General features: G+C 37.6%; 8 protein-coding genes across 16 annotated transcripts; 2 read left to right on the plus strand and 6 right to left on the minus strand.

Annotated features, from left to right (window-relative positions):
* Nucleotides 1-15,315: 15,315 nt before the first annotated feature.
* On the plus strand, nucleotides 15,316-67,140 carry LOC131435161 (neuropeptide F-like). 2 transcript variants are annotated; one of them, XM_058602769.1, is made up of 5 exons: nucleotides 15,316-15,537; nucleotides 30,854-31,108; nucleotides 57,561-57,680; nucleotides 66,482-66,536; nucleotides 66,669-67,140. In XM_058602769.1, exons 2-5 carry the CDS (start codon nucleotides 30,915-30,917, stop codon nucleotides 66,732-66,734), a joined length of 435 nt encoding a protein of 144 aa, XP_058458752.1. In that variant the 5' UTR covers nucleotides 15,316-15,537; nucleotides 30,854-30,914; the 3' UTR covers nucleotides 66,735-67,140. The 2 variants fall into 2 exon arrangements, with proteins under 2 accessions (XP_058458752.1, XP_058458761.1); XM_058602778.1 differs by having other exon boundaries at nucleotides 66,683-67,140.
* On the minus strand, nucleotides 32,426-37,624 carry LOC131435118 (synaptic vesicle glycoprotein 2A-like). Its single transcript, XM_058602667.1, has 6 exons — nucleotides 37,340-37,624; nucleotides 36,851-37,012; nucleotides 33,979-34,141; nucleotides 33,784-33,905; nucleotides 33,222-33,633; nucleotides 32,426-33,164 (listed from the first exon to the last, which is right to left on the minus strand). The coding sequence occupies exons 1-6, from the start codon at nucleotides 37,458-37,460 to the stop codon at nucleotides 32,576-32,578; spliced, it is 1,569 nt and encodes a 522-aa protein (XP_058458650.1). The 5' UTR covers nucleotides 37,461-37,624; the 3' UTR covers nucleotides 32,426-32,575.
* Nucleotides 42,439-49,729, minus strand: LOC131435108 (synaptic vesicle glycoprotein 2B-like). Of its 2 annotated transcripts, XM_058602645.1 has the most exons (6): nucleotides 49,377-49,728; nucleotides 45,432-45,593; nucleotides 44,576-44,738; nucleotides 44,094-44,215; nucleotides 43,181-43,592; nucleotides 42,439-43,123 (listed from the first exon to the last, which is right to left on the minus strand). In XM_058602645.1, the coding sequence occupies exons 1-6, from the start codon at nucleotides 49,495-49,497 to the stop codon at nucleotides 42,532-42,534; spliced, it is 1,572 nt and encodes a 523-aa protein (XP_058458628.1). In that variant the 5' UTR covers nucleotides 49,498-49,728; the 3' UTR covers nucleotides 42,439-42,531. The 2 variants fall into 2 exon arrangements, with proteins under 2 accessions (XP_058458628.1, XP_058458637.1); XM_058602654.1 differs by lacking the exon at nucleotides 45,432-45,593 and having other exon boundaries at nucleotides 49,377-49,729.
* Nucleotides 49,875-51,777, minus strand: LOC131435132 (synaptic vesicle glycoprotein 2B-like). Its single transcript, XM_058602694.1, has 4 exons — nucleotides 51,201-51,777; nucleotides 51,022-51,143; nucleotides 50,576-50,963; nucleotides 49,875-50,521 (listed from the first exon to the last, which is right to left on the minus strand). Exons 1-4 carry the CDS (start codon nucleotides 51,584-51,586, stop codon nucleotides 49,942-49,944), a joined length of 1,476 nt encoding a protein of 491 aa, XP_058458677.1. The 5' UTR covers nucleotides 51,587-51,777; the 3' UTR covers nucleotides 49,875-49,941.
* A 1,455-nt stretch (nucleotides 67,141-68,595) lies between the features above and the next one.
* On the plus strand, nucleotides 68,596-73,475 carry LOC131435061 (uncharacterized). 2 transcript variants are annotated; one of them, XM_058602557.1, is made up of 3 exons: nucleotides 68,596-68,652; nucleotides 71,475-72,733; nucleotides 72,814-73,475. In XM_058602557.1, exons 2-3 carry the CDS (start codon nucleotides 71,624-71,626, stop codon nucleotides 73,444-73,446), a joined length of 1,743 nt encoding a protein of 580 aa, XP_058458540.1. In that variant the 5' UTR covers nucleotides 68,596-68,652; nucleotides 71,475-71,623; the 3' UTR covers nucleotides 73,447-73,475. The 2 variants fall into 2 exon arrangements, with proteins under 2 accessions (XP_058458540.1, XP_058458545.1); XM_058602562.1 differs by lacking the exon at nucleotides 68,596-68,652 and having other exon boundaries at nucleotides 68,672-71,603; nucleotides 71,684-72,733.
* Nucleotides 73,434-74,514, minus strand: LOC131435150 (ATP synthase mitochondrial F1 complex assembly factor 1-like). The gene is made up of 2 exons (XM_058602742.1): nucleotides 73,787-74,514; nucleotides 73,434-73,729 (listed from the first exon to the last, which is right to left on the minus strand). The coding sequence occupies exons 1-2, from the start codon at nucleotides 74,393-74,395 to the stop codon at nucleotides 73,463-73,465; spliced, it is 876 nt and encodes a 291-aa protein (XP_058458725.1). The 5' UTR covers nucleotides 74,396-74,514; the 3' UTR covers nucleotides 73,434-73,462.
* Nucleotides 74,515-80,844: 6,330 nt separating this feature from the next.
* Nucleotides 80,845-83,420, minus strand: LOC131435095 (uncharacterized). 3 transcript variants are annotated; one of them, XM_058602623.1, is made up of 6 exons: nucleotides 83,056-83,420; nucleotides 82,814-82,967; nucleotides 81,761-82,651; nucleotides 81,432-81,701; nucleotides 81,226-81,375; nucleotides 80,845-81,169 (listed from the first exon to the last, which is right to left on the minus strand). In XM_058602623.1, exons 2-6 carry the CDS (start codon nucleotides 82,922-82,924, stop codon nucleotides 80,999-81,001), a joined length of 1,593 nt encoding a protein of 530 aa, XP_058458606.1. In that variant the 5' UTR covers nucleotides 82,925-82,967; nucleotides 83,056-83,420; the 3' UTR covers nucleotides 80,845-80,998. The 3 variants fall into 3 exon arrangements, with proteins under 3 accessions (XP_058458606.1, XP_058458596.1, XP_058458616.1); XM_058602613.1 differs by having other exon boundaries at nucleotides 82,814-83,420; XM_058602633.1 differs by having other exon boundaries at nucleotides 82,716-83,420.
* A 5,813-nt stretch (nucleotides 83,421-89,233) lies between these two features.
* Nucleotides 89,234-242,235, minus strand: LOC131435137 (elongation of very long chain fatty acids protein AAEL008004). Of its 4 annotated transcripts, XM_058602707.1 has the most exons (12): nucleotides 241,394-242,235; nucleotides 207,142-207,188; nucleotides 154,252-154,351; nucleotides 137,161-137,243; nucleotides 125,574-125,681; nucleotides 118,548-118,628; nucleotides 112,493-112,576; nucleotides 111,378-111,434; nucleotides 97,903-98,008; nucleotides 97,679-97,815; nucleotides 97,459-97,611; nucleotides 89,234-91,691 (listed from the first exon to the last, which is right to left on the minus strand). In XM_058602707.1, the coding sequence occupies exons 3-12, from the start codon at nucleotides 154,307-154,309 to the stop codon at nucleotides 91,353-91,355; spliced, it is 1,206 nt and encodes a 401-aa protein (XP_058458690.1). In that variant the 5' UTR covers nucleotides 154,310-154,351; nucleotides 207,142-207,188; nucleotides 241,394-242,235; the 3' UTR covers nucleotides 89,234-91,352. The 4 variants fall into 4 exon arrangements, with proteins under 4 accessions (XP_058458690.1, XP_058458707.1, XP_058458712.1 ...); XM_058602724.1 differs by lacking the exon at nucleotides 118,548-118,628 and having other exon boundaries at nucleotides 241,394-242,234; XM_058602729.1 differs by lacking the exon at nucleotides 112,493-112,576 and having other exon boundaries at nucleotides 241,394-242,234.
* Nucleotides 242,236-259,512: the final 17,277 nt, after the last annotated feature.

Raw genomic sequence — 259,512 nt, forward strand, 5'->3', positions numbered from 1 at the left:
CATTGCTTCTAAATTTTTTACCAGCGAGCATTCTCTTGAGGTCTGAGAGCAGGAAAAAGTCACTGGGGGCCAAATCTGGAGAATACGGTGGATGAGGGAGCAATTCGAAGCCCAATTCGTTCAATTTCAGCATGGTTTTCATCGACTTGTGACACGGTGCATTGTCTTGATGAAACAAAACTTTTTTCTTCTTCAAATGAGGCCGTTTTTTTTAAATTTCGTCCTTCAAACGCTTTAAGAACGCAATATAATAGTCACTGTTGATGGTTTTTCCCTTTTCAAAGTAGTCGATGAAAATTATACCATGCTAATCCCAAAATACAGACGCCATAACCTTACCGGCCGATTGTTGAGTCTTTCCACGCTTTGGGTTCGGTTCATCGCGTGCAGTCCACTCAGCTGACTGTCGATTGGACTCCGGAGTGAAGTGATGGAGCCATGTTTCGTCCATTGTTATATATCGACGAAAAAATCGGTTTTATTTCGATATAACAGCTCCAAACACTGCTCAGAATCATCAATTCGTTGTTGTTTTTGATCGATTGTGAGCTCACGCGGCACCCATTTTGCACAAAGCTATTTCATATCCAAATATTCGTGAATAATATGTCCAACACGTTCCTTTGATATCTTTAGGGTGTCAGCTATCTTGATCAACTTCACTTTACGGTCATTGAAAATCATTTTATGGATTTTTTCACGTTTTCATCGGTAACAGCCTCTTTTGGACGTCCACTGCGTTTATCGTCTTCGGTGCTCATATGACCAGTACGAAATTTTGCAAACCACTTACGAATTGTTGCTTCGCCCGGTGCAGAGTCTGGATAACACTCATCAAGCCATTTTTTGGTATCGGCGGCACTTTTTTCATCAAAAAGTAATGTTTCATCAACACACGAAATTCCTTTTTTCTATTTTTCACAATAACAAAAGTAGCTTCACTCAAAATGCAATATCTCACAAACTAATAATCAGACAACTGTCAAATTTATACACGTATCTTTTGAAGGTTGGTACTAACTGAAAATGGTATGGATTTAATTCTAGTGACGCCCTCTCATAGAAACGATACGAACTTTTCAGCCGATCTGTTAGTATAGAATTTCAATGGCTCAAAAAATAACCACCGGCAATCGATAACATCGTGGGAGTGGGTTTGTACACACTTAGATTTTTTTTTCCAGAATCTCGGCAAAACCTTGCCAAGATTTAAACAGCCGAGTGCTCGGCAATCAACTGTGCAAATATAAAAACAACTGAAATTCTCGGTATTTTGCTTCACCGAGATTTTTGGTTTCGAGAAAACTATAAATTACCGAGATCTTCGTTGCTTTTGGAAACAATTTCAGTCAAATATCGCTTTGCCGTTCGTTTTCAGCATTTTGTTTCACTTAAGTGTATAAGGCTGACAAAAACTTGTGTGCCGAATAGCCTGTAAAAGCCGACAAACGACGCACAATGAGTTTTGGTTCGAATAAATGCATTCTACTCTTTTAACCAAACTAATGACTTTTTTGGGTTTCAGGAAGTGCTTTGACTTACAGAAAATCTATTTTCGGCGGTAGTTTTCGTGTGTCTCATTTCTCGAAAGAACAATGCATGGAACACTTGTAGAACTAATTTGATACTATTATTTTGCTCAAGAAAGTATGTTGATACGTTAAGGCGTTTAAGAGTTATGCAATGTTTTTGATTTTTTTTAGGGTATTTTTAAAACTAATTTAAATAAGTTAAAAAAAATAACACCCTTCCTATTTTCTCTTATTTTTTTACTTATATTATGACCTTTCAGGAACCGCATAGGATACATTTTTATCGATCTGCCATCTAATGAAAATGGGTATTTAAAGCTTGACTAGTTTTTGATGAAAAAACAATCTTAACTTTTTACTGGTAGCTCATATGAAAAAGCTTGCCTGAGCCAAATTGTTCGCAATGATTAGTTCAACAACTCTTCTAAAGATAACTTTTCGAGAGAACGTTTCACAAAAAAAATAGAACAAAAAACGTGATTTTTTGGGAGCGGGTGGCGAAAAAATTAATGTTACTCGATCAAATGTAGTGCTAGAGAGGTGCTTTTTTAAGCAACATTGCTCAAAATAAAATTTCCTGCAACTTTATTGTACAACAAAATCATTTTTGAGTTCAATTAAGAAAGTTAGATTTCAGATTTCAATCTGAATGAGGACCACCCTAGTAACTTTTTTCATCAAAAGGAGCGCCATTTGATTACAAACAACTTTTGTGAAGATACCAACTACAAAAAACTAATATTTAATAGTGAAAACATTTTTGTCACGCTAATTTCCCGTTTCGGACCATAGTGCATTGTTGCCAGATGTTTGCCGAAATTCATCCGTCGTAATTCAATTCTGTTTGCAAGAAAATCGGATGACTTTTTAAGCAGCTCAGCGTCGCCTTGTCCATTTCACCAACGTTTCGTCCTGAACTCGTCCTGTGTTGATTAGATCATATTTAAATTCTGTTTAATGTATACGATTTGTGATATTTGCCGGCATTTTGGCACGAGATCCTCGAACCAGTGAGTCACATTCCACTTGATCCTATTATGGCACACGTCACTGCAGGTGTCACCTTCCGTTTTGACCACTCCCACGGAACGGATAAACCAAACAATCCTATGACGACAGATAGCAGCACGTGTATGTTAATATGCGCGGTTGTTTTGCTTTGAATTGTCCAACTGCAACTTTTTTTTATTAACGATTCCAACGAATGACCCGTGGATGGCTGGAGAATAGAATTATACACGGGCTAACCCCACCTTCCTTCCTATACCGGGATCAATGTTAAAGGGCCTTGCGTGCGTTGCATTATACTGACAACGTGATATTCTGTTGCTCGCTTGTTTGATTACATAGTACAGCAGTGATAATGTCCCATCTCGTTGGAATCTAGTGTTGATTGGTACCCTGCGGTGGGATAATTAGAATAAATTTAAAACAAGCACTCAGTGACTATGCAGCGTGTGGTTCCAATAAATAATTGGGCGTTTTAAGGGCAAGATAAACCGCCAATGGGCGTACCCCATCATCTGTCACTAACGAAAATCTTAGCGATATTCATTCATGTCATATTCCTACGAAAACTGTACGGGGACATTGTCATAGAATTGCACGGCCAGTGTCTCGTTAGGTCACTAACGCAACACACTTCGAGTTCTCCGTTTCATGAGTGCAGTTCAAGGGGAGGTTTATTGTAATAGATATTTAATAACTAGCCATTTGCTACTGTTTCACGCGAACAGTAACCACAACCACTTGACGCGCAGGCTAATGGGGAATCACTTTTTTTTACTTGCATTAAAATCGCTTCATTATTCTAAGCTAAACGTCAGGAAATCGTTTTATTGCTCTCAAAGTTCTTCGAAAAATGGAAAGTTTTGATCTGAATTATCATTCTGTTTCCTGCTATCAGGATCACCAAATTTAGCTATCTAGAAACTGCCAACAGCAACCAGTCAACTACCTAGTTATCGTTCTAGTTGCAGCAAATACATGATTAATTAGCATATTCACAGTATCGGAGCTCAGATTGACGAAGGTCAACAATCTTACCTTAGTTTATTGATTTTATAAGCAGAGTTAGAATGAGTAGGCAGTACCGATGAAAAAAAAATGAAAACAAACACACTCGTACGACAGTCTGAAGTAATCCGATAAATTAGTAACCAGTTAAGTACCCTGCAATCGCAATGTTCTTGATTTATTGAATGATGGCCGGTCAGGGGAAGTTCGTTACTTGGCGCCCTATAAAACGTGCTCTTCAGCTAGTCAGTGTAACCGACTTGGTAGGATTATTATCTGACTTGAGTACTGTCAATTACTGCGTCTAACTGAGGTTGTTTCCGGTGAAGATTGCTATTAGGTAACCATAGATAACGTAAAAATCATTGCAATTTTAAGAGCTTAGGTAATTGTATATGGGCATTGACGATGAAGCTAGTTTTTAAGAATTTAGTTTTTAGAAATTTCACTATACAACATTCAGTCTCAAACCCATTGATACATACATTTTTAATTGAAAACTCATACCGAAAAAGATATTCCTGCATGTGCTCTAAAAGTATAAACAAGCAAATTTATTCATATCTATAAAATCACGTGGTTCATAATCAAGACAACAAAATATGTATGATGTAACATGGTTCGATCAAATGATGAATCAGAAATGACAGTTCAGCTGACGTGTCGTTGGCAGATCTTAGAAACAAAACGAAATTTTAAAAAATCGAGTGATGAATATCGCAAATTGAATGCCGGGTTTTAAGGAGCTTACGTAATGCGCGTTCGAATGGATCTATGTGGAAACCCTAGGCAACTTTTGAACTTTGTGAGTTCTAGGAGAAAATATTCAATCATTCCTCAGAACGTTTGTCGTGACGGTGTAACGTCTGCATCAAACTCAGGCTCTTGTGAGTTGTTTCCTGAGTTATTTGTTTACATGTTTACTGAAAAAGCGGCCTCCAACATCAAAGCTCAAGTCACCGCATCGGATGTTCCTAAAAACTTGGTGGATTTGCGTACATTTATAATCATTCCCGAAATTTGAAGAGCTCGTACTCGGCTGGGCCTGAAGGAATTCCATTTGTCGTTTATACTCGGTGTACAACTGCTCTGGTATATTTCCAACGATAAGGAAGCAGTCGTTCATGTTTTCAATCTACTAAAATGATGATCGGTGATACGAGCCCATCTGCTGCCTCACAAGGCAGTTATATGGGTCCCCTTCTGATCGCACTGTTTATCAACGATACCGCATTGCTGCTTGGTTACGGACGCAAGCTGATCTACGATTTGTAACTGTACTTAGTAATTCGTAATTATGAGCACTGTGTCCATCTTCAAAATGACTGCTAGATGAATTTGTCGCATGGTACCGACGAAACCATCGTGTGATCATCATTGCAAAACATCAAGTAATTACATTTCACCGAATACTTCATCCATTAATATTGGGTGGACAAACACTTACCAGAGTTGATCGTGTTAACGACCTTGGTGTTGTATTGGATGCTAAATTTACCTTTAGTCAGCATAGCTCTGCTTTGATATCCAAGGCAATGAAACAACTCGGATTCATAGCTAAAATCGGCAAAGATTTCAAGAATCCACATTGTTTGAAGGCGCTATACTGTTCCTTAGTGCGGCCATTGCTGAAGCTTGTGAATCGAGCGTATTTAAAAAATATTTTTTCGGTTTGCGCTAAGGGAGATCTTTCCTGACGAAATCCCTTGAACCTGCCACCGTAGCTTGATCGATGTCGCCGGTTAAGTCTTGACACCCTAGAACACCGAAGAAAGAAGAAGATTCAACAAGCTGCGTTTTTGACGAAGATTATGAACGGAGAGCTTGACTTCCAAGGTCCTGTCCCTCATTGAGTTCCGCGTTTCACAACTCTACGATCAACAGGCTTGCTTCAACGAAAATTCTTCTCCCTAGTAGAAATTTAATTTGATTTTGGTGAATCATCGCATAAGTTTGTTCAAAAAGTATCTCAATCCTTGATTTTATAATTTGACCTTAGATTCATAAGGGACGTGGACCATTTCGCTAATTATTTTAACTTTCAGTTAAAAATTTACAGTCAAGCTGTTTTTTCTATCGAGTATTTCAATTTAACTAAAACTGCGGCCCATTTCAAAGTTTGATGAATGGAAAGTTGTTTGGGTTTATTTTGGACTGAAAATAAAACGATATCAAGTGGTTTATCAATTGCAATACACCGAACGCAAGAAGAACTTCGAGATAAACTAATTTGGTTTGAACATGTATTGAAACTTTTTTAGGGGCATTTTCTTTGACTGAAAGTATAAAAAGACATTACACACGAGAAATTTTTACTAAATTAGAATTTTTCTTCGAGATTTTTTTCAGTGTCGGAAAATAACCATGAATCTGTCAAAAATAACCATGCTCGAGTGTCAAATTTTAACTAAAAGTTAAACTAATTCGCGAGATGATCCATAGCCTAAGTTTTTTTATAGTCAGATGAAACAAGGAAACAAGCGATTAAATAAACAACACTTCATAACATTTGAATGTGAACATTATAAATTCGAAACTATCACTTTTTTTTGTTATAACGGTCAATAAGCCTTCCGTAAAACTATAAACCATTGATTTTACAGCATAAACAATTGATTAATAATTAGATATATGGGTTACAATACATTTTATTGTATCTTGACCATTTTGTTTTTCATTTCCAACGATTCAATACATTGTTTCTACGATTCACAATTGAATTTATTGTACACGTGGCGTTTCAAACAATATACAAACTATACATTTGATTGTTTTCCAAGAAAACATGTATGAGAAAATTTTATGATTTGAATTCCCGAATGAAAAATATTGTTGAAAAACAATACGATTTGTTGTTACAAAACCTGCCACAATTTTGCTTTGACCATTGAAAAATATTTTAATGTATTGTTATACACTATTCAATCAACTGTGAAAATATTTTTTACAATATAATGTATAGGTTGTTAAGTATCGTAACAATTCAAATCATAAAGTTTTCTCATACATGTTTTCTTGGAAAACAATAAAATGTATAGTTTGCATATTGTTTGAAACACCAAGTGCACAAAAAATTCAATTGTAGAATCGTAGGAACAATATATTGAATCGTTGGAAATGAAAAAAATCTTGTCAAGATACAATAAAATGTATTGTAACTCATATATCTAATTGTGAATCAATTGTTTATGCTGTGAAATCAATGGTTTATTTTTTTACGGGTTGTTACGATACTTAACAACCTATACATTCTATTGTAAAAAGCATGGTCACAATTAATTGAATAATGTATAACAATATGTTAAAATATTTTTCAATGGTTAAAGCAAAATTGTGAAGAGTTTTGTAACAACAAATCGTATTATTTTTCTACAACATTTTCTATTCGGGCACCTATCAACATTCACTTTGAAGAGGAGTCAAAATAGTGAACAATAAAGAGAAGTTTTCTCTTTCGTCTGGTGCTAAAACTAATACTCTATTTATCGTAGCTCACCTGCAGTTTCTTTCAAAAACGGATTTTGAAAAGTGAATCATTGGCCATTATCAGAAAAAAAAAACGCGGGATTTTTAATTCTATACATAATTTTGAACGGTTTGTTATTTTTATTGTCGTATTGTCTGTAAGCGATATTTGGTTTCATCAGAAACAACAGTACTTAACACATGGACTGTAAAGTCTCTGGCTTAACAAAGAGAAAACGCTTTGTTTTGGTAGACCGATTTATCTTTTGCCTCAAAATAGGCCTCAGTTTCAGTGATAACCTCTTCGTTCGTGCGAAATTTCTTACCGGTGAGCATTTTTTTTAAGGTTTGCGAACAGCCAGTAGTCGCTAATAGCCAAATGTGACGATTACGGTGAATGTGGGAGCAATTCGAAGTTCAATTCATGTAGTTTTGTCATTGTTTTGATTGACTTGTGACACAGTACACTTTTTCTTTGTCATATGCGGTCATTTATTTACCATTTCAGCCTTCAAACGCTCCAATAACGCTATATAATATTCACTATTAATGGTGTTTCCTTTCTCAAGATAGCCTATAAATATTACACCATGCGCATCACAAAATACTTAGGGCATAACCTTTCCAACAGAATGTTGTGCTCTCGGGACGCTTTGAACAAGCTTCACCAGTTGCTGTCCACTCAGATGACGATCGTGTTGATTCCGGAGTGAAGTAATGAATCCATGTTTCATCCATTGTCACATATCGACGCAAAAATTCCGGTTTGTTACGTTTAAACATGACCAGACACTGCTAAGAATCATCAACACGTGCTCATGAAATATAAAGCCAACGCGTTCTTTTGATATCTTTGCGATGTCAGCTAACTCACGCAACTTCACTTTTCGATCATTCAAAACGATTTTGAGGATTTTTTTAAATGTTTTCTGTGTCTCTACGACCACGTTTGAAGTCAGTTAACCAACGTTTTATTGTTGTTTCTGATGGACCGGAGTTTTCATAACACTGTTCAAGCTGGTGCTTCGCTTGAACGGTATTTAACGGTAAAATTAAAACACGAAATTATTTTTGATCCATTGTTCTGAAAATAACAAAAGTAGCATTACTCTTATCACAATAACTTACAAACTAATGAATGGAATATGATGAAATTTTAACAGCTGTCTTTTAAATGTTAATATTATCTGAAAAAGATGACTGCAATAAAACTAGCGCCATGTATGTGTTAAATCCATTTTGGAGATGACGTGCTGAAAATTATCTAAAGATGAGTTATATTTACTCTACAATTGAGTCGTATTGACTCAATTTCAGGTTGATACGGTTAACTTAATTTTAGCTTATTAAACGAAACTCTCGCTGTTGGTGGTTTTGCTCTTTGTATTTTGCCAACAATGGAAGGAGCGAAAGAAAGAAAAGATTCAAAGAAATCAAAATTGAGTAAAAGGAAGTCAAATAATAGGTAGTTTTAATTTTCGAAGTACAAAAGTGCACACCTCTACATGGACATCATTTTCAATAAGTATTGACATTTCAGATTCTCACGCTTGTCAAACGAAGTAAGTTTTTCTCGAAATTTTTCTTGCGTTCTTTATATTGTAATTCCAGGTTTGTTCAAAATGTATCACGAATTTTGAATTTTCGCGGTTCTATTTTTGATCTATTGGTGGCGTTATGTTGGCACTCATAACCCTGACTTATGTTTACAATTCCGGCCATTTGACATCAGTTTTTGACAGCTATTGTGCGTGGACGTGTTGTAGCTTATCTTCGAAGGAATATCGAATTATTTTTACTATCAAATTTTGTATGAAAAATATCAAATCAAAGGAATGCAGTAGCATGATTGTTTATTAGACTTTCGTTGATCGCAAATACTTCGGACGATAGCGATGCTTGCAAATCGCATCTCGCAATTAATCGAACGAAATGCCTTGACATTCACCTACTGTGAAACACCATCCAAAGCCTACTATACTATTCCGACATAGTTCTTCCGGGCGATTGAAGTCATTGTTGAGCATTCACAAAACCATTGATCATCCCGTGCGAGAATGTGCGCAAGCGGTGGCTTATACGACCTCTGTGGTGACGACCAGTTATTACATTCCAGTTTGAACCCTTGAGGTGCGCGCGGAAAATACCTGCATTCCATTGCAAAAAGGATTAACGTGGCAACAGGCAGAAATTGATCACGCGGATGATCTCGTTACCTGGAAAAAGCTGAAGCTTGCGTCACGCACGGCTCACAAGAGGTTAAAAGGGTAATAAAACAAGTGTTACAACTTAATATCATTCGTTTTTTTGTGTGTGTTTCGTTTGCGACGGTTTGATGACGCTTATTATTTATCTTAGCTCATTTAACATCAGATCAAGGCACACGCTATAGTGTATAAATGAACGAATTACAACCGGCAGGGACTGGCCGATCTTGACTGCTTGCTGCGAATCGACGTTGTTCTTTGGAATATCACAGTTGGAAAACTATCGATGAGGTGGGTTTACAAATTTCAGGATTGATGTGGGACATTCTGTTCAAGAGCTATCAGACACAACTAATTGAATTAAACATTCATTTATTGATCGACTTTGACGGAACAAGTATCTTACTACCGGTGATATCAGACGTAATTACAGGTTGAGTGTAGAAAAAAATCCTTGGATGGTGCAATGTATGCTGTTGTCGTGTATTTCCGCAGGTACACATTTCTTATTCAAAGGCAGTTCGTAATTTAATCAGCGACCTCCGATAACGACAATCATACAAAGTGCCTTTGGGTCAAAGTTCGGGACTGCTGACACTAAAGAATGAAACGTCTGAATCTGATAGAATGCAGCACGGGACATAAATCGTATTCCTAGTAGAGAGCAATACGGTTTTCCATTAATGCAAACATACTAAACGGGGAAACCGGTTGACTGACTACAGCAAGTAACTTTGATCTTCGTATCAGACTACCGGGAAACTAAGCTAACCGGCATCCGGTCCAATGTTGTCCGTCACCCCTACTAGAGTGCTCTCGTTCATGGTCTCTTGACAGTTTGAAGCACTGCAGCTTGACAGTTTCAATTCAATTCTAGTTTCGTGCAAGTAACAGCAACGAAAAAAAAACAAACATTTAATTATGCAATATCGATTAAAAGAAAATAAACGTTCAAATGACTGCGCACTGAGCAAGACAATTACTAAACAACAATCATACGATCGCATCGAGTTAAGATAAAATAATTATAATTTATTGTAATGCATGTATTTACACCCACCACACATCACTCGTGGGGTTGCGGAGTACTGTAAAGTGAACGACCTTGCGCGGGCTAGCGTTCGCGCGCTTCTACCGATAACGGCCATCTGTCATAGGGAGCACGTGCTATTGCTGGGTGGACTACTCGACGCTAGGCGGCACTGTTGCACTTTCAGAGAACTTCGTACGCATGCGCATTCTGTGATATCCGCAAGCATCCGTCATTCAATTCAATTCTATGCCAATACGACAGGGCATATAATTACTCATCAAATCAAATGGAACTAACAGAGGCTTCGGATTCCATTGAATTCCGGTTAGATTTACGGCCGATAACCATCTGCTGCCTTCCGGAAATACTGGTGCGTTTGACGCAGGAAAAAAAAACTTTGCCGCTTATCGTTATGCAAACAGATTACCGGGTGTCTGAATCGTCAATTGTACGGTGGTAATACAACTAATTAATTCAAACAAGCTCATTTATGAGCAGACGGAGGAACTAAGCAAAGTGGGGCCTTTCGTGGGACCGCAATTTACGCGAGGCTTGTTTGATTAGAAAGAAATGCGTATGAATCTTTACCGATGATGAGTAATTGTCGGCGTAGTTTATGTAACTCTCCATTCAATTCCGCTTTATGGGAAATATCGCGATGAAGCGCGAATCGATCTATTAAAATTCTAGTGATATCGATCTAGTAGAAAGGGAAAATTGCGCTTCATTTGCATGTTTTGATTATGGCCATGTTCCTATTTAGGAGATCTCAATACGTTTCAGTGTCCGAGATTAGTTCTGATGAGTAGACGTAGAATGTCAAAATAGATAAACATGATTTCCGAATTTTTTTCTTACCATGAACCTTGCGAAACAATGTAAAAAGCTAAGAATAATTAATTGATGGTATTATAATTAAAGACAGAACAAACAATACACATTTTATAACACCATGTACCAAATTCCGAAGGTGGAAAAATAAACCCAGAAAGCCCAATGAGAACCAGACTGGGGAAAACGACATCCATTATTGTTAAGTAAACTCACAAATAACAGATATACAGGCTCACATATGAACTGTGTGTAAAATTTGCTCAATCAGAATGGCGAACACTTGCAGATGTCATCACGATCGACACGCGGTGTCACCACGACTTGGATGCCGCTTTCACGTGAGCCCCAATTTTGGGTGCAACAATCACTTCACGCTAGATTTTTGTTTTGGTGTTGGTCAAAATGACAAATTTTTGTTCTATTCCGATCGAATTCTCGTGTGGTTTATGCGACATGGGAATAAAATTGTCTTTAACACTTGAGAAATCGTGTGATAAGTGTTAAAATTGTTGTAGTTGGAATATTTCTATAACAGGCAGGAGGATTTTGTTATCGTTCCGGAACGTAGTGGAACGTTTTGAAAGATCGCGGCAAATAGTCGAGTAGGTGACAGTGGTGTTTACAACGTATAGAAAATTTGAAATTTACACAAAATTTTGAAAATTTTTGCTCGAGCCTGTATATTTGCTATCTGTGGTAAACTTCAACACTACTTTTAACATGCTTCGAAAAATCCGATTTTAGTCAAATATGTTCCATTTGTTTCTCCCTTTATCCCTCATAGAAGACTAAGTAATCGCTTAGTTACAGGTTCGGGGGCTACACACTTAGATTTTATTGCTGAATCTCGGCAAACAAAATGCCAATCGGTCAAATCTAACTTCCACAGATTCGTACGAGTCACTGTGTGGCCTGATGTGGTCCTGATGAAACACGACATATGTGCTATAAAAATAATAAAAGTGAATATACTTTTGAAGTAACATAGGAGAGATACTGTTTATCTGGTCGAACATAACACAAAACCCTATTAGAAATGTTTTTAGCACCCCAATATTCTTTATTTTATATTAAAAAGAAGTTTTAGATTTTTTTTTCGATTGAAAATTCCTGCACAGATTCTTCTAAACTTATTTCAAAATTTTCGGCGATTTTTACATAGTTTTCTACTGTAGCTTCTAAAAAAATTAAACTTTGTTTGTTTTGTACGACAAAACCAAAATTTTTATGCAAAAATCTAAATATTAGTCTTTTTATTAAAGTTTTTTTTATTTTCTGAGCCATTTTTTTTGGTACATCTTACTAAAATTGATTGATTTATTGATTGACACACACAAAACTAGACAAAATTCATTTAAAAATAATTAGAATTGTCTAAGTTACGACGCTTTTCTCAAAAACAAAAATACAGCGTTAAAAGTGCTTTGGAGTAGCAATGTTTTAAGAAAAGAAATAAATGCAATGTAAGAGCAATTTAGAGCTTAAACGAAAAAATGACATATGTCGTTTCAAAATGTTTGTTCGATCTTCTGTGTTTATAAGTCGAGTAATATATTTCCTGTTTAAGTGACCAGCAATAGTTGGCTATCATCCGAACTTGGTTCTTTCCTCTAAACCATTTTTCAATCTTGGATATTTCTTGGTTACTCTGGAGCGCTCTTTTTGTTTTTGAGAAAAGCGTCATAACTTTGACAATTCTTATTATTTTTTAATGAAATTTGACGTTTTATTCAGAATTGTTTAGACAACAATAATATGGGTCCTAAATCAAGAAATTTTAATGAGCTGTACCAAAAAAAATACTGAAACTGGAAAAAAACGAATAAAAAGGCTAAAATTCAGATGTTTACGTAATAAACTTTGCCTTTGAAAGCTACAGTACAAAACCATTCAAAATCGTCGGAATCGGTTGAGGAAAACCGGTGTAGGAATTTTTAATCGGAAAAAAGTACCGAAAAACGGTTTTCAATGTCCTAAAACACTTTGTGATCTGCTGAATTTCAGGTAAACCGACAAGATAATTGTGAGAGAATCGACACAAAAATCGCTATACTCTCATTGAACATAACTCAACATTGAGTGACAGATCACTCAAATTCATAAAAAGTGCACTTACTCCAAGCTTGAGTTACCATCTCAAAAGAGAGTATTTTGAGTTTAGGGACGCTGTCAAAACGCTGTCAAAACTTGAATATTTTTTACTCAAAATGAGAAAAAAATATTTTTTTTATTCAAAACTTGAACGCGCTTAACTCAAAACTTTAGTTCCTTGCACTCAATCTAAAGAAATTCTTTCTTTCCCGACCGCTAAAGTCAATGAATCACTCTGAAATTTTCACAGAATAATCTAAACTAATTATCTAAGAGATTGTCAGTTGGGTTTTTTTATATTCATCACCGTTTCTGAGAAAATCAGAATTGAACCATGAAAATAGCCCTCTAAAACGCCCTAAAACACACTGGCCTCAGCACTAGGCGCATCTAAATTAGGTTATCTAGACATTTTCAGGATAATCACAACGTCTAGATAACTTAATTTAGATGCGATTAGTGCATAAAAACATCGCGATAAAAATGAAGTGAATGTTATTTTTGTGAAGGTAAGTCGATTTCTATGGCGGCGCCATTGTTTTCTGCTCCAGTTCCCTGGTAACGTAACGAAACATGAGAGAGAAATAAAATCGGCTTAGCAAGGCTGCCAAACAAGCGATAGCTTAATTGGATTTTATGTGATGTTTGATGTTATCAAACTTGTAACCGAAAATATCAAAACTTTCTTGGCCACCAGGCCACATCGAGATACATTTTGCACATTTGCGAGAGAGCATAGAGAGAAATGTAATACGCACAGCGTGGTTTTACGCGATCTACTGGCCCCAGCCCTTAATTGTTTCATCTTGTTAAAGATCACGAAGATACCAGATTCCTGCAAAAACAGCTGTATATTAAACCCGCCAAAATGTTCCGTAATTTCTTTTACTCGCAAATTGTCCTCAAGCGAGATTCAACCGTGAAGAATGTAGGAGTCCTGTTGGATTCTAAACTTAATTTAATGGATCACTCCGAACACATTATCTCTAAAGCTTCCAAGACAATTGGGTTTTTTTCATGTCATAAAGAACTTTAACATCATATATTGCCGATATTCGCTTCGCTCTTCGTAGTGATTTTGACGATGCAAGACTTCAGAATAGAATATACGAGTACTACCGAGAAACTACTAGGGGTGAAAAGAAACCTCCTTGTTAAAACTTTCTGGTCGATGCATCCAACGATTTTCCGAAGTTTTTATCCCGACTGATAAGAAATATTCCGGAAGATCTGCTAAATACTACACGATCTTAATTTTTCATTGATAAACCATATTTTGAGGTTTAGGAATAGTCCAAGATAACAAAACCGGGCGACTAAAGTGGATGGAGAAACACAATTGGAGCCATAAATCGTTGATTTTAACCATATTTTAGTCGCGATGCTCTTCAATTGCGCAGTACTAAAATTACTTTTCACCTAGTAACGATTCCTGAAATACTTCAGAATAATTATGGCGTTATAATATCAATGGGTAACGTCTCGTCTACACATTTCTAACGCTTGAAAAATATAGATTACATACATTTTTTAACATACAAAGAAAATGTCACTGTCTCAAGCAAATAAATGTAAGATATAATTAATTGACCTGTTGATTTTTTTTCTCGATTGATAAGGCACAAATCAGCAGTGTTATCAAAACTTCTATTCCCCCCTCCCCCCTCCGAAAAGCTCTTCTTGGCAACCGATAACTTTCTTCAGTACTCTATCAGATCAAGAAAACCAATCTTAAACAAGCTCAAATTATTATCTCGCGGCAATTCGATAGCGTACAACAGGTGTCTGCGTATTCGGCCTCCCCCCATTCTACTACCACTTCGGACCAATCCGGGCTCCAATTGCACAGGATGTGAATCGCGATCTCCGGTTTCACGCGACTCAGCAACGGTCGCCGATTGGGGTGATCCATTTTTCGCTGGCCCGAACCGAACCCAGAAGAACGAGGAGCAGCCCCCGCTAAACGGTGACGTTTGTCATCGGTGTTGGGCGAAGGTTTTCCCACCATTCATATCCTGCTTCTTTATTCTGTCGGTCGGCCGGCTGCTCGTCACTGCAGCAGGGAAAAGTCTGCGCACTTTGGGGGGAAAAACCTGTATAAAAGCACAACCGGGAACCACCGCCGGCGACAGTTCCAAATCTGCACGGATTTCGAGTGGAAGTTATCGTGTGTCTTGACCAGGTGACAGGTGGAAATTCTTTTTTTGGTGCAGCAAATTTCTCCAGTGAGCGAAACATTTGTTGACAGAAGTTCGGAATCGGAAAGTGAAATAATTCAAATTAGCCAACAGTTTGTGTCCGTTTCCGTAGGACAGAAGCAACAAGTGATACGGATAATTTCCCATTTTGTTGGTGCCAGGTACGTATTCTGTGGTGTGAAGATTGAGTTTTGAAACCTTACTCGTGAAATTTCAAAGTTTGACAAATTCAACATCGATGAAACTAGCAACACAAAATAGAACTAATCTAGTGAATGGAACTGAAAGTGTTTAGTATACTTTCTCTTTCCAAAATTATGTTTTTTTTTTGAGAATTTTCTTTAAGGCTTTAATACCACTTAATAGATTTTAGCAGGGCCTAGGGCCAAGAACAAGCGGGCGCCGAAATTCAGAAACTTGAAAAAAACGTCTTTTCCTTAAGGTGAAAAGTGAAATGTGCGATTTTGGCAAACGAAATTTGCTTACACCAAAAATAAACCTTGAGACGGCCCTGGACTTTGGCTTAGAATTTCATTGAAATTTGAATTTTGTTATCATGAAGATTTAACTTTTAAGCGCATATGATTTTTTTCATTCTTGAAGAAAAATCAGGGAAAAAGTTATTAAAAGTCAAATGTGGTGAAAAAAAATCGACCTTCCAACCCCGGGTCTACACTAGGTTGAATCGAGTGTGATCAAATTTGTGGAACACATCAAATCGGAAACGTTTGTTAGTAAAAATACACAATTAGATTCTTTCCCCGAACTTCGGCAAAACTTTGCCGAGATTTGGTTCCAGTTCCTGTTTTTTGATTCCTGACTTAATACATTATATTTCCAGTATCAAATTTCATTTTTTTCCTTTCTCTAAAGAAAGGTATTAGAATTGCTGGAAAACCCGACTTTCGAACGGAGCCTCGGAGACCCATAGTGTTATTATACCATTCGACTCAGTTCGACGAGATCGGAAAATGTCTGTGTGTGTGCACTTTTCGAAGATATTTATACACGCTCAATTTTCTCAGAGATGGCTGAACCGATTTGAACAAACTTATGCTCGTTTGAAAGCAACTATCGGACCCTTGATCAAGTTCGAAGACCAAATGGCTGTGACTTTTGGTTCCGGAAATATAATGGTATAAGTGACGTAACCGACAAAACACGTTGTTTTTTAACGCTCTAATGTATATAAGGGTGCCAATATTTTGTGATCACCTCTAATTTCGTAAAGCGCTATTGTTCAAAGGATTAAGCACCTCGAAAAAAGTCCCCATACAAAATTTTCGATTTGAAAATTTTCGATCTTGAAAAATCACCATGAGATTTCCGAAATTGAAAAAAAAAAATTTGATGTCAAACGTCTTAGAATTGCATGAAACGTGGAGATTTAGTATAATCTCAAAAAAAAATTTTTTTTTTGAAAAAATCGTCTTTCTGGGACTTTTTGATATTTTTTCTAAGTCCCAGAAAGTCGATTTTTTTCAAAATTTCTTCGGGATGACACTAAATCTCGACGTTTCATGAAATTCTAAAACTTTTAGCATCAAAACATTTTTTTTTTCGATTTCGGAAATTTCATTTCTGGTTCCGAAATTATGGGGTAAAATGTGCAAAAATTGTGAAAATAAGTGCACCAACTTTTTTTTGCAGATGGCTAAATCGATTTTCACAAACTTAGATTCAAATAAAAGGTCCTTAGGTCCCATACTAAATTCCTGAATTTCATCCGGATCCGACCTCCAGATCCGGAAATATAGTGCAATGTCTGTTAAAAATTTCATACCATCATTGAAAAGGGTAAAAAATGTAAACAATTATTTATGCCGTTTTTCATTGAAAAAGACTGGTGGCGTGGATTGCTCTGATTTTGCACTTTCGAGCAGAAATGCAATATTTTGACGGTGTTTCATTGCCATTTCTGCTCGAAAGTGCAAAACCAGAGCAATCCACGCCACCACTCAATGAAAAACGCCATTAGATAGACCTCAAATCTGCCTACAGGTTTTGTCAGTAGACGGCCAAACAAACCGATTTCGGTTCTTCTTTCAAGAATCGAAGAAAATATATATGGTAGTATGATTGATACGAGAAAGGCATCATTACTAGGTGGATTAAAACAGGTTTTTAGATTAGCATCACTCTTCTCATACGAATAGGCAACGCAAATCAATCGCTTGGTTAGAAAAATGATGCCTAATATGTGACACAAACACTGAAGCATGCTTTTGTGAACTACTCGAATCAATCTGAATCAATTGGTTTCAAAAATGAGTGCAAATTAGTGTCCGAAATAATTTAATAAAAAGATGAAAAATATTTTTAAGAGACTGTTTTGAATAAAGAGAAAGGCATTATCACACCACTAGGTGGATTAAGAACGGTTTTTATCAAATGTTTTTGATGCAGCTGACTGCAAAATGGCCCCTCCTCTCAGCAATCGTTTCCTTCGATGGCTAATTTTTCGAACGAGGTCAAGGATTCGATCACTGTTTTACAGTGGAACTGTAGAAGTATCATCCCGAAAATAGATCCTTTTAAATACTTAGTAAATAATCTGAAATGTGACGCATTTGCATTGTGCGAAACTTGGTTAACTTCTGATGTATCACTAAACTTCCACGATTTTAACATTATTCGCCTGGATCGAGATAATCCCTACGGAGGAGTACTTTTGGGGATCAAAAAGTGCTATTCCTTCTTTCGAATTAACCTCCCCTCGATATCAGGTATTGAAGTTGTCGCATGTCATGTCACAATTAAAGGCAAGGACCTTTGTATTGCTTCCATCTATATTCCCCCTAGAGCCTCAGTTGGGTACCACTGGCTCAGCAGTATCATGCAACTTCTTCCCGCACCGACGTTAGTTTTAGGAGACTTTAACTCTCACGGTGCGGGATGGGGTTGTCTTCATGATGATAACAGATCAGCTATGATCCATGATATTTGCGACAACTTCAATATGACAATCTTGAATACGGGAGAAATGACACGAATTCCCGCACCACCAGCAAGACCAAGTGCGCTGGACTTATCCCTCTGCTCGACATCGCTACGGTTGGATTGCACGTGGAAGGTAATCCCTGATCCCCACGGTAGCGATCATCTGCCTATCGTAATTTCAATCGCCAGCGGATTAAGACCATCGGAAACAATCAATGTTTTGTATGACCTCACACGAAATATTGATTGGAAATGCTACGCAATATCGATATCTGAGAAACTAGAAACAACACAAGAACTTCCTCCGGAGGAAGAGTATACGTTTATGGCTGGCTTGATTCTCGACACTGCGATTCAAGCTCAGACGAAACGTATACCCGGCGCGAATACTAACATTCGTCCTCCCAACCCGTGGTGGGACAAAGAGTGCTCATCACTGAATGCGGAAAGATCTTTAGCATTCAAAAAGTTCAGAAAATATGGAACACCTGATAATTATAGAAATTACGCAGCGCTAGATAAGCAAATGAAGAACTTAGTTAAAGCAAAGAAACTAGGTTACTGGCGACGGTTTGTTGACGGATTAACAAAAGAAACATCGATGAGCACTCTTTGGAACACAGCCCGACGAATGCGCAACCAAAACACAACGAACGAAAGCGAGGAATATTCTAACCGCTGGATATTCGATTTCGCTAAAAAAGTATGTCCTGATTCTGTTCCGGAACAGAAGATATCCCGCGCCGCGACTTCGAATACAAACGAAACACCGTTTTCGATGGTAGAGTTCTCACTTGCGCTCTTGTCGTGTAACAATAAGGCCCCGGGGCTAGACAGAATTAAATTCAACTTGTTGAAAAATCTTCCTGACTCTGCCAAAAGGCGCTTGCTGAATTTGTTTAACAAGCTCCTCGAGGGTAATATTGTTCCACACGACTGGAGACAAGTGAGAGTTATCGCCATTCAAAAACCTGGGAAACCAGCCTCCGATCACAATTCGTATCGGCCGATTGCTATGCTTTCCTGTATCCGGAAGTTGTTCGAAAAAATGATTCTCTTCCGTCTAGACAATTGGGTCGAGACTAATGGTTTACTTTCAGATACACAATTCGGCTTCCGCAGGGGTAAAGGAACGAACGATTGTCTTGCGTTGCTCTCAACCGAAATTCAAATGGCATTTGCTCGTAAAGAACAAATGGCATCAGTATTTCTAGATATCAAGGGGGCTTTTGATTCAGTTTCTATAAATATCCTATCTAAGAAGCTGCACCAGCATGGTCTTTCGCCGGTTTTGAACACCTTTTTACATAATCTATTGTCCGAGAAACACATGTATTTTGCACATGGTGATTTGTCGACAATACGATTCAGTTACATGGGTCTTCCTCAGGGCTCATGCTTAAGCCCCCTTTTATACAACTTTTACGTAAACAACATTGATGAATGTATCAACACATCTTGCACGCTAAGACAACTTGCCGACGACAGCGTTGTGTCCATTATAGGACCCAAAGCTACCGATCTCCAAGGACCATTACAAGATACCCTCGACAACTTGTCGACATGGGCTCTTCAAATGGGTATCGAGTTCTCTACGGAGAAAACTGAGCTGGTCGTATTTTCAAGAAAGCGAGAACCAGCACAATTACAGCTTCAACTAGGGGGTGAAACCATAGCTCAGGCCTTCACATTTAAATATCTCGGGGTCTGGTTCGACTCCAAAGGCACCTGGGGATGTCACATTAGATATCTGAAACAAAAATGCCAGCAGAGAATCAATTTTCTTCGCACAATAACCGGAACTTGGTGGGGTGCAAACCCAGGAGACCTGATCAGGCTGTACCAAACAACGATATTGTCCGTAATGGAATATGGATGCTTCTGCTTCCGATCCGCCGCGAACACCCATTTCATTAAACTGGAAAGAATTCAGTATCGTTGTTTGCGTATTGCCTTAGGTTGCATGCAGTCGACTCATACGATGAGTCTCGAAGTGCTCGCGGGCGTCTTACCGTTGAAAAACCGATTCTGGGATCTCTCATATCGATTGCTAATCCGATGCGATATCTTGAATCCGATGGTGATTGAAAACTTCGAAAGGCTTGTCGAACTCAATTCTCAGACCCGTTTTATGTCCTTGTATTTTGATTACATGGCTCAGAATATTAATCCTTCTTCGTTTGTTTCCAACCGTGCTCATTTCTTGGATACTACTAATTCTACTGTGTTTTTCGACACATCCATGAGAGAAGAAATTCGTGGAATTCCGGATCACGTGCGCCCTCAAGTGGCCCCAAATATTTTTTATAATAAATTTAGAACAGTCAACTGTGAAAAGATGTTTTACACTGACGGATCAAACATCAACAGGTCCACAGGCTTCGGAATCTTCAATCAGAACATCACCGCTTCGTACAAACTCAGTGATCCGGCTTCAGTCTACGTCGCAGAATTAGCTGCTATTCAGTACACCCTCGAGATCATTGAAACCTTGCCCAAAGACCATTACTTCATTGTCACGGACAGTCTAAGTTCAATAGAAGCTCTCCGCGCAGTGAAGCCAGGAAAGTATCCCCCATATTTCCTGGGGAAAATACGGGAACATTTGAGAACTTTATCTGAACGGTCTTTTTTAATATCGTTAGTCTGGGTCCCTTCGCATTGTTCCATTCCAGGCAATGAAAAGGCAGACTCATTGGCTAAGGTGGGCGCATTAGAAGGTGATATTTATGAAAGACCAATCTGCTTCAATGAATTTTTCAGTATCTCTCGTCAGAAAACTCTCGAAAGTTGGCAAACTTCATGGAGCAATGGCGAACTGGGACGATGGCTGCATTCCATTATCCCTAGGGTATCGACGAAACCTTGGTTCAGGGGGATGAACGTGAGTCGTGACTTCATTCGTGTAATGTCTCGGCTCATGTCAAACCATTACACCTTCAACGCGCATCTCCGGCGTATTGGAATCGTGGAGAGCGGTCTCTGCGCTTGTGGTGACGGTTATCAGGACATCGAGCATGTCGTATGGACGTGTACGGAGTATCGTGACGCCAGGTCTTTATTAAAGGACTCCCTAAGGGCCCGAGGTAGACCACCTGAAGTTCCGGTCCGAGATGTGTTGGCTAGTCGGGATATCTCTTATATGCTTCTTATATACCAGTACCTCAAACACATTAATATCCAAGTGTAATCTGTTATACCTCGCTCAGAAAGTATAATCTCCACCTACAGGTTCGACACTAACATCCGCCCGATTCTCTCGATCACCGTCCCTGTCCACCATCTTCATTGGAACTAACAAGATCTTTTTTTGTCACTAACTTTTCGTTCCCCCCTTCCATGTCTCTTCACCATCTCGATGGCAACTAATTAGATCTCTGTAGTTTTCAGACATTTTGTTTCCATACCCCCTATTTACCTCGGTTTTCACAATATTTACTTTTTTATTTTCTCATCTCTTCGTAACATCACCATCACCGCCTACGGTCCTACGCTCCAGACGATGACCAGCATGCGGGCCACCCGCCGGGCCTTCGTAGTCTGGGGGTGTTTCCCGCGGACCCACACGGACCGAAGGATGCGGCCAACATGGACATTTGCAAACGCCATATGGGAGACCCTCATGCAATATCCAATTCACCGGCATTACATAATGATACTATTCTAGTTTTAATATAGTCGTAATTAAGATTAGTAAATACCCTTGGCATCTTAGAGCTTAAGCAGTGTGCCTTAAAATTGTATTATAATATTGAATAAAAAAAAAAAAAAAAACGGTTTTTATTCAACGCCCATTTGTTTTTCATATTTTCAAGTGTTTGTATTTTTGTTTTGAATACCGTAATTTCAATAATACTTATTACTATCATTAAATTTTATTTTTAATCTAGGAATTCTTCCTTGATGTACGATTTTTTTCTAACCTTCGGTTCTATTTTCTTGGTTGAAATTTCTATATTCAAATGTCCGATTTCTGGCTTCCGATTTCTTATATTTGACTTCTTACTTCCTCGTAATTGAATTTTTATTCCTTATCTGGAATTTGTAAATCATGTTTTAAATTCCCAAATTTTTATTTTCTAATTTTTCTATTTAACAAGTTTCAGTTCCTGATTTTGAATTTTGATTTAGTCATTTGGTGTTCCTATTTACAATTTCGATTTTTTAATTCCTAGTTCCTAATTTCAAGAAATTGATGAAACGATTTTCATTAATACAGCAATTCGGGCAAATTACCTAAAGCGAAATAAAATTCGACTAAGTAACTTTCGGTAAACCGGCTTTTGGTGCAATGACTCTTGACTAAGTAACTGGTGAACAAAATGCCTTCAGTTTTTTTTTGTTCGACGAAATGATCTGTGCGAAAAGGCGCAGTTACCCGCCAGAATGCCTTGCAACTCCTTAAACAAAATTAATGAAATATCAATTTTCAGCCATGTAAATTAAGTTGGATTAGTGCTGCGTGCACACGCCATATTTTAGGCGAGATTCTTCAAAAGAATAGAATATCCTGCCAATGAGTGCAGCTTGCCTACTGACTTCGGCCCAGAACCCTGAACGCGAGCACACTTCGGATGCCCTTTCCTTTAAATAGGTGGAACATGTAAATGTACCTGGTTTTCTTAGCCTTTCCTGAAATTCCTGTTAGCGTAGAAAGTAGAAGTCATGAGTCCATACTCCATTGTTTTTTTTTTGTTTCGATTATAGAGGTCATTCACCTCTTCGGGCCAAAAAAACCTTCTGACCCTATGTGCGGGGTTGGGAATCGAACCCAGGTGGGCTACGTGAAAGGCATCGACTCACCCATCACGCTATACCCGTCCCCCTCCATTGTTTTGAATTCCGGCAGTTGAAAACTTCAATCATCAAACAACTGAAAATGGGAGAAAACTTATAATCAACTATTTTTTATCCCGGAGTACGGGCCTGAATTTGAGCTAATGGGTAATGAGCTTCAAAAAAGAATCGATTTGCGGAATTTATCCGATGTTTACTAACTGTTGAGTCCTTTTTGCCATCATTTATTTATCTACAACAGAACCAATATTCTGGACCAGGATTTAGGAACCAAAACTGAATTCAAGAATTATATTCGAAATATGGCACAGGATCTGAGTTCAATTGCAAAATTCTTGTTCGGAATTCGGAATTCAGCTAATGAATCATTTCCAGAATCCAGACATTCTAGAACAAAATTATGAGCTTGGATTCCACACATGAATCAAGGAACTGAATTCAGTTCCAAAATTTAAGTCCAGAATTCAAGTTAGGAATTTAACTCTTGCAGGCAGCTTGAATTATTGAAATTACTACTGAAACTGAATTTAGGAATTAAGTTCTGAAAATGGATTCAGGTATTAGGTTATGGAACTGGATTCAGAAATTAAATTCTGGCTCAGTAGTCAGTACAAAAATTTAGGTTCAGAGTTCCGATCTAACATTTAGTTCTAGAATCCAGATCTAAAATTCACATCCTGAATTTTGTTCCGGAATTCTGAATTGAAATCCGAAATTAGGATCCCTGATTAAAATTCGGAACATAAATTGAAGAACTAAATTCAGTTCCAAAATCTTGTCAAGATACCAGTTTCAGAATTAGAATTCAATTCGAGAGTCTTGGTTTTAGTTTTTGAGCCTGTAATCTGGAACAAATTTCTGAAACGAAATTCTTATCCTAATATTAAGTTCAGAATTCAGGTGGACCAAAATCCAGATTCTGTATTCAGTTTTAGAATTTAGAATACGCCAGATTTATATGTAAATTTTGCCGATTTCGTTTGTAAGCAGTTTTGGAATTTTTCGAAGTTTTCATGGACAATCGTCCAATTTACAGACTTTAAATATTGCGTTGGTCTTTTTGTTACTTTTTTCTCGTCATACTTACAAAATTTGACTTTTGCATTGGAGCATTTCTAGAATGCAGTCGAGCAAAATTTTACCTGGCATCTCTGCCAGAAGTTGGACAGATGTTTCAATCCCCTCGCTGCCAATTGCATTAAAATTTTCATATCAATCATTAAAAAGAACAGAAAATAAATCGTCTGTTAACTACAGTTTCAACAAGTAATATACTCTACACTCTTAAATTTTATTGTTGAGTTTCGGCGAAATAATTACCGAGATTGGCACGTTTCGGTAAAATATGTAATTACTGAAAATTTCGCCAATCCTCAGTTTTCTAACTGTCAACTATTGCCAAGCTTATCAGTAGCAATTTTGCTGTTAGCTCGGCAAAAGGGATCGGGATCGAATCAAATTTTGTTCTATTATTGCATGAAATAATACCAATCACAAAAGCCAAGTTTAGGAAATAAGTGTGTTTTATTAATGCTCACTTTAATTTTAAAAAATCCCGAAAAGAAATATCATAGATGAAAACATTTGTTTCTAGTGCTCCTCTTACCTGAAAACAAACAAACATTAAAAGTATATATAAAAAGAACATTTTGATTCCACTTAGCTTTTCGCGCAACACGGATATCTACTTCTCTCGCCCGATTCGTATTCAGCTACATGTGAAATTGTGTCGCCGGTGCTATACAGAACCAATAGGTGGAACAAATTGGCTCAAAAGGCACGTTTCGCAAGAATGATTTAATTGTTAATTTAAATGTTCGTCAAACATACCTCACTTTTCAAGAAGTCTCGTGAACTTACATGTTTCAGCAGTTAAAAATATATGAAATGAAACTTGTTTTCGATCGACTGTGAAAATGAGTCATTTTTGATGCTCGAATATGTCGGTCTTAGAAGATGTAAATTTACACGATCGTTTCTAATCGTGCACTGTTCAAAATCTCAGCAAACGGATTTACTGATTTCTGTATATTTGTTGTTTACGGACAAGCTCAGCTACATATTATGCTTAACATTGGCAATAGAATGCGCTTTACTGAGATATAAGAATGTAAAATACAACACAAAAAGCGTTGTATAATTTTAAAAATATTTTCTGGCTTCTAGACTCGAAAGGGTTGAATCGATGCAAATGACAGTTGCGCTATCTTTGCGGAATTCTGTTGCATCGCAGTCTTTGCTAATCGCCAATGAAAATTACAATATCGTTGGTTTCGAAGCGATGTGAAGTAATCATTTGGTATAGATTTTCCAGATGCCGTATTGAAAGTTAAGCTGAAATCAATTGAATTTATGTAAACAAAATCAACTATTTCTCACTAATAACAATACTCTTGAATTTTTCGACACGAAATCGTATTTATTTACTTTGCTCATTTTTGATTCGGTTCGATTGGGAGTTTTGGCTTCACTATTCGCTGGACTCTTACAATAACAGACTATGCGTATACTTTTCATATTGTTTCCGAAGTAATAACAGTCCCTGGAACAACCCAAGCTTGTATACTGGGAACATTGAGGGCGGTGAAAACTTCTTCTTCGCTTATGTTTAAAGAATAAACATATTCTATCGACAGGATGGTTGTTTATTGATAATTTCAAATCATCATTAAACTTCAAAGTCGTGACAGAACTTTGGACCAGTACTGCCCGAAAAGCAGCGACGAATAAGAAGCAATAACTGGTGATATACTCGCGTTGGAAGGCTCTCTCTTATTTTGTCGTTTATTTTTCTTTCACTAGAAACGAAAACATGGCTCTGATTATAATTTATAGAAGTTTTGTAATTGATGTTTCAATCACTACCTGTTTTATGACAACTATAATAAGTTTCTATTTTGACAAGCGTATCACAGTTTTTAAAGCTTCTATGAAACTCTTTACTCAGACTAACAACTGGATTAAAAATAAAACAAATTCTACAACAATAAAACCATGCATACACGCTTAAAATTGCTTCCAAACATTTTCTTTAAAACATTATTGTCAGCTCAATTCTTTCATAAATCTAGTTTTGCGTGTGTGCGCGTTCATTGGATGACAGTTTCACTTAAAGCAAACTCGATGGTTCTAAAGCACATTTGCTGTGGGCTATTTGATCTATTATTTCTTAGGTTGAGTGAAATTTACATTAAGGAAAATTTGATGGCCGCCATTTTGATGTTCCATACCGTAGCATTTATTGACATCAAATAAACTTCGAAATTCCAAAAACGAGAAAATATGGTGAACTTTTATGATTCATTTTCAGAACGTATGTACAAATTTTGACACCACGAAACAGATTTATACGAAAATGACGAAAAATCAAATAATAAATCATGCAGACTTTCGCAAAAACCGTATTTATTTTAAGGCGATTAGTTGTAATTCTAATTTTTATCCTTACATTTTCGATAAAAAAAAGCGCATGAAGTTTTTACGTTCGTAAGCCTCAAACTCGTAATTAAAATCTAATATATTCTTACTGTTTGTGTTCAAATCCGGCATGACACACACACATTCAAGAAAAATATTATCAAAATAGCGGTTTATTCATAGCGGAATTCATTCCACCCGAATTAATTTAACGTTAATTGTGAAGCTGGTTTCAAAATTTTCTTCAATTTGGAGATTTAACCTAGGTTTATGCTGATTCTTCACTTTGCTTTATAAACCTTATGAAGAATGGGTCCATTTGGCAAGAATATATTCTTATAGTGGGTTTCAGTAGGCTTTCGTGGAGTTTGAAGTTTTGTTGCAAGTATTTATTAATATTAAAAATGTTACTTGGGTTGCGAGTGTCAGTCTATTGTCGTAGTGTTATTTTCCTTTGTTCATGTTTTCGCAAGATGACTCCTCTTTAAGCCCTTAATTTTCATAGTCGCTTTTGAACATGTTCTTAACTTAGTTCAGAAGTGTATGACAGTCATAATACTAGTGCGTAGATTTTGGTCGAACATCTTTAAACAGTCAAATTCAAGTAGACAGAAGAAACATAGTACAAGTGAAATGTCTCAAAAAAACAATCTGACGTATCTGAGTACTAGTTTTACATTTGCCCTTATTCTGAATAACGTCGTATCGATTTTACGATCGTATTTCATTTGTATTCCTAATAACGCTAGCAAAATCAAAGGTAGCTACGATTCGATCGAACTACATTCGATTGAAAAATCAATACATCATTATTCAGAATAAGGGCAATTATTTTTCTCGCATTGTTTAAAGTCTAACTGTGGATTTAATTACCGGAAATTCAACGATACGTGGGCTATGCGAATTGTTTTGTCAAAGTGAGCTGATTCATTTGTTAACAACAATTGTTCAATCAATAAATGCATATTAGTGGACTTATGGTTCTCGAATGGTGTTGTTTGAACCGGGGGCGGCCCGTTTGGCATAAGGTAATTTGGCATAATACCGTTTGGCATAACGCTATTTGGCATAATAGTCTTTTGGCATAATAGTCTTTTGGCATAATGGTCATGTATTGTATTTGTAAATCTTCGTTTGCGTTTCGATCGAGTTATGTTATGCAAGGAAAACTCGAACGAAATATGTGAATTTTTTATTCGGTCCAAATATTTCGATAATATTAGGTGAAATAGCATTATTATTTTTTATAATTAAAATTCTGTAGTAAATAGCACAGTATCATTTTATATAAGCAACTCACTTAGTACTAGAACAATATTCTGTTCGTCATAGATGATTCGGGTCGAGACGGCCGAAGGCCGCGAGTGCGCCGGCGACCCGCCGTCGGAAGCACCGGCCGGTACGGGGGGCAGCGCCCTCGCAGGAATCACCTTTGTTTAGTTGCGGGCGTTTGCCCGGATTACTCAAAGTTAGGAGCTATCCCTTAGTTAAGTCCAAACGAGTGGCAGCGAGGTCGGATAGCAGGTCATTAAAAACGATGAGGCGTAGCCGCATTAGACCTTTCAAAATTGCAGTAAATTAGAACAATTTCTATTAAGCAGCATGTTCATCTGTTATGCCAAATGATTATTATGCCAAATAATCATTATGCCAAATGTCGTTATGCCAAACGGTATTATGCCAAACGGCTTTATGCCAAACGTGGTAGTCCTGTTTGAACCTTAAAAAGTATCTGTAAATTTTATCACTAAAATTTCAACTAGCATTTGAACACGTTGAATATTGGCTACCAAAGCATCAATCGTTGCTGGTTTATCCACATAAACCAAAGATTTCACGTATCCCCTCAAAATATACGCCCTTATTCTGAATAACGACGTATCGATTTTTCGATCGAATCCTAGCTACCTTTGATTTTGCTAACGTTATTAAGAATACAAATGAAATACGATCGTAAAATTGATTCGATGTTATTCAGAATAAGGGCGGTAATCGAGTTGCGTCAAATCACACGAACGCGGAAGCCAATTCATCGATCCATTTCTCGATATAATGTCGTTGAAATCGACAGTCCCACGACAAAAGAACCTAACTGCAAATGACAGTTTCTCTTTGTTTACTTTTTCTTTCATGATTTACCGCACTGGTTTTATATTTGTCGCGTTACTCTTCGCAAGACCTTCAAGGTAAAACCATAAGCTTTCGATTTATAATGGAAACTTTTGAGAAATTGCACTAATGGCTCCGTAATAATCAAAAGAGAAAGTAAACAAAGAGAAGCTCTCATTTGCAGTTAGGCCCTTTTGTCGTGGGACTATCGAAATGTTCTTTCCATAAGTCTACTGTTTCAGCCGCAGCATGACAAGTGGCACCATTCTGTTGGAACCACATTTCGCTCACATCCATATCCTGAAGATTTGGCAACGAAAATTCTTTGATCATGATTCTGTATCGTTTTTGGCTCACGGTAACGAAGTGTCCTTCCTCATTTTAAACGAAATATGGACCGATGATTACTCCAGTCCATATAGACCACACCAAACAGTACATTTATCGAGATGCATCGGTAATTCTTGAACGGCATGTGGATTATCTTTGCCCCAAATACGGAAATTTTGCTTGTGACGTATCCATTCAACTAAAAATGTGCCCCATCACTGAAGAGAATTTTGCGCTGTAAGCAGTTTTAATTGAACATTGATTTGGAAAATAAATGTCCACGATTTGGAAGCGTTGTTCTCGATGATTTGCCAAAAGGTTACTGAGTAGAGACGTCACTTTACACTGTCAAAAAAAACATTCAGACGATAGAGTAAAAAAAAAACACCCGTCATTTCAAAACATTTTGGAACTTAAGCGAAACAGTCGAAAATTGAAGTAAAATTTATGCTTGCTCATGGAAGCTCATGAACGAAAGCTTACGGAATTTGTTCATGATTTTTGTCCTAAAATTCCACCAACTGTTAGTGTTGAAAGATGCGAAAAAGCATCCATTCTGCTTGACCCTGGGCGTAATTCATTACTGACTTCTACCAGCGTAATAAAAAAATGTTTCATTTTTTGTATCCCAGCTCATCATCTAGGGCTTTCTAATATTTCCCTCGTTAGGCCCTAATTAGAAGTTAAACTAAGTTTAATATTAACTCTTCACCATAACGGATGAACCGATATTAATTTTTAAAAGTCGTCGTTCGTCGTCTGCAGCCCGGCAGATTTTTTGTAAGCCCGCCAGCTACTCCTAGGTCCGACACTACCGGGTGACAATTAAATTTTACCCGACCTTCTCGATGTGAACTGTTCAAAAAAATTGAAGGTAGTTGTGATGATAAAAATAAACCAATTCTAAGAAAAAGTTTGTGAGATTTCAATTTTATCACCCAAACCTTCGGGGAAAAACATTGAATGTGTTATCGCTTGAGCCTAGCAATATGATTGCTATCTATTCTGAAAACAATCTCCATATCTCTGCTCGTTTTCCATCAACAAACATAAACAGAACAGAAGAACAGTGGGAGTACCGCTGCATAAATATGACTTCCGAAACTATCTACTGGAAACTGACCACCTACGAGAGTATCAATTCCCAAATGGGGAAAGATGAGCAACCACTGAAATCAGTGATAAGCCACGTTTTCAGTTCTCCGGTTACGGGAAAATCATCGTTTCAGACTTTGTCAGGCATCCCAACGGGGAGAGCCATAATTAATTTACCCTTCGCGAGTTGAGTGGTCGTGCTCCGATGGGCCAAACATCGTTTTCGCCAGACCAAGGATTAATTATTTCAGGTGCTGAAAAATATGATTATTAATAAAAATGAATCTGTACAGTTTCCAGCTTGCAGATGGTATCTGTTGACCCAAACGATTAAGCGTTTATGGTTGGCTCCTCGGAAGTGCAAGTCGCTGTCATTGCAAATTTGCTTCCAGTTTTCTCACATGAGAACCAGCCAAACTGACGGATATTTACAACGTGATTCTGCTTTGTAATGAAATGTAAATATGCTTATGGTGCTTTACCTGTATGAAATATATTATTCATAATCGCTCTATTTGGAGTCATCACCAAAATGAAAAAACCAAAATGTGTTGTCACAGACCAGGATCTTTACCAACATCCCATAAATCACCGATGTTAAGAGAATTTCAACGTTATTGACTCAATGATCCGATGCAATTTACCCCGCCATTTGTGATTACACAACGCTTACCCATTATATCATTGAAACTATAATTTAAAAATGAAACATGATTGCATGTTTTTTTTTTCTTTATTTTTTGTTTCGTCTGCGTATGCACTTTTCGCTTACCTTTTGCAATCCAACAGTATTTATTTATAGATTCTCAACCTGGAAAGCGCCGCGGCACGCACCAAAACAACAAGAGAAATGGCCTCCCCGTCGTCATCGTCGTCCTGCGCGTTCTCCCAGCGGGTCTTCGTCGCCCTGATGGTATGCACTCTACTGCTCAACCTAAGTTCCTTCACCGAGGCTCGGCCCCAGGACGACCCGGCTTCGGTGGCCGAAGCCATCCGGCTTCTGCAGGAATTCGAAACCAAACACGCCCAGCACGCTAGACCCAGGTAAGAGAAAAGTCTATTATTTGAACCTGTATTTATTAACCTACCATCGAGAGCGCATTGCGAGGCGATATATGAATAAAAAAAACCCTGCATGGTGGGAATCGATTCACGCTACATAAATTAGAATTATGAACAACACGATCGCGATTGCGGGCACTTACAGTCTAGTCTGGCGGGGAATTCCCTTAATCGAACCGTCAAGCGAAAAACGTCAGATTTGAACTTCGTTAAGGCCAGCTCAGCCTACTGCGCTACGAAAGGGCCGACCTGGCAGCTCTAGGGCGAAAACCACGAGACCGCGTGCGTTGACAGATTTATTTTTGCTGGTTTTACAAGTTTTACCTCCACCACTTGCTCAAACAGAGCTGCACATTCGAGGAATAGCCCAAGATACGTTGACCTTTCGTAGCGTTTCATGAACACTTTCAGGAGAAGATCATCTACATGTGGTTTCGTTGTTTTTTTTTTTTTTTCATCCGCCCGCTTGAAACACAAATGATTTTTTGTTCCGGTGCTGGGAATGCATCCAGCAAACGCATTTAAGCTCTCAATGTTCGGCACGTGTTAAGCAAGACTAGTTATTATTAAAGCTGTTTTTACGTGGGATGATGTATAACAGAGTTTGTTCCGAGAAATGTCAAAAGTTATCTCTCCTGTTGAGGATTCAGTTCATATAAGGACATTAGACTTTTCAATGTTAAATAAAATTTGGTACGGTATAAGCGCTATTGTTGCTGTCAATGTCAATGTCATTGGTTTCAGAAATCGACTAGAATAGATCAATAGTTATTGCAGTTTGCTCAGGTTAATTGCACACATAATGGAACGAATCTTCGATTTTACAAATTCTAAAATTATGAATTATTAATATTTACTCACAATGCCGGCTACATTCAGTGTTAGCTGAAAGCAACCATTATTCTTCCCATCACTTTCAGCTGCTTTGGTTCTCCGAAAACAAAAGCAATACCGAGGCACTACATGTAGTGCGACACAACAATTCTCAAAGTTATGCAATATAAAAGCAATATACCAAGGGCATCCTCAGAACTCCGAGCGGTCAGCATCAAAGACACTGCATCATCAAATGATAGAACCCCTCGTCTATTTTGTTTGATGATACCTGCCGCGTTTGGGAGATATCAACAAAGCGTCATGTACATTTCGTCACCAGTAATCTTGAATTACTCAGTTCAAAAGAAAGTTTAAACGGTGATGGGAGTACGGCCATAGATAAATAAATAAACTCCACCTGTGAGGGTTCCTATAAATGGAGCGTGGGGTAGAAACACAACATAAAGTAAAACGATACTAGTCTTCTTATCTTAGCGCCGTACAGGCATTCTTGAGACTTTATTTTTTTCGGTTTGAACTCGAATCTGTTGAATTTTCCACCATCTCTTTGAAAGAAAAAAGTTTTCTCCGTAATTCGCGCTCACGCTTCTTGAAATTCAAGACAAGATTCAGCTACCGTCGGGGAAGTATGAGTGTCAAAACGGCTCCCATCAGGGAGCTTGCTGCGAAAAGAACGAACGTCATCGTGCAGTTTCTCTCCATTATTAGTCCGATTAGGTTGGTACCGGCAACACTGCCCAATCGGCCCATCATAAGACTCAACCCGACTGCCATCGCTCGAACGTTGGTAGGAAATATGGACACAGCTGCTCCGTTTACCAGTGATATTGAGACTCCGGCGAAGACCATAAACGAACAAAACAGCATTAGCACGAGATACATATTATCGATGAATAACAACAGCATTCCGAACGTTCCGGAGATGAACAGATTGAAGAACAGGATATAACCTCGTTTCACTTTGCGCAGAACTGCGGATACAGCGAGGTAAGAAACGGCGTAGATTGATCCCAAAACGATGACGTAAATAAAAACATCTTGTGTCATATGATCATCGCATTTGGCAACCTCGTTTAGAGCGAATTCTTTATCGGAGTCGTTCTGATCTTCTATGATATCGCAGATACCTTCCGAATTGTTCCGGACAACCGATGTCAATTGGTTGATAATCTCTGGATACCATAAACCCATTCCAGCAGACCTACAAAAAATTATTCATAAGAGAATGATCTTCCATAGTCTACCGATAAGTACTTACACAAAATACATTCCAAACTGTAGCGCACAGCAGACGATAAAATATAGCAGATTTGGTCTTCGGAACAGCGGAGTCGTTTGATTCCACATGCCACATAGAACTGCTAAAAATCCTTTCCTCTGTTTGCCTACATCATCTTCGCACACTTCCGGAGTTATCCGTCGAACGGAGAACTCATCTAGCGTAGCACCTGCATTGTTACCCAGGAACATGTTCTGCAATACCTTCAGTGCCAAATCATCCCTTCCTTGGGAAAGATAGAACTTGGGACTTTCGGGCAGGAAGATCATCCAAACACCAGCAATCGCACCGGGCAACGAGTACAGGATCAACAGCAAACGCCACGGCCTAAATTCCACCAAACCCCAAAGATCGACGCGCCAGTCGAACGATAAAACTAACCAACCGAGAGCTGCGAAAGATGCGACAAAAAATACATGACAGATGATAAAATAATTTGTAAATTATCCACTGCTGTGCTGCAATCGGCTAGATGACAATCAGCTAAGAAAAAATCGCCTTCAATTCCGCAAATCAATTCTTTACGGTAGCATTGAATTACCTCCGGTAAAGATAGACGATAATCCGACAGCAACACTGGCAAAAGATATTATCATGGTTCGCTTCTCAGTATTCGTAAATTCGCCCAAATATGCGTAGATGGTGGCCGACGGTGCTGAAATGCTAAAAAAAAATAATAATAAAAACGGAACTTAAATTTTTCGGAGAACTTCAAGCGTCTTTTGACAGTTCTTACCACATTCCGACAAGTAACCGAAGAATCACCATGGTGACGAAATCACCCGCCATACTCGACAGCAGCGAACATAGAAAGTTGAGTATCAGTGAAATAATGATCACATTTTTGCGCCCTTTGGTATCTGCCAGATATCCCCATAGATGCAACGTCAGGATGATTCCTATACAAACAAAAATAAATACGTCAAATTCAATAATTGTGTATGCAAAGTTCGCTACCGTTATATTTTGTACATTATTGAAGTGAACTTACAATAGCGTGTAAGAAGTTTATCGATAATAAGCTATCCACATACATTTGTGTTGTACGCATGTATTTGTGATGGTTTTTTATGCTCAGATCACAGCATGATGTGCGTTTGGCTGTCAGCTTTCGTTTGTTTACTTGTTTGTGCGGTTGAAATTCTGCATTTTCAAAATGTCGCGTATTGAAAAGGAAGTGAAAATTAAGGTTCTGGACACATGGCTAACTGAGAAGGGTATTACTATGCGAAAATTGGTGAAGCGGTTTGGAATTCATCATGCCAGTGTTAAAACCATCATTAATAAGTTTGGGGAACACTATTATTTGGATGAGCTACCAGGAATAAGCAGAAAACCCGGTTCTTCCATCCCAAAACTGGACCAGAAAGTGGTATCTCTAATCATGAAGAACAAATCAATGTTAATCGTAATTTGGCCAAAAAATTAGGAACGAGTGTTGGAATGATCCAGCGTTTCAAGAGGCGAAATCACCTGAAGACCAAGACAAGAAGCAGAAAATCTCGAAACAAAGCGTAGAACAGAAGAAGCGAGCAGCAACAAGGGCCCGGAAATTATATTCGCGTCTTTTGCAGTGTCCGGATGCATGTGTTTTGAGGACTCAAAAACCCTTCCAGATCCACAATACTTTACAATCATCGTTGGGGAGGATCTGAGCGATGCGGACAGGTCCATTCAAGTGGAGAAATTCGATCGAAAGGTACTGGTATGGCAAGCAATTTGTAGTTTGAAGTAAACTATTTCTTACACTACCGGAACTATAAATGCAGGAATCTATCGATCTGAGTGGCTCCAGAAGAGATTGCTGCCTTTATATAAGAAGCATAGTACACCTCCACTGTTTTGGCTGGATTCAGCGTCGGCTCACTATGCCAAAACTACTCTCAATTGGTTTGCGGAAAAGGGTACAAATTTCGTTGAGAAAAATATCAATCCACCAAATTGCACTCAGCTTCGACCCATCGAACGTTACTGGGCAATCGTGAAGAGGGTTTTCAAGAAGTCTGGTCTGGTAAGGCAGCTGGGAACATGCAGGAGTTCAAAAAAAATTGATGAAGTGCGTTTGATCAAAAGTTCGAAAATTCGTGAAGAAATACTTAAATTTCATCCGGTTTTCATTATGCTCCAGTTTAACCTCGTACAATAAATGATCAATTCTCTGATGATATGCAACACGTGGACAAATTGACAGCTTCAATACATCCGTCATATGAGTAAAAACTTTGATTATCTGGTTCTGTTCGCAATGGCGACTCCAAACAAATCGTCAACGTTGCTTAAACGTTGCTTAGTGGATAAGCAGCCAATAAATTCGACTGCAGTAACGTATTTAATTTCAATTATTTGTTAGTTAATTTCAATTAATTGTTAGTTTTAAACGTAAATTTACCTGTTGGATCATTGTTTTCTGTTGATACAAAAGATGAGGAGGTTTATACCTGCTGGAGAGAGAGATTGCTATATTTCTTCTCCATCAACACCAACACCATCCAAATCATTGGCCGAGAGAGTCAAGGCGAAGTCACCATCAGACAATGAAGACTTTCGCCTCCGAAAAGAATAAATTCCGCTTTTTCTTTGAATAATTGCAGTCTTTACTTATATTGTTCCATTTTTAGCAAAATTTCTTGCGGTGCCGGTAACCGAACACCTTTCTTGAAATGGCCAAAATTTAACACTTTACTAAATTGAAAATACAATTTTTCCAATCAAATAAATCAACTTAGTTTCTTAATCAGTTGTTAGTTAAAGACTTTAGCTTTTAATTGATGCATATATGTTTGCATAATGTGCACTTAGTCAGAAGTTATAAGCTTAAAATAAAAAGAGTGCCGGTAACCGAACACTCCCCCTACTTATTTGACGATTTTGAACCATTTGTTCCGAGTTGATTAAAAAAAGTGAGAAATCTGGCATTTCATATGCAGAAAATTGGAAAGTCGGGTGAACTCTACAAAATCATTAAAAAGATCTGGTTTGTTAGAGTGTCTGTCGAAATAAAAAAAAATCTGGCAAATGCCAGATAAATCTGCAATATTGCAACTCTGGCCAGAGGATGATTTTCTACAAAGACGTCCATGTGCATCCAGACTTAGGTAGCTTACGGATGAGAGTTAGACAATAGCTGAATATTGACAATAATATTGTTGTAAGGGCCGCTAATGTCACGGTTGCTTTCGTATTTGCGAACTTATCGCTTCAATGGCTTAGAAAAAAAAGTAAACTAAGAGAATACTCTCATGATTACTTACACGTTATAACAAATTCACTCCAGATATGGTCGTATACGCTTACTAGAGCTACGTTGACAAGCTCAAACAAACACGCTTCTGGTTGATATACGAGCACAACAAAGTACCGACTTAAGTTAAGGTAAATGTATCAATAGTCACATTATTCTGCTGATTACCTGGTCTACAATCAACGAATTTCGATGTCAATATCACTATTTCGGACTTAGGCAGCTATACCATAGCTGAATTAAAGTGAAAAATATTCAATACAATTGTTATTGCGACGCGAAAATTTGAACTAAATAACCAATGATTTTAATAAAATAAGATGAATTTTGTTGCCGAAACACCTAATGGTACGGTTACCCTACTTACCGGCAAAGCTCACTCCTGTTAGCATTCCCTTGTCAGTTGCCGACAAATTCAAATCGCAGTGTGCCGCGGGTACCAGAATAGAAATTCCCATGGTCTCGTTGGAAACGGCCTGGATGACAAGCGCGGACATCAAAAAAATATGCTGACTGATTCGGCCAAATCCTGATTGAATTGAGAACGTTCATGTTAGTCGATGAGTTAGGGTAATACTGTAAGGGTAATCGTCTTCGATTCTGCACTGTAAATTAGTTCATTTTGAACAGCTAGGGCATGCCAGCAGTTCAACGTCTGTCTATCCTGCGGTTCATACTGAACTGTTATGGTGAACTAACTCTGCACTGGCGGATCGAATTCGAAACGGTTACTAGTTGGCTTAAGAATAAAATAACTGAGCTCGTATTGGCTGTTTTTAACCAAATCTCAAATTAACAAAATAATTTTCTCGTTGAATGAAGCGGCAATCGAAGAAAAAAAAACGAATGTACTCACCGACTAGTTTGATGGCTTCATCAAAACTATGGCTTTTAACTTCCAACACTTTTTTATTGTCGTTACCCAAAGCTTCAATGGTGAAAATTTTTCCAATACTCTTTTCATCTTGTTTGGTCATTTTGTTAATTGAAAGAAAATTTTATTTCAACAAAAAAACCGTTCAAATCAATAAAATTTCCTCTATGAAAATTTTGAAAACACTTTTTCACAAATGCATTGATGCAAGAATCAGCAGCTCTACTCGTTGGTACATTTTCAGAACAACTGGCTCATGTGAAAATTTGTTCCTTGAACTACCAATCTTTGTATCTCCTGATGTTTTTCGACTACAAAGCAAACTGATAAGATCGACTTCACTTGTTGACATGATTAACCCGTTACAAATCTGTAATGAGTGACACTTCATTTACTTAGACATCTCCAAATGAACTAAATATCTTCTACTTTTTTTACACTGTTGAAAATAATTTTCGAAATCAATCACTTTGTTCAATCAATCATTTTGTCGTCGTATTCATGACATTTTTTGAGCGTCTCTCAGCCTTAAGCTGCTGTCACAATTAGTGCAAAAAGTTTAACCGAGAATGGAGCAATATGTTTGTGAAAAGTGAAATGTGAGAAATATACTTACAGTACATCAAAGGAGCCGAGCCAATCAAATTTATCGTTTCTTCTCTGACATGATCCCTTTGAATTGCTTCAAGTAGATTTTTCGCTTCTCGAATGCTAAAATTTTTACAAAAATTACTCCTCTCCAGTAAAAAGAACTTTTTTCAGTAAACAATAGGAAAATAGTTTGAAATAGAAAACGAACTGACGAAACGAGCAAAAATGAAAAATCCGTGAATAAATTACCGTAGTTACAGGACTCGAACCAACTTTATGTCTGAACAAGCAGAATAAATCTACTAATATCAATATAAATTCTGATTAATGATGATTAAAAAACGCATTCAAAATTAGAAAAACTTTCGAATAAATAATAAAAACAAACAAGCAATCATACTTTATTTTGTTTAACTTTTCACTCGGTGTAGCTTTCCCAAAGAGAGTACTTGACATATATGTGAAAGAAATTATAGATGTCCAAAGATAAAGAACCTCTGACGATAATATATGACATGAATAAACATGTTTTGTATTTGTTTACTAAAAGCTTTCCTCCTCAGACGGACTGCAAACATTCACCATGACCTGCACTCCATTGTTTATTGTCGCTGCAGCACCAACCTGCAATTCGCTGGACCGCTGAAGCGCAGCAAAGATTCCGAGCGACGTCAGTTCATAGCGGCCCTTACACGATCATTAAAAGTGTCATTACTAAAAAGTAATGACACTTTTAATGATCGTGTAAGTTCTGCGAGTTCAGTAATGACACGAGTAATGATGGAATTCCGGATTTTCCATCATTACCAACATTATTTCTTCTTGTTTTTTGTGTGGAAGTGCTGAATATCGTCAGTTGTATTAAATGAGAAAATTTGACAACCATGAAGTAAACATTCTCCAGAACTGTACGTGAAAAAAAAATCTGGAAATGACAAACCCTAACGTTTCAATGGTAAATAGAATTCATTTTCAGCTAAACGAAGATAAAGAATATTGCTAATATTCTTTAATTGCTGAGAGAAAGTTTTTCTGGTTAGAAGCCCCGTGCTGGAATCGTTACAAATACTCATCATTAATAATGAACGTGTAATGCTAAAAAGTAATGATGTACAGTAATGCAGTAATGACGAGCGTTTCAGCAGAAGTGTCATTACTTAGTAATGACACTTTTAATGATCGTGTAAGGGCCGCTCATCAATTGATAGAACCATGTTACATCCTACATATTTTGTTATCTTGATTATGAACCACGTGCTTTTATAGAAATGAATCAATTTTCTTGTTTCCACTATCGTAGCTCATAACAAACGAATATCATTTTCTGTGTAAGTTTTAGGTTACTAATATATGTTTAGAAATCAATAAATTTGAAACTGAATGTTATATGGTGGAATTGCGTATAATTTTGAGAGATTGATATATTTCATGACAGTCTACTTAAAATTGGTACATTGTGAACGTCACTGAAGGGCACAGAGCCAGGCCAGTTGACATAATTTCTTTGAATATTTGCTACCACATTATTGTTAGAGCTAAGGTTTTGAATAATAGTTCGGAATCCGAGCAGAAACAGTCGAATAGGGAAAGTTCTTAAGCGGTATTCAAGCCATTCTACAGTAAATACCGAGCCGGAAAATATGATTAAAACTTCGAAAAAAGAGTGCAAAATTAAATATTTTTTTTTCTGGAAGATGTAAGAGTGAAATCTAAGGGAAAATTTATTGGTTGTTTATCACACGTCGGTACATTGAGCGCAGCACGTAAAAAAATAAACCATTGATTTTACAGCATAAACAATTGATTCACAATTAGATCTATGGGTTACAATACATTTTATTGTATCTTGACAATTTTTTTTCATTTCCAATGATTCAATATATTGTTTCTACGACTCACAACTGAATTTATTGTACACGTGGTGTTTCAAACAATATGCAAGCTGTACATTTGATTGTTTTCGAAGAAAACATGTATGAGAAAATTTTATGATTTGAATTGTTACGATACTTAACAACCTATACATTCTATTGTAAAAAGCATATTCACAATTAATAAAATAGTGTATAACAATACAATAAAATATTTTTCAATAATCAAAGCAAAATTGTGGAAGGTTTTGTAACAAATTTTGTAACAATTCAAATCTGTTGTTTTTCTACAATATTTTTTATTCGGGAAGCTATTTATATTTAACTGAGCAGTTCAATATAAACTACGGGCATTAGAAGAAAAACGCGCAGTTTTCAGTGTAAATGACAAAATTTTGACACTGAAATAAAGTATAAAGCTTTACTTCTTCTTAGCGAGCTTTACTGAACTACTAGATTGTACTAGCAGTTCGATGCTGCTGGTTCACGGATCAGTCGAAGGCGAAGTATATCACTTGAGCAAAGAATACTGACAAAATTGAGTGATTCAAAATCCAGTAAGTACTATATGTCGATTTTTTACCGTGAAAACTTTTTTATTCTTTAGTATAATTCCCATCTAGAGAGATACATCTGACCCACCGGTCCTCCAACATGGTTGATCTTTTTGAAAAAAAAAAAAGAATTATCAAGTCCATCAAAATAAGCTCCAGTTTCTGTAATGAAAATTTCTTTTCCTGGAGAAACCTTTTCAGGTTTGGAAATAGATAATAGTCGCTGGGGATCAGATCTGGAGAATACGGGAGATGGTGGACCAGTCCGTACCGCAAATCATTCAATTTCACCGCTCCTTTTATGCATGATTGCGTATTTTTCCATAGCTTGATGGAAACTAGAGCTCGTCTAACACGATCAGCTGTTATTCAAACACAAGTGGATAGATTGTCCTAGAGGCTTGTTTCACAGTAAAGTGCAGTGGCAAAAATGGTTACTAATACACTACAAATTTTTTAATTCACATTAGACAGTTTTCCCAATCAGCACACTGAACCAAACAACTCCAAATATATGGAATATTTCTCGATATACACTGCACGAAAAATGAAGCATTAAATACGATTTAGAATCGCAATCTGATACTAACTCGGATGAGATTATTTTGTTTTTATAAAAATCCCTATTTATATAAATATGTGTGAAATGTGCCTGCAGAACTAAACAAATTAATATTAATGTTAGACCCAGAATTTTACCAACATTTCCGAATTATGTACTACAATTTCTTGATTTGAAAAATTACAGTTACGGTGATAGAAATATACAATATCAGGTTGTTTAATAAACAAATAAATGCTTCAAAACAAAACAATTTAGTAAATGAATGAACCGTAATTCGCCTCAACGTGAACTATCAATTGAAATAAAAGTAAAAAGTATAATTTGTTCCTTTGCTTACTGTATTGCACTTATCATACTATTTATTAACATTTTTTCAGTGCTGAACAAACTTTCTATTAGTCGAATTTTGGAATGGTTTGTCTGTTGAATAAATTCAATTACTTTTTACTATTTTGACTCAAAGTTTAAACTATTCGCAAAACAGTTCACAGCAAGGGGTAGATCGCTTAGTATATGCACTTTTAATTCATAGACAATTTATAAAAATGACCATTTTGTTTTATATTCTAACTTTCCCTAAGAGGAAAGAAAATGTACAGCTAATTTAATTTCAATATCATGAACGCAATGAAAATAAAGTATGAGAATGTTCACACCTCGATGTGGGCATCATGCTCAATTCTTTTTGACATTTCACCTCTGGGTACACCCTAAACGCAAACTGTTAAACATTACTGAACTAATAGCCTTTTCCGTCACGAGATGGTTTTACTGTGATGTCTTTTTAGATTTGTATTGGATTCGTTAAAGTGATCCATTTTGATATATAATATATTTGGTAAAAACATGATTTTTGACAGATGAATTTTTCCATTTTGCGAACACCTGCAAATTTAATAAACATTCAGATCACCAGTACGATACCACAAAGTTTCTAAAGTATTGTCAATTTGTCTCTTCATCCTGAACGATAAAAGTACCACTCGCATGTCTGTCCAGAAAAATAATTTGTCCTTCCCATCACGTTGAACAGTTTCCGGTTGTTTCAGCAAGTTTAAACCGGTGGGATTACAATACGAATCACCGAAAAGAATCAACGGTACACTACGTGTTCCAACTAGTAGTGTGTGACAAAACAATTCACAAAGTTATGCAATATAAAAGCAATACACCGAAAGCATCATATCAGAACCACACGCCCAACATCAAAGACTGCAGTTACTGCAGGTGGAGGCACTCTTCTGTCTTTTGTTCGATGAGGGCCAGTCGGGTTCCGGAATGAACGATGGTGTAATGCAGAAAGCAACTGGCACAACTCGTCACGTACTCCCGTTTCCGATGGTGTGAATCTCGTTGTCAATCTCCAATTACTGAGCTTCAGTATTTTTTTAAGGTGGCAATGAGAGCTTGGGCACATAGATAGACAGATAAATAAATCAGCAGACTCCGATTTCTATAAGTGGACAAAGAAAGTGATACTAAAGAAAACGGACACTTGCCTTATATCAACGGTCGACGAGCATTCTCGATTCTTTTTATTTTATTTCGGTATAACCCGATCTGTTTAATTTTCTATTTTGATGGAAGCAAAATTTACCGTCGTGGAAGTATCAGTGTCAACATTGCTCCCACCAGGGAGCAAGCGGCGAAAAGGGCAAATGTCACCGTGCAGTTTTGCTCCATGATTAGACCGATTAGGTTGGTACCGGCAACACTGCCCAGTCGGCCCATCATAAGACTCAAGCAGACGGCCATCGCTCGAACGTTGGTAGGAAATATGGAGACCGCTGCCCCGTTTACCAACGATATTGAGATTCCAGCGAAGACCATAAACGTGCAAAACAGCATCAGTACGAGATACATGTCATCGATGAATAACAGCAGCATTCCGGACGTTCCGGATATGAACAGATTGAAGAACAGGATATAACCTCGATTGATTTTGTGCAGAATGGCAGATATAATGAGGTAGAGGAAGGTGTAGATGGATCCCAAAACTACGACATAGACAAACACATCTTGCGTCATATGATCATCGCATTCTTCATCCGCAAAAAACGGAGTAAGATCTTCAACGGTGCCATTCTTTCCTTCCAGGATGTCGCAGATAGCTTCCGAATCTTCCGGGATAGTAGATGTTAATCGGTTAATTATCTCTGGATACCATAAACCCATTCCAGCAGACCTAAAAAAGAATATTCATAAGAGAATGAGCTTCCATAGTCTACCGATAAATACTTACACAAAAAACATTCCAAACTGTAGCGCACAGCATACGGAAAAGTAGAGCACATTTGGGCTGCGGAACAGGGGTGCCGTCTGATTCCACATACTACAAAGAATCGCCGAAAATCCTTTTCTCTGTGAACCCACTTCGTCTTCACACACTTCAGGAACTATCCGTTGTACGGGGAACTCATCAAGCGATGCTCCTGCTTTGTTACCCAGAAACACTTTCTGCAACACCTTCAGTGCCAAATCATCTCTTCCTTGGGAAAGATAGAACTTGGGGCTTTCCGGCAGGAAAACCATCCAAACTGCTGCAATCGCACCGGGCAGAGAGTATAAGATGATCAGTAAACGCCACGGTCGGAAGGTGACCAAACTCCAAATATCTACGCGCCAGTCGAACGACAAAACCAACCAACCGAGTGCTGTGCGGAATAGGAAAAAATGATTACAAGTGAAAAATAAATTAAGGGAAACTTTTCATGAAGCTCGGAAAAATATTACTAGCAGCACTTACATCAGTTAGCACATTCTGCACAATCGCCTTAAGCAACTTGCACGCAAACTTGAGCCCGATATGTTACTATCGCTGTGAACCATTTCGCGGTTAATTTTAACTTTTGGTTAAAATCTGAAACTTGAGCGGTTATTTTGTGTCGAGTAGTTAAATCTAACTAAAACTGCGCCATTTCAAGTTACTTGGATTTATTTTGCATTGGAAATAATTTTGACTAAAGAATTAATATTATAATTTTTTTGCAAGATCTTTTTCAGTGCCGGAAAATAACCATCGATCTGTTAAAAAATAACCATGCTTTCGGGCAGGGTTATTTTTGACAACATCAAAATAACCACTCGAGTGTCAGATTTCAACCAAAAATTAACCACGAAATGCTTTACAGCCTATGGTTACTAGATCGACTTACTTCCGGTGAAGATGGATGACAGCCCGACTGCGACACTGGCAAAAGATATTATCATGGTTCGCTTCTCAGTATTCGTAAACTCGCCCAGATATGCGTAGATGGTAGCCGACGGAGCCGAAATGCTAGCAAATAGAAACGAGGACAGCCATTGAATTGCTTTGACTAGCAAGCTTCAGGCTAACGAAAGTTATTAAACGTCTCCATTCATGTTCAGTTTTGCGAAACGTCCGAAATTTGAGTCGAAGTTCATTGTGATTTCTAGACGGATTCCGATTCAAGTACCAAAACAGATTTCTAGTCACAGTCGGTTATTGCACTCAATCGGAATCCAGTTAGAAATTGTAATGAATTTCTTATTATTTATTTAGGTAAAAGTCCGTTTCGACTCAGATTGACAGAAAACTGAACGTGAACGGGGGCCCTAAATGTTTCCGGGATGCAGAAAGCTATCCCTTCTCCTACACGCCATCGATTCAACTTACCACATTCCGACGAGCAGCCGGAGAATCGCGATGGTGACAAAATCCCGCGCCATGCTCGACACCAGTGAGCACACGAAGGTGAGTGCCAGTGAAAGAATAATCACATTTTTGCGTCCTTTGGTATCCGCTAGATAACCCCACAGATGAGACGTCAGGATGATTCCTGCAAGCAATCGACCGCGAGTCAGTATCACACGAAGCGACCAGAAAAATGTTTAGTTGTTTTCTCCAGCTCGTAAGTCCACACTAAGCTGAGCTTGGCTTGAAGTTAGTCAGTGTGTACGGAGAACAAGGTTGCATTGCAGCAGATATAATACACGATACAAACAGTGAAAGTCAATGTCGTGTAAAATAGGTTTGAATACCTCTGATGATAGAGAAACTCATCTTTTGGTACAAATAAACTGCATACGACCAGCAGTGCTGCACTACGGCCAAGGCAAAAATCTTATCTATCGCTGAACTCAATGAAGATAAACTCGGAAGCAACTATAAAATTTTAGGATCAAGTTTACAATGGGACAATTTTATGGATTCTTTCTAACCGCTTACCCCGCTTAGTTTTGCTCTTGATTCGATTGAAAAAGTCATTTTCCGAGCAGTAATTTTGAATCCAGTGAAACAATTTTCATAACTCTTCAGCTGATTTTTCTTGAAATTGAAAATTGTAAATTTTAGTAAATTTACGAGAAGCTAAACTATTTTCCAGCACATGTTTACCGAGCCGAAAGGTTTATTGCCACAAGGGAAAAACACCTTAAAAACTAATCCACTTGTTTTCGCTTTCCATACTGCGCCCAACTGCAAGCCCCGGACATGCACACAAACGTCTAAACTAAACACTAGACAAACTTACCCGCAAAGCTCACTCCCGTTAGCATTCCCTTGTCAGTTGCCGACAAATTCAAATCGCAGTGAGCGGCGGGAATCAGAATCGAAATTCCCATGGTTTCGTTCAGCACGGCCAGCATGACAAGCGCTGACACCAGGAATATCTGCCAACTGATTCCGCCAAATCCTAGGTTAAAACATAGATTGGTTGAAGTTGTGATTTATTTTTTATTCATTTTCTTTATTTATGACGTAAACCCAACTTTCAAGAAAGGCTGTCCATCGACCGATAAAGCGAGATAACCGATAGATGAATTGTATAGTGGTCGTGACCACAAAACCAGATTTTTTTTAATTGACCTTTAAATGACCATGCTTATATAACCAGAATAATTATACACTGATACTTTGTATTAATCGACGTCTTTGTCTTCAAAACCTCGTGCTTCACTCGAAACACTATCAATATTGCCTATGAAAGTAAACTATTATAAATAAAATTGTAAATCGTCTATTCTAAAAATTCAGGCGTCTTTGACAGATACATATGTTGTTGATTTGATTGTTGATGCTTTTAGTGAACAAAGTGAATATTACCTTTTAAAATAGGAATTTGCTTTAATCCATCAGACGATTCATTTCTCTATTCGCTCTAATGTTTGATATAAAAATGCTGTAAATTTCAGTATAACAGACAGCGAAGGAAAGTTAAAACAACTGTTCAACTCCTGGCAGAGATGTCAGGTAAAATTTCCCAGTCTGCATACTAGAAATCCTCCAATGCAATTGTTTAATTACGAGAAAAAACAAACAAGCAATTTGAAGATTGTATATAAAAATTTCAAAAACCTGTAAAAAAATTGAAGAGTCTGCTTACAAGAGAAATCGGCAAATTTACATGCAAATCTGCAATCTGGCCCCTGTGATTCTGACGCTCATTATTTCTCTATTCTGCATCGATTCCGTCGCATTCTATGCCCCGCTGAAAACCACATTAACGGCCAATGAGCCTCCTATCAACATATACTTTGGTAATGAATTCCGAAGAATGCGGTACTCACTGAGAGTTTGTCATAGCAGTAATCGAAACAGAAAAGTTTTTTCTTTCTTTTGATGTGGAAATTAAGATACAATTTACAATCTTAGGGCATATTCAGTAGTGTTACTGTTCTAAATGCATAATTTATGTCAGTTACAAAATTTAAATCTGGATTTTATAACAAGAAAAACTGGCAGCCCCAGCAGTGAGCAGTGAAAACTGCTTTTAAGTTTTTCAACAATGGCAGTTTTCCTAAGATTGTAAGTAGAATCTTAATACTTTATGTGCAATGATTCGTCTGCAGTTCCTTTCCAACATGGATGTTGACAGATGACTTATTGACTGTTCTGAAAAAAAACGTGACAGTTAAGTAGAAGTTTTCCTACACTGAGTGTGTAAATCTACAAAAAAAAACAACTATTGCTGAATATTTATTGTAAGTCAAAATTTTTAAATTCAAAACCAATTCAAAGTTTCTAACCCGAGCGAAATCTGCAAGACATTAGAATATGACTTAATATTTTTTTCTCTTTTTGGTTTATTTCATCGCTAAAAGTCTTCGGTAATAACAATAAAGGATATAAATGCGGCTGTTTTGCTTTTCAGAAAGTCCTATTAGCAACGTGCAGGATCTGTATTCATGACAAATTTGATTTAAATCGCTAAAACTGGGTAATAAATCCCTTACTATTTGACAAACCATTGCTTTGGAAGTTGCAAGGATCAATGGATTGAAAACAACTTGTACAATTTGGAATGGATTCGGAATCAAATTCGAATGTGTGAAAATTCTTCCCTTGTGAAATTCAGCATGAATTCCAATTCATTGCGGATAGTTAGGTTTTACACGAACATGACATAACCTCACAAAATGAATAGAATGAAATTTTTTTTGACAGCCGCCGGTGGTTTGTTTACAGTTTCAAAGTTCATCAGAGGTTTATCATATGAATTTAAAATTTGCAAGTCGCCTCACACTAAACAGATTCATACAAATATCGCTCCTTGATACTGGAAACGCATACAGGGCACTCGTTTTAGTTCTTTTCACTGTGCAACACTTTTTTAACATGCACTTTTTGGATAGTATGGAATTCTCATGATATTTACACTATCGATTTTTTGTAGAGAGCGAAAAAAGCGTGCAGTCGAGTAAAAAATTTATCACTTAAGCCATCTAGGAGACAATGTGTGAGTATGTGTGACCTTTTATTTTTAAAAACAAAGCCACGAGCGAAATAATAACCTGTTTTAATCCATCTAGTCGAACAATGATGCCTTTCTCATCGTGCAACTTTTAAAACTTGAATAAAAACTAGAAAGTTTTATTGGGAATAAACTAACATAACCTTTTCAATTTGAATTTTTTTACCACAGGACTAGACCGCGGAATAAAAATCGGCCGCTGAATAAAAGCCTAAATTGAGTCAATGGATTAAAAACCTTTTCTGAATTATCCATAGAATAGAAAAATCTACTGTTTTACCAAACTTACCAACACAAATGGTATATTGTTCCGCTCGCTTTATGGTGTAACCTTTTTTCTAGTATTTCTCACAAGGATGGCCTTTATCGTATCAAAGAACGCTCTCTACCAACTCTTCACACGATTCAATCAATGCCATCAAAGATCGATCCGATTCTATACGGTCAGTAGATAGTTGTGATAGAATCAGTTTACTATTGCCGCTTATTCTAACATATAACCTTTGTATAAGTTGTGTCTGTGAAAATATATGTGAATGCTCCTCACTTATTGCAACCTAGTATGAGAGTCATCAAGTCGAATCACCGATTCAATTTTCTGCGATAATTGTCAACTTGCGATTCTCTCTTGGTGAATTCCACACAGCACCGATCATTAACTGTTGACTGTAATTTTTTAAGGGTCGTGAAATACTCAGAGTATGAAGTGGAGCGAAGAAATGTAGAAAAATACTCTCACGGTTCGAGCATTGAGAGACACGAGTTCTTGTAGCATCTTCTACCGGATTGGAAATGTTGTATACAATATAGAGAATATCGAGCAGCTTCTGTCGAATTATTGGCAATCACCAACACTGATTTCCGATAACACAATATAGATGTCTTGGCATTGCATTCCTTTTGTGGAGTTTTACCTTTCTGTTTCAACAGATTTCGCAGCCGATACTAAGCGTTCAGGATCATTGCATGGCTAGTACTACGATCCTATTGAAACTAAGAATCCCTCCAGGCCGGGATTCGATCATAGGACAACTGGCTCGTAAATTCAATTATATCGATCGTCAAAACACTAGTCTAAATATTTCATTTGAGTATCGTGGACAGGATTTTGGCTGACGTATTGTCTCACTGTTTTGGGCGCATTACTTTCACCAGAGCTAATAAAAGTCATTTTCATTGACTCAAAATAGACGAAAATGACAAGAAATTACTGTCACTCTTTGCTTGCAAACTATGAGAACGAAATCAATGTGCAGTCAATGATATAAGCGGGACTGTAGTTTAAAAATTGTGCTTTTTCTTTCATTTGCCTTTCAGTCATTTGCAGTTTTCACTGAAAATCTGTCGATATTCAACAGAAGCGTTGTGAAAAATATCAAAGTTTGGTCTACGGTCTCTAAAACGACTGATAAATGACACTAATTTTTATAACCTTTCTATATGAGAAAGGCAAAGTGTGTTCCCTGATAGTCAAAGCATGCTATGGTGAAATGGTTCACACATTCAAACACGAACGGTTCGTGAGATTGAGACAAATGGGGAATGCAAAAATACACCGAGAAAATATGACGATCGAATATTCGTAGCTTCTTAATTTAATCTTAAAAAGCTAACAAAAACTTTCGCATTTATTTCGTCCATTCCGATTACGCATTCGTTGGAAAGGTACTTTCAACTCAATAGCGGAGCAATTCTGATTTCTAAAAAAAGATTTAGCAAACTCACCGACCAGTTTGATAGCCTCATCGAAGCTATGGCTTTGCACTTCCAACTCTTTGCCGTTGCCGTTGTCAATCGTTTCAATGGTGAAAACTCTCCCAGCACTGTTTTCAATTTGATTCACCATTCTGAATCGGGTTTCGACTGTAAGCCGAATATGCTCTATTTTAATAAGTAAAATACTACTTTTAAAGTGTACATTGGAGCAGTACAGTACAGTGTTCCTTTCGCCAGTAACTTTTAGGAACGACTGTCACCTGTAAAGATTTCCTCAGAGAACTACCAGCAGTCGTATATCCTATCGTGTATATCGTGTTTTCAACTATACATGATGATAAGACCGTCTTCGGTTGCCATCCGAGTTAAGATGTTTATACGGTGAAAAGTATTACGAATGGAATTCGTGAGCGAATGTTCCGAAATTCTGTTAGTTAAGTTGAAACATATTATTGAAATGATATTATTTATTCCATACAATTTTTTATATAATTTTTCAATGTTAAGTAAAAATCTCTACGTGGAATACTGAACAGAACAGAACAGAACTGCTGCAACTTAGCATTTTGCCGATTTACCTCGGCAAAAAGACGGTCAGCGAAGCTCCGAAGATCAGAATGGCGGAAAAAGCATACATTGTCAGCTCGCAGTTTTCCGCCAGCACAAAACCGACAACACTGCTGGAGGTGAAACTGCTCAATCTAGCCATCATCATGCTGAGCGAAACGGACATCGCTCGAACGTTGGTGGGGAAGATCGAAACCGAAGAGATATTCACCAGCACCATTGATAAGCCACCGACAACCACCTCGGTGCAGTACAGCACTGCAATGAGGTAGCGGTTCGTCACGAACTGCAGTATGATACCGGCAGTGGCTGCCACGCAAAACGTTACTACCAACATGATCCGTTGGTTGATTGTACGCATTAAAAGCGTAACTACGAGCGAACAAAAGGCCCCGTAAGCTCCCATGACTAAAATGTAGATAAACGTTTCGGTGTTAATGTGTGCCGTGCATTCTTCCTCGGTGGGAACATCCCGGGAAACATTTTCTGTGCGTCTAGTTTGAAGAACAGAACATATGGTAAGATCCGTATCGGAAAAGGTGACCTGATTCATCAGCTCCGGATACCATAGACCTAATCCTCCATATCTGAAACCAATACATGAATAATACTTTTAAACGCATTATAGTCACGAAACTTACACAGCAAAAGAACTGATTTGCTGAAGGCAACAGACAGTGAAATACAGTAGCAAAGGCCACTTAAACAGTGGAACAGTTTGCTGCCATAGGGAAATACAAATGCCGACTTCTCGATCTGATGACACTTTCTCGGATTTCAATTCGGAAATTTGAAATCCCTCGAGCGAACCATTGTTCTTTCGGTAACAATATTCCAAAACGTCCAATGCGTGATCCATCCTTCCTTGAGCTAGGTAGAACTTCGGGCTCTCTGGGCAAAATCGGAACAAACAGGCTGCCAACAATCCCGGTAGGGTATACACTATGAACAGCAATCGCCATGGTCTGTAGTGGTAGTCCGAAGTGATCATCCAACTCCAGTCGTACGAAAGTACCCACCAGCCAACAACTACAAAAGGATACACTTAATTTATCATACAATGAATTCGTTTGAAAAAAAAACCTACGAGCAATGTATATCATGGTTCCCATTGCCCAAACACTGGTGAATGCAATGACCTGGGCTCGCTTCGAGGGTAAACATAACTCTCCCAGATACGCATAGATCGTAGCCGAAGGAGCCGATGAGCTGAAACACGCGGTTTCTTTAGTTCCCAGTCACTTCACTGTCAACTACACTACTCACCAGATACCGGCCAGCAATCGCAATACCAACAACGAAACGAAATCATTGGTGAAACTGGACGCCACCGCACATATCGCGGCTGCATACAACGCATATTGCATGACCTTCTTCCGTCCCACCGTATCGGACAGGTAACCGGAGAAATACGACGCGGCCACGATCCCCAGAAACGTCGAACCACTTAGGATGCCTTGATCGCCAACTGTCAGACCGAGGTCGCACTTGGCCGCCGGTAGAATAACACTAATGCCCATTGTTTCCGCTATGGTTGCCATAACGATCAGACAGCACAGTGCCGTCGTTTCGATCTGTGCCCGGCCAAATCCTACCTGCTCGAGAGCATCATCAAAGTGTGCTGGGGAACATTTGTCTGCATTTAGTGACATGGTGGAGAGAGTGTGCTGAAGCTCCAAAGCACTCCGTACGCTGTTCTTGCCCTTGACTGTTACGAATTTTGTTAAATCGCCGAACGCAAATACAACCAAATTATCTTGTTGATTAATCAGGGTGGTTCTACGTTTACTGTTTTCGTTGAAAACGACTGATGAATCACTTGGTAGAGAAATTTACAATCGGGTACATATTTTTACACTAATCTAAGATGAAATGGTTACTATCTCATTTACTGTTGTGATTACAAAGGATGTATTTTGTTTTGTTCCACTAAACACATGTACCTATCATGAATACGACGGATGGTATTGATAAGCGATACCGGCGCATAGTTTACTTAAAGGCAAATAAATTCTTATTGCAGTGAATGAATAGTATTTCACTAAATGGTTGAACGGAAGAAATTAGGTTTTAATTAGTTCTCGGAAAGCACCTAACAATGCAAAATTTCCATGTGTGAATTATGAACTATTCTATTCACTACACGGAACGACCGAAATTAGCTCTGCGCCTAATTCGTATTACTGTTTTTGAATTAGTTGATTTTAACAACAAAATTTTCAAAATAACTATAAAATTAGTTAAAATTGAGTATTTATTTTGCTGAAAACAACTCTTATTTTTAGAGAATGTGTTTAGTTGGCGAATATCCCGGACACAAACCAAATGTCAATCCAACACGAAATTCTCATTGACAAACAAATTTTGTGACTAAAACCAGAAAATTGATCTCTATTTATCTATCACCATCATTGCTGAAGGACAGCACAAAGAAAACAACAGGTTATTAGCCAAAAACTCATGAAAAGTGTCAAAGCAAAACAATCCATTAAAAAGCTAAAACGGACAGTCTTGTTGAAACTGCTTGAAAATGGTTTTGATGTTTTTTGCATGTGTTACGATATATCCATACTTTAAGTTCTAAGTCGATATGTATAAAAAAAATGCCGTGAACTCTTAGTTAAAAGTGTATTTATTCAGAATTGGTGCGCATTTGATGCGATTGTGATAATGTTTTTACGTGGAACAGTGACGTGAGTTTCGAATGTTGCACTCTAATTGTATATGTCAAATAAAGTTTTTTGTGTCTTCCAATCTTCCGGGCTACACCGTCCGGTGTACTAATTGTATTCGGTTTTTGTTTTCCGAGCTCTCAAAAAATAACTAACTAAAATCAGAAAATCAACTTATTTTTTCGCCAAAATGCTGATTTCGGTCTTTCAGTGTATGTTAGGAAAACAGTTGATTTTGAAAAAAAGCAGAAAAAGTGTTCTTCGCTTTTGCTAGGTGAACCTTCGTGAGAAAATATCGTACATTGATAAAAATGTGCTAAGGTTTGTTCGTGACAAAATCTGGACAGATTAAGTTTGGAATAAAACGATTTTTCTGTGAGTTCAATCCAAGGTGCATTTTTGCCTTTGATACAAAGGTCTTATGGCAATTATACAATTTTCTTGAATTTCATACAATTTTCTTGAATTTCATTTGGACCCGACTTCCGGTTCCGGAGTTACAACTATTAAAATTATTAAAAAATACGCACTCAATTTTCTCGAAAATTTCTTAACCGATTCTCACAAACTAAGAAGCAAATAAAAGGTCTTCAAATTCTTTAAAAAGTCCCCGAAAAATTGATCCAGATCCGACTTCCGGTTCCGATATCACAGTGCGATTGGTGAAAATTTTCAAGTTCATGAATATTTTTTCACAAGCGATTGCTTCCGAAAGTACCGATAATAGTGAAGAAAATCTCCTAAAACGGAACTCACTTCGATATCTCAACAACGGTTAAGCCGATTTTCACGAATCATGATTCAAATTAAAGCTTTCATTGTCTATAAATATACTGTGCAATTTCATCCTGATCCGACGGCGATGAGTGTAAAAACATTCAAATCGTCATTCAAAATGACGATACAAAACTGGTACATGCGGTTTTGCTCCGTTCGCAGCGTGCTTTGTTCAATTTCTTATAGCGTGCAGGGTTGCTACATAATAATCGATATTTTTCAGGTGAAAAAATGTAAATTTCTAATTCTTTCATTCAATTCATATCTATTTGTTAGTGTTATTACAAGATCATGATATCGATGCTTTTCTATAAAAGTACACTTATTGCCTTTCTCATATAGAAAGTTTATGCAATCACTTGAAAAATTTACTAGTGAAAATTGGCCCAGAGGGCTAAGTGTTCTATATCATTCAACACAGCTCATCAAGCTGAGCAATGTATGTGTCTGTGCGTGTATGTGTGTGAGTATGTGTCAAATAATGTCACGCATAAAATAAAAAATCTCATAGTCCCATAGGTTGCTATTGAATTTCACACCGTCATTTAGAGCGACGATGCAAAAAAGAAAAAAAAATCTTCTAGATTTGACTTAAAACTGATTCAATTTGTAGACTATATTAGTTATTTCTTACTTACTAAACGAACCGACTTCGGTTATTCTGGTTCCAAGTTCCCGGTTCCTGAAGTGGTACAAAAGTCTAAAACGGGCAGGGCTTGTATTGTGAATCCTCAAACGAACAAAGCAACAAAAAAAAACACCCCCTGTGAACACTTTGCTTGACATCATTACAGAATGAGAGACCTTTATTAGAGAGAAATTGGATGCGCGAGAGAATATCCCACTGAGCAGACCAGTTCCCTTGCTTGGTACATTGCCTGTGCTCTCAGTCTCAGTTAACACATGAACTACGCAATCCATAGCAATGCAATGAAATGAAGCGTTCGCTCTCGTTAGTACTGTACGAGAATGAAGAACTTTGCTTCACGGCGTGCTACAAGACGCGAAGCAAGGTCATACAGGAAATGTTTACGGTTTTTTTTTTCAGTGTAGGTATACAGAAATCATTTTTGAACATAATTTTTGTACTCAAAGACCAAATTCGATCACATTTGAAAAATATTTCAAACATTGTATCGCATAATTTTTTTGCATATGAGCCCATTTTCAAATCGATCAATTTGTTTGTTTTTACACTGTGCATATATCCTAGAAACACTAAAGGCAATGTTCTTTAAATTAATATTCATCGGAAATAAAAAATATGAATCTAGTTTTCTCATAAGCATTTTCAATATGAGAATCATTCATCAAATGCTAACCTCATGAAGTGTAGTCATCAGCTGGCGCACATCTTCATGAACGAATGAAGCAACAAAAAACATAGCACGGTGCATAAGTTTCCTATAATTTCATGGGTAAGATTTTTCCCTATGATCCTCAGAAATCAATAAACGAAGAATTGGGTTTATTATATCTTAATTTAATTTATTGCTTTAATTACTTTAATTATTAGAATAGTAAAATAAATAGTTAGTTTTGGTATTCCACTAAACGATTTCGTGCATTTGTTTAGCACAAATGGACGTTGCACATAACACATTAATAATGTGTTCTTTTTTCTATACGCCGTTTTGCACAAACTTTTTTAGTGAAATAAAGATTGACAGTTCTTTTTTTTTTAATCGTTCAGAAACACATTTGTTGCTTTGGAAATAAGCTTTTTCAACATTCAGTAAAAAAAAACATCGATTTAATAATACTTGAAAAACGATAAAGTTTTTTTAGAAGATTAAAATATTTCCCTTGAGCGTTATGGGGTTAAAGAGTAAAAATTAGATTTCCTGGGAACTGGGAAGGCTCTTCTTCCTCCCTGAAAGGGATTACTATTTCCGAAAATGGGCTATTGGGAGATCCAAATTTATTCAAATGTGCAAGTGCGTAGATATCTGTACTACTATTCACTGCACTGATATCGCTCGTTTTGACGTAGGACTACTCTTTGAATTCTATATAGGAATGCGAATTCAAAATTCGAAAAAAAAACCGTGCAAACAGATGAGATAGTTGGTGGTCGAAACTTTAATAAATAACGAACAATTTTCCATGTTCACCAAACCGTACTCATATTTCGTTTAAATTAAATCTTTTTGCATTTCGCTTAGAATGAACACTAGATCTCGATATTTCATGCTATTCGAATACCGAACTTATGGCCAAAAGGGTCAGCAAGTTAGAAACACTTTAATTCACAATACGATCCACCCTGGGGGACAAAATATCACTCGTTTATTGCTGTAAACACGTACGGTGTACACGATGATAACGTTTGGCGAGAGCCAAAAATGGTAGAACGCTTCTGTCTTATCAACAGAATTGCACTGTTTTAGAAAACGAACGTATTGCATATACCTCATTATTTGCTGTCGAATCTTACCAGATGATCGTCTACAGTTTTGTAAACTGGCGTTAGACGAAATGAATTCATTTAACTACTAGCACATATAATAGACGTGCGAACCTAGTTTTCAATGTGTGTAAGGAATTTAACTTTTATAAACTAACCATCTAGAGCTCTTGCGTTTGATTACCATGGTAATGGCAATCAGAGCTAATAAGTCATTTTCATTGACTCAAAATAGACGAAAATGTCGAGAAATTTCTGTCACTCTCTGCCTCGCTTGCAAACTATGAGAACAAAATCTATGTCCAGTCAATGGCATAAGCGGGAGACTAGTTTCAAAATTGTGTTTTTTCTTTCATTTTCTCTTTCAGTCTGTGGTGAATAGTACAATACAAAAATGAATAAGTAATAATTTAATTAAAAAAACTGAACAGTTGAAATATTAAAATATTTTATAAATGTTTTGCAACAACTAAAGTAACTGTTTATATTGATGAAACTGGTAACACTGTTAATCAAACGGAGCGTAACCGTGGAAACCGATAAACAATTGCGCTTTGTTGATATGGTTACAAACATGTTGAGGATTTGTTGATACGATGAAAATAATAATTCTATTGATTCTACAAACGAAGCTTACTTCGAACATACGTGTATTCTCTAGATATGCAGTTTTCAGTGAAAATCCCATAGTATGCAGTGTCGATATTCAACCGAAGCTGTGAGAATCGGAAATGACAGAAAAATAACTTTTACCTGTTGGTGCTCGAATTTGTAGTAGTTTTGATTTCCAAAGAGGTTCTGGGATGTAATTACTTCGATTTACCATATTTTAGTCACTTTAGAGCCAAGCATAACAGATTTTCAATACATCGATAAAAGAATGAGAATTGAAATTCTACTGATGCTCCCTGAAGACGTTAGTTTGGTTTCGTCTTGTCATAGAGCAAAGAGTGACGTTGGCAATTATTCTCTCTCATTTTTTCAATGAGAAACGAAAATGCTTCTTCTCTCTTCGTTTGTTCTGGTGTCGGTTATTCACGAATGAGACAGTAAAGGATTGAAAATGAGGCTGTTGGATTGGATTCTTTCATTGAGAATGCGTGACAATTTGAAGCTCTGATGGCAATGTATCGGATTTTCAACTAGTTCCAAATTTTGTTGGTCTCAACGGTTTATGGTTACTGGCCTCATTGGTTTCCAGTTTCCGATTTCCGATCTAGAAAGTCCCAGAGTAGGTCATTCAGGGAATATTAAGAACAATTTTGGTAACAAGAACGTTTATGAGAAAGACATAACTACTCCGAGAGATAGATTAAAACAAGTTTTTTACAAAAAAAAAGAGAGTGTTTTATCAATAGTAACAGCATCTAAAATCCTAGCACAATGACATCATCTGGAAATCGACTCAATCTGACTTTTAATACAATTCTAGCTCAAATTCTACAACTGGATTAATTTAACCGGAATCTCAGATGAACGATAATGAAAGTTTTTCAGATATTAGAAGCGATTTCCAGATGGTTTGAACGATTCGAAAGAATCACAGTAGAAACCTGCATGCCACCCTTGTAAAAAATAACAAACTGTCTTGTAGTCCTCTGAATACAGTTTCATACACGCAATTCATCTCTGTGCACAAACAATTCCTGTACTAGCCCGTTCGAAGAGCGCGATTTTCGCACACTCAATGCGCCATAAATATCTCTATCTCTGTGCCGAGTGTGTCTAGTGTTCTCTTTCTCTCTCTTTGTTTCTTTGTTTCTCTTGTAGGTTGGCACGCAGCGAACTACCCCCCAATTATAACAGTATTCATTCGGGACTTGACAAAATAATCGGCTATTTCATCTTAGAAGCTATCGATAGAGCACACTCATCAGACGCTAGACCAAGGTGAGGGTTCTTCCGGAGGGGACATTTAGGGGAAGATCTAATTGAAGATGTATTAATTTTGATGTTGTTAAGAAATTATCATACAGCTTTCTATACCCAGGACAGAATCATCGAAAAAAAAGACAAGCGTAAAATATTTTGTGATGATAACAATAGCAAGTTCGTTCCGGTCGAAACTAATTGAGGACCTAACCTCAACTTGAGACGGGGCAGCATTTGTGTTTGTAAATGAGCTGTCAACTGTTAAGAGAGTACGAATATTTTAGATTATTTGAGCAATAAACAACTGTTAGTGTGACTATTCACAACATAAAATCACAAATAACAACCATTCAGAAGCGTTCGCCGGGCCACTCTTTGAGAAAATTACTACTTCAAAACCACAGTTAATCTTCTGACGCACATTGCAAACTTTACTAAGATGTCTGTTACCTGTGGTTCTCAAGGAACCCAAAGTTCCTTTCTTGCAACTTAAAATTACACGAAACTATGGAACTATATTGACAACTTAAGGATATCATACAATCCTAGCTGCTGCATATCTATCTTTATTCTCCTTCCTCTGTTTTGTCGCTTATCTTGTGTAAACAATGGGAAAGCCACATAAAATAAATACACAATTTTCTAAAAATGAGTCTCAAAGATTGATCGTCAAATTTCGACTGTAATAGAGTAACATAGAGTAAGGGTGCCCTATTTAATCTAATTTCTAAGGACGTTACCGACTGATTACCCGATTTAGCCATTAAAATCACTTTGATTTTTTTTATATTTCTGCTGAATTTGCCTTGCTCCTTATTGATAATTGATTCACATTCATTAGAAATTAAAATAATATTCATAAAATCAGCTAAGAACGCTTCTGATATGTTTACTACTTGCTCCTAATTTCATCTCAAAGGATTTTTATTCATCCTATTAATTAGTAATGGCCACATCAATCAAAACAAAACATTGCACTATTACACTCTCAGGTTCAGAATGTCGTGCTTAAAAAAGGCCTAATGCCAATTATAAGACAGCACACGATATTTTTAGAATCAGTTTTGAATCATTTCGACGTTAACAATTTTTTGGGTCGTTTTCGTTACCTTTCGCTTCAAATTAAACACACACACACACACATACACACACACTTAACAGCGTTATGTTGACATATAGCGGAAAGAAACCAGTGCTACTAGATTTGCACACAATGGTTATTTCAAAAGTATTTAACACGCCCTTTCTGGTAATATTCGAAGCCGAAACAGTTTTATTGAAATATAAATATCAATAATATAATTAAACTAATGTCACGGATACGTAAAAAACCTGTTTTAATCCACCTTGTGGTGTAATGATGCCTTTCTCATGTATAATATTGTGGTATTCTATTCAAAAACATTTTCTTCGATTTTTGAAAGAAACCAAGAGATTGTTTGTGCTTTAACTAGTATAACATACAGAATAAAACAGTGCTTTGATTGTGTAGGTCATCCTTAAGAAACCGAAGTCGGTTCACTATTATATGCACTTCCGGCACCGGAACCCGAGAACTGGTATAATCAAAGTCGGTTCGTACGGCCACCAACTAACATGACATACAAACTCTACTAGTGCACACTCTAAATTACGATTTAAATGTTTGCTGCATCCGAAAATATGCAGTAATTTTTGGTAGGACTATAAGACCTTTCAATTGACCTTAAGATTGGGAATAACGGTTTAGAGTCCAGTTTATAACATTTTTTACGGTTTTTGTTCCGCCGGTTTAAGTGACGATGTACAATATTGAACACATTTTACCCTATAACTCCGGAACCGGAAGTCGGATTCGGATGAAACTCAGGAATTCCGTATGGGACCACATTTCATTTGAATCTAAGTTTGTCAAAATCGGTTCAGCCATCTCCGAGAAAACCTAGTTAGATTATTTGACACACACATACACACCCACACCCACACACCAACACCCACCCACACACACACACACACACACACACACACACACACACACACACACACACACACACACACACACATACACACACACACACACACACACACACACACACACACACACACACACACACACACACACACACACACACACACACACACACACACACACACACACACACACACACACACACACACACACACACACACACACACACACACACACACACACACACACACACACACACACACACACACACACACACACACACACACACACACACACACACACACACACACACACACACACACACACACACACACACACACAGAGACATTGCTCAGCTCGATGAATTTTCACTATTCGGTATATGAGAAAGGCAAAAACAATTTTTCCGTAACATTTTGAGAAAATCTGGCAACTTTGCGAAATCCAATGAGACGAAAACAAAGCGCAATCAATTGAACTAAGTAAAAAACTTTCAACTCTTATTTTTGAAGACTTTTATTGCTTGTCGGGTAAGTCTTAAAGTTTTCAATCGTTAATTAAACAAGTGATAAGTGAACATTACTAATTATGAAGTCATCCAGCATTTAACAGTAGGGTAATTGTGCGAAATATTGATCATGTTTTGAGACAAATCAAAGAAGATAAGAAATAAAGAAAGATATTCAGAGACATGACGAACTGTAAATCTTGAGACGAAAATGTGTCCTAAATTGAAAAGTGAGTTTGTTTTAAATGAAAAAAAAAACGATCACCGAAGAATTCAAAACCATTTCTTCCAATGAGAAAGTGTGACAATAGCTTGAACACTCATATTAATACATTTCACAGTTTTGATCAGGTACGTTGTAAGATATTATTCATGGTCAAAGTAATGAGGTGGAGCGATGAGATGGAAATAGGAGCTCAGGTGAAATAGGGATCCGTTACCCTATTTAGAACAGAATTTTTAACAAAACCTTATCTTTAACGCTAAATTAGTGCGAGAATAATATAGCAGATTACTTCCAAAGCTGGACTTTTGACACAATTTCTTAATCACAATCTTTCTTTTCACAAACATGATTACCGAAAAAAAAGTTTGAAAAAATCAACGAAAACAATAGTTAGTGAAAATTAACCTCAATTTTGGGGTATCAAAAATCAAAGCGACCAATTGCACTTCCCGAAAAATATTAAGCAATATTGTAGAAAAACAATACGATTTGTTGTCACAAAACCTTTGACCATTGAAAAACATTCTAATGTATTGTTATACATTATTCAAGTAATTGTGAACATGCTTTTTACAATAGAATGTATAGGTTATTAGGTATAGTAACCATTCAAATCATAAAGTTTTCTCATGCATGCTTTTTTGGAAAACAATCAATTGTACAGTTTGCATATTATTTGAAACACCACGTGTATAATAAATTTAATTGTGAATCGTAGAAACAATATATTGAATCGTTGGAAATGAAAAAAAAATTGTCAAGATACAATAAAATGTATTGTAACTCATAGATCTAATTGTGAATCAATTGTTCATGCTGTAAAATCAATGGATTATTTTTTACGGGCTCATATTCATAATCTCAAAAAAAAAATGAAATAAATAATATAAGACAACTCGATTACATGTTGGTAGGTGAATCGATCAATTAACTTGTTCATATTTTGCTCTTACAGCTGTATTGTATTATACTCTCTAATATAAATATGCATTTACGCTTGAGTGTTCTTCACCTTTCATTTCTTCACCTTAAAAGTACAGACGAATTTGCGCACGAACTTTCTCTTTTCTCAAAAATACACGTGGAAATTTAGGCAACTTGAAATTACAGGGTAAATTCCGAAAATTTTTTTTGGTTACTGAAAATGAAATTCAGTGCGAAACTCCACCCGCATAGCGTTTTGGCTACCTGGGCAGCCATGGCCACCAGACGGCTACCAAAATTGATTCAGTGACGGTTGTCAAATCCTATTTGACAAAACAATGTCGCCTGTATCTAAGTTAGCCGAGCGTTTTCATCTTCTCACCTTCGCTGAAAATGTCAAAGATTTCAATGTGGAAAAATCCTGGTGGACACGGTTGTATCGTTTGAGTTGTATAACTGCCAGCGGTGAGGCAGTCGGTCACCAGAATGTCTGCCAGCGTGCTACTAGATTTGCACACAATGGTTATTTCAAAAGTATTTAACACGCCCTTTCTGGTAATATTCGAAGCCGAAACAGTTTTATTGAAATATAAATATCAATAATATAATTAAACTAATGTCACGGATACGTAAAAAACCTGTTTTAATCCACCTTGTGGTGTAATGATGCCTTTCTCATGTATAATATTGTGGTATTCTATTCAAAAACATTTTCTTCGATTTTTGAAAGAAACCAAGAGATTGTTTGTGCTTTAACTAGTATAACATACAGAATAAAACAGTGCTTTGATTGCGTAGGTCATCCTTAAGAAACCGAAGTCGGTTCACTATTATATGCACTTCCGGCACCGGAACCCGAGAACTGGTATAATCAAAGTCGGTTCGTACGGCCACCAACTAACATGACATACAAACTCTACTAGTGCACACTCTAAATTACGATTTAAATGTTTGCTGCATCCGAAAATATGCAGTAATTTTTGGTAGGACTATAAGACCTTTCAATTGACCTTAAGATTGGGAATAACGGTTTAGAGTCCAGTTTATAACATTTTTTACGGTTTTTGTTCCGCCGGTTTAAGTGACGATGTACAATATTGAACACATTTTACCCTATAACTCCGGAACCGGAAGTCGGATTCGGATGAAACTCAGGAATTCCGTATGGGACCACATTTCATTTGAATCTAAGTTTGTCAAAATCGGTTCAGCCATCTCCGAGAAAACCTAGTTAGATTATTTGACACACACATACACACCCACACCCACACACCAACACCCACCCACCCACACACACACACACACACACACACACACACACACACACACACACACACACACACACACACACACACACACACACACACACACACACACACACACACACACTCACACACACACACACACACAGAGACATTGCTCAGCTCGATGAATTTTCACTATTCGGTATATGAGAAAGGCAAAAACAATTTTTCCGTAACATTTTGAGAAAATCTGGCAACTTTGCGAAATCCAATGAGACGAAAACAAAGCGCAATCAATTGAACTAAGTAAAAAACTTTCAACTCTTATTTTTGAAGACTTTTATTGCTTGTCGGGTAAGTCTTAAAGTTTTCAATCGTTAATTAAACAAGTGATAAGTGAACATTACTAATTATGAAGTCATCCAGCATTTAACAGTAGGGTAATTGTGCGAAATATTGATCATGTTTTGAGACAAATCAAAGAAGATAAGAAATAAAGAAAGATATTCAGAGACATGACGAACTGTAAATCTTGAGACGAAAATGTGTCCTAAATTGAAAAGTGAGTTTGTTTTAAATGAAAAAAAAAAACGATCACCGAAGAATTTAAAACCATTTCTTCCAATGAGAAAGTGTGACAATAGCTTGAACACTCATATTAATACATTTCACAGTTTTGATCAGGTACGTTGTAAGATATTATTCATGGTCAAAGTAATGAGGTGGAGCGATGAGATGGAAATAGGAGCTCAGGTGAAATAGGGATCCGTTACCCTATTTAGAACAGAATTTTTAACAAAACCTTATCTTTAACGCTAAATTTGTGCGAGAATAATATAGCAGATTACTTCCAAAGCTGGACTTTTGACACAATTTCTTAATCACAATCTTTCTTTTCACAAACATGATTACCGAAAAAAAAGTTTGAAAAAATCAACGAAAACAATAGTTAGTGAAAATTAACCTCAATTTTGGGGTATCAAAAATCAAAGCGACCAATTGCACTTCCCGAAAAATATTAAGCAATATTGTAGAAAAACAATACGATTTGTTGTCACAAAACCTTTGACCATTGAAAAACATTCTAATGTATTGTTATACATTATTCAAGTAATTGTGAACATGCTTTTTACAATAGAATGTATAGGTTATTAGGTATAGTAACCATTCAAATCATAAAGTTTTCTCATGCATGCTTTTTTGGAAAACAATCAATTGTACAGTTTGCATATTATTTGAAACACCACGTGTATAATAAATTTAATTGTGAATCGTAGAAACAATATATTGAATCGTTGGAAATGAAAAAAAAATTGTCAAGATACAATAAAATGTATTGTAACTCATAGATCTAATTGTGAATCAATTGTTCATGCTGTAAAATCAATGGATTATTTTTTACGGGCTCATATTCATAATCTCAAAAAAAAATGAAATAAATAATATAAGACAACTCGATTACATGTTGGTAGGTGAATCGATCAATTAACTTGTTCATATTTTGCTCTTACAGCTGTATTGTATTATACTCTCTAATATAAATATGCATTTACGCTTGAGTGTTCTTCACCTTTCATTTCTTCACCTTAAAAGTACAGACGAATTTGCGCACGAACTTTCTCTTTTCTCAAAAATACACGTGGAAATTTAGGCAACTTGAAATTACAGGGTAAATTCCGAAAATTTTTTTTGGTTACTGAAAATGAAATTCAGTGCGAAACTCCACCCGCATAGCGTTTTGGCTACCTGGGCAGCCATGGCCACCAGACGGCTACCAAAATTGATTCAGTGACGGTTGTCAAATCCTATTTGACAAAACAATGTCGCCTGTATCTAAGTTAGCCGAGCGTTTTCATCTTCTCACCTTCGCTGAAAATGTCAAAGATTTCAATGTGGAAAAATCCTGGTGGACACGGTTGTATCGTTTGAGTTGTATAACTGCCAGCGGTGAGGCAGTCGGTCACCAGAATGTCTGCCAGCTATATTTTACCAGCTGGCAGCGTTTAGTCAGCCGTCTGACAGCCATGCATATGCGGGCAAGTGTGAATAAAAAACGGGCTGCTTAAGCAAAACTCATTTCTTTTCATCCGATGGATTTTTCGGGTACAGTAATAACAAGTTTTTACTTTACCTAATAAGTTATCAATCCGATTCTTGCAAGCGAATATCATAAAACGATCAAAATGGTTACTCTCTTCTTAACATACATATAAACTTATCACCAAATATATTATTCAATACAAATCGAAAAAGACATCACAGCTGCACCATCTCGCGACGGAAAAGGTTACTAATTCAATACTGTTCAATAGCTTGCGTTTGGCATGTACCAAAATCTGAAATGTCAAAACTAATTGAGCATGATGCCCGCTTAGCGGTAGAAACGTTTCTATATTTGAAGTATTGTTGTTTTCTGATGTAATAAAATATCGCCTATAAACAAGTTTATCGTCTTCACATTCAAAAGTGATGAAAAGGTGTTCAACTTTTCGGAAAATAAAACGACCTGATATTGTGTGTTTATACCACTGAATTCGGAAATGTTAGCAAAATTCTGAAATTTGCATTACGATTATTACGATTTCGTTCCGCGTTAACATTTAGAGTTTGTCATAGATTGAAAATAAATTCCACATACACTTATATCAGAAGGGATTTTTGATATAACAATATATTTTTGCCGATATGTTTACCGAGTACCCGGCAGTGCAAAAGTTGACGTTTTTTTGTCTCGATTTTTTTCCTAAATTTAGTGGCCACCAGTACAAAACCACAATAACCGCGCTTTATTAGGTTTTTTACCGTCACTGCTAACCTCAATCGGATGAACACATTTTGACAGTTCAGCAGTACTGTTTGTAAACAGAAATTTCTTTTGTTTGTTTATTGACAAATTGGATCAGACCATTTACGGTCCGAATCGCCTAAATAAAGTTTTAAAACATTTGTTCACGATTGAATACGGCTCGTTTTTGATATTTATTAAATAAAAGAGACTAGTTGCAAAGTGTAAAGATGATTGTTTTAGATGTGCTCTTCGATTTTTGTTTAAGCTTGTTTGTAAACAGTACCGCTGAACTGTCAAGGATGAATACTTGTTCATTTGTGTCGTCACGATAAAAAACCTAATAAGGTTTTGCACGATGACGACACAAATGAACTGCCGATGAATCAAGTTCATCTTTGACAGTTGCCGTGTACTTGTTTTGTTTTGCGACTGCAAGTTAAAAATTGAAAAATGACGAAAAAGTACCTGTTAAAAACGTATTCCAAAGTGAAAAGAACTAAAAAGATTGCCCTGTATGTGTTTCCAGCATCAAGGAGCGATATATTAATGAATCTGTTGAGTGTGAGGCGACTTGCGATTTTTACATTCGAACGATGAACCTCTGATGAACTTTTAAACTGTAAACAAGTACACGTCGACTGTCAAAAAAAGTTCATTTTGTGAGGTTATGACATGTTCGTGCAAAAGCTAATTAGGTTTTGCACGAACATGACATAACCTCACAAAAATGAACAGAATGAACTTTTTTTGACAGTCGACGTGTACTTGTTTACAGTTTAAAAGTTCATCAGAAGTTCATCGTTCGAATGTAAAAATTGCAAGTCGCCTCACACTCAACAGATTCATACATATATCGCTCCTTGATGCTGGAATCACATACAGGGCAATTTTTTTAGTTATTTTCACTATGGAATACGTTTTAAACAGGCACTTTTTCGTCATTTTTTCATTTTTTAACTTGCAGTCGCAAAACAAAACAAGTACACGGCAACTGTCAAAGATGAACTTGATTCATCGGCAGTTCATTTGTGTCGTCATCGTGCAAAACCTAATAGTTCCGATCATCATTATGATTTGATTTGTTCTGTAACTTCTAGAATCTAAATGTGCAATCTAATATGTACCATCTTCGTCAATCATGGTCACCATTAGAGTAATTCATCGAAATTTCTCTATTTCAGATTCGGTAAACGAGGCTTCCTCATGCCAGTCGGCTACGGTCAGGATGAACAGGAGGTAAATTAAGATTTTGAATCGTTTGAAAAGTCGAATCAAAACCAATTGAAGCTTTCTTAATGTCTATCTGTCGTTCCGAATAACGCATCCTTCGCTATTTCCGATCATCATCCATTCTGTTTAATGCTCTAGCGAAACTATTACAGGATGATTGGCAAGATCCAGCGTTTTCAAGATGAACAGAACGCCCTCAACTAAAATGAACGAAGAACGTGTGAAGATGTAAGATGACAATGAACGAGTAAAAAAAACAACACCTACAGATGTTTAGTTTGCAGAAAACGAAACCACAATAAACAACGAAAAACATTTCCATAAAAATATGACTGTCAAAATTGGATTTTTGAACGAAAGATCAATGCAAATCATATCATAATCCCCTTTTCAAATCACTAATCAATGTACTTCTGAACCAGCATACGTTACACAATAGTGACTTTATATCCCGTTTATCGTAACCTAACCAAGTTTGCACTGTTTAAATATGCTGCTGCGATTGTTTAGAAAGTATGTAAATATAAATTGCTTTGTATATAAGATTCTTAGCTTCGGCAATTGAATTTGACAACAGTAAAGCTGAGCAGTTGAGCAAATAAATCTCACAAAAAAACAACAGTTTTCTTTTATTTATTTCCCGATTTTTCCAATTTCACAATAATCAAAAGAGAAACTGTCACTTACTCTAATGGCTTTCTGAAAAAAAAAGCCGTGAGATGGCCACATTTTTTCTATGTGTTAGTGCAATTGTCATAGTTTTTGGAAAAACAAGAAGATATGGGGAAAGGAAGTGTAAACATCGAGCGTTTCAGGATCATTCGTCGAATTACATCCAGTTGCTATAACCGAGAACAAAGTTTTTGTTTCATATTTACCAAAACGGGAATACTTAATAACTTGGAGAAATTAAACTACATATCCGAAAACACCACATATTAGCTCTGAAATAGACTTTGAAGCCATGTTTTGTTCCGATATTTATTTGTGTCGATCCCAGCGCCATACTTAATTTCGTGAGAAAATTACACAACACAGTCAAAACGCTCTATCTCGCCACTAAGCAGAGATGCCAGATATTTTTATAGAAAATCTGTATTGATTCGTATAAAATATCTGTATTTATCTGTATTCGCTAATAAAATAAAATTTCTACAATACAATTATGTTAAAAGGTGTTATTCCAATAGATTATGGTTATAGAGTGGTAGATTAAATTTCATATATTATATTCATCGACGAAATTTTATAGTTTTTTCCTATCAACAACAATTGAATTATGGTGCCATATACTTGTCTAATTTGAAAATGTTCATTTCATAAGTTGAGATAGATTTCCAAAACCCAATATGCAACGTCAAGTCAGGTAATATAACTGTCAGTCTGGCAACAGTGTTTCATGATGCCAAGACTAGTCTAACTTTTAAGTTCAATTTAGTTACAAAGTTTAATATAAATGGATTTCAGTGTTCTTCATTAAATATGTGCACAAAAACTATATATTTTAAAAAAGTGATTTGTACGTTGATTCCTAAACGTTTATCTCGTCATGGCAATCAAATACTAATAGATAGCTCAAATACTAATAGATAGTTTAATTTTTTCCTTAATACTTTTGGTGAAATCTGTATAAATCTGTATTAAATTTAAGAAATCTGTACTCTGTATTAAATCTGTATGCGCATGTAAAAATCTGTATAATACAGATAAATCTGTATAAATGGCATCTCTGCCACTAAAGTTTATTCTACATCGTGGGTGCCTCCAATTTCATTCATTTCTGAAGATTTTCTATGTTAAATTGTAGTTTACACTTGAAAAATGTAGTAGTAATTGTAGTGGAATAATCCTGTAATAAAAAAACCATTTAATGAAAACATATTTCATTACATATTTACCTGTTTGTTTTCAACTCAAATCATAAACTATGAAAGCTGTTGTGGTTGTCAAAATTCGACAAAATAGCAAGGGGTTAAACAATTGCTAAGCGTTTGCAATATAAGCGTTAGACACTAACGCTTTACTGCAAACGCTTAGCAATTGTTTAACCCCTTGCTATTTTGTCGAATTTTGACAACCACAACAGCTTTCATAGTTTATGATTTGAGTTGAAAACAAACAGGTAAATATGTAATGAAATATGTTTTTTTAAATGGTTTTTTTATTACAGGATTATTCCACTACAGTAATCACTTTGAAATCGATTTTCTTCTACTCCGAGTTTACTTTTATTGCTGATATCTATTCGTACTATTGAATAACTGAAGTAATCGTTGCAAATCACTACTGCCGATATGAAAATTTCCGGAAGAACCCTCCTGTTCTTGGTTCCATTTTTTTATTGGAAGATGTCGCTACCGGAAATTCAATTTTGCGACAATGTGCCAATCAGTTCGAAATGAATTCCGACTCAAATCCGATTGGGTGAAAATTTTCATTCAGAATTCCATCGCTACTGTAGCTTTAGAGGATCGTAAGATCGTTAATTCTGATTGGTATTCCACCAGAAGTTTTTCGTGAAGCGTCGAATTGATAGGCCACCCGCCGTATAGTCCTGACTTGGCACCTAACGACTTCTATTTGTTTCCTTCCGTGAAGAAAAAGTAAAATGTTTAAATGAAGTAGTAAAATGTTTTCATGACAAATTTATATAGACATCTGGGTAATATATCATTGCGAAAAACAATTCCATTCCAACCTATTAGTTGCAAAAATGATGTGATTAGTGCATCATTCAATTCTTGTGAGACTTATGAGAAAGAAAACGAAAACTGGAAGATTAAAATATAAGTGCTGTTACGACCAAGAATTGATCAAATAAGAAGGTTCAAAGACCAGACGATCAGAACGATTTTCAGAATTCGAGTCCAAAATCTTGTTCAGAATCCTGAGATTAGATCCAGAATCCAGACTCAGATTTTCGGAATTCAGTTCCAGAATCCTGCTTCCCGGTTCAGAATTTAGGTTCAGATCTAAAACTTCTCTCAGAAATTCATACCCAGAATCTAGGCCTGGGATCAGAACTCATGCCCAAAACACACGAAAACCTATTTATTCCCGTCAGAAAGTCAGGTCTATAACCCACTTCCAAAATGGAGACCTAGAATTCGGATCCCGATTTTCACTCAAGAATCTATGTACATGTTCCGAAACTAGGTCCAGAATACAATTCCAGAATTCAGGTGAAGAGTCAAGGATCAGGATCTAGTTTCAGGTTCAGGAACTCTGTCAGGAGCTGATTCGAAGTCAGAATTTTGCAGAATTCAGGTTCAGGGAAAAAAAAACTCTGTCAAGACTTTCGGTCCAGAATCTGAGTTCAATTTCAGAAATCCATACCCATAAATCCAGAAATCAGATCCAAACTAAGAATTCCGGTCCATAAACGAAGTCCCCATTTTAGGTTCAGAATTCAGATTCTGCACTCAAGTCACAAATTCATGTTCAGAGGTTAGATCAAGTCACTCAATTCAGGTCCAGGTTCTGAGTTCTAATTATAAGACGGAATCCTGGTTTGGAATTCATCCTTTGGCTTGGAATCCATGTACAGAATCCAGGTCCAGATTCAGAATCCAAATAAAGAATTATGTATTAGTTTCAGAACATAGAATCATGATCCAAGGTCAGAATGCAGGTCCAGAACTCAAATCCAGACGCTAGGTCCATAATCATGCTTCAAAATTTTGGCCCAGAATCCAAGTCCAGAAGAAGAGTCTTCTTGTCTTCTTGTCTTCTTGTCTTCTTGTCTTCTTGTCTTCTTGTCTTCTTGTCTTCTTGTCTTCTTGTCTTCTTGTCTTCTTGTCTTCTTGTCTTCTTGTCTTCTTGTCTTCTTGTCTTCTTGTCTTCTTGTCTTCTTGTCTTCTTGTTGACAGTTCTAGAGTTTAGTTCTGGATTTCAGATTAAGAATCCCAAGACCGAATTTTCTTTTACATTTTCACAATCCAGATCTTAACCTCAGTTCCTCGTCGAGAATCCAAGGCCAGAATCGAGTTCCGGAACTCTGAAACTGTAGCTGAAACCGAATTTAAGAACTTGATTCTGTGCCTGTATTTTGGAACTGAGATCATAGTCTCGATTGTAAACCTGGGCTCTCGATCTAAATTTCAGAAATGAATTCTGGACTTAGATCTGAATTTTGTAACTGACTTCTGGAACTGAAGATGCGTATCAGACCAGAGGATTAGGTTTCAAAATTTCTGTCCGGAATTCAGAATGCAGTATCAGTAGTTTCAGAATCCTGAAACTGAATTCTGAGCCTGAATCTAGGATTATAATTCAGATTTAAAATTCAATTGTATTTCCAGAATTTAGTTCAAAAATACACTGCAGAATCCATGTTCAGTATTCAGTTCAGTTAGATTTTGGTTCAAGAATTCAGTTTTACAATCCAAAAGAATAAATGAAATCAGGAAATAGGATCTGCAGATTTTCGAACTAAATTAATTTGAATTTCAAAGCTGAGTTCGGGATCCGAATTTTAAAACTGAATTCTGAACCGGAATTCTGTAGCTAAGCCCTCAGCTGTAGAATATAGGTCCAAAGTACATTACTAGGACTCAGATTAAGAATTCAGTGCCGAGCCAGAATCCTGGTCTCAAATTTAGTTCCACAAGACAGATTCAGTAATCAGCTCAGCAATCCAGAATTAGGTTCTAGAACTCAGCTTCAGAATTCAGTTCTAGAATCTAGCGTCAAAATTGAGAATTCAGATTCAAAATTCAGTTCTAGCAGGCGGCTTCAAAATTTAGTTCCAGAAATCCAGATCCAAAATTCAGATTCTTCAATAGCAAAGAAACTGAACCATTCATTTTATTCGAATTTACGTCATCCGGTTATGTCTCTGACATAACCCACCCGTCTTGTTTTTCTGCTCGACCACAAAAGTTTGGGAGCAATATTTTTAAAAAAATCAAAAGAACCATTTCCGTTTCGTGTTTTTATTTTCAGGCTAAATAACAATTCTCGTACTCATCTGTGAACGTGAACCAATACTAACTGTCAGATTCAATCTAAAATCACCACGTGCGGACGGTACCATGGCTACCTACGGTTAATCCAAGTGAATATCGACAACAGGTAAGCTGGAATCTAACACCATGGCTAGGATCCGTAGGACGGTTGTGAAACGTAAAGTGGATCACTGTACGTACGTACAGCAATTATTTCAGAAATTTTTATCGCGAAACCGTCCAGAAGCAGCAAAGATTCCGAAAGTCGTTCCAAAACCCATGCAACCGAAACTGCAGCGCTTTTACGTTGGTGGTGGTACCGATTCGGGAAACAATCTGTTTATGCAGGAGGTCTTAAAAAATCTTCACAAAGCTCAAGGCATTTCGAAGGAAACCAATCCGGTGAAAAGATTTTTCGAACGTCCAGCACCAGAGAAAGTACCTCCAATCGGTAAGGATCGATCGGATCGTCCGGTTTATGCTAGATTCAAAAGACAAAATGGTACGAATCAGTTCGTGAGGTGCGAACCGAGCCCAAGTATCCCGCCTGTCGGTTTCATACAGTGGCTGGAAAAGTCTAAACAGGCACAAAACCAAAACAAGCTAACAGCCGCCGACAAGCGCAAAAATGTTGAATATCTGAATTTACCAAGTAATTTTCTATCCGGGAGAGAGTTTATGAAGTTACCATTTGAAATACCTGCCGATCAAACCTTGGCTAGTGTCGGATCAAGGTTTGTCCCGCCAGCTACTTCTACTCCGTTCGATGGACAACCCATTCCTAGTTCGGCCATCATTTCTGATCCGGATGAATTAGTTCCGGCCGAAACACGACCAAGCGAATCTGTTCATTGTGCAGAATTTCTTCGAGAAGTTTCGTGTGCCATGGAAAAAATATGTTCTGTTACTTGTGAATCCTTAAAACGAGGACATGAAGACACCCCATTGGATTGTAACTTTCGGGAGCTGAAAAATCTGGAGATTTACGAAAGTTTCATGGAACGTAGCAGCTGGGAGGAACATTCGTACATCAGCAATCAAATGCACCATCAACATCGAAAACTAGGCCCATCTCCGTCACTATTCAGCCACACTAACGGTGAACTGAATGACAGAAATTCTACTGAAATCAAGATACAGTTAGGTTGTGACCGTGGCGATTCGTTGAACTTGTGCACTGGAAATGCAACGGCCGGTTCTTTGCCGGTGGACAATTTCGCGGAATTTACAACTCAAAATCTAACTAGTTGGTTGCTAGTAAGTTATTATTACCTTACAAGTCTAATCAAGAAAAGTAAATCCATTAATGTAACGCGTATTCAAAAATCTTGTTGCAGACCGCTTCTCCGCCGTCACCCAATCGACGAATACAGTGCAATATGAAGAAAACGCAATCACTCGAAGAAAAGCAGCACCGGAAAGTGGAATCTACTTTTAAATTTACCACTCCAAAGTGGATCACAAACGGTTCCTTTCAACTTCATGACAATCCACACGACAAAACGTGTGATTTTTTGTCGTCTTTCAATCAGAAAGAAAACAAAGATAATGTTACTTTTGAGGAATTATTCAGGTCGACAGGTACAGCAATACGGTGCGATTTGAAAAAAACGCTAGCGCTCGAAGAAAGACAGCACCGGAAAGGAGAACCAAACTTTTCATTGTGTTTTGACGAACCTAGTGCAAAGCGCAAATCTAATTGTGGAACCGAATTTGCATTTACCACTCCGAAGCCGATCAGCGGCCACTTGAACACGAACAATTCCACAGCGTTTCTTTCCCAGAACACCATCACCAGCGGTTCTTTTCAATTTGATGACAATCCACACGGCAGTACGTTCGATTTTTTGTGGTCTTCCAATAAGAAAAAAACCATTGATGTTACTTTTGAGGAATTATTCGGGAGTCCCGTACTACCATCCGCAGACAGAGGGGCAACATCAACAAGTTTTCTAGATTTTTCACTCTAAAACAAACACAATATATTTAACCAACAATCTTTAAATTGTTCAATTCTTCGATGACATCCATGTGTTTGAATTTGTCTGGCTGATTGGTAAACGCTTCCAGCAAGGCCAATTTGCTCTGGTTATGCTGACTGTAATACAGCTGAAGCTGGTTTGCCAAACACTGAGCCTCTTGACCGGAAATTACCTTGCTGTCGTACTCTCCTCGCATCAGAACTAGACCTTTTTCGCGAAGCTCAGTGTACATGACAACGTTCAAGCATTCCGGTGCGTTTTCCTTGTGGACCTAGAAATAAACGAACATGTTTCATCAACTTCAAACCAAGCATTTTTAAACCGTCACCTGATAGTTAATCAAAGGCGTGAAATGAACTGTATTTGCGAAAAACTGCAGCATGATAAACTCGTATCCCTGACTTCTTGGCATCGGAAGAATAAAAATCGGATATTTCTTCGCTCTTGCCATCATCAGATCGTACTGCTCGACGGGAATAGCCGCCGATATGACTTCCTTACCCAGGTGATACTGCAACCATATTTCCTTTATTTCGTCGGCGCTCTTCTGTTCAATCAAGTCCACCTTCATAATATCACTCAACTTCTTGAAAGCTGCCTCCTCCTTCGGACGATTGCTAACCGGAACTTTGGGATTGAACAGTTCCGAATAATCTCGTAGCTGTTCGGAACCGCCCGGTTTGGTATTGCTTTTCTGCTTTTCAACACTTTCCAGCCTGGCCAGAAACTGCTCCGGCGAGCTCTCCTGAACGGCGGCTATTTTTTTCGCATATTTTCCAAAATATGGGTTTGATTCCTTCAGCTGTTCCAGGACTTTTTCGGAGCGCTGCCGAGCACTCATTCTGAACGACCGGAATGCAGCAACGGGCGGTAGAAGTTTGCAGGTTGTCACACGCAGGATATGCTTCAGCGGACGGTTCCACAGCTGTAAAGCCATCAGCAGCAAGGCAGGAATCAGTTCGTATGCTGGCTGACTAGAACCTCAAACGATTGCAGTGATTATCGAATCAGTTTTGTTTTGTTTTGATTTTTTATGTTCGCAAGAGAAAATTTGACTTGTGTGAAACTAACCACAAGAAACCAGCTCTACAATGTTTTACTGTGCACGAAAGCGCCATCTAACAACACCCGATGATGCTACTAACAAACATACCATCTGCACGTGAAACTTTGTATATCGCTAATTCTAGCCAATTGCAAGGGGGATGACAGTAATTCATTTCTCGGTTGATTCGACGACGTTGATTTTTCATTAGGGCGTATAAGCAAGTGACAGTTTTTCTTTAATCACTCTCTCTTTCGATTATTGTGATGTGATTAAAAAGATTTTCTTTGATATCACTATTCTGTTTGAAAGTCGAAAGTTTCGGGTATCATTTCATGCAAAGAGTTGAGTGATAAACGTGGAAACCGCTTGGTAATTAATAGAAAAGAAAGTAAACAAAGAAAAACTGTCACTTGCTTATAAGCCCTTTTGAAAAATTAACCGAGATATGCTAGCATTTTAATCAACTTTGCTTAACTTGATTATCGTACGCGTCGTTTTTTCTAATATGGCTGGAATATGAAAAGTAAGTTTCGCTTTTCAAATCTTTCTTGCTATATCATCAACTTATCTACATTTTCATGAAAATTTGTTCAACATACTGCATGTGTAGCATGGTTACTGCTATAACAACACTTATTATAATATTGACAGCAATCAGTGAGTTCATTTCATTTTCAAAAGACCAATCATGTTCAAATCTGTTAATTAAACACTAACGCTTCGTAAGATTAAAAGATGGTAGATCAACTTTTTAACCTATTAATTTCTAATTCAACCTATTATTCTAGGATTCTCAATGACTTAAATATCTTTCCCACGATGTATTGAAAATGTGTACATTAAAACTATTCGTCAGGAGAAAAAATGACACAAGGAAGAGGCTTCAAAGCCTTTTTGATCTGATCTGAAAACAACCCTAATGTCTACATATATTGAATTTCCCAAATGTACAACACATTCCCAATAGTTCATCAGTTACAGGAAATTACATTGTGTCTAATCTGCAGGAGATTTTGATGTTTTCAATATACCCTCACGCACTTTTATTTCTTAATTTGAACTTTTGATAAAATCACTATTGGCACATTGTCGTAAAGCTGATTTACCGGTAGCGACACCTGCCAATGAAAAAGGGAACCAAGAAAAGGAGGATTCTTTCGGAAATTTTCATATCGGCAGTAGTGATTTGCAACATTTTCATCGTTTATCCAAGAGTACAAATAGATATCAGCAATAAAAGAAGTAGAAGAAAATCGATTTCAAAGTGATTACAACTTCTTTTATCGGTATAAACCCCGATTGAACATGGAAAATCTTCAGAAATGTGTGAAATTTGGTAAGGTTAGGTTTTTTCGGATTAACATTTTTTTTTAACAAAAACCAGTGTAATGTAAATTTCTCAAATACTAGAATGTATAGCGATCGAGTACTATTTACTTTGGACACTTTATTTGTTATTTCCAGGCATTTGAAAAATGGTATCAAACCAAGTTTAATGCTCTATTCTGAATAAACGGTAGATTTCGCACAATGTACTAAGATCAACATTACCACCTCAGAGTAAAAACTTTTTCTTCTACTTCTACTATGATTTTTCAAATGAAATTACCCGTTTTCATAAGAAATCGTTGAAAAGGTGGAATAATTAGAAATTTTCCTACCGATTTGACAGCTCTTGCTAAAAGTTTCATCTCTAAACAAGCAGCGCCTCTACATTTCAGTTTTGCGACAATATGCCAATCGCCCGAAGAATGCCTGCTCGAAATTTCGTAACTAAAGTTTATTAAGAATATATTCAAATTCAATAAGAATTTTTAAAAAAACATTAACATGTAATTCAAAATATAAAAAAATTTAACAAAAATTGAGTATTGTCGCAAATTCACGATGAAAAAATTATGATCCCTTCGCCAAAACTAGTCAATAATTTTTTTATCTAATTTCATTTCCTACCATATGGAAAAAGTGTTCACGTTTTGAACTAGCAAGAATTTAAATAGCAACATTTAAATTCAAGTAGAGAAAAGTCTGAGCAATAAGACATTCAAGTTGGCAGAAAAAACTTTGTTATTGAGCTGTCAGTCATTTCTCTCCATTGAGATATTTGCGTTAATATTTTGTATCATCGTTAATCATTAAAGAAGAATAATGTGCATTTCGAAGAGTTGTGATGTTGTCACAGTTGCAATATGAGTGAATTTTCATCACAAGACAAACTTTTCAACTGGAATCGGAATTAACTCAACACTGTTATCCCCCTTGGCCAATTGGCACATTGCCGCGAAACTGAATTACCGGTAGTGACACCTGCCAATGAAAAATGACACCAAGAAAAGAAGGCTTCTTTCGAAAATTTTCATATCGGCAGTAGTGATTTGCAGCATTTTTATCGTTTAATCAATAGTACAAATAGATATCAGCAAGGGGCAAATCACTCTAAACTTTGTCTTTTTACCGGGAGTAAAAAAGTTTAGCAGGAATCTCGCTGGATTAGAATGGGAATAGAGAAGTTTAGCCGAGATCTGGAAAAGCATTATTATGACATAAGAAGCGTAATCGTGGGAGCAGAGATGCCAGATATTTTCATAGAATATATATACACCCCGATTCCGACGGATTTGTGATACGAACGAATCTACATTTTCGTTCGAGTTCGAATTTTGCATTCTTTATTCCGTTCGACTTGTATGATTCGTTCGGGACACTTGAAATTTCGAACACTAACTATCAAAGCTGTCAACACTACTTACACGTTCGTTTTCTTTTTATATTATTCATTTCTTGGTAAAAGAAAACGGTCACACTTCTATAAACAAATTAGAACGATTCTAAACCGAACAGAAGTAATACGAACCAAAGACATCATATTAACAAGATATCCAGCTCTCACATTTCCCGAACAAATAATTGGCAACATCCTTTTTTGCGAGCATGTCGCCCTCAGGTGAGTCCGCATCGAATCTCATACATAGAAGTAGGGGAGAGAAATGTCAAATTCGTACGCGCCAAAATAGCAGGGCTGTGCACCCATACAATTGACATGACATGTTGAATGAGACGCCGTGCGATGGCGTTGCTGAACTGAAGATTGAGATCGCTCCAAGCTGACAGGGTCTGTACGAACGCAAGTCGATCGAGTAATGTTCGAAATTTTAACAACTCGAACGAATGATATTCGAGTTCATACCCAACTCGAACGGAATGCAGAATGGAAATTGCACATTCGATCGGAATATTTCGAATCGATTGACGTACAGAATAGGGGTGATAATATTGCTTCGTATAAAAATCTGTATTTATCTGTAATCACTAATGAAAGGAAATTTCGGAAATAAAATGATGTTTAAAGATGTTATTCCATTTGGTTCTTGTTATAAAATGGCAGATGCAAGGAGTATTCCTTTATATCGTAAGTCCTTGCCGTACTGACATGAACATTCAACGACGAAATTTAATTGTTTTTGTTATCAACCACAATTGAATTGTAAATCCATATACTTTTTTCGTTTGAAAATGATGACTTGGAATTCAAACATGTAATTCAAACGCCCAATACGCAACGTCAAATCAGGTCATACAACTTTTCAGTCTGACAGTAAAGTTTCATGACGCCATGACTTCCTTGAACATCAGTTCAAATTGGTTTCAAATTATGATGTAAATGTTTTTCAGCGTTCATCATTAAACAGCTGCACGAAAAAATTTTCATTTTAATATGGGCAATCAAACACGCACAGACGGAAAAGTTTCATTATTTCTTTTTTACTTTTTGTGGTATCTGTATAAATCTGTATTAAAATTGAGAAATCTGCTTGGAAATCTGTATAAAATCTGTACTCTGTATGTAATCTGTATGCGTATGTAAAAATCTGTATAAAACAGATAAATCTTTATAAATGGCATCTCTGCGTGGAAGCTCGAATGACAGACACACTTCAAACAAGATTAGGCAAAACTAGGCTGGATTAGTTTTAAATTACCCAAACTTATCTTGACTAGTTGGGAATAAATAAGATTAGGGAATTACATGAGTTTATTAGTATGAGATTGTCTAGAGTTTAGAGTGATTTGCCCCTTGGATATCAGCAATAAAAGTACACTCGGAGTAGAAGAAAATCGATTTCAAAGTTATTACTACTACTGTTTTTAGTGCGAACTATACGATTAAACATGGAAAATCTTTGTAAACGTGTGTAATTGAGTAAGGTTAGGGTTTTTCGGACCAATTTTTTTTAAACAGAAACCAGTGTAATGTTGATTTCTCGAGTACTAGAATGTATAACGATCTAGTACAATTTATTTCGGGTAGTTATAAATTGTTATTACCGGCATTTGAAAAATTGTATCAAGCCAAATTTAATGCTCCATTCTGAATAAATGGTAGATTTCGCACAATGAATTAAGATCAACCAGACCCTGTCAGCTTGGAGCGATCTCAATCTTCAGTTCAGCAACGCCATCGCACGGCGTCTCATTCAACATGTCATGTCAATTGTATGGGTGCGCAGCCCTGCTATTTTGGCGCGTACGAATTTGACATCTCTCTCCCCTACTTCTATGTATGAGATTCGATGCGGACTCACCTGAGGGCGACATGCTCGCAAAAAATGTTGTTGCCAATTATTTGTTCGGGAAATGTGAGAGCTGGATATCTTGTTAATATGATGTCTTTGGATCAACGTTACCACCTCAGACGTAAAAGCATTTTCTTCCACTGTTACTATGATTTTTCAAATGAATTTATCAGTTTTTATAAGAAATCGTTAGAAAGATGAAGTTATTTTTTCAAACATCTGTCTCTGACTCAAAAATTTATCTGGCTTCATTTTCAGTGATCAAAAAAAAGGTCTGACCACTCGTATAGAGGCCAAAACCGTAAAGATCTGGTGAGATCTGACAAAATCTAGGAAAATTTAGAACACCTGGCAAAAGATCGGGTTCGTTAGAGTGTTGGGAGAAGCGAACAAAATCTGTCAACCTGGCAACGCTGGCTCTTGCTGAAAGTATCACCTTTAAACAAGCAGCGCCTCTACATTTCGTTTTGGTGTCATTGTGCCAAGTTTTTCGTGTAAAAAACAAGTGATCGGTGTTGAGGTTTCTATGCCCGGTGAAAAATGAACGGGGGCCCTACTGAAAAATTGGTGGCCAACACGTTTCCTGATGAAAACAAAACAATATGTAAAAGCGATTCACACGCAGCATCAAGCGGTTATCACCTGAATGGAACGATTACGGAACAACAACATTAATTGTAAGTAATTCATATAAAAGGACACTACGTCAAGTTCACGGAACTTTTTAACGTCGGATACGTGAGCAATATTCGGCTAAATAAAATTAATAAACCAATCTGGACGTCGACCGAAGATGATTGATCGTCTGAACTGTGTTTAATGCATTCGTTTCCTGATGAAAACAAACCAATCTCATTTGCATTTGTGGTTGTAAGCAGAGATGCCAGGTCTGCAGATTTGTCTGTAAATCTGCAGATTTGGGGTATAGTACTGCAGACATTTTTTGTTGTGCAGACTTTTGCAGACTTTTGAAATTCTCGCAGATTTTTGCAGACTTTAGAAATTCTCGCAGACTTTCGTCTATATTTACAGACTTTTGAAATTTCCGCGACCTTTTTTTTTTTTTTTGCTCGCCAAGTCAGTTTTGCGTGTCATACTTTATAGAGAAATTGCTGCCAGCAGGACATACTTGCTGACTGCTGTTTTTTTTTCAGATTTACACACCCTGTCTGCAGATATTTGAAATTTTTAACTGGCATCTCTGGTTGTAAGTGAGCTGTCAGTGAGACTAATGTGAAAAAAAGTAAACATAATTTCAGAACAATATTTATGAATGAAAATCTACTGCTATTTTTGAAAATTCTTTAAACTGCATAGACACTGCATGTTTTCCACTTGTGGAGTAGTTTTTTCGTCGAAGTGTTCGCTTTAAATGTGAAAATAAAGAATTTTTCAATTCATCTCTAGGAGCCTTCAAAAGGTGATACGTGCACTGTGTTGATGAACTTGTTGGATGTTTTGAGCTACGCTGCCGGAGGAAAACATCCGGATAGTTGTCTCAGTCATCCTCTCCAATTGTCGAGCCGCACGCAATAAAAGTTTGCACTAGAAGTGAACTTTCTGCTTGGTTATTTCCATGTACTTGAAAAGCGAGTAAAGAAAAATGCAGAACATGTGATAACTGTTTTGAATCATTTATTGAGGTTTTTTTTATATCCGTATTCGAGATCACAAAATTATTAACGTTTGATATGTTGCAGAAACTCGACTCTATTGAACAAACGAGATTACGGCGTTCGGATATTCCGAACCGATAACATCATGTTTGAGGTCATTTGGCATTTATTCATTGAGTATATTTTATTGTCATATTTTTTATAAATACATAAATATATAAGTAAACAACACAACAATTGAAACTTACTAGTTTACTAGTACAGTTTTCGTTGGCTCGATTCTATGTTATGCATCGTTTATTTCACGTGTCATTTGTACACTCGACAATCCGCTGTTTGCGCTTATGACGCACGACACAACCGGGTAGCTTGCGTCGAACAAACTGCACATCCTCCGGCGAAGCACCGCAAACTTCCATACGTTTCAAGTTCGGAAATATACGTATCAGCGTATCGAGTCCACCAACATTGATCTAATATGGAAGAGAGTTTTTAATAATCAATATAATTTCGAAACCATTAATCTCACCTGTCTGAAATCCACCAACAGGGAACGGACTTGAAAATCGGCCATGTCGGTCGAATACCGGTATTCACCCAACCCACGGAATCGAAGTTGCAGCTCTCGTAGCCCTATTAGTGTGGCGAAGGCGGAGAAAAATTCGCAGTGTAGTTTTCCCTGAAGCAGATTAGGTTTAAGTAACGGCGCTTAGCTGTTTCATTGTCAATTAGTACCTTTTCATGCAATGCCAATCGTTCGAGAGAAATCAGATTGTTCAAAATTTGATGGTAAATCGAAATCATATCACATTTAAAGCGGACAGGGCTGAACAGTTGTAATAGTTGCAACGAAACCAGTCTGGGAAATGAATGACGCAGAAAATAATTGAATTTGTTGTAGTTTTTTATCTTGACAGCCTCAATCGTAAGACGTCCAACGCCCGGCAAAACAGGATAAATCTCCGGTTGTGTGATATCGATAGCTGCCTTTATTAGTCGTAGATTCTGAAATACCAATGTTGGACAGAATTAATTCCTCCAATCATAAACGAAAAGTTGCCTACCTTTAGGCACTTGAGTTCACCGAAACACAGAAAGTGTTCATCAGTCAAATCATCAGTGTTCAGACAGAGATCCTGCAGATGGAGACAACACTGCGTCAAAGTTATCAGTACAACTGTATTGACTGTGTTCTGTAGCTTAATTTGTTTCAATTTGTCTAGCCGCCGTATAAGATCAAGATACTCGTGCTCGTATTCGCCTTCGTCAACCAATTCTTCTGCTGATGATAAATCAAATTTTTCCAACCGAGGAAAATGGAGTCTTGAAAATTGCCGAAAATAATCGGCTGTTTGGAAGCAAATACCCAGTTGCGTCAACTGTGAGGCGAAGCAACGGACAAAATCTACTGGCCGCTGAGAAGTGTAATTGACTCGAATGAACAAACTGGTAATGTTGGGTGTAATTTTTGCAACATCCACTTCGGCCAGCTCAAGCAGATTGCTCTTGAGGTAAAACCGTTCTAGTTTCGGAAGAACACCGAAACGTAGGTCGTCGGCTTTATGGTGATTGAATATCACCGACTGTAGATGTAGGGTAGTAAGTCTCTGACACCGATCTACAATTCGGCGAAAAAAATCCAACCGTAAAGAAAACGTGCAGTCCGATATCAGCTTCAGTGTTTCCAATGATTCCGCAAACTTGCACAGTATGGCCAACATCAAGTCAGATTTGTCATGCTTAGTTCCGAAGTAGAGTAGAAGGTGTTTATAGCGCCGTTGGCTTGCCATCAGCACTCGAAAACTTTCCGAACTATCCAGTTTTGATGGGGCCCGAAAATCGAGCGCCAGCTGAATGTTCGATTTACGAAACACAAGCTTGGCCCACAAGCGGCAAACTCTGCTGACCGATTTGCGATCCTCTAGTTCTAAATAGGAGAATATTTGTTCCAGCATCTAAAACAAAAACGTACTAATTGAATTAACTCGAATTTTCAACCATCAGAAACTGCAAAATTACCTCCACTGGTAAATATTCGATTGATGTTTGCATGCTTGCACTATTTCGCTATAAACTACAATACTTTTTGGTTCATATAAGCGCTTTTAGTTACTTACAAGGGTTTTAGTTACTAAATAGGAATCGAACGGCACATTATGAAAGTGTGCCGAATCAAATCCAAGTGGCGGTAGCTTGGAATAATGTGTCAATCGCACCTTAACGCACATGGCAGTAGCGCTCCGGCACCAATCAGACTTCTAGACACAATATCTGCATCAACGGCACAACAGAAAGCACATTAAAATTTTTGTCATTCCGGTTTTTGCAGACAGAAAACCGTTTGCGTTAAGCGACTCACCCTTGTTGTGATCATAAGCATAACACACCCATCTGACACCGGTATGTGAGCACCAGCCATTTGAAAGTATACCGATTACGTTGAGCCCCTCGCGTTTCGAGCCCCAAACACTGCGATGTTTTGATACTCATCGCGACTCTCAAATTGTGAAAATAGTCTCCACTTGATGACCCAAAACATTGTCTGCTGTATTTTAGGTAAACCGACAAGTTATTGTGAGAGAGCCGACCAAAAATTCACTAATTTTCGTGCACTAAACAAGGTAAACGCGTAAAACAAATGTATTACTGTTTGTTTGTTTACGTTGCAATCAGCTGATTTTGAAGTTCCGATTTTGATCTCATCAAGATGGCGTCGTGACAGGAGGCTGGCATAACACTGCAACTGCTCTGTACTGGCCAGAGATGCCAGGTAAAAATTTCATTGTAGCAAAAGTTAATATATGCAAAAAAATATCTGCAGGCTTCATTTCTCTATAAACAAATGATACGCTAAACTGACTCGGTGAGCAAGAGCAAAACGTCGCGGCAATTTCAATAGTCTGTAAATTTTGACGAAAGTCTTCGAAAAACTCGATTTTCAAAAGTCTGCATAACTATAAAAATCCAGACCCGGCATATCTGGTACCGACAAAACTCTGACGTCTACACTCTTACCAGCCGCTACCTAATTTTGAGTCAAACCTTACCCAAAATCCACTAAAATGCATCTCCCCATTTTTAGATAATGCAAGATGATCTCAAAATTTAGGTAAATGTGAGTGTTATCAATGCAACTTTGACAAAGCTCGCTACCCATTTTTTACGATCAAGTCAAAGTTTGAATAGATAACGTCCTTATTATGAATAGCTTATAGAAGAGCCGATTTCTCCCCAAAAAATAAGTGAACTCGATTTTCAGTGTATAAACGAAGGAACAATCATACATGCTTATAAAAAGTTACTCGGAGATTGAGTACTAGTTACTCATTTTCAAATGATACATGGAAACGTCAAAAATTGAGTAGGGTAACAGAGGTATTTTGGCCTGTATTATTTCAATACAAAATAGTCCAATATCAAAAAAGAGATTACTAATACACATCTTTTCTACGATATGAAGCATGTTGTGACATACTACTAACGAGATTGTGTTTGCAATTTTCGATTCCAAATATCATGATTTTTGTATGGATCGTCTATATTTCGCCCATTTTTTGAAATGTTTTTATATACTTAAAATAAGTCAAGTAAGTTACTTTGAAATTATCCTCCTGAATGAATTGTAACCATATCTTTACGTCCACAAGAATGGTATTTCGAGGATAAATTATTGTTCTGTTCCATTTTCTCGTATTGTTTAGAAAATGATAAATCGACGCTTCGGGTAATCTTATAGTTTATTTCAATTATGGTAAGGCCCGATTTCACAATATACCGAATAGGCTATTAGGTATAGTGGTTTGCAATGGAATCGCCGCAGAATAGCGAAATAATGAGCGTCAGAATCACAGGTGCCTTATTGCAGAATTCTATTGTAAGCACACTGCAATTTCACAGACTTTTACAGGGGTGGAATCATGTAAGGTGATTATCACCAAGTGATTATCACTTTTGGAAATTTGGACTCATGTAAGGTGATAATCACCAAGTTCTGTCACCACTGCTGAGAGGCTAACATCACTATCAAACGTTGGCATTACGTAAGGTGATAGTCACCGCGATTTAATCACCTTCATGTCAAAATGGAACAACAAGTGATTTTTTTTATTTGTTTGTGCGCAGGTAATTTTTTTCAACGTTACTCTTCGATACATACAAATCATCATTGATAAACATGACTCGAATTAATGAAAAAAATTGAAAACTAAAGGAATAAAACTTTAGATTTAAAATATTATATGGGTATACGCCACTTTCATATGTTACTCCTCCTAATATCAACGGTATACGCCACATTCATATTTTACTCCTGAAAAATTGACGTTTCTTGACAGGTGATAAATGGAGTGAAGTTGGCTCAATCACCGGTGATGGTGATAGTAAAAGTGATCACCTTCGGTGATTCCAAACATTCTGGTGATCACCTCGTTATCACCAGGAGGTGATAGTCACTTATCACCTTACATGATTCCACCCCAGGTTTCTTTAAACTTTTATATACAATCGTCAAATTCACAGACTTTCAAAACTGCGTGATGCTTCTTATTTGTTTTTTTATGGTCATACTTATAAAATTTAACGCTTCCATTGGAGGATTTCTAGTATGCCTTTGCCAAGAGTTGAACGGTTGTTTTAACCCCATCGCTGTATGTTGTACTACGTTTACAGCATTTTTATATTAAGCATTAGAGCGAATAAAGAAATGATTCGTCTGGTGAAATAAAGGCAATTACAGATTTAAAAGGCAATATTCACTAGCGACAAGAATTATTTGTTTGTTCACTAAAAGCACCAAGTATGTATCTGTCAAAGACGACTGGATTTTTAGAGTAGTCGGTCACAATTTTGTTTATAGTAGTTTACACACTAAGATTAATTCCTTTATTCGGTAATATTTTTGACGAGAAATTTCGGTAATCTATAGAAATGACCGATATTTCGGAACATGATTTTTTTTACAATAATTATGCAAATTTTTACCAGACGATCAGTTTTACGTAAATTTTCATTACAGAATTTTGTAAACAGGTATACAAACCATACTGTCCGTATGGTAAAATTATCTTCCAATAACCGAGCTTCTGTGAGAACTGATTGTCGTAAACCTAACTGTCAAACAGTTATTAAAACTTTCAGAAGTGTCTTTTTAATTAACCAAACGAAAAAAAAATTGACGATTTAATCGAATGGATTGAGGAACAGGTGAAGCTTTTGAAACATTAGAACCACTAAAAGCTTATTGTTTACTTATAGGCAGAAAATAATTTTGTATCATTTGTCCACCACACAAATCGTTCGAGGATAACTTCTGGTGGACTCGACGGATTGTGCAGTGTTTTGGAAGGCGCTGATAATTCCCGTCAGCCGGAACATTCGACCCTTTTTTCATGGAATAAAGCTATAGTCACAACAGGTTGGAATTTTCTTCATTTGTTTTTGTGAATTTGTGTTGTTTTCTGAAATCCAAAAATCCAGAATTTGAACAACAGGAAAAGAAGCAAACAAAAAATTACCCAACCATCCGTTAAATCCATTTGGTTTACAGTTTACGGTAGTTGTTTGACAGTTCAGCAATTACCGAACGTTCAGCCGACGACACGACCAGGCACTCCGAAGAAAAATCGGAATAGAAAGTGTCTGTGAGTGATTTTCCGTCAGTTACCACAAATATAGCAACCCCTTGATAATGATAAAATTGATCTTTTTAAGCAACACTGTTCTGGTTGCTATGCGTTATTTGTCAAGGAACCGGAATTATAGAAATAAACAAACAAATAGGAAAAGTATCCCGATCCATTGTCAGTAGCCACGAAAATGCAAGAAAAAAAGGATTAAGTTCGAAATAAAGCGTTATATTCTCTTGTGTGCAGTCATGTATTTCCAAATCTGTTGCAACACAAGACGAAACTGAATTTACAATCATGTATATTTGCTAATAATCAAGTAAAATTACTGTTTCTAGAACTCGAAAAAACGTGAAGCAGGATGTTTATTTTGTCTATTCAATTAAGACCAAAAACAATATTTCGTAACACTAGAGGAACCCTCACAGAAGTTTAAATCAATGGGAAAAGAACGATAATGAAATTGCTGCGTTCTGTGATGTCGATTTGAAACACATTATTAAATTTAAGCTATTTTCAAAGATCCTGTATACATTGAATCAGTAACAAAAATATGCATTTATTGATGTTATTTCTCTGCTAAATCATGCTAAAAAGCTTGATTGTTATCCATGAAGATCTTTATTGGAGATGCGTTTCAAGTTTTCTTAGGAGAATTTTCCAAGAATTATCCAGATGTCATACTAAAACTATTCTAGGGTTAGCAAAAGTCATAAAACAAAAGTTTGTCTCAATGGCGTGAAAAAATAGTAATGCTGATGATACGATCTACTTAGAAGAAATTCTTAGTCGCATAATTCGAATATTTTATGAAAACTATGCAATAGTTTCAATTGTTTATTGAATTTTTCTAATAGATATGGTGTGAGATGCTGATGTAGTTGATTGGTAACTTCTATGCTGTCAAATTTCCGGTGCATACACTTACTGGTGGTGCAAATAAAATGATAAAACATATCGGTATCGCAAAAACATAGCACTTCACTTAACTTTTAAGGGCCAATTCTTGTTCTTAGGTACAGTGGTAGAATGCGCGACTGGTATATCGATTCGGAGTTAGTTTTGTTTATCTACATAAGCATGCCTTTGAACAACAGTATCCAAGATATCTGTTATTCGATTAATAATTTATCAAATCGAGTTGCCAGTTTTAACAAATTTTCAAACAATTTTGTTTTGACATTTCGAGTTACTGAGGTTCAGCTGTTGAAAATTCGGTTTAAAATAACCGAATTCTGCGAAATTTTCTGAGTGGTTATTTTTATAGCTAATATTCACCCCGATTCTGCAATCCGACGGATTTGTGATACGAACGAATCTACACTTTCGTTCGAGTTCTTTATTCCGTTCGACTTGTATGATTCGATCGACTCTCGTTCGGGAACACTAGAAATTTCGAACACTAACCATCAAAGCTGTCGACACTACTTAAACGTTCTTTTTATATTAGTCATTTCTTAGTAAACGAAACCGTCACACTTGTAAAACAAATTAGAACGATTCTAAACCGAACAGAAGTAATACGTACGCAAGTCGATCGAGTAATGTTCGAAAATTGAACAACTCGAACGAATGATATTCGAGTTCATACCCAACTCGAACGGAATGTAGAATGGAAATTACACATTCTATCGGAATATTTCGAATCGATCGACGTACAGAATAGGGGTGATTGACAATGTTTCTAGTGAAGCACGATGTTTTGAGGACAAAGACGTCGATTAATACAAAGTATCATTGTTTAATTATTCTGAGTATAAAAACAATGTCATTTAGTAGTCAATTAGAAAATATTTTTCTGGCTTGTGGTCCCGAAGGGGTTGAATCGATGCAAATGACAGTTACGCTATCTTTGCGGCATTTTGTCGCTATCTTGTCGCATCACAATCTTTGTTGACCGCCAGTGAATATTACAATACTTTTGCAAACATACTGTGCACACTTGGAAAATTTCGCAGAATTCGGTAATATTTTACCGAATTTTCAACAGCTGACCGTTCGGTAATTCATTTGATTGCTGAGCGTTCGGTAATGGGATTTTTTTTTGACCTGTCAAACACTACCGAACATTCAGTAAACTCAGTGGTGTCAACTAACGGATGGTTCGGTATTGTTTTGTTGTGGTTGAAATTAAAATGAAAAATCAATTTATAAGGTTTTCGGATTTTTCAAATAAATACAACTTTTCACTCATTGATTACGCTTTTCTATTTTTAAAATGTGCATTCCTTGATTTTTCACTGCAAAGTGTGAAACAATTTGACTCCAGTCGTCATTTGGCAAATACCCAAGCTTAAAATGTGTTTGAGTTCATCCAGCATATTATTTTCTTTGCCATTGACTTCAACGTCGAGTTTGAAGTTTCATACTGCTCATCTGTAGGTAAGAAAACTATCACTGTTTCCGCAAAAGTGAACATTTCAGTAGGATTCAAGGAATAAAAATTAGCATAGCGCGCATGTAAGTCAGACACATACCCGGGAATATGCTCCCGACAGTAGAAACATATTATTACCTGACAATTTTAAATATTGGTAAATTAAAGAGTACTAAATTAAAATTTTAATAGGCCGTCCGTCTTCCTCCTGTAACCGCTGGATTACCTGTTCCATCTTCACTAGATAAATCAATTTTTTAGAATGATTTCAAGCCATGATGCTTTCTGATTGATTAAAAATGGCTACCAAACGCTTATAAAAATCGTTGAACGATACAGGACAAGTTGGCCCCATCTCCAATGGATTGTTCACCATAGAACCTGTGTGAGACAACATGTTTCAAAACTTTTACTGAACTTCTCACTCAAACACAAAATTGTAGGATCAGGAAAATCATGATGCTGAAAATCGACTCAGGTGTTTTTTTTTTTTGAACGGATAGCTTTAGAATGAATGAATCCTCGAGACAGCCATGTTTGTTTTTACAGGTTTTCTGTTTATTTTGTTCATATACCGCTATTTTCAAGTCAATAGGATTGAATTGTTTTCCTTCTCCAGCAGAAAGCTCTGGGAAAGACAGAAAATCCAACTCCGCGTTTTTTTTTGTGTTTTGTTTTAAATGTATGTGTTTAGTATCTCGAGGGTAACACATACGTATTCCCTCACTTTCCAAGCACCTTTTTGTTGTCGTTTACGTTTGCTATGCCGGGCCAACGGCCCGTAAGCTACTACCCTTACGCGGTGTGTGCTCTAGTGTAAATATCAGCACACACCCTGTAGGCGATTTGTATGTATGTATGTATGTATGTATGTATGGATGTGCCATTCTTACTGTAGCTCGCTTAATTACTGCAACTTAAATACGGAGTTGTTTAGTACTAGTATATTTTGCATATCATTTGCTTTCCTTACAAAAAAATAAAGAAATCACATTAGAGTTTTTTCCTTCGTTAATTTTTCTCTCTTTTTTATGCTTTAATCCTAGCAAGCGCAGCCTCGTCAGCCAACGCCTCACCCACTTTTAAATGTATATTCTGAACTTCACTTTGTGTAGAGGTTCGTCTTCCTGATCCTGAATAGTAGGTATATTATGTTGATATTACTGTTTCAAACAAAAAATAAAACAAAATGGTGGGAAAGACACAGTATGAGGGCGCCCGAAACGAGACAGAATAGGGATACCGAAAAAGCACATCAATGAAGCGCCATCCATAGTGCCAATGAAGGATCAACCAACCGTTCAAGGCGAGCGGAAAAAAATATAGAAAAAAAATACGACGCATCTACGTAACGTCTAGATAGAGATAGCACTAGATTTCCAATTGGCTGTCAGTTTTGCTTGCTTATCGGTTACTATTTTTTTTATCAATTTGGAATCTTCACCACATTTTTTTTCGGTTTTGTTTTGTTTTTTTTCTCTCCTTATGCCTAGTTTCATTAGGTTAGCTAAACTATGTACAAGTAGAATATTTGCCAGTCGCGCACTCTCTCTCTCTTTCTCTCGAGTCCAGTTCCGCACTCAAACAACACTCATCAGAACGCCATTTTTTTGTTGTTGTTTTATCTAGAATTTCTATTGCCTGCTGCCTGCCTACCTGACCTGACCTGACCTGCCCATCTCAATTATCATCTTATGCCACAAGTTACTAACTTTATTTAAAAATATAAATAAAGGTAACATTTTGTTTCTCTTGTAATGCAATGTGTAAAAAGTTTTCACTTTTAACGTTTGTTTTGGCTTCCACTTAAAAAAACTCTCATCTCTTTTCTTTTTTTGTTTGTTTTCCGTGTTATTTTTTTATGACTCTTCTAACATGTGCTTAGTTTTTTATTGTTTTCACCGCTACTCGTTTTGTTTGATTGTTTTCTGCATTATTATACTCAATAGTTGTTGTTGTTGTTGTTCTCTTCCTCTCTCAACACATTGAAACAATGTGCTTTTATTATTCGGTTTAAAAGACTTGTTTCCGCCGTTTCACCACTGACTGACTGTGTTCGAATGTTTTTTTTGTTTTCCTCGTTGACAGAAACAAAAACAGGAAAAAAAAAGAATTAAAAAAAAATTGGGCTGGTTGTTGTCTGATTCTCATTCTCTCGCACTCTCGTCTAGGCAACTACGAAATAATTTCTTATCTTGATCCAAGTACAATTTATTCCTATTGGGATGGGTTGTTGTGGTGGTGGTGGTGGTGTTGTTGTGTAGAGGAGGACAAAAGGGTGGTACAGTTTTAGTCTTGATGCCAATGTGTGTGTGTGTGTATGTGCGAGAGACATATACATTTGTTTTCGGAGGGAGAACAGTTTTTTTGATTTGTTTTTTGCTCTTAACAAAATCGGAAATAGTTTTTCTTTTGCACCATGACGAAACACAAAAAAAAACAACAGTGATGTGTGAGTGTGGGGCTGTGTAAAAGTGAAGAGGTTTTACAATAAATTAATTAATAATAACAATAGAAACAGCTGGGTATGTGTGTGTGGGTGCGTGTGGGAGAACGGTTCTAGCTCTGTGACTACCCGAGGGAAGCAGTTTGTGAGTCCGGAGGAGGAAGGGACAGAAATGGGGCTTATGGAAGGGAAGGTGATTTAATTCGCTATTATTGGACCGGATTGCGGCTGCTGGGCTGTCGTTGCGTGATTTCGATCTCGGCCGGGAGATCACCCCGCACGTAGAAATCGGTGGCAGCTTTGGCACCACCGTTGGACAGTAACGATCCTCCACCGTTACTGGTGATGCTACCGTTGCTATGGTTATGGTGATGATTGTGATGATGGTGGACCGCGCCGTTCTTCCCGTGCAGGTGTCCGTTGGTGGCGGTGGCGGCGGGTACGGCACTGCCGTTGGACGAGAGACTTCCGTTCGTGGTGGCACTGCCATTCAGCAGTGCGTCTTCCTGTTTCTTCTTAGCTGCCGCGGCCTCGCGTTCTCTTCTCTCCTGCAATAGAGCGATCGTATGACGATTAGTGGGGCTGATTACGTTAGATAAAAATGAAACAAGAAAACCCAATCGTCCCTTTGTGAAAAAAAGCTACAAATGAAATTACCGATAAAAGCAAACTTTCAACCAAAATTGGTTCAGTATGGAATCAATCAGCACTGTGAGCAGTTCTGTTGCGAGACGTTTCGCTTCAAACGAGCGCGATTGCGTCATTCTGCAGCTGGTCGTGTGCATCGTGTCGTGAAAAATACAATGGAAAGTGGACAACGATGGGGAACATTACACGGAAAGAAATCCGTTACTGCTGGCATGATTAGAAAATCATGAAACCAATCATTTTAACTTCTCATGAAACCAAGAGCAATAACTTCTCCCATGAAAATATCACTTCGTACCCTCTGCATCAAGTGATGTGATACATTGCTTACTAGATTAATGGTAAGGCAAAAAGCAGACTTTGCATTTAATAATCGTGTTGTTTTACTCACCGGCTGATAGAGAATTGACAACATAAAGATAATGAACCGAAAATTGACATCATATAAGAGACTAAAAGCACGGGAAAGTTTTTCATTTGACAAACAACAATGTTACATTTTGTTCAAATGTATTCTTACATATTTGCTGTGATCGTTGTTGCTAGAAAAATATTACGAGAGCTAGCGTAAACCAAAACAATAAATTCGATTGTGAATTTGGAACACCATCTAACGAAAATCAGAATAAAATTTTGTCCAATCACTTTGATTAATTTGTTTCATAAATATAACAACACAAGCTGTATTGATTCACCTAAATTAAGTCAAAGTTGACAACTTTTTCAATTATCATCGTTATTAATTTCAAACTGCTGTTAAACCCTTGACAGATCGTTGGACGAGACATGGGATATTAGTCCAATTTCCAACGGATTATTCGATATAGAATCTGTAATTTAAAATTTTTTTGTCGTGAATACGACTTACTTTACTATGGGGTGCCTTTTCAAAATTTACCCTCTGAGAGAGTGATAAGTTTTTGATCGTGAATATTTCTTGTTGTATCTAACGAATCAACATAATTTTAGATACGTGCCTTCGGAAATATGATCACAATTTTATGATAAAATTTTCAGTTTTGTGACATAATCTCAAATAATTCAAAATTAAACTTTTCTGAAATGTTTGGTATAAACGAGTATCAAAGAGGATAATTCATAAGGCGCATTTGTCTTTCTCGCATTTTTAAAGCTCATAGCTCAGTGATCTGTGAAAGGATTTATTTAATCTAACTACCAATAAAATCGACATTTTTCAACTTAAACGTGTATAGCAAAAGCATTGAAGTATTTCAATAGTACACTATTGAAAAACCTGTCTCATTTGACCCATGTCACCACCAGCCAATCAGAACGCGTTCTGAGGAAGAGGACAAAATATCCGCTGCTGTACAACGAATCGTTCGAGAAATTTTTTTCGAACAGTGCTTAATATCGTAGTGAGTTCCACAATTTGGTCCTTCTGAAAGGCAGGAATGAATCCCGTACCGCATCCTGATAGTTTCTTTCAATGAAATGCAAATCCAAAATGAAATAATCTGTATGCGGCTATTTTTATAGCCGTTGAGACCGCCCATTAGTGAAAAAGCTACAAACGAAATCACGTAAAAAAAACCTCTTAACAAAAATTGTATCAGTTTGGATTCTATCGCCACTGCGAGCAGATGTATTTAGTATCGTTTGCAAAGCTAGTTTCGCTTCCGACAAGAGCGATTACGTCACAGCTGCCAGTTGTTTGCATTGGTAAAAAACAACAAAAAGTGCTCAACGGTGAAGAGGATCACACAAAATCAGCCGTTCTAATGGCTCTAAAAGTTTTCTAAAGAACTATTAGGATTTCTTGCTCGCAAATCGAAGGTAATTTAGTTTAGTTTAGTTTAGTGCAAATCTAGAACTGTTTGATTTGATTTGTGCATTTTTCGCTGTGTGAAATTCACAGTAATCGAGATCGTAATCAAGTGAAGCCTTCTTTGTTTTTGCGAAAAATGTGAAAAAGGGAAATGCTTGCATAATTCATACAATTGATCAACTAATTGATATTCGGAAGTGTTATGGAACATGTTTTCGTATTCACGACATCCAGTTATGTCTCTGACATTCCCCACCCGCCTTTTTTCAACAGCTTTGAAGAACTTCTCGCTCAAACGTAATATTTTTCCTGCTTTTACCCTAAAGCTCCCGATTTTTCCCGGTTTCTTGCCACCCTGGTTTAGCTCGCCTACTTTGCCGTGTTGAGTAGATATGTGTTGGTGGTGCTCGCCACGAAAATTAAGCGTTGCTTCTCAAGAGCAACGCGTAGCGACAAAATTGGGGAACAAGATTGGGCGAAAAAGCTTCGGAAACGTACGGTGATAGTGCTCTTGGTTGTGCGAAGGTGTGTTGATGGTATAAAGAGTTTAAGGAGTGGCGTTAGTTCATTTTCAGTGGGTTGTAAACTCAAAATTGTTAACAGATGGACGAGGAGTAGCAAGTAATGCGCTTCGATACTTGAAAAATCTCTCTGAGAAAGGTCCTGAGTAAAATGTATTCAAGTTTATATAGGTAATGTGGGTAAACAATACCATTTCAATCTATAAGTTGTAAAATTGATGAGATTAGTACATCACTCAATTCTTGTGAGATTTGTGAGAAAGAAAACGAATGTAAGAAGATGAAAATTTAAGGACTGTTACGACCAAGAATTGGTCAAATAAGAATGAGTGTAAATAGTTTCAATGTTTTATTAGAAATTCATACAAAATACAGAAAACAAATCAGGCTCAGGTTCAGATTTCAGATCGTCAGAATGATTTTCAGAATTCGAGTCCAAAATCTTGTTCAGAATCCTGAGGTTAGATCCAGAATTCAGATTCCGGTTTGGCATTCAGGTGCAGAATCCTGCTACCCGTTTCAGAACTTAGGTTCAGATATAAAACTTCTGTCACAAATTCAGACCCAGAATCTGAGCCTGGGATCAGAACTCATGCCCAAAACACACGAAAACCTATTTATTCCTGTCAGAAGTTCAGGTCTATAACCCAGGTCCAAAATGCAGGCCTAGAATTTGAATCCCGATTTTCGAACATGAATCCAGGTCCATGTTCTGAAGCTAGATCCAGAATTCAGGTGACGAGTCAAGGTTCAGGATTTAGTTTCAGGTTCAAAAACTCTGCCAGGAGCTGATCCGGGGTCAGAAGTCTAGTCCAGAACCAAAGTCCAAGTCCAAGTTGAAAATAAAACTCCAGAATCCAGATGCAGAATTCAGGTTCAGGGAAAAAATCTCTATCATGAATTTTGGTCCACAATCCGAGTCCAATTTCAGAATTCATATCCACAGATCCAGAATTGAGGTCCACCATCGCGTTCCAGAATTCACATCCAAACTAAAAATTCTGGTCCAAAATCGAAGTCCCGATTTTAGGTTCAAAATTCAGATTCTGTACTCAGATCACAAATTCACGGTTGAGGTCTCTGTCATGAGTTTAGATTCACAATCTAACTCCAGGTCTAGAATACAGATCCATGTTCCGAATATAAGCATTGAATTCTGCTTCAAGTTCAGAATCCGTATTCGGATGAAGAATCTCTGTCAATAATCCAGGTTCAGGTTCAGTGTCCTGATCCAGAAACCTTGGTCGATAGTTCAATATTCCAATCCAGTGTTCAGAACCAGCGTCCAGATCTAGATATCGTTTAGTTATTACTGGGTTAGGTCAAGTGACTCAATTCAGGTCCAGGTTCTGAGTTCCAATTATAAGACGGAATCCTGGTCTGAAATTCAGCTCTTGGCTTAGAATCCATGTACAGAATCCAGGTCCAGATTCAGAAACCAAATAAAGAATTCTGTATCAGGTTCAGAATAAATACAGTTTAGAATTTCTGTCCACAATTTAGGTTCATGTTTAGAATTGAGGAATCCTAGAGAACTCAGGTCCAAAATCTAATTCAGGCTCACAGCCCAACTGCAAAATAGGTTCAAAGTTTAGTTTCGGAAACTCTGCCAGAAGTTCAGAAAACAGAATTTTGGCAAGTTTAAGGTGCGAAAGGTTTTACCCCCTAATTTATGCTAGTTGCACATAACCATTTTACAAATAATTTATTTTTATTTTTGTTGAACCGTCAAGTCGGAGGTAGCTGTTCAACATAAACTGCTACACACTGATGTGTCTAAGACAAAACGTAAATATAAGGTTCATCTAGGTTAAGGTCTCTGTCAGGAGTTTAGATTCACAATCTAACTCCAAGTCTAGAATTCAAATGCAGGTTCCGAATATAAGCATTGAATTCTGCTTCAAGTTCAGAATCCGTATTCGGATAAAGAATCTGTCAATAATCCAGGTTCAGGCTCAGTGTCCTGATCCAGAAACCATATTCGATAGTTCGGTATTCTAATCCAGTGTTCAGGACCAAAGTTCAGATCTAGACATCGTTTAGTTATTACTGGGTAAGAGGACGTGGGAGATTTTCTAACAATCATAGAACCAAATAGTGACAAATGTAATAAACACAGTCATGTACATCTCTATCGCCCAAAACTTAATTTTTGTCGTAATTTCCTTTGTGGAAAGTAGTCGCTTGAGAGTCGCAAATAAACTGGTTGATTTTAAATGTTTTCGTTTTTGTCTCTCGCTGAAGAAGTGAAACCAGAACTGGAAATGACTCAAAAATTTAGCTCTTAAAAAATCATAGTGTTGTCCACATACGCCACCAAAAAACAAGCCTAATGCAGAGCTATTCTCCTTTACCCAACGAAAAGACAGTCTGAAATTATGACTGATGAAATGAAAACTATGAAATTCAAAAACTGGCGTCATAAGCTTTCAGACAGTTTTAAATCCGTCCACAACCTTCCCCAATCCGAGGAAATCGCTCTGCCAACTGAACTACTGTGGATGTTATGATACACAACGCAGAAAGTTTTCCGGCTAGAAATGAACTTCGTATTTGATCTGACTGTGCACGGTCGATTAAGTTCACATTTTAGTTGATCCCCTGTGATCCAATTTCGTACTCAAAAACTTCATTCCTCTACCAGTCGATCTCGCTTCATTTCTCCGGTTGAGCAATGATGTGTGAGGTTTTGTTGATGTTTTGCATGCCCAATGTTCGAACGATAGGGTCTTGAATTAACAATTAATTTCTACCGCGTTGGGATTGGGAAGCAAATTACTTTTTGTATCATTAATATCTACTTCAAATTCAAATCTAAAGTTAACTGCAAAAATGTTGAATTTTGTTTACGTTTCGTCTTAGACTTATCAGTGCATAGCAGCATTCATTTACAACGGAACGGAATGCCAAATTCAATGGCACCCGGCAGTCGATTGAGCAACAGTAGGTACATATTTAAAATTCTGATTTACTGTTGTTGTGTCCACTTGCATAAACATAACTACTAACGGATAGTGTATTTTTTTTTTGAAATATACCCTCAACCCGCCAGGGCCGGTGACCTGCATCCGTCGTCATCGCCCGACCGAACGGCGGGCGGCGCAGTGTGCAAGTGATAATGGATAGATAAAATAATGAAACTTGTCTGTGCGGAGGCGCTCCACGCGTCGTCTCAAACTAAACCGAGACTTTTGTCTAACAAGTGTCGTGGATCGCTCGCAGTAGGCGTAGGTGATGCAATTTTTGACAGCGAAGCATGAACGAGTGAAAACAGGAATATTTACATCACGTGTGACCCCGATCGAAAGATGACATCGATATTATGTAACCCCCCGCGCGAAGGAGGAAAAACCGTACCTTGTTCGCTTTGTACGTGCTCTGGTAGAACTCGTTGAACAGGAAGAAGAACATTACGGCGTGCATTCCGATCCACCAGACGAATGCTTTCGGGTAGTTGCAGTCGATGAACAGCAGTTGGAAGGCGTGCACCATGATTGCGACAAATTGAATCTACAATGAAAAAAGAGATCGTCTCAATTAGGTCATTCGGAAACGGAAATTGGAATTCGGTACTTACCATCTGTAGGGTAGTTAGATACTTTTTCCACCAGAGGTACTTCTGGAACTGTGGTCCTAGCGCCGTAAATAGATAGTACGTGTACATAACGATATGTACGAATGTATTGAGCAATCCGAAGAAGGTACTGTGACCACCTGAGGGCAAATGGGAACAATCAGAACTCAATCGGTGTTGCACCGGAGGCATTTGGGGACCCCCGGACTAGATCTAGATTCACGTACCTGGTGTGAACTTTACGCCGAACCACACGGACATTGGCATGCATCCGTGATGAATGACGTGCAGCGTCGACACTTGACTAGTCTTTTTACGCATCACAAAGAAAAACTACCACGGAAAGAAAATAAAAAGCTCGATTAGTGATTGTACAATTGAAATGGTTACAGTAAATTATAGACTAGAACGATTTGCCTGCTAATAGCTGAAAATTTATGATCTGGCAAGGTATTTGCAGCTGCGGTCGAAAATCCCTTGTTTTTTTAACTTTCAAGGAATCAAATCGAAGATATTATTTCATTTTTCCAAGTTCGTTCCATACAATTTCAATACCATACCCAAAAGAACAAACCTTCCTCTTAACACCACTCATAAGGTAGAACATTGAGACCAATTTTGTTTTGCTTGGAAGCTCATTTGTTCATATCTTTCTCCGATTTTACTTCCTTAGAATGTTTCCACACCGCTTGCCACAAATACAATGCTCTGTGCTCTCCGCGCGAACAGATTGCTTGTCTGATCATCAGAGCTAATAAAAGTAATTTTCATTGACTAAAAATAGACGAAAATGAAAAGAAATTACTTTTCACTCTCAGCTTCGCTTGCAAACTATGAAAACGAAATCTATGTCCAGTCAATGACATAAGCGGAACAGTAGTTTTAAAATTGTGTTCTTTCTTTCATTTGCCCTTTCAGTCATTTGCTGTTTTTAGTGAAAATCCCATAGTATGCAGTGTCAATATTCAACAGAAGCTTTGAGAATCGAAAATGACAGAAAAAGGCTTCACAAGGACTTTTACCTGTTGGTGCTCGAATCTGCAATAGTTTTGCTTTCCAAAGAGGTTCTGGGATGTAATTATTTCGATTTGTCATATTTTAGTCACTCTTTCTAGCCAAGCGCCACAGATTTTCAATGCATTGATGAAACAATGAGAATTGAAATTCTACACCCTTTAAGAGTATGGTTTTCCAAATGTACAGGCAGGAGGATTTGGATTATCATTGCTCCATACAGTAAATGGGCATAAAGCAGAGCGGCCAAAAAGCTGCAATCGTTGAATAAATACGAGACCGTTTTTCTCTCTTCTTGTAAATTTTCTGATGCTTTTGTCGATACTTACCACATGGCCAAGCACTTCCCAATGTGTTCGATCATTGTAATCTGTTGATACAAACGATGAGGAGGTTTTATGCCTGCTGGAGAGAGAGGTTGCCAAACTGTATCTCTACCGGGCTTTTTCCTGCTCCCAAATAAATAAATGGAAGACAATGTCAAATAGTTCTTTGGGATCGATTTAGTGGTCCTTACAAGGACAAAATTGTTGAGTCAGGTGGAGTTTTTTTTTAATGTGAAGCTTCTGCTGCTGATTTAGATCAGAATTCAGTTCTAAAAATCCATGCCGGATTTCAGATTTAGAATATAGTTTCAGAATTCTGAACCAGCGAATCTGGATCTTCAGATCGAAATCCAGGAGCAGAACTCAGATCCAAAGATAAGTTGTATTTCATTAATTGAGTTCTACACTGCATTCCAGAGTTCAGGTTCTGAGTTCTAGACTAGAATGCAAGTCTAGAATTTGGTCACTAATTTGTCACTTGAGCGTTTAGTAGAATAATTTCACTGGAATAATATTTTAACACCATTAAATTCTATTATGTATAGTAGAATTGAATGGTGTTAAAATATTATTCGGCTGGAATTTGGAAGCAAAGTTCTACTTCTACAATTCTAGAAATGTTACTAAACTTAGGAACTAGATTCGGCAGATATTTGCACTATATTCGGGATCTTCAGCTTGTTTGAAAAATCTTGTTAGACAAAACAACGGCTTGGCGTTGTAACATGATGAAAATTGAGCGTGACGTATCACAGTTTTAAACGAATTTTTCGGGTTCTACATAATACGTATTTCCTGATTTGATTCATTCGAAAGCTGTTCTTAAACGCATATGCAGGGGTCATGATGAAGAGATTTAAAACACCTAAAACAATTTTGTGGAAACTTCAGAACAGTTGAGATTATTTTAAAACAATTTCGAAGAATATATGAGACATTTTAGAGTAGATTTCAGAAAAGTTTCGAGACTATTTTGAAACAATCCTAAGTTTTTAAACATTTTTTTTGGGATAGTTTCTCAAAAACTTGAGAAATTAGTTCGAGGTAGAAATATTTAAGCACAGTTTTGAGATAATATTTAGATCTGTTCCAGGCGCGTATACAGGGGGGGGTTTTAGGGGTTCAAACCCCCACCCCCCCCCCCCCCCCCGAAACAAAAAATTATAACCCATGGGAAACATTGTGATATAAATTGTACATGTGTTGATTTATCACCATGTTCTAAAACCACCCCCCCCCCCCCCGAAAATTTTCTCTGGCTACGCGCCTGATCTGTTCTATTGAATTTTAACCAAATTTAGAGTTTATTTTGATAAAACTTTGAGCCAAATTCGAATAAGTTTCGAGACATTTGCGATAATTTTAAATCAGTTTCAGTGACGAATGAAATTGTTGGAACAGTTTTGAATTGCGACTTTTCAGAACATTATTTTAAACAGCAACTTTGAGGCCAATTTTGAACAAATTTTTGAAATGATTTTGAAACAATTTCCGGTTAAATTCGAGACTGAATGTATTGCAGCCATTAGGAAATAGTTTCAAGTAATTTTGAGGCAATTTTGATATTATTTCCAAAAATTTTCGAAATTAAACTTGAAGCAGTTCAGAAAAATAATTGATTCCATTTTGAAATCATTTCAAGATATTTCACAGTTTAGAATTTCGATACTTTTTAAGTAATTTAAAAAAAATTTATGTAAATTTGAGTTAACTGAACTGAAACAGTTTTAGGACAAATTCGAGATAATTTTAAAACAATTTTTAGACTGTTTAACGACAGCTTAACGAAATTATTGGAAAAGTTTTGAATTGCGAGTTTTTGTACATTTTTTTAACAACGATTTTAAGGTAAATTTTGAATCATTTTCGGAAACGTTTATGAAGCCATTTTCTGGATAATCTTGAGACTATTTTGAAGCCTTTCTAAAATAGTTTAAACTAATTTTGGACAGGGCAGGTTGAAATTATTCCCAATTTTTTGAAACTAAATTTAAGTTTTGAAACAAAAAAAAATATTTTGAAGCCACTTCAACATCATTTACCGTTTCACAGTTCCGAGACTTTTTTTTGTAAAATTTCGAAATAATTTTAATACAAACTTGAGATAATTTTGAGAGCACTGCTAGTGAATTTCAACAAAATTTTTATTTTTATTTTGAAATAAATTCGAATTTAAATAATAAGTTTTAAGAAAGTTTCGCGATAATTTTAATGTAATTTACAGGCCGTTTTATGACTTCAAGAAATTGTTGAAACAATTTCGAACTGGGAATTTTGTAACCAAATTTGAAGGCAAGTAAAAAATGTTTGAAACTAAAACGGAATCGGATACTTTTGAGACTTTTTTGAAGCCATGCTAGAATAGTTTTAGGTAGTTTTGAGGCAATTTCAAAATTATTTCCAGAAATTCTGGAAATTAAACTTGAGGCAATTTAAAAAAATTGATATCATTTTGAAGCACTTTAAAAATAATTTACAATTCTCAGTTTCTTTCGAAACTATTTTGAAGCCATTCTTCTTTATTTTCAGAAATTTTTGATAATAAATTCGAGAGGGTTAAAAAAATTAATTTAAATATAAGCCAATTCAATGTAATTTACGATTTACAGTTTCGGAACTTCTTGAAAGATTTTTTATATAAATTTGAGATAATTTTGATCCCACTTCCAGTGAATTTAAGCAACCTTTTTAAGTTATTTTTAACTAATTTTAAAAAAAAAGTGAAACAATTTGGAGGTACTTTAATAGCAGCTTAACGAAATTGTTGGAGCAGTTTTGAATAGAATCCTTTTTTTTAACAACGATTTTGAGGCAAATCATTCTAAAAAATAGTTTTAAGATGTTTTGAGGCAATTTCGAAATCATTTCCAGAAATTTTAGAAATTAAATTTGAGGTAATTTAAAAAAAAAATTGATTTCATTTTGAGGCCATTTAAAAATAATTTACAATTCTCAGTTTCGAGACTATTTTGCAATCATTCTTCTTTATTTCCAGAAATTTTTGATATTAAATTCAAGAGCTTTGAAGAAAAAAAAAAAGAAATGAATTTTAATATAAACCATTTTAAGATAATTTACGGTTTACAGTTTCGGGACTTTTTTTAAACAACGATTTTAAGATAAATTTTTTCAAACGATTTTGAAGCAATTTCCGGATAATTTTGAGACTATTTTGAAGTCATTCTAAAATAGTTTCAACTAATTTTGAGGCAATTTGGAAATTATTAAAAAAAATTTTTTTGGATAAATTTATGAAAAAATGTCATTTTAAGAGAATTTTCTGTTTGCAGTTTTCAGGCTTTTTTTTTGAGAAATTTTTCTATAATTGAGATACAAGTTCGAGATAATTTTTAGTCCACTTCCAGTGTATTTCTTTTTTCAAGTTGAATTTCAAGACAATTTCGAAAGTTTTCGAACAATTTTTCGAAGCGATTTCGTAATAGTTTTGAGTATTTCAAACAATCAAGAAACTATTTCAAGGCAGTTTCAAAACTTTTATGAAACAAATTTTAATTTTCTGTTTGCAGTTTTCAGGCCTTTTTTGAGAAATTTTGCAAGTATTGTGATACAAATTTGAGATAATTTTCCGACCACTTCCAGTGAATTTCTTTTTTCAAGTCAATTTTCAAAACAAAAATCATTACAATTTCAAAAATGATTCAAAATAATTGTGTAACAATTTTGAGACCGTTTTATAGTTTTTATGGGAGTTTTTTTAGCACTTTCCGAGCAATTTTTTTGAAACGATTTTGTAATAGTTTTGAGTATTCCAAACAATCGAAAAACTTGTTTGAGCAGGTTTAAAACTATTACGAAAGATTATAATTTCAATTTTGAAAAAAATTTATACAAATTTATCAATTTTATACAAATTTGAGATAATTTTGAGACCACTTCTAGTGAGTTTCAATAAAAAAAATGAGGTAATTTTGAGACAAATTCGTGTAAGGTTCCAAAAAATTTTGAAACTATTTTGAGGTCGATTAAAAGATTTTTTTTCTGATCAAGATTCGAACACCTGATAACTGACTTGAATTGGACCAGCGTCTACCGCTTTGCATTCATCATACGCCGGGTAAAGACATTTTTAATCACATTTTGTTATTTTGGCCTTTTAGTATTGAATTTTCATAAATTGTTTAGCAGTATGAAATTCGATTCTATTTTGAAGTCATTCCAAGAGAATTTTCTGTTTGCAGTTTTCAGGCTTTTCTAAGAAATTTTGCAATAATTGTGAAACATATTTGAGATAAGTTTCCGATCACTTCCAGTTAATTTCTTTTTTCAAGTTAATTTAAAAAAAAAATCAAGACAATTTCGAAAATGATTCAAGATAATTGAGAAACAAATTTGAGGCCGTTTTTTATAGTTTTTACGAGTGTTTTTAACAGTTTTCGAGCAATTTTTTGAAGCGATTCGAACATCTGATAACTGACTTAAATTGGATCAGCGTCTATTGCTTTGCACCATTAACCTACCGCTTTCATCGTACGCCGGGTAAAGACATTTGTTATTTTGGTCATTTGATATTGAATTTTTATAAATCGTTAGGCAATTACAAATTGCATATGTAAGTAAAATATAGTGTGGAGAATGTGTATTCAAAATAATGTAGAGTTCGTGTATATTTTTGTCTGATTGTGGAATTGACTGGCAATGTTCCAGCAACGTTTCACTGTTTCTACCTTTTATTTCAATGAAGGTTCAAAGTGACGCAAATTGCAGCACATTTAAATTTGTTTCATTTGGAAATTTTTCGATGCTTTTTCCTCATTACTAGAATTACAGTGCTAAATAAATAGAATAAAATATCTAGTTTATAGCCGAGCGAGGTGCAAGGAGTCAACAAAACGATTCTTTAATGTAAACTTTTATTGACATATCCTTAGTTTTCTATTCTCTAGCATCCATTTGATAGTTGAATATACTAGGACATAGTGAGTGTTGTTTTCTTCCTTATTTAGGCTAGCATAATTCGGAATTAAAAAAATTTTTATCAAATACATTTTTTACCGAAGCACATTCAACAATACAAACAACAAACGATGTTGCCTTTCTGGTCAGTAGCTCAAACAATCTTCGATCTAAACAAATGCCTTCCACCATCTTCCACTTCTCCTGCTTATGCTCCTCCTCCTCCTTCTCACTGACTCGATTAGGTTGATATATTCATCTTCCATCGAAGCAGGCTCGGACGGATTGCAGTTCACCATGGTTTCAGACGACATTAAAACTTCCTATTGACCATCAACCAGCGCGGTTGTTGTAATTGTGACTGTCACAACTGGTGTGCCGAGCCAGTTGCACGATTGACAGTGACCCTGCACTTGACGACGCACCCTCACGAACCTCGTCGCACAGGTTTGCCCGAGAAGTCGGCGACCGGACTTCCTCCACTGCGCAGTTTACAGACCCGCCGAGCGGCTGATTGTTATTCCGCTTCGTTGAAAACCGATCGCATCCTAGCGCATCAAAGTGTAGGCATTAGAGACATGTATCATTCTGAAGCCCAAGGAGTCCCTTCCCCCCCTCCCCGCCTCTCCCCCCTTCGATCGACGGTCGAGACAGGGTTGGAGCAAGATAAAATAAACTTGTAGTTCTTCTCTTCACGTGTTGTGTTGTGCTCGTCCGGACAGCGCTTATAAAACCCAAATATTTATGACGCTAATTTTACCTACCTTGCGCGAGGCGTTTTTGCCGACTTGGGTAATTATTTACCCTCGGTTCGATAAAGTTAAACCTACTTCGATACGGGAAGAGAAGGCGGAGTGGAGGAATTCTATAAATATTCACAATCTCGTTGATCACTCCGAGATTTTACGAACAGTCATTAGGATGATGGTGATGGCTGGTGTTTTTCTGTTGTTTTTGCAAGCTGATTTTGTTAGTTTTATGACCACCGGAGAGATCGCCGACACTGACAGCTGTCCAGCGGAGTGTGAAGTATCCATATCTAATTGACCGGACTGCTCTTGACTTTGGAGGCGTTCGAAGTCAAGCGATGACTCGGTGGTAGTTCGCTTGCCTGTGTGCTATTATCATTACGATCATTCAGAAGTTGTTTTCAGAACACTTCACCTAGATGAATGCTTGATCAGAACTTGGATGATCAATTCTGTTTTAAGTGCGTCATTCGTTTCACATGGAGGTTCGAGTCGTAAACAATTGTGCAGTGTGATTCTTGAAAAATAGAATTGAAGAAAAACAAAACAAGGCAACCCAGGCTTTTAACCTAGTCACAGTCGGAAACCAGGGATGCGAGCAGTTGACACTTCAGCCATTCTAGTAGGCCATGGCCGTAGGTTATGATAATAACGATGTTGTTGCGGGGTCGCATCAAATCCTTGAAAAAGGGTATTGGATCATCGGTAGCAAAAAAAGGAGGTTATCAGTTTAATGTCACCTATGCGCGGTCATTCGTTTGTCGGGTTTCAAAAACCAGGTCTTCTGACACTATTTGAGGAGTGAAGTTGAGTTCTTCAAAAAGTTTCAAAAATTTATGATGCCTATGTCTTAGTTGAGCTAAGCAAAAGCGGACTGGCCATAGTTGAACTTTGTGGTCGACCGAATGAGTGGAATCTAACACACAATGATGCTTGAAAGAAGCCAGTTCGTTCGTTCTTTGGAAGTAAAGTAAGAACTAGTTTCACTCGACGATGGACGACGGTAGATCGGTTATTGGCCTCACGATCTGCCGTTTATTGCGTGGCAAGTGCTTTCAAAATTTCTGCTACTTCCCGAAATGTTGCGCCTTTTGCATAGCTCCAAATTTTTTCGTCATGTTACGGCATTACGCTTTCACTAAGTTATTTACAATTTTTGGAATTTGAAACTGGGCCATCAAACTAGGAACTGGGAACTTCAGGTTAGGAAATTGGGGCTTAGAACTTAATACTTTGGGTATCAAGTTTGGTACATGGAATTTAAAACTTTGGGTTTGAGGTACACTCAGGACTTTAGACTTGTGACATTGACATTCGATTTGAGGCTAGGGAGTCGGGATTTGTAACTTGGAATTTGAAACGGGGCCTTGGGACTAAGAACTGGAAGAAAGTGATGCTTAGAACTTGGAACTCAGGACTTCTAGCTTGGTACTTCGGGTTTGGGATTTGAAGCTTGGGGCTTAGAACTTAAACCTACGAATCTCGATTTGAATCTTTGGATTTGGGAACTTGAGGAAAATTTGGACTTAGAACTTGAATGCAATTCAAGCAACTGTCGGTTTGGAGGTTGGAATTTGGGGTTTGTAACTTGGAATTTGAAACTGGAACTAGGAACGTGAAAATTGAGATTTTACCCACAGATTTTAACCACAGAATTTGAAATTTTGGGCTTGAGAGTTGAAATTTTATACTTAGAACTTAAGCCTACGACTTTCGATTTGAATTTGGAGTTTGTAGCTTGGGATTTGGAACTGAATCGTAGCACTAGAAACTGAGAAAACGGGGCTTAGAATTTGGGACTTGACACTTCAAGCTTGGAACTTGGTATTGGAAACATCGGGCTTGGGATTTGAAGCATGGGGTTTGTAACTTGGTATTTGGAACTGGGTCATGGCACTAGAAACTGAGAACTTGGAAATTAAGGGCTTAGAACTTAGGACTTCAAGCTTGGAACTTGGAATTTGAAACATCGGACTTGGGACTTCAAGCTTGGTACTGAGGACTTTGGACCTACGGCTTTCGATTTCTTGATATTTGGGTTTTTTTTCACTTGGGTTTTGGAACTGGGACATGGGACTAGGAACTGGTAGAAATTGGGGCTTGGGACTTAAAGTTTGATGCTTTGGACCTATACCTCGCGATTTGGAGCTTCGGGGTTTTTAATTTGGAATTCGAAACAAGACCATGGGACTAAGAACTGTAGGAAATTGGTGCTTAGAACTTGGAACTCAGGACTTCTAGCTTGGGACATGAAATTTGAAATTCTTGGTTTGTAATTTGAAGCTTGATATTTAGGTCTTGAGACCTCGGATTCTCTGACTTGGAGTTTTGGATTTGTAACATAGGAACCAGCAACTTGGGACCGGAGAAGTTGGGACTTTGAAATATCGAGCTTGTAATTGGAAGTTGAGTACTTAGGACTTACTAAAAGGTTAACACATAGATATTTGGAATTCTAACTTGCAATTTGAAACTTCAGATTTCAGATCTAGGACTCTCGATTTGGATCTTTGGGCTTGAAATTAGAATTTGAAGCATGGAAAATGAGACATAAAAACATGAAATTTGTAACCACTGAACGATGCTGAATTATGTGCTCGTAGATAAGAGAAAAAAGTTAAATTTTTGCAATTAACAGAAAGCCGGTGAAGTGCGTTAAAGCCGCTAATAAACGACGGCAACAACAACAAAGAGCCTTGAAGCCGTAATAAACTCTCAGGTAGAATCCTAACTCAGAAATATCGCTTGTTCAGTTGAACTATTTAAACCATTTACGTAAACTACTGGAATAGTTCCTCAGAAGAACATGAGAACGAATGCGCTACCGTTTTCAAATTGAGGTCGTTTAGCAAAAGCAAAATCCACGTGAAAAAAAACGCGTAAATTTGGAAATCAGCGTGAAAAAACTTCGGAAAAACGTGTAAAAAAGGCCGCGTAAAAAAAGACCTCAGTGTATAAAACCATAAGTTTGAGAATTCACATGAAAAAACCACGTAACTTTGAAAATTCTCCAAAAACCGCAAAACTAAGGACAAAAGTTTTTTTTCACCATATGTCCTAAGATCTGGTGTTATCACGAAAAACAATTTTTTTGACGTCGAATTAGAAAAATTTAGCAATTTCCGAAATAGAGTTTTCTTCTCAGCCAAATGTTTTAGAATTGCATGACACGTCTGGTATTGTCTCGAAGAAAACTTTCTTAAATGTTTTATTCTAATTTCCAGACACAGAGTAACACTGCATCTCGACGTTTCGTGTATTTTTAAGGTGAACCAAGAAAACCGCCTAACTTCGAAAATTCGCATAAAAAATCCACATAACCTCAACAAAACCGCGCAACTTTGTGAATTCGCCTAAAAAATCCGCATATCTTTGAAAAATTGGCACAAAAAACCGTATAAAAAAAAACCGCATAAAAAGACACTTCAGTCTTGAAATTGTTCCAAAATAGACTCAATGGTTTCAATAGGGGTCATAATTCGAAAAATCACCCAGAAAACAATCACAATTTTTATTTTTTGTTCATGCGTTCTATCTAATTAAAATGACTTTCCAAAAGAAAAGCATTTGTTTTTAGGTTATCGTAAAAGAAATTTTTCTTAAAATTTTCAACAAAATCATGCCATTTCTTAACAAATAAACATATTGGAATAAACCTTTCACAGAACGCAGATAAAACAGTGAATTAAGTTAACTCTAAGCTTTAAATTATACCACTGGAGTATTGTAAATCTGTTGGTATAAAGAATGAGGAGGTTCTACGCCTTTTGGAAAAGGAGACTATAAATTTCATCTCCATAAGGCATTTCTCTGCTCCCTAAATACAACTTATTGTGAAAAAAATGCAAAAAAAGTAATAATTTATCAAAATTTCTTTCCTTCTACAAATGAAACATCGTAGAATCTAAGTCCGTTGAAAAATTCGAAGACCAGCAAGTATTGTATTGAAACCGGCAACTTTCAACATAAACTGCTACGCACTGATGAGTCTAAGACGAAACGTGAATTTAAGTGAAAATGGTTATGTGCACCTAGCATAAACTACCCTTTTCCCCTTAAACTTACCAACTTTGAGATAATTTAATTTTCAAAAAGTAGATAATTTAATGTTGAAAAAACTACAAGCGATTGTCCCGCGGAGACGTTCGAACTTTTGACGTAGGACTACTTGTCAAAATCACTGCTAAAATTTGTTTTGAATATTCCGGTATCAGTGTTTATTGTGTTCCATATAAACTTTTTTGAGTCTATGTGAAATATTTTATTAAATAATTTTTTGAGAATTTTGAATGGCCTGAAAAGGACGATCATCGCGCACTCCATGATTGTAATTTCAACGAAAGTACCTTACGCGCGAGACAAATCCACAAACACTTTTGCTGATATGCAAAGCAATCTTCTCTAAGGCTTTAATGAAACACACAGAGTGTAAGTCGGTTCGATAGTGATTCTTGTTTTAGGGAAGGGGCTCTGTTTGAATGCGAACACCTACACATTGAAGAGCGAAGTTCCTATGAAAACCATCAATTTAGGTATACGAATCTGTCGTATCCTCTTTGTTCCAACAGACTTCGCAGCCGATTTGTAGCGTTCAGATTCATTGCATGGCTAGTACTACGATCCTACTGACACTAGGAGTCCTTCCAGGTCGGGGCTCGTACATACGACTGCAGGCTTGTAAGACCAGCGCCCAATGCATTGAACCGTCAACCGGGGCTACGCAGTAAATATTTTTGCGATTCTGTAGTAAGTGGTTGTTTCTCATGCTGTTCCAGTTAGTCGTACTCCGCAAAAATTCCTGTGGTCTAATGCACGTTTACGTGTTATCAAGCGAACACGTTCTACTATCCTCTGGAAGTATTGTAGTACTCGTCCGTAGTACTTCAATTAACAAATTAAATATAGCAACTATAGTTGCTACATAAGACGCTTTGGAATGAATCTCCGCCGAAACTCCAACTTTTTGTCAACACAAAAATAAATGAGGCTGGATTCCCGTAACGAAAGGGAAAAGTGTAATATTTTCACCCATTACTATGAGCTTACACTTAACCAAAACTTTTCTACACTGACTCGAATAGACGATTTCAATATTCCTCCTATAACAGAAAAACAGATGGTTGTAGTAGCATTGTACAAATTAAATCTGTCGTTCGCGGCTGGATCGAACGGTATTCCCTCATCTGTGCTAAAGCATTGCGCAGATTCTCTCAGTTATCCACTAGCGAAACTTTTGAACCTTTCCAATTAACAATGTTGAAGCTCTTTCTTTTTCTAGTTTCCAAAAATTTAATAAACGGAACTACGTCTATGAGTGCTTGCTCGAAATTATTGTTAATGATTCTTGGTATGCCAGCTGTAATAGCCTATGTAGACAACGAGCAGCATGGATTATATCCGAAACGCTCGGTATCCTCGAATCGTATGCTATTCACTTCTAAATGTGTGCAAAGTATAAATTCTTGATGGTAAATCAAAGCAACGTATGTGGATCTTAAAGTAGCATTCGACCGAACGAATCACTCTACTGCAGCAGCTTTCTTAAACTTGTTTGAAGCTCCGTAAAGCAGCATTCTTGGTCCGTTGATTCTTTATGATCTTCATCAACGTCTTCTGTTTGCTGTTATCATCGGAATGCAGATTCTCCTATGTTCAACGAAAATTTGTGATGATACGCTCTGCGTCTGCTACCGTGGCGAGACCTTGTGAATCTACCCCCATATGCAGATCGCTGTCGTTTATTGAATCTTGAGCCGTTGTAAACACGACACTTTAACTGCTGCTAAACTGCTTCTGGAGGACGAGCCTTTTCGTTCAATTTGTATGCGATTAAATGTGTTATTACAGTACTTTGCTTTTTTAAAAGTCGTCCCGTGTGTTGCCTCAATGTCTACTTGACCATTTTGGTATTATGGATCGTGATTAGTTTTAATAATTGCATCTAAATAATCAAATAAAAATTCCGAAGATCTTTGGACACAGGCCTATACGCCAGCAACATTTTCATCTAGTTTTGGTTAATTGGAAACCCAGGCATTTCTAAGATCGCCATTCGACATACATTTCTTTATACAGACGCTTTGTCGTGTTTTTTTTTTTTCGTCGGACCACTTCTGGTTAAATTTTGTTTGAATGAGTCGCTTGTTGAGTAGCCACGATTGAGGAACTTTGTTTCGATGTATAGCTGAACAATTTCGGCGCACGATCCGGTGTGGTTATCTATGATGAACACCATAGACTGCCGGTAGGACGTCCGTCAATTTGACATGTATATGTTGAAGTAGTTACGAGTTCACATGGCCCTCCCTGTAGATGGAAAATGGAGCACTGGGTTGAACATGTAGCGCAAATATCGGAAGAACAAATTGCCAAGATGATGTTCGCACTAGCTGCAACTGAAGAATGATAGCTCCCGATCGAGTTCACAGCATGGAAGATCACTGTTAAAGTAGAATATGTTGGTTAAGAAATTAATTGTGTACATGTATTACTTTTTTTCTTTTTAAGTACTGTTTCTATTATTTTGTATACGTAAGGAGGTAATCGCTCCAGAACTCCAGTAGTCAAATCCGACTGCGTATGAATTTACTGTGGAAAATCAATATCATTAGAACAATTCCATTTCAAACGTAACTCAATTGCAATTGTAGCAGGCAGAATCGTAATAATTAGTAGGATTAATTTCATTTTGTTACTTACCGTATCGAAGAACTCGGTGAACTTCGAAAAGTAGTACCACCAACATGCGTGCACCATCTACGTGACGACATCACAGACGTTCCGGAGCAAAATTCAGCCGTGTGTTGTGATATTGGGGTTTCACAATGTTTTCGTATTTGCATTGAAACAAATAGGTAGAGTAGGGAAAAAAGAAAAAAAATACATCATTAGTAAAAAAGGTCCGGTTTCGTTTCCGCACGCGACTAGAATGCCTATCACTGGAATACTATTCTATAGGAAGAGACGCTACGAATACAGACACACACACAAAAAAAAGAAATTTCTAAACTTAACACGCGAAATGCTTGAACAACTGACAGATGGGGCCTTGGTAGCTTTTATCTGCTTTTACTGATTGAGTAAGAGAGAGAGAATTCGATATATAGTAGGCGTTTTTTTCTTGTTCAAGGAAATTTGGACTGACTACGAAAAAAAAGGGCACAAGAAAACACTTTTTTTCACAGACACGGGAAACATGAAGTGTAGGTTATTGAATGAGGATTGAGGCAGTACGAACTAGTGATGGGACAGGATGACCGTAAAAGTAATTAATTTAGGTACATAGAACACATAGAGACAGAACACTTGAAGTAGACTTGTTTGGGCAAGGGTAAGAACTAGGACATCGCTTTCAAAACCACATAAGAAGGCGTAATTTACTCGTTGTTAGTTCTCAAATCGAGGTTAGTGTCAAGTATCGTTTAATTTAAGGTTAATTAGTTGTCCAGTTACCAGTATAAGGATTAGTAAAAATGATAGATGAGGGTGATTGGATGTGATGAACTTTTGTTTCTGAACCAAGATGTGATAAAGCCAGCCCCACCTTTCAATTAGCTAACCCTTGCGCATTACATTAATTATAATAAATGGCCATTAGGATCGGATCTTTGATAGTGACCACAGGCCGAGTGTTTTCGTTTTTTTTTTGTTCTTTAGCACAGATGGGTGTGGTTTGGCATTTGTACAAGCACAACTATTCTAAGTTATACACATACAGAAAAGAACTAATTTTGCGACAGAAATCAAGCAGACAGTGGATAGACAATCGTTTTTTTTTTTGTTTGGACACGTGCATTTCGGAATACTTAACCTACCCTTAACGTTTTAGGGTGGTTACTATAGTCGACCGGCTGACATCGGAAGTTATAATGTCCCGTTAGCCAACCCGATGAACCAATCTGTGGATTGCAATAGAAAGAGAATACAGTTCCGAGTTAGTACCGTCCAGGAATTTCGACACTTTCGTACGCGGGCACTTCAAGTACTTTTGTTCAGTCGTCTGATATCGGATGGATGGTTGGAGGTTAGGTTCTATCCGGGCACAGAAAGGAAAGACATTTCCATCCGTTGTGTGCCCCATGGACTTGGAAGAGCGTCGTCCAATCAGGAGTCGTGCGTTAGAAGTTTTTCTCGTCCGGGTCAGTCGTTACACGTTCAGACCGTTTAACTTTCCGGCTCTGATTCTGATGATTTTCGGGTGTGCACTATTCTTACCAAATCTTTTTATTAGGTCGTAAATCAGAACTAAGTTTACTGCCAAATATATGTTTGTCATGCACCAAAGAAACAGAACACCTTGGAGTCATTCCCGACTGCGACTGTTTGTGTACAGGCTTCTATCGCAGGGACAATGGACAGTTCACAGTCCAGTAACTTTCTGTGCTGGAAATACTCACCTATTCATGAATATACAGGTAGAACGGAATTTTTGTCAAACCCCAAGTAAGTTTTGATACAATTTTAAGAGACAAGTTTGCAACTGTTATGTATTCACATGAAGCAGTTTAATGAGTAGACTTTAATCATTTGCTTTCATATCTCCGGTTGGAATCCAATCAATTTAAAACAAATTTTATTCTCTAATATTGAAGAGTCAACATTTATGATTCCACCGCTAGAAGTGTTAATGCCCACTACATCCCACATACTCTTTTTTACAAATGATTGACTTTCAAGCTCAAATAAACAAGAGGAAACTCTGCTGAACGAATTTTAAAATGTAACCCATTTGAAAACAATACATAGGTCCATAGTTCCAACAAATTGGTTCGAAATTATCAGTTTCCAACATCCACAACTACAGATTGCTTGCCAAACAAGATTTTTTTTTCTCTGAGATCCTTTCTTAGGATACAGGTAGAAAACTCGTGAACAACGACTGTTTCAATGTTGATAAAACGATTATTTTTGTTGAGTTTTCAAGTGGTTGCAAAGTTACACGCGTTAAAATATGTGTTTGACACGCTCAACTTTTGAGTGAGTTTTTTTTCAAAAATTTATATTTCAAAAACTATTCGATTTTCTTTGCGTAAATTTTTACAGCATCTTCGCGCCTATTTTACAACTTCAAATTGAACTAATAGAATTGATTCGTTAGTTTTTGTTTTGGGACTTTGTAGATTCCACAAAAAAAGAGAAAAACATTTATTTCAATTTTTTTTACTTTAGTTCCTAACATTTTTCAAAGAAAAAATTGTGTATGGTTATTTGGTTCCAGATAGACAGAGCATATTTTTTATATATGTTTTGAAAATAATCTGTGTGATGACTTCGGAAAATTTGTTTAAATTTGTTCCAAACATATTTTGTTTGGACGATTTCTCGAGGAAAAAAACGCCAGAAAAGAACAGTCAACATCACACTAAATTGTTGACAAATAAAGGGTGATTTTTTCGCTGGTATCTTTTCGGTAAAACTGTTTTTGATTGATCACGCGTAAATCGTGTCTTTTTTCATCGTCAAACTTGTTCAGTTTGGTCTATAATTGAATCTTGAATCGACTTACAACGTCTAACATTTGATGAATTGCCGCCGGCAAAGTTGAAGGAAGATCCACATTTTTTTTATCGAAAAATTGTGTTCAGCGACGAAGATCATTTCTCGTTGAATGGATACGCTAACAAGCAAAATTGCCGCATCTGGAGTGAAGACCAGCCAGAAACAATTGCCATAGCTACCAATGCATCCCAAAAAAGTCACTGTTTGGTGTGGATTATGGATCGGTGGCACCATCGGGTCATACTTTTTTGTTCTAAATGGAAGAATTAGACATGCCTGACATGTGGTTTCAACAAGACGGCGCCACATCCCACACGGCGCGCGAATCAATTACCGAATTGAGAGCCACCTTCTGTGAACAGGTTATCTCACGTTTTGGGGCCCGTCAATTGGCCGCCTAGATCGTGTGATTTTACGCTTTTGGACTATTTCTGTGAGGCTCATGGTCTACAAGAATCATCCAGCAACAACTGACGCACTGGAAGCCAATATTGAAGCAATTATTTGTGAAATATCGGCCCAATATGTTGGAGAAAGTGTGCCAAATTGGACCTGGCGCATGGGCCATCTAAAGCGGAACCACGGCCAACATTTTCATGAAATCAAATCATCGTTATATAGATTCCAATAAAGATTTTATCAGTTTTCTCAAATTTAAAAAAATCACCCCTTAGTTGCTAAGATTCTACGAAAGCAGTTTTTTTCTTACGTTCTACGTTCTTACGTTCTACGTTCTTACGTTCTACGTTCGGGTTTTTAGTACAGAAATTTCCAAAAAAATGGATACAACAAAGCCTGAAAGAGATCTATAAAACCTTACAAAGACAGATGGCAACACTGCCAAATCTTTTTTCAACCGATTTTATCCCATTTTTTCCATAATTTAAGATTTTAGTTTTTTGTAGCGAAAGATCCGAAATTTACAACCAAACTTGAAAAAGATGTTTAAAAGATGATGTGAAAAAATCTTACACTTGCAAAAAAGACAGTTGGCAACACTGCCTCCAATACTAAAGTAGTATGAGCACAAGAGAAACCGGCAAAAGCTTTAATAGGGTAATGGTGATATATTGGCCACTCTAATATATTTTGATCAAGCGCTTAAATTTTTTGTTGTAATCAAAATGAACATTTTCATAGCTTCTAAAACACGAGGTACTTCATTTTGATTACATCCAGAAACCTGTGCGCTGGACCAAAATATATTAGAAAGGTCAAAACACTTCCGTAACCGTAGTGAGGTTCTGAAAAAGGCCATTCGATGAGAAATCATTAGTCTTCAACACTACAGATGTGTTAGAAATTCCGTATCATTGCAATGTACTTCAGTATGCCAATAAAAAGCGAACATCTCTAATTTGGTAAAGTTGCATCTCCGGAGAAATTCTGCCCTGGGAAAAGTTTTGATTTTAGCCCCTTTGAATCTTTACACGTGTAGTTTGCAAACAGTCCTACTTCAATTTATCTCTGATATTATCTACCCATAATGTTTTACAGACTCTTGAATATTCTTAGAAACAATCACTAGGATTTAAATTTGTCTGTTGATTGAATACATAAATTATGGAAAAATAGTAATGAAACATTTCGGTTAAAGGCATAAAAACTACAGGGTTGTGTACGAAACACGACCGCCGATCACGATGACAGTGAAAATACACAAACGACTTTCTCTGCCGCATCGCAAACCGAACCGTTGACTATTCATGGAGCTGGTGACAAAGAGAAAATTTCCTCAATTTCGCTATGCATGAAGGCAGGTGTTGACTGTGCAGAAAAATGTGACAAAGCCTATATTTATAGATCGTATTTAAAATTAAATCATTGTATGTAGAAAAATCACGTGCAATCGCGATGCAATGCAATTGCAAAGAACAATGACTATTCAGGGAAAAAACTGTCCTTGGATAAGATCATTTCAACCAGCCGAAATGTTTTTTTTGGCTTGCATGAAGGCAGGTGTTGACTGAACAGAAAAATTTGACAAAGTCTATTTTTAATAGATTCTACTTTCTCCATTTATGTAGAAAAATCCCGAGCTATTGCGGTGTTATGCAATTGCAAAGAACAAGGACTGTTTGGGGAGAAAATCCCTCGAAAATGATCATTTAAAACAGCCGAAACGTTATTTTTGGCTTGCATGAAGGCAGGTGTTGACTGTGCAGAAAAATGTGACAGAGTCTGTATTTATAGATTCTGTTTTGTGTGAAAGTTCATACTGTGCAAAACAGTGGGGTATTTTTTGTCATGCCTAACGCGAAGCCAAGCGAATGACATCATTATGGCATACTCGAGAATTGACTACTGAAAACATAGGTCAATTCAAAGCGTTTTTTAAAAGGTGTACTTATTAAATATCAAAACAACGTTGCACTACATGTTTAAGTTAGATATTTCCGAATCCGAAATGATGGTTAGACTATATAAATCCATCCACAAATCACTGAGTTATTTTTAATTGACACAAAGCTCCATTTGGTAAAGAGTAAGTTCTTGTTTGTAATGTTTTAAATAATTAAGTTCTTGTTTGTAATGTTTTAAATAATTTATTGTAACACATTTCTAGAAATATTTTATTACCGCTGGTAGCCGCTTTGTAACACGAAACGGACACTGTCAGTCCGAGTTCGACTGGAAAGTTCTCGTAGACAAATTTATTCAGTGATCGCGTTTTTTCGCTGGAAACCAAACTGAATCGGGTTTTCTCACACGGTTTCCCTCATTAGCCCCGGGTAATTAAAATACAATTAGCAAATATGCGCAGCGTTCCAGCATCCTATGCGATTCTTATCTCGAACCTAAGAATGTTTTAACCATTTGCGTAGCTTGTTATTCATTCGGTACGGGAATGAAGTGCAGTTGTGGGTAAAATGAGCAGTCAGTGTCATTCGAAAACTACTATTTTTTTGATTGAAAATGTACCAGGGAAAAAAGGCGGAATGTACGGTTTTTTCAGGGTAAAGAACTGCGACATACGCGCTTTATTTTTCCCGAATATGGATCGTTGGTGAAGAAGAAACCGATCAGCGGTCCTAGATGGCTTCCTTGAGGGACACTAGAACGCGAACGGATGTGGTTCACTGAATGACGCATTTTTTTCGATTGATTGAGCGATTTCTTCACCAAATTACCTTTTCGTTTCGGAAAAGAACCTGTAAATGTTAAACGTTTAAAAAAAATCTATAACTACAAAAACTACTACCAAAAAGGTATTCAAACCGCTACGATTTTAAATCATTCTATTCATAAAAACAATCTGAAAAAATTAACCGGAACAAAATCGATGGACCGAAACAAATGTTTTTCCATTGAACAGTAATTTTACATCAATTTCTTGAAAATATCAAACATTTATTAAAGAAGATAATCATCTTACAGTCTTACAAGTGAGGGTGGATAAAACATTTGTGTGCGGCCGTCTCGGGTCAACTTCAAAAGGATTTTTTTGTTGTTGTTACAGTTAGTAGTAGTACTAGATGTAGTAGTAGTAGTAGTAGTAATAATAACTCTACGTGCACTGATATTCCACTACAACTACGCACGCGGTCCGTGTATCCTTCATCATGCCCCTGAAACAATAAAATACAAAGAGAGGAGCAGATGAGACTCGTGCACTGGCGGCAAACTTCCGTCGGTAGGAGGACCACCTTCAGTTCAGGGCCTAGTTTTTAGTACTAGGATTCGCTGGTTTGCTGTGTGTGAGTGGCGAGTGGCTCTTACCTCTGCAACCAATCTCCCCACCGTGCTCTAGTGTCTAGATATTAGTAACTATTGGCTAAATTGTTGCAGTGACAGCACTAATGGTGGTAGTAGAAGTAGTACTAGCATTACCAAACTACGGTCCCGGTTGTACTGCGGGAGTTCTACGTAGCGCAATGTCATCTACGAATGACTTGGACTCGGTGACACCGACCGTCCTCTACTACTTCCGGGTGCCGGATATGGAGGGGTTGTTGTTGTTGTTAGAGCTACTTGCAAATCTGCGCCCCTCGGGTCATAGGTTCGAGGGTTGTGGTTGAAGGTTTCAGCAGGTGGCGGCACCGCCCCGCCCCCCCCGCAGCCGATCTCATTGCTTTTTTTTGCTAGTCTAGCAGTTAAAATTTGTTTTGTTTTTACGGAGATCGATGTGTGTATTTGGGTGGTGTACGTGTGATGCGCGTGGGTGTATGTTTGTGTGTGGAAGACAGATAGAGACAGCCGGGCTATGGAAGGAAGGATCAGAAAAAAACAACGTTTATCAAAAAACAGATTCTCTTGGCAGAAATGGCGGCGGTGAGTCTCGGAACGAAACGATGGGGACATTTTCTTAACTGCTGCGCGTTTTATTTCTTCTTTGTTGTTAGGAGGAAGAGCTCGGCGGCTCGAACTTACTCTCATCGGTTGACCGGTTGTGCCGTGATCCACTGGTTGACACCGGAAGCTGTACGTATCCCACCAGCCGCCCATCAAACACTGCGCGGGACGACACCGGGGGTAGGAAAATTGCCAATGCGGAAACAGTTGCGTTATTTTGTCATGCGGTCAGTGATAAAAAGAAACAAACAAAAAAAAGAGAAAGAACAATGCAAACGCTTTAATATTACTCTACTCTTGGGGCGGATTTTGTTTCCGGATTCTAGCTGCTGCAACGGCTGCTGGCGATGGCTGTCAATAAAGTTCCTGATGTTGTTACCGTTCTGAACGATGATGATAGGAATGATGAGCGGTTTTAATTTAATGGTCTGTGTACAAAGAAGGTCGGCTGTTGATCCTAACTTAATGCAGAGTGGTGAGCAGTTCAATGTGCCTCCCTACCATTATTTCGCATTCCGACTGCAGCAACAGGAGAATGCTGCGCTAGTATAGTAACATTCACAAAATGAATCCGGTCGAAAAGTGAAAGGAAGGTCATCAGGCTGCAAATTTTGTACTTCGCTCTCTCAACCACCACCGCCGTCGGGCATCGACGACGGCCAGAAAGGCCTCGGGAGGTCACATACGTAGAGTATTGATCTTTACCCTTTCTGATTTTGTCCGTTCTGCAAAAATATCGGCCCGAGGAACATAAAGCTCAGTACACACACACATATATATGGAGAATTCTAGCGAATCTAGGGCTGTACTACTTCCGGACTAGGCTTTTCTGCAAACAATCTTTTCGATCCGGTCCGGTACGGGGGTGGTTAGTCACTCGAATTTATGCACTTGAAAATGACAGTAGAAGCAGCAGCGAAAATTTTTCGTTTATTCATTTGTTGTTTGTTTGGGGTTCACTTGGAGAGGAGGCAACCGAAAATTAAAACCGGTGCCTACTTCGATCCGAGTTTAAACAATTGACGCTTGAAAGGTGAATCATTGCGTCATAATTCGTTTTAACTTGGAAGCAAAGTAGAAAAAAATACATTAGGGCAATAGAAGCTACAGAACACGGACCAAAAAACAAGGAGAATAGTCTAGGAAAATTGCAATCGATTGGTCGTGAATATCTACAAATCTATAAAACAACTACAGGACAGAAGAGCAATTCCAGAAAAAAGGAGAACAAAAATCATCAATTTTCACACGATTTGGATGAAACTTTGCATACATTTTCAGTTTAGCCTGCAATGCATTTGTTTTGCACGGATGGAGAGACCGATTCGAATCAAGACTGATTTTCAGAAAAAAAGGCACGCACTTTCCCGGAAATCATTGTAACTCAAAAACATATAAGCATTTTACTTTTTAGTTAAAATTTGACAGTCGAGCAGTTATTGGGACGTCAAATTTAACCCTGCTCGAAAGCATGGTTATTTTTGACAGTTCAATAGTTATTTTACGACACCGAAAAAATCCGACAAAGAAATTATAATTTATACTATTTGATAAGCTGCCCTTACACGATCATTAAAAGTGTCATTACTACAAAGTAATGACACTTTGATTGATCGTGTAAGGTTTACGAGTTCAGTAATGACACGAGTAATGATGGAATTCCGGATGTTCCATCATTACCAACATTATTTCTTCTTCTTATTTTTTTTGTGGAGGTCCTGAATATCTTTAGAACTATACGCGAAAAAATGACAAAGTATAGATTTAAATTATTAATATTTCATTAACCTTAACGTTTCAAAGGCAAATCAAATTTATTTTCAGCTAAACGAAAATAAAAATATTGCTATTGCTATTGCTGGAGTAGTTACAAATACTCATCATTAATAATGAACGTGTAATGCTAAAAAGTAATGATGTACAGTAATGCAGTAATGACGAGCGTTTGAGCAGAAGTGTCATTACTTAGTAATGACACTTTTAATGATCGTGTTAGGGCTATACGATCAGTCAAAGTCGTGAGATTCATGAAAATTCCACTTACCTTCTAAAATAAGTTTCAAAACTGTAGATTATTAATGATAATCATGTTACATTTATTTGAAATTCACATCAAAAACGATGAAATATATCGTTGACACAAGATTTTGAATGAATTTTATTTGAATTCAAAGGAATAATAAACCGGGGCCAAGTAAAAATAAAAACTAAACTTGCATATACGTGAATTTGCACATGAAATCTTTGAACGAATCGTTTTGTTTTCAAATGATAAGAAAAAAGCATATTAAATTGAAGTACTATTTACATATGAATCGATCGTACCTTTTTTATCAGTGTAAAATTAGCATACACTGAAAACAAAATTGGGCTATGATTTTTTTTTCGGATTTAGATAATTATAAAAAAATAAGTATTTTTTTATTGTTTCATATGTAGAGGATTTAACCTTAAGATCATTCGCTTCTTCAGGCCAGAAAAACTTTCTTGCCGCTATGTGTGCGATTGGGAATCGGTGGTGGGCTACATGAAAGACATCAACTAACTCACCACGCTATACCCGTCTTCTAGAGAAAAATAAATCATTCAAATAAAGGTATCTTCATTTTTTTTCAAATCTGATATTAAAACCAACATTCGATGTTTGATTTGCTTAATGCCTTTTGAAAATTGAATAAGTTGCAGCTGAAACAATTCTTTACTACACGCAAAAAGGAATCCGTTACCGCTGACAGGATAAAAAAAATCATGAAACTAATAATTTTATTTTCTCATGAAGTCATGACAATCATTCATGATTTTATGATCCAAATGATCAAATTTATGAATTTTTTTTTATATCTAATTTTGCATCTTTCCGAGCGAATATTGAAGAAAAAACTATGGGTTGCTTAAAATTCAATTTTTATGTTTACAGTGCAAATTTCATGTAAAACTATCGAGTCGTTCTTGAGAGATATGTTTGCTCAAAGTAAGAACGTCGGAATCTGATCTTAATTCCGCTAGCGTTGACGTGATGGAAAAAAACTCACATACAGACATTTTCCGATCTCGATAATCTAAGTCGAATGGTATACAACACTCCGAGGGTTTCCGAGGCTCCGATTTAGAGTCGGGTTTACCCGAAAATCTATTACCTTTCTAGAGAGAAAGGTAAAAATTATGAAACCAATAATTTTATCTTTTTTTGAAATCATGACAATTGTTCATGATTTCATGTTCCAAATGAGTCAATTCATGAATGTATTTCTTATACATCTAATTTTGCTGTTGTTCTTGGAATTTCGTCCATTCCAAGAGCTAGCATAAACAGAAGAATCAATTCGATTGTAAAAATAGAAAAAAATGAAGGATTGTCATAGAAATTTCATTCTACCACTCTGCAGTTTTTTTACTTCCTACAGTAATCAACAGATTGGGATTCTTTTCTCGAGCCGGAAAGTAAAGCTTGGAGGTCTAATGTTGTCTCGAAAAAAAAACATTTTTCAGGAGAAATCGATTCTCAGGGATTTTTTTGAAAAAAATATACTTGAATTTTTAAGATTTCCGAATTTGAATTTTTTTACGGCAGATGCCATAAAAATGCGTGATCCGGTGTTACCCGGAAAAAAAATTTATGAAAATATACTCTGAGACTTACGTTGGATCTCGATGTTTCGTGCATTTCTAAGGACAAGAAAAGACGCACAACTTCGACAGTTTACATTGAAAAAATTGCATAACTTTGAGAATGGGTATAAAAAACCGCACAAAAATAAAAGTATGCGCTTTTCCTCAAATCATAACTCATTTTGCTCGTTTGTAGAGTCGGAATTTCGCAAGTAACTTTTTCGCAAATTTTCATTTCCAAATTACATTCGGCAATCTTTTTAGCAAATTTTTTTTTCGTTAGATACTGATTAGAACATAAAACCTAGCTCCAGGTGGAGTTCTTTGAGTGAAAGAAATCGTTAATACACTCATGTCTTTTTAATGCGGATGCGTATCACATCAAAAATCGCATTAGCTTCAAAAATTTGTTTGAAAAAAAAACAAGAACTTTGAAAATTGGCTTTTGGTTACCTCTGTAACCGGTTTGAGCAAATAGCAGGCAATTTTTTCCATTTTCTTCTCGTTTCGCCTTCGGCTCATCTCGTAGTTCAAATAATGTAAACTGTGTCGGTTAAGCGTTTTAAGTTGAACTGCTAAGAGGCAACGGCAGTTCAATTTGAACTTCTAAAGCACTGATGAGCCGAAGACGAAACATGAAGAAAATACATTCTAACTGTTTTAGTTGTTATTTCTTAAATTATACAAAGTTACCAACAAAATTATCACCAAATGTTACTTTCGATATCACGTTTGAAATAAAAAAATTCAAACAAATTAAATTTATTTTAATTTTTAAACATTTTTTTATAGTTTTTTAGGGCCCACCTAATCTCCTGTAATTGCTTCTTACACCTAATTTTTGTAAGATTCATATACACAAAAAGGTGAATTTCATTTTATCTAATCCTATATAAAGTCAAATAAAAGAAAAAAAAATTGCATTTGTATTAACTTAAATTTTACTGATTACGACTGTAATTTGCATTCGGCCAGTAAGTAGGCAACTGCATGAATTTTTATGCATCATTTCACACAATATTACATGTTCTTGCACGTAAATTTGCGTCAACTGCGACGCTCCGTTTATGTGCATCTCGTGAGATGTAAAATCACAGGGTTTTTTTTTCGAAGTGTGTAGGCTTCGTGAGGAAAAATGGTACAATTCTACAAAACCTAGGGTCCAATATCTGAGCCACGGCTTCGTCTAAGGAGAAAGATCACTGTGAGACAAATTGATTTCCTTTAATCTGTAAAATCATTTCTTTTATTTCAATTATAGAGGTTTCAGCCTTAAGGTCATTCGCTTCTTCGGGCTAGAAAAGCTTTGTGACCCTATGTGCTGGGTTGGGGATCGAAGCCAGGTGGGCTGCGTGAATGGCATCGAGTAACCCATCACGCTATACCCGTCCCCCTTTAAAATCATATTCTAGCAATTAAATATCAATTTTTAAATTAAACTGAACTGGTGGTTCGCCGGCGAATGCCTTTAAATTGTTTAGGCTGTTAATTTTTACAAAGGCTCTAATCAAATGAATATCAAATGTTTGCCACAATAAGAAGAAAGGGGTCGGAGATCGATCACAAAACCCTGGTGTCTTTTTTAAGTGGTTTTTCTCCAAGCACTTTATTTTTACATGGCTTTCCGAAGTTACGCGGTTTTCTTCCCAAGTTACGTGGTTCTGTTGTTTTGTCTTAGAAATGCATGAAACGTCGAGATCTGGTGTTATCCCGAAATTTTTTTAAGTCAAATTTTTGACACTTAGAAAACTTTCGATTTTTTTTCACAAAAAAAATGTTCAGATTACACCAGATCTGGACGTTTCATGTATTTCTAAGATATTGGGCGTCAAAAAGAATTTTGTTTTAGTTTTGAGGTTTTTATGCGGATTTCCGAAGTTATGCGTTTTTTTACGCGGATTTCCGAAGTTACGCGGTACGTATTTTTCGCGTGAAAGAGACCACAGTGTAAGGGTTAAATAAACGAGTTAAGGAAAAGTTTTAAAAAAACTTTTAGGGATAAGGGAGAGGAAAGAAAAAAGGTAAACGAGTTATATCCTCCAAAAATATTTTTTTGGATAATTCAACAATTCTTAAAAAGAATTCAACTTTTTTTTTCAGTGTATGACTTTTTTTAGTGTGTCCAATCGATTTCCTACAGTTGTTTCTGTGCAACCAACGGTTTCCAAGTTACAACGATTGGCAGAAAGTTCGGCCTGTTTTTTTTTTTTTGAAAATCAGTCTTGAATCCAATCAGTCTCTCTTGAACCGTGCAAAATTATGGGGTTTGCCATACCGCCGACGTGTACAAAGTTTCATCCAAATCGGAGCTTAAATGCGGATCATGATTTTGCCACTTTTTTCTGCTGTTAATTTTTGGAATTGCTCCAAAGGAAGTGTGCTATCTACTGTGCACGATACACAAGAGAGTGAGAGAGAACCGCTCTTCTCGATGAACATGTGCAAATAACAGTTTCTCTTTGTTCACTTTCTCTTTCAATTATGACGGAGTTTTTCCTGTATTTTTCGATAATTTCTTTCAGTGCAGATTAAAAGATGGTAGTTGAAGAAGAATTGCTAAATTGAGTACTGTAATAATCGAAACAGAGGGTAAACAAAGAGAATCTGTGTTATTTTCACTTAGGACCTAATCTAATATTCATCGAGTTCATTCAATTTTAGTGAAATATACCAAATTGATAAAAAATTTGTAATAAAGTTGTAAAAACTAGTAAAAGAAAGGTATTTGCAATTTAAGCAAGCTTAACATTTTAGAGTTATAATGCGAATAAACAAAAGTAGAAATGTTGTTATAAAAATTTCAGTTTTTACCCAAATTAGAGTAAAAATTAACGGAATTTCGATGGAAAATTTTCATTTCAAAATCCAGTGTTGCTCACTTGCTTGCTAGTGGATCTGATTGTTGTATATCAAGCGATAAAACTAGTATTTACTCAAACTCGGTTAGTTTTTACCCAAATTTGAGTAGAAATTCATCACGAATAACGGTGGGCCGACAGGTTATTCTTTTTTTTTTCATCGTAAACAAAAGAAATTGTAGTTCGGGAATATTTCAACGTTAACTCACTAGCGAATCAAGTAGAACTGCTAGGTTGCTAGGTTGATTCGATTGGAACTGCTAAACAGTGACGAGTCGAGAAAGAAGCATGTTTAAATACATTGTTCAAATGTTCCCTCGGTACAAACATGGTTTTCTCGGTGATTTTTCTTGGCACTAGCCCCACCGTTAACGGTGGTTCTATCCGATTCGAATGTATTTAACAAAACCGTTGTTGTTGTTGTTGTTTTGGCTTCTGGTTGCTGTTCGGCTGGTGCAAAAACGTCTTCTGTCAATTGGGAAAAAAGGTTGTTGTCTCGGGGTTGTGTTTTTTTTTGTTTTCATAGGTCACGCTGGTTTTTTTTTTGTTTTTTTTTTTGGTGAACGAACAGTGAGTCAATTGAATCGATTAGTTTAGCGAAATTAGTTTGGGTTAGACGGCGAAACGTGCAACGTACCTCATAGAACAGCCAGGCACTGAATACGACTTGGATGAAATTGTACGCTATGAGGGTGTGTCTTAACTGGAATGGTTTGCGATTCTCCATGAGCCTCGGACCCAGGACCTGTGGGGGAAAATAGGAAGAGAGAGAAAAAAAACAAAGTAATTAAACTCACATAACATCACATCACGGTTGTTAGATCAGTTGTCATAAAGCAGCATAACCCTCGTGTAAAAAAAAATTCAATACCATCAATACACATTTGCGACCCCTCAACTTGGAGAAAATCCTCGGTTCAATAAATTGGCATTCCGAGCACCATCCGCGCGATGGCACAACCGGCTCAGTGTGCGCACTTCAAATGTAGTTCAGTCGTCAGCCGTGCACCACATGCTCGCTGGCTGCTCTTCTGGTTACCCCGGTGGTAGGTGGGAAGGTAGGTGCTCGCCAGTTATCTAAGCCTACTGTGAGCGACCTTGAACTACTTCAGGCAGTCTACAACTACTACTACTACTACGACTACTGCCACCACCGCGATTCACCGGCTTAGATATGGCAACTCTCACCCATTCCGACGAAACTCTCTCAATCTTTCTCTTTCATCCATGTGCGAAGTTGGTTTTGTGTCTTCGCTTCGACACCAGAAAAAATACCTGGGGTGGAAAAAGTGACGGCACATGCCGTATGCCGTCAATGCCCATGCGGTCCGATCGGAGGAATTAACGATTGCATAATGCCGCCGTCTCTCTCCTCTCCGAAACCAGTCCGCTACTGATAGCACTTCTACCACCTTCTGTCGAAGGTGCGTGAAAATACTTCACATTCGGTTTCGGTTGGGCGTTTTTCCTCTCAAGGTGAACAGCGAAAGCGTGATTTAATTTACTTTTTGATCACCGTTTGAACAGCAGTAGGCTATTATGTGAGCTAGGTTAATGCTGGCACGATCATAGCAACCGGTTTTTCGGTCCGGCAGATTTTTTTCTTCCATCGAATCAGATTACTTTGATGATACTTTTACTAATGAAATCTTTGGTGAAACAATTGGATTAAAAGCCTGCAGCTGACGTTGCATTGCTGCGCGGCCCTACTAGTTCAATTTCGAAGTGCCAGGCATCGACTAGTCGAAGGCGAAACGTAAATATAAATCAAAATCGACTTGGGAGAACCAATCTATTGCACAGTGGGGTAAAATGGGTGGAATTTTTGTACTGGATTACATTATTTCGCACTCCGAAAGGAGGCTGATTGCGATTGATGAAAATTAATTGATACTACGAAGAAAACCCCGAAAAGTAGAGTAAAAACCAATTTTTAATCCACCTAGTGGTGTAATGATACCTTTCTCATATTACTTATATTTTCAAATATAACGCAAGAATTTTTCTTCAATCTTGAATAAAATAAAAAACTTAATTTTTTCAACTTGTAAACAGTTATGTCAAGTTAATAAGAATTTTTTAAATGATTAAACATACTTTACCCTATAGTTCTGGAACCGGAAGTCGGACCCGGATGAAATTAAACGGCAACCTATGAGATTATAGGAACTTTTATTTGAGCCTGTTTGTGGAATTTGATCAAATTATTTCTGAGAAAATTGAGTGAGTCTCGTTTTAGACTTTTTGAACACTATTTCCGTTACTTCTGGAACCGGAAACTTGGAACCAGTGTAGCCAAAGTTGAATCGCTAAGTAAGTAAGAATCAGTTTTAAGACAAATTTAGAAGAATTTTACCTTTCTGAATGACGATGTGAAATTCAAATTCATTCAAATTCTATGGGACAACGAGATTTTTTTATTTTATGAGTGACATTATTTGACACATACTCACATGCATACACGCACACACAGACACAGACACAGTATTGTATCGAATGATATAGAACTCCTAATCTTCTGGGCTAATTTTCATTAGTTAATTTTTCAAGTGATTGCATAAACTGTGTACTTTTATAGAAAAGCATCATGTTATCATGATTTTGTAATAACACTAACGAGTAGGTAGAAATTGAATAAAAGATTTACAAATTTACATAATTTACATTTTTTCAGCCTGAAAAATATTGATTTAAATGTGGCAACCATGCACGCTTTAAGAAATTGAACAAAGCAAGCTGCGAACAGTTCAAAGCCGGTGGTGTTTTCTTCTTTTTTTGGTACTACCACGTATCGACGTGTACCGGTTTTGCATCGTCATTTTGAATAACGATTTGCATGTTTTGACACTCCTCACCCTCATCAATTTCGAAACCGAAAGTCAGATCTGGATGAAATTGCACAGTATATTTGAAGACAATGAGAGCTTTAATTTGAATCGTGATTCGTGCAAATCGGTTTGACCGTTGCTGAGAAATCGAAGTAAGTTCCGTTTTTTTGGAGATTTTTTTCACTATTATCGGTACTGTTGGAAACGAAAATCGGGAACTAGCCATCCCAAAGTAGTTTTATATATCTGCCTACTAGATGAATTTAGCAGTAAGTTTTATAAAAATGTTCACCTCGTTTCGCCATCGCTTGTAAAAAAATGCTCATAAAATTCAACATTTTCACTAATCGCACTGTAATACCGGAACCGGAAGTTGGATTTGGATCAACTTTTCGGGGGCTAATTTAAAGATTTTTTATTTGCTTCTTAGTTTGGGAAAATCGGTTGAAAAATTTGCACATATTTCTTTGTAATTCCGGAACTGGAAGTCGGATCTAAATGAAATTCATGAAAATTGTATGAGGCCAGCAGACCTTTCATTTGAATCTAAGTTTGTGAAAATCGGCTCAGCCATCTTTGAGAAAATTGAATGATATTATTTGTCAAATACACACATACACACACACACACACACAGTCATTTTGTGATCTCGACGAACTGAGTCGAATGGTATATGACACTCGGCCCTTCCGGATCTCTGTTGTGAAGTCGGTTTTCACAACGATTGTCTAGCCTTTCTATATGAGAAAGGCAAAACAGGTTCAATGACCGCACGAATTTTGTTATGCCGTTTTACCCCAATTTATTCTTCAACTGAGTCTTTTGATAAACATTGATCGACAATATGGACGCAGCTCCCAATATGAACTATCAATATTGATCCATATTACGTAGAAAACGTCAGTGATCCAAGGACACATAATGGGAATCAGAGTACTAGCCCGTTTAATCCGCTTTACCCCAATTTTAAATTTGAACAAAAAGGTTGGAGCTTTTTTCGAATTGAACATAAAATTATGTTTGTGGGAAAATTGGGGTAAAACGATGTAGCGCGATTCATGCGATCTTGGAAACTATCTGTTAACTATTTTTTTAGGTTATATGCAACACTTATAACTGTCTTGTTTAACCATAATTTGTCCAAACAACGATCCAAACTAAAATATTTGCTTAGGTTTTTATAAAATTATAGAGCAAAGTTACGTTTTTTGATCATTTTTTCCTCACTGTGCACTGTTTTAGCTAAATATCCTTCAAAATTCAAGAAATTTTACATTTTCCTTAATCAGCCTTCGATAAATTAAGTAAAGTGGAGTACCAGGTTTTCTGATTTTAAGCGACCGATTTTTTTTTGTTGAATGAAAAAAAATTATTCAAAGTATTGCTTTCTACACATCTTGAATACCTTCTTTCTAGCAATTTTTGGATACCACGTCAATCGAAATGCTCGTATTTTGAAAAAAAAAAACCAACCACCGTAGGAATCGAGTTGCTGCTCAGCCAATGCGTAGCCCACCGATGAAAAAAAAATGGTAGTCGGAAGGGGCCGAATCTGGTGAATACGGTGGGCTACCCCAGCTCTCACTCTTCGGTTCCAGAGTTACGGGATAAAGTGCAACAAAAAATAATGCAAAATAAATTTAAAAGTGCACTCGATTTTCGCACAGACCAGTCATCCAGTTTTCACAAACTTAGGCTTAAATTGAAAGGTCTTACAGCACCATATAAAACCTACCGATTTTCATCCGGTTTTGGAATTACAGGCTAATAGGTATAAAAATTTCATTTTCAGGAGCATGTTTTTATACATGACACAGAAAAAATCAAACAAAATACATTTAAATAGACGTATAGTTTTTCAATTAGGCAGGTATGGTTAGTTTATGACCAAATACGTTGAGTTTTGAGTATACCAGATCATCGTTTCTGGTTACGTAAGTACCGGAGAAGTGCTCTTGTGTAAATGCAATTATCCCGAACGAGCCTAAAATTATTGGTATCGGTTAATCCATATACAAGAAATGAGTTTAGACGTGTATGTCACTTATGCCATTATACCACCGGACCATAAGTGACAACCATTCTAACTTCAACCCTGTTTAATGAACCAATAGTAGTTTTGCAAACGAGCCTAAGTTTGTTGAAATCGGTTCAGTCATCTTCAAGAAAATGGAGAAGGGTAAAAAAAACGCATTTAGTTGGTTACGCACCTATACCACTATATCTCCGCAACAAAAAAAATTACATCGATTCTTATACCATGATATTTCCGGAACCAGAAGTCGCAGCCATTTGATCTTCGAACTTGATCAATGGCCCAATAGTAGCTTTCAAGTGAGCCTAGACATGTTAAAATTGGCTCAGCCATCTGGGGAAATTGAAAGAGAAAAAAATTGGTTGACAGGCGATCTCGTCGAACTGAGTAACACTATGGGTCTCCAAGGCTCCGCGCAAAAGTTGCTGACCAAACGAACCGATCTCAGTTATACCGGCTCCCAGTTCCCACATTTTCACAAACTTAGGATCAAATAAAAGGTCCGTATGTGACAATAGACTACCTTTGTTCGGATCTCACGTACGGTTCCGGAACAACAAAGTGAGAATTCCTGTTCATTTGGTTCAAAACTTTTGAAGAATTGAAAAGTTTATGCTAATGTATGCCCAAACAAACTTTGTTGCTCTTGTTCAGTTGTCAAAGAAAAGATTTTTGAAGAATTCAGAATGGCTTTTTGTTTGTTTTTAAATTCTCTATAGAACTCCGCTTTTGTTTTTTAAATGATTTATAACAACATTTTGTTTAAAATGAGTTAGAATTTTTTGTTTATAATTTTCCCAACGAGTTTTTTTAAACCGACACAATTCAATTTAAACGGTCGCACTGTTCTTTAGTTATCCCGCACAGCAGTTTAAAAACATGCCTCACTTTTAGCAACCATATCTCAGGAACAGCTTGATGTTTTTACATAAAATTTACACTGCAGCAGTTTCTAATAAAGAAAATAACTACATACAAATTGAAGATTACGTAACTCAGGGTTTTTTACAATCCACATTCGGAATGAAAGCTCCCTTCAAAATTGACATTTGACAATAGTTTTTCAATGTGAGGGTAAGACTACTAGAGTAAATTGTAGAACGTGTCATCTCAATGGCACCCATCTGATGGTAATAATTTTCGTTGAGCTACCGAGAACATGAGAGCGTCTTCGTCATTACTAACTTACATAATTATTCACTAAGCTGATGCGAATACGAAATTATATGGTGTATTATCTTGACATTTTAACGTTTTATTAAATGTCATAACAACTGAAATTGGAACTGTGCCAATTCAATTTTCGTGCGGCTCTGTTCCAATTCATCAGAATCTTCTCCACCCGGCTTGGTTGCCAGTTTTATGTTAGTGATCATCCCGCTCAGCTTAGTCGATGTGCTTCGTAATTTACCTTCCTCGTTTTTTCACATATCACATACACACACAGACAAACTCATAATAATCGGAAAACCATGAGGAATATACACCGCTCATCATTGTTTATCAAGGGTTTTCGTTCAACGAAAACAATCACTCGCGTGGCAGCCTACTTAGAGATGGGATGAATTATCATCATTTCAGCTGCAATGAGTAGGTAATCTCACGACGAAATCTGCTTTGCAGCTCAGTAGGCGTAGCAACCAACCGTCAAACAACGAGTCGCGTCTCGCGTACCGTTGATTCGAAAGGGATTCGGCCGGAGGGGCGCGGAGGTCACCTTCTCAGCTCAGGGTACTCGAAGTAAATACTACTAGTCTAGTGGGTACTGTGCATACTTAGATTAATTGTTTGTGCGGCACCCCAGCGTCGTGTTTTTCCACTGATACGTTCGCAGCGGAAAATTTGCCTACAAACAGTAATAATTAGTAGTTCTCCTCGCGTTCTGCTCACCGCCAGATATGTATATCCGAACGTGTCAAACAAGATATGAGCGGCAATTAATGCCACCGATGGTGCACAAGATGATGAATTAGTGAGTTGCCAGTTCTGCGGGATCGGAATTCCGGGAGGTTTGGAATAATCAACCACAATTAAGTCATTCGAGCTGTAATCGGGGGTCTCTCGGCTCCAGCACAAACGATGATGCTCGAAGAATTGCCACAGTCAACCTTGAACAAGTTTCACATTCCAACTCCGTAGCGGAACACACACAGACACATTATGACATTCCTTAGTCTGCTGACCGATCGGGAAAAAATCTCATTAGGGACCACAATCATCAGTGCACGGCTTGGACCTTTCGAAACCCTCCTGCAGTGGCTTCGGCGAGGAATTGACGAAGGTCCCCATCCATAAATTGTTATAAGAATCGTGATCGAGTCATCGATCACCGATAAACAATAAGTTTCAGACTGGAGAACAGTGAGAAGATGATCACCAGATCGACAAATATGTGCAAAAGCTCATGACTAATTCTTTGATTATAGTGATTAGCATGGCTTCTGATGGCAACCAACGCCAATCATAGTTATTAGCGAATCAACGAAACTGTCCCGCGCAAGATCACTAACGGACTAGTACAGTACAAACCCTTGTCGAATATCAGAAGCGATCATACAGTGTGCCCAGTTACTCACACCGGTTAAAAAGCTGCACTAATGATCCCATGTTCAATTAGATCAACTTGGGCAATTTCCGACAGAACCAGTTCCAACATTCTGATTGACACAGAATGAATGACATTTACCATACCTACTTTACTCGATCATCTTGGAGCTCTCAACGGTTGCCAACTCAACTGACCCTTCTAATGACTTTCGAATCGCGATGAGAGTTTTGCAATTTGTATATATTTTTTAATATATGCTGCGATATCAACCGATTCACGGCGGAATCAGTCGTGTCAAAACCAGTGGACACAAGTTCGTATTAGAAACCTTTTCTTGAGTTTATGTTCACATGATTGCATCGACGGAGTAAGATAGTGGGTTTGCAAAGACGAATAAACCTAAACAGATGTGGTTTCAACCAAGGAGTTAGTTCCTCGTTCGCAATGGCCGGTGCCATCAGGTAACGGTGGTTCAACTCGCGACAATCGCGGCTCTGAATCGTCTATCAGGAACCGGTAAATCGAAAGTAAACATTATTGATGTTTCCGAAAGATTTGAATGAAGCTTACAATAGTATTAGCAACATTATAATTTCGACAGAAGAAGGAACCCGATTCGGTTGAATAACTCATTCGCCGAATAATTTTCGGAAGAACAAGTGTAAATAAAATTTAAGTACAAGCTAAAATTCAAATTCACGTCAAGGTTTAAGCTAAAGTCAAAGAGCAAATCGAAGTCCAAGACCAAACTCAAATTACAGCCAAAACTCGTCCTCGTTGAACTCGTCTAAATCCAAGTCCATATCTACGTCCAAGCCCAAACTCAAGTCCAGATCAAAGACCAAATCGAATAAATCCAGAGTAAAATTCAAATCCAAATCAAAGTCTAAGTTCACATCGACGTCCAAGTCCAAGACTAGGTCCAGGTCCAGGTCCAGATGACAATCCAGGTGCACGTTTAGGTCAAGATCAAGTCCAAATCTAGTACCAAGTTCAGATTCAATTCCACATCGAAATCCAAGTCTAAGTACATGTCTAGGTCTCGGTCTAGGTCCAGAAATCGACCCCGGCTAAGGTCCAGATCCAGGCTCAGGATCAGGGCTAGATCCTGACCCAGGTTAAGATTCTGGTCCAGAACCATACCCCAGATCCATGTCAGAGTTCAAGTTCATGGCCAAGGTCAAGGTCAAGTCCAAATACAGCATTCAAGTCCAAATCCACGTACAAGCCAATTTCAATTCCCATGAAATTCCAAATTCAGGTCCAGGTCCAAGTTCGAATCTATGTCCGAGTCCAAGTTCACATTCAAGCCCAAGATAAAGTTAAAGTTTAGCATAAAGTCCACATCCAAGCCCAAGTTCAGATTCAGAACTTGTTCCAGGTCGTTCGCACGTTTAGCTCCAGGTCCTGGTTCAAATCCAGGTCCAGGTCCAACTTCACGTCCAAGCCCAAAATCAAGTTCAAGTCTAACATAGAGTCCAAATCCAAGCCCAAGTCTCGATCCAGATGTGAGTCCCGGGGCACGTCTAGGTTCAGGTCCCAAATCCATGTCTAAGTCCAAGCTCAAGATCAAGTCCAAATCTAGTATCAAGTCCAAATCCACGTCCAAGCCCAAATTCAATTCCACATCAAAGTTCAAGTTCAAATCCATGTCGAGGTCTCGGTCCAGACCGCGGACCAGGTCCAGATTCGAGTTCATATTAAGGTTCTGATCTAAGTCCTGGTCCTGTTCCAGGCCCAGGTCCAAGTCTAGGTCCAGGTCCAGGTCCAGGTCCAGGTCCAGGTCCAGGTCCAGGTCCAGGTCCAGGTCCAGGTCCAGGTCCAGGTCCAGGTCCAGGTCCAGGTCCAGGTCCAGGTCCAGGTCCAGGTCCAGGTCCAGGTCCAGGTCCAGGTCCAGGTCCAGGTCCAGGTCCAGGTCCAGGTCCAGGTCCAGGTCCAGGTCCAGGTCCAGGTCCAGGTCCAGGTCCAGGTCCAGGTCCAGGTCCAGGTCCAGGTCCAGGTCCAGGTCCAGGTCCAGGTCCAGGTCCAGGTCCAGGTCCAGGTCCAGGTCCAGGTCCAGGTCCAGGTCCAGGTCCAGGTCCAGGTCCAGGTCCAGGTCCAGGTCCAGGTCCAGGTCCAGGTCCAGGTCCAGGTCCAGGCCCAGGCCCAGGTCAAGGTCCAGGTTTAGGGTTAGGTCCTGATACAGGTTAAAGTTCAAGTCCAGGTCCAGGTCTATGTCCAGGTAGGTCCAGGCCCAGGTTTAGGGTTAAGTCCTGATCCAGGTTAAAATCCAGGTCCAGGACCATGCCCCAAATCCATGTCCGAGTTCAAGTTCACACCCAAGCCCAAGAACAAATTCAAACCTAGTAGAAAGTCCAAATCTAAGCCCAAGTCCAGATTCAGAACCTGTTCCATGTCCAGGTCGAGATCCAGGTCCAGGTGCATGTCTAGCTCCAGGTTCAAGTTCTAGTTCAAATCCAGGTCCAAGTTCACGTCCAAGCCCAAGTTCAAATCTAACATAACATAAAGTCCAAATCCAAGCCCAAGTCCCGACTCAGGTACACGTCTAGCTTTAGGTCCAGGTCCAGGTCCCAAATCCATGTCCAAGTCCAAGCTCAAGATCAAGTCCGAATCTAGTATCAAGTCCAAATCCACGTGCAAGCCCAAATTCAATTCCACATCAAAGTCCAAACCCATGTCCAGGCCTCGGTCCAGATCCCGGACCAGGTCCAGGCCCATGACCAGGTAGGTCCAGGATCAATTCCAAATCCAGGTTCAGGTCCAATACTAAGTCCTCATCACGTCAACGTCCAAGACCATATTCAAGTCCAGGTTCTAGTCAAAATCCAAGTCCAAGTTGAATAAGTTCTGATCAATTTTGACACTAAGTCCACGGCGACGTTCATGTCCCAAATCCCTGTCCAAGTACAAATCATAGATCAAGTCCGTGGACTTCGACTTGAACTAAGATTTGTACTTGGACAGTGATTGGGGTCTAAGCCCAAATCCGACTCCAAATCCAACTTCAGGTCAATGCCAAATCCAAGTCTACATCGAAGCCAAAGTCGAGTGAAATATTTCCGATAACATGGAGAAAAATTTATGTTGTTGGGTTAAGTACAATAAGTGATTTTCACGATTAAGTTCTACTTATTCTTGTACTCGGTAAATTTTGAAAAGGCACCCCATACTAAAGTGAAGTAAAGTAATAGCTTGGAGCCGGTGTAGAAGAATTTACATTGCAATCAGTAGCGAATAGTTGTCAGTTAATTTTGACACATCTCCAGTCGATTTGCGTATGTAACCAACTCTTAATGTCGGGATAGCTTGTGTTCGGACCAATGACCACGCAAAAAGGAATCGGTTCCTTCACGTTCTTACGCAACACACATACGTCATTTCGGACATCGGGAAAATTATGTATTCGTACTACATGGAATGGAAAGTCCCGGGCCTCTCACAGAAAATACGTGAATAGTTTCGAACCGTGTAAATAGATCATCAAGCTATGGAAATAGACGAGTTTTGTGTCCTGATAAACGATGTAACGGTGAAATTGAATGATTTGCGGTACGGATTGGTCCACCATCCCCCGTATTCTCCAGACCTGGCTCCCAGCGACTATCTATTATCTATTTCCAAACCAGAAAAGGTTTCTCCAAAAATCGACGTTTTCGTTGTTACGCCCGGGACTTCTCATTCCATGTAGTACATTACGATGCGGAACAACAATCAGAACAAATTGGCTCAAGTGGCACGTTCCACCGGTTATTTGACGATTTGTACCTTACTCACGCAAGAAAAAAAGACTCATTCACGGTAGTGTACTTTTTAGAAAAGAATTCTATTCGAAATAATTAATAGAGTTCTGGCGAATCGATGATGCCCAGATCTAAGCATATTTCGTTCCGTATGCTTTGGCTATCACACACCGCATCGTTATTTCCGCCCTTGGCAGAGCTAATAGTTTGCTCATAAATATAAATTGAACTTCGTCGAATCTCCCCCTACGGTTTGTCTCACTCACCAAACCAACAAGCTCCGAAACGTTCAGGCAGTCAAAACCCCGTTCGATTTCGACACACGCCAACTGGCCAAGTGGCGATTCGACGGATCAATTCGTCATTGGCCAACTGTACCGCAAATTACCTATTCGCTAACGCTCAGGCGGTCAGTTCAGTCGATGTATGCAAATTGCGAACCGCTTGGTGGCGACGGCATAAAATGGCTGATCAGCTGATTGGAGCAGGTGGTTGTGGAGAGCGGTAGTGGCGCTGGTGGTCATCGGGTGGAAGCCGGCCCTAGGTCAGCTGGGGGCCTTCTCCATCAACTACGGCGGTTACCACGGCCGCGCTGATTGACTGGACTGGACTGACTGATGATGATGAGGTGTGATGCAATGAGACACCACCAACATCGCCTTTAATATCGGACTTCCCATTGAAAACTATGCTGCGCGCACCGCAACGACGGGGGGAAAAGCAAGTACATGCAATTTGCGGACCGAAGTGTAAGTTTTATTTTTTTTTTCGGTGAAGTTTACCACCGGAGAATTGGCATGCGAAAGGGGGCGATGCGCACGCGAAGGTTACGCGCAACATTAAAGCGACGGTGAACTTTTAAGCCGGGACGTGCCGTCCGTCGTGGCTGGAAGCGAAGCGTGCGATACAAAACAAAAATTTTCAAGGTCAAGGTCACTCGCAATTTTTTTTCGGAATTGGGAAAGGAATTCGCCACACGCATTCACTTTTCGGATGCCAACACACATCGGAGGAGTCGCACAAATGTGTTTTTTTCGGACGATTGAGGGTTATATGGCCGGTACGGTACTCACTTTGACTAAGTAAACATATCCTAAACATAGTGCTAATGTGGGGAAGGGAGATGACATCAGGGGCCAATCCTTTGTCCGGGGATCTGTAAAGTGGGAAGAAGAAAACACAAAAATGTTATTAAAATTTAAAGTTATTTGATGAGACAGCTGAAAGTTTGAAAAATTGTCTGCTAAACAATGTTATTATAATACGTAGTAGGCCTTGCGATCTTCGTAGCAACGATTGCAACAGTTAACACCTAAACAAAGTGAGTGTGAGTGAGCAGGCGTGCGATAATTTCTCATATGATTAGATCAAACGTTACTAATTCAACTGTCCGAATAATTAAGCTGGAATCACTTCGCCTGGTCAACGATGACCACAGAGAACACCGACTTGAGGAAGCAAATCTTTTTGTTTCAATTTCACGGTGACTAGAGAGAATGAGTTTTTGTTTATTACTTTTCAGTACAAACAGGAAAAAAGCAAAATCATCCAATTATCGGATCGCGCAGTGAGTGTTTATCGCACCATTTGATGAGATCACATTAATGAGACACTATTATCAACTTGATATCAAAATTGTTTACTTCTCATACTGCATATCGATATCCCGCTGATTGTGATTCGATTGGAATGAGAAGCGAGATTCCCCGTTGAAAACGGAATGGTAATCATATTTTGACTCACCTCGAACGTTCGGATGACAGCTAAAAATTTGAATATATATCTGCGAACAGGATTTCGAAAAAAACGTACTTCTTACGTTGAAAATCAGTAAATTCACAGACAAATCTGTAAAACTGGCATTACTGATCGCAACATAACAGACAAAAGCCCGCGGCCGCGGCTGAATAAATGCAAAAGTCGAAACAGTTTGTGAGTAAGTGGGTGAATCGTTTTAAAGAGGTGAAAAATATCGACGACTTTCCAAATCGCGTCGGTGTCGGTGTATTGACGGAAAAAGAAGCAAAAAGTGCGGTTTTTTTGTGCGTTTTTTTTACGCGGTACGTATCCCCCGGGTAAAAAACAACCTCTCTGTATGATGAAATTTTCAGTAGTATGAGATAACCACAACTATCTCAACATTGAAATTTCCAAAAATGTTTGGTATGAACGAGCATAAGAGTGAAATTCAGTACCCAAAAAAGGCGCGCAAACATCCAACCGCATGAATTGAACGAATCATCGCACAAAGCGTGTCGCGCAAAATCGTCACATAGAAATACGAAACATTTTCAGTGGTTGAGTGCAGTGGGCTTACGCGACACGTTTTGTTCCCTATAGTAAAATACACACTAACTATGTATGCTTATAAACCATGAGTGTATTTAATTGATTAATATGAGAGAGACACATTAGTGCATGTTGTTTAAGACGGTCAATTTAGCCATTCAATTTAAAACATGGGCTGAAAAGTCACGAGTCTAACACATAGATGGCGCTAGTTTTTTTTTGCAATCGCCTTTTTTCAGTTAATACCAACCTTTAAAACACAGCTTTTAAAATTTCATCATATTCTATTCATTAGTTTGTGAGTTATTGTGCTAAGAGTTACGCTACTTTTGTTATTTTCAGAACCATGGTTCAAAAACAATTTCATGTTTTAATTTTACACTGCTACTTGATGGGAAAATACCGTTCAAGCGTAGCAATGGCTTGAAAAGTGTCATGGAGACTCCGTTCCATCAGAAACAACAATAAAATGTTGATTTGCTGATTTCAAACGTGTTCGTAGAGACACCGATGATGCAGAACGAAGTGGACGTCCAAAGCACCAGAAAACTTAAAAAATCCACAACATCGTTTTGAATGGTCGAAAAGTAAAGTTGCGTGAGTTAGCTGACATCGTAAAGATACCAAAAAAACGTGCTGGATTCATATTGCATGAGCATTTGACTATGAGACTATGAGCTCTGTTCAACGTGGGTGCTGCGTTTGCTCACTGCTGACCAGTAAAGAGAACGTGTTGATGATTCTGAGCAATGTTTGGCCATGTTTCAACGTAACAAACCGAAGTTTTCGCATCAATATGTGACAATGGATGAAACATGGATTCATCACTTCACTCCGGAATCAAAATGATCGTCATCTGAGTGGAAAGCACAACAATCGGTTGGAAAGGTTATGGCCTCGATATTTTGGGATGTGCGTGGTGCGTATCGAGTATCTTGAAAAAGGAAATACCATTAACAATGAATATTACATAGCGTTATTGGAGCGTGTGAAGGCTGAAATCGCAATGAAACGACCGCATATGACAAAGAACAAAATTTTGTTTCATCAAGACAACACACCGTGTCACAAGTCAATCAAAACAATGACAAAACTATTTGAATTGAACTTCGAATTGCTGCTCCCACATCCACCGTATTCGCCCAATTTGGCTTCCAGCGACTACTGGCTATTCGCAGACCTGAAAAAAATGCTCGTCGGTAAAAAATTTCGCACGAATGAAGAGGCTATCGCTGAAACTGAGACGTATTTTGAGGCAAAAGATAGATCCGGGATGATTGCGTTACTCTTGATGGAGATTACGTTGATGAATAAAGCTAATTTTGAACCAAAAAAATCGCGTTTTCTTTGTTAGGCCCGGGACCTTCCAGCCCATGTGTTATATCAAAAAGGCTCTTATAATTGATTTTCTCAGCTATTGCAAAATTGCTTGCTCTTTTGTGTGTTCCGCCTTATAGTTGACAGTTTGCAAAATTCACACAATCAATCAACTAGTGTATGTGCGATTATCGCTTTTCGAATATGTGGAAACAGCATGTCATCGTCATCCAGTTATGTCTCTGACATTACCCTTCTGCCTTTTTTTTACATTGGACCAAGTTTCCGGCGAATTTGTTGGGTTCATATCTTTTCGCACAACAACCCCAACGCGGTTTTGATGTAGTGGCAGGATACAAGACACGCCAAAACAGATTTGAATCTTTGTATTTCTTTGTAAATGACGAGAGACACTTCTTAAGGATCTTTTCCGTGTAAATCGCTCCGGTAATTGTCTCGAAAGAGGCTTATTTTACTATGGTTACTTTTTCAGTCCCAGAAAGTCGTTTAAAAAAACAACTATTTTTTTAGATAACACTTAATCTCAATCAAATTTTGCATGGGGACTTTTTTCGAGGTGCTTTGACCACTACCGCTTTACGAAATTAGAGGTGATCGCAAAGCATTGTCAGTCAGTCAACTCTGAGAAAATTGCGCGGTAAAAAACAACGCATTTTGTCGGTTACGTCACTTATATCATCATGTCTCCGGAACCAAAAGTAACAGGCATTTGATCTTCGAACTTGATCAATGGCCTAACAATAACCTTCAAACGGGCCTAGACGGTTGAGCAAGCTCAGAGAAAAAACAACAACGTATTTTGTCGGTTACGACACCTTAACCATTATATAATTCAATAGTGGCTTTCAAACCAGCCTAAGCTTGTTGAAATCAACTCAGTCATTTATAAGAAAATTGAGCGGTCTGTTTTATACACAAACAGACATTTTTATATCTCATCGAGTTGAGTCGAATAGTATATAACACTATGGATATCCAAGGCACCGTTCGAATGTCGGTTTTTCCAGTAATTCTAAAACCTTTCTATAGAGAAAGAGAAAAAGCTATGCTAGTTTATGCTCAAATAAACTTTTTTTGGTCTTTTTCAAAGAATAGTTTTTTAATAATATTCATGAAAATGGATTGAGTCAGGTTACTACTTTTAAGTTACTCGGATTGAAGTTAAGCACATCAAAGATAAATTGAACGTCTGACAACTGTTTTTAATTTATAAGACCGAGTATGAAATCTTGTCGCTAAGTAGTTTTTTAAGAAATTTTCTCTCCCGCCGAATGAGTCTACTTGGTTTGCGTAACACCTTCAACGACGGAATGAAACACATTTCAAATTTACCACCGCTTGTCATGTTTCCTACCAACCGCCATGTATTTCGGCCATTTTCGGCCTCTATAATCTCAAAATTTTCAGAGTTTTTAACTCAAAAGATACGGAGGCCTCTTCCACTGCTCTACGATCAACATCACACTGTTATTAATAACGTTTACAAAACCAAAAATCGCATAAGAGTCCTGTTGACAAAGGATGCATGTCTCTTAAGGCCAAATCCGAGGGAGCTTCCGCATATTGGGAGAGTGCATCACACTGCTTTTGCTTGGCAGACATATTTCCAGCGTACTTCGATTTTGTTCGATTTACTGAATCTTACACTGCTTTGCACTCCACGAACAGATGATTTCGCAGGTTTCATCGTTCGTTTTGACAGCATCACACTGCTTCGATACGAATTCATTTAGCTTTGCTTGGCAGACATACTTAAAGCGTAGTTTGTTACATTTTATTTGTTCGATTTATTGAATATTACGCTGCTTTGCACTCCACAAAAAGATGATTTCGCGCGTTTCGTTCGTCATTTGTTTTGATAGCATATTAGGAGAGTGCATCACACTGCTTCAATCCGAATTCAATTGGCTTTGCATGGTAGACATACTTCTAGTGTAGTTTGTTTGTTCGATTTACTGAATCTTACGCTGCTTTGTACTCCACGAACATATGATTTCGCGGGTTTCATCGTTCGTTTTGACAGCATATTAGGAGAGTACATCACACTGCTTCAATCCGAATTCAATTGGCTTTGCTTGGCATTTTATTCGGTGCGTTTTACTGAGCTTTACGCTGCTCTGCCATCTACGAACAGATGATTTCGCTGGTTTCATCGTTCGATTCGTTCTGACGTAGGACTATTTGTGAGCAATATATGTAATTATTCTGTGGAATGCCAATTTGAAGGTACTTCCACTATCAAGACGGTTAGAAAAGGTTTAGAAAGGGGATCTTTTCAGAAGTGTTTAATGAAATTCTCCTTTCCACCTTAGTTTCATTTGTACTTCAATCCCTTGACAGACACACGAGACTATTCAATTACGTTACGTTATTTGTGCCAATTCCCCACGCCCATCATTCGCATCAGCACTGCTGGTGTTATCAGCTCAAAGTCAAGCAGAAAAACGATAAAAAAATGTCAGCTGAGCTGTTGCGATGGGACTCCGACTAATTTACGATTCATGATACTGTCGGCTAACATGTCAGTCGGTTTTAATCCATAGAGAATTTGTCGGCGGTCATACCATCATCGGATGATAATTACTGGCGAGTTGTTTTCCTTCCCAATACACATTCGAGGATACTTGGTTCGACGGATAATTAATCATAAGTTCTAGTATTACCCTGATCGTGATTTGTTTGTCGATTGAATCCCGTTTCAATTCATCCACCCTGGCGGCTAATAAGCAACATTCGATCAATAGAAAAATTGCATCACCAGCCACCAGTTGCACCATTCTACGGCCTGACCTGTGTCAAGTAGTAAACGCAAAATCCGGTCACCAAGTCGCAGCAGTCGGTGCGGTGTGTCTGTGAGTGTGGGTGTGTAAGTTTCGAGGCCGTTGGCCTCTGTCCAAAGCTTGCTGGGATCGTCTCCTCTGGTGACACTGCCCCGCCCTGGTGACACTTTGCTTGACTTGTCGCACACTGTTTACGGTTGTCATGTAAAAGGGAGTAATAAATCCGCATCGAAAAACGGGAACGACGGGAAGTTGCAGTAAACAGAGTGCACAGGAACTGCAACAATGACAGCAAACAGCAATGTTGTGCTACTTGTTCGACAGACATTATTGAAATATAGTAGCCTCGGCCATTCGATTGGAATGAGCTGTACTCAGGCTGACAAATAGAAAAAAAAGAGGACAACCGGAGGCAAGAAAACATGCGTGAATAGAATGTCATAGGGAATGTGGGTCAGAAATTGTCCGTAAAACCGACTTTTGAACCCATCCAGTTATCCGACACTTTCGGCTTGTTGCTACTGTTGTTAATAATTATAAGCTAGCGTCAAAATGAATTATCATATTCATCCATCATTCCGCATTATCAGTGATTTGTTTCGAGTCTCAAACCCGACGACGACGCCAAACGGAAAAGATAGACTGGGGAAGGTACCTCCTCGAAATTGTGAAACAGTAACTGATAAGTTCCAATAAGAGTACTTGACGGAACATGAAAAAATCAACGATAACGCAACTTCTGGTTTTAGAAAAAAAACTCGAACCTTTGACAGTGTCAGTGGGGACATAAATTATCATCGGTCTAAAAGTGCGAACCGGGTAAACCTAGCCTGACGTCTGATTACGTCTATGAATGGCTATTATTCACACCTCTGTCGTAACCCAACGAAAAAATAAATAAATAACTAAATTTCAAATCAACTATGTGCTGTATTTACACACAATCATAACAGCAATTATCGTTGACAGCGGGTTGGTTGCTGCAGTATGGAGGAAGGGGGATAGATGGGGGGTCTGGTGTCCTCTGTCTGTTTCTGTTTTCGGTTGGATTTCGTCGCCTCGCTCAGGTCGGACGCTCAGCGAAGAGGGAGGAACGCACAGTAGTCCAACAGGTAACAATCTATTACTTCATTAATCAATAACAAAACAAGGAGACATCCGTTCTGTGGATTTTTTTTTTTTGACGTTCGAAATTAGTAGCCGTACTAATTGCGTTGAGTGTGACGGGAAAATCGAATCGGGGCTCGGGATGGAACCGGGAGATTCAGACAATTCGTTGATGCAATCTGTACCTGTGAATTCTCACATATTGTTTAGATTGATGTGAGCTGTTGGGAAGCGCAGGTGTAAAAAAAAACCCTGAGATTCGATATTGTTTGCAAACAGTTTAAAAACTTGATGCGAGAAGTGATTAATCGTAAACAAATCACCTGAGAAGGAAAGACAGAGATTTTAAATCAACAAAGGACACAAAAAGCTATGCGGTTTTTCATGCGAATTTGCAAAGTTTTTTGCCTTTCTCATATGGAAAGGTTATGCAATCACTGTGAAATTGAACAGAGGCCCGCAGAGCCGAGTGTCATATCCCATTCGACTCAGTTCGTGGAGTACACAAAAGCCCCAGAAGGTCTTGTGGTCTCATAGGAAATTCTTGAATATTGTTCGTATCCGACTCCCGCTTCCGGAATTATGGGGTAAAATTTGAAAAAATGACCAAAAGTTCCACCATTTTTTTTCCAGAGATGGCTGAACCGATTTTCACAAACTTAGATTCAAATGAAAGGTCTTGTGGTCCCATACAAAATTCCTTTACACTGTTTGGAACCGGCTTTCGGTTCCGAAACTACAGGGTGATTATTGTAAAAATTGCTTGCTCGCTTTTCTCAGAGATGGCGGCGTAACCGATTCTTACAAACCTACATTCGAATATAAAAAAAAAAAACAACTGAAAATCTCTTAGAAAATTAGTTTAGAATATGCTGTGAAAATTTAAGAATGATTTATTGACTTTAGCGGTCGGGAAAGTCTTTTTCTGAAGGAAGAATTGCATAGCTGAAAACGCCGTCTTTCAACTTGTTCATTGAATATCTCACCTTCAAAGGCATGCATCAAAAATCTATCCTGACAATGTCTGAATAATTTAATTTAGATGCGATTAGTGCATAAAAACATGGGTGTTGTCGCGATAAAAATAAAGTGAATGTTATTTTTGTGAAGGTAAGTCGATTTCTATGCACGCGCCATTTTTTCTGCCCCAGTTTTGAGAGAGAAATAAAATCGGCGCAGCAAGGCTGCCAAACAAGCGCTAGCTTTATTGGATGGAGACACATTTTATGCTTATATATGTCAATCCTATTCGACCGATCGATGTAGTCAAACTTGTAACCGAAAATATCGAAATTTCTCTGGCCGCATGGCTCATCCAGAGTTATTTTGCACATATGCGAGGGAGCAGAGATGGCATTTCACCAGAGTGATACACGCTAGAGTCAGATTTTTTGCAACACAGAGAATGAAAAAAATGAAGCACCGCACAAAGAGGAAAGCGCACTTCTTCTCAGTGTCGAATAGACAGCATTTGAGTGTGTGCTTGTGGTTAAAGCAGCTGGCGCGAGTGAAACACATTCTCTTCGCATGAATCGCTCACACGCGCTCTCGTCTAAATACACCCAAGTGACCACTGGCGCGTGATGGTGAGCGAACACTTCTGTGAACTTCAATTAATAGAGAGTAGATCTGGCCTTGCTATGAAAAATTTGCAAGGAAAACCGAAAACTTTACGATAAATTGTTTTATTTTGCTGATTTTGCGTGTCCACGCTTCATCTACGAAAACCATACAGCAGAGTGCTCACCGGCGTGTACACCTCTGTGAAAGTATCTGCATCCACCTCGGAGAATTTATTAGCTAATGCTCTAGCACTTTGGTGCGATTCAGTGGAAGAGGTAAAAGGAAATAAACAAACGCACTCATGATGCGTGTACACTTTACACAACAGTGGTGTATAAATGTGAAAGAGAAGAGCTCTCGTTGAAGTTGTCAGTGCGAGGGGAGAAATTTTGCTTGCTCTTCGTCACACAGAGGAGATAGACATCTCTGCGAGGGAGCATGGAGAGAAATGTAATACACAGAGCGAGACACGTGGTTATACGCGACCTACAGGTCTCAACCTTTAAGATAAAAAAAAGTTCGAAATATTCTAAGCAGATTATAAAACTTGTATCAAACTTGTAGACTTGACTATTCAGTGGCCCTAAAAACTTACTTGCATTCATTTCTCGTGAAATGTTGATGCGAAAGGCACCATTACGCCTCTAGGAGGATTTAAACAGGTTTTTAAACAAATGTTCAATGTTAAACGTCGTTTTTCATGCGAATTTGCTAAAATATTCCGATTTTTTCGTGAGAATTTCGCGATTTTTTACGCAAAGTTTCAAAGTTATGCAGATTTTCATATGCAAATTTGTGTTACGTGATTTTTAATGGGTTTTTCGAAGATAAGAATATATTTAAGTCGTATTCTCGAAGTTATGCAAAGCTAATTTTCAAAGCTATGTAGCTTTTAAATGCTAATTTTAAAAAAATATACAGATTTTTTATGCGAGTTTGCTAAACTATGCGATTTTTCGATGCAAATTTTTCAAATTATTTACGAATTTCAAAATTATGGGGTTTTCGAGCAAAATTTCGAAGTTATGTTATTCGGTTAATGAGATTTTAATGCAAATTTTCAAAATTATGTTATTTTTCGAAGTTTTTCAAAGTGAATTTCCAAAGTATGCAAAATTTTCTAATGCGAATTTTCAAAATGTTATTTTTTGTGCGAAATATCAAAGTTATGCAAGTTTCCGAAGTTATCCGTAAAAAAACAAAGCGAATTTTCAAGTTATGAGGTTTTTGTATACAAATTTTCAAAGTATACAGATTTTTTCATGCAAATTTTCAAAATTATCCAGTTTTTTTATGCAAATTTTCATAGTTTTGCGATTTTTTCATGCAAATTTATGCGATGCGATTTTTTCATGCAAAGTTATGTGTAAAAACACAAACACAAAGCATCTCTAAGTTATTCGGTCTTTTCATGCGAATTTACAAAGTTCTGCGATTTTCACATGCAAATTTTTTAAATTATAGGATATTTCACGCAAAATTCCGTAGTTATGCGATTTTTTCTAATGATTTTAAAATTTCAATTTTAAAGTTATGCGAATTTTCGAAGTTCTGTGTAAAAACACAAACACAAAAATAAATTTGCGATATTATGCGGCTTTTTAATGCGAATTTACGAAGTTTTTTTCATGGGAATTTCTAAATTTTGTGACTTTTTTGCCAAATTTCAAAGTTATGCGGTTTTTATATGCAAATTTGTGAAGTTTCGAGGTTTTTTAATGGAATTTTCAAATGTAAGAAGAATTTTTATTGAAGTTATGCAGATTTTTACATGCTAATTTTCAAAGCTATATAGCTTTTTAATGCTAACTTTTGAAGTTATGAAGATTTTTTTAATGCGAATTCGCTGAATTATGCGAGTTTTCGAAGTTATGTGATTCTTTTAATGCGAATTTTCAAAATGTTATTTTTTAAAGCAAAATTCTAAGTTATGCGAATTATCGAAGTTCTGTGTAAAACACAAAGGAAATTTTAAAAATTATGCAGTTTTTTATGTAAAATTTCATAGTTTTGCGATTTTTTATGCGAATTTTCGACGTTATGTGTAAAACACAAACACAAAGCAACCTTTCGAAGTTATTCGGCTTTTTCATGCGAATTTACAAAGTTCTGCGATTTTTACATGCAAATTTTCAAAATTATATGATATTTTAACGCAAAATTCCGAAGCTTTGCGATTTTTTCTAATAAGAATTTCCAAAGTTACGCTTCTTTCACCGAATTTTCAAGGTTGTTTTTTTTTATGCGAGATTTCAAGGTTATGTGAATATTTTTATGCGAATTTTCGAAATTATCTGGATACTTTTATGCGCACATAACTGAAAATTTGTGTGCGTTTTTATGCAAATATTCAAAATTATGCGATTTTTACAGGCAAATTTTTAAAATTATGAGCAATATTTCAAAGTTATGCATTTTTTATAAGCAAGTTTTTAAAATTATGCGATTTTTACCTTTTTCATATATGCAATCGCTATAAAAATCAACTGATCACCATCAAAGTATCATATACCATTCGACTCAGCTCGTGTATGTGTGTATGTATGTATGTAAGTATGTATGTGTATGTGACAAATAATGTTACTCGTTTCTCTCATATGACTGAACCGATTTTCACAAACTCAGATTCAAATGAAAGGTCTTATAGTCCCATATCTTGCTATTGAATTTCATTTCTATCCGACATCCGGTTCCGGTGCAAATCTATGAGTTAATTCCGGAAATTTCTTAACCGATTTTCACAAGCTAAGAAGCAAATCAAAGGTCTTAAAAATCTCTAAAAAGTCCCCGAATAGTTGATCCAAATCCGACTTCTGGTTCCAGTATTACAGCGCGATAAGGGATTTTTTTTAATTTCTTGAGAATTTTTTCACAAGTGGTAGTGAAACGAGGTGCTAATTTTTATAAAACCGACCAGTAAATTCTTTTAGTTGGCTTGGGGTCTTGTTATAGTTATAAATATACTCTGAGACTACTAGTCCCCGGTTTTCTGTTCCGAAAGTACCGATAATTGTGGAGAAACACACGAAAAACGGAAATCACTTCGATTTCTCAGCAACGGATTAACCGATTTTCACAAATCTTTAAAAACAAATAAAAGTTCGCAGGGTCATAAAAGACACTGTGCAATTTCATCCAGATCCGACTTTCGCATCCAAAAATATAGGGCGATGAGAGTCAAAACATTCAAACCGTCATACAAAATGACGATGCAAAACCGGTACGCATCGGTACGGAAGAAGATAACACCGCCGCCTTCGCGAACGAAGCACACAGCGTTTATTTTTTCAACTTTGTATAACGTGTACGAGAGAACGAAGACTTACATTTTCAAAAAAACAACCGGATTGCTCAGCTGTGATTACCCATTTAAATTGAATTTCTTATACAACAATAATAGGAGCACAGGTTTTCGTTTGGTTTCAATTTCGTTTGACTCAATCTCAAGAGTGATAGGTTCTTGTCTCTACAATCAACATTTAAATGGAAAAGTTTATTCGCTGAATGTATTATATGTTAGTCAAAATGTCCAATTTTTATAAAATTTATAACGCAGATAAGAATTTTTGATTCACCTCAATATGGAAATGGTCTCCCTAATAGCAAATGGCAAAATGGTCATCCTACAAGTCTATTATTTTTCGATGGAGAAAGATTGTACTAAATATTAAGAATTTCTGAGAGATCGTAAATCTTTTTCTTAAGGAATTGCTTGAATAAATTCGTGAATAACTCGTGATCAGTTTCGAACAAAGCTCCAGTATATGACTTCAGCGTGATAAATCAACGAAGATACGCCCCCTTCTCTTCGGCACTGAAAATAACAACTGGTCTGAGTCAGATAAAGACTATCAGTTCGGGCGACGACTGAATCGATTGACTGTGACTTTCGTTTAATGAAAGCATCCGAGTTTTTTTTTATCAGGAAGTTTCCTTGTCTAATAAACAGTTATCTAATCTAAAACGGCGGACTGACCGGATAAGAACTGATTTGCCGCAGTTTACGGTGACTTTTTTTTCTAATTAAATTTTTCCGTCTATGGAATCGTTCGATTTCCGAAGGCCTGTGATAACCAGTTACAACCTGAAGTCGAGATAACGATTTTATTCGATTATGAAAATACTTTAGTAATACGGAATTAGAAATCCGAAATTTACCCTCCCCAAACGCTCTATATTGACATAGGCTGACACGTATAGAGAAATTCTCTTCACTAAAATTAACAACATTTTGAAAAGTTGGAACTCAACAGAAATCAACAGCGATTCAGCCTCAAGAAAATTCTGTTATTTGAAACGCCTACCAAATGCATACAAAAGTGTTTATCTAACGAAAGGTCCGGAAAAAATTTGGTCGATGATAAATGCTCTTCTTTGAAATTATTCATTTATGATCTCCCCGTAGATGTTTTCAGGCGAGACGGCCGTAGATAGGGGGAGGGGGGGGGGGGGGGGGGTAGCACATCAATTTAGGAAACCGGCAATCTAGGAAACCTGAACGGCAGCACATCAATTTAGGATTATTGTAAGATTAGTCATCTCGCCGAAAGGGTCATTTCACCGAATCCTATAGAATTTCCCCCCTTTAGGAAAGATTTCACACCAAAGCTAGGGTTTATGGGTTAGTTAGAGGTATGGTGGCAAAAAAAATCAACCATTTTTCACACCAAAACGAGCAATTAGAATTATTGTATGATTCGACGAAATGGCATTCGAACAAATAGCTTTCAATGGAATTAATTTTGACGTCAGGGGGAGATCTGAGCTAAGCTACACATTGATTTTTTTTTATTTATTTCTACGTTTCGTCTTCGACGTCAGTGTAATAGCAGTTTATGTTGAAACTTCCCAGAATAGCTACTTGACCGTTGACGGCCAGAAAATCGTTACTAAATTAAATTTCTCATTGAAGAGTTTTTGTTCCGCTTGGACACCGGTCTGTACTAAGCTGCATTTGATAATTTTTACTTATTTTCCATTGTGTCTTCGATTTATCAGTGCAATAGCAGTTTATGTTGAAACTTTTCTAAATGAATACTTGACCGTTGACGGTCAGAAAATCGTCACTAAATTTAATTTCTCATTTAAGGGGTTATGTTCCGCTTGGACACCGGTCTGTACTAAGCGGCATTCGATCATTTTTACTTAGTTTTCCGTTTCGTCTTCGACTCATCAGTGCATTAGCAGTTTATGTTGAAACTTCTCTAAATAGCAACTTGACCGTTGACGGGCAGAAAATCGTCACTTAATTAAATTTCTCATATAAGGGGTTTTCGCTTGGATACCGGTTTGTACTAAGCAACACTTGCCCGTTTTTACTTATTTTCCCGTTTCGTCTTCGACTAATCAGTGCAATAACAGTTTATATTGAAACTTCTCTAAATGACTATTTGATCGTTGACGATCGGAAGATCGTCACTAAATTTAATACCTCATTACCTCATTTGTTCCGCTTGGATAACGGTTTGTACTAAGCTGCACATGGTAATTTTTACTTATTTTTTCGTTTCGTCTAAAACTCATCAATGCATTAGCAGTTTACTTCATTGAATGCTAGAAAATTTCATTAAATTTAATTTCTCATTGAAGGGTTTTTGTATCGCTTGGATACCGGTTTGTAATAAGCTTCACATTACAATTTATTCTTATTTTTCTGTTTCGTCTTCGACTCATCAGTGCATTAGCAGTTTACCATGGAATACTCTGAACAATTACTATCCGTTGACGGTCATAAAATCGTTACTAAATTAAATTTCTCATTGAAAGGTTTTTGTTTAGCTTCAACAACGGTTTGTACTAAGCAACACTTGATCGTTTTTTCTTATTTTTCCATTTCGTCTTCGTCTCATTAGTGCATTAGCAGTTTATGTTGAAACTTCTCTAAATGACTATTTTACCGTTGACGGCCAGATAATCGTCGCTAAATTAAATTTCTCATTTAAGGATTTTTTATCCATTTGGATACCGGTTTGTACAAAGCTGCAAATTACAGTTTTTTCATATTATTCCGTTTCGTCTTCGTCTCATCAGTGCATTAGCGGTCAGAAAATCATCACTATTTTTTTCGGCACTTCTGTTAAGAAATGGCATTTTGGCTTAGCATTAGTAGATCAATACACCGAAACATCAATTTACGAACCATGGCGGGGGTTCGTAAATCGAATCAGTTCGAGAAAAAAGTTTACGTAATTTGAAGTTTACTGCGTAAAAACAGTTTGTGCAGTGAATATTGTATAAATAATGGATTTGATGATTAAGAACCGGAAAGCAATGTTTGTTCTGAAATTCAAGATGGCGACTTCCGATTAATTGATGTTCCTTGAAAATCCTTACAATATGTGTATTTTCGAAACGAGTTTGAAGAGCAGTTGCCGGAAAATGATGTTTCAAGTCTTTTCAAAATCCAAGATGGCGACTTCCGGTTCCTTTGGAATTTTTATAATATGAGACTTTTCGGAATGACTTTGACGAGCAGATGCCGGGAAGCGATGTTTGGGATTGCTCTGAAATCCAAGATGGCGGTATATTGATATCGAAAACTGTTACTATATGAAAACATTTGAAACAGATTTGAAGAGCAGATGCCGGAAAGCAATGTTTGAAGTCGTTTCAAAAATTCAACATGGAAATTTCCGGTTAATAACCCTTACACTATGGGTATTTTCGAAACGGATATGATGTGTAGGTACCGAAAAACGATGCTAAAGGTCGACCCGAAATCCAAGATGGCAATTTCTGATCTATTGACATTTCTTTAAAACAATTTATAACATGGGTATTTTCGTAACGAACTTGAATATATTCATGTAGTAAAATATTCCATCGAAAGTAATCATCGTTTTCTTAAACATATCTATTTTTAAATTATATAAAGGGTGATTTTTTTGCTGGTATCTTTTTGGTAATACTGTTTTTGACAGATCACGCGTGAATTGTGTGTTGTGTCATTGTCAAACCTGTTCAGTTGGTCTATAATTTAATCATAAATCGACTTACAACGTCTAACATTTGATTGAATTGGCGCTGGCAGAGTTGCAGTAAAATCCACTTTCACATCGAAAAATTGTGTTCAGCGACGAAGCTCATTTCTGGTTGAATGGACACGTCAACCGGAACAATTGCCGCATCTGGAGTGAGGATCAGCCAGAAACATTCGCAAGAGCTACCGTGTGATGCTTGACGATTTTGGTTTGCCCAAAATGGATGAATTGAACATACCTTACATATCTGGTTTCAACAAGACGGTGCCACATCCCACACGGCACGCGAAACTATGACCAAATTGAGAGCCACCTTCGATGAACAGTTCATCTCACGTTTTGAGCCCGTCAATTGGCCGCCTAGATCGTGTGATTCAACACCTTTGGACTATTTCTTGCGGTGCCATGTTAAGGCTTATGTCTACAAGGATTAACCAGCAACGATTGACGTACTAGAAGCCAATATTAAAGAATTTATTCGTGAAATACCGACCGATATGTTGAAAAAAGGGCCGCGGCCAACATTTGCATGAAACCATCTTCGAGCACTAAGTTATATCTATTCCAACAAAGATTTCATCAATTTTCTTAAACTTTTTGTGTTTTTTTTTTAAAAAAACCTCTACCTCTCAGAAAATCACCCTTTATAATCATATCGTAATAATCTTCAAGGAATATCGACACATCTGAAGTCACTATATTGGTTTTGGAAACGCGTTCATCCAATTCGTTCCAAAAATACACATACGGTAAGTGTTTCCAAGGAGTATCAACAAACCGGTAGTCGCCTGGTTGGATTCAAAAAATATCTCGAACATCGTTTTCCTGTTTTCTACTCTTCAAACCCATTTACGTTACATTTATTTGGGATTTGGTTCGTTGAAAAAGTTTACGTTATTCAGGGCTTGGTTCGTAAAAAAGCGTTACGTAAAAGGAGGTAACGTAAAAAAAAGTGTACGTAAACAGAGGTTTGGGTGTAAAAACTGATGATTCGAACATTTTCGGAATTTTTTACAAACCAGATCTGGTTGTTTCTAGAACCTGATAATTTTCAAGACAAAAACAAAGAATAAAGAACAAAATGTCTTACCGCTGGGCGAGACAAACTCGTTCTCGCTTGAACCAGTTGAATTAATATACTTCACTGAACTTCAGATGAAACATGTCAAGCGTTTTGATCGACTTTAGATCTGCGACAAAAAAAAACAAAACTCGCTTCAGAAAAAAAACGAATCAATCAATCACGGGCTTAAATTTTGTTGTATGATGTTCGGAAAGTTTTATCCGGAGTGATCAAAACAACAACAGCAATCGAGAACTGCTGGTTGAATCAAAGTAGTCAGGACTACACTCTCAATTAAAACATTCCCGACCATTGCTAAAATTCTCTATTTAAGAGTTTTTTCTAATTGTAAAAACTATGATTCTCGGTGTGCAGTCAATCGTCTGTGTTTCTTTCGAAGCAATGAACTTTGATTGTGAAATACTTCTTCGATAATCCCGTAGCAACGCAGTAAGGCTGAGCTTTGTTTGCCGATACACGCGCGAGGAAAGTCCGGATCGGTTGACTTCTGTCAAAGCTAAGTAAACTTATCTCGAAGTGATTGTTTATTCGGTAATAAAGCGAACGTTTTCCGGACAATGTAATCGTTTGATTGGCAGGCAGTGTGTACTTCCGAGCAGTAATTCCAGTTTGCTTGCGGTTGTTATTGTTGTTGTTGTTGTCGAAGTCAACAAATGATTAAACACAGGTACAAAAACAAACAGAATTCATCGACTGATTGGCAAACATTGTTCGGATAAAGTTTACCCAGCCAAATCATGCAAATTCAAACCAGTTCCGTGAATTGCGTTGCAAACTAACTCCGAATTAGTCCCTTGCCGCAAACTTGGATAGGGTTTTCGGCGGAGGCCATTAGCCACTAAGGCGATAAACGTCAACCCCGCGTTAGGGTATTTTGGACAACGGACAAACAGGAAACTGGTTCCACCTCTCATCATCATCATCATGAACTTCTAACTAACCAGTTAGAAGATCGAATTTTACGATTGCAGGTGATCCGACACAACTCGATATGTTGAAGGCATTGAAAAGTTCTCAACTTACCTCCATAATGGTCCATGTAATGGTGCATACTGTCAATGTATTTCATGATTAAGGCCATTTTGTGTGTGGGTTTGTGTTTTTTTTTGCTTCCTAAGCTAAACTGCAAATAGAAGAGATAGAAAATCAAAGAAACAAATTAGTATCATTTTGCATAGAATAAAAAGAAATGAGAAATCATGTGCAATGCAGTATATAAAACTATTATTGTTCGTCGCTTTTAAAGAAAAAAAAACATTTCTCTTATTGTTGTTTTTCTCAAAAGCAGCAAGAAAATTTGCTTATTAGATAAGTCGAAATCGAGTTTCAACTGCTACTTGACATTGTACGAAACTAGATCTAGCTAGCCTTGAAATCCGACTTTTCCCGTTTCGAAAATATGTTGTGATTTTGTCTCGGAATTTGACATTTGATGTAAACAGAACTTGTGTCAAACAGGACGTGATGTTTTATTTGAATTGAAGTAATACGACTACTAGCTTATTATAACCTCCATTTGAACCATCAGCTCTGATTTTCAATAGAAGTGACATCATGACTGACGAGAAATAGACACTCGAAAACGGTTTTTGTCAAAATAGTCAAGTGATTTTAGACAAAGCGACTATCAACGAAACGACCCATTTGGGAAAACGCTTTCGGTGAAATGGAGTTTATCGATGAGGTTTTCAACGAAATTAGGTTTTAAAATTCGACAAAATGGATTCCGATGCAACTGTTTTTGACAAAAACGACCAATTCGGGAAAATGGTTTTCGGTGAAAGGGCCTTCAATAAAACGTCTTTTGACGAAATTGCTTTCGGTTAAATAGTATTTGACGAAAAAAAACATCGTTGTAAACGATTTTTGATAAAATATTCACATTGTGTTCGATGAAACTGTTTCTGACGACGTGACTTTCGATGAAACGGCCTATACGGAAAAATTTGTTTCTAGTGAAATGGTCTTCGAAAAAACGATTTTAGACGAAATGGTTTTTAGCGATGTGGTTTTTGACGAAACAATCTCCGTCGAGATCTGTTTTTTATCTTAATGTCAAAATGGTTTCCGGTGAAATGATATTCGACAAAATAATTCTCAATCGAACAGCAATTTTTGACAAAACGGCAAACGTCTTTAGTCAAAGCGCTTTCGGTGAAATAGTATTTGACGACCAGATTCATTTGAATCTGAGCGAGTTTGATTTCCATTCAAAAGTGATTATCGATTGAATCAGTTCCGAGAAAATCACCCTCTCAAACGTATATATTTTGCGACCTGAACGAACTGATTCGAGCAAGAGAAGAGTATTTCGCCAAATGTCGTTTCACGGAAATCGTTTTTTCTTTACGAACAGGCTCTTTCGTTTCATCAGAAGCCGTTTTCGACGAAGATGGTTTTGTCTGAAACCTCATCGCAAAATTTCATTTCGTCGGAAACCATTTTATTTTAATTGACTTTTGAGCCAAGGTCGAGGATTGCAACGAAGATTTTTTTTGTTGAAAACCAGGTCGCTGAACGCCGTTCCGGTGAGAGACAGTTTCTTCCGCATGGGCCATTTCGTCGAAAGTTACATTTTCCAAAAACATTTGTGTCGAAAAATCGAAAAAATCGCTTTAAAATGAAAATAGCTTCGTTAAAATCAATATCGTCGAAAACTATTTTGCCGTTTCACTAGAAATCGTTTTTCAACCAAGGCCATTTTGCTGGAAACCATTTCATCGAATGTAATTTCGTTTTACCGGAAATCTTTTTTTTTCTGTAAGCCAAAAATCGTTTTCTTCGAAATCCGTATCACTAAGGCCCATTTCGGGGAAAAAAGTTGTACCGGAAACCATTTTTTTCGACAAAAGTCGCGTTGTCAGAAACAGTTCCGTCGAAGATCATTTTTTCGTTTTTTTTTTTAAACCCCGAATTCGACGAAAACAGCATCGGAAAATGCAATTTCACCGAATGCCGTTCCACAGAAAACCTATTTTTCCGTTTTGTCAAAAACAGTTTTGCCGATAGTTATAGGCGTTTTGTTAAAAATCGTTTTAAAAATTGACTTTTCGCTAAATACCGTTCTACCGGAAAGCACTTTACCATTATATCAGAAATCTTTTTTTTTCGCCGAAAGCCGTTGCTCCGCAAATAATTTCTTTTTACAAATGGACCCTTTTGTCAAAAGTCGCTTTGGCCTAGACGTTTATTGTCCCGTCTAAAATATTATTCACTTGCAGTTTCACTGATAAATAGCCGTTTCACTTAAAACCGTTTTGACGAAAGCCCTTTCACCCGATCCCATTTTGCAGAACATACCGTTTCGTCGAAAGTCGCTTTGATCAAAACAGTTTCGTCGGAAACCATTTTGTCGTTTTTTTTAACCCGATTTCGACGGAAACTACATCGATCAATGCCATTTCAACGAATGCCGTCGGAAAGCGTTATTAATTTCGTCAAAGATGCCGTTTCGCCGAAAATTTCACCGCGCGATTTGTTTTTTTTTCGCGAGCACAATTTTGTCAAACTTCACTTTGCCGATTCCGGCGATGATTGTTTCGTCGAAAACCACATCGCTAAAACAAGACGTTTTCGTTTATTAGGAAACCTTTTTTCCGAATGGACCGTTCCGTCGAAAGTCGCTTTGTCATAACAGTTTTGACCATAGTTGTCGTTTAATTAAAAATCAAATTGACGAAATCCGTTTCGTCAAAAATCGTGTTTCACCAAGGATTTTGACGAAGAAAGGTTTCGTCTAAATTAACTTTCGACAATGGCCTTTTTGCCAAAAATCGTGCCTGCCAAGGTCGTTTTGTCGAACATCGTTTTTGACGAAGGTCGTTTCGTCAAAAATCACTTTCGACGAAGGCCTTTGTGTCAAAAATCGTGTCTGCCGAGGTCGTTTTATCGAACATCGCTTTCAATGAAAGCCTTTTCGTCAAAAATCGTATCTAACCAAGGTCGTTTTGTGGAAAATTGATGTTGACGAAGGAAGTTTCGTCGAAAATCACTTTCGACGAAGGCCTTTATGTCAAAAATCGTGTTTTACCAAGGTCGTTTTGTGAAAAATCGATGTTGACGAAGGTAGTTTCGTCGAAAATCACTTTCGACGAAGGCCTTTTCGTCAAAAATCGTGTCTGACAATGGTCGTTTCGCCGAAAGCCATTTTTACGAAGGTCATTTCGTCGAAAACCACTTCCGATGTAAGACTTCTCTTACAAAGGTCTTTTCTTAAAAAAATGTGTCTTGCCAAGATCATTTTGTCGTAAATCGTATTTGGCTAAGGCAGTCTCGTCGAAAATCACTTTCAACAAAGACTGTTTCCGTCGAAAATTGTATCTGACGAACGTTGAAAATCGTTTTTTACGAAGGCCGAAATTGTTTCGTCGAAAACCACATTGTTAAATGATGCCATTTCGTTGAAAGCCGTTTTGTCGGAGGCCGATTGGATATATAACTTTTAGGTGGTAACAGGACGAAATCGTACTCTGTTGAATCGCACCATTCGGAAGGATCTTTTGTTATACACATCCGTTGTTTCATTCGATTTGATTTCATCTAGAAAAGAAGCCCGCTTCGACAGGTAGTGGAAAAAGTATCTTTTTTCTCTTCTTATTATACACAGAGAACACAATGAAAGTGCTTTCTCAGTTCGAACAGGAAGCGCGATAGGATGCGAATGATTAACGAATAGAACAGCCTGGTTGGTTGCCTTCACTGGGTTTCCCGGTTTCCATCGGGCACAAACTTCCTACAGAGCAACGTTCCGCCCCGCCCCATCAACCAAACACGTCACACCGACTGTTCCATGGGCAGGTTGGTTATGCAATCCACTTTTGTTCGTGACAAGTTAGTTCGATTCAATGCACTGAATTAATCAAATTTACTCCACGGAGAAGGCACGATATAGTTTGCAAACCCAAAACGGTGCGAGCTCACGGTGACACAAACGGTGAAGCAAGGTGTTCGTAGAAGAAGCAGAACAGGTCAACAAACACACCAACAGTAGTCAAACATGCAATAATTCTGATATAATCAGTGAACCTGTGGCGCCAACCAGCCCCTTCCCCGCTCTCAGTCCGTCTCTACAGTTCCGACGGGAACGAAGTACCCATAGTAGGCTGGTCTCGTGAATTATTATTACTACACGAGAATTTAAAACTGCAGGAACGACGACGACGACGACGCAACAAGCCGGCTGCTGTTGGCCTTTCGGCTGCTATTCTAGATCTAAAATAGTTACCAGCCTGCTTGTCACCAGAACGGAAAAGTGTTTGGAGCAGGCAGAACGGATCGAAATTTACTTATAATTAATGGAATGTATTCAACTTTTCAGTTCAAAGCCATGCTTTGATCGCTTGGGCCAGACAGAATTGTGAAATGTTTTTGGATTGAAATCGGAATTCCTTCGCATTAATCGCTGGCCTACGCGTTCTCTGTACGGCTAGGATACGCACGGCTAGGTGGGAATGTAGGTCGCCTTTGGTTGTTTTATTCCTTTTACGGTTGTTCGATTTTTATTTCCAGTCTTGAAGAAGGCCATGAATTGTTTTCAAGGAACTCTGGCTCACGGATGCGGACTGATGTAACAGATTCCCTTTTTTAATCTAGAGCATCATACATTTTCAATGAATTGGAAAAGAAAACAATTTGTTCTGGTCAGTCTACCTTCCCGTTTTGTTTCCGACCAAGAAAACCACAAGCATGGGCGGTGCAAAGAAGCAGACAACAAACTATAACAAAAAGTAATCACAGTGGAAATGGGACAGTCACGTGCTTCCTCGAAGTTATCACCGGTTGTAGTGAAGTAAATCGATATAGTTGTATCAGAGGGTGACATAAAAAAGCAGTTTGGTAGTTTATTGGCTTCCGTTCAAAGGTTGGTCTTCAAATTTCAGCTGTTCCTGACTGGAAGCACGTAAGTTTCTACTGCTCACCTACAACAGTATTCTCGGTCCTAAATAGCGTCCCCGATTAGTTCCAACCCATGGCTCCGAAGAAAAACCATAGACCATCTTCAATCTCCCAAAACAGGCTTTCACTTTTTCGAACCGCCTGACATCGAACCCCGCATGCAAACAGATAACCGTCAGGTGCTGTCTAAATGGATCAACCCTCGATTCCCGGGTATCAATGAGTCCCACAAGCGCCGAAAAACACGCGACGTTGTGTGAGAACTAGAGCGAGAGAGAGAGAGGGAGGGAGAAAGAAAACAACAACAAAAAATGAGAACAAGTGAAGGCTTCACCAGACACGCAGGTACACAGTGGACCTAAACGAAAAAAGATGGTCAAAATGGTCTTAACTACCACTTCCAACGAACGACGAACGTTTGAAACGTCAGTTATTGCCTTACGTCTGCTTAGCGGTTTATGTTGAACCGCGAGTTAGCATTCTTAGTGCATTATAAACTGCTAATGCACTGAAAAGTCGAAGACGAAACGAAAACCAAAAGTGAACAAGTTGAAGCTTCATCAGATTGGTAGAAGAAATCTCAGATTAATTAAGAGGCCAGTAGCAGTTTCAAGTGAAGAAACTGCTTTTAATTTAAAACCTTCCCCATGTCACTCGTATGTTCCTATATAATATTGCAGTATTTTAAAAATACACTTATTTGACTCTTCATAGAAAACAAAAAAAAAGTTTGTATGGCCATCAACTAACAAAAAAGTTTAATGATGTATTAATTTTTAGTTGGTTTAACGTAAAATCACCATAACTTAGTACAGTTTTTGCAATGACTGTGAGTGGAAACGTATATAGTGGAGAAGCCAAATGAATAAAAAAAACAGCTTACAGAAAAGATGATTTTTTGGAAAAAAAAATACGCTCAAAGACAGGACTCGAACCTGTGTTCTTATGCATTCCGTGCAACCGCGCTACAATTTCGCCACCCTAAGCGTTGCGATAAACACACCTCTAATACACGACCAGACATGATAAAGCATACATCGAACATGATCTACAGTGCTCAGTGCTTGAGCGGAAAATTGGTACAGAGCGAGAGGACTAGTGTTCGATGAACAGAGAAAACGTTTGGATGTATGGTACCGGTCGGGTGACGGCCAGGATGTAGACCATGTTCGATGCACGCTTTATCATGCCTGGTCGTGTGTTAGAGCTGTGTCTATCACAAGGCTCAGGGTGGCAAAATGGCAGCGCGTATGCATAAGAACGCAGGTTCGTGTCCTGCCTCTGAGCGTTACACAAGTTACAAATTGAATCATTTATCAGATTGGTTGTCATCTCTGAGCAAACACTACACTGAAATCTTTTTATATGCGGTTTTTAGGAGGCTTTCTTACGCGGATTTCGTCTTGAAAAGCATGGAACGTCGAGATCTTGCGTTTCATCCATTAGAATTTGGTATTAAGAAAAAACAGACATTTTACACAAACAAAAGTTCTTTTGTTTTACAGTTTTTTTTTCTACGCGGATTTCCGAAGTTACGTGGTCTCACAGTCTCAGTCGATATTGAAAAAAAATATTTAGATTAAACCAAATCTCGACGTTTCTTGCATTTCTAAGACATTTGGCATAAAATAATTATCGATTTCAGGTATCTCAAATCTCCCAAAGTCGATTTCTTTCTATATTTTTTTTTTGAGATTACAAGAGATGTGGACATTTTTCTAAGACATTTGGCATTTTAGAAAAAGCTTCAGTTTTGCGGTATTATTCTACTCGGTTTTCCAAGGTTACGCGGTTCCAAAGTCGATTTGAAAAAAAAACAGAATTTAAAAAAAATAAAAAAAAATTGATTTCAAAAATCTCAAAACTTTTCACAGTTCGAAAGTCAATATTTTTATAACAATTTTTTTTTTAAATTACACCAGACATGGACGTTTTATGCATTTCTGAGACATTTGGTTTACAGAAAAAATTATTAGGCTTTGCGTTTTTTACGCGGATTTCCGAAGTTGCGCGTAAAAATAGTCCTCAGTGTATTTAAGGCACTTCAGGAGCTCAATAAGGTTTTTTTTTTGTTTTGCATCATTACTGAAACTCCGGAACCAGAAATCGGATTCAAATAAAATTCAGTGATTTTATATGACACCATAAGACCTTTTACTGAACCGAAATTCGACAAAATCGGTTCAGTTTTCTTTGAGAAAAAAAAGAAGTGAGTTTCATTTTAGAGTATGTGATAGAGATGGTCGGGTTTCTGATATTTGTACCCGAAACCCGACCAGAACCCGATTTCCGACGGGTGTTGGTCGGGTTCGGTTTTTGGAAAAAAATGTTTGTCGGTTTCGGATCGAGTTTGGGTCGGGTACGAGATTGGGTTCGTGTTCAAAAATTGTGTCGGGTTCGTTCGCAAAGGCGGTGGTGTTGTCTTCTTCCGTATCGATGCGTACCGGTTTTACGTCGTCGTTTTGTATAACGGTTTGAACGTTTTGACGCTCATCGCACTATAATATCGGAACCGGTAGTCGGATCTGGATGAAATTGCACAGTATCTTTCAAGACGGTGAGAGCTTTTATTTGAATCAAGATTTGTGAAAATCGGTTTAAATAACTGTGAAATAGATGTGAGTTCAGTTTTGGAGCTATTCTTCACAAATATCGGTGCATTTGGAACCGGAAAACCGAGGGCTTGTAGTTCTAAAATAGGTTTATAAATTCTCCAACTAGCAAGATTTGCCTACTAGAAGAATTTACTAGTCAGTTTTAAAAAAAGTTGTACCTCGTTTTGCTATCACAAAAAATACTCATGAAATTGAAAATTTTTCACTTAACGCGCTGTAATACCGGAACCGAAAGTCGGATCTGGATTGACTTTTCGGCGACTGTTTAAAGAATTTCAATACCTTTTATTAATATCTCAGTTTGTGAAAATCGATTTGGAAATTCCAGAGAAAATTGAGTGCGCGTTTTCTCATGAATTTGCACATATTGCCTTGTAATTCCGGAGTCGGAAGTCGATGCCACATGAAATTCAGTAACTTTGTATGGGACCATAAGACCTTTCATTTGAATTTAAGTTTGTGGGAATCGGTTCAGCTGTATTTGAGTAAAGTCGCCCTGTAATTCTATAGCAGGAAGTCAGATTCGAAAAAAATTCAGGAATTTAGTATGGGATTGCAAAACCCTTTTTTTGAATCCAAGATCATGAAAACTGGTTAAGCCATCTCCGAGAAAAGTGAGTGAAAAACGGAGAACGTAATGTCAGAGACATAAGCGCGAGATTGACGTAGGACTGCATGCGAAATGTGTATAGATATTAACTGATTTGTAACGGTTTGAACGTTTAAGATTTTGTGGTCCCAAGAAGGACCATTCGTTTTCGGAAGATTGCATTTGTATTCTAGGAATTAGAGCGGCAATCCAAGACAGTTTTTTGAATAAGTTCTTAACGTTGCGGTTTTTGGGGTCCTGAAAGGGACCGTTAGGGGCTTTGGAGTCCGGAAAAGGTCTATTTTGTTACAGATAAATTTGTTTGTATTCCAGGAAGAAGGGCGCCGGTCAACGTTATTCGTCCTAGAAGAAATCATTAAATAAATATAACCGTAACACAAGTCGTACATTCGCTTATATATTTTAATACATCTTAATATTTGAGTGAAAGAAACTATCACTATGCCGTACGGAATTCATTTACGGCTCTCAGCAGGGTCAAATTGTGAAATTCTCTGCGATATTAAACACTGTTCGGAACATTTTCCTTAAACGCGATGCAGTCTAATGCTAGCTTTATTTGCGCTCGTTTGGTGTCAATTTGGCACTGAGAAAATAGCACAAAGCTAATCAAATCCTTCTAGATTTGCACTAAACAGATGATTTATAGCTCTGATTTGCAAAGAATAAATCCTAATAGTTCTTTAGACAACATTTAAACCCATTAGAACAGCTGATTTTGTGTAATGTTCACCATTGTTATCTCGACCAGCAGCTGGATGACGCAATTGCTCGAAATTCTCACAATGCCAGTTGGTTCAATACTAAACCAATTTTGGTTAAGAGCATTCTTTTTACGTGATTTCCTTTCTAGTTTTTTCACAAATGGGCGGTCCTAACGTTAAAAAAACGGAATTTTGATGTCGATTATTTCAGCATGGCTGATTTTGTTTAATGTTCCCCATCGTTGTCCACTTTTCGTTGTATTTTTCTCCAATGCAAACGACCATCAGCTGAATGACGCTCTTGTTTGAAGTGAAACTCACACTGCGAACGTCCAACAGCAGGTATGTGTCACAGAAGATCTAGTTGTTGTTTTGTTTCTGCGTTTAGGCTTTAGGAACGAAGCCTAAACATATTCGTCATCGACTGAAGCACCAGTTGAATAATGCTGGGGGTGTAGTTCCAATGTTTGGACGTAGATGGCGGTCTGTGCACTCGATGTCTTATGGATTATCATTGACTGAAGCTACCGAACGTGCCACAGGGTCTATTAATAGATACAATTGATTTTGATTTTTCGTGTTTGGATCGTTTTTTTTTTCGCTGTTTAAACAATGTTTACGTAATAATGATCCGGGAAAAAATGATGGTTAGCCATATTGCAAACGTGTGCAATGTTTTAACTTAAAACATATTGTTGCTGTAAGGCAACAGTACGGATTTTTGACCGTCTTCGTTCCCCGTTTCGGTCCACTGTGCGGCGGACAGTTCACATTCCATACTGACCCCGAAAACCGAAACAAGCAGGCGAATTGTGGTGTGTTATGTAATTTTGCTCTCTTTTGTTGCCAGCAGCAGTGCCCAAAGCAGTGCGCACGAATACACAAACGCGGTCGCGGCATTTGCCCTACGGAAGAAGCAAAAATCGTCACCAGACGAGCTGCTTGCTTTGGCCCACTTCAGTTTCAGATTCTGCTGTACGAAAAACTAAAACCAATCCCGAAGCTTGGACATTTTTGCACCGATAATTGGATTGCCGTTCAGTGATGACAGCTTGACTGATTGACAGATTAATCACTTTCACTGAACCCCGATGAACTCTCGCAAATCATCGCCAGTCTCGTCCCCGTCCCGGAAGAAAACATCACCTAGTGAAATGAAGAATCAAACCGGCCCGTCCCAAAATAACTGCCCGTTAATATTCAGAGACTGACCTTCCACGGTTCCACCTCTTGTCCCACCCGCACACCAACCCGATCCCATTCTGCCAGGCATAGTTTTTCTTTTTCTCATGCCAGAAGGAACTCAACAGGCGTCGACTCTCTTCGGTTGCCAAGTTCGCTCACTCACCCACTGATTTGGGCTCTCTCTCTCTCTCTCTCGCCGGAGCAAATATAAATATGCTTCAATGATGTCATCACCGGTCATGGCTCGGCACAAAACCGTGCAGATCGCGCTCCTGGCCGGCGTTGCTCCTACCGCTAAGTGTACATAAATGATGATAAACCATATGGTGATAGAAAAATAAAAGAAGGAAGAGGCCCGTCGAGATCATCATCATCGTCATCATCATCATCATCACACACCATGTGATGAGACAGTTGAACGCGTGTTGAATTCCTCCTCCCGATGTAAGGCGAAAGACAAACCCCATGAGTGAGTGTGTGCATGCAATGAGCGGAGATTATTTGACGACGACGTCGGCCGCGTATTTACACTTGCTACCGACCGACCGACCGACCGACCGACCGAACAACGAAGACGACAAAATATTACCGTACTTTATATGTGTCGTTTACCTCCGCCGATCATCGGGAGAAGAACCATGTGACACGCGGTATGTAAGAGACTTTTCGGGAATTAGTCGGGCTAAGCAAAGTCCGGAAACTTAGCCCATTGAAAATTCACACACGGTGTGTGGATGAATCGGAATTGGAAATAGACAGTCGGGATTAGCAGGTCGGATTCACCGTGAAACCCACCGAGTTTTTGAGTTCAGTAAAGCTACTCGGAAGAGATTTCTGTCAATAGAAACTAATTCGATTTTTCGAGACATGCTTCATTATTTCAATCAGTAATCAGCTCAATGTCTACCCAAAATAACAGAACGAAAAAAAATATTAAAGGTAAAAATCTTCACTTCAAATCTTATTATCAAAGCAACAAACAAACATCAAAGGTGCCAAGTGACATCCTTCTGAACAAACCACGATTATTTTTTAACAAACAGAGAGACCGATTAGACTCGAGATTAATTTTCAAAAGCTGTTTTAATCCACCTAGCGGTGTAATGATGCTATTCTTATGCTATTAACATCATAAATCTTACTGTGGAAAAAACAACTGTTCATTGAATGAAAAAAAGAGAAAAGTTTTTTCGGATTTCATCTAACAAACTCTACAAATCCTGTTTACCCTGTAGTTCCGGAACCTGTAGGAAGTATCAACAACAAATTTAGGAATTCCGTATGAAATTGTTAAGATTTTCCCTTTGAACCTATAAGTTTGTGGCTATCTTGAAGCAAAGTGAGTGAGACCCTTTTTGCCGTTTTTTTTTATCACCGTTCCACTTATCACGCTTTAGTTCCAGAACCGGAGCACGGATCCGGATGAAAAGGTCTAGAGATTTTTAGGAAACTATTAGACCTTTCATTTGAATCTTCGTTTGTAAAAACTAATTTTCATAAATTACCATGTAACTCCGGAACCGGAAGTCGGCTCCAAATAAAATACAATAGCAGGCTATGGGACTGTTAGTCCTTTTATTTGAATCTAAGTTTGTGGAAATCGGTTCAGCCATCTCTGAAAAAAGTGAGTGCATATTTTTTTCTTTTTTTTTGGTACATATCATCCTGTATCTCCGGAACCGGAAGTCGGATCTGGTTGAAATTCAATAGCAGGCTATGGAACCATAAAACCTTTCATTTGAATCATATATTGTGAAAATCGGTTCAGCCGTCTCCGAGAAAAGTGAGTGTATATTTTTTTTACATACATACACACATACACACACACATACACACACATATACACACACACACATACACACACAGACATTTGCTCAGTTCGTCGAGTTGAGTCGAACGGTATATGACATTCGGCCCTCCGAGCCTCGGTTAAAAAGTCGGTTTTTACAGTGATTGCATATCCTTTCTATATGAGAAAGGCAAAAATACCTTGTCTGAACGATTAACATGAAACTTTTTGATTGTCCTACAAAACGAGTATGACTTATTGGGAGTACAAATTAATTCGGTCGGTGTTTTTTTGGGATCAAAAATGAATTTATTTTAAAATAAAAAGAATTAAAAAATTAATCAAAATATCGTCCATCGCTGGTTACTACTTTTTCCTACATCGCAGACAATTTTCGAATTCCTTCTCGAAAAAAAATGTCTCGTCTTTTAAGGTGATGTAAGTTTGAAACTAATTTTCGATATCGGCGAAAAAGTAAACCGATGACCTGTCGGATCTTGCTGCATCGGTCGGAACAACCAGTAATCAGAGCGAGCAACGTTAGCAAAATGCTCCACTTGAGCGTTTCAAAATATTTTTTCACGACTTTTGCGACATGGGGCCAAGCGTTGTCATGCAGGAGATTAATTTGCAGCCTATACCGATCCCGGGTTGGCGGTTCAATGCATAGGACGCTGGTCTTACAAGCCAGTTGTCGTATGTTCGAGCTGGAAGGATTCTTAGCGTCAGTAGGATCCATAGTACTAGCCATGCAATGATCCGGTACGCTATATGAATCGGCTGCGAAGTCTGTTGAAACAGAAAGGCCAAATTCCACAAAAGAAATGTAATACTAAGACTTTACTATACCACTCTTTTCATCCCATCATGACCTTCGAACCATGAATATTCGGCTTTGACGTTGAAGTCGATAGCTATTATTGATCGTAGTGTTTTTTTCTCTTCTTGGGGTTATCATAGAATATCAATTTTTCATCCCCCAGTAACAATTCGATGTAAAAAAACATTTTCTTTGTTGCATTTGAATCAGTTGCTCGCAAGTGAAAAATGACCTTTCAATGTCTCTCGGTTTCAGTTCATACGGTACCCAATTGCCCTGCTTTTGAATCATTCCCATGGATTTTCATCGTACAAAGAAACTGATTGTTGAGTCACTTTCAATGATTCTGCAAGCTCCTCTTGCGTTTGACTAAGGTCTTCCTCGAGTAATGCCTCCATTGGTTTGTCTTCGATTTTTTTCTGGTTGTTTGGTTTCAAAGCTGAAATGTTCATTCTTCAAAATGCGCTACGGTTGCACTTTTCCTCCAATTAAAACAGAAAACTAAAGCTTCCGAAAATGCTGCTTCGTTAACGCAAAATTGCTCATAATCAACACAGTGAAAAACAAGGTTTTTTTTTCTAAAAAACACTCGAAACAATATGAATTGAACATTCATGACAGATGTCTAACGTTTTGAAACTAGCGACATCGGCTGTTAATGTTCAATATTCATAACAGCCAGAGCCAGTCTTTTGACAGACGGACCGAACTAAATTGTACTTCCAATAGTGTCAATAGCTGAGCCAAAAACAGCCCACCCTGTGTCCGAGATTTAGCATCAGTGCCTTGTTGTCATTTCCACTCTCCCTACGCAATACGGGTTCTAACAACCACTGTGCACTGTTTGGGACCATTTTGATCTTCAAATTTACTGCAATGAGGAATGAGAAGTCCCGGGTCGAACAAAGAAATTTATTTCGCCTTCAGTATAGTCTCCGTCTAGAGTGATACACTTGACTTCCCACATTTTGATGCCATTTGAAAAAAAACAAGATTTGTCAAGGCCTTCAAAATAGGCTTCCGTTTCTGGAATGATCTCAGCGCTCGACGAAAATTTTTTTCTCTGGAGAAACCTTTTCAAATTTGGAAACAGATAATAGTCGATGGGGGCCAGTTCTGGAGAATACGGGGAATGAAGGATGAAACTCATCTTTTTAACATCGATTTTCAAACTATGAAAAATAATTTTAAAAAAATCGCATGCTTTCAATATGGTATCTGATCAGGTATCGTTTTCACTTTCAAAACTGGTACTACCCGGATAAAAGTTGACGCTCGAACATACCCGGTCACATAACAATCCGAAAGCTTTTAATTTATCTACCGAAATTGTCTTGCTCGCGACCGAGCTAAACAAGAGGCGAAATTAGAGCACCTTTTCCGATCAACTAATGAATTTTTATTATAAAACATACAATTCAAAAAAAATATATATCGGTGCCAGTGTAAAATATTTCCTAACACGACATCCAAACGCAATCCCACTGACCGACTACGATCGATTGATTTATTTATCGTAACGAACCCCCTGTCAACAAAGTCCCAAGCGAAGCAGCTGGTGGCACGTGGAAAGACAAACACCGATCGATGACCGAATGAAACGCCCTGTCTCTGTCCTCATTGCCTCCTCTTTCTTTCTCACACATAATCAAAAACAACACATCTTGCAACCTTCCGAACCCGCGCGCGCAACTGCTATCTAAACAAAAAAAAATTGAATATCTACTCAACTGGCAAAGACGGTGGTGGGCATGCCCGAGGAATGACCCGTGGCTTTTTCGAGACCCACGGAACGCGCTCGCTCGCCTGCGTACCGCACCATAATCCAAGGTTGACCAGTTCAATTTCTTCTTTCGAAGCTACTAGCTACCGACCGTAGAGGAGATCTTCTTCATTGGCGGCGGCGGCGGCGGTTACGGTGCGGTTGCAATGATTATTTATTGCTATTACTACTTTTTTTTACGACCTCTCTTCCCACTACTAACAAAAACCACCAGTGCGATGATGGTTATTAAGTGATCAACGCACACGTGAATGCACTTGCTGGCTGGTCACACATGCATGTATGCGCATGCATCGCAGTCTCGGTGAGATGAGGTGAGGTGAGAAGTTATGAGGTCTGAAGAATGTGAGAGAGTTGGTTCGGGGGTAGGTTGGACCCCGCCTCAATTATACAATTGTTAGTTTTAGCCTCCACTCGAAGCGGCAATCAGCAGAAGAAATCAGCTGAGAAGTTTGCCCCCCTTCTCCCTTCCCCCATCCTTTGGCCAATGTAAATATCTTCGATTCGACCGAAAGCACCGTGGACTTGGCGGCAGTATTTAGTATTATTATTATATTTTTTTGGAACCCATTAGTCGTTTGCACGTTTTACGGTTGGATCGGAATCTATTTTCAGCGAGGTTCGACGGTGAGAGACCGTGTTTTTTTTAGTCGCGGGCCGCCATAGTCGAGTCATAGTCGGGCGGTCGGTCGGGGCAGTGCACCTTTTGGGACCTTCATGTTCCGGCGGGCGTGCTCTCAAAGCTGTTTTTCGATGCATCCCTGCGAACAGAACACGGCTCAGAACAGTATGAAAATTAATTTACTACTCGCATTCTAGGCTGGTTGGACATTCAAAGTTAGTTGTCAACCGTCCGGCAATGAGAATAATAAAACGATTTGAAAACTGCTATCAAATTCAGCCCATGATGATGATGATGATGATAGGTCTGGATTCCTGAAATTATTGCCAATCGGTTCTATTTTATGAGCTTGTTTCGCCGCATGAACAAACAACTCGGAACCTGTTCGAACCGCCAATCGTCAATCAGCGGAATGAATTAATTGTCCTTAAGGTATCACATTCTTTGGTCCGATTCAAACCTAACTTTGTCGGTGAATGAGCGGAACTGAGCTTGTAAATCGAGCACGAGAACGATATTTTCGTTTTCATTAGTTTGAGTTTATAAGTTAAAATCAAAGCATAACTTTAGCTGATTTATTCTGTTACAGTTATGCTTTGATTTTAACTTCAATTTCTGAACCCTTCCAGTTTGTACTTCGCTTAGCTCAAAAGCACCCGTTCTAAATAACCTCAAAAGCAAATCGAAACCCAGAAAAATAGCCTGGGGAAAATGTCACTTGAGCCAATTTTTTGTGATTCCAAAAAATTAAAAATTATTCGATTCGTTTGAAACTTTTTTCAGACGAAAACTTCATGCGCGCATAGTAAAGCATTCGTAAAAAATAAACATAAAAATTTGACAACAAATTCAAACCCACCGTAACTTATTAGCAACTAATTAGAAACAAATTATTCACAGAGCTTCGATCTGTTTTGAAGCTTATTCAAAAGGCGTACTTCAATAACTCAACTTAGCTGAGCACTCGTAGAAACGTGGCAAAACAATTCAGCACCATTGCAACTAGTTAGCAACTAATTAAAAACAATTGGTTCACTAGGTTTCGAAGTTTTGAAGCTTATTAGGGAGTGGCACTTTTTGCCTTTCTCATATAGAAAGGTTATGCACTCACTGCGAATACCGACTTATCAACCGTGGCCCGGAGAAATAATCTAGGGAAGGTGTCACTTGAGCCAATTTATTGATTCCCAAAAATTCTAATCTAATTAGCAACAAATTGTTCATTATCTCTCGATTCATAGCAAAGCATTCGTAAAAAATAATAAAAATTTGACAACAAATTCAAACCCACCGTAACTTATTAGCAACTAATTAGAAACAAATTATTCACAGAGCTTCGATCTGTTTTCAAGCTTATTTAAAAGGCGTACTTCAACATCTACACTTAGCTAAGCACTCGTAGAAACGTAGTAAAACAATTCAGAACCGTTGCAACTAATTAGCAACTAACTAAAAACAAATGGTTCACTGGGTTTCGAAGTGTTGAAGCTTATTTAGGAGTGGCACTGTTTGCCTTTCTAATATAGAAAGGGTATGCAATCACTGTGAAAACCGACTTATCAACCGTGGTCCGGAAAAATAATCTAGGAAAGGTGTCACTTGAGCCAATTTGTTCTGATAGTCAAAAATTAGAATTTAATTAAATAAAACCGTTTAAAGCTTGTTTCAGGCGGGAGCTTCACGCGAACATAGCAAAACATGCGCAAAAATAAAACTAAAAATTTGGCAACGAACTCAAATCCACCGTAACTTATTAGCAACTAATTAGAAACAAACTATTCACAGTGTTTCGATCCGTTTTCAAGTTTATTTAAAAGGCGTACTTTAACAACTCAACCTAGCTAAGCACTCGTAACGTAAAAATTTCAAATATCAATTCAGAACTGATGCAACTAATTGAAAACAAACGGTTCACTAGGTTTCAAAATTTTGAAACTTATATAGGAGTGGCACTTTTTGCCTTTCTCATACAGAAAAGTTATGCAAAATGAAAAGTCGATTTTTAAATGAAAAGTCTTGTGGTCCGATACAAAATTCTTGAACTTTGTTTGGATCCGACTTCCGGTTCCGGAGCTATGGGGTAAAATGTGCGAATATGAAAATATGCGCACTAATTTTTCTTAGATTTGGCGTTACCGATTTTCTCAAACTTAGACTCAAATGAAAGATACTGTGGTTCCATACAAATTTTCAGTATTTTGTTTCGATCCGCCTTCCGGTTCCGGAGTTGTGTGGTAAAATGTGCAAAATAATGAAAATATGCGTACTAATTTTTCGCAGATATGGCGTTACCGATTTTCACAAACTTAGACTCAAAAGAATGGTCTTATGGTTCTTTACAAAACTTCTGAATTTCATCTGAATCCAACTTCCGGTTCCGTGTAGGCTTTGTCCACTACTGTTGAGGTACGTAAACTATTCCAGAGGTTGTCGCCAATCGTATGTCAAGAATCCAACATATGTTTAGTAGCACAAAAAATAGAATATAAGTTCACTTCGTGAATAGAAAATATTGTGAAAAAATACTATTGAATTTTATCCGAATCAGACTTCCGGTTTCGAAGTTACGAGGTAAAAATGGGTAAAACTAAACTGGTAAAAATGAGTATCTAATATTCTCAGAGATAATTTAACAGATTCTCATAAACTTTGAATGAAATTGAAAGCTTAATGATATCATAGAACAGTATTGAATTTTATCCTCATCCGACTTCCGATTCCGTTAATTACAGGGTGATGATTGAACATATTTTGATTCAAAAGAGCGTGTCTCCAAACGTAACAATGCAAGGAATGGTAAATTTTCCTGGATGTAATAAGTAAATTATCCTAGTTTACAGGTCTTGGTAGATGATGACCTAGATCATTCACTTTGACTCAATGGGTCTTCGGTTTCCAGTTTCGGGAATACCGGTAGTAGCTGTCAAAAGACTCCGAATTCCTGAAATTTTCCTGTGTGACAAAGGGCTATGAAACTTATATACTGGAAGAATTTGAGCAACTTTCTGGAATGTCTTTTCATACTGCCATGAAACTGAAACGGCGTAGAGGAGCGTTTCAAGACGCAGAAAAATATTTGGTTCGGCAGGCAATATGCAGCTGTGGTTGAGCAAGCCGTAGCGTCATCACTACCGGAACAGTAAACAATGAAATATATCATGAAGAATGTCTAAAGAAGCGATTGTTAGCGTTCCTACGCAACCATGACGCTTCCTCCTGATTTGACATTTTGTCATTACACCAAAGATGCTTGGGAATGGTATGAAGACATTGGCTTGATTGTGGGTTGAATTCCGTAATGTTTTATTGAACAGTTTCCCTCATTTGCTGTTACCTGATCTCAGATAGATATTTTTAAAGTGTCAAAGCCCACTATTTGTGACTCTTTGCCCACTGATTGACAATTATGAGTTTACTGCCCACCAAAAATGAGCTTGTGCCCACTGGTGGACTGTAGTTTAGCACTTTGGGAATCACTAATATAGTTTAATTTGTTCAACTTCTTTAGCGAAATTTACATTTCGCAAAAGAGTGAATCTATGTTTGATTTTTTTTTTATTGTAAATCTTAAACTACACGGATAACTATAACGCATGATTTCACGAGCAAAATAATTTATATCATGAAAATTTTCATGGGAGATGAGTTATTGTGGGATCTTGAGCATACTGGAGGACAATAGGTATTGAGAAACTGATGTTTTTTTTTGAGTTTTTTGTTCGAGTGATGATAGAACACTTATTTCCCGGCACACTTTAAACACCAACATATCTACTGGCTTTATATATTGAACTTTTTGGCATTTCGTGTTAAAAAAAACGAGTGGGTAATGTCAGAGACATAACTGGAGGACGTGAATACGAATAAAACTGACAAATGACTTCTATTACATTGCACAATAATCGTTCGTATTAGTTTGTGTGATTTTTTTTTTTCAATTTTTATTGCTTCGCTTTCAGAATCGTAACGGTGCATCTAGAACTAAAGTATGACGACAAATATATTCTATCACATAAATAACACTGGACCAATGAGAATCAAACAATACAACAAACAATGGTATAGTTGTTTTTTTTTTGTAAATTTACGTACTCAGTGGAGGAAAACTTCGAATAGTTCTTTGGCAACATTTTAGTGGTTCTAAAAAGAACCGATTTGAGAAATTCATCCACTGTTTACAACTCTGTTGTGTACTTTTTGCCACCGTCTATTAATCTATACCAGAGCCGGAATTCTGGGCATTCAGGAACTGAATTGAAGTACTAAATTCGGAACCTGGAACTGTCTCCGAATTCAGTTGCAAAATTCATGTTTGGAATCCAGCTTTCTCTCTCGACTCTCAGTTCAAAAATTAATTTTTCCATGATTCTAGAACTGAACTCACTTTCAAAATCTAGCTTCCGAATTTAATGTTAGAACCAGTGGCGTCTTCGTGCACTGAATAACCGGTCATATTGAAGGAATTAACTAAGGATGCCTTTAATTCGTATTCAATTACATTTTGTTGTTCTGATTTGTTGTTCTCTTAGTCGCGTTTGGCTCTGTGAGAACTTCCATGCAGACCATCAGGAGAGGCTTTAGTGGCTTATGCTTATGGCAGTTGAAAACAAATTGCTTTCCCAGTTGCAACGTCGCAGCGGTTTTATTGATGAAGTTATTGACAGATTTGCAGAGCCTTCTATTGTATCGATAATACGAAATAAGTTCAACTGAAAAATTCCCATCCAACAGTATAGTATCGTTATTTGATTTCATTCCTCAATCTTTAGTTTTCACTAACAACGAACTGTTACCTATGGTATCATACCATATGATCAGTGCACAACCCGTAAATTTTGGCACGAGACGCCACTGGTTAGAAGTGAAACCTGAATTCAATTTCAAACTCTAGTTCCAGAACGTCATTTTCGAGTTCAATTCCAGCATGCAGATTTTGAATGCTGAACCTGAATTCTGGAAATGAATTCTGAAATTGAATTCAGGATTTAAAAAATGGCTCAGAAATCAGTTCCGAAATTTTGGTTCGGAGTCCAGATTTAAAATTTTGTATCCAGATCTAGAATTCACTTCTTGAATTTTGTTCCAAAATTCTGAAGTTGAATCCTTCGATTCTGGATACGAATTCCGAACTTGAATTAAGGCATTAAATTCAGTTCCAAAAATCTAGAATTAGGATTCAGTTCCAGAGTCATAGTTTTAACTTTTGAACCTGTATTCTGGAACTGAAATTGAATTCTAAGTTTTAAAATAAGATCAGAATTCAGGTGAAACAGAACTCAGGTTCTGAATTCAGTTGTAGAATTCAGTTTCTGAATATCCAATCCAAATTATGCTTTCCATTTCCCGGAAGATCTATTTTTACTACTCATGAAATTGTATTCATTAGTTTGGAAGTTATTGTGCTAAGAGTGACGCTACTTTTGTTATTTTCAGGACAATGGATCAAAAACAATTTCGTGTTTTGACCAAAAAGAGAACATGTTGATGATTCTTAGCAGTGTTTGGTCATGTTTAAACGCAACAAACCGAAATTTTCGCGACGATATGTGACAATGGATGAAACATGGATTCATCACTTCACTCCGGAATCAAAACAATCGTCATCTGAGTGGACAGCAACTGGTGAACCTCGTCCGGAAAGCACAACAATCGGCTGGAAAGGTTATGGCCTCGGTATTTTGGGGATGTGCTTGGAGTAATAATTATCGACTATTCTGAGAAAGGAAATACCATTAACAGTGAATATTATATAGCGTTATTGGAGCGCTTGGAGGATGAAATTGCAAAGAAACAACCGCATATGGCAAAGAAAATGTTTTGGTTTCATCAAGTCAATCAAAACAATGACAAAACTACATGAATTGAGCTTCGAATTGCTCCCACATCCACCGTATTCGTCAGATTTGGCTCCCAGTGACTACTGGCTGTTCGGAGACCTGATAAAAATGCTCGCCTATAAGAAATTTCGCACGAATGAAGAAGTTTTCGCTGAAACTGAGGCCTATTTTGAGGCAAAAGATAAATCGTTCTAGATTAGAGATTACGTTGATGAGTAAAGTTCATTTTGGACCAAAAAAATCGTGTTCTCTTTGTTAGACCTTTGTTCACGACAAAATTCTGTACTACAAGCATCAATCTGCAGACTAAACTAGAGTCAATTATTGAAAACATAGAAACGTTCAGTATTTTCTATCAATTCAAAACTGAGTCGTCGTCACGAGAGTGATATTATCGATGTTATCATTATCTGACTTCTGACTCATTGACACCTGTTATCGGCGGTTATCGAAAGCGAAAAAATTACCGGGATCACTGGCCTAAAACCCGATAACGATAAAACCCTTAGAGCCTTAGAACTGACTGCGGGCCAATGTCCAAATAGCTACATGCCTGGTTTCGCAACATCGTTCCCGTACCTGTTATCAACCTAACGCGCTATCATCATCATCATCATCATCATCATCATCGTCATTTAGTCAATCCCTCGTGTTGCGCTGCTGCTCTGTTGTGCTTCACCGAGGTGTATGACCTAATTTTCGCAACTAAACACACAATCGCGCAGCAACCAACCAACCGCCTGATCACGTCACTCGACCTTCCTTTCTCGAAAGCGGATCGGCACACGGCCCCAAATTTCCTCCCCCCCCTATCTAGCTGGCTTCATTAGTCAGTGGCAGTGGATTTCATGATTGTTTTATCTTCGGATTTTGGAGATCTACGAACCAAACCAAACCAAACCAAACCAAAAAAAAAAAGAGCGAAAAGAAAAATAAAACCTGTCCCATCGGAGCAGCGCGGTTACATAATTCGCATTGCTCGCCGATGTGGCCACTGACTGACTTGCTCCGATCGTGTGTCCCAATAATTCTTCGGCACCGGAGATACAAAATCACATGCAACAGTGGATGGACATGTGTGGAAAGTGGATAATTACTATTCACCTTTGGTTAGGAATCCGTCGATCCTGCTGGATTCTCCGCTTAGGGGAAGAAGACTCAGGTTCCTTCGGCAATGGCAGTTTGAGCTACTTTCCAGCTACTTCTGACGACACTGTTGAGCACGGATGAACACACAGAACGGGAGCTGTTTACATTTACACACCACAGCAGGCGTCGTTTGCAGTTGGCAGTTAAACGATAAGTTTTGCACGATTTCTTCTCGATCCTTAGTACACTGATGCCGGAACGTCGAAACAACAAGAATGAACCGAGCTCTGACTAGCTCTCTCTCTTTATCTATCTTTCAACCTGAAATCATTTCACACATGGCACACGTTTCGTAACGGTCACAAATTTCGGTGCAACTTGGAATGCACCAGGCCGCCAAATCACTACCTTTTTTTTGATTTTGTTGTTAAACTAAATCTGAACGACGATCAGCGATCGTGCGGGTTCGCACTGCACGAAACTCAAACCCGAAGAAGAACGAGAAGTAGCAAAAGAAGCGGCACCCGTCCAGCTTCCCCGGAGCAAACATACAACACTGTCCGGGCAGGTTCCACCTCTGGTTCTATTTATCCCCCGTAAGGTTCTTAGCACACGCACACACCGAACGAACGCCAACCGAGCATGTGTGAAGAAGTATTGTTTGTGTACGGCACTGAAAAAAAATCACAACTCTGGTGATAGGCCAGTTCGCGCCGCGAAATCCTAACTCGACTCTCACGATGTGCACTGGAGATCCGGGGACTCTAGAGTGCGATCCGAACACGCTGACAATCGAAAGTTTACTAAACTAAACTTGAGCTAAATCGTTGCTAGTGTTCGCTGAAGAAGGCGACGGCACGCGCGAGTCCCCAAATCAACCACACGGTCGACGGAACGACAGTGACATCGCACTCGCATCGCATCGCACACACAGGCAAAAGCAGAAGAAGAAGGGAGTAGGCAACATTCACCGGGCGCTTGCGCGACGTCACTCACCACGGATCTACTAATTGCCTATCGCTGCTGCTGCTGCTGCTGTTGCTATTTGAATCAAAGCAAAGATAAACAAAGCAAGCGACAACGGTTTCGGAGTGAGAGTGAGAGCCGATGCCACTCAAATTGCTGCGAGAGATAGTCGTCGGTTGCTACAACTGCTGATGTAGCGCGCTACAACACAACTAGATATGATGATAGATGCGATGCGATGCTACACGCGAAGGGGTGTAAAACAGCTTCTAGTTCACGTAAGTGATTGCTTTGGGTGACTTATGACCCATAGACGCATCTCTTGCTTGGCAAACGGGGAATGAAATCCACTATCGTTGTCATAAAACCAAACATTTTATTTTCTCAACGAAACCATGATAATTGTTCATGATTTGAGAATTCATCATGGTCGTAATGAGCGTTACTTGTAGAATGTATTTCAATCGAAACTCGTAACTATAAATCTAATTCAAATGATAACGATAGGGATCGTGTGTTAGATTAATTTAATTGATAGGCAAAGCGCAGACCTTGGCATACGAGCCAGTACTCAAATGAGAATTGTTTCTGTACAAAAGATAGTGAACGTACCTTCATTTGCAAACGACAAAGAAATAGTTTGAATAAATACATCTCAATGTATTCTTACATATTCAATGTTGCTGTTGTTGCTGTCACACAGTAAAAATTTTCTGAAAATTAAATGTAACTGAATTTCTATTCCGTCTCAAATAGTACAGACATAAACGTGTATCAAACAATATTTTCAATTGAATATTGAAATTTTACTTCATCTCATTTTTATGTACGTTACCTCAAAACCCTAAATTAGCCGCTAAAATCACTATGAATATATCATATTTCTGCTTAATTCGCCCTGCTCCACATTGAGAACTGTTTCACACACTCTTAGCAAAAATGAAATTTACACCTGATGTAAATTTAAGTATTCCGTAATTTAGTCGTCGATGACAAAAAATTACAATTATTATTATGTAAAAATAATTTTTATGTCCCTGTATAGATGTGAGCTTTAGCGAAATTAACTGTGAAGTTAATGATATGATTTATATTTACATGCTTTGAATTGTAAGTAAGTTTAAGTGAATTACGATGCTCCTTTTATGTACATTTATAAAGACGTAAATTTACACGTCTTATTTCTAAGTGTGCATTTCTTGGAACTGAAAATAATATATCTGTATATTTAAAAATTAATATAAGTTTGTATGTTTGTTACGTCGTAACTCCGAGCAAGGGGTAAAAGTACACACTTAAAAAAAGTTACATCTTCATAGATGCACATAAAAGGAGCGTCGCGATTCACTTATATTCACAATACAAAGCATGTAAAGATAAGTCATATCATTAATTTCAAAGTTAATTTAGCTGAAGCTTACATCAATACAGACGCAAAATTTATGTTTACATGCTAGTAGATGTAATATTGAATCATCACCGAAGAAATTACGGCAAACTTGAATTTACGTGCAGCGTAAATTTCATTTTTTCTAAGAGTGTAGATGTTAAAAGGGAGGTCCGGAATTACTGAACGGATTGCCACCAAACTTGGTACAGATACTTCTTGCTCTTCAGAGTTGGTCATAAGGGTACCCTAATGGGGGAGGGAGCGAACCAAGTGTCCTTAACAGAAGGGGTCATGTAAAAGTTTTTCTAATTTCACGAGAATTGATACTTTTTTAAGACCATAGACACATTTTGCATACCATGGATATGATCATATGGGGAGTGGATGTAGCGAGTGCCTTAAAAAAGGGGGGGGGGGGTGTAATGTTTACAACGGCATAACTCCGAAACTACTAAACGGATTGTTATCAAACTTGGAATAGATACTTCTTACTCTTCTGAGTTGGTAACAAGGGGGTATTTTATGGAGAGAGGGAGCGTAGCAAGTCTCCGTAAAGGGGGGAGATGAGAAAATTAGTTTAATTTAACGAGAATCGATACTTTTTTAAGGCCATATATATTTTTTAAAGAATAAGAATAGTAATAGTAATGTTTCTGTGTTCTATTTGCAAGTTTTATCTTCAGTGTATCAGTTCCGTTGAATTACTTTCTTCGCACGCGAAAGAGTAGTTGAATCTGGACTTACCATATTGACTGGCCTGTATTCAGAACCTGAATTCTACACCAAAATTCTGGAACTTAATTTAAAAATTGAGTTCTGGATTCTTAACTTTCATTCTGAAATCGAAAACTGGACCTGTATTCTGGAACTGGGATCTGGAATCGAGTTCTGGACTCGCACTAGGGATTCTGGAATCGTGTTCAGGACCTGGATTCGTAACCTGAATTATGGGAATCGAAATCTGGACCTGGATTCCGGAACTCAGTTTTAAAACTGAATTCTAGGCCTAAATTCTGGTACTGGTTTCTGGAAATCAGTTTTGAATCTAAATTCATGTTTCCTGGATGTGAATTCTTAACCTGGATTCTGGAACCCAATTTTGGTGCTGAATTCAGGAACTGAATTTGGTGTCTGGAGTCTGTAGCTGAAAGCTGGAATTGAGTTCTAAACCAGCATCCAGGATCCTAAATCTAGGATAGAATATGAACCTGGATTATGGAGCTCAATTTGGCACTCATTTTTGGAGTGGGATTCTGTGCCTGGATTCTGAACCAGACAACACAACTTGGATCTGGTTTCTAAAGTTCTGTAACTGGTTTCTGGATCTGGATTCCGTAGCTGAATTTTGAACCTTAATTATGGCTTTGGATTGTGAAACAATGTTCTGAAACTGGACTGGAATTTTGGATCTGAACTCGGAAACTGAAATCTGGAACTGAGCTATGAAATCGAGTTCGGGACCTGCACTCCGGAATCGAATACTGTTTCGAAATTCTGGATCTCTATGTAACCAAAATCTAAACCTGGATTCCAGAACAGGACAAGTCTAACAGTTAGGCTGAAAAGTTCGTATCGTTTAATAGAAACACACATTTTTCTGCCACATTTTTCTGCCAAAATTCAACATAATTGCCATCAGAGGCGATACAGCGATTATAGCGATCTTCCAACTATTCGATACCATTTCTGTAGTACGATTTGTCCTTTGTCTCAAACTAGGCCTCAGTTTCAGCGATTACCTCTTCATTGCTCCTTAATGTTTTACCAGCGAGCATTCTCTTGAGGTCTGAGAACAGGAAAAAGTCACTGGGGGCCAAATCTGGAGAATACGGTGGATGAGGGAGCAATTCGAAGCCCAATTCGTTCAATTTCAGCATGGTTTTCATCGACTTGTGACACGGTGCATTGTCTTGATGAAACAAAACTTTTTTCTTCTGCAAATGAGGCCTTTTTTTTAAATTTCGTCCTTCAAACGCTCTAATAACGCTATATAATAGTCACTGTTAATGGTTTTTCCCTTTTCAAGGTAGTCGATGAAAATTATACCATGCGAATCCCAAAATACAGACGCCATAACCTTACCGGCCGATTGTTGAGTCTTTCCACGCTTTGGGTTCGGTTCATCGCGTGCAGTCCACTCAGCTGACTGTCGATTGGACTCCGGAGTGAAGTGATGGAGCCATGTTTCGTCCATTGTTATATATCGACGGAAAAAATCGGTTTTATTTCGATATAACAGCTCCAAACACTGCTCAGAATCATCAATTCGTTGTTGTTTTTGATCGATTGTGAGCTCACGCGGCACCCATTTTGCACAAAGCTTTCTCATATCCAAATATTCGTGAATAATATGTCCAACACGTTCCTTTGATATCTTTAGGGTGTCAGCTATCTCGATCAACTTCACTTTACGGTCATTGAAAATCATTTTGTGGATTTTTTTCACGTTTTCATCGGTAACAGCCTCTTTTGGACGTCATCGTCTTCGGTGCTCATATGACCAGTACGAAATTTTGCAAACCACTTACGAATTGTTGCTTCGCCCGGTGCAGAGTCTGGATAACATTCATCAAGCCATTTTTTGGTATCGGCGGCACTTTTTTTCATCAAAAAGTAGTGTTTCATCAACACACGAAATTCCTTTTTTTCCATTTTTTTCACAATAACAAAAGTAGCTTCACTCAAAATGCAATATCTCACCAACTAATAATCAGACAGCTGTCAAATTTATACACGTATCTTTTGAAGGTTGGTACTAACTGAAAATGGTATGGATGTAATTTTAGTGGCGTTCTCTCATAGAAACGATACGAACTTTTCAGCCGATCTGTTAGTCAAGTCCTAAATGCTGGAACTACATTTTGTGCGTGGATTCTGAGCTAAAAGCTGGAATTGAGTTCTAAACAAGCATCCAGGATTCTGATTCTGGAATTGAAATATAATTCTGAAATTTTTAATTTTTAATTATTTGTGGTTAGTCATACAACCGAAAATTTCACCATAAACTGCCGCCCACTGAAGTTCGCTGATGTAATAGGTACAATTATAAACATACCGTGCCACCTGGTATTTTCAGCGCACTACCCAAATTTATCAAACCGATTTTGACACTCCAAAACTGGTGTACTACATAGAGATAGAAGTCCCGGACCTAACAAAAAGTTAGAATCGATTTTTCACCGTGAAAACATTTTTATTCTTCAGTATAATCTCCATCTAGAGCGAAACACTTGACCCATCGGTCTTCCAACATGCCCTTTGAAAAGAAAAGACTTGTCAAGGCCTTCAAATTAGGCTTCCATTCCATTTCTGCAATGACCTCAGCAGTCGACGAAAATGTCTTTCCCTGAAGAAACCATTTCAGGTTCCGAAATAGTCGCTGGGAGCCAAGTCTGGAGAATACGGGGCGTGGTGGACCAGAAAAAGTTAGTCAGTTTGATTTATCCTGAATGAAAAGCATATTGCTTAGAATTACCTATTAATAAAATCAATTCTAAAAGGCCGACTGTCATAGCAAAATCACTAATAATTTATATTAATTTCGGTCATAAACTAGAGTTGACGAATTTAAGGAAGCTTCCTTCGGTGTCCCGGAAACCCGTCGCAGCCCTGCGGGAACCCTACTAGGCTGACCTGTTTCCTGCGGAGAATCGTGTTGTTATTCCTGCATTTGAAATCATTTACACCATTTACCGGAATGGCATTTTCCACCTGCTATCGAGTGTATTAATGCGTGCAACCGGTTTGTGAGTGAATTCCGAAGTAGTGATCGGTACGTAGGTACGCAACTGACAACTGATAGTGGGACGACCACTCTTGGCTAACCAACGAACGATCCATATCCGAAAGGTGCCCTGAAGCTAAACTCCTAATGTCAATCAATATTAAATATTCCAATCATTTCATAGCCAGTGTGTGTTGCCCTAAATTTTTCCAGCTGAAAATGCAACAACAAAACCACCCATTTCAAGGCCATTTCGGACCCATGCAATGTCGTTCAACAAAAATCGGACCAACGAAAACAAATCAGTAACAACAACGATGTAACTTCCAGTGGTGATTGCGGTAGACGTGCGCACGCGTCCGCTACCCATTTCCAACGGCGCGGATTTACACAACGACCGCACCGCAGCAGGTGCAATGCAAGCACCAACAAGTAGGCGGCGGCGGCGGCGGCACTCGATGCATAGACATAGTTAGTGCAGCACCAAACCCAGGGTCGCGCATCTTAGCATCCTCCTTCGTGAGTTTTGTTTTTTTTCTGCGCCGAAGATTCCTTTTCATTTTGGTTTTTGTTATTATTTGTTTTAAGGATTAAAAATCACCTTGCAGCTGATTATTTTAGCAGTTTTAGCATTGGTCGAAAACGAAACGGAGCATATATTAATTGACCGATCGGGCAATCGGGGCGGTCGTTGCCATCGTCGTCGTTGTCGGACCATGTTGGAAGAAAAAAAAACATGCGTTCGAACAGAAGGTCGCCGCTTAAAGACTTAACGAGTTTTTGTGAAATATGTCCATTTGAAAGTTGATATGAGAAGTCACTTTACTTTTAATGAATATTTCAGAAATGAAAAACGTGTGCTGCAACCGAGTGCAGTCTGAAATATCTAAGCGACGATAAATTGTATTGGTAACGCTTGCAAAACAAAACGTAAACATCTGTTCGTACATTCGTTAGTTTAGATTATTTTTCTGCAAAATATGTTTATTTTCCGTATATTGGTGCACGTCGTTTTGTAATGATTCGAGAGCTTTTAAACTGTGGGTCGTCTCTCGAAGCGAGGAAAAATTTCCAATTAGGATGGCGGAAGGCGATCAACTTATCTATCGAGCCACAGTCACTAGATTTGTTTTTTTTTTTTGACATTCCTATACAACGGAAGTTTGCTAATTGGTCATTTTATGGTTGATGCTTCGATTAGCTCGTGGCCTAATCAAAAAACATTTTTCCGTCAAAATTTAATTACGACTGAGATTTAATTTTTATATATTCATTTATATACAATTCGGTATATTTCGTGAGATAAATCAGAAAATTTAGAGGAAACAAATCCCCTTAATTTTCTGACTTATTTGACAAGGTAAGGGTCATTTCGTCGAAAGCCGTTTCACCGAAAGTCATTTCGTCGAAAGGGTCATTTCACCAAATCCTGCAATTGTCTTAATATCGTGAATGGAATTGATTTAAAGGCAAATGGAAGATCATAGCTTCAAAGTCCGTTTTGTTGGCCTACAATTGTACTTCATGAATAAAGATTGATTCATGATCCTAAGAGCAGAATTCCTAAGAAAACTTTTTGACTTTGTTGGCTACTAAGCATCAAAGCATTTGCATAGGTGTATCTACCAGGAAAATGTGGTATTTTCAGTTAACTGAGTGAAATTGAAAAAATATCTAATGCGGCTCGCTACCACTCAATCGGACCTAACTAATGCATAGAAAGTTAGCTGTGAGTAGACCGGGTGAACAGGGTGAAATATTCTTTTCGGTGAAATGGCCCTTTCAGCGATTGACCTTTTCGTTGAAACGACTTTTGACGTAATGACCCACTCCCATTTGATATTATGTGTATTTCATCTATAATACTTTTCATGTTTTTCAGACCTGCAAGACTAGTTTTTACTTAATTTTCTACCTTTTCTATTGACCTCTGTTGCCAATATTTGTACACTGAGGTCTTTTTCACGCGGGTTTTATGCGGTTTCATTTTACGCGGTTTGTTTACGCGAATTCTCAAAGTTACGCGGTTATCGAACACGGTACGTATCCCCCGCGTAATGTATTTGTATTTCCTGAGTTATTTTGTATTATTAGTTTCTTCAGTCATTCCTCTCTACTCAGTCATGTTTGTTCTGCTTTTCACCTTTTTATTTTATTTTTCGTCTCTCTTGGTTTTGGATTCTTCCTTTTTTCATTTTTTCTGTCATTTCTTCCTGTTATATTTACTTTGCAATTTTTATGGTTTTCTGCCCATTTCTGACTGTTTTGTTTTTTATGTCTATTCTGTGTTTTAATTCCTAATTTTCTGACTATGCAGTTTCTGAGTCTCGTTTGACTTTGACGTAATTAACGTCCCGCTTAAATTATTTTTAAGAATTTGCCTTTGGATGTTCTCTGACATTTTTATCACTTTTGTTTTCGATTACAAAGGTTTCAACCTTTCAGGTCATTCACCTCACCATCCAAAAAAGCTTTCTGACCCTTCAGGCAGGGTAGGGAATTGAACCTAGTTGGGTTATGTGAAGGACATCGATTTATCCATCACGCCATACTCGTTCGCTTATCAATTCTGTTTTTTTTCCCGTAATCTTTATCGTATTTACCATTTCTATCTAACTACTAATTTTATAATTTTATTCATTTTCTTTTTTTCCCAGCTTTTTAATCTTCACAAATTTTTTTTGTTCACGTTTAATTTAGTCTTTGTTTACTCTGTTTTTTCAATCATGCATACGTTATTAGTCTTCTTGAGTTTTCCATCCCTCTTTTGCAAATTTCCGTCAAGCCCTTTTCGGCTGTTCATAGTTCCGATTGTTTTTCTTATCCTTCCTATTTGTCTGTGTCCGTTTTTCTGTCCGTTGCAATTCCTTTGTTTTTTTTTTGTTGCATTTTCGTTTTTTTCTGTTTTCTCTTTCTTTTCTTATTCTTTTTTTTCCCTTATATCATTTATGTCTTATAAGACTGCTTGTATTTTCCGACTTATTTTAATTCTATCTCTCGTTATGCTTTTTCGGTAGTTTTGATATTGATAGATGTCAGTCTTTGCGGTTGTTTTTTATCTTGCGCGAATTTATATCATTCTTATCAATCGTCTTCACTTCTATGTCATTTGTTTCTCCACTCATACCTTATTAAGCTTCTTGATTATTCCATCTTTTGTCTATCTTTTCTATTTTTGTTGTTAGTTTTGATTTCCTCCTTTTTCTGTGTTTTATGCCATTATTTTTTGTTTTGTTTTCCTGATTTTGTTTCTGCCATTTCTACCACTTTTTGTCTGTTCATAATTCCTGTTGTTGTCGTTTCTATCATTCGTTTCCGTGTCTTTGAAATTTGTATTCCTTTGTTTTTAATCGCATTTTTGTTTTTTTTTCTGGCTTTGTTCTCTCTGTTTTTATTTCTCTAGTCTATTTTATATGATTTCTGTCTCATAAACCTGCTTGTATTTTCTGTATTCTCGTTCTCTTTTTATCGGTGCTTTTGAGATAATTATGGATCTACGTCTTTTCGGTTGTTTATTTTTCACGAATTTTATATAATTGCTATTTAATTTATTCTAAAAGCATTTTTTGCTGATCATACTTCACGTTTTTGCTGTCATTTCTATCATCATTATCAAGTGTCTTTGTTTCTCAAATCATTTAGGTATAATCTTCGTTAATTTTCTATCTTTTTTCAATCCTTCGAATTTTGTTACTTTACTTTTGATTTCCTTCATTTGCTGTTTTTTTTACTTTTACATTTGTTTCTTCATTTCTTCGTCAAGCCTCATTTGCAATTTTTTTCACTTCCTTCATTAGGCTTTGTTTTGCGATATTATTTTTTCTGATTTTGTTTCTGTCATTTCAACCACATCTGTTAGTCACTTTTGCTAATTTCCTTCAAGCCTTTTTTGGCTGGTCATATCTCCTGTTGCTGTTGTTGTCTTCCCTATTATTCTTATCTGTCGTTTCCTTTTCTCGGGCGATTTCAATTTCTTTGTTTTTACTTGCCTTTTTCTGTCTCAGTATTATCTGTTTTCTTCCTCTCATTCCAGTCTAATATCAATACTGTGTTATAAGTTTTCATGTATTTTCAGTCATTTTTCCTTCCGTTTTGTTTTCTGTGCTTTTTATAGTTATGAATCTCTGTCTTTTCGGTTGTTCCTTCTCATCCGCGAGTTTTATATAATTCCTATTTTATTTTTCCTACTATAGTTTTTGCTGATCATATTTCCTGTTTTTGCTGTATTTTCTATTGTTTCTTTTTTCTGTCATTTTTTTCTCCAATCTCCAACTCAATTATGTTTTATTTTTCGTATTTTCAAATGTTACTTTTCATTTCCTCCCTTTGTTGTGTTATATGACAATATTTTTTGTTTGCTTTCCTGATTTTGTTTCTGTCATTTCTACCACTTTCAACTATTCATAATTCCTGTTGTTGTTGTTGCTGTTGTCGTTTCTATCATTTCTATCTGTCGTTTCCGTGTCTGTCATTTTTCTTCCTTTGCTTCTATTTGCATTTTCGTTTTTTTCTGGCTTTGTCTTCGTTGTTTTCATTTCACTCTTCCCTGTTCCATATATCATTTCTGCTTCAAAATTTGCTTGTTTTCATATTTTTTGTAATTTTATCTCTCGTTCTCTTTTTTTCGTGTTTTTGAGATAATTATGGATCTCTGTCTTTTCGGTTGATTTTTATATTCTACGAATCTTTACATACTTGCTTCTTTATTTCTTCAACAAGCATTTTTTGATTGATCATATTTCCTGTTTTTGCTGTCATTTCTATCATTCTTATCTATCGTCTTTGTTTCTCTGTCATTTGTTTCTCCAATCTTTTCTCCTGTCGTCTCTACCTCTTCTTTAAGCCTCCTTTGCAATTTTTTTAATTTCTTCCATTTGCTTTGTTTTGCGATATTGTTTCTTTCTGACTTTGTTTCTGTCATTTCAACCACATCTGTTAGTCACTTTTGCCACTTCCCATTCAAACCCTTTTAGCTGGTCATATTTCCTGTTGCTATTGTTGTCTTTTCTATTACTTTTATCTGTCGTTTCCGTTTCAATTGTTTTCTTATTTGTATTTTTGTTTTTTTCTTACCTTGTCTTCCCTGTTTTCTTTTCTCTCATTCCTGTCTAATATCAATACTGTTCTATAAGATTTCATGTATTCTCAGTCTTTTTTTTTTTCATTTTAAATCTCGCTTTATTTTTCTGTGCTTTTTATAGTTATTGATCTCTGTCTTTTCGGTTGTTCTTTCTCTTCTGCGAGTTCTATATAATTACTATTTGATTTTTGCTAATTACATTTCCTGTTTGGCTGTAATTTCTATCGCTCGTTTCCGGGTTATTTGTTCTTCCAATCTTCTTGAATTATGCTTTATTTTTCGTATTTTAATTTGTTAATTTTTAATTCCTCCCTTTGTTGTGTTGTATAAAATTTGTTTTTTGATTTTGTTTCCGTTATTTCCACTACTTTTTGACTGCTCATAATTCCTGTTGTTGTTGCTGTTGTCATTTCTATCTATTCCTATTTGTCGTTTCGTTTCTCTGCCATTTGTATTCCTTTGCTTTTATTTGCATTAGCGTTTTTTTCTTACTTTGTCTTCTCTGTTTTCATTTCCTCTTTCATATATCATATAGGAACTGATCATATTTCCAGTTTTTGCTGTATTTTCTATTGTTCGTTTTTCTGTTGTTTCTCCAATCATCTTCAATAATATCGTGTTTCTCCGTTTGTCGTGTTTTGGCATTAATTTTTTTTTTGTTTTTCTGATGTTTGTTTCCGTCATTTTTACCACTTCTTCAATCTTTTTACGCAAATTTTCGTCAAGCCCTTTTTGGCTGTTATATTTCCTCTTCTCTGACATTCCTTTCCTAATCTTTTATTTGCATTTTCGTTTTCTGTCTTCGTCTTCTCTGTTTGCCTTCTCTCTTTCCTGTCTCAAGTCATTTCTGTTTTATAAATCTACTTTTTTTTATTTTTTTATATCGTTTATTTTACCCCGGCTTTAACCATTTTGGTCGTTCACTGGGGAAATATAAATCTACTTGTAATTCAGTCTTCTTTATCGTTTTATATCTCGTGTTGTTTTTTTCTGAATTTTCATAACTATGGATCTCTGTCTTTCCGGTTGTTCGACTTCTTCCGCGAGTTCTGTATCGTTGCTATTTTATTTGTCTATAAGAATATTATGCACACTTATTCTACCGATATATCAGCAAAAATAAACATTTGCTGACAGTAGTACCTTCAGGGACCGCTGTGATGAAACGTAATTTTTACTGAATAATTCAGCTACCGAGGTTTGAGCAGCTGAGAGCTCTTCCTTCTGAAAATTACTGTCAATCGCTTTTGGACTATTTATATTTCCTATTGTCGTTGTTATTTCTAGCATTCATATCGGTCGTTTCCATTATATATATGATTGCATTATCATTGTCTTTTTCATCATTTTATGTCTCGTTCTGTTTTATAGGTTTCATAGTTATGGTTGTATTAATTTAGTATTTTCTATTTTATCATTTTATCTCTCACTCTGTTTTTAGGTGCTGTAAGTATGTGTGTATTTTCAGTCTTTTTATCATTTCATCTCCTGTTCTATTTCTAGGTCTTTTTTTAAACTAATTATGGATCTGTCTTTTCTTTTTTTCTTTTCCGCAAGTTTTATACCATTGTCTTTTTAGTTTTCTATCATTTCTATTGTTTTCACCAATCCAGTTCTTTATTTTTTCGATCATTTCTGGCTTTTCTGTTCTTCCTGATATTTTTTGTTTTTTTTTCGTCTTTATGTTACTTCTATCGTTTTTATTGCATACATTGTTCATGCACTATTGTTTTCTTTTCCATTTTTCGTACTTTTTCTTTGTGCTAGATAATATTTCGTTGTTTTTCTTAGCATATTTTTGTCATGACTGTTTACTGCTGCCATTTCTGTATCTGTTTGATTGATTTTTTTATTTTCGTAAGCTGCGAACCATTTCGCAAATTATTTGGACATCTAAACTACAGACGCAGATTCACAAAGATATATACATTTCTATATTTGTGCAGTTTTCAACGTAAATTCGCCAAGGTATGAGTTTTTTTTTTAATTTTACAAATTAGAAAGTTTATGGAATTGGTGTCGTTGAACACATTTTTGTTTATTGTTTGCTAAATAGATAGTACAAATACCACTAGTTGTAAGTTTAGTTGTAGTTTAGAGAATGTGTCGTAAGTATGCATGCACGAAGCATTCCACGAGGAATCCAGGGCAGATTTAGTAACTTTCCCGTATACATGTTTCTTATTGATATGGTGACTGGAATCGAAACAATCGAAGCCAACTCAGAGACTAGAGCCCAAGTCTTTATATGTAATAAACGTTTTATAATACGGCAAAAGAGCGAAATCTACTTGATCAGCACCCCGTTTCAAATAAAGCAGTACGTGAAACGCTCTAGTTCCCCATGAATTGAACCCGTCCGATGACGACTCCATTGGTGTCTATTGCCACTGTTTGGCCGAATGCGTGACAACGCCCTCCTACTAATGCGACGCGCTCCGATCAGTCTGACGTAAACTATGCCATCTCGGAGCATACATGATTCCACTAGCACTGGTCCACTGGTCTAACACCTTCAACTTACTGCAGGACGATCGCGAAACGAAACAAAACATCAGTGCTAAATTTGAAAACCATCAATAGATGGCTGAAAAGCAGAAGAACCTGTATCTCACTGAACACGCGTTCAGCGCAACAATCGGCATTTCGATTTTCCTCCTTACCTCACGCGCGCTCTGTTAAACCCCGGAGGGGCACCCCCAAGCTCTGGTCGGCCGACTACTCGGACTACGGTTGCGCGGCGACGCACTTCACGTTAAGTAATTGCATAACAACTTATGGAGCCAAGGTCAGTTGCCACCGTGCCACGGGTGCCAGTTGTAAGGTGGTGGGTTTTCCGAAAAACTAGAAAGATTTCACACACCGCAACAACACGCGGACTGCATAACTAATAACGGAGGAAGAGAGGAAAAAAAATCATCGAAAAAGCTCACCAAAAAAAAACTTAGAGCGACTTGAAATATTGTTTGTTTATGTTGAACAGAAAAAAAATCTCCCAACACTATCACGGTCACTTCGCATCGCTTCGGCGGTTGGAACAAAACACGGTTCGCGAGGTTCCCACACACCGACGTCCGACGGCGCTGTTCATAATTGCATCAAAACAATCACCAATACCAGCGATATTTGGTGATCGTGGAACCTTAGAAAAGAGCTTGCCGAAACCAAGATTATGCGTTCCGTTCGTACCGATGCCGAAATCAATCGACCCGCAAAAGCAGGGACCCGAAACATCGACTCGAGGCAGGTTCCCAGGCATTCGCATCCACACTTTTACTTTCATTATCTCGGTTAGTAGGTCTCCCGGGACCACTTCGCACCACCGGCACCACCGGTACAAAACCAAAACCGCTTGATAAAAATGATCGTTCTAATGTCCAAGGGGTAATCAAGCTAATCGCTAGTGGTTGATCGGTTTCCACGACGACATGAGATGAAAACAATCAATTGGTGGACTTTTGTGACCAAGGTTTCATAACTGGATTTTACTACTAGCGCACCACAGCGGAGACCCCCTCGCACCTCGGTGTCACCTTTGCGCCCCCTCAACCATGTTTGGCGGCGGTTATGTGAGGTGAGTTCCACAAGCAGTGCGCTGGCTATAAGGGAACGTCGCTTAATGGTTGATAAGTGATAGGTTATGTAAAACGTTGGAATTTCTCGCGTTCGCGCGATTGCGTTCAATGGTGCAGTCTCAGTGCCGATTGAATGTTGGCTAGTTGAGCTTGTTTCGGAACCTGTTACCCCTGTGTGTGTGATTTTTGTTGTTTGTGACTTATGCTCTTTGACCGTTTCGTTTCTATGACCGTCAGAGTCCACCGTTGCGGGACCGCTGATTGGTTGGTGCATTATTTTAAGTTGCATTATTTCGTCGCGCACGCAACAGTTTAACCATCTATTTCAAACTAATTTGACCAAAAAAACATATGATCATATCTTCGGTTTCCGTTTTTGCATCTTCCTCTACTAGTCTTTCTATTGTGCTTGGAACCCCAAACAATTCAATTGCAGTTAGATCGGATTTGTGGTACTCGAGAACTACTGGTTGCGCCATCTTTTGTAGAACATTGGAAACTTATGAACATGAACTTAGCGAGGCACCTCTCGCCAATGATAACGCAAATATGTGAATAAATTGTTGCTAATTAATTACAGTAGTTTTGAAATTGTTGCTCAATTTTTTATGAGTACTTCTTTTAAGTTCATATGAAGTTAATGAAACACCGCTCCTGAATAAACATAAAAAATATCGAAACCCAATCGATAGTTTGTTGCTTATTAGTTGCTAACTAGTTACGGTAGTTTTAAGTTTGTTGTTCAATTTTTTTAAATGTTCTTCGAGTACTTCGCTTATAAACTCATATGAAGTTGACAAAGTCCCTGAAAGAAAAATTGAGCGAAAAATTCAAAACCACCGAAAGTAGGGTAACAGAGGAATTTTGGCCCACTTTATAAAAATATCCACCAAATGTTGTAATAACTTTGAAAATCCTATCCGCAATAGGTCATTTAATGTGATTCGCTTCAAATTGATGCAACATGGGTTACTTAACATCGATTGAATCCATAGAGTTTGTTGGGTGGGCCAAAATATATGAAGTGGCCAAAATACCTCTGTTACTCTAGTTAGCAACTAATTAACAACCAACTATCCACTGGGTTTCGATTTGCTTTCAAGCTTATTTAGCAGGGTTCCTTCGTTAACTTCATATCAACTTAGCGAAGTAATCAAAAAAAATTAACAACGAATTCAACATTACCATTACTAATTAGCAACTTATTAGCAACATACTATCCACTGGGTTTCAAATTTTTTTTTCAAGGTTATTTAGGAGGGGTACTTCGTCAACATCATATAAACTTAGCACAGTACTCAAAAATAATAGCAACAAACCCAAAATTATTAAAACTTATTAGCCACTTATTAGCAACAAACTCAAAATTACCGTAATTAATTAGCAACATATCAGTAACCAACTATCCACTAGGATTCGATTGATTTCCGAGCTTATTTTGGAGGGATACTCCGTAAACATCATATAAACTTAGCGAAGTACTCAAAAACACTATTAGTAACAAATTCAAAACTACAGTAACTCATTAGCAACAAACTTTCCACTGGGTTTCGATTGGTTTTCAAGCTTATTTGGGAGGAATGTTTCGTTAATTTCATATGAACTTAGCGAAGTACTCAAAAAATTAAAAATATATTACAAACAAGTTCAAAATTGCCGTAACTAATTAGCAATTTATTAGCAACAAACTAACCACTTAGATTCGAAATATTTTCAAGCTCTTTCAAAAGATATATTTCATATTCATATTGGTTTTTAAGCTTACTTAGGCAAGGGGTGCTTCTGTAAATTCATATGAACTTATCGAAGAAGTCAAAAAGAAATTAAATAAATGAGCAACCAATTCAAAATTACCATAACTAAATAGCAACTTATTAGCAACAAACCATTCACTGGGTTTCGATTTGCTCTCAAGCTTATTTGGAAGGGGTGCTTCGTTAATTTCATATGAACTTAGTGAATTACTAAAAAAAGACTATCGAAACTAATTAGCAACTTATTAGCAACAAATTATCCACGGATATTTATTATTTGTTATCAAATTATCTTCAAATTTTTTTAAGGAAGGTTGGTGGTTCATTTCATATAAACTTAGCGCAGTACTTAGAAGAAAATTTAAAAAATAAACAACAAATTCAAAATTACCGTTACTAATTAGCAACAAACTATCGACTGGGTTTGGATTGGTTTTTAATCTTATTTGGGAGAGGTGCTTTATATGAACTTAGCGAAGTACTCAACAAATTTGAGCAACAAATACAAAATTACCGTAACTAATTTATGATCATAAAAAATAGGCTTGTAGAAGATAAAAAAAACAGAAAAGACAGAGATCCATAATTATCTCAAAAACACCGAAAATATGGGAACGAGAGATAAAATTATTAAAATTATTGAAAAAACTGAAAATATAAGCAGATTTTTAGACAGAAATGATATATGAAACAGGAAAGATAGAACTGAAAACAGAGAAGACAAAGCAAGAAAAAACGAAAAAGCAAATAAAAGCAAAGCAATACAAACGACATAGACACGAAAACGACAGCTAGGAATAATAGAAACGGCAACAACAGGAATTATGCGCAGTCAAAAAGTGGTAGAAACATTAGAAACAAAAATCAGGTAAACAAATATAAATAATGTCATAAAATGCAGCAAAGGGAGGAAATCAAAAGTATGACATGATCAGCAGATGTTATAGTAGGATGAAATAAAATAGTAAATTGCTGAAAATACATGAAAACTTACAACATAGTATTGATATTAGATAAAAATTAGAAAAAGAAAACAGAGAAGATGAAGCAAGAAAAAACAAAAATGCAAATAAAAACAAAGAGATTGAAACGGGCCGAATAATGGAAACGACAGATAACAATAATAGAAAGACAAACAACGGAAACAGGAAATATGACCAGCCAAAAAGGGTTTGGAGGAAATGAAAAAAAAATCAAAAGAGCCTTAAAGAATAAAGGAAGAAACAAATGTAAAAAATAAAACAAAAACAGTAGTCAAAAGGAAGCAAATGTAAAGTAAAGTAACAACATTCGAAAGAAAGAAGAAAAGATAGAAAATTAACGAAGATTGATAAGGTATAAATGATAGATATGAATGATTGAAGTGAAAACAAAAACAGGAAATATGATCAATTAGAAAATTCTGGAAGATTAAGAAAATAGCATTACAAAAAAGACAAGCAAAATGACGGAGATTCATGATTATGAAAACCACTGAAAAAGCAGAACGAATAGTTTTCTGAAAAACAAAATCGAAAATTGTCGAAAGTGTCAGAGAGTTCAACTTTAAAAACAAAAGTTTCGGGATAACACCAGAACTTGACGTTTCATGCATTTCTAAGATATAACAAGAAAAATGGATAACATTGAAAATTCGCGTAGAAATAAATCGCATGAAAAACTCGTAAAATAAGACCTCAGTGTATGAAATTAAAAAAAAATGAAAAATTTTTTGAACAACCCCAACATGGAAAAAAGATCTTAAGGACAAAACGAAAAAATGCGGGTCAAACATTTTTCGGCCTAACACATAGATGGCGCTAGTTTTGTTGGAGTCACCTTTTTTTCAGTTAATACTAACCTTTGAAAACCAGCTGTTAAAAAATTCATGATATTCTATTCATTGGTTTGTGAGTTATTGTGCTAAGAGTGACACTACTTTTGTAATTTTCAGAACAATGAATGAAAAATAATTTCGTGTTTAAATTTGGCACTGCTTTTTAATAGAAAAAAATACCGTTCAAGCGAAGCAATGGCTTGAAACGTGTTATGGAGACTGTGCTTCATCAGAAACAACAATAAAACGTTGATTTGCTGACTTCAAACGTGGTTGCGTAAAGAGAACGTGTTGGCTTTATATTGCACGAACATTTGAGAAAACTTTGTTCAAACCGTTTGCTCACTGTTGACCAAAAAAGGAGAATGTGTTGATGATTCTGAGCAGTTTTTGGCCATGCTAAAACGTAACAAACCGAAATTTTTGCGTCGATATGTGACAATGGATGAAACATGGATTCATCACTTCACTGCGGAATCAAAACGATCGTCATCTGAGTGGAAAACTCAACAATTGGCTGGCAAGGTTATGGCTTCGGTATTTTGAGGTATTTCGGTTGGGGTCTGGTTTTTTATATGTAGAAAGTGTGTGCAAAAAAATTTGAGGAAAATGGTGCAGTAGTTTTTGAATGACGATGGACACGGACATTCAAAACCTGCTTCCGAGAAAAACGCGTTTGAAGGTTTTTGTCTATAAAATCAATGGAAACAATTAATTACTCCAGGGCTTCCTGGTAGGGTCTAACATTTTTGAAAAATTATATTTTTTCTTTTATAATTTATTATAATGAAACATTTCAAGAATGTTTTGTCAAGATTTGAAGTCAATCGAAGTAGAAATCTTGGGCCTGTGCGCCGAGCTCTTGCTTCTTCGTAGAATGAGATAGCCATGGATAAAGGTCCATAACTTCCAGAGTTTCATTCCAATAGGCTTGAAAATTTCACAGAAAACTCCTAAAATGTTTTACTATAAGAAAATGTAAAGAAAATAATAAAGGATTTTTCAAAATGGTTAGCCCCTACCCGCCCCTTAAGAAGGGAAATACCATTAACAGTGAATATTACATAACGTTATTGGAACGTTTGAAGGCCGAAATTGCAAAGAAACGACCGCATAGGGGAAATAAACCGTGTACCGTGTCACAAGTCAATCAAAACAATGGCAAAATTACATGATTTGAATTTCAAATTGCTCCCACATCCACCGTATTTGCCAGATTTGGCTCCCAGTGACTACTGGCTGTTAGGAGACCTGAAAAAAATGCTCGCCGGTAAGAAATTTCGCACGAATGACGAGGTTATCGCTGAAAATGAGACCTATTTCGGGGCAAAAAATGAATCGTTCTACAAAGGTGGTATTAAAATGTTAGAGCGGCACGTAATCTTGATGGAGATTACGTTGGTCTCTTTGTTAGACCCGGAACTTTTCAGCCCATGTGTTATGCGAGATCGTTTTTATCGTTTTCAACGAATTCGTATCATTCTAGCACATTAAAAACGCAATAATACTTTTTCGAAGGCCATGAAACATTCCACTTTTCTGCCCCACTTGACCCTAATTCGACTGTCTGACGACAATTTTGCACTGAAAAAAAAATGCGAACCTCGGGTCAAACAAATTCCAACCGGTCGGTCCAACCAAAAACAAAAATCGTTCGCGACGCTTCCGTTCTCATAACCACCAGAGGGCGGCGGAGGGTCAAAATACTTCGTTGCATCGGACTGCATAGAAGACTCTGTTTGGAGTTAATTTACAATTTGGGGAAAGTTGCGAAATGTGGCTTCGCGCCCCAAACGGCGTGACCCTCGCAGCGAAGAGCTTCATTCGCAAATTCGCAAGAATAAGTGATTTGCATTGCAAAGGTTTGGATTTTTGTTGTTGTTTGGTAAATCGTTTGCACAAAACCAATACAAAAAGGTTTTCGATGACCAAACGAAAACGGAAACAAAAAAAATAACAATCTGCTCGAAAGTGCAGAATTGAAATGCACTTACGGCGCTTTCGTTGCACCGCGTTTCGAACGACCGCGGATTTTTTTTTTTGTTTGATTCTAATGAAACTTCCTACACTCTAGAACATTATCCAACATCGAAATCGTGTCTCCTACTCAACAACTGCAGCAAACTGTCAACCAGACCAGAATTCCGAACTCGCCAACTTAGGGTGCAGGTGATTTCGAAGCCACATTCGCGTGTCGGTCCTATCCTCCGTCCGCTGGGGGGTGGGAGAGGTGTGTTTAAGGGTGCAATTGCAACACCGACACCGCAAACACACAAAAACAGGTAACAGCCAGTGTAGCGACAAGACACAGGTTTAAGAACCGGACTTCTTGCTTTCGCAAAATTTCGCACTATGGACAATCCAATTCCCCGTGCGTGGCGTGATGGCGTTTTTGTGGTCTCCTCAGTCAGTACTTGTTGACTCTAACTGGACCGGTTTTGTTGGAAGAGTCTATAGAAAGTAGGATTGACCGTGACCGACCGAGTGCGTTCGGAAATCAGGTGCGAGTTTTTGCGATGCGAACACCGATGAGGTTCTTCAACGATCCGCAATTTCGATGTTTTCTTGTACAAACAACTTATTCATAATGGCCAATGGGCTCTCTATGTTGCAACATGTTGCGTGTCGTATTATTTACCTGCAAGCAAAAGTGAGAAAATGAGAAAAAAACATTAGATCAGATTGATTAGCACTAGCTATTTGTTGTTGGTTCTAATAATGTTTTATTTTGTTGTTTTTGGATTGAAAATTTCGTGCTGTACACGCTTCAATATTTTCGAAAGGTTGTAGGTTTTTTGGTATTGGAATCAAGGCAACCTCAGATCAGTCAATTTCCAATTATTTTTGTATTCCGGAATTGGACTATGTTGCGTGCTTTAGCTGCGCATGTTTTGCGCAACTGCAAGCGTCCATCACTGACCCTTTCACGGTTTTGGGATTCGTTGAAGAAATTGCTGACTTCATTGATTGTCATCATCCGGATGGATTGACGACAACGGGACTGAGAATCGATTGTTGTTTGTTTATGTTGACTCACTAATTACTGTTCTGTTTACTGCGAAACTGCCAACAACAAACCAGGATGTTTACATGTTCATTGACGGTCGCAAACAAATCGTTCAACTCTCCATCAGAACGTCGTCGGTAATTCCGAGTCGGTCAATATTTGAACGGTAGCTCTGCTGGACGCTACCGATGGAACCTGAATACTAACTGACTGTTCGGAAAAAGTCGTACGTTCGGAACCGCGACCTGGAACGCTATGAAAACGGAAGTTCAAATTCCACCAACGGGAATGGAATACCAAGGCTTCTACTTCACCGGAAAGTGCCTGCTGCACCGATGGCACTTGGCATAGTATGGTAACAACGCGGAACATCCTGCACCGCTGCTGATCGAGGTTCAGCAGCCGGTGGTAACTACGCCGGGTCGCGGACTAACTGACCGACTCCTCGAATAGTACTCGGCGGCGGCGGCAAGCGAAGCGAAGCGGAAAAAAATGAATTAAAAACAGGGCCAAAAAAGGCTAGTCGAAAAGAAATAAAACAGCGAAAGCAAACAAGAAAAAAAACTAAATGAGAGAGTAAAAAAAACATAATAACAAAATATGCCGATCCATGCCAAGGTCAACATTGCAGAGGGGCGCTGGTTAGCTGGTTGGCTGGCTGGTAGCAGAAAATGGATCAAGGACAGAGTCGTTTGTTCGGTGGCAAGGTAGGTAGGACACAACCATGCAACATGAACTCTCAGCTTGTTTCAAGCTGTTTTCACTGAACAGAGGAAACGTTGCTTCGGAGTCAAGGGGTCGTCAACACTGAGGTTCAGTTTTTCATCGGACACGCGAGAACAGAACGAACAGAAACGGATTTGTCACAATTTGCAATCAAAGGGGGATCAATTTCCTTCTTCTCCGACTCATCGTGAAATCATACATGACATTTCCGAAATCGAAAAAAAATTTGATGCCAAAAACGCATGAAACGTCGAGATTTAATGTCATCTCGAAAAAAAAATTTTTTTAAATCGATTTTTTGGGATTTATCAAATATCAAAATCCAAAGTCCCAGAAAGTTAATTTTTTCTAAAAAAAAAATTTTTTTTTTAAATGACTAAATCTCGACGTTTCATGCATTTTTAAGAGTTTCGGCGTCAAAAAAAAATCGATTTTGGAAATTTCATGTACTCCCCCCTATGGTGCTTTTTCAAGATCGAAAATTTTCAAACTTTAACCGCCGGGCAGCACCGCTTACACATGTCCGATTTAGCTCAAATTTTGCAAGAGGACATTTTTCGAGGTGCTTAAACTTTTGAGCACTAGCGCTTTACGAAATTAGAGGTGATCCCAATATATGTATAAGAGCGGTAGAAATCAACGTGTTTTGTCGGTTACGTCACTTATACCATCATATCTCTGGAACCAAAAGTCACAGCCATTTGATCTTTGAACTTGATCAATGGCCCGACAGTAGCTTTCAAACGAGCCAAAGTTTGTTAAAATCGGCTCAGCCATCTCTGAGAAAATAGAGCGCGTTTAAATATCTTCGAAAAGTGCACACACATACACACACACACCGACATTTTCCGATCTCGTCGAACTGAGTCGAATGGTACATAACACTATGGGTCTCCGAGGCTTCGTTCGAAAGTCGGTTTTCCAGCAAATCTAATACCTTTCATAGAGAAAGGCAAAACCAATTGATGTTTTTGGTTTTTTAAACTGTATATAAATAAAAATGGATGTAACAGTTCGGCTGAAAAGTTCGTATCGTTTAATAGAAACACACTTTTTTTGCCAAAATTCGTTTTTATTATTCAACATAATTGCCATCAGAGGCGATACAGCGATTATAGCGATCTTCCAACTTTTCGATACCATTTTTGTAGTACGATTTGTCCTTTGCCTCAAAATAGGCCTCAGTTTCCGCGATTACCTCTTCATTGCTTCTAAATTTTTTACCAGCGAGCATTCTCTTGAGGTCTGAGAACAGGAAAAAGTCACTGGGGGCCAAATCTGGAGAATACGGTGGATAAGGGAGCAATTCAAAGCCCAATTCGTCCAATTTCAGCATGGTTTTCATCGACTTGTGACACGGTGCATTGTCTTTATGAAACAAAACTTTTTTCTTCTTCAAATGAGGCCGTTTTTTTTTTGAAATTTCGTCCTTCAAGCGCTCTAATAACGCTATATAATAGTCACTGTTGATGGTTTTTCCCTTTTCAAGGTAGTCGATGAAAATTATACCATGCGAATCCCAAAATACAGACGCCATAACCTTACCGGCCGATTGTTGAGTCTTTCCACGCTTTGGGTTCGGTTCATCGCGTGCAGTCCACTCAGCTGACTGTCGATTGGACTCCGGAGTGAAGTGATGGAGCCATGTTTCGTCCATTGTTATATATCGACGAACAAAATCGGTTTTATTTCGATATAACGAAACATTTGGTTAGAAAGCTATGGTCTGGCAAGCAGTTTGTAGCTGCGGTAAGATTTCGAAACCCTTCATCACCACTGTTTCAATGAACAGCGAAATATACATCAAGGAATGTTTACAAAAACGACTTCTACCCATGATTCGAAACCACAAGGATCCTGTTGTCGTCTGGCGAGATCTTGCTTCTTGCCACTACTCGAAATCAACGGTAGAATGGTATACTACCAACTGGGGGGGGGGGGGGGGTTGCAAAATACTTCTTCCAGATTAGACTATTCTTAGAAGAAAAATGTAGAAAAAATAAAAACACTTTGTTAAGCGAAGTGACAGTTCAAATTGAACTGCTAAGTAGACGTAAAGTTTCTGCTACTTACAGAACACTTTTTGTTTTGCAACGGAGTGCAATGTCTTTTCTGACGTGCCGAACGAAAACGTGTTCTGTAAATAGCAGAAACTTTACGTCTGCTTAGCGGTTCAAAATGAACTGCCGAGTTTAGCACTAAGTAGTTCAATTCGAACTGCTCTGCACTGATGAGTCAAAGACGAAACGTAAAAATAATACATTTTTTTGCCGCCGGAATCCACACGGCCTCTAGGCTGGTCCTGTCTGGAGAATGAAAATTAAGGTACTATCAATCTACCATTGGAGCCCAGCCCCAAATGATGCCTTCAATTTGAATTTTAGTTTACGAAATTCAGTATTCTCACTCAGGAAAGAAGTGGAGCCCATTTTGGAGTTTTTCATCTCAATATCCGTCTCTTTCGGAACCGGAAGTTGGTGTAGCCAAAGTAGCTTAAAATTTAACAGTTACCTAAAGAATTGTAATAACTTTTTGCAAATTGTTGTAGCCTTTTTTTGTGAAATCGAAATGCGTTATGTATGTGGCATCGTCATAAAAATGAAACCCATTTCCATCTGCTAGATCCGGGGGTTATCCTGTCCCCCAAAGCGTGATCAGCGTTCCGCACTCGATCAATCACGACCCTAATAGTGGATCACATTTTGCGTTTTATGACCGCGTGCTGTTTTCGCCGAACTGAACTCCTGGTATAGCTTTATAGCAAAGAAATGGCAAACTTATGCTAATCGAACGTCACTTTAAAAATAACCTTTTGAATCGATTCTGAGCGAGAGACATACCCAGTGCAGTCGTGCTCGTGGTCAAATACCTTGCCGCTACTTTTGGCTACTTTGCCCCTCGGTGCACGCATACCTTGAACGAATGGCATTAAAATAATATCGCAAAAAAAAACAAAGTCGAGCCCCGTAATTTTTTGCTTCTGCGACCCTTCTGAGAGCCGCTAGGGCTTACAGCGGGGTGGCACCATGCCCTCCATTCATGTGTTCAAAATTGCAGTGGTAATCATATAATAAACAGTATACCTTCCCTCAACCCCCTCTCTCACTTCCATCACCAATCCGCGCTCCGCTGACGACCCTCAGAAGCCATCGGCGAAAAACAAGTGCATGTTCAACACTTCTCGTAGGTAATGAACTTGCCTGCATTTTCTTACAGCGAACCTCACGTCGGTTACCCCGCGAGCTTTCACGGGCACATCTCAGTAAGCCATCACCGGCGAAGAGCCTGCAGAGTAGTTTCCATGTGCAACAGATGACTACGAGTTTGAGAGGCATTCCACCGGCAAGGCAACATCGCAGCAATAGCCTTCTCGCGGTGAACGCGGAGTGAAATACCTGCCGCAGCCTACTAAGTTTATGATGAGTGTACGCTGTCATGTTCAGAAGCACCGGTTGTTGGTTTTGGAGAATCCTGCCACAGACAGACAGAGCGATTAGCGATTCCCTTTGTAGGTGATTTATGTGTCATTGAGGAAAGAAGAATTTGCCGAGCTCAAAGGGGGGCTTCAGTTGTTGAGTATCAAGTTCACGAGTTCGCGTCGAACAACCAAGCGAACCACCACCCATCAGTGATTGGCATCTGACAGAACAACAACATCTGGGCCTCATGATGTTACCGACATTCTGGAGCTACTCGCAGAATACCGCCGGCACCTTGGCATCGATGCCATCGGGCGATGAAAGTTCTTCGCTTGTTTGAGGTTAAACTCATTTCTTGCCGACTACCGGACTGAATTGCACGGTTCGCTGGGTTATGTTTTTTTTTAGATATATAGAAAAAGCGTCTGCCTGTCTACTGCGTTACAGAGTTCTGTGTGCCATGTTCGTTCGAAAGTCAAGGTTGACTGAACAAGGGGGAAGCTCGGCCGATCGATGTTTTCGGTCTTTGATTGATTGATGGATTGGGGGTGCGGTTGATAGTGGAACTTTTCATAGATTCAATCAAAATAGTAAAATTGATTTATTAAAATCCAATTCCGCGACTAGGTTTTCAACGAAACTGGTTCTCACCAAGGTCTCCAAGTGGTCTTATTGAACCGTGAGGTGGCACTGTAGGCGCAACATAGACTGCTGTTGCATTGACGAATCGAAGACGAACGTAAAAACAAGTAATATCGTCTTGCGCACTCAGCACAAACTGGTTACCCATGCGATATCAAACCCCCAGATGACTTCCAATCGTGCTCTTCAGCAGGCATAAAACCTCCTTATTTCGTGAAAACATCTACTTGAATGATCATTGTGATATTTTACTGAGAAATTGTACTGTACAACCGACTGGCTTTGTCGAGCTCTGTGAATCATTAAAGTGTGCTGCAATGCGGTTATTACGTGAATAACAACGGTTCCTTTTAGGCATATTAAGGTTAGAAAAATATAAGAAATGTTCAAAATGAAAATAGTCTGGACACTTCAAAAAGCTTCTGGTTATATTCTTGGGATCCATAACCAGTCGTTATGAATATGAGCTTAGTGAAGCACTTTCAATAATGGCTCAAATGAATGAATAATTTGTTGCTAATTATTAGGTAATTGGTAACGGTGGTGTTTAATTTGTTGCTTATTTTTTTAAATATTTTCCAATTCTTCAATAACTTAATAGGAAGTTAAGAGACACTTCTCCTAAATAAGCTTGAAAAATAAAATTTATCCGAAAAGTTCATGCGAGCCTCATTTTAGTAGTGTTTTCGAGTAGTTATACGTGCACTTTTCCAAGCAGTTTTTTCCAGTAATTTTTTTCAAGGAGTTTTTTCGAGTTGTTTTTGTTTTAGAGCAGGTTTACGTGCAGTATTTCGATCTGTTTTACTTGCAGTTTTTCGAGCAGTAACTGAGTAGTTTTTCGAGCAGTTTTTTATGCAGTTTCCAACAGTTTTGAAGCTGTTTTCAAAGTTATTTCAAGCCGTTTTTATGGTAATTTTTCGAGCAGTTTTACGTTACAATTTTACGAGTAGTGCAGCAGCTTTTCAAAAGGTTTACGTACAGTTTGTCGAGCAGTTATGTTTTACTGGCAGTTTATTGGAGCAATTTATCCGAAAAGTTTATGCGAGCAGCATTTTAGTAGTTTTTTAGCTGTTTACAGTTATTTCGAGCAGTTTTTCGTGCAATTTCTCGAGTAGTTTATTTTGCAGTAGTTTTTTTCGAATAATTTTACTTGCAGTTTTTCGAGCAGTTTTCGACTAGTTTTTTGTGCAGTTTCAAAGTAATTTCAAGCCGTTTTTGTGGTAATTTTTCGAGCAGTTTTACGTACAGTTTACAAGCATTTATTGGAGCAATTTATCCGAACAGTTTATGCTAATAACATTTCAGTAGTGTTTTCGAGTAGTTATACGTGCTGGAAAAGTTTTTTGAGTTTTTTTATATTTTTTTCCAAGATGTTTTTTCGAGCAGTTTTCCGTTTTTTTTTTTTAATTTACGTATATTTCGTTCAGTTTTTGTAGTACTTTGAGAAGCTACTGAGTAGTTTTTTGAGCAGGTTTTTATGCAGCAGTTAAGTTTTACAACCAGTTTTTTGGAGCAACTTATCCGAAAAGTTTATGCGAGCTGCATTTTAGTAGTGTTTTCGAGTAGTTACACGTTTACTTTTTCAAGCAGTTTTTTCCAATATTTTTTTCAAAGGAGTTTTTTCGAGCAGTTTTCCGAGTTTTTGTAATTTTTGAGCAGGTTCACATGCAGTTTTTCGATTAGTTTTACTTGTAGTTTTTTAACAGTAACTGAGTAGTTTTTCGAGCAGTTTTTATGCAGTTTCCAAGCAGTTTTTAAGCTTGTTTCCAAAGTTATTTCAAGCCGTTTTTATAGTAAATTTTTGAGCAGTTTTCGAGCAATTTTCGAGTTTTTTAGCAGTTTTTTTTTTCAAGCAGTTTTTTCGAGCAGTTTTTTTTGAGTTCTTGTTTTGAGCAGGTTTATGTGCAGTTTTACTATCAGTTTCTCGAGCGGTCCTTTCGAACAGTATCTGAGTAGTTTTTTAGTCGTTATTTAAAGCAGTTTTCAAGACGATTTTCGAGTAATTTTTTTTAGTTCTTTGCAGTTATTTCGGGCAGTTTTACGAGTAGTTTATTCTGCAATAGTTTTTCGATTAATTTTACTTGCAATTTAGTTTTTCGAGCAGTTCTTTCGAGGATTTCAAAACACTGTTAGTTGTGTAGTTTTTTGGGCAATTTTCAAGTGCATTTCAAGCAGTTTTTAATACACCGAAGTGTGACGTCGTGTTTTCTTACCAAGCTATGGAATATTTTGGATAGAACAATCTCAACTTTCACGCAGTCGATCCTGAATTCTATTCTCCGTACAACACATGGGGTTTAAGTGTTTTGTTACCCGAAGAACTAAGGTTAGAATCAGTAAAATTTGCAGACAGCAGTAGCCGTAGTTTTTGAAAATAGGGTATAATTCTGCTCAGACAAAACCATGCGTATCTTCGCGCACATTTAATCATTTTTTCATCGGGTTCCCAGTTTATTGAGTAAAAGGTTATTCAAGAAATCGTGTTGGTCATGGAATCTGTATACAATAGTATGGCTCTCTTCAATTTCTATTATCAGAAACATACTGAGGTAAAAATTTGTCCACGTACTTTGTACTTTTGTGCCAGCAGCTCCTCGTTGTGCAGTTGCATTTGTGTCCACTCCATACGATCGACACAGAGAGAGAGAGTGCGTTAACCTCGTATTGTCAATCGAAGGGTTAGAGCGAGACCGGTTCACTGAAAGAAAACTATCTCATCTTCGCTTAGCAACAACATTCGTCGTACAGTTGTCAACCAAGGTAGACAAAACGACGGACCTGGTCCGAGGCTCGTAGGCACCCACCTTTCCCAATATGCGAAAGCAATAAGAAAAAAAAATATTAAGAAAAAAACATCTGATTCGTCTCCAAACGAGAAAAGGGTCCAATTCGTGCAGGAATTTTTAATATACTTCTGGTTTCAAAATTGCGAGATTTGGCTCGAGCGAAAAGAAATCGCATCCAATTTGCATATAAATTAGCCAACTGGTCGGTAGACACGTTAGTTTGATCACGGATGATCGAGAAACAGGGAGAACGTGACGTGAAACAGGTTCCTTTTCTTCTGAATGATCCAACACAGATGGTAGAATTTTCCCAAGTGTTTCACGACGACGACGACGACGACGGATGGTGAAATCTGGATTCTTGGTTGGTTCTTCAGGAGTGTTGATCCATCGGGAACGCTTCCGTCCGTAATCAGCCGAACAGGTTTAAGTTTTACGATCCTTAACGATGGATGACCGACCTGGTCGCAACCGCATTTTCGCGCCAGGTGCTACATGAATATTACGGCAGGTAAAAAAAACATTCAATCGGTATTTTATGGTAGCTGGCTTCGGGGTTATTGCCAACGCCAAGTAGGTCACACGGTTCGATCACTCCGAGTGGGTGTGGATCGTACGGAAAAAATTCTAACACTACTCAGAACAGGCTCTCTCTTGCCCTGAAAAAAAAACCCGCGACCGCTCATGCGATCGCGGCCAGCTCTTATCTTATCTCGTCAGATCTACGCCCGGCTATCTTCGGTTTGCGAATGGCAAAATGACGGATGGATTTGGATTGCGTGATCGTCGTATGTCGGAGTGTTCATAAAAGCTCACGACGATCGATCCGTCTCTGTCACAGTTTAGTAACCATAAATGCTTTGAAGTTGGACACAGCAACGTTGGCAAATTCGAAACCATTTAATTTTTGCTGTTTAAAATGAGTGTCACTATTTCTATTTCAACCCTTGAACGATCAAAATACTAGGTTCTGCGATAGAAATACTAGGTAGCCTACTGAACTCACTAATCACTGATCAAACTGCACCCGCTGAGTCTGCCTAAACCAGTTATGCACCGACCAAATATGCACCACAAACTACTTCACCTGGTTGTTCGGTCGAGGAAAACGACGGAAAAATATTTGATTTTAATCATTACTTCGTTTTAAATGCTGTTGATTTCAAACCTTCGAACTGTACACCGTTACAAAACATCAGGAATAGACAACGGTAGAGACCACCAAGCTGGAGAAGATTCTCAAGGTTCCAAATGATGCATCTAAGTCGCTTCAAATCAGTATCTCCCTAGTACAAATTTACCTGAGAATTGTTCTCAAAACTGGGCCGTGTTGCGAGAAAAATAGCTTACTGCTCGTAAACAATGCAATACTCATTTACGGTTTGAAGCAGGGAAACGTATTCCCTCAAATTTCGTCCCATAAATCTTGACCACTCGCTGCGAAGAGGTTCGGTAAGAAAAACAGACGAAATTATTTTAAGGGTGATCGAAGCATCCGAAGTGCCGTTGAACATTCGGCTCGTTTGAAATGTTTTATGAGTTGAAGCAAGGCAACGTACTCTCTCAAGTATTGTTCATGTAACGGGAAGATTCGGCATTAAACGAAACCAACATTTCAGGGACACTCAAACAATCTAACACCAAATAAGTAGGAATTTTGTTAATACTTCACGAAGATATGGTGCGAAGATAACACTTCAAGACTGATAAAAATATCAAACATCAAGCTGATCAATACCGATCAAAACATTTGCGTTCGTCTATGGTTTCTAGCAATTTGAAGCAAAACATTGCACTGTAATGTTGTGTTCCATAAATTTGTGTTCTTCAAATTCGGAAATTCCACATCAAAACAAACGGAATCAACACGTTATGATCAAATCATAACTTGTTCTAGAGTTATGAAGCCAAGTAACGCACTCTTCCGTGCCTCCTTAGGTTTGGTTCATTCCAAGCAAAGTCTCAATATAGTTCAAACCGGGGCAACCATTCGATAATTCGGATTGTAAATAAACGAAATTTTCCAAACTTTTATGCGAATTTTCGAAGCTACGCCGTTTTTTATACGAATAAACCTACCTCAAATCCAACGTAGTTTAGATAATCTTCGGAACCAAATGTTGATCCTGTAAAAAAAACACCAAATTAGAATAATTAGTACAACTGATAAAAACATTTTGATTATGAAACAGTAAAAAATATACACCTAACATGGACGACTCAGAAAAACGCTCACTTCGTAACATCTAATGGTAGATTAATGGTGAAATGCACCATTTCAAAATACTCAACGGAAAGTTGTTAACCCAAAATTATTATATATTTGTTTTAGTATTTTTTATGACATTTTATTGAAATTATTTCAATTTTTTTTTTCTACCAAATTGATTCAAAATAGACTCATAATTATTTAGAATTTAAGTCAAATTATGCCTTCAATATTTTTCAAAACTACCCAAAAATTGGTCAACTTTGAAAATTCTATGATAACCGATTCATAACTATTCAAAATTGCTCAAAAGTGATTCAAAATTATCTCGTTTTCAAGTTGTTCCAAAGTCGTGAAATATAGAATTCGCCCTGAATGAAATTTTTATTTAGTATTTTTCAAATCTTCGACTATTAAATATTGTTTAAAATGGGTCGCAGAATTATTTTATATTTATTTCAATACTTTTTCGGACTTGTCCCAAAATTCTATCACCCCAGTTTTTTTTTGTGTATCAATTTTTTTTCAAAACTTTATTCAAATTATTATTGTCTTCAATCTTTTTCAAAATTACCTCAAAGTGGTTTCGAAATTGCATTAATTTTTTCACAAAATGGTCTAAAAACTATTGTAACATATTCAAATTGTCCCGAAATGTCTTAAATCTATGTCAAATTTGTTTCCGAATCGTCACGAAATGATTTCAAGTTCATCTCAAATATGTGTTGCAATAGTTTCAAATTAATTGCACAATTTGTTTCAAATTAGTTACCAGACTGTTAAAAATTGTATGCAATATGCCGCAAAATTTCTCAAAGGTATTTCATACTAATACATTATCCAGACTTGTCTCGAAGTTGTTTAAAAAAATACTCATAATTTTATCATAAACTCAAGCTAACATGGTCTTCACTGTTTGAAAGCTATCTAGAAATCGGTTCAAAACCTACTTCACCTACTTAACAGAAGGACAACGACTTATCACTCTTTTCCGGAGTTGGTGAATCGAAACTGTACGAAACTAGTATCAAAATTGTTTCAAAACTGACACATAATTATTCAAAATTCAAGCCTAAATGGTCTTCAAACTTTCTGAAAATTATCTCAAAATCGTTTTCAGGTCGCTCAAAATTGTCTCACAGTTGTTTCAAAATCTACTTCACCTATTTAACGAAAGGATGATAACTCATAATTAGTGGATCGAAACCGTTCGAGACCTGTATCAAAATCGTTTCAAAACTGACTCATCCATTTTTTTCAAGTCGTTCAAAATTGTCTTACAACTGTTTCAAAATCTACTTTACCTATTTAACGGAAGGGCGGATTTTACTTCGGATGTCACGGAGCTGGTGAATTGAAACTGTACGAAACCGGTATCAAAATTTTTTTTAAACTGACTCATAATTATACAAAATTCAAACCAAAATAGTTTTCAAACAGTCTGAAAATTTTCTCAAAATCGTTTTCAAGTTGCTCAAAATTGTCTCACTACAGTTTCAAAATCTACTTCTTCTACATAACGGAAGGACGATGACTCATCATTCTTCTTCGTATGTCACGTGGCTGTTTCAAAACTGACTCATAATTATTCAAAATTCAAGCCTAAATGGTCTTCAAACTCGTTTTCAAATTGTTCGAAACTGTCTCACACCTGTTTAAAAATCTAGTTCACCTACTCAACGGAAGGACGATAACTCATCACTCTTCTTCGGATATTGGTGAACCGAAACCTGTGTAATAATTGTTCAAAACTGACTCATAATCATTCGAAATTCAAGCTAAAATGGTCTTCAAACTATCTCAAAATCATTTCAAAATCTACTTCACTTACTTAACGGAAGGACGACGACTCATCACTCTTTTTCGAGTGTCACGAAGTTGGTGAATTGAAACCGTCCGAAACCTGTATGGAATTGTTTTTTTTTTAACTGGCTCATAATCAATCAAAATTCGAGCTAAAATGGTCTTCAAACTATCAAAAAAATATCTCAACATCGGTTCCAAATTGTTCTAAATTGCCTCATAACTGTTTCAAAATCTACTTCACCTACTCAACGGAAGGACGATCATCACTTTTCTTCGGAACCTGTATAAAAATTGTTCAAAACTGACACATAATTATTCAAAATTCAAGCTTAAATGGTCTTCAAACTGTCTGAAAACTATCTCAAAATCGTTTCAAAGCCTACTTCACCTACTTAACGGAAGGACGATGACTCATCACTCTTTATCGAATGTGACGGAGTTGATGAATCGGAACCTTGCGAAACCTGTGCCAAAATTGTTTCAAAACTGACTCATAATCATTCGAAATTCGAGCTGAAATGGTCTTAAAACTATCTCAAAATTATCACAAAATCGTTTTCAAGTCGTTCACAACTGTTTCAAAATCTACTTAACCTACATAACAGAAGGACGATAACTCATCACTGTTCTTCGGATGTCACTGAGCTGTTTCAAAATTGACTCATAGTTATTCAAAATTCAAGCCTAAATGGTCTTCAAACTGTCCCAAAGTTATCTCAAAATCGTTCTCAAATTGTTCAAAATTGTACCACAACTGTTTCAAAATCTACTTCAAGCTAAAATGGTCTTCAAACTATCAAAAAATATCTCAACATCGTTTCCAAATTGTTCAAAATTACCTCATAACTGTTACAAAATCTACCTCACCTACTTAACGGAAGGGCGATGAATCATCACTTTTCTCCGGATATCACGAAGCTGTTTCAAAACTGACTAATGATTATTCAAGAATCAAGCCTCAATGGTCTTAAAATTGTCTCAAAATAATCTCAAAATCGTTTAAAATTGCCTCACAACTGTTTCAAAATCTACTTCACCTATTTAACGCAAGTACGATGACTCACCATTCTACTTCGGATGTTGGTGAACCGAAACCTGTATCATATATGTATATCTAAAATTTTCTTAAAACTGTCAGAAAGCTATCTCAAAATCGTTTCAAAATCTACTTCATCTACTTAACGGAAGGACAATGACTCATCACTCTTTTTCGAATGTCACGAAGTTGGTGAATTGAAACCGTCCGAAACCTGTATCGAAATGGTTTTTAAAACTGACTCATAATTATTCAAAATTCAAGCTACAATGATCTTCAAACTGTCTGATAATTATCTCAAAATCTCTTTCAAGTTGCTCAAAATTGTCTCACAATTGTTTAAAAGCAAACAAAAAACATACAATATTGATCGTTCCAGAACTAACTTCTGAGGTTTTACGATGTACATCGTTTACATCCGCGAAAATAACATGGCCCCCTTTGAGCAGCCATATCTCAAGAACAGCTCGATATTTTTACATAAAATATAAACTGTAGCCGTCTCCAGTAAAGAATAATAACTACACAAAAAATTAAAGATTAGGCAACCCATAGCTTTTGTTTTAATTCTCGTTTAGAATAAAGGAAGGGAAACCCCGTTTATATAAGAAGGTCTCTTTAAAACAGGGAACAATAAAAAAAGCTTGTGAATAAAAACCAGAATCATGGAACCTCCGTCATAGCGCCTGAGTTTCCGTTTCTGAGACATCAGGAACTTGGATTCCAACAAGTGATTTAAAAGCAAAGTCTTTACTTCGCATCTGTTTAGCGAGGTGGCTTTAACGATTCAACATAAACTGCTAACGCCCTGATGAGTCGAAGACGAAACCTTAAAACAAAAGTATTTTTCGATCAAAACCAAAACAAATCTTATGCAAATGAACCCCAGCTGCATTCTGAAGGTAATTTCGCGGCCATTCGCCTCTTCGCAAGTGAACGGTGAAATAGCAAATAATAAACAACAAAATCACTAAGATCATGTTTCGTGTGTTCCCTCCACTCTCGAGAGCATCGTGTGCATAATTACTAGGCTAGGCGAAATATACAATTACCATTCGAGCGGCCAAAGGCCTTCGGTCAACTAGAGAAGACTAATGCTTGGAAGCAATTGTCCGACCCTCTCGGCCTCCTCCCCATCGGTAGATAACTGGGTTGTTGGGTTGCGTAACGACGGCCAGGGATGTGTAGACTTGACTTACAGAGCAGAACAGGTTGTCCTCGATCGGAATTTTCCGTAAGGTCACACCGATAAGTAGCTAGCGCTGAAGCCGGCCACAGTCGGGGGGAGGGTGCACATCCAATGAGTCAGCTGAAATGCGGTGTCCGCTTCTAGATGTCATGCGATACGACGAGCTGCAAACTTGCTCTCGATTTCTCGATCAGTTAATAAATGGTCGAAACAAGTTTCTCGGGTCCACAACACACTCACACACACAGAGGGACACAGCGTTTGTCGTTTAGACCTAGTCCTGTGCCTGAGGATTGGCATTCTGCGTGGTGTGGCGCCGATTGCTTCTATTACTGCAAAGCAATTAGGCCTTGTTTTGATTGGTCTGTCGATGATCTGTTTCTGCTTTCGAACGTGACTATTTTCCGCGTTCCGCGGAAACTGCCACAGAATAACAATCTGAATCATTTGTCCACTAATTTGCATCTCATCTTGGAGGGAACGATCAACCGAGCGTCTCCGCCGAAATTGTACCTTCTCTCCTTCATATCCCACCCACCCCACCAACCGAACCTTCCGAAAACTATCGGTGGTGACCCACTTTTTTTTGGTTTTGATCGCCACTAAAACTACGATCGAAGCATTCTGATTTCACCACCGACACGTCGAATTGACCAACGAACTCACGTTGGTGATACTTTTATTTTTTTTGTGCTAACCAAAACCAACAACAAAACGAAGAAAACCGAAAAGAATACAAAAACAGCAAACACCTAATCCGATGCAATGACACTTGGCCCATTAAAAAGTTGCAATTATCGGTCGAACGCGATCGGAATGCTTGAAACGGTACCGAGGCACCACCACAATCACTACCACCTCTCACATGCCGGTGTGTGTGCGCAATTTGCGAAGGGAAATATGTAAGTACTAAGACGGCGGCGGCAGCGTCGCTGTCAAACGGCGGTCGATTGTCGCAGATATAAAACAAAGTGCATAACAATTCATGACCAACCACGGTTGGTGGTTTGTTTGTTATAGCTTCCAGTCATCGGCTTCACTAGAGATCGTATTTCGCACCGATCAACAGAATGCCGGCATAGTAGGCTACACTACAGGGTGATGAGTTTATATTTTGCACTTGTTGTCATGACTCTCAACATAGAGTGAAAAATTACATTGTCTATACTCGGTTGTGTTCAAATCATCACGTCAAATATTTCAAAATTGTCTCAATACTGTTCAGAAATAGTTTCAAAATTATTTGAAATTATCTTTAAACAATTCCACAATATTCTCAAATTCGTCGTAAATGTACACAAAATTGACCTAAAAATTTTCGTAATTTTTCCAAAATTGCCCTCAATTGTCTAAAATTCGTTTCAAATTATGATCCTCATTGTTTAAAAACTGTTTCAAATATATTTCCAAAACCATCTGAATTTCCTTAAATCGTCTTCCAATATTCCTGAAATTCAATTTAACTTGTTAAAAAATTTGACCCTAAAATGCATCAACATTGATTGAAATTGATTCTTGGAACTGCTTATGCGCTGACAAGTCGAAGACGAAACATAACCAAATTTGCAAATCCGGTTAGCCATAAGTACAAACATGGGTTAATCCCTATAGAAACTACAACCTGAATCAACCAGCTAAATCGAAACTAGTTTACGTTGGGCACGTCAATAAGGATGTATTTTAAAACATAGTTGCTACTCTGGTGTATTTAAAAATGTTAGTACTTAATGAAGGTTTGAGCTTTACTTCTGCTTAGCGGTTTATGTTGAACTGCTAGATGGCATAAAAGTCCCGCTTAAACTGTTATGCACTAACGAATCGCAGACGAAACGTTAAGAAAAACACCGTAAAATTCAGTTTTTTGCAATGACTAAGTGGAAACATATATTGGAGAAGCCAGATGAATGAAAAACTTAACAGCAAAGATGATTTTTTTTCAAAAAGATACGCTCAGAGACCGGACCCGAACCATTCCGTGCATACGCGCCACCCTGAACCATGTGATAGATACAGCTCTAAAACACAGTTAGGCATGATAGAACGTAATTCGAACATGGTCTACATCCTCGCCGTCTCCCGACCGGTACCATACATCCAAACATCTTCTCTGTTCATCAAAAAAATTGTTTCAACATTTTCTCTAAACTGCTTTTCCTCACCATTGTTATCAAGTTGTTTCAAAATTTTCCTAAAGTTTTTTCAAAATGTTTTAACGGGGACGAGTATAGCATTAAAACGTCTATAATTGAAACAAAAAAAAATATTTTTTTTAAGATTGTCCAAAGCAATTTCAGCACTGTTTCGATGTAGGTTCTAAACATTTTAATGATTATTTCAAAATTATCTCAGAATTGTTACAAAACTTTCTTTAAATGGTCTCGACATTCTATCAAAACTGATTTATTTTTTTCCCAAAATTTTCTTAGAATCTACCAAATCTATTTTACAACCGTTCCAAAACTGTCTCAAAATTCAATGGAAATGGACTCAAGTTTTACCGAGTTCGACTCTAGAAATGAACAAAAATCATATCAAAACTGTTCTAAAATGGTCTTAAAAATTTTTATTTTTATCTGAAATTTTTTTTCAGTAATTTGCTCTAGAAATGGATCAAAATTAATTAGAATATTTCCATTTTTTTCCGAAATCTACTCTTAAAATTGACTTGAACTATATCAAAACTGTTCCAAAGTTGTCTTAAAATTTAATTGAAACTGTTTCAATTTTCCCCCCGAAATTACATGGACAAAAACTATATCAACATCGTTTTGAGAATTGTCTTAATTTTGTTTCCGAAATTTACTCTGGAAATGAATCAAAACTTTCTCAAAACTGTTTCAAAATTATGGTTTAATTTAATTAAAACTGTCTCATTACTTTTTTAGTAAATTGTAGGTGATACGAAGCGTTACATGCGTTATTTTTTTTGTTAAATTATAAGCGTCAAGAAGCGTTACTTTTTAATAAGTTAGAAGTGTTACATGCGTTACTTTTCAGTACACTATAGTTGTTATGAAGTGTTACATGCGTTATTTTTTGTAAGTTGTAGATGTTACGAAGCGTTACTTTTTAGTAAGTAAGGAGCGTTACAAGCGTTAGTTTTTTGCAAGTTAGAGGTGTTACGAAGCGTTACATGCGTTACATTTTGTAATTTATAGGTGTTACAAAGCGTTGCATGAGTTACTTTTTTTTGTAAGTTATAGGCGTTACGAAGCGTTACTTTTTGTGAGTTTTAGGCATTACGAAACGTTGCATTTTTGTTATAATTGTTACGAAGTCTTACACGCGTTACTTTTTTGTAAGTTATAGGTGTTACGAGGCGTTTCATGCGTTACTTTTTTGTAAGTCATAAGTGTTACGAAACATTACATAAAAGCAAAGTCTTGGCATTACATTCCTTTTGTGGAATTTGGCCTTTCTGTTGCAACAGACTTGCAACGTTACATGCATTGCTTTTTTAGTAGATCATAGGTGTTACGATGCGTTACATGCATTACTTTTTTGTAATTCATCGGTGTTACGAAGCGTTACATTTGGTAAGTTATAGATGTTACGAAGCGTTACATGCGTTACTTTCTGTGAGTTTTACGTGTTACGAAACGTTACATTTTTGTTATAGTTGTGACTTGCACGCGTTTCTTTTTTGTAAATTATTGGTGTTACGAAGCGTTACATGACTGTAAGTGTATTACGATTGCAGATGTTACGAAGCGTTATATGCATTACTTTCATGTCAATTATATGTGTTATTGCGCGTGCTTTATTTCTTGCCAATTAAACGTGTTACAATGCGTTACACGCGATTTTTTGATAAATATAATTATAAATGTTGGATTTTGATCAATTGGAAGTCAATTTAAAGTTTAAAGTCTTGAAAATATTTCAAATTAATTGCAAAATTGAAATAGTTGAAAAAATCCAGCATTGCGACAAAACTATTCAGATTCTTTCTAAGAATCGTCTTCGAACTATTTAAATGGTCGAACTGGTTTTGAAATTGTTTCAAAATTAAATTGAAACTGTTTCGAAACGGTTTACGAAGTTGCCTCATGGTGTAACCCAGTTATTTCGGAACGATTTTAAAGTTGTCTTAGAAAACTTGTTTCATTCCACCTTGAGATGCGTCGATCATCAATATTACTAACGGATTTTCAAAAAAACTTTATTGAATCTGGAATAAATGCAAGAAAATTCATTGGGGCATAAAATATTTCAATTTGTTAACAGTGTGTTGAACCAAATTTAGAAGATTTTTTTCGATAACTTCGATGTACAAGCGCCACCTGACGGCTCAACCTAAACCGTGAGGCAGACATAAAGGTAATGCTACTTGCGAAGGATTTTTGCTATTAAAACGGAGTGCGATGTCTAAACTGACGTCTCGGACGAAACAAGTTTCTACTTGCTAATCGTAAAATCAAAGGATTTTTTTCGTTTTTTTTTTTGCAATGTCGCTCTTAAACGACGATTAAGCGATAGTTTAAGCCATCATCACCTTGTAACTCTGGAACCGAATTTCGGATCCGGATAAAATTCACGAGTTTTGTATATGTCCAAATACATTTCATTTTAACTTTTTTTTTATTCAAGTTTTATTGTTACTTTTTGTTACATTGCTGTGTGGTTTACAATTACTATTTGACGGTACATTTTTGCATCTTTCTTATAGACATTTTTTGTTTTGTTCACATTTTCGCATTGCCTAATTGGTAATTTCCAGCTTTCACTGCATGGTTTGTATTTGAATTTAAGTTTATGCAAATCGGCTCTCAGTCATCTCTGAGTTAATGTCCATTTCTTCATATTTTGTAACACTTCTCTGTTGTTCCGGATTCACAAGTCAGAGTCGTAAACTTTCATTTGACTCTAAGTTCATGGAAAACGATTCAGCCATCTCTGAGAAATCGGAGTGGGCTTCGTTTAAAATTATTGGACCACTATTTCCGTTACTTGCGGAACCGGAATCTTGGGGCCGGTATAACTGAAATGAGATTATTTGGACATTTGTCAACAAGATCTGAAGATAAATTTATTGACTTTGAGCAACCATATCTCAGGAACAATTCGATATTTTTACATAAAATTTACACGGTAGCAGTCTCTAATAAACAATAATAACTACACTAGATTAGGCAATCCATAGTATTTTTAATCCACAATCGAAATGAAGAAACGAATTTCCCCGTTTACATGGGAACCTCCTTTTACGCAAGGACAGAAACTGTTGATGCTCGAATCAAGTAACAGAGGTCGCAAGCGACTTCCTTGAGGTGCACCGGATATCATTTCGAATATGACGAGTCATTTCTAGCGAAAGCTGATCATTTATAGCATGAAAGTATTCTAAGTTATTAAAGCTGCATGTTTTTTTATTGGGTTTGGTGTGAGGACACCAGAAGTTGTTCAGAGTTATGTGAGTGCTACATGAATTGCATAAATTGAAAACGCTGTTATGACGTGTTTTATCAAAAAATACCTTTCTTAACCTAACCTTCCAAACCATAAGCAAGAACATTCGGTTTTTCAAAATCACGATGATTTGCATTCTCGCTTCTTCTTCGGCGACCGATGTCGCAACAGTGGCAGCAGAGCCTCTGTTCGTGCAAGTTGTCCCGGCACCAGAAAATGATTTCCAGAACAGGTGAGTGAGTCACCAGGCAGCCTTACGGTGGGATGACCTTACCGATGACGAGACACACGAAATTGGGCACTTGTAAAACCAGCGCATGACTTGCCTTCCCAAATCGCTAAATCGTCACGCCAAATTCCCCGGGTGCCGTAGCTTCTCGCGGGGCGGTGGAATGTTTTCGAAGACGATGCCATCATCTGTTTCTGGTTTAACAACTTCGATTTGGGGTTTCTATGTTCAGTTCACACCACCAACCAAAGCCGCAAGCGTCGATCTGTATGCTTTGGGGTGAAGGTCGTGTCGACTGTCGACAGGCCGTCAACCACCAACCGGTCCAAAACTGACTTATGTCTACCAAAACAGACAACCTAATATATCGAGCTCTAAGCCTGCTGCGTTGTTCAACTTCAAATGCCACAACAGCAGAGGAGCTGTTTGTTATGCCATCCGACCACCACAAACAGCAAACGGGGGCTGGCTTACTAACTTGGTCACGCAAGATTTTTTTTGTCAACAACAGCGATTGATTTACAGACACACAAACAAACGTCAGTCTACTGATATCTAAACAGAGTATTTCTGGCAACAAGGTTGCAAGTGCTGATCAGGCTAACGGTCAATTTTAGTTGCATTCCAATGGGATCAGGAACTGCATTCGTCAGACTTCGATGACTGCAACAATGTTCCTTTCTTCGGTAGAAACGATCTACCGAAACCTGCCACATTCCACTTTCGTCTCGTTCGTCTGGGGACTTGTTGTCATTCGATGGTGCGAACCACCAGGCAAACCACCGATCATGCGGTTGCCAGGGCGACCTTGTCCATTATGCAATTGTTTTATTACAGTTACATTTACTGTATGTTTTATTTTTTTCTTTTATGGCAGTCCTGCGTTGTTGGTGTTGGTGTGATTGGTGAGCGGTACAGTGTGATTGCAAGTTTTCGGTTTGTCTTCGACTGCACAATTTACATATCTGCCACTATTGATTTGGACATGCCCGCAGACGCTCGCTCTATGAACGGTTTCAGGCTGGTGAATGGCAATTGAAAAAGTATTTATTAATCCATTCACGCATTTCATTTGAACACTGGGCGTGAATGTGGTCACCCGTCAGCTGTTGGATACGGCGAGTTTGCTGCGGATGATGATCTCCACTCCAGCACTAGCAAACTTCAATTATGTTGTCTGTTCGTTAAAAATAAAAAAAGATCCACTCCTTTCTGATGCCCTTCAAGTACCATAAATCGTCAAAATATAACCACCAGCAACACCGACTTGGGATTCTTATGGATTTTGTTTGGAAATCCTATCAGTCCTGCAAAGATGACGAAACTTGAAACACCATTCAAGAAATTTTGAAAGTTTTTAGTTTTGCATTTCAGATTTACCCAGCTGTCTTGCTCGACATTTGTATCATCCATAAACAACACACGAAAGTTTATATGTCAAGTTGACTTACTTGTGACCGAATCGTTGTTTGGAAAAAAACAAAAAGCTGTCATAAATTTACATTAAATCCAGAAGAATCATATAAAACTTTGAATAAGGCATTTATTCAACGCTTTTGATGGGTAAAAGCGATGATCAAACGCGATCCGTACCCGATCAAAAATGAAATACTTTTACCCGTATCCGACCCGAACCCGAGAATAATTTTTCTTCCGAACCCGACCCGTACCCGTTAAAAACTTAAAATCTTCACCCGTGTCCGACCCGTACTCGAAAAGAGTTCGGGTATTTGGGTAATTTTTGAACCCGAACCTTACCCGTACCCGCTGAAAATGAAAAAAAATCGTCATCCGTATCCGTTCCGAACAAGGCACACATTTTTGACGTAGGACTACATCTTTCATTACTATGCTCATCCGGGTTCGAAAGTTCAACAGAATAACTTCAGATTTGATTTCTCAATAACTTTTCCCTGTTTGAGTATGTTCTCTAATTCTTTCACGAAACGAATAGAAAAAGGTGTAAGATGACCACGTTTATTACGTAAACGTTTAAATATTAAAAATACCGGTCCAAACACGAAACATTAAAATCAACCGAATTATTAAATAGACCCTGTTGCACGTTTCCCTATGTTCAGTCTATGATAACCCATGAACATCGAGTGCGCAGACCGTCATCTACGTCAAGACATTGGAACTACATCCGACATTATTCAACTGATGCTTCAGTCAGTGGTCAATATAAGACTCCGTTCCTCAAGCCTGATCGCAGAAAAACAACAACTAGTTCATCTGTGAGCATATCTGCTGTTGGACGTTCGCAGTGTGAGTTTCGCTTCGAACAAGAGCGTTTGCGTCATCCTGCTGGAGGTCGTTCGCATTGGAGAAAAAGAAAACGAAAAGTGGACAACGATGGGGAACATTATACAAAATCAGCCTCTTCTAATGGCTCTAAATGTTTTCTAAAGAACTATTAAAATTACTTCCTAGCAAAGCTAGAATAAGTGCGAAATTCGCACCAAACGAGCGCAAATAAAGCTAGCATTTGGCTGCACCGCGTTTGAGGAAAATGTTCCGAACAGTGTTTAATATCGTAGAGAAATTCTTCTGAATGCCGGAAATGAATTCCGTGCAGCACTTTGATGGTTTCTTTCACTCAAATATTGAGATGTATGAAATATTGAAATATATGAGTGATTGTATGACATTATATTTATGTAATGTTTTCTTCTAGGTCACGACTCAAACTTACAAATGACTTGGAATGGCGCCCTACTTCCTGGAATACAAACGTTTTCTTTTCCATGGGTCCAAAGCCATTAAAGGTCCTTTTCAGGATCCCAAAAGTGACGTAAATGACTTATTTAAAAAACTGTTCTCAACTGTCGCCCTACTAAAATACAAACGTAATCTTTTGAAACAAATCTTAAACGGTCAAACGGTGAAAAATCAATTAATATCTATACACATCTCAAATGCAGTTCTACGCAAATTTCGCGATTATGTTTCTGACATTACCTAGTTTATACTGAACCAGTTCAATCCAAAACGCATGTTTTACTCATTTATTTGTGCATTATCAGTCATCTTAGAACTAATTACAGTTACTTATTTAGGCTGCATGAAGAAAAAACTACGAACTTTTGCGTTTACTCCAGCCATTAGGGTCTGTGCAGACATCTCTGTAGCCGATTTAGCTGCTTTTGTTCGTAATTTTTCGTAATAATTTCTAGTTGGTACAACATGAACTGCATTCCCTTTATACCAGAATGGCGAGGTAGAGTCATGGCGGTGTAAGAATGGTTTTCGCTTTTTTCAGACATTCTTCACGTTATATTACCTTGCTTACCGTTCCGGTAGCGATGAAGCTTTGACTTGCTCGACTACAGCTACATATTGCCTGACAAACCAGGTATTTTTTCTTTGGCCTGCTACGCCGTTCTGTTGGATGGAAAGCTGCCTTAAGTCATCCAGCACATTAGGTTCATCGTCCATTATCATGCAGGAACACTTCGTCAAATATTCGCGATTCAACTTGCGTGCCCAAGTTTTAGCCGTCATATTCTGTTTATCATTACGGTTCGGTACAGTTTTCATCTTTAACTTCAAGCAGGTACCCGGAATGTCTTTTGATATACCCAGGCAACGGAAAGACCGAATTTCCCAAAAAATATTTGGTTTGGCAGGAAATATGAAGCTGTGGTCGAGCAAACCACAGCTTCATCACTACCGGAATGATAAACAAGGAAACATACCGTGAGAAATTGTTTCGAGAATGTTGCTTTTGACGTGGTAATAAACGTTTTTGAAGACATTCTTTGATGTAGATTTCCCTGTTAGTATTCCCAGTTAAGATGAATGGTTGATTGATTATACCGACCTACTACTGTACAATCGCTATACATAGCTCGTTTCCATAGAGTTCCACGGGCGGCTGAGGGTGAATTAGTTTACTGTTCATGTCTTGGTCTTTATCATTGTTGTATTGTTGTGCGAGATTGCTTCCAACGATCCAAATTATCACAAATCGTGCATCGACCATAAGTACTGCATTTGGCCATTCATGAACATATTTGGAGCAGGCAATCATTGAATAGAGAGTTACTTTACATTCCTTCATTTTCCAATATACCTTGAAAGCAAAACTAAGTGTTTTTTAAATACAGTCTTTTTTTAATGAAAAAATAAATGCATTCCGATTTATGTTTATATCGATCATGGTTTTAAATTAGATTTTCGATTCAACTGATGCCTGTTTCGTAATAGTACATTTAATTTACAAATCACGAAAAGGCAGAAAAAAAACTCATGCGATAAAAAAATTCAGCCGGAAAAAATGACTGAACGAAAACGTATGGAAGAGTTAGGATAGGAATAAAACGAGAAAATGGCAAAAAGAACTTATTGGGTTTGAAATGCTTAAGTTAAAAGCACTGAAAAGTCTTAGGCAATGAAAACTATCGAAAACGATAAAACGAAAGAAGGGAAATTTAAATAGGAAAATTAAATAAAAACCTTAAATGGATTGAAAAAGTTTACAGATAAAATAGATAAAAAAAGCTGAACTGACTAAAAAGTCATAAATGATTAAATCCACCGAACGATTAGGGTAAAAAGCAATACAAAATAAAAAGACAGACCAAATAATGTATTGAAAAACCCAAATCGTTGAGAAAACTTGAAAAATTCATGATTTCCAAACAGAAAAATCAGAAAAACTGACGAAAAAGATTAAAAATAAAAAATGAATGAATATAATAATAATAATTGAAATAAAAAGAAAACAAAATCTGAAAACACATAAAAGTCCAAAACCACAAAAAAAAAGCTAGAAAAAATGAAAAGACTGGACGAAAACGGCTCAATGATTGAAAGCAGAAAAAACAAGCAAATATTAAAAACAAAGCTTTATGGGATTGAAATGCTAGAAAGCCTAAAGCACTGGAAAGTGTGTCAAAATTTTGCTCGCGCATCGTCAAAATCCGAGCTACTCGCAAGCAACCCGCCCGTCGCGAGCAACATCCAAGAGACGTCCAAGGATTTGAACTTTCTAACACACACCAGAGCTTCACCCAGTAGAATCATATTCGGTAATCTAGTTGAGTGGATCACAAAAAGACACGAAAGTTAGTTGTCAGTGAGAAACAGTTTAAGACAGAGCCGGGTTCTCTGCGGCGAGGAAAATGACCATGAAGCTGTAGAAAACTGGTTGGATGGAGTCAATCGAAAGGCAAATCGCATTTGTTTATAAGGAGGCTGGAATGGAATTTGATTTGAATTTTCAATGTAAAGTTTGACCGATTTACACACAGTTTTGTTTGATCAAATTTTTTATCCTCTGTTCAAAATGTTTCTGTCAGTTATGAGGTAAAAAGATGACAGATCAAAAAAAAAATACTCCGAAATTGGAAGGTTTTTTGGAGAAAAATCGAGTTATTTTCATTTTCCATGGTTTCTGTTGAAGACCAGGTTCCTCAAAAAACCCGCTTTTTCAAATTTCATTTATTGTTTGAAAAATATTTAAAAATTCAACTTTTTGCTTATTAAACTATGAACATAAAAAAAATTTCTATATGCCGAAAACTCCATCTATAGTTTCAAAAATATTAAGACATTCAACTTTTTGCGAATAAAAGTACGTACATCAGAAAAGAAATGTTTTTGGTATTACAATGAAAAATTTGCACAAAAAAATGGCAGACTTTTTTTTATTTTCTACCATTTTTTGCACTTTTAATTGTTTATAACTGTTTAAAAAAAAACAATGAAAATTTTAGGTTGTAATATGGAACACAGAAAGACATCTAAAGAATAAATACTGGTAAAAAATGGTTGTTTAGGGTAATAGTAAAACACGAGTGACACCTAGATCGTGTTGACCAGATTGTGGGCAGGGATGCCAGGTTCACAGATTAATCTGTGTTTCACAGATTTTCACAGATTTCTGAAAATGATCACAGATTTTCACAGATTCTGGAATAAATCACAGATTTTTTAAATCGAGCACAGTTCAACACCAAAAAGTACAGAGCAGTTTAGGAAAAAGGTACAGAACGTGTTGGTAGTGAGACCTTTTTTTTTGTTCACCAAATTGATTTTAATCTGCTATTATGGTACGGAAAACGGGCACAGATTTTCACAGACAGGCTTTTGGCTTGATCACAGATTTTTGAAAAAAATGACCTGGTATCCCTGGTTGTGGGTGGTGTTATTTGATCAACTAACTTTCCTATGGGACCAATGATTTACATGGCCCTTCCGCTGTTTCGACTGGAGATCACGTAAGAAGAAATAGGATTAGAGGTAGTTCCGGGTACCCGAGAAAAAAAAACAATTCATTCAAATTGATATAGACTGTTTCCTTTTTGCATAATGTATTTAAGAATGTAAAGTTTTATGTACACCATTTTATACTATAAATTATCTTTCAAGTAAACGATTATTTGGACGAGAAGAAAATAGTTATAGTTATACCAACACTCATTTCAGACGTGAGTACAATTACAACAAACGAAATATTCTAGAACGAATCTAACATAAATCCTTCGTTCTAGCAATTTTGAGTACAACTCCTAACAATATATCTTTCAAACTAACAAGCAGTAAAGATGTATTTCTGTTATTTCTACTTGCAACTAATGAATGTTACGAGAGAGTGATCGTTCGGAAATTTTTTAACACAGACTAACAGTTGCGTGCAACAAGCACATGTTGGTTCCATTTTCTTCACGTTTCGTCTTCGAGTCATCAGTGCATTGGCAGTTCAAATTGAGTTGTCATTACCACCTAATGCCTAACAGTGCTGAGGAGACGAAGCGAGTAAAACAGTTTCGTTTTAGTTACTGCTCAGTTCCACGGTTATAGGTGATTTGGCAACAGTTCCATTCAAAACGGCAGGTCAATTTCTTCTGACGGGCGTATTTTTAGACCATTACTTCTCGTTTCTGAAAAACTCAAAATTCCCAACCCAATTACCGTTACCGATTTCGATCTCAAAATGTCAGGTATGTTTACAGTTTAAAACACAATTGCACTGTGCCGGTGTGGTGTGCTATGATGGGAAAACGATTTCAACGCCAAAAGACAAACCAGACGACTTCAAACAGGCCGGTTAAGATATGCGTGAAATCGAAAGCACCTCTTGAGTGAGCAACTAGCAAACTGCTAGCGCCATTAGCGGCCAATGGAGTCATTATCTACGCGGTACGCAATTACAATTAGCAATGACACTCTCATCTCAACTCTCCGCATACAACGGTTGTGATTGTTGTGCGGAGTTTTAAGCAACAAGCCTGGGAACACCGGTTCGAACCACCAGCGCAAACAGTTTTTCTTCGGTAACTGACAGGGCCACCACCGCATCCGCGTGTGTTTATCGTGACGATTAACAGTAGGCTGTGCCGTGCTGAATCAGTAATAAAACAACAAATGACCGAACCGGATACGCAGAAGAACGGCCAATTGTTTGACGCCGAGAGCAGCTAGTGTCTAGAACTCATCATCCCTGATTGTGTATTCAAATGTGGTTTCAAACAAACGGCGACGGTGGATTTATTCTGTATTCCGGGAGGCGGCCATCGCCGTTGCAAATGTTACGGTATCGGGGAAATACGCAGGTACCACCGCCGCCCAGCCCAGCCGAGTCTCGTGACTGACCCTGGTCGCACTAGAAGTGATAGATGAAATTGATTTACTGACGACAAAAATCCCTGTAATTTCTAGCTAATCGTGCTTATTCTACAGCTTCGGATCACGTACCAATCCGGCACTGATATGGATCTTGATCGAGAGAAAGAGAGAAGAAGAGTTCCTTGAACGAACAAACAACTGGTGAAATATTGTCCCATCGGTGCAGTTCGCAACTGTCATATGAATCTGCCATGATTCAGCAAATTCGTCGTTCTGGTTCTGGTGCGAAAATCCCGATGACACCCAGTCTTAGCATGGAAGGTTTTTTTTCCAATCCCACACAAACACACACACGACAACCCAAATGACGTGATTTTTACTGGAAATCATTCGAAGAAAGCATCTTCAAGTCCGGCATTCTGTAAACATTCTCATCTGAATTACACCCTCCTCCCTTCTCTGTCTGTTGTTGCTCAATTGCAGAAACCCCGGGGGTGATAATTGACTTAGCACAGTCAGGCACGATTAGACTGCTAAAATACAGCCCGCCCGTAAGTCCCGTAAGCAGTTCTGGCAGAAAACCGTTACTTGCAGTGGCACCGGGTGTCAAGTCAAACCGGTTTGCCGTAACATGCGGGCGTTTAACAACGCAGACTGCTCGACTGCGTTCACGCAAGCACTTCAAAATTTGACAAGTGTTTCATTGACTTCTCCGCGTCGACTATCTCCTAGGGCACACACCGTTTGATCTTTTATTGGTTTGTGATCGGTCGGTAGGTACTTTTCTACCAGAGGGCGGTGATGACATAATCCAAACGGTTATATGACTATTCCCGCATCAAACCGTCACCAAAACCAGCGCCCTCCGGTGGTCACTACGAGCCATCTCATTTTGGACACGAAACAGGCTGACAGCAAACGAAACCGGTTCGAAACTAGCTCCCTCATCTAAACTGGCATATGGGAAGTACGTTTTTTTTTCACTAGAAAGGAGAGAAATCTAATGCATTTTAATGAAAAATTAGCTTTCAAGCTCAAATTGAGCTTCTAGTTCTACTTATCAGTTCAATTGGAACTGTTCTGGTTGCATGTTTTAAGCACCGAATTCGTTCAAAAACTGATGATCTGGCAAGCAATTTGAAGACTCGGAATCAAGTATGGTATTGAGAATGGTTATTTTTTTTTCGAAGCTTATAGGTGTATAAATAAGTTCCTGCTGTTTTCTAACAGATGGCGTAATTTGATTTTTACTCCAATAGTTTATCATTCCAAATATACATTGGATAGGTACTATCATAAAGTTTCAGAATGTTTCAGTATGTATCATTCAAATGAAGAAATGAAGACCGAATTTGTCAAGGCCTTAAAAAGAGGCTTGCCAACACAATTCTTCGATAAAAAAGTGGATCTTCCTCCAACTTTGTCAGTTCCCATAATGATTAAATTATAGACCAAACTGAACACGTTTGACAATGACACAAGCCACGATTCACGCGTGATCTGTCAAAAAACAGTGTTGCCAAAATGAAACCAACAAAAAAATCATCCTTTAGAAGGCAACCCGATCAAGTAGCACGAAACACGTGCTTGATACCTTACAAGCCAGTTTAGATTCAAAGTTGTAGGCCAGAGTTTTCTCTCTTTCTCGTTGGATGATATTTTTAAGAAAATTTTCATTTTTTTATTTGTGTATTATCCAATAATCTTTTCTTCGACATTTTCCTCGTTTTCTAGCAAAAAAATTTCAAATTTAAAAAATGCATTGAAGGTTTTTTAGCAAAATATGCTGTAGTGTCGACAACGCATAGTATCAAAGAATTTCCCAAGTGAGTTCGATACGGATTCTTGTTTTGTTCAAATCAGAATACAAAATTGTAGAAAAAAAATTCTATGAAAACCGTAAATTTATGCAAACGAAACCGTCGTCTCTGTTAGGGGAAGCTTTGTTGTTTGTTATTAATTGAAGTCCCAATTACCAATTATCTAAAACATGTAGTTTTATATAGATGTTTAAAACATGACCACTGCTTGTACGGTTTCAGTTTCCATATTTTTCTTTCGCATCTCGACATAGAAAACAAACACGTAGTTCTACGTCAAACCTGGTTACGGAAAGCCAAATCAGCTGTTTTTCAAAGATGGGCGAAACTTACAGAAGTAAACAAATCGAGTTTCTCTCACCTACCAATAAATGCCTCAAAATCCTACAATTTTGTCTGAAAATTCGGATTCTACAAAAATCTTAATATTTGTCATATAAAGAACTATAAAGGGCGAAACTGTTATTCCATTCAATCGCTAGTAGGGAAGGGCGGAACTATTTATTTTCTTTATTTTAGATGGTTTACGACCCTTTTACAACTGGAAATAGTTGAGACGATAAAATTACTCGCAGATTTATCTTTGTCGCGAAAACCAACCAATTTCACGAAAAATACGCAAGGGCGTAACTTCATAATTCACACAGGAAGCACAGAAGTGAACAAATCGAAAAAGGGCGAAACTCCTTTTATGTTGATTTATTCAGTAGATATAGAAGGAAAGTGGTGAAATTTGCATGGCTTTAAAGATGAACCAACAGTTCATCGTTTAATCAAAAATTGATCTGAGAATATACGAAAATTTCTAAGCAGGATTTGAAACCAAAGTTGAAACATTCATCGACGCTTTTCTCCATTTGCTGTCAATGTTAGATTCGCCCTTCTTTAAAAAACAGCTGAAATGTCTTCTCAACAAAAATATGTCAGATATGATTCTTTTTGGTTTTTTTCGTTCTCTATGGAAAAGTAATTGAATTATAACTGTAAGAAAACTGACGTTTGTTCGGAGCTTTAGATACCCCTAGTGTTATACACCATTCGATTCAGCTCGACGAAGATCAGAAAATGCTTGTGTGAGGGAACTTTTCAATGAGTTTGCTCCCCAATCAATTTTCTCGGAGATGATTGAACCAATTTAAACAAGCTAGGACACGTTTGAAAGCTGCTCTTGAGTTGTGCATCAAGTTCGAAAATCAATTCCAGGGCTCATGAGGAAGCCATAAATCGTTGATCAAGTTCGAAGATCTTCGAACTTCCAGATACTTCCGGTTCCGAAAATATAATGACATAAGTGACGTAACCGATAAATCATGTTTTTTTTTTCTATTTGTCCGTTTTTTCAGAGTGATAAATGATCAAGTTGAAATGTATTATTGTTGATACCATTGGTTTCGAGAATGGTGTCAGATATGCGTCGTAAGCGCTGAAATTCACTTTTGTGAACTAATGGGTTCAATCCGACTAAATTGTTTGTGTCAGATATTATCCTTATGAAACAGAAAAAAGAAGTTTAAATGAGGCTGTTTGAATGACAAGCGAAATGCATTATCACACTACTAGGTAGATTAGGATGAGGTTCTTCTTCGAAAGTGTCGATTGCAATTGAATTTTATCCCATTCTGAGTTTCGGTTCCTAAGTCACAGGTTGTTGAGCGTATTGAATTGGATAAAAAATTCACTTTGAAGAGGAACAATCGAAAAAAGCCTTCATCAAATTGCATTGATTGACATGTTCTAGCGCTGTATAGTCAATCACGACGCAAAACGATCATGTTCAGTCCACTGTGATCGTCGAATGTCTTTTTACACTCTGAATTTGAGCTGCACTTTTGAGCGACTAGAAGTTCAGAAGAGAATCCAAACGTTTAACGTAAATAATTCCGGAAAAAACGTGAATTTTAAAGTCGGTTACCGTCAAACTACAAAAAAAAACAAGCTTGTTAGAAAATAAAGAAAAAATTCTAGTGGCGATATTTTCATGCAACAATAATGCTCCCTACCCGACGGAAACATATATTTCACATCCTGGTCGCCCAGAATCAGTAGAACTCACACCCCCGCAGAAACTACCCGTCAGTGACCAATGGTGAACGGTTCAATTACCTCAAATTATATTCCGCAAAGAACCGTTCTACAATCGGTAGTCACGCATGTCCGAGCGCTGCAGGTGGACCACCGCCAACGTCGCTGCCGAGTGTCCTTTCCGGAAGGGTGGTAAACATAGGCTCAAACACTTCCAGATACTGCTAATTTAGGCAGGTACAGATACAGGCTTCCACACTTCGTGCAGTGGTAGGCTAATTACTGCACACAAAGGAAGTGGCAATGGCCGTTAATTGCTCTGTCTACCGACTGGCGATCTGGGGCTGCTACATTACTAACTGGAATATAATAGAGCTGCTGTTGCTGCACTGATTTCCCTACGCGGACCAAGGCGGTCCGGTTGGTGGTCTGTGTCAAGTTCGAGTAAAACCAGGAAGGAAGCGAACGGCGGCGGGGCTATTCAATGATCTTTCCAGTGCTGTTTTGTTCTTAATGGAATCGCGCGCAACGGTTGCTACAATTTGTCACAGTGCGGTTTATTTTCCAACACGATTAATTGGTTATTGATTGTTGTTGCATTGACACTTACTCGTTAGGTATAAACAAAACAGGCGATTCTCTTCCGCGGAGTTGTGCAACACATATCGGAGTAGGCTAGAGCAATGCAATTTTGCCATGGAGATTGTAAATCACAAGAGCGTTGTCTTTTGATACGGAGCTCGAAAGATGTCCATTCAAAGGTTGCTGTGATTGATGCAACATTTTAGCGTAGTAATTTTATTCTAATCGTCCTGAGTCAATTCCAACCAAGTAACACATTGCCGGTTGTAATTCAATCAGTGTGTTGCTGCGATGACCTTGAGAACATTTCGTTTCAACTGTATAAAAGCGACACATTGCTCGTTTTTAACGTCGCATTTTATTGGAATTGATTTTATAATTCGATCGAGATGACAACTATTGTTTGAGATGATAAGCTTACTGCGTAAGACCAAGAACTAAAAATGGCCATACTTAAGTCTGACTGACGTGTACCAAAACGGAATTGATAATTGATTGTGGCTAAATTCAGATCACAGCAAGGTTATTAGATGTCAGTAGTTTCCAGGAGTTAATAAACCAGTTTGGCTGGAATGTACGAATGAAGTGCTTTTGATGCTCGAAACTTGACGAGGACGACAGATTATTCAATCCAGTGGAGCAGAAGTTTTAACCTATTGAACACCGGGGTGACAAATTTCTGCTCCAGTATTCGGAAGGTAGAATCTTCTATCGGCATCGGAAGATGCATAAATGTATTTTACATTTAAAAAATCGGGTGGCTAATGTCAAAGACAGAATCAGACGGACGTGAACTAACGAACTAACCTTCAATGGATACCAGCATTGGACAGTTGACGAACATATATAATTACACCAAATCTCTCCAGATAAACTGTTGAATATTTTCCTCGCTATTGTTCTATAGTGATTCAGCTCACATCAGAACGAATGAAGCAACCCCGGTCCGAATTGGGAGTATGCTTGCGTGAAAACCGCGAGAGTTGCCGCTAGCGGCTAATGTTACAAAATTTCCGTTTTCCGATCCGGGTGGTGTTGTTCTCGTGATGCTCGGCCTTTGTCGAACGGATGGGGTCGGGAAACCGGCATGTGCATGTAAAGTGAAATTAATAATGTATGAAACGGGTAGAACGAAATGTGCGAGACCGGCTCTCGCTTCTAGTGTTTCTTGCCGCCAACAACGACGACGGCGAGTGGCACACACACACGGTCGGAATGGATGTCAGTAGGCTATGGGGTTATCGTTGGGGAAAATGATGACTGGATCGAGCGAAAACTTTACTGAATTACAAAGATGGTTGATGTAACAGCATTTTTGTTGTTGGAATTATTGATGGACCAAATTAATTCTCGAGATGTTCATTTCAATTCTCGAGATGTTGTATATCATTTCATTGGCATAATTTCCGACACTAGTTTGGGCTAATTTTTTAAACACATTCATTCAGATTGATTTGGGTCGGCCAAAAATATCAGTTTCAAGTGTATTCTTCATGAAAAAAAAGTTCGGATAGGAACTAGTGAGCGCGATTTGTCGGTTACGTCACTTATACGGTTGTATCTCCATCTGCAGTCTGCAATTTTCGAACTTGATCAATGATCCTTTCAAACTATCCAAGAATGGTTGAAATCAGTTTCAGCCATCTCTGAGCAAATTGAACGGAGGGAAAAAATGCGATTCGCCGTTTACGTCACTTACACCATTATTGCTCTAAAACTAAAAGTGACAACCATTCGATCTTCGAACTTGATTCACAATTCAAGTATAGCTTTCAAACGAGCCTAAGCTTGTAAAAATCGGTTTGGGCGTCTCCGAGAAAGTAGAGATTGCGTTTGCCGGTTACGTCACTTATACCATGCTATTTCCGGAACCGGAAATGACAGCCAATTGATCTTCAAACTTGATTAACAGCTCAAGAGTAGCATCATGGGAACTGTTTCAGTTTGACATTCGACTTTCTTCAATAAAAATGGATAAAATAATGAGAATGGGCTCATTTATAAAATGGAAGCAATGGGTAAAAATTTTGCTCGCGCATCGCGAAAATTCGAACTTCTCACACACCAAGTTGACGTTTTATGTAGCCAAATCAGCACCCTACGCATTGAACCACCAATCCGTGCCATGATTAGTTGTCAGCAGCGCAATGAACGTGTTCAGAGAACGTTTGTTGATAGGCAGAAAAATCGGAATCGAAAGGAAATTGAAAGTCGGACTTCGAAAAAACATCGAAAGCAGTTGTTTCAATCGGAGCCCTAAAGTCTCCGTTTGACATGTCGCAAGTAAGCTGGGAATGTCTACAACAAACAGTTTGGAAGCTCTTTGATAATGCGGTTCAGGATTCGGAAATCTACGTCAAGACTGACTTTTAACAGCTTCCTTCCTCCATAAACTATGTATCGTCCAGATCAATCCAGATGCTATCCGAATTTATGAGTTGCCATAAATATGGGAAAATGCTATAGTTTATAATGAATTAGTAATATGAAACCAGAGAAAGGCAAAACACAGTCGGGTAAATTTACGCATGTGTTTCGTTCATGATCCCGGGTTAGCGGTTAGGTCGTTGGTCTTACAAGCCAGTTGTTGTATATTCGAGCCTCGACCACAGAAGAAATGTAATGATTTTTCATATAAACGGCTATGAGAAAGCCATCATTACACCACTAGGTGATTTGAAACAGGCTTGCATCGTATTATAACTACTCAAAGCAAAACACTGAAGAAAAGGACCAGGCACGGGTCCGTTATTTTTCTTCACGACAACGGCTGGCCTTCTGCCGGCCACGAGATACGATTCCAAAGTTTTCGGTGGACAAAAGTTGGATAAAAGTATGTCATCAGATCAGTTTTGCAATGACGGAGTGGAAACAGATATTGAATAAGCCAAACGAATGAGAAACTCACAGAAAAGATGATTTTTTGGAAAAAGATACGTTCCGAGGCAGAACCAGAGCTTGTGTTCTTATGCAATCCGTGCATACGCGTCAACCAAGATTTTGATCATTGCTCGAAGTACACTCACCAACTCGGTGCTGTTCTAGAACTGTGCCTACCACAGCTCAGGGTGGCAGAAACGGCGTATGCAAGGATTGCATAAGAACACAGGTTCGAGTCAGTTAGTGAATGAGTTTTACCTTTTTTTTATAAGGTTTATTGGTTAACTATTTCAAAACCGAGTTACAATGAAATACATAAATTAGTATCTGATATAATGAGAGTGGGATTTTAAAATTTTTGTGAAACCTCCGATGTGTGTTCCTATCTGGGCTTCAATGTTAGTGAATGAGTTTCTCATTCGTTTAGCTTCTTCAATATCTGTTTCCACTCCGTCATTGCAAAAATGATCATAGTTAAGGCGGTTTACGGCAAACCAATTAAAAATTAATAAATCGTTATGTTATCAGTTTTTCACTATCGTGTAAGAAATTTTGGGGCAATAAACATTGGTAGCTTATACTTTTGGCGAGCATTCGTGGGCTGAATATTCAGGAACGCTTCAATTTTCTTACTCAGCACTAAGCAATTTCGGGTAACTGACTCTTGTTCCTACGAATCTCAAAACATTAGATCCCCGAAGGAGAAGGAGTTTTTTTTTGTATTTGGACACTAGAAACGCTTTTAAATTCAGTATTTATTTCTTCGCGTTTCGCCTTCGGCTCATCAGTGCATCACGCGAAGAAATAAACAAAATATATGCTTTTTGCACAAACCAACAAATGCTTAGTATTTACTTTTTATCACTGTCAGTGCGAAATAGATCGAGAGGGAAGATAGACAAAAGAAATTGCGAAAAACGAATGGCCAGAGACAGCACTCGAACCCACAACACTTTCTTCTTTCAGTGGAGACGTTGTTCTACAAGCCATTATGGTACATATGTGGACACAAGTTTGCAGAAGGCAACCCGATAAAGTAGAGCGAAACACGTGCATGACACTTTGTACGAGTCGGTTGAAGTTCATCCGGTATCATAACTGCCTTGCAACTGACCTCGTACCAAAAATGTGGTTCTGATAATTTCAAGCTTCCATTTGTATTATTCCCTGTCTTGCTCTGTTCCCTGTTCGGACAGGATGGCTTCGGGAGCTTTGATCTCCTAGATTTGACTAGATTTCATTTTCTCACATATTATTTAAGACATCCATCGGAATTTACCCTTTGAAATAGTAACTGTGTCTAAGTGAGGTGTTATTCTGTTTAACATTTCAATAATTATAATGCACATTCAAAACCATCCCCAAAACTCGTATTTTCGCAGATTCGTTATCTCTTTTTTTTATATCTTTTTCTTATCCCTTTATCTGACGAGCAGTTCGACTAACGGTGCCTGTTGCTCTCTCCCTCTCTCCTGTTACCTCGCCGGCCCGTTTCCGTTGCATCGTCTTCGCCGGGAACATCTACTCGAACGGATTAGAGACATTGCCATCGAATCGTCGCACGACGAAATCGCCAGACAAACAGTTGCTCACCTTGAACGATCCACCACCACCATCGTATTTCGGACCGTGCTCGTTCGAAAGTTTCGAATCAAAAATGCTTGTCAAACATTAGCATTTTTGCTATGGCGTTGTCACGACCAGTCTACCACAGTTCCTCTGAGGCTCCCGGGGCGGTAGCGGTGAGTTTGAGTTCTTCCAGCGCTGGGGCCACGATTTCACAGGCGGAAGTTTTATTTTTTTATTTTACTCCCTGCTTCACATGTCTTCATGTGCTCTACCCCCCTCTTAACAGGTCGTGCATTGTTGCGAATTTTTAATCGGAAATTTTGTTTCCTTAATCGCCAACGAAGGTGACTGGGTTTGGTTCGTAATCTTGCAAACGGACATTAGCCTTTTGAGTTATTTGGTGATTTTTATAGAGGGGATTCCGTCGTGGTGTAAAAACTAAAAAAAAAACTACATACGTGCGCACTTCTGATTGTAATGACCGGATCGGATGCGCTAGACTGAGCTACCACCAAAGTTTACTCCAACCGTGAAACATTTGATTTTGAATAAACACATCATCGAACCGGAAGTGTACTGAGAATAGGACGACGAGCGATTAAGTGAGAAAATCAATTCATGAATCATATAGTTGTGAGAAGCGAGATCAAGCAGCCGAGAGTAAATTAATTCGAACTACATCCAGCCGAACCCAGTGTTCATGTACGGTACGGACTGTACCATCGAATAACCTTATCGACTATGTTTATTCACATGTCCAGGTGAATACAAATATTTTTTTACTATGTGATGTTTTTGGGTATGTAATTCACAAGTTATCAAGTGTTTCTATCATGATAAATATCGCACTCATTCATAGAAAAACCTTGCAACCTGTATACATTCAAACATCTTGGTTTTACTCTAAAAATGAAAAAAAATTCTTTCGAAAAATTGGGATTTTAATTTAAATTTAAATTTGAGGCTTTGTTACAAATGTCTCTACCTAACTCACCTAGTGGTGTGATTGTTGCTTTTTCTTACAGATAGTCTTATGAAAATATTTATTTTTTTTTTCATTGAGCGTAGAAGCGGACACGCAGAATCCTGACTTTACCCGACCTGTCGTACAACGAGGAGATACCGGAGCGCGTGATATTCGAAATGAAATGAAAGATGATCAGTCAGGTAGTACCCGCAATATAAGCCCCGACAACATTGTGAAAGGAAATGAGCAAGGATGCGAACATGTGGAACGCAAAGGATAGATCGGTAACGTAAATTATGACAGCAAAAATAGCCTATAGACCATCGGGCCATCGAACCACCGGAGCTCAATTGGAATCCCAGTTAGACGGAGCATCATCTGGGGAGTACGGTGTGTCGATTAATCGAATATAAACAACTTGGATCTATATAATTATTTTTAAGCTTTGTGTAGTGGGAGAGAAAAGAAGCTACAACAGTCAAGACACAGTTCGTGTGATTCACAAACGAAACCAATGGATTAAGCCTTGTTATTTCGGAACTGCATGTCGAATCGATAAGAGAAATTTGATGAAAGCCTAAAACAATTCTATCCAATCTAAAGTGTGACAATCGATTGAGCACAGGTGCGAGGGTTTAGAGGTTCAGATGAATTGTTATGAAGAATAAATTTAAATAGTTTTGAGCCCAACTTTGAAAATTTTGTGGGTATCGTCATCTTATATGACAGAGTCGATACAAATTCGATGCACAAAAACAGAATTTAATTTACTTTATATTTATTGTAATCGTTTATTATTTAATTATTTTTCGACAGAATTGTATGCAAAAATGAATTTTCTACTCGATGTAAGTTCTAAGACTTGTGGCATCGAAAATTTTATTTCGATCACGGAAATTTCATGTATTTTTCAAGATCTAGGAAAATTCCGCTAAGTGGATTGAGAAGGGCTTTTTAGATTAGCATCGCTCTTCTCATACGAATAGGCAACGCAAATGTCTTAACGCTTGGTTGGAAAAATGATGCCGACTATGTGACATAAACACTGAAACACACTTTTGTGAACTACTCGAATCAGTCTGAATTAATTGGTGTCAAGAATGAGCCCGAACTAGGGTCAGAAATTACTTAATAAAAAGATAAACAATATTTTAATGAGACTGTTTTGAAAGAAAAGAAAGACATTACCACACCCCTAGGTGGATTAAGAAGGGTTTTTTTTTAAATATTCATATTTGTTAATGTAAACGGCATTATCATGAGATTTAAAAAAAAAATATTTTTAGAGCGTTCTGAACAGTTGTTTAACATAACGAATATTTAAGTTAAAAATAGTTTCTAGTCGGGTTATTAGTAACCAAAGGCAATGTAAATTGTCATACGTAATAAATATCTCATTTACATAGTGAAAATAATCATTAAACCAAAATGTTCCCGCTTTGCCCTTATTTGCCTGCGCCACATCAGTTAAACAGGAGACATGACCCTTTCGGCGAAATGACCTATTCGGCGAAATGGATTTATGCGAACTGACCCGCTCCCATATTTAATGTATGCAATTTTTTCAAATCGTAACTCGGTATCCGTTAACAGATCGTTTCTATGAGAGGGCGCCACTAGAATTAAATCCATACCATTTTCAGTTAGTACCAACCTTCAAAAGATACGTGTATAAATTTGACAGCTGTCTGATTATTAGTTTGTGAGATATTGCATTTTGAGTGAAGCTACTTTTGTTATTGTGAAAAAAAATGGAAAAAAAAGGAATTTCGTGTGTTCATGAAACACTACTTTTTGATGAAAAAAAGTGCCGCCGATACCAAAAAATGGCTTGATGAATGTTATCCAGACTCTGCACCGGGCGAAGCAACAATTCGTAAGTGGTTTGCAAAATTTCGTACTGGTCATATGAGCACCGAAGACGATGAACGCAGTGGACGTCCAAAAGAGGCTGTTACCGTTGAAAACGTGAAAAAAATCCACAAAATGATTTTCAATGACCGTAAAGTGAAGTTGATCGAGATAGCTGACACCCTAAAGACATCAAAGGAACGTGTTGGACATATTATTCACGAATATTTGAGAAAGCTTTGTGCAAAATGGGTGCCGCGTGAGCTCACAATCGATCAAAAACAACAACGAATTGATGATTCTGAGCAGTGTTTGGAGCTGTTATATCGAAATAAAACCGATTTTTTCGTCGATATATAACAATGGACGAAACATGGCTCCATTACTTCACTCCGAAGTCCAATCGAAGGCAGCTGAGTGGACTGCACGCGATGAACCGGACCCAAAGCGTGGAAAGACTCAACAATCGACCGGTAAGGTTATGGCGTCTGTATTTTGGGATTCGCATGGTATAATTTTCATCGACTACCTTGAAAAGGGAAAAACCATCAACAGTGACTATTATATAGCGTTATTAGAGCGTTTGAAGGACGAAATTTAAAAAAAACGGCCTCATTTGAAGAAGAAAAAGTTTTGTTTCATCAAGACAATGCACCAAGTCGATGATAACCATGCTGAAATTGAACGAATTGGGCTTCGAACTGGTCCCTCATCCACCGTATTCTCCAGATTTGGCCCCCAGTGACTTTTTCCTGTTCTCAGACCTCAAGAGAATTTTCGCTGGTAAAAAATTTAGAAGCAATGAAGAGGTAATCGCTGAAACTGAGACATATTTTGAGGCAAAGGACAAATCGTACTACAAAAATGGTATCGAAAAGTTGGAAGATCGCTATAATCGCTGTATCGTCTCTGATGGCAATTATGTTGAATAATAAAAACGAATTTTGGCAAAAAAATGTGTGTTTCTATTAAACGATACGAACTTTTCAGCCGAACTGTTATTTGTATTCAAATGGAATCAAACAAAAAGTTGTGGGAAACCGATTGGATTGACCCCTTGGGAAAGATTGGAAAATACACTGAAAAAAAACAGTTGAATGATTTTTTTTAAGAATTAGTAAATTAACCGAAAATAAAAATTTAAACTAGATCGAATTTCAATTTTTTTGCGCATTTTATTTTTATTTCAAGCCAAATACTGGAAACAGCATTTGGTGTTATAACAAAAAATTTAAAGTGCGATTTTTTTTCGGTCAACTTTTTAGTTCTTGAAAAATAATCGAATAATTTTCAACAGTGTATAATTTAGGGTGCCAATATTTTAAGGTCATGTCTAATTCCATTAAGTGTTAAAGTTTAGGCACATCAAAAAAGTCCCTATGAAAATTTGAGTTTAATCGTATATGGTGAAGGAGTGCGCCAGGCGGTCAAAATATGAAAATTTTCGATCTTGATAATTCACCCTGAAGGGTTACATGAAATTTCCGAAACCGAATGTTTTTTTCGTTGCCAAAAGTCTTAGAATTGCTTGAAAAGTCAAGATTTTGTGTCATCTTGAAAACATTTTTTTGAAAAAATCGATTTTCTTAGACAGAAAATTTTGAGATTTCAAAAATTGAAAAAAAATTGATTCCAAATGCCTTAGAACCGTATGAAACGTCGAGATCTAGTGTCATCTCAAAATTTAGTTTTCAAATTCGACTCTGGGACTTGAAAATCATCAGTTATACCGGTCTCCAGTTTCCGGTTCCGGAAGTACCGGAAACAGTGATTCTATTTTCAAAGTTCCAGATTTTTCTTCCGATCCGAATTCCGGTTCCGGAATTACAGAATACAAAAAATGTGGCACTAACTTTTCTCAGGAATGGATAAACCGATTTTGACAAACTTTGATTGAAATGCCACACGCAATTTCTGATTTCTTTCCAGATCTAACGTTCGGTTCCGGACATACAGTGTGCTTAGTGTAAGAATGTTAGTAGGAGTATTTTTGTCCCCCAGTAACCATGTGATAGGGAATCCTTGAAATTGGCTAATAAATTTCTCTAGTTTCCAGATCAAGATAGTTTATGAGTAAATAAATTCATAGCAAATTCTCATAAAATCAAATTTAAATAAAAGGACTTATAGTAAAACATTTTTCTGAATTTTAACCAAGTTCGATCAAAGAAAATCGGAAATGTTTTTATGTTTCAAGGAATGAAAAATTTAGAATTTGGGCTAAAATAGTTTCAATTTGTAGTTCAGCATTAGAGACCGCCCGTGTGTTACTACACCGTTATTGATCAGAACCAATCAAGCTTGCAAAATGTTTTTTTTTCTGAAACAACTCGCTTGGGAATAGCACGTAGTTTCATATTGTGTAAACTGCATTGATCCCTGCATGCTGATCAATAACGACGCTGCCACGTCCGAATGCAGAACTACTAGGGAAAAAGGATTGTTAGTTCATTGCATATTGCTACTAGAAACCGAGGAATCCGCTGCATTTCCACATGCATCACAGGAAGGGGTTGTTTGTTAGTAAATTTTCGAATAATTATATCGAAGATTCATCGCTCTGGGTAGCCGGCTACCGAGAATACGTTGCAATTTTATCGTGTCTTTTATTACTATGTGCTTCCTACTAAAATACAAAATTTCTTCCGAAACTCGTAAAACTCTGGACAGCCGGCTGTCGAGAGGTTTGCTATCAATACATACATTTAATTTTTTTTTTAATTCAATTCATCGATTACGGAAGTACCGAAAATGGTGATTTTTTTCACACTGCCTTTTCTCATATATGATTGAATCGATTTTCACTAACTTTTGGGGAAAATGGGTGGCAATTTTGCTTTGAAATTTAGCATGCACCAAAATCTGAAAAGTCAAAACTAATTGAGCATGATGCCCACTTATAGATGGGAACTTGTCTATATTTTAAATGTTGTTTTTTTTCTGATGATAACAAATGTCGCCTATACACAATACGACAATCAAAATAACAAGCTGTTCAAAGTCTTCATATTCAAAAGTGATGAAGTAGTGTTCAAATTTTCTGACAATAGAACGACCTGATATTGTGCATTTATACCACTGAAATCGGAAATCATTATCATCAAAAACCTGAATACAAATGAATTGGTTTACAGAAATAAAACAATTGTATTTTTTCTACTACGACCTCAAGGCACATTTGAAAACGAAGGATAAATTATCCGAATTAAAAAAACCTCAACAACGACTAATAAAAAAATGAAACAAGTAAGACAACTTTTGTGGCGACAAAGTAAAAAAATGAGTTGTTTTGATCAATCAATTTGAAGTATTTACCGATGAGTTGTCCCCAGAAAGTCCTATTTTAGTTAACATACACTGCCCTGCAAAAGTTTGGACTCACTTGAGAAAATCGTTTAGCTTTCTATTCGTTACTCTATTCACCATTCTTCATTAAAATGTGCGTCTTTGTATAACAACACATATATGAATGGTTTTTACTTAGATTCGCTGCATCGACAGTTGAAAATTTGTTCCAATGACTTCGAAGCCCACCTGCCTTAAATTGCAAGAAACATAACATCACTTTCATCAGAATTTCTGCTTTAAAACTCTATATAAAATTTTAAATATGGTAAGAGCAAAGCAAACATCGAAAGAAAACCTAGCTCAGATAGTGATTTTTAATACTACATGGAATGAAAAGTCTCGAGCCTCTCACATAAAAGACTTGAAAATAGTTTCGAACCGTGTATATTTTTCGTTGAAAACAAGCCTCTAGATGACCCAATACCACATTCCAAATACAATCTATCCACTAGCAACGGTGAAATTGAATGATTTGCGGTACGGATTGTTCCACCATTCGATCCCTCGTATTATCTAATTCCGAACCTGAAAAGGTTTCTCCAGGGAAGGAAAATTTTTGTCAAATGCTGAGGTCATTGTGAAAACGGAAGCCAATTTTGAAGTCATTGACAAATCTTTTTCTTTTTCAAAGGGCAACAAAATGTTGAAGAACCGATGGATCAAGTGTATCGCTCTAGATGGAGAATATAACTAAAGAATAAAAATGTTTTCACGGTAAAAAATCGACTTTTTATTTGAGACTTCTCATGCCATGTAGTAAAATCAATAAGTATATTACAAATAGAAGATATATTTGAACTCATTTTATGAATGGTATTCTCAAATCAAAAAGATTTTTCTATGTGAGTCCACACTTTTGCAAGGCAGTGTGCACGTGTTTTTTTTCTTTCTAACAAGTTAAAAAATCGATTAATCAAAGATATTGCTCGGGGATTCTTCCGGACAGAATACCAAAGACTCGATTTACGCGTTTGCATATCGCAGTAGGCTGAATATTATCGCACGAGAACAGCAAGCTCAAACTACTACTAAACCACCGGTGTCAGCATCTCTCTAGGAAGAGGAATTCCAAACGAACGTCGTTGAATAATCGATTACTAATTATAACAGTAGCCGAAAAAAAGGAACCGAGCTGCACACGAGCTACGACGAATGAATCGTGCGGAGTTCTCATTCAAGGTAAGATTGGACAGGATTGTTGACCGCTTAGAAAGAAAAACAAAACTATCCATGAAACCTTGACTAGTCTTGGCCAGGGTTCAACGAGGATCTACGCCGCTCATATACATTTAGGACCATTAGCAAAAAATTATCCGTAATGAAAGAAAAAAAACACAACTTTTCAATGGCCACGAAACATGCAACATGCAATGGAAATAATTGAAAGATGCTTTCGAAAGAACGTGTGTTGCTTCGTTCATTTGTTTGTTTGTTTAAAATAAGTTTGTCGTTTCGAATGGCGACATAGAACTCAATTCGAGATGGCCTCGCCGGAAATAGCAACCAAAGCAACAAGCAATTACAAATCTCAGCAATACTACTACTACTCTCCCAATGCCAGCAGGCGAAACCGCAATGAAAGCCCACCTACGGCGAAAGAAGTGTTCAAGCCAAAGTGAAATTACACAAACAAAACAAAAAAAACGACAGAATAAATACAATAGAAGTGCAAGTGAAGCAAGAAAGGCATTGGCATAAAATTGAGCGGCAGAAGTGATTTAATTAAACGAACCGCGGGTAGAAAGAAGAACGCGAAAAAAAAAACAAAAAGAACTTGACTAGAAGAGCGAGCGCGAATTTCGAACCGATCCCGAGGAGCATCTCCACCTGATAACCACCTACCTGTTAGAGTATCGTCGTTCCCACCGGGTGTTACGAAGTCGGGATTGGATGGCTTTGCTGGTTGCTTTTTTCCCAACTTCTTCTTCTTCTTGTTCTTCTCAGCAGCAGACAGAACAGGTTTGTGTAAGCTCGCACTCCCGGAAAATTATGTAATTTATTATCCTTGGCTTCACTTACACACACGCACCGAACGATGAAGTTTATTACTCCTGACTACTCTTTCTCTCCCTCTCTATCTCTCTCGCTGGCACAGCTTCCTGTTCTGTTCTTTACCAGCCCCACTTTCACTTCCGATATCCGAAACCCAAAATGTCGAATCCCTGTTCAGTTGATTTTCTTGTATTTCAAAGAATTCACTGGAAGAATTATCGCAACCGAAACTGCGAAAATGTGTTGATTTTTCTTCGGAAAACTTCTTTTTCTTCTCTCTGCTCTAATCTCTAATGAATCCCAGTAGAGAAGCAGAACTCACGAAAAAGGACTTCGAGATCACAGCATCAACAACAAGCAAGGTCTGTTTATAGCCTTGCACGCTAAAAAACACACACACCAAGTAGTCCCACTTCCAGCGCCAGCTACTGACTTAGTAGGCCGTGCTTACTTCCGCGCTTAAACTACTAATCGACAACTTCCGGATTGCTTCGATATTCCGATCGTTTTCCTTCGCGATGGCGCACCACTCAAGCATAAACAACAATGGTCACAAGTCAAAGTAATCCTAGACGAGTTTAGGTGGGCCGCAAAAATTTGACACCGAGAATGCTACGGTTTTTGGTCGATGGGAAGAGGACTTCAAGAATCGAACCAATCTTTAGTAACCCTATGGATGTAACTGAAGCTTCCTCTAGATTTTTGCACGGTTTTACACAATTCCCCCACCCTTGGTTGATTCTTTCTCGTTCGCGCACAATCTGCGACCAGTCCCGCTGCGCTCCCTCTCGCTCTCACCCCAGTCAGTCAGTCAAGCAGTCGCTCTCTCACACACGGTCGGTCGGTCGGTCGGTGATATGTTGCTTCCAAGCACCAAGCAGAGGCGAAGGCGATAAAAACGAGTTGAGTTCTTCTCTTCGTCTCCGCGTGCACATATCCAGCCTACATCAGCAGCACCCTTTCTCACCCCCTTCGGCGCGGACGCGAGAGAGAGAGAGAGATCTTCCGCCTGGACGCAGCAGTGACTGACCGAACGAAAAACCCGAACGTTAAGACGTGAGACGCGAAACCACCAACCCCCCCTTCGAAGCGCGGTGCCCCGCCGCGCAAGGTGAGTCCTTTTTGTTCAAACTTCACCTTCACTATCCTCGCCACTATCGTTCTCGATCCGGGGTGGTGTCGGACGCGCGTTCTCGCAGAAGTTGATTTTTGCTCTAGGTCGTCGTGCTGCTGCTACAGGAAAACGAGGGAAAAAAAGATCGGTCACAGAATAATCAACAGAGTGGCGAAGCTGATCTCTGCTCACTCTGCTCTGCTCTTGTTTTGTCATGAGCACGCGAGAGCTCGCTCGCACACAACCACGTGCACGTGGCCGTATCAGAAAAACTAACAAAAAAAAAGATATTTATCAACGAATACACACTCAGAATCATATCAGCGTTTTTTTTTTATTATTTTGGTTTCGAGGGGGGTTGACCGAACGAGTGCGCGCGGAAATGGATTTAGGCACAGACCGTAAATAGGGAAGAGTAGTAGCTGGAAATCTAGATGGGAATGGATCTGTTTTTTCTCTGGCACTGGCAAAACATTGTTTTTCTGTATAAGATTCAGATCGTCGAGATGTGATGTGATGTGATGTGAAGTGAAGCCACCATCAGTTCAAGGACTTGCCTGTGGATGCGGGTAGACTTACAGTAGCCCCGATATGACTCATCCATTCACCTTCTTACTATAGCTGTTACCGAAAAGCGAACAAAAAGGGTTGGGCGGATACGTAAGTAGAGTCACTTACTCGTATTCCGCGGGAATAAAAGATGCTCTTCCAACCATAATATCCAGTGCATGGCTGAAGCATATCGCTATACATGCTTGAACCCGCCTGATGGTTTGTTTGAGAAGGGCGCGTCAGACTCAGATCAAACCTTCAGAAGGAAACAAGTTTCCTTCAAGTGACTTGGGCTGGCTATCCACAATCCCTCGTCCAGTCATCAATTCGTCCGATGCCCTGATGCTCCCTCCCCTATACGCCCCCGTGCAAAATTTTTTATATTGATAATGAAATGAAATGTAATGTAATGTGTAATGAAATTAATATAACATAAAATGACATATTAGATTACAAAATAATATAATATGACATAATATAATATAATATATTTTAATTTAATATAATATAATACAATGTCATTCAATATAATATAGTACAATGAATTATATAATAAATAATAGAATGAATAAAATGATATGTTGCGATATGCTATGATATTATATTACTTGAATTTATATGTCATTTCTCATCCTCTCATTCTGCCATCAACGCATTCCCTCGACCAATTGTCACCACAGACACAGTTGTAAGCATGAAACAGGAACCAGTGAGGACCAAGCTCACCTTGTGACGACCTTGATATTTAGTTGAAAGTTACTTTAAAAATGGTAACTTATAAGGAAAACAAATTTATATTTTGCGCAGAGGTACGTAGTACTACTCATAATAAACCCTATAATATAATATAATATAATATAATACAACATAATGCAATACAATATAACATAATATAATAGAATACAATATAATATAATATAATATAATATAATATAATATAATATAATATAATATAACATAATATAATATAATATAATATAATATAATATAATACAATATAATATGATATAATGCAATGCAGTATAATACCATACAACATAGTATATAATAACATAAAATAGTGTAAGACGATAATATATGAAATAATATGCTATGATACAATATAACAGATAATGTCGCAGTGTGAGTTACGCTCTTCTAATAGTAATAATAATAATAATAATAATAATAATAATAAAAATAATAATACATGATGTAATAAACAACAGAATTATATGTTGTAATATACTATGATAAACACTGCAGTTTATGATGGGCTTCAACCTACAAGCCATTTCGCACCCTCTCATTCTGCTACTAACGCAGAAGGCGATAGCACCCAGTCGACGCCGTTCTATTGACCAAATATCATCATAGACGCTCGGGGAGGCATGAGATAGGGACTTGTGAGGACTTAGTTAGGACCATTTGACGACCAGCACTGTTTTATTCTGTATGTTATGCACAAACAATCTCTTGGTTTCTTTCAAAAATCGAAGAGAAAATTTTTGAATTGAATACCACAATATTATATGTACATGAGAAAGGCATCATTACACCACTATGTGTATTAAAACAGGTTTTTTAAAGAATGTTTGATGTAGAGATTGACCGGACTGATGAAGTACTAAATCATTGAATACTAATTAAAATACCAGGGCTTGGTTGTGGTGTTTAAATAGTTAGATCGCATCGCGACAATCTTTAAATTTGGCAAAATAATTAATCAAAACCTTCCTTTATCTTGCAAATTAGTGTGAAAGAAATCGTTTTATTCCTAAATACAAGCAAATTAATGAATATATTTAAAAAATCTTTAGTTGAAACAACTAAATTGAGGTTAATTTAGTTTATCTCAAAAGTTAGTCAATTTTATCTATACCTCGTTCATTTGAAACTATTTTTGGATTTCTCATATAGAAAGGTTATGCAATCACTGTGAAAACCGATATATGAACCGAGGCCCGGAGGGCCGAGTGTCGTATACCATTCGAATCAGTTCGTCGTAATCACAAAATGTCTGTGTGTGTATGTAAGTATGTGAGACAAATAATTTCACTCAATTTTCTCAGAGATGGCTGAACCGATTTTCACAAACTTGCCGACTTACCGCAACTAATTAGCAACAAATTATTTACTAGACTTCGATTAGTTTTGAAGCATATTTGGAAGAGGGGCTTCGCTAACTTCATATGAACTTAGCGAAGTACTCAAAATAATAAAACAAAATTGAGCAACAAATTCAAAATTACCGTAACTAATTAGCAACAAATTAGCAATAAGTTATTCACTAGGCTTCGATTTGTTTTGAAGTATATTTGGAAGGGGGCTTCGCTAACTTCATATTAACTTAGCGAAGTACTCAAAATAATAAAAAAAATTGAGCAGCAAATTCAAAATTACCGTAACTAATTAGCAACAAATTAGCAAAAAGTTATTCACTAGGCTTCGATTTGTTTTGAAGCATATTTGGAAGGGAGGCTTGGCTAACTTCATATGATCTTAGCGAAGTACTAAAAAAATTTTTTAAAAAATTGAGCAACAAATTCAAAATTACCGTAACTAACTAGCAACAAATTATTCACCTATTTGCGTTATCATCGGTGAGGGATGCCTCGCTAATTTCATGCTCATATCGTCGAGAGTAAGGGTTCTAGGCTCCACACATTCCACACTAGGCTACGTCGCCCAAATGAACACTAAAACTAAACAGATTAAACTTGAAATAAAACAAATTTTCTGTTAATTCAATCCAAGATGCATTTTATATTCATTCTATTGTGCATTATTAGTCATCTTGAAACTAATTACAGTTATTTAGGGGTTAGCCTATGTTTGTGCTTAGGGCACATAACCGTTTTTACTAAGACGAAACGTAAAGAAAAGTAATTACAGTTACTCATCTAGGCTGCATGAATAAACTACGAACTTTTCAGTTTATTCCAACCATAATGGTTTGTGCAGACTTCCAACTTTTCTCGGAAATGGTTGAACCGATTTTGACTAACATAGATTCAAATAGAAGGTCTTGTGATCCCATATAAATTTTCTGAATTTGTTTGGATCCGACTTCTGGTTTTGGAGTAATGGGGTAAAATGTGCACAAAAATGAAAATATGCGTGCTAATTTTTCCTATTGTCTTATGGTTCTTTACAAAACTTCTGAATTTCACTAAAATCCGATATCCGGTTCTGGAATTTTAGGGTAATTAGTGTAGAATTTTTAATTTCAATTTAACTTACTCACTTTTCTCAGAGATATACACTGAGGTCTCTTTTTACGCGCGTATAAAAAACCTCAAAACTGAAGAAAAAAAATCTTAGAAATGCATGAAACGTCCAGATCTGGTGTAATCTCAAATTTTTTTTTGTGAAAATCGAATTTGATACCGCGTAACTTTGAAAATCCGCGTAGAAAAAAAACAAAAAAAATAAATTTTTATATCAAATGTCTTAGAAATGCTTGAAACGTCCAGATCTGGTGTAATCTGAAGATTTCTTTTTTCGTAAAAAAACCGCGTAACTTCGGAAATCCTACTCCTGAACTCATAAAAAAAGACCACAGTGTAAATGAATGGTCTTATGGTTTTATACGAGGCTTCTGAATGTCATTCGGATCCGACTTCCGGTGAAATTCTGTGCCAGGAAGTGCGCGCCAGTGTGACTATTTGAGTTGAACGAATCTTAGCTCAAAGCAGATGATATAAAACCGATTCATAGATTACGATTACGATTCGTGGTTCATACGCAGTCTCCACGTTCCATCTTCCATCTTTACTCCGCCATGCGTTGGTCCTCTGCCAACATAGTTCAGGTCTTGTGGTCATAGGGAACAACCGGTCTAATGAGCGTTTTGTAGATGATCAATTTCGTGCGGTGGCGTACTTTACTCGATCACAGATTTTTTCTGATTTCAAAGTATGCACGATTTTCTGCCAAAATACACCTCAGTATTCCTCTGCTGGTATCGATATCGCTACCGTCCAGCAATATTCGTGGTAAAACGCGTAGTGCTTTCTTTAGAGCCTCTCCTTTTCAGTCCGATGTATGTTTCCATCATCTTATCAAGGTTACGTGTCCCAATATCAACGTCGTCAGCGAAGCCGCTGACTTCCGAAAGACCGTACCACTTATGTCGATCCTTGCTCTTCGAATTACACCTTCCAAAGCAATATTAAACAGAAGACAAGAGAGTCCATCCCCTGCCGTAGCCCTCTCCGGGATTCGAAGAGACTCGAGAGCGTCCTACATACTCGGACGGAACCTATCATTGCTTTGACCAATTGCGCCAGTTTAACCGGAAAGCCAAGCTATCCAAATCAAACTAACATTCAGCTACTTTGCGTGCAAGAAAAATGCATTGTGTGTATTGGTTTGAATGCGTTTTGGTGAGCTCAGGAGATGCAATTGATGTCAGATATTTCATTGTTTATTACATCTGCATCAAATTGGAGGAAATTATTCATATTCACGTCAATCAGGTTATATCTCTGACATTAGTCACCCGCCTTTTTATGCGAATTTTATATTTTATGCAGTTTTTTCATACCAATTTTCGAAGTTATGCGGCTTTTTATGCACATAAAATAAGACCAGAGTGTAGTTTTTACATCAAAGAGTCATTCCCGTGTCAATACAGAAATACTGTCATTTTCCTTTTAAAGGAATAATGAAAATGTTGAACTTACTATCGTTTCGGATTCAAGCCAAGCATCTGTTCTGTCGAAAATCTACGGCCTACAACCATTCAGTCGAACGACTCCACTGGATACGAAAATGATCACTAGCATTCATGCATTCTTCATCCGTTCCAGGTTCATCATTGAATTTAATCATCATCGTCATTGCAGTCGCGTCATTGCACAATCAACAGAACCCATCCTAAAACAACAGGCGAATGTAATTCTTCCTTAGATCTGTTCGGTTTTTCAACGTGCGCACGGCGCGTTAATAAATCAAGGGGTGGCGGGGAAGTGCCTTCATTTGCACACTATTTACCGGACGGTGATGTAGTTACGGCGTACACACACACAAACACACGAACATACTCAAAGCCATAAAGCGAAGGCGATTAAGATCATAAAAATCTTGTATGAAAACCATTCTCGGGTGCACAATCGCATATCGCATATGGGAAAAAGGTGTATTCGCAGATAGCAGGCGTTGATAAAGCGAAGAAGAGAAGAGGAAAAAGATTTGTGGTTGAACGAAACTGTTGGTGACGGGGGGTGCCATGCATTAACTTTTTGATAGCCCGGTGCCAAACCATAGTGTGGAGAGTGGTTCGCTCTTATTCGGCTATTAATGCTCATGAGAATGAGATTTTGATCCCTGCTGAGAGTCTAAGAGAGAGAAAGAGAGTTCTACTCCTAGTGCGATGCTGGCAGATTTTAGGTTAGTTTTTTTTTTGTTTTTGACAGCATTTATTTGGAGGTTTCGGTGATCGCATGTTTGTTCATTCAACGGGTTTTTTTAACAAATATTTAAACTAAAAGACTTTACAGTTTCCAAACAGGTTATCGTTACCTGTGACTGTCAAACAACTCGCAATCCACACACATGAAGCGCGAATTTTGTTTGGGAAACAACAAGCAACAAATACTGACATTTATAATTCGTTGTGATGAGATTCGTTGTGATCAGCTGTGGCCTTGCAGAGCCACTCATCATAAATAAATCGGCTTTCAGTGTGCACAGCATTACGATGTTTTTTTTTTTGTCAGCATAAATTAAAACATATGTACGCGAAGGCATCAATTTGCACTTCTCTTAACGCAGTCATCAACGCAAGGACGCAATATCATAACTGTTAACCGCTTGCAGTCCATTGTTTGTACGCAGGACATCAACAAAAGCAGTAGCAAAACTGGAACTGGATCCGAAACAGATCAATATGCGATAGCCGCCAGTAGCAGCAGCACACGACGCATTGACGGAACATGGGTCGCGAAGGTCATCATCATCATCATCATCGTCGTCGTCGTCGGTTGCACAGGTTTGTTGAAAGACATGGGGAGAGGGACTCGCGCTTGGAGCGAAGTAGGAAGCGGACTGGTTTTTATTTATCGTCGTAATTTGCGTGACATATGTCGAACATCAATATTCATCACTGTCGGGTTTGCTTAGTTAATTTTTTGTTTTCTTTTTTTTCAATTGAAGTCGTTCCTCTTCCCCGATTCGGTCATAATTTCGGGATTGTAAAAAGATCATCATCCGAGTTCTGTTTTCGTCAGAATCTGCTGTCGTCATCGAGAGAGAAAAAAAAACATTTCGCAAACAAATTATCATTTCAACTACAGTGTGTTTATTGGCAGAAATATTGCTTATAATTGGCAAAACATTGCGCGTAACCTTTTTTTTTCCTCTCTCGGCGCATCACTGACGAAATGCTTTGTGGCATTATCGTGGGTATCAGCAATTTGTTTTCTAGACCCCATTATTCATTACTCAACCAAGATCAGAATATTCAGGAGGAAAAAAATTAATTGCACTGTGATGTTTTTGGGTAGTCATTCCTCTGGACCATAGAAAGGATATCAGTACAAAGAAAAATAAATATGGTACTCAATTTTCGTGATCACCGAAATGACACTAATTCCTTCATCGATCGGCGAGTTTTGCACACGTCTTCAATATGGCAAACCATTTATTTTTCACGGAATATTTTTTGTTCAAAAATGGTACCATCGAAGAAAAAGTCTTAAATCTTTCTTAAAATCTTATTTTAAACTAAAATTTCGAATCCATATTTGTTAATTTGATTGGTTTCATTTAAAAAGTGAAAATATCACAGCTGAAATATTTTTTTCCAATTTTAAATTTCTGAAAATTAACGAATCACTCCGTTTCAACAAATCTACGCATACAAAAATGGGCTACTTCTAAGTCTCGTACGCCTTCAAATCTTGACACATTAAATGTGGAATAAATAATAGTGTCTGTTAGTTCAATTCAAGAAGCAGTTTTTTCAATTGATTGTGCATTAATCATCTTACAACTAATTACAGTCACTCAACTAGGCTGCGAACTTTAAAGTTACTCCAGCCATTAGAGCCTGTGCAGATTTTTCTACAACCAATTTAACTACTTTTTTACCAGATTTTCGGCATGTTTCTATGGTTGCCGCTTGTTGTTTGTATTGAAAGAGTTCTCTCTTCATTCACGAGAGCCCAATACCGTTTGACGTAGTGACAAGATGCCAAATCAACCGAGAATAGCGAGGGAGCTTCATATCTGTGTAGGAACGGTAGCAATCGATTCTTTAGGTATTCTTCACGGTTTATCCTTCCAGTAATGATGAAGCTTGTTTTGCTCGACCACAGCTGCATTTTGCTTGCCCAACCAAATATTTTTCTCAGTATAGAAAGACATTCCGGGAAGCCGCTTAAAGTCTTCCAAAACCAAGTCAAATATTCGCGATTCTACTTGTGAGTCCGAATTTTAGCCGTTCTGTTTATCATTACGGTTCGGTACAGTTTTTACCTTGAACGACTTGATACCTTGCCGGTGGTTGGAAGTATGCTCGAAAGTTTGACATTTTTATTTTTCTAGGCACAGTACCGAAAGATCTGGTCTCTTCTGCAATATTCGCTTTACCAAGCTTTTTTGTAAGTTTTCTTACTAATAGATCCAAATTTTCATTGCGACCGCACACAATTTCTAATCGCACTTGCTCTTCTTTCGACGCCATCTACGATCTTATAGCTTGTAGTATTACAAACGTTGAAGTATTTTGTATTTTCATCCCATTTATTCAAGTTCGTCTCCACATATCTCGGTCCATGGCTGCTCGTCGCCAGCCACTCAAGACACGGATGCTTCGGAGATCACCCTCCACTAGATCGATTCACCTTCCTCACCTTTTTGTACCAGTCGGATTTGATTCAAGAACCATATTCACTGGACTGTCGTCCGACATCCTTATGACATACCCAGCCCATCTTAGACGTCCGATTTTAGCTGTCCGCACGATGGGTGGTTCTAATAGCAGCTGTTGCAATTCTTAAAAGGCAGAAAATATTTCAATGAGATTGTTCCGATGTAATAGAAAGGCATTATCACACCACTAGGTGCATTAAGAATGGGTTTTTTTCATAATTATATTTTATGGTAGATTTTTGAGTTCTTGAAAATTTTTCCAGTAACAAAATGAATTTCCGAATTAAAACGATTTGATGAAATATGCATGCTAAAAGTACTAAAGTAAGTTTCCGGCTGCTCGGCCATCCATGGAAGTTGACCATCAATGTTAACTTCCCTCTCTGAGCAGCCTAGATAGCCGTGTAGTGTCGGTAGCGGTTTCCCAACTGCTAAGAATAACGCTACGGTCCACCTGTACCGGTGGTATAAGTCCACCAAACAGGTAAGCCGTGTGGCATCCGGCGGAATTATTTTTTACCAAGAATTGATCCACTGGTTTCCTATTCCATGTCGTAAAAGGCCACAAAAATAGGAACTCCTAAGTCAAGGTGTATTTCCGTGCCGATGGCTGAATGGCTGCAGGAGGTTAAACATTGCAGTCGTGAACGGAATATCTTGGGCTTTTCCCTTACTGGATACACGCAATGCTTAGCAATCAACTTCTTTGATCATCGCTTCGGCAGGCCAGAGATTAGAAAGCTGAGTGTCTGTGGGTGTCCTCAAGGTGGTGTACTATCCCCACTTTTATGGAACCTAGTCGCTGATAGTTTGTTAAGGAAACTTAATAACCTTGGATTTCCGACTTATGGTTTTGCCGACGATTATCATATATTGATGACCGGTATAAGCATTAACACTCTCTTTGATTTAATGCAGCAAGCCCTGCGATCTGTTGAACAATGGTGTTGTCAGGTTTGGATTATCTGTAAATCCGGGCAAAACATCAATGGTGCTTTTCACTCATCGTAGGATAATTACAGGAGCTCGTCCGTTGCAGTTCTTTGGTTCAGGGGTCACTGTGGTCGATCAAGTTAAATACGTCGGGGTTATTCTTGACTCAAAACTGAATTGGTCTGCTCACATTGATTTCAGGATTAAAAGAGCTTGCATGGCTTTCGGCCAATGCAGACGAGCTTTTGGAAAATCATGGGGACTCAAACCCAGATATATTCATTGGATCTACACAACTATCGTTAGACCAATTTTAGCATATGGATGTCTTGTATGGTGGCAGAAAGGAGAAGTCGCGACAGTTCAGTCAAAGCTAAATCATCTCCAAAGGATGGTCCTAATGGCGATGACAGGAGCATTCACGACAACTCCTGCTGCTGCTCTAGAGGCGCTACTGTGCATTAAACCACTACATGTGTTCCTAAAACAAGAAGCATTATCTTGTGCATACCGTCTTAGGGTTACAGGGCTTTGGAACAGTAACCCATTAGAATATGCTACCAGTCACACTCGCTTGTGGTCTCAAATGGTTCCGTGGGATGAGTATTTACTCGCTCCTAGTGACCTAACTCTCACATGCAGTTTTCCTTTTAAAACATTCAATGTGAGCTATCCTCTTCGTTAGGAATGATTGTCTGGTTGTCTGGAACGACAACTTGATGAACACATAGTTTGTTTTACGGACGGTTCTCTGTTGAATGGTCGTGCTGGTGCTGGTATCTACTGTCGTGAAATAGGCTGGAGCAGTCTCATTCACTTGGTAGATACTGTACTGTGTTTCAAGCAGAAATCTACGCAATTCTGTGTGGAGTACAATCGGCACTTCAGCAGAGGATCTGTGGTAAACGTATTTATTTTTGTTCCGACAGTCAGGCAGCCTTAAAAGCACTCAGTTCGAATGACTCACGGTCGAATCTAGTGATCGCATGTCGAACTCAAATTGAAGACCTCAGCATTTCAAATGCTGTTTACTTCATATGGGTACCCGGCCATTCTGGTATTACTGGAAATGAATGGGCTGATGAGTTGGCTAGAGCTGGTGCAACGAATGATTTCGTTGGTCCTGAACCAGCTTTACCACTTTCAACTAGTTGGATAAAGCACAAGATTCGTTCTTGGGCTGCATCTAAACATGTCAGCTACTGGCGCAGCTTGCAAACTTGCGCTCAGACAAAAACATTTCTACCAGATTTAAATCTGAAAATGTCAAAGTGTCTACTGCATTTCTCCAAGCATCATTGCAGTATTCTGGTCAGAGCTCTGACTGGACATTGCAAACTCAATTATCACATGGCTACTATTCAACGTGCTGAGTATTATTCGTGTGATTTATGTGAATGCGATTATGGTACTTCATATCATCTGATATGTAACTGTCCCGCATTGACGCAGCTACGTATCCGGGTTTTTGGTTCTCCATACATGGTTGAGTCTGTGTATGCGGAGCTAAAATTGAAGGATATTCTCTCGTTTCTCACCCAATGTGGTAAGGAGCTATAGTCAGAAGGGTTCATCGTTCTTCCTGGAGTGAATGAATCCCTTCTGTATTCACCTTAAATAGGGTTTGGCAGATTGTTTGGCATCCTCTGGGGGGTACCGCATTTACTTCTGCTCGTACATACTGCGAGTCGTTCTGCATTCTTCCGGGAGTGCAGAATGGTGTCGCTTTTGTAAGATCTCTAAATCCTCTCGGGGGTTGGAGGTTTTATTAACAGCAGACTGTTCGGGACCTCGTAGAGGTTCAGAATTTCCTTCTGCTTCCACTAAATGTGATCCTCAGCAGATTGTTCAGCATCCCTTAGGGGTGCAGAATTTACTTCTGCTTTTATGTGTTTTTGTGTCGTCAATTTTTCCCATCCTCCTAGTCCAACCCTTACCATTTCCTTTCAATCCTTCCCTCTTATATATCGGGAAAATGATGCTAAAAACAAATTGATGGCAAGGCACAAATCTCCAAATATCAAGGGGAACGTGCCATTTGAGCCAATTTGTTCTGATTCCTGATTCCTGACTATTTGCCCTTTCAAAAATCAGTCTTAAGTCAATTTGATCTCTCCATACGTGCAAAACAAATGTCCTTGATTGCTTCGAAATTGCCCAGCATTTTTCGACTGGTCGAAATTACGGGTAATTCGACAAAATGCATTAGCTTGAGGACAAAATAATCTTGTTGGCAACGTACAACTCCAGAACCACCTTGCACTAGTGGCAGCTGACCAAATCGAGCCAAAAAATGTTTGCAGATTAACGGCAATACACGTTTCTGGCATTCTCCGATGTAAACTTGGGACGTCATCGTCCTGAATGGGACGAATGGTTTCGTTTTCAGGCTACAATTGAAAATCACTACTGAAAACTTTGCTCAAGTTGGAAAATTCTATACCTATTTATTAAAAAGAAGGTAAACAAATTATAAGAACATTTTGGTTATAAATTGAATGACGAAATTGGCCGTCTTAAACAACATGCACAAATGTGTCTCACTCATATTAATCAATTAAAAACACCCATGGTTTATAAATATTTTGTGCGCTTTATTTTCACCCTAAATTTAACCTTAAAGCTCGTTCATGTCAAACATTTTAGAAAACTTCAGCTTTGAGCTATTTAGGGGTATCTCATAGTACTGAAAATTGTATGATAAACTGCTGCACATATTTCCAATGGTATAGAGAAGAAATTATGTTGCTACCTTAAATACAACAAGAGATATTTACGATTAAGTTCTACCCATTTTTGTACAGGCAGCTTTTCAAAAGGCACCCCATAGTAAAGTAAGTCGTATTCACGACAAAACAATTACTTTTTTTTGGAAGGTTATGTCCGTTGCGCAAACATCGGATCGCACAGCAATGAGTACGCATTTGTTTTTCTCACCATATCCACGAAGAACGATCCTCGGCAAGAACAAAAAATGGTAACGTCAAGCTTCATCGTTTATTTAACTTTGCTTTGAATATTGTTTTTGTTTCGAAATAACCCTTTACGGATATCTAAAATATTCCCATATGAATCGCAATCATTGAGGAACAAGAAGTTATTGTGAAGACAAACTAATGAGCGACTTCTTGATTTAAGTGGACCGAGGCTCCTTCTGGGAGTTCCGGTAGTATTTGTGAATATCAACTAACACTTCGGTGTTTTAAGAAATGAAACGGAGCTTACTTGAGTTCGATTCTGTTCGAAAAAGTGAGACTATATATATATATATATATATATATATATATATAAAGAACAGGATTTAACAAATTTTCAGACTAATCGATTAATGAGGCGATTAATCGATTACTTAATTAGTTGTTCTCTTATTATTATCTCAAAGATTTTTCAAGGTCGCCTATTTCAATGCATGAGATTCGATGCGAACTCGCCTGAGGGTGTCATAATCGCGAAAAAGTATGTTGCTTGCGATTTGTTCGTGAAATGCGAGAGCTTGATAATATCATAAATCATATGAACATAGATTTCCCAATGTAGTTGAGCAACCCGTGACACCAAAAGCGTCGTCTGGTGGAGAATGGATGCGTAAATGCTCCTCAAATGCATGCACAAAGTTGCCTGCGCATTTAACACAACTACAGTAGCTAATGGAAAAAATACACCCGTTTTTCACTAGAGGTGCTGTTATGTCGTTTTCGTTTTTAAATTGCACTACACCAGTGCAGTGCTACACTGAGGCATGAATAAACGAACAAAAATGACGAAAACATAAACAGTAACCATTGACTACAATTAACGATTCCATTGCACAGAGCTACACCAAACTTTTGATGAGTGCTACACCAGTGGTAACGGTGCAGAAAAAGTGTAGCACTGGTTTAGTGCAATTTGTAAAAACGAACGCTTTAGGTTTAGCTTACGCTACACCGGTATAGTGCAATTTAAAAACGAAAACGACATAAAAGTTTGGTGTAGCTCTGTGCAATGGAATCGTTTATTGTAGTCAATGGTTACTGTTTATGTTTTCGTCATTTTTGTTTTATTCATGATTCAGTGTATCACTGCACCGGTGTAGTGCAAATTAAAAACGAAGACGCCACTAGTGTCACCGTACAGTGGGAATTCTATATTTATTTGATTTATGATAATATGCTATCATCGCTGAAACTAAAATCAATCGAAGCAACCTTCCTACTAAATAGATGATTTGAAATCACCTGAATCAAGCGTGTGATCTGATCGAAAAAATACAACTCATATTATGTATGCTAGTTCCATATATTTACCTATTTATAATTGATTCCCCAAAAATGCCGCATTGTGCTGCCATCTGAAACTTCACAACCATTTTGTCGTGAATACGACTTACTTTACTATGGGGTGCCTTTTCAAAATTTACCCTCTGAAAGAGTGATAAGTTTTTGATCGTGAATATCTCTTGTTGTATCTAACGAATCAACATAATTTTTGCTACATGCCATCGGAAATATGATCACAATTTTATGATAAAATTTTCAGTTGTGTGACATAATCTCAAATAGTTCAAAATTAAACTTTTCTGAAATGTTTGGTATAAACGAGTATCAAAGAGGATAATTCATATGGCGCGTTTGCCTTTCTCGTATTTTGAAAGCTCATAGCTCAGTGATCTGTGGAAGGATTTATATAATCTAACTACCAAGAGAATCGAAATTTTTCAACTTAAACGTGTATAGCAAAAGCATTGAAGTATTTCAATAGTACACTATTGAAAAACCTATCTCATTTGACCCATGTCAACACCAGCCAATCAGAACGCGTTCTGAGGAAGAGAAGAAAATAGCTGCTGCTGTACAACAAATCGTTCAAGAAAAATGTTCCGAAAAGTGGTGAATATCGTAGTGAGTTCCTCAATTTGGTCCTTCTGAATGCTAGAAACGAATCCCTACAGCATATTAATAGTTTCTTTCAATAAATTATGTAAATCCGAAATGAAATAATCGACCTTAAAATTCTGTATGCGGCTATTTTTATAGCCGTTAGGACCGCCCATTAGTGAAAAAGCTACAAACGAAATCACGTAAAAGAAAGCTCATAACAAAAATCTAATCAGTTTGGATTTTATCGCCAATGCGAGCAGATGTATTTTGTGCCGTTTGCAAAACTAGTTTCGCTTCCGACAAGAGCGATTACGTCACAGCTGCCAGTCATTTCGATGGATGAAAAAGCAACGTTGGAAAGCATTATAAAAAATCAGCGGTTCTAATGGCTCTAAAAGTTTTCTAAAGAACTATTAGGATTTGTTGTTCGCAAATCGTAGGGAAATATTCTCAGTTTACTGCAAATCAAGAACAGTTTGGTTAGATTTGTGCACTTTTCGCTGTGTGGAATTCACAGTAATCGAGATCAAGTGAAGCTTTCTTTGTTTTTGCGAAAAATGTGAAAAAGGGGAATGCTTGCATAATTCATACAATTGATATTCGGAAGTGTTAAGGAACATGTCATTTGTTTTCGTATTCACGACATCCAGTTATGTCTCTGACATTACCCACCCGCCTTTTTTCTCTTACAAATTGTACTTCTTCAAAACTAAACTCATTTTAAACCCCCTTCCGAATGGTTGTACATTTTTTCACTATCACATCCGGTCACAACCAGCACAACACAGCGGCGTGAAATGAACGCCATGTTGAATTCCCCAAAATTGAGATTTCTATGCCCGGTGAAAAATGAACGGCGACCCTACTGAAAAATGGGTGGCCTACACGTTTCCTGATGAAAACAAAACAATATGTAAAAGCGATTCACACGCAGCATCAAGCGACTATCGCCTGCATGGAACGATTACGGAACAACAACATTAATTGTAAGCAATTCATATGAAAGGACACTACGTCAAGTTCACGGAACATTTTAACGTCGGATACGTGAGCAACATTCGGCTAAAAAAATTAATAAAAATAATCTGGACGTCGACGGAAGTTGATTGATCGTCTGAATCGTGTTTAATGCATGCGTTTCCTGATGAAAACAAACCAAACTCATTTGCATTTGTGGTTGTAAGTGAGCTGTCAGAGAGCCTAATGCAGAACCTTACTGGTAATCTTGTATAAACCACGCACTATTCTATCTTCAAACATGATCACTTTCAAGAAACTCTTCGATTGATAGTTTTTTAAACTGAAAATTCACTTTTTATCACAAAATTCTTCAAAAACTGATACTTTTTATAAACAGGAAATTCTCACTTCATCACGATACTCACAATTGAACCGGTACTGCGATTTTCAAATTCGATTGAAACAAATTTCGCTAGAATAGTTATTGGGAGTAACGCAATTCAAATAAAAATTAACACTATTGTAAAGAAAACTTTAAAAAATCGCGACAAAGGAACGATCAACTTTCTTGGGATGCGTTCGAACAACCGAAAAATTAAACTTTCAATTGAATTGCAGGGATGCCATCGCACTAAAAATAACGGTACTCTTTCAACAAAGAACAGCCCGGTGACAAGGATATGGTGCTCAAGTAAATTGAACCGTAGTCTACACTGAGGAAAGTAGCATAATACACAATTTACTGAAAATTTTTATTAACATTCATATGTTGTAGTTGATTGTTCTTTATGCACTTAGTAACTGTTCGCTTCATATAAATGCGAACGAGGAATCTAAAACGTTGAGTCAGAAATTCAATCAATTCACCGTCAGTTTCAGTACAATTCTTATTTAAAACAAAACAACAAGCGTCGAATCGCTACATGCGTCGTAACTATAACAATTTTTGTTTATGTAGAATTAATCTTAAATTGCAATATGATAGAAATCGTAGTATTTTGCTGCATATCGAGTGGATTTTGATACAGGAAAACAAAAATCAATTAGAATTATTGCTAAGAATCTGTTCAATTTGCAATATTCTTATCTTACGAAGCATTAAAGTGTTACAACATATTTTGTGCGGCATGTTTACATATGTTTACTTCTTTACAAACTTGTATTGTTGCTATGGAATTTTACCGTCATTTTTAAATGTTAATCGACGCTTATTTACGAAGGGTCAACAAAATTACACTATTACTAAGTTCACTGATTCACGATTACTGGCCCGATATTTTTCGATGGATCGTATGGGACATTGTAATCATGAGTTTATCTTTGCTTGAATATTCGTTAGTTAGAGCATGATCCAATTAAGAAGCACTGCTTCGTCAAAATTTGTTTCAAAAGGATTTTGACGTTTGAATGCCATTACAATGAATCGGGTGCACTAATCTGACACGGATCTACAATTGAAAAAAACAACAGCAGAAAAATAATCTGCTTCGCGAACCGTGAAAAGTATAAATACTTGTAATGTAATTAGTCAATATGGATTAGTTCATTCTAAAAATATGTTTTGTTTTTCATTTTTTTTAAAGAATCATGAAAAGTTCGTCTTTATGACTTACGAAGGTCGTATTGTCGCAGCAGCACTAACCTGCAATTCGCTGTACAGCTCAGCTCAGCTCAGCAATTTTACATGGAATAGT

The sequence above is a fragment of the Malaya genurostris genome, chromosome 1 (genome assembly GCF_030247185.1).
Source record: "Malaya genurostris strain Urasoe2022 chromosome 1, Malgen_1.1, whole genome shotgun sequence".
NCBI lineage: Eukaryota > Metazoa > Arthropoda > Insecta > Diptera > Culicidae > Malaya > Malaya genurostris.

What these genes read in the sequence shown, in the direction of transcription:
- LOC131435161 (XM_058602769.1), top strand. Translation starts at nt 30,915, where the DNA reads ATGGCCTCCCCGTCGTCATCGTCGTCCTGCGCGTTCTCCCAGCGGGTC. An exon ending in GCCCAGCACGCTAGACCCAG is followed by an intron (nt 31,109 to 57,560) that starts GTAAGAGAAAAG and finishes TTTCTCTTGTAG; the next exon opens with GTTGGCACGCAGCGAACTAC. An exon ending in TCATCAGACGCTAGACCAAG is followed by an intron (nt 57,681 to 66,481) that starts GTGAGGGTTCTT and finishes TCTCTATTTCAG; the next exon opens with ATTCGGTAAACGAGGCTTCC.
- LOC131435118 (XM_058602667.1), bottom strand. Translation starts at nt 37,460, where the DNA reads ATGACCAAACAAGATGAAAAGAGTATTGGAAAAATTTTCACCATTGAA. An exon ending in AACAGGAGTGAGCTTTGCCG is followed by an intron (nt 34,142 to 36,850) that starts GTAAGTAGGGTA and finishes TTGTTTGTATAG; the next exon opens with GAATCATCCTGACGTTGCAT. An exon ending in CGGTTACTTGTCGGAATGTG is followed by an intron (nt 33,906 to 33,978) that starts GTAAGAACTGTC and finishes ATTTTTTTTTAG; the next exon opens with CATTTCAGCACCGTCGGCCA.
- LOC131435108 (XM_058602645.1), bottom strand. Translation starts at nt 49,497, where the DNA reads ATGGTGAATCAAATTGAAAACAGTGCTGGGAGAGTTTTCACCATTGAA. An exon ending in AACGGGAGTGAGCTTTGCGG is followed by an intron (nt 44,739 to 45,431) that starts GTAAGTTTGTCT and finishes GATTGCTTGCAG; the next exon opens with GAATCATCCTGACGTCTCAT. An exon ending in GTCATCCATCTTCACCGGAA is followed by an intron (nt 43,593 to 44,093) that starts GTAAGTCGATCT and finishes TATTCCGCACAG; the next exon opens with CACTCGGTTGGTTGGTTTTG.
- LOC131435132 (XM_058602694.1), bottom strand. Translation starts at nt 51,586, where the DNA reads ATGTCACTAAATGCAGACAAATGTTCCCCAGCACACTTTGATGATGCT. An exon ending in CGATTGCTGGCCGGTATCTG is followed by an intron (nt 51,144 to 51,200) that starts GTGAGTAGTGTA and finishes CGCGTGTTTCAG; the next exon opens with CTCATCGGCTCCTTCGGCTA. An exon ending in AACCATGATATACATTGCTC is followed by an intron (nt 50,964 to 51,021) that starts GTAGGTTTTTTT and finishes ATCCTTTTGTAG; the next exon opens with TTGTTGGCTGGTGGGTACTT.
- LOC131435061 (XM_058602557.1), top strand. Translation starts at nt 71,624, where the DNA reads ATGGCTAGGATCCGTAGGACGGTTGTGAAACGTAAAGTGGATCACTGT. An exon ending in ATCTAACTAGTTGGTTGCTA is followed by an intron (nt 72,734 to 72,813) that starts GTAAGTTATTAT and finishes ATCTTGTTGCAG; the next exon opens with ACCGCTTCTCCGCCGTCACC.
- LOC131435150 (XM_058602742.1), bottom strand. Translation starts at nt 74,395, where the DNA reads ATGGCTTTACAGCTGTGGAACCGTCCGCTGAAGCATATCCTGCGTGTG. An exon ending in CGCCTTTGATTAACTATCAG is followed by an intron (nt 73,730 to 73,786) that starts GTGACGGTTTAA and finishes GTTTATTTCTAG; the next exon opens with GTCCACAAGGAAAACGCACC.
- LOC131435095 (XM_058602623.1), bottom strand. Translation starts at nt 82,924, where the DNA reads ATGTGCGTTAAGGTGCGATTGACACATTATTCCAAGCTACCGCCACTT. An exon ending in GATTGGCATTGCATGAAAAG is followed by an intron (nt 81,376 to 81,431) that starts GTACTAATTGAC and finishes AATCTGCTTCAG; the next exon opens with GGAAAACTACACTGCGAATT. An exon ending in TGTTGGTGGATTTCAGACAG is followed by an intron (nt 81,170 to 81,225) that starts GTGAGATTAATG and finishes CTTCCATATTAG; the next exon opens with ATCAATGTTGGTGGACTCGA.
- LOC131435137 (XM_058602707.1), bottom strand. Translation starts at nt 154,309, where the DNA reads ATGGCCTTAATCATGAAATACATTGACAGTATGCACCATTACATGGAC. An exon ending in CAACCGGTCAACCGATGAGA is followed by an intron (nt 112,577 to 118,547) that starts GTAAGTTCGAGC and finishes TGCAATCCACAG; the next exon opens with ATTGGTTCATCGGGTTGGCT. An exon ending in TCACCGAGTTCTTCGATACG is followed by an intron (nt 98,009 to 111,377) that starts GTAAGTAACAAA and finishes TTTCCGTGGTAG; the next exon opens with TTTTTCTTTGTGATGCGTAA.